General features: G+C 52.7%; 21 protein-coding genes across 54 annotated transcripts; 6 read left to right on the forward strand and 15 right to left on the reverse strand.

The window, feature by feature from the left end:
• Positions 1–1,672: 1,672 nt before the first annotated feature.
• On the reverse strand, positions 1,673–18,133 carry LOC123786992 (V-set and transmembrane domain-containing protein 1-like). 3 transcript variants are annotated; one of them, XM_045789402.2, is made up of 9 exons: positions 17,759–18,133; positions 13,203–13,238; positions 12,793–12,985; positions 8,928–8,966; positions 4,298–4,390; positions 4,030–4,057; positions 3,847–3,884; positions 3,708–3,739; positions 1,673–1,812 (listed from the first exon to the last, which is right to left on the reverse strand). In XM_045789402.2, exons 2-9 carry the CDS (start codon positions 13,215–13,217, stop codon positions 1,780–1,782), a joined length of 471 nt encoding a protein of 156 aa, XP_045645358.2. In that variant the 5' UTR covers positions 13,218–13,238; positions 17,759–18,133; the 3' UTR covers positions 1,673–1,779. The 3 variants fall into 3 exon arrangements, with proteins under 3 accessions (XP_045645358.2, XP_045645354.2, XP_045645357.2); XM_045789398.2 differs by having other exon boundaries at positions 12,793–13,077; positions 17,759–18,123; XM_045789401.2 differs by lacking the exon at positions 4,298–4,390 and having other exon boundaries at positions 12,793–13,077; positions 17,759–18,125.
• LOC123786990 (T-cell-interacting, activating receptor on myeloid cells protein 1-like) lies at positions 14,238–67,088 on the forward strand. 9 transcript variants are annotated; one of them, XR_015728143.1, is made up of 8 exons: positions 14,238–15,955; positions 27,803–27,838; positions 27,968–28,258; positions 28,548–28,844; positions 40,077–40,131; positions 64,531–64,784; positions 66,847–66,928; positions 67,040–67,088. XR_015728143.1 is itself a non-coding variant. In XM_087871014.1 (7 exons), the coding sequence occupies exons 4-7, from the start codon at positions 28,012–28,014 to the stop codon at positions 46,487–46,489; spliced, it is 837 nt and encodes a 278-aa protein (XP_087727140.1). In that variant the 5' UTR covers positions 14,238–15,095; positions 15,815–15,955; positions 27,803–27,838; positions 27,968–28,011; the 3' UTR covers positions 46,490–48,509. The 9 variants fall into 9 exon arrangements, 7 of the variants coding, with proteins under 7 accessions (XP_087727140.1, XP_087727135.1, XP_087727138.1 ...); XR_015728142.1 differs by lacking the exon at positions 67,040–67,088 and having other exon boundaries at positions 66,806–66,920; XM_087871014.1 differs by lacking the exons at positions 64,531–64,784; positions 66,847–66,928; positions 67,040–67,088 and adding an exon at positions 46,252–48,509 and having other exon boundaries at positions 14,238–15,095; positions 15,815–15,955.
• LOC123786991 (T-cell-interacting, activating receptor on myeloid cells protein 1-like) lies at positions 51,384–60,334 on the reverse strand. 2 transcript variants are annotated; one of them, XM_087871015.1, is made up of 6 exons: positions 60,174–60,334; positions 54,492–54,527; positions 54,072–54,362; positions 53,485–53,781; positions 52,151–52,321; positions 51,384–51,732 (listed from the first exon to the last, which is right to left on the reverse strand). In XM_087871015.1, exons 1-5 carry the CDS (start codon positions 60,205–60,207, stop codon positions 52,179–52,181), a joined length of 801 nt encoding a protein of 266 aa, XP_087727141.1. In that variant the 5' UTR covers positions 60,208–60,334; the 3' UTR covers positions 51,384–51,732; positions 52,151–52,178. The 2 variants fall into 2 exon arrangements, with proteins under 2 accessions (XP_087727141.1, XP_045645352.2); XM_045789396.2 differs by having other exon boundaries at positions 51,384–51,710; positions 60,174–60,333.
• LOC123786988 (T-cell-interacting, activating receptor on myeloid cells protein 1-like) lies at positions 63,825–77,971 on the reverse strand. Of its 5 annotated transcripts, XM_045789388.2 has the most exons (10): positions 77,791–77,971; positions 74,554–74,589; positions 74,132–74,422; positions 73,545–73,841; positions 67,328–67,372; positions 66,827–66,910; positions 66,699–66,726; positions 66,203–66,264; positions 65,659–65,696; positions 63,825–64,246 (listed from the first exon to the last, which is right to left on the reverse strand). In XM_045789388.2, the coding sequence occupies exons 1-10, from the start codon at positions 77,822–77,824 to the stop codon at positions 64,103–64,105; spliced, it is 1,059 nt and encodes a 352-aa protein (XP_045645344.1). In that variant the 5' UTR covers positions 77,825–77,971; the 3' UTR covers positions 63,825–64,102. The 5 variants fall into 5 exon arrangements, 4 of the variants coding, with proteins under 4 accessions (XP_045645344.1, XP_045645345.1, XP_045645346.1 ...); XM_045789389.2 differs by lacking the exon at positions 66,827–66,910; XR_015728141.1 differs by having other exon boundaries at positions 64,201–64,246; positions 66,203–66,726; positions 66,832–66,910.
• Positions 77,972–89,777: 11,806 nt separating this feature from the next.
• OSCAR (osteoclast associated Ig-like receptor) lies at positions 89,778–95,238 on the reverse strand. Of its 2 annotated transcripts, none has more exons than XM_045789371.2 (5): positions 95,042–95,238; positions 94,304–94,336; positions 91,771–92,070; positions 90,623–90,904; positions 89,778–90,075 (listed from the first exon to the last, which is right to left on the reverse strand). In XM_045789371.2, the coding sequence occupies exons 1-5, from the start codon at positions 95,076–95,078 to the stop codon at positions 89,939–89,941; spliced, it is 789 nt and encodes a 262-aa protein (XP_045645327.1). In that variant the 5' UTR covers positions 95,079–95,238; the 3' UTR covers positions 89,778–89,938. The 2 variants fall into 2 exon arrangements, with proteins under 2 accessions (XP_045645327.1, XP_045645328.1); XM_045789372.2 differs by having other exon boundaries at positions 91,771–92,112; positions 95,042–95,237.
• A 675-nt stretch (positions 95,239–95,913) lies between these two features.
• NDUFA3 (NADH:ubiquinone oxidoreductase subunit A3) lies at positions 95,914–98,624 on the forward strand. The gene is made up of 4 exons (XM_045789385.2): positions 95,914–96,055; positions 96,279–96,353; positions 97,874–97,951; positions 98,476–98,624. Exons 1-4 carry the CDS (start codon positions 96,046–96,048, stop codon positions 98,565–98,567), a joined length of 255 nt encoding a protein of 84 aa, XP_045645341.1. The 5' UTR covers positions 95,914–96,045; the 3' UTR covers positions 98,568–98,624.
• Positions 98,625–98,677: 53 nt separating this feature from the next.
• TFPT (TCF3 fusion partner) lies at positions 98,678–106,878 on the reverse strand. 2 transcript variants are annotated; one of them, XM_045789377.2, is made up of 6 exons: positions 106,436–106,878; positions 105,479–105,737; positions 102,784–102,854; positions 99,528–99,597; positions 99,215–99,433; positions 98,678–98,830 (listed from the first exon to the last, which is right to left on the reverse strand). In XM_045789377.2, the coding sequence occupies exons 1-6, from the start codon at positions 106,456–106,458 to the stop codon at positions 98,711–98,713; spliced, it is 762 nt and encodes a 253-aa protein (XP_045645333.1). In that variant the 5' UTR covers positions 106,459–106,878; the 3' UTR covers positions 98,678–98,710. The 2 variants fall into 2 exon arrangements, with proteins under 2 accessions (XP_045645333.1, XP_045645334.1); XM_045789378.2 differs by lacking the exon at positions 106,436–106,878 and adding an exon at positions 106,230–106,361.
• A 27-nt stretch (positions 106,879–106,905) lies between these two features.
• PRPF31 (pre-mRNA processing factor 31) lies at positions 106,906–121,815 on the forward strand. 2 transcript variants are annotated; one of them, XM_045789343.2, is made up of 14 exons: positions 106,906–107,031; positions 109,346–109,530; positions 109,628–109,688; positions 111,700–111,783; positions 112,354–112,451; positions 113,360–113,466; positions 114,801–114,970; positions 116,834–116,991; positions 118,120–118,209; positions 119,157–119,284; positions 119,371–119,443; positions 119,901–120,029; positions 120,125–120,223; positions 121,420–121,815. In XM_045789343.2, exons 2-14 carry the CDS (start codon positions 109,354–109,356, stop codon positions 121,543–121,545), a joined length of 1,500 nt encoding a protein of 499 aa, XP_045645299.1. In that variant the 5' UTR covers positions 106,906–107,031; positions 109,346–109,353; the 3' UTR covers positions 121,546–121,815. The 2 variants fall into 2 exon arrangements, with proteins under 2 accessions (XP_045645299.1, XP_045645298.1); XM_045789342.2 differs by lacking the exon at positions 106,906–107,031 and adding an exon at positions 107,094–107,244.
• A 3,111-nt stretch (positions 121,816–124,926) lies between these two features.
• Positions 124,927–138,720, forward strand: CNOT3 (CCR4-NOT transcription complex subunit 3). Of its 4 annotated transcripts, none has more exons than XM_045789328.2 (18): positions 124,929–125,184; positions 129,078–129,155; positions 129,270–129,337; positions 129,596–129,670; positions 129,797–129,886; positions 130,032–130,160; positions 130,261–130,356; positions 131,341–131,563; positions 131,657–131,790; positions 132,137–132,193; positions 132,888–133,263; positions 133,339–133,462; positions 133,926–134,124; positions 135,699–135,798; positions 135,891–136,089; positions 136,335–136,467; positions 137,083–137,208; positions 138,377–138,720. In XM_045789328.2, the coding sequence occupies exons 2-18, from the start codon at positions 129,131–129,133 to the stop codon at positions 138,473–138,475; spliced, it is 2,253 nt and encodes a 750-aa protein (XP_045645284.2). In that variant the 5' UTR covers positions 124,929–125,184; positions 129,078–129,130; the 3' UTR covers positions 138,476–138,720. The 4 variants fall into 4 exon arrangements, with proteins under 4 accessions (XP_045645288.2, XP_045645284.2, XP_045645285.2 ...); XM_045789329.2 differs by having other exon boundaries at positions 129,081–129,155; XM_045789331.2 differs by having other exon boundaries at positions 124,930–125,184; positions 131,344–131,563.
• Positions 137,658–142,549, reverse strand: LENG1 (leukocyte receptor cluster member 1). The gene is made up of 5 exons (XM_045789370.2): positions 142,487–142,549; positions 141,618–141,796; positions 140,468–140,647; positions 139,599–139,861; positions 137,658–138,970 (listed from the first exon to the last, which is right to left on the reverse strand). The coding sequence occupies exons 2-5, from the start codon at positions 141,747–141,749 to the stop codon at positions 138,697–138,699; spliced, it is 849 nt and encodes a 282-aa protein (XP_045645326.1). The 5' UTR covers positions 141,750–141,796; positions 142,487–142,549; the 3' UTR covers positions 137,658–138,696.
• Positions 142,102–153,554, reverse strand: TMC4 (transmembrane channel like 4). Its single transcript, XM_045789327.2, has 15 exons — positions 153,399–153,554; positions 152,609–152,822; positions 151,106–151,251; positions 150,672–150,904; positions 150,465–150,586; positions 145,898–146,045; positions 145,089–145,256; positions 144,692–144,855; positions 144,305–144,431; positions 143,927–144,024; positions 143,457–143,640; positions 143,027–143,157; positions 142,767–142,922; positions 142,487–142,565; positions 142,102–142,385 (listed from the first exon to the last, which is right to left on the reverse strand). Exons 1-15 carry the CDS (start codon positions 153,475–153,477, stop codon positions 142,317–142,319), a joined length of 2,118 nt encoding a protein of 705 aa, XP_045645283.2. The 5' UTR covers positions 153,478–153,554; the 3' UTR covers positions 142,102–142,316.
• A 181-nt stretch (positions 153,555–153,735) lies between these two features.
• Positions 153,736–165,160, reverse strand: MBOAT7 (membrane bound acylglycerophosphatidylinositol O-acyltransferase MBOAT7). Of its 5 annotated transcripts, none has more exons than XM_045789346.2 (8): positions 165,035–165,160; positions 164,082–164,160; positions 163,859–163,988; positions 163,228–163,354; positions 161,302–161,461; positions 159,091–159,451; positions 157,112–157,288; positions 153,736–154,771 (listed from the first exon to the last, which is right to left on the reverse strand). In XM_045789346.2, exons 2-8 carry the CDS (start codon positions 164,155–164,157, stop codon positions 154,384–154,386), a joined length of 1,419 nt encoding a protein of 472 aa, XP_045645302.2. In that variant the 5' UTR covers positions 164,158–164,160; positions 165,035–165,160; the 3' UTR covers positions 153,736–154,383. The 5 variants fall into 5 exon arrangements, with proteins under 5 accessions (XP_045645302.2, XP_045645301.2, XP_045645303.2 ...); XM_045789345.2 differs by having other exon boundaries at positions 164,828–165,127; XM_045789347.2 differs by having other exon boundaries at positions 164,708–165,097.
• A 133-nt stretch (positions 165,161–165,293) lies between these two features.
• On the forward strand, positions 165,294–170,672 carry TSEN34 (tRNA splicing endonuclease subunit 34). Of its 3 annotated transcripts, none has more exons than XM_045789368.2 (5): positions 165,294–165,438; positions 166,479–166,725; positions 166,969–167,212; positions 167,362–167,619; positions 170,161–170,672. In XM_045789368.2, exons 2-5 carry the CDS (start codon positions 166,483–166,485, stop codon positions 170,346–170,348), a joined length of 933 nt encoding a protein of 310 aa, XP_045645324.1. In that variant the 5' UTR covers positions 165,294–165,438; positions 166,479–166,482; the 3' UTR covers positions 170,349–170,672. The 3 variants fall into 3 exon arrangements, with proteins under 3 accessions (XP_045645324.1, XP_045645322.1, XP_045645323.1); XM_045789366.2 differs by lacking the exon at positions 165,294–165,438 and adding an exon at positions 165,611–165,760; XM_045789367.2 differs by lacking the exon at positions 165,294–165,438 and adding an exon at positions 165,617–165,700.
• A 19,231-nt stretch (positions 170,673–189,903) lies between these two features.
• LOC123786959 (leukocyte immunoglobulin-like receptor subfamily B member 3) lies at positions 189,904–200,408 on the forward strand. 2 transcript variants are annotated; one of them, XM_087871005.1, is made up of 12 exons: positions 189,904–190,315; positions 190,535–190,570; positions 190,739–191,020; positions 191,174–191,473; positions 191,698–191,979; positions 192,281–192,580; positions 193,127–193,162; positions 194,001–194,117; positions 194,484–194,523; positions 194,601–194,638; positions 194,825–194,874; positions 195,531–200,408. In XM_087871005.1, exons 1-12 carry the CDS (start codon positions 190,267–190,269, stop codon positions 195,672–195,674), a joined length of 1,674 nt encoding a protein of 557 aa, XP_087727131.1. In that variant the 5' UTR covers positions 189,904–190,266; the 3' UTR covers positions 195,675–200,408. The 2 variants fall into 2 exon arrangements, 1 of the variants encoding a protein (XP_087727131.1); XR_015728140.1 differs by lacking the exons at positions 194,601–194,638; positions 194,825–194,874; positions 195,531–200,408 and having other exon boundaries at positions 193,515–194,117; positions 194,484–194,508.
• RPS9 (ribosomal protein S9) lies at positions 196,714–203,593 on the reverse strand. Its single transcript, XM_045789381.2, has 5 exons — positions 203,466–203,593; positions 203,098–203,213; positions 202,850–202,972; positions 197,795–197,981; positions 196,714–196,967 (listed from the first exon to the last, which is right to left on the reverse strand). Exons 2-5 carry the CDS (start codon positions 203,192–203,194, stop codon positions 196,790–196,792), a joined length of 585 nt encoding a protein of 194 aa, XP_045645337.1. The 5' UTR covers positions 203,195–203,213; positions 203,466–203,593; the 3' UTR covers positions 196,714–196,789.
• Positions 203,594–209,375: 5,782 nt separating this feature from the next.
• LOC148108331 (leukocyte immunoglobulin-like receptor subfamily B member 5) lies at positions 209,376–212,435 on the reverse strand. Its single transcript, XM_087853396.1, has 6 exons — positions 212,315–212,435; positions 212,092–212,273; positions 211,821–211,909; positions 211,704–211,741; positions 211,439–211,491; positions 209,376–210,444 (listed from the first exon to the last, which is right to left on the reverse strand). Exons 1-6 carry the CDS (start codon positions 212,433–212,435, stop codon positions 210,298–210,300), a joined length of 630 nt encoding a protein of 209 aa, XP_087709522.1. The 3' UTR covers positions 209,376–210,297.
• Positions 212,436–213,460: 1,025 nt separating this feature from the next.
• Positions 213,461–215,190, reverse strand: LOC123786984 (leukocyte immunoglobulin-like receptor subfamily A member 6). The gene is given in 6 exon segments (XM_087853397.1): positions 213,461–213,801; positions 214,027–214,047; positions 214,050–214,328; positions 214,476–214,756; positions 214,935–214,974; positions 215,127–215,190. Coding segments are annotated over 6 exon segments (996 nt in total). The 5' UTR covers positions 215,161–215,190.
• Positions 215,191–221,009: 5,819 nt separating this feature from the next.
• Positions 221,010–226,410, reverse strand: LOC123786970 (leukocyte immunoglobulin-like receptor subfamily A member 6). The gene is given in 9 exon segments (XM_087871006.1): positions 221,010–221,580; positions 221,724–221,774; positions 224,489–224,662; positions 224,665–224,799; positions 224,802–224,849; positions 225,075–225,377; positions 225,525–225,809; positions 225,991–226,026; positions 226,176–226,410. Coding segments are annotated over 9 exon segments (1,287 nt in total). The 5' UTR covers positions 226,294–226,410; the 3' UTR covers positions 221,010–221,443.
• A 5,692-nt stretch (positions 226,411–232,102) lies between these two features.
• On the reverse strand, positions 232,103–238,782 carry LOC123786960 (leukocyte immunoglobulin-like receptor subfamily A member 6). 4 transcript variants are annotated; one of them, XM_087871017.1, is made up of 9 exons: positions 238,060–238,770; positions 237,709–237,966; positions 237,515–237,550; positions 237,046–237,330; positions 236,597–236,899; positions 236,074–236,370; positions 235,579–235,881; positions 232,822–232,872; positions 232,103–232,678 (listed from the first exon to the last, which is right to left on the reverse strand). In XM_087871017.1, exons 2-9 carry the CDS (start codon positions 237,824–237,826, stop codon positions 232,542–232,544), a joined length of 1,530 nt encoding a protein of 509 aa, XP_087727143.1. In that variant the 5' UTR covers positions 237,827–237,966; positions 238,060–238,770; the 3' UTR covers positions 232,103–232,541. The 4 variants fall into 4 exon arrangements, with proteins under 4 accessions (XP_087727143.1, XP_087727147.1, XP_087727146.1 ...); XM_087871021.1 differs by lacking the exon at positions 237,709–237,966; XM_087871019.1 differs by lacking the exon at positions 232,103–232,678 and having other exon boundaries at positions 232,814–232,872; positions 238,060–238,782.
• A 5,213-nt stretch (positions 238,783–243,995) lies between these two features.
• On the reverse strand, positions 243,996–250,742 carry LOC123786966 (leukocyte immunoglobulin-like receptor subfamily A member 6). 3 transcript variants are annotated; one of them, XM_087871024.1, is made up of 7 exons: positions 250,334–250,742; positions 250,075–250,110; positions 249,625–249,906; positions 249,174–249,473; positions 248,689–248,949; positions 248,139–248,438; positions 243,996–245,972 (listed from the first exon to the last, which is right to left on the reverse strand). In XM_087871024.1, the coding sequence occupies exons 1-7, from the start codon at positions 250,380–250,382 to the stop codon at positions 245,803–245,805; spliced, it is 1,398 nt and encodes a 465-aa protein (XP_087727150.1). In that variant the 5' UTR covers positions 250,383–250,742; the 3' UTR covers positions 243,996–245,802. The 3 variants fall into 3 exon arrangements, with proteins under 3 accessions (XP_087727150.1, XP_087727148.1, XP_087727149.1); XM_087871022.1 differs by lacking the exon at positions 248,689–248,949; XM_087871023.1 differs by lacking the exon at positions 248,689–248,949 and having other exon boundaries at positions 245,834–246,294.
• A 10,931-nt stretch (positions 250,743–261,673) lies between these two features.
• Positions 261,674–267,737, reverse strand: LOC123786974 (leukocyte immunoglobulin-like receptor subfamily A member 6). Its single transcript, XM_045789369.2, is given in 8 exon segments — positions 261,674–264,281; positions 264,380–264,473; positions 264,941–265,061; positions 266,532–266,834; positions 266,982–267,171; positions 267,173–267,267; positions 267,450–267,485; positions 267,643–267,737. Coding segments are annotated over 7 exon segments (873 nt in total). The 5' UTR covers positions 267,677–267,737; the 3' UTR covers positions 261,674–264,281.
• Between the last annotated feature and the right edge of the window lie 3,273 nt (positions 267,738–271,010).

Raw genomic sequence — 271,010 nt, forward strand, 5'->3', positions numbered from 1 at the left:
TGTATGTTAATAGCACATCGAATATTGCTGTATATTGACTATCAATACATGTCTGTGTAGTAAAAGTATGAAAAAATGCATAAGAATTACATATAACAGGGGCGCCTGGGTGGCTCAGTCGTTAAGCGTCTGCCTTCGGCTGGGGTCGTGATCCCGGCGTTCTGGGATCGAGCCCCGCGTTGGGCTCGCTGCTCAGCGGGAAGCCTGCTTTTCCCTCTCCCACTCCCCCTGCTTGTGTTCCCTCTCTTGCTGTGTCTCTCTCTGTCAAATAAATAAAATCTTAAAAAAAAAAAGAATTAAATATAATAACATGGGTAAAGCTCACCTCTGGGGAAGAGAGAAAGGACAACAGATTGGGCGTGGTAGAGGTGAAACACAGCTAAAAATGTCTAGATTTCCATTTATATAATGTGGTGTTTTCCTTTATGGTCAAATTAGTTCATAATTAAAAACCTAAAAAGAGACAAGTGACCCAGCCATGTGCTTGTGAGTTAAGAATATTTATATGTGCATCCCAAATCCTTATACTTTCGTTCATTCACGTATTAAAAAATGACTTTCAGTCCTGATCGGGTGACATGACTTTGGAAGCAGAGCTCATTTATTTGTGTTTGTATGTAGCTGGCCATTCTGTGTCATTGTCACAGAAAAAAAGTCCACGCTCAGAAAAATCCTTACAGGGACGTAATAACATCAATTAATGAAGTTATGGGTGCCAAGTGACAAAATCCACATGTTTTTGGATAACCAAATATATTTGGAAGTCTAGCTTCATTGCATCCTTTGATTTTAAAGAAATAATATGAACAGCAATATGATGTCACTGAGAAAACTCTTGCATTCATGTCAACAAGGAAACTGGTCTTGGGTTTAAGACTAGAGGGCTGCCCAGCACAGCTTGGAAGGATCATGAGCCCAGCACCGCTAGTGGCTTACCCTCGTGCACGCCACTGAGGGTCGCTTTGCTGGTCCACGGTTGAGTGTTCATTTTGTGGCTTGTATCTTGTGCTTCTTTTCTTTTCTTTTCTTTTCTTTTCTTTTCTTTTCTTTTCTTTTCTTTTCTTTTCTTTTCTTTTTTCTTTTCTTCCCCCTTCCTCCCTTCCTCCCTCCCTCCCTTCCTTCCTTCCTTTCTTTTTAAGATTTCATTAGTTTATTTTAGAGCGAAAGAGAGCACGAACAGGGGGAGGGGCAGAGGAAGAGGGAGAGAGAGAATCTCAAGCAGATTCTGCACCGAGCGAGGAGCCTGATGTGGGACTCGATCCCACAACCCTAAGATCATAACCTGGGCTGAAACCAAGAGCAAGACACTCAACTGACTGAGCCACCGAAGTGCCCCTGCTGTGCTCCTTTTCAAAATCCCTCTGTCTGTGGGAGGCCTCACCCAACAGCAGCCAGTGGACTTTTCTGGGGAACAATCTTTCTACTTATCGGGTGCCATTCAGAATCCCCTAAGTGGGTATTATAGTACCATCAGCCCATAGACAAAGGACATGTTTTAAGTCAATCTGTACTAAAGTCACACTCCGGACTTTAGGAAAACCCAGCCAGTAATTCTTGAGAGGTGTTGAAGCAAAAAGTTAGAAACTTAATTTTATTACTATGAATTAATGAGCCAAGGACGCGGAGTGACCTGATTTCCATGTGTCCAGTCATCCCACCATCTTAACCCCATGTTCTCCTTCCTCCAGGGCTCCGGCTGTCCTCCTTCACCTGCCTCATTGCACATTCACAGATCCTGGGGGCTCCTCGGCGGGGGACAGAAGCTGCCTCAGGTATAGATCAGCATGGCTCACTCCCTGGGGGTCTTTCAGTCTTTGGGGGAAAGAGATGGGCATTTAGAGCTTACTGTTCAGTATGGTACCTACAAGCCACATATGGCGACTTACGTTTAAGTGAATTAAAATTACATTTAATTCAAAACTTGGGTCCTCAGTCGCACCAGATGCATTTCGCACGTGGAATAGCCACGTGTAGCCAGGGGCTGTTGCATCGGACAGCACAGCCGTAGGGCACGTCCATCATCGCGGGCAGTCGTACTGGACAGCGCCACTCCAGGAATGGCTGTGTCCCGGGGGGGATGAGGGTTTTGACTCCGGTTTTAGTAACACGATACGAATAACTACGACCTGTGCTAAGAACAATCATTGCAAATGTATGGTGTTGAGAATAAGAACCACCATCCCAGAAGAATACCTACTGGTTATGTAATATTAAGCTATTTTAAAAACAATTTTATTGAGATATAATTTATATAGCATGAAATTCCCCCAATATAAGTGTGTGATTTGATGACATTTAATGAATTTGCAGAATGATGTAGACTTCACTACAATAAGTTTTAGAACATTCATCACCAAAAAAGTTCCCATGTGCTCTCCTGGCTCCTGCCATAGATAGCTATTGATTTTTCTAGAAATTTTCCATAAATGGGACAATAGACAGTCTCCTGTATCTGGCTTTTTTCATACCTTAGCAGTGCATCCATTTACCGCATGGATCTGTCACTCGTTTCCTCCTTTTTTAATTGTTGAATAGAATTTCAGTGTATGGAGGCATCACTTCATAATATTATGTTATTATAATATTATTATTATCAACAACTTGTTAATCAATGTCATTTATCCAACATTTAAAATAGACTAGATTTGTTCATTGATGGTTCATTTGCGAACCCGCAAACTATGTTTTTCCATACCTTTAAAAAATATATGTATCTAAATGCCATGTGCATAGATATTTTTAAAATACAATAGTGAACAATTTGCACCTTTTGCTAATGCCTCTTTTTACTTTCTTTGGCATAAAGAATGAACCAGTGAACCTCTGTATCCTATGGAAAGACGCATAAATGTCACCTGATAAAGGTTCTTAGAGGTAATGGTAATTCATGTTAAATCACAAAGAAGCAGTCTTTTAAATAGAAAAAATTGATTGATGTACATTGATTAACATTGGCTAACTGATGCTTTCATGCCATCCATCTGACATTTAAAATTTGCCAGAAATTCCAGCAAACCCTTTATGTTTCGTGCCTCCCTGGATTCACACAGCCCTTTTCATGGGGTATTTTGATCCCCATTAGATAAGGGAGGGAATGAAGGGTCCAAATCACAGGGGTCTCGTGAGCTGTCTCAGCCCAGACTGGTGATAAACAGTAGCCATGGGGAGTTGGAACCCAGCTACTCTGGAGTACGGAGCACATATTTCTTTGTTGGATTATTGAGATATAATTGGCATGTAACGTTGTATGGGGCTAAGGGTACCGCGTGTCGATTTGGCACATCTATATGTTGCAACATGACCGCCACCGTAGTGTCAGCAAACACCTCTATCCTGCCGCATCATTACCATTTTTTTTTTTTTGCAATGAAAACAATTAAGGTCTAGTCTCTTAGCAACTCTGAGGTGTGTGATCCAGCGTCGTGAACGACAATCACGGTGCTGTGCGTTACGTCCCTACGATTTACTTATCTACTTGTTGCAAGTCTGTGTCCTTTGACCAACATCTCTCCAGTTCTCCCACCCCTGGCAACCACCATTCTCCTCTCTCGCTTTATGAGTTTGGTCAAAGCACGTGTTTTTAAACACCATATTAATTGGCCTCTTGTTGTGTGAGCTGGGGGTATCCAAGTGACTAGAGTATGGGCTAAACCAGGGGGCAGACGGGGTCACCTGTGGTCTTAAGTGACCTCGTGGGGAGAACTCACCGAGACAGATATCCTATCCAGGTTGGATAAATCTGCATGTGAGTGAAAGGGGAAAAAAAAATCAGGTCTCAGATTGCGGGAAGGAGACTTATTCTTTCCATCCCACAATTCCCTTGTGGTTTCTTCCCTTACCACTCACCTGTAGCCTCCTGCTTGGGAAATTCAGAATGGCTGGTTCTGAGAGACAGAGACACATTAAAGTATGGGATCTGAAGACTGAGGGAGAGGAGAAGGCTTTGGAGAGAAGAGGCGTGGGAATTACAGATGTGCGAACAGGGTCTCTGAAGAAGGGAGGGGCACGAGATATGTCAAGTATACCTACCTCCTGGTGGATTCTTCATGTGATGAGCCTACAAAACAAAAAAATACAGGGAGGAATTGGTATAACGAGAAGATCCTTCAATTCATTCCCCTTCCCCAGCGTTTAAAACCGGTGCTTCCCTGGGGCGCCTGAGTGGCTCAGTCGGTTAAGCGTCCGACTCTTGATCTCAACTCAGGTCTTGATCTCAGGGTCTTGAGTTCAAGCCCTGCGTTGGGCTCCATGCTTACTGATGAAACAAGCCAACAAACCAGCGCTTCCCTGAACTCACCGTGCTGGGCGCATCTGTTGATGAAGACGACAGAGAGGAAGAGGATCGAAATGGAGAGGCAGCTGAAGGTGGCAGCAAAGATTAATCCATTGGCTGGTGGGAGGGGAGCAGGTCGGAGAATCAGTTTGGCTCCTGAGACACCCTGATCGAGCTGAGCCCAACAGGTGTGAGCAGCCAGACAACTTGGCTCCCAAAACTAGCAGCTGCCACTTCTGACCTGGAACTTGCAGTGACTATGGGAATTTCCTTAATCTGTCTGACCTTCTGTTTCCCTGTTCAAAGTGAGGGTAAGAACAGTAGCTGCTGGCCTGGATGGCAGGGGGTTAACTGGGTGGGCGCTTGCAGAGAGGGCCTCGCACAGGGGAAATCCCCAATAAACCTTTCAGCCATACCAATAATTCTGATTATTTATCATGAGCCTCTCTGTGCTAGATGCTTCATGCGTGTTCTTCTCATCTTGACAAGAAGCACATGAGATGCTGGGAATGTACGTTGGTGCAGACACTCTGGAAAACAGTGTGGAGCTTCCTCAAGACGTTAAAAATAGAGCTACCTACCCTGCGGCCCAGAAATTGCACTACTGGGTATTTACCCCAAAGATACAGATGTAGTGAAAAGAAGGGCCACATGCGCCCCAATGTTCATAGCAGCAATGCCCACGATGGCCAAACAGTGGAAAGAGCCCGGATGCCCATCCACAGATGACTGGATAAAGAAGATGTGGTTCATATATACAATGGAATATCACTCAGCCATCAAAAGAAATGAAGTCTTGCCATTTGCAATGACGCGGATGGAACTGGAGGGTATTATGCTAAGTGAAATAAGTCAGAGAAAGACAATTTTCATATGGCCTCCCTGATATGTGGAGTTTAAGAAACAAAACGGAGGGGGCGCCTGGGTGGCACAGCGGTTGAGCGTCTGCCTTCAGCTCAGGGCGTGATCCCAGCGATCTGGGATCGAGCCCCACATCAGGCTCCTCCGCTGGGAGCCTGCTTCTTCCTCTCCCGCTCCCCCTGCTTGTGTTCTCTCTCTTGCTGGCTGTCTCTGTCAAATGGATAAATAAAATCTTAAAAAAAAAAAAAAAAAGAAACAAAACGGAGGAGCATAGGGGAAGAGAGGAAAAAATGAAACAAGAAGACACCAGAGAAGGAGACAAACCATAAGAGACTCTTAATCATAGAAAAACAAACTGAGCGTTGCTGGAGGAGAGGGGAGGAGGCGTGGGGTGACTGGGTGATGGGCATGAAGGGGGCACGTGATGTAATGAACACCGGGTGTTATGTAAGACCGATGAGTCACTGACCTCCACGTCTGAAACTGGTAATACATTGTATGTTAATTAATTGAATTTAAATAAAATAACATTAAATTTTAAAAAAAGCACACAAGATAGCTTTATGTTCCCATTTCATTCCAACGTGAACCAAGTATCCAGAAGTTAAGGGAACTGCTCAAAGTCACACAGCCGGGATGGGCTTCACATCCTGGTACGTGTAACCTTTTCGGCCGGTCGGCCACAGGTCCGGGCAGCTCCGTGCTGGCCTCTGGGTGTGGAAACCCCAGAGAAGTGACCTCACGATCTGGGGAGATGCACGTTTACCCAAATAACTGTGATGCTGCCGAGGGAACAGTAAGTCCCATCCGAGATGAACGAAAATCCAAACTCTCTCCCAGTTCAAGAGTAGTTTAAATGGTATATATACTGGAATATTATTCGGCCATAAAAAAGTAGAAAATCCTGCCATCCGCGACAGCACAGATGAGCCTGGAGGGCGTTATGCTAAGTGGGGTGAGCCAAAGGCAAGTACCACGTGATTACATTGCACTTACACACGGAATCTAAAACAAAATAAAAAAAAAATTGAACTCGTAGAAGCAGAGTGGAGTGGTGGTGGCCAGGGGCCGAGGGCAGGGGGAGGTGGGGAGAGGCTGGTAAAAGGCTACCGGCTTCCAGTGAAGAGATGAATGATGTCTGGAGATCCAGTGCACAGCATGGTGATAATGCTTGACAACCACAACTGAAATTCGCCAAGAGTCGGTCTTACACATTCTCATAAAACCAAAGGTAAACCCGCGAGGGGAGCGCGCGTTCATTAACTGGATCCTTCCACGGCGTGCACATGTATCAAACCAACACAGTGTACGCTTCCGTCAATTATAGCTCAAGCAGACGGGGTGAGAAGGAGAGGCGCGGGGTGAGAGCACCGAGCTTGCGGGGCTGCGTGGTGATGGAAAGCGCTGGCTTCAGAGCACAGAGCCTAGAATCTGACTCATTGTGTAGGATAATGAGATTGCAGTGGTAATGATTATTTTCTCCCCCGATATCCCACCCACACCTGTCTCCCTCTGTAACAAATGATGCCAGCGCGCCTCCACCCCTGCTCCCCCAGATCCCTTTGCCATTTTTATGCACTCAGATCATGGTTTCTTTCACTCCGCAACGTGAACATTTGCATCTCTTTGGCGGGGGACTGCCAGGAAGGACCCCAAAAGCCTCAGGATCTACGTATCGCAGGGACTCTTCTTCACCGCGACTGCCATTTGTGGGAGCATGGATGCCCTAGCCCGGCACTGAGCCAAAGACACCGCGGAGGGATGCGCACATGCCACTCTTGCTCCGTCCTTTTCTTCTCAGCCCTCCTTCCCCTGCACCCCTACAATGTCCCTTTCACATTAGTACTTATTGGAGTCTTCTGGAAGCACTGAATCCAAGAGACCCTGAAAAGCAGCAAACTATCAGCGCATCTCCAGGGACATAAGAAAGCAGGGTGGGAGCAGCTGTTCCCAGACTAGGGGCCCCCGCAAGGCCCTGCCTTACCCTTCATCTCGCTGGTGGCTTCTCTCACACAGCAACTCACTAGAAATGAGAAGTAAGCTATCACAGGACTTTCCCCTTCATACGTCGCCACAGCCTGCTGATCTGAGTTCACCCCGAGATGTCCCCATTTCCTGGCCAAATTTCACATCGGTCTTTGCAAACTGCCAGAATAGATTACAAAGAGTCTCTGGTGTCAGTGTGAAGGAATCACACGGAGCAGTGGGATACAGCTTGCCAGGGGGTCAATGAGGTCATAGGCCACAGAGAGGAAGCCTGGCCTCGTGTGCCCATACACATCTGTGTATACGGCTGGGGGCATCACGTCTGCGCTTAAAGACTTTATTCTGTTTAGAATTGCTATAAATAATATAAATATATTTCAAATATAAATTTGAACTCAGAAAGTACATCTCAAGAAATGATCTACACGCCCACTAGGATGTCTATAATAAAATAAAAGGAAAATAAGGGTTGGCAAGGATGTGGAGATATTGGAACCCACATGTATTACTGGTGGGAATGTAAATTGGTGTGGCCACATTGGAAAACAATCTGGCAGTTTCTCAAAAAGTTAAACATAGAGTTACCATATGTCCCAGCAAATCTACTCCTAGGTGGATATTCAAGAACATTGGAAGCAGGGACTCAAACAGGTGCTTGCCCACCAATGCTCAGAGCAGCATGAATTGCGATACCCGGAAGGTATGAACAACCCAAGTGTCCATCATGGGGATGGGAATGGGGAGAGATTGCTTATGGGGAAGGAGATTTCATTTGGGGGTGATGAGAATGTTCTGGAATTATAGAGTGGTGATGGTTGCACAACGTTGTGAACGTACCAAATGCCACTGGATTGTGTACTTTAAAAGGGTGGATTTATGGGATGTGAATTATGAATCCATAAAAAAGAAAGAAAATAAGTAATGCGAGAGCTAGAAGCATGAACGCTCCTCTTCCCCTCTCACCCATCACTAGACGCCTTATTTCCGATACTTCCATGATCCTTGACTCTATCAGATTTCAGATCTCTCCCAGAAAACAGTCCTGGGGTGAATTATATTCATAAAGCTGCAGTAGAAATCATTTCCCAAGTCTGCTAATACTGCATAAAAACATCTTCAAAGGCTAGTACTTAGGCGAGGACATTTTGGGAGATACCTTTAAAAAAACAAAACTGGTTATGCCAGCATAGACTCTAATGACAGCCTTGAACAATTTTGGCTCTTGGAGCAGATTACAGGGAGGTTATGAGTTGCAGAAATTAAGGATGAGTAAGCAACTAGATGCCAACTTACATTATATATTTGGCCATTAAAATCTGGATGAGCTCCTGTTTTTATCCAAAGATGCCAAAAGCTCGAAGTTTTACAAGCATCTCCGAGGATAGACTCTTAGTCAATTCCTCATGGAAAAGCAACATCAGAGACAAATAACTTCATATTCACCTGTTTTTGAGAACTTTAAAGCTTTAGCAAACCCTTGATCACACACGTTCCCAAAGCGCCTGGGCTCCATGGGTCCCCATCCCATTGCCCAAACCAGACACACAAGCTCATCCCCATTCTTCACAAAACTCCGCCATGGTTTTTCATTATGTGAAATAACAAATGACAACCTCTAGTCGTTTTACTCATCAGCTTTTCCTTAACCCATGAGGAACTTGGGGGTCATCTTCCCAGAAAGGCAGTCATTCTCCCAGTCACTGTGAGAAAGCAGGCGTCAAGAATCTTCTGTGCCTTTTAATCAAAAGGGACTGCCTGCCTCATAAGGTGGATATAATTTGGAAAAACACCTCCCAAATTATCTTACCATTTTTTACTTCAGTAGCTCCACGTCCATCGAGGTCATCTAGAAAACAGGATGCAGGGGGAAAAAGGTCACAATGATAGAGTGGAAACCTTGGGGACCTAGGTCCTCATATTCTGTTTATGGACTGTAAGCCCTCTTTGGGAAGCGGAGAATGTCTTTTCCACTCTTGGGATGCTCACTGAGTCCCCAAACCAGGGCCAGAACGTTAGATGGCTCTTTTTTTTTCTTTTTAAAGATTTTATTTATTTATTTATTTAGTTAGTTAGTTAGTTAGTTAGTTAGTTAGTTAGTTAAGGGGTGGGGAGAGGCAGAGGGAGAGAATCTCAAGAAGACTCCATGCTGAGCATAGAGCCTGACACGGGGCTCGATCTCATGGCCCTGAGATCATGACCTGAGCCGAAATCAAGAGTCAGATGCTCAACGACTGAGCCACCTAGGTGCCCCCGGATGGCTCATTTTCATACTCCTGGAGTTTGATATTATTTTTAATAACAAGAACATTTATAAATGATCCCACTAATTTCCCCCTTCCACTCCTCTTCTTTGCCAGTCTTCCCTGTCCCAGGAAGGAGCACCCCCATTTTGCAAATATTTTCTCCCATTTGGTAGGTTGTCTCCTCATCTTGCTGACTGTTTTTTCTGCTGTGCAGAAGCTTTTTGCTTGATGCCATCCCACTTATTTATTTTTGCACTTGTTTCTTGTGCTTTGTGTATCATATCCAAAAAAAAAAACTATTGCCAAGATCATGCAAAGGAGCTTTTCCCATTTTCTTCCAGGAGTTTTATGCCTTGGCATCCTACGTTTAAGTCTTTAATACATTTTGAGTTAATTTTTGTGAGTGGTGTAAGATGAGGGTCCGATTTCGTTCTTCTGCGTGTGGTTATCCAGTTTCCCAACATCATTTATCGAAGAGACTGTCCTCTCCCCACTGAGTATTTTTGGCTCCCCTGTCAAATATTAGTTGACTGTATATGTGAGGGTTTAATTCTGGGCTCTTGATTCTGTCCCATTGATCTGTGTGTCTGTTTTTATGCCAGTGCTGTACCGTTTGGATTACTATAGCTTTGTAATATAGTTTGAAATCACGATGTGTGATATGCCCAGCTTTGTTCTTCTTTCTCAGTATTGCTTTGGCTATTCAGGATCTAACAGTTTTTTGGTTGCATCTTTAGGATTTTCCATATATGAGATTATATCATCTGCAAATAAAGACAGTTTTACTTCTTCCTTTCCAGTTTGGGTGCCTTTTATTTCCTTGTCTTGCTTGATTGCTCTGGCTAGGACTTCTAGTACTATGTTGAATAGGAGTGGGAAGGGTGGACGTCCTTGTCGTGTTTCTGATCTCAGAGGAAAGATTTTGACCTTTCACCTTTGAGTATTAGGCTAGCTGTGGGCTTGTTGTGTATGTCCTGTTATGTTGAGATGCATTCCCTCTATACCTGATTTGTGGAGAGTTTTTAATCTTGAAAGGATGCTGTATTTTGTCAAATGCTTTTCCTTTTTTTTTTTTTAAAGATTTTATTTATTTATTCGACAGAGATAGAGACAGCCAGCGAGAGAGGGAACACAAGCAGGGGGAGTGGGAGAGGAAGAAGCAGGCTCCTAGCGGAAGAGCCTGATGTGGGGCTCGATCCCAGAACTCCGGGATCACGCCCTGAGCCGAAGGCAGACGCTTAACCGCTGTGCCACCCAGGCGCCCCTGTCAAATGCTTTTTCTGCATCTATTGAGATGATCATATGATTTTTGTCCTTCATTCATTAATGTGGTCTATGACATTTATTGTGTATGTTTTTGTTTTTTTTTTGTTTTGGTTTTTTTTTCATTTATTGTACATGTTGAACCATCCTTGCACCTCAAGGATAAATCCCACTTAACCATAGCATATGATCTTCTTAATGCACTGCCAGATTTGGTTGCTAATATTTTATTGCGAATTTTTGCATCTGTGTTTGTCAGGAATATTGCTCTGTAGGTTTTTCCTAGTGTTGCTATCTGGCTTTGGTATCAGGATAATGCTGGCCTCATGAAATGAGTGTAGGAATGTTCCCTCTTCTTCGGTTTTTTTTTAAGTAGGCTCCACATCCAACGTGGGGCTTGAACTCATGACCCTGAGATCAAGAGTCACATACTCTATCGACTGAGCCAGCCAGGCACCCCCACATCTTCATTTTTTAAAATAAGAGTTTGAGGAAGATTGGCATTATTTCTACTTTATTTTTTTTAAAGATTTTATTTATTTATTCGACAGAGATAGAGACAGCCAGCGAGAGAGGGAACACAAACAGGGGGAGTGGGAGAGGAAGAAGCAGGCTCATAGCGGAAGAGCCTGATGTGGGGCTCGATCCCATAACGCCGGGATCACGCCCTGAGCCGAAGGCAGATGCTTAACCGCTGTGCCACCCAGGCGCCCCTGGCATTATTTCTACTTTAAATGTCTGGTGGAAATCACCAGTGAAACCCCTGGGTTGTGGGCTTTTCTTCATTGGGACTTTTTGATTATTGAGGCAATCTCCTTAACTGTTATTCTTACCCATTTCTCTATTTACCACATATTTTATTTTCTGAATTTGACACTTTGATATCTTGGGACCTTGCTGACCCTGGAGAGATCCCCCCCCCAAGGCTATCCACTTCCCCAGGTGCACCTCTCAAGTGCAAACCAACCAATCCAGAGCTCATACTCCCAACCTCCTCCTCTATGGCTCTCATATCTGGGTCACCATTCCCTTGCCCTAATCACTCCAGGGCCAGATACCAGACAATCAGGGATAGCCTCTATACCCCAGAGCCAATCCTAAGCCTGTTCCTTCCCATAGAAACCACAGTAAAGGCGTTTGTCCTGTCTTATCCCTCCCTCTGCTTCCTGACTGACCCTGGTGCTTCTCTATGGGGTCCTGCATGGCATGGCTATACCCCTCTTCTTGGGAACGCAACAGACTATCTCTCTCTCTCTTTTTTAAAAAAGGTTTTATTTGAGAGAGAGAGCACAAGAGAGAGCACAAGCAGGGGGTGGGGCAGAGGGAGAGGGAGAAGGAGACTCCCTGCTGAGCAGGGAGCCTGACACGGGGCTGGATCCCAGGACCCCGGGATCATGATGCAAGCCAAAGGCAGACACTTAACTGACTGAGCCACCCAGGTGCCCCCAAACTATCTTTTTCTCAGTGACAATCATCTCTTCATCTTTGGCCGTACTCTACCTCAAATTTTCTACTAATACCTATATTCTTTTTAAAAAATATTTATTTATTTATTTGACAGAGAGAGAGAGAGTACAAGCAGGGGGAGTGGCAGGCAGAGGGAGAGGGGGAGGGAGAAGCGGGCTCCCCGCTGAACAGGAAGCCCAATGTGGGGCTCAATCCCAGGACCCTGGGACCATGGCGTGAGCTGAAGGCAGATGCCTAACCAACTGAGCCACCCAGGCTCCCCTAATACCTATATTCTAAAACACTCTCCCACATCCACCTCATTGATACACACTCAGAATCTCCGATGAGAGCCTGTCCCCACACTCATTTCCCATTTCCCCCATACTTTACGCTCAAGTGGTCACATCTGTCTGTTTCCTGGACTCTTCCTTCCCCAGCCAATTTTCATCACAGGAGAAGGGAGATGAGCCTCAAGAGCAAACCTGAAGCTGCCTTTCTCACCTTTTTTTTTTCTTTTTTAAGATTTTATTTATTTCTTTGACAGAGACAGCGAGAGAGGGAACACAAGCAAGGGGAGTGTCAGAGGGAGAAGCAGGCTTCCCGCCAAGCAGGGAGCCCGATGCGGGGCTCGATCCCAGAATGCTGGCTGGGATCATGACGTGAGCGGAAGACAGATGCTTAATGACTGAGCCACCCAGGAGCCCCTGCCTTTCTCACCTTTGACCTCCAGCTGGAGGTAGTCACTCTCCCCTGACCACTCCTGGGAGTCCATTGTCTTGTAGGCGCAAAAGTACATCCCAGCATCCTTCGGCTCCAGGTGAGTGAGGAGAAATTCAGCCTTGTGTCCTGTGGATCTCTGTTCCTGCCTGTACCCGGAGTCCTGCAGCTTCCCCAGCGTGAATGTCACATTCTGGAAGTGAGACTGGCACCTCAGGGTCACGTTACCTCTGTGTCCAACCACTAAGCTGGACAAGGCACTGAGGGAGGGTTTGGGAAGCGTCTCTGGAAAGAATCGAGAGTTAGTCTGACTCTTCTCATGATGACCACCAGTACCCTCCCAGAATTCAGAGGATTAAAGAGAAAATTTGGGTTGCAGGAACAGATAGAGTTTATGCAAGAAAACTCACCATTCTTTTTCTCATCTCCAAAGCCCAGGCTAAGCCCTGGAAGAGAAACCCTTATGAGACATGGATTATAGACTCATCTTTGAGTACATATCAGGCAGAGAATGCACGACTGATTTGTTCAAGATCCATCCTATTTCTTGAAGGTACGACCTTGGATTGATTTTTTTACCTTTTACTTATGTCTTGTTGTTTCTCATTCAGGAGCTATGTTTACGTACAAAATTCCAGCAACCTTTTCTGATTTACCACGTTGCTTTCCCGAGCAAGCTTTCTTTTACCATCTAGACATCATTGCATGTTTACCTGTATTTTCCTCTCCTGCTTTCTATGACTGCCCTTTCCCCCCTTTGCCACTTCAGTAACACACTGGTTATTTACTGTGGAGTGTGAGCAGAGGGTTTCCTCCCTGATTCAAACGGAGAGAAGTCGCTCTCTCTGATCAGGTTCTTTTCACAAGGAGTTCAAGACATCCGTGGTCCTAAAGCGTGCGGCTTCGATCTTCACACACGTCAGGCCCTACCTCTCCTGTGTTCTGTTCTGTGTGTTTCATCCTGGGATAGGAAGGTCATCCCTTAGATGGAAATAATGGGAAACCAGTCTTGGGTCTGTCAAGAGGTGAAGCTAGAATTTCTCTAGATGCAAGAGTATCAGGGCGTCTGGCCCTTGTTTAAACTCAGGGGTCAACTCACAACACGGACCCCCCAAGTTTCACCCAGAAGGAAGGAGGTGGGGGCCTGAGGGGGGCACTTTCAGTGACGGTGGCTGGGACTCGTAGGTAGGAAGTCATCCCCTGGGTGGTCAGGGGGTCCTAGGTCTCATGGTCCCTTTTTAGGCCTCTCCCCACAAACCTGCTTTTAGACTCATGTTGTCTCAGCTCCGGTATCAGCCAATATTCTGCTCAAACAGTGATTCTTTTTTTTTTTTTTTAAGTAAGCACACAGGTGATGTTAGTTCATTTTGCCTTACCATACTGGAGAATAGGGTATAAACGTGATGGAGAGGTTCTCTTTCTTTAACAAATAAAGCTGTATCTACTTGAGTTTCACAACATGATGATCTGTATAGACACATGTAGAATGATCGCCACAACCAAGCCAGTTAACACGTCCCTCAACTCAGAGACTTACCCTGTATGTGCGTGTGCGTGTCTGTGATGAGAACACAGAATTATTAACTACAGTCTCCACACTGTGCACTGGATTCCTCAGAACTTGTCCCTCTTTCCCAACAAGGGACCCCCGTGGACGTAGACAAGGAGGACTGGCCACACAGAGGGAACTGTCGTTGAGGGGAATACAGGATAACTTGCAAAACACATTTCTCCGGAAAGAAGTACAGTAAACACCCACCAGTTATCAAGTGTCTGTCATTTGGCTGACCCTTTACAGACAATGACCACTGACATGCTTGTATTCTTGTCTGCGTTGGCAGACAGCTGTCATCTACCCTGCGGCTCCCCGCTCCGAACAGTCTCCAGCCTTGTTAGGTGCTAGCACCTTCCCTGAGATAGGAAGGCATGGGGACACTGGAAACCACAGCTCCCTAAACACTAATGTGATACTGTGATTTACGATAAGAAACACACATTTGGTCCTTGTCCTGGTTCCTGGCACACGGCTGCTAAAACCCTTGGAATTTTCTTAACCATGCCTTTTTTAAGTCTATTTATTTATTTATTTTAGTAACCTGTACGCCCAACGTGGGGCTCGAACTCACGATCCCGAGATCAAGGGATCATGCTCTTGTAACTGGATCAACCAGACACCCACCCTTGGAATTTTCTAACCTGTTGAATGCAACGCAAGTGTCTTTCATTATGTTAATGAAGGGAGTTTTGGATTGCACCTAAGGATGAGGGCTGGTTGCCAGGGGCACCAACCATCTGATGACAAGGTTAGAACATTCGATTCTACCTCCTGGACCTCTGGGAAAGAGAGAGGGGTTGGAGATGGAATCAATCATCAATGGCCATGATTTAATCAAGTGTGCTTATGTAATGAAGCCTCTAAAAGGGTGGGTTCAGAGAGCTTCCGGGGTGATGAATAGGTGGAGGTGCAGGGAGAGTGGTGTGCCTGGAGAGGACGTGGAAGCTCTGCTTCCTCTCCCCATACCTGGCCCTCCACGTCTCTTCCATCGGGCTCTTCCTGAGTTATACCCTCTTATAATATACTGCTAATCTATTAAGTTAAATATTTCTGTGAGTTCTGTGAGGCTCTCTAACAAATTAATGGAACCCAAAGAGGGGGTCATGGGAACTGCTGATATACAGTCCGTTGATCAGGTGACAACCCAGATGTACCGTTGGCATCTAAATTGGGGAGGCGACAGTCTTGGGGGCACTGAGCCCTTGCCTACAGGATCTGACGCCAACTCCAGGTAGATAGTGTCAGAAGTGAGGTAAGTTGCAGGACACCCAGCTGGCGTTCAAGAGCCGCTTGGTGGTGTCCGGGCCCCACCCTCACACTTCGGAACTGGGCGCCAGAACTGGATCCCTAGGTTACTGTTAAATCACAATTTAACTCATCTTTTGAACTTGTCATCTGGAAAGCTTAAACATTTTATGTAAAACCTTATTGAGATTATGTTATATAAAATATCCTATTCTATTTTAGAAAGAAACGTAGCAGTGATACATCATGGATGGACCTCAAGAACATCATTCCAAGAGAAAGAAGCCGGACAAGAAAGGTCACATGTATGGCTCCATTTACATGGTGTACCCAGAATAGTGCATCTGCAGAGACGGAAAGTAGGTGGGTGGCTTCCCCTCCCAGGGAAGGGGGACGGCGAGTGACTGCTTTGTGGGCACAGCGTTTCCTTTACGGTGATGAAAACATTTGTAGTGGTTACACAACATTGTGGATGTCTAAAATGCCACTTGATTGTCTCCTTTAAAGTGGTTACTCTTATGTGAACTGTATCACAATACGTTTTTTAAATTTTACGTAAGCTGGATACATGTACCCTCTGTACTAAAGATGTGTAAAGATTCACATATCAGAAGCGTGCCCGAAATAGGATGAAGTGGAAATGACTAGTTGTGTGAGTTTAGGCAAGCAGACTGAGTTAAGTGCAACGGTGGCTCTGGCCTCCAGAGCAGCCTGACCCAGGGATTCAGTGCTGTTGGGGTCTTTTCTCTCAGCTGCCAGGTACCATTCCCTCCGAATATATTCAGGACAGGACCAGGAGCCTGGAAGCAGGGCTGTAGGCAGCTACACTCTAGCATCTTTGGAAGCTCACACTCAGACCAGAATTTATCTGCATCCCAATGCCAGTTTGAGAAACTTCCTGAGAGAACTGGACAGGCTTGCTTTTCATCATGGACCCATCCCTGGAATAATGAGTATTTGTGTTCCCCAGAAGGGTACGTTCCAAGTCCTCAACCCCAGAACCTGTGAATGTGAAGTTATTTGGAAATAGCATTACTTGGGAGTAGGCTGGTGCCATAATTCAGTATGACTGGCATGCCCGTAAGAAGAGGTGGAGAGGTGTAGACAGATGCAGAGGGAAGCTGGCCACCCGAAGCCATGAGGCATTGCAGCAAAGCCTCTGCAAATAAGGAACCCAGGGACCGCCTGCCATCCCCAGAAGCGAGGAGAGCCTGGGACAGATTCTCCCTTGGGGCCTCAGAGCCCTCAGAAGGAACCAACTGTGCTGGCACCTTGATCGTGGGCTTCTGGCCTCCAGAACTGGGAGAGAATAGATTTCCGTTGTTGAAGCCACGTGGCGTGTGGCACTTTGTCATGGCAGCCCCGGGAAATGAATACGGGCAGGACGAGGTCAGTCTCTTGACTGCCCAACTGATTCTCCCGTGCAGCTGGAGCTTTGCGGTATAGTGACTGACAGCCACCCCTAGAGCTCAAAAGTCTGGGTGGGAGCAGCATTACCCCAAAGGAAGGGCTGCATTCCAGAAGAAGGAAGAAGGAACTGGGGCAGATGACAAGTCCTGATTTCCTCTACACGCACCTCTCAGCCCCACCTCACGAAAGAGGAACTGGGGCTTGGTCAGTGGGGCTGCTGGTGCACAGTCGAGAGCTCCTATGAGACCAAGCCAAAGTCATAATCCTGGGTCTTCCTTTTTACAGGCTGAGGTCCCTTTGATGACATCATGTTCAAGTTGAGGACAGTTAAAATCAGTAGAGCATAGAGCTGATCAGAAAATTTTCTTTTCATCCATTGTCTCCAGACATAGCCATTCTCTGTAATCTTGGTCTGTACCCAAACCCACAACTCCACAGCCTACGTATCTCGCCCTCCTCTATGCCCACAAACATTTATGGCAAGACCGGTATGTGGATTAATCAGGTTTGGAGACCTCATGGGAGCTCTGCATTTCTCAGCCGAGTAAACGAGGGTGTCACCCCACATCTCTGAACCTCACCTCCCTGTGTCCTGTGTGCGAGCACCAGAACAGAGGCGTGTCATACCACAGCCCACGAAACTCTGACAGGTAGCATGTGTCCAGTACAGAGAAGACATCATTTCACATCAACCCCCGCTTCACCGTGAATTTTCTCATCCACCCAAACCCATCTGTCCCAGTCCTGGAGACTTACCAAGGCAAAGCAGGGACAGGAATTCTGTGAGCATCGTGTCCCTTCCACCCAGACCAAGATCCCGTCTTCAGTTTTACAATTCAAAGGAAGAAGGGGGACTGGGCCATCTCAGGTCCCTCCTGCTCACTTTGTCCCCAGGTTGTGTTGGTAGAGGTTTTACTCTGACACTTTTGTTCTCCAATGCCTGGTGTACAGTTGCCTTATCACAACCAAGCCAGGAAACCATCAATGACAACATCTCCCTCATAAATCCGGGGAGTGTGTCTCTAGCTCCACCCGCCCTGAGATCTGTCCTATCTCATCTGAAGTCCTGACCAAGACATTTTCTTTAAAAAAATAATAATTGTTTTGGAAAATGTTTTATTAGAGTTGCAAAAAAAAAATAGTAGAGTTCCCATGTACCCATCAACCAGCTCTCCTGATGGTAATAGTACTGCGGTACACTATGAAAACCAGAAAGTTCGCATGGGCACAATACGATGGCCAGGCAAGCACATGGTAACATCTAAAACATCCTGTGGGTGTCTCTGGCAAAAGCTGGGCACCCACTGCTCCTGAGAGCAGGGTGGCCAACAAGAAAACAGAAATGGATGTCTGTCTTTGAGGCTAAGCAACTTGTCTTTTGGTAAACCTTGACAAATTGGTCACACTACATCAGATTTTTGCTGTGCATTCTTCTACAGAAGAGAAAGTAATCAAGGGAAATTGGAAAACTTCCATTCAATTTTTTTCCCAAATGGGAAGAGTATAATCCCATTTTCCAGGAACAAAGGAGGAAATATTGGTGAATTAAGGGAGCAAATTACTATCTAGTAGTACAACACTCATCTTTCCTTCCCAGCTTCTCATTTCTTCCCAAGTCCGTTAAGAACTCTTGTTGATTAATGATTGCCTCACATAACTGAACACTAGAGTTGTGATGGGTTCAAGCATGGGTAGATGCAAATATTCAAATAATGGTACTGGGAATCTGTCTTTTTCCATGTCTAGGTGCCACTTTCTACTGTGTAGACTTAACTCTCAGATTGGTTCTTTTCATATGCTGGGAAGATATCCACCAGCATCTCCAGGCAGAAATAGTGTGCTAGCACTAACACTTGCAACAAAACTCATAAGGCAGACTCAGCATTGCTTGCATGTCCATTTCTAAATTGATCAATGTAGCCAGGGTGATGGATTGCACTAATTGGCCTTTCTGGGACACGTGAGCACACCTGCAGGTAGAAAGCTGGATTAGTCTCATTTAACCACCAAGAGTAAGTGACAGGTGGCTAGTGTCCCAGTCAAGATAGTCATACCAGGATATACTGCATGTGAATAGCTGGACATGCAAGAAGTCAATATTGTACACTGTGTGCTTTCATCTGCCCATGTAGGCTGTGCCCAGGCACATCGAGTCCTGATTTTTATTAAGATTTGAAATCACCAAGGTTCAACACTAGCTAGTAATAGGAATGTGTGTGTGAATGCACACGTGCACACATGCCCTCCCCATCTCCCAGACCCATTCATTTCTGGTCCAGCTCTTTCTGCATTTAGATGGGGCGACTTGGCTCTAGTTCACATGTCCTTCATCTTCCCCCTGAGAACAACATGCTAGCTTTCACATGTTCTTCTCGTGGAAATGGAAGATGCACAGGGGCTAAGTCAAAATATGCCGTGCCCCTGAAGACCTGGGCTGGAGTTAAAATATTGCCATTTGCACCTTATCCTGTTGACCAAAGAAAATAACACAGTTGAATCCATAGTCAAGGGGTTACTAATGCGTTGTACTACTAGAGAGTAATTTGCTCCCTTAATTCACCAATATTTCCTCCTTTGTTCCTGGAAAATGGGATTATACTCTTCCCATTTGGGAAAAAAATTGAATGGAAGCTTTCCAAGTTCCCTTGATTACTTTCTCTTCTGTAAAAGAAAGCACAGCAAAAATCTGATGTTTGTGACCCATTTGTCAAGGTTTACTAAAAGACAAGTTGCTTAGCCTCAAGGACAAACATCCATTTCTGTTTTCTTGTTGACTTCTTGGCCACAGTTATTCATATCCATCCCATGTACAAAATATGCTCACTCCCATCCCAGGACATGCTCCCCCGGATTTCCATCCAATCATAGCATCAGGCTTTAAATCCAGGATCTAGTGATCATTATCAAATCTATAGGTGGCTCTGCTGGATCCAGGACTCATGAACTAAAAACACAAAATAGATGGCCCATACATCTGCCATATGATGACAAAGCAGAAGTGGGGTAACCACAGGACTCTCACTTGAAGAAGCTTCCTCCTTATGTTTGTAGGTGACACGAAGCAGTCACTGGTTTGCAGCAACTTCAGAAATCACTCTGGGAAAGTGCTGCTAAATGCCACAATTCTGGAAGTGGAAATGTTCCTTCATAAAGTTTCAGTTCTGTTCTCTATGAGGAGCTCCTCAGCCCACTCTCCTGTGAGGTCTTGGTTCCTCCCTCTGAGATGTCTTTGTTTTATCAATCTTCCTGTCCACTTCTGAAGACGATCTTGGAGAATATGGCCCTCTTGATGGATGGCCCAGTTTTTCTCAGCTTGCTTTCTGCACATTGAAGGTTGAGCCTTCAAGTCTTTGTATAATTTCTTTAAGCTTGTGATGGCAGCCATTTTGCCAGCGTAGCTCTCAAAACCGTTGTGGCTTTCGGGGCACCTGGGTGGCTCAGTTGGTTAAGCCTTAGACTCTTGATTTTGGCTCAGGTCTTGATCTCAGGGTTTCTGGAGCAGAATTCAGTGATCACTTACATACAACACCCAGTGCTCATCACAACAAGTGCCCTCCTTAATCCCCATCACCCATCTAGCCCATCCCCCACCACCTCCCTCCATCAACCCTCAGTTTGTTCTCTCTCATTAAGAGTCTCTTATGGTTTCTTTCCCTCTCTCCTTTTTTTCTTTTCCTCCTTCCCATATGTTCATATGTTTTGTTTTCTAAATTCCGCATGTGGGTGAGATCATATGGTATCTGCCTTTCTCTGACTGACTTATTTTGCTTACCACAATACACTCTAGCTCTATCCATTGCAAATGGCAAGAATTCATTCTTTTTGATGGCTGAGTAATATTCCATTGTATATATACACTACATCTTCTTTATCCATTCATGAGTCGATGGACATTTGGGATCTCTCCATAGTCCAGCTATTGTGGACATTGCTGCTATAAATATCGGGCTATGTGTGCCCCTTCACATCTGTATTTTTTTAAAGATTTTATTTATTTATTTGACAGAGAGAGAGATAGTGAGAGAGGGAACACAAGCAGGAGGAGTGGGAGAGGGAGAAGCAGGCTTCCCGCTGAGCAGGGAGCCTGATGCAGGGCTCGATCCCACGACCCTGAGATCATGACCTGAGCCGAAGGCAGATGCTTAACAACTGAGCCACCCAGGCGCCCCTCAAATCTGTATTTTTGTATCCTTTGTGTAAATACCTAGTAGTGCAATTGCTGGATCATAGGGTAGTTCTATTTTTAATTTTATTTTAGATTTTATTTATTTATTAGAGAGAGAGAGAGCACACGCGCGCATGAGTGGGGGGAGGGCAAAGGGAGAGGGAGAAGCAGTCTCCCTGCTGAGAAGGGAGCCCGATGTGGGGCTCAATGCCAGGACCCTGAGATCATGACCTGAGCCAAAGGCAGACACTTAATCGAATGAGACACCCAGGCACCCCTATTTTTAACTTTTTGAGGAACCTCCAAACTGTTCTCCAGAGTGGCTGCACCAGTTTACATTCCTAACAGTGGAAGAGGGTGCCCCTTTCTCCACATCTTTGCCAATACCTGTTGTTTCTTGTATTGTTAATTTTAGCCATTCTGACAGGTGTGAGGCGGTCTCTTATCCTGGTTTTGATTGATATTTCCCTGATGATGAATGATGCTGAGCATCTTTTCACGTGCCTGCTGGCCATCTGTAGGTCTTCTTTGGGAAAATGTCTATTCATACCTTCTGCCCATTTCTTATCTGGATTATTTGTTTTTTGGGTGTTGAGTTTGGGGAGTTCTTTATAGATGTTGGATACTAACCCTTTATCAGATATGTCATTTGCAAATATCTTCTCCCGTTCTGTAGGCTGCCTTTTAGTTTTGTTGACTGTTTCCTTCACTGTGCAGAAGGTGTTTATCTTGATGAGTTCCCAATAGTTTATTTTTGCTCTTATTTCCCTTGACTCTGGCAACATGTCTAATAAGAAGTTGCTGTAGCCAAGGTCAAAGAGGTTGCTGCCTGCCTTCTCCTCTAGGATTTTGATAGTTTTCTGTCATACATTTAGGTCTTTCATCCATTTGGAGTCTACTTTTGTGTACAGTGTAAGAAAGTGGTCCAGTTTCATTCTTCTGCATATTACTTTCCAGTTTTCCCAACACCATTTGTTGAAGAGACTGTCTTTTTTTCCATTGGATATTCTCTCCTGCTTTGTCAAAGATTAGTTGACCATGAAGTTGAGGGTCCATTTCTGGGCTCTCTATTCTGTTCCGTTGATCAATGTGTCTGTTTTTGTGCTAGTACCAGACTGTCTTGATGATTATGGCTTTGTAATACAGCTTGAAGTCTGGAATTTGATGTCTCCAGTTTTGTTTTTCTTCTTCAGAATTGCTTTGGCTCTTCAGGGTCTTTTGTGGTTCCATACAAATTTTAGGATTGTTTGTTCTAGCTCTGTGAAAAATGCTGGTGGTATTTTGATAGGGATTGCATTATAAGCGAAGATTCCTTTGGATAGCATAGACATTTTAACGGTGTATCTTCTTCCAATCCCTGAGCATGGAATGTTTTTCCATTTCTCTGTGTCCTCTTCCATTCCTTTCATTTCAGTAGGTTTATTACTAGGTATCTTATTGTTTGGGGCGCAATTGCAGATGGGATCCGTTCCTTGATTTCTTTTTCTGCTGCTTCGTTGTAGGTGTATAGAAATGCAACAGATTTCTGCACATTGATTTTATATCCTGGGACTTCGCTGAATTCATGGATCAGTCTTAGCAAGTTTTTGGCAGGGTCTTTGGGTTTTCTGCAAAGAGTATCATGTCACCTGTAAATAGTGAAAGTTTGACTTCTTCCCTGTCAATTTGGATGCCTTTCCTTTCATTTTATGATCTGATTGCTGAGGCTAGGATTTCCAGTACTAATGTAATGATAAGAGTGAACATCCTTGTCTTGTTCCTGGCCTTAGGGGAAAGGCTCTCAGTTTTTCTCCCGTTGAGGAAGATATTAGCTGTGGGTCTTTTGTATATGGCCTTTATGATATTGAATTACGTTTCACCTATCCCTATTTTGTTGAGGGTTTTTATCAAGAAAGGGTGCTGTATTTTGTCAAATGTTCTGCACCTATTGAGAGGATCATATGGTTCTTATCCTTTCTTTTTATTAACGTAAGGCTCACCTTCTTTAGAAATATTTGGGGGTGATATATCTTATACAGGATATCTGATACAGGATCATACGAACACACACACATATGTATTTCTCAATTAAACATTCCCTTTAAACACAAGGAATGAATTCTAAATATTCATAAAGATGAATTAAAAATGAAATCCCTTGGGGCGCCTGGGTGGCCAGCGGTTAAGCGTCTGCCTTCGGCTCAGGGCATGATCCCGGCGATATGGGATCGAGCCCCACGTCAGGCTCTTCTGCTATGAGCTTGCTTCTTCCTCTCCCACTCCCCCTGCTTGTGTTCCTTCTCTCGCTGGCTGTCTCTATCTCTGTCGAATAAATGAATAAAATCTTTTAAAAAAATGATTATGGACAACCTTATCTTTTGGACAACCTTAATTATTGTAAATCTTTTGGAAAACCTTAATTATCCTCAGGGTAACCCACTGAGATTTAAACTCCCAGATGGAAGGCTATGAATGTTGTGTGCAGTGGTGGGGGGAGGGAGATAAGCTTCATAACTTAGTGGCCATTTAGTAAAGAATATTGATTTGTCATCCTGAAAACTGATGATGCCCATGTAATTTTCCCAGATTCTATTCAACAGGACATGTTAGCATTAAAACCTTTTTATCAAATAGAGAGTGAAAAGGCATCTTTTACCTTTCCTGGGTTTGATTGCTTGGGATGTGAATGTCTTTCTTTTCTTTCTTTGTTTTGACTTATTATTATTATTATTATTTTTTGACGTGGAATGCAGTTACTGAGAGAGATGTGTTAAAAGATAAAATGTGATTATAGGTTTAAGTCCTTTAATAGGTCAACAATTCTTTTATGGATTTTTGTATCTATGTTAGTAGGTGCATACAAAGTTAGGATTATTATGTATTTCCCTTGTATTGACTCTTTTATCATTAGGAAGTATCCCTCTTCATATCTAATGCTATTTCTTGCCTTAAAATCTACTTTACATGGGGGCGCCTGGGTGGCTCAGTCGTTGGGCCTCTGCCTTCGGCTCAGGGCGTGATCCCGGCGTTCTGGGATCGAGCCCCACATCAGACTCCTCCGCTGGGAGCCTGCTTCTTCCTCTCCCACTCCCCCTGCTTGTGTTCCCTCTCTCGCTGGTTGTCTCTCTCTGTGTCAAATAGATACATTTAAAAAAAATCTACTTTACATGATACTAATATAGCCATATCACTTTTATTTTTCTGGTGTTTGCATGTTATGTCTTTTTGGACTTTTTTTTTTTTTTTTGCTTTCAACTCATCTGTGCATATACTTCAAGTGTTTCTCTTTATTTTATTTTTTAGAAGCGTTTCTCCTTAAAAGACAGCATATATTTAGGTCTATTTAAAACACCTAGTCGAATAGTCTTTTAATTGCCTTTTTGAGTCCATTTACATTCGTGTAATTCTTATTTGTAGGATGTAAGTTTATCATCTTGCTAATCCTTCTGTCTGAGCATCTCTGTTATGTTTCCTCATTTCCAATCTCTCTCTCTCTCTTTTTTTTTTTATTAAAGATTTTATTTATTTATTCGACAGAGATAGAGACAGCCAGCGAGAGAGGGAACACAAGCAGGGGGAGTGGGAGAGGAAGAAGCAGGCTCATAGCAGAGGAGCCTGATGTGGGGCTCGATCCCATAACGCCGGGATCACGCCCTGAGCCGAAGGCAGGCGCTTAACCGCTGTGCCACCCAGGCGCCCCATCTTTTTTTCTTTTTTAGAGAGAGAGCACGTGAGTGGGGAGGAGGGGCAGAGGGAGATGGAGAGAGAGAAAGAGAGAGCGAGAGAGAGAGAATCTTAAGCAGGCTTAGTGTGGACCCTGATGCCAGGTTCAATCTGACGACCCTGATAGCCATGACATGAGCCAAAAATCAAGAGTCAGATACTTAACCAACTGAGCCACCCAGTGCCCCTCCAATATCTTTGTTTAAAAAAAATTGTTATTTTTAATAGGCCATTTTAACTCTCCTATTTTTTTAACCTCTACTTGCTTTTTGTACAATTCGTTTAGTGATTACCCAATGGATTGCAACATTTATGCTGGACTTACCAATAGCTGTGTTGAATTTTCCCACTTGAAACAAAAAACTTTACACCGTGTAACTCTCCAGATTAAATTTGTTTTCAAATGCATGAGCCATAGTCTTACTTTTTTTACGTTTTACACCCAGCGTGGGGCTTGAACTCACAACCCTGAGATCCAGAGTCACACACTCCACCGACTGAGCCAGCCCAGGCGTCCCTATGAACCATTGGTCTTGCTCCTTCTCTGCACATTGACCTCAGAGAAACACCTCATCCGTTACAGTCACTCAAACATAGTCGCTAACACTGACTCCTTCATTCATTCCCCAGCCCAGCATCTTTCCCATAGACCGGAGAATCTCCAGTCTCTGCACCAACGTGTTTCCATCTCAGCAGAATCATTTGGATCTGGGTGTCCAGCACCTGTGGCTTTTCTAGGTGGGTTAGGATTTGAGGCTTGAATTCACCGTGTTCATATAAAGAGTTTGCGTAAATGATGATCTCATGGGGTGTCTTATTCCTTCTTGTTTCCTGAATGTGGTTGGAACATAAAACCTGAAGATCACATGAGAGGAAGGAAGGGAAGGGTTGGTCAAAGATGCCCCCACCCACATCCAGCTTCCCTCCCTGTCGTGGATGAAACCGGAGAGGGGCCCCTAGAGTAGGCTGTGGGGCCAGTATGATCCCCAAATTCCTCTGTCTCTTCTGCTTTGGTAAGTCTCTTGGGCCTGTCTACTGGGATTAGAGGTGAAGGTGGGTGCAGACAGATGTGGCCACTAGAAATGGAAAGAGAAGTAGTACCATCTGCTTGTGTTTGTTGACTGCTTTATGGGGGTCAGGGACCTTGGGGAAGGCTCTAGATACCATTTATCCATCAAATGTTCTCCAGTGTGCGAATGCATTTCACGTCTGTAACCTGTCCTGTATGCCTCTATCATTCCTCTTTTCTTATAATTCTGACTCAATACCTTAATTTTATTTTGTTTTATTTATGTTTTCAATATCTTTATTTTAAACACGCACCTTCACCTGGAGGTGGAGATTTTATGCATATAGCTTAAATGAAATATTAAAAATAAAATTTAAAGAAAATCCAGGGTCACTTAGCAAAAAATAGAAGGTTAATGTAAACACATATACAAAGCAAAGGAAGAAGACATTAGGACATTCTAGCCATGGGCTGTTGGCCATCACATTTCTGAGCCCATGGCCAGCTACTTCTTTATTACAAAGGGCAGCTGGCCAAGACAGATGTGTAAGAGGTTGATCTGTAGCTTGAGAAATTCTTTGTTGTGCTGAAAGGAGTGGAAGTCATTTAAAAGGGTAATACCTTTCTGATGCCTTGATCAATGCTATAGAATACTGTGACACTGCGTCCCCGGAAAGCGTCTGTAGAGCCCCAGGGTTTGCATTCCACTCCATGGGAAATACTGCTCTGACCCTTGCAAACAGTCCTGTGTGATGGGAATCAGGCCTGTGTTGATAAACGAGGACCCTGAGACTGATAGCTCAAGGTTCTTGCTCAGAGCCACAGAGGGAGGGAGCAGAAACCTCAGCGTTCAAACCCAGGCCTGTCTGGCTCCAAAGTCACTGTTGTTTCCACTTGGGCATAATGGGATATTAAGAATGAAGTGCAGGGTCTTCATAATGGGAAAGTCCTTGGGGTGAGTGAGCAAATGCCAGGTTGGGAAAATTATAAGGCGAAGAAAGAAGAGTGATTCAAAATGTCCTTGGGGGGCACCTGGGTGGCACAGCGGTTAAGCGTCTGCCTTCGGCTCAGGGCGTGATCCCGGCGTTATGGGATCGAGCCCCACATCAGGCTCTTCCGCTATGAGCCTGCTTCTTCCTCTCCCACTCCCCCTGCTTGTGTTCCCTCTGTCACTGGCTGTCTCTATCTCTGTCAAATAAGTAAATAAAATCTTTTTTTAAAAAAAGTCCTTGGACGTAGAGGTGGGGGCATCTCAGGATGTCTGTTTGCTGGTGCTAAGAAAGCCTGCTTTCCTATTCATGGAAAGCAGTGTAGGTCTTAGCTTGATTGGGTCCCAGTGATGTGATTGGTCTTCACAATAGTCTCTGATCCCTAGATTCTAGGGTCACCTATGGGGCTTTCGTTGCCTTCATGCTGGCCTATCTGGTGAAATGAGGAAAAGATGTTATTATAAGTTTGAATCTTTCTACCATCCTTGACAAATCTGAGCCATGCTTAATTTGGGGCATCTCTTCAGTTGGCCACGTGCTTTTGTTGATTCTTACTATGTCCCAGGATTGTGTAGACACTGGGGATGCTAAGGAGAACAGACTAGAGTAGCTACGTTCCAGGTATTGACGGGACAGTGACGCCTTGTGTCTCCCATGGCATGACTACATAAACTCTCTTAAGAATGAAGGGGCTTGTGGACATCTGTGGAACCAGGACAGGTCCTGGGGCCGTGGGAGGAGTGAGCTGCACAGGAGACCTTCTGGGAGACATGGGGCAGCAGCTGAGAGCAGAGCTGCACTCGAGTCCAGTGTGGGGAAACGAGAAGCCCCAGTGGCCTGACCTCCAGCGTCCGAGCTCAGAGGCCGCCCCCGGGAGGCCCCTCAGGATGGGGCTCCAGGTGGCCGCTCATGTCTCATGGACGGTTCTCTTGCAGGGCTGTGTGCTGGCCAAGGAAGCAGGACGGCTGATGGTGAGTTCCTTCGGTTAGACCCTCCCTTTCCTTCACTCCGAACTCCCCGTATCCCTTCTCTTTCCTTCAGGGGGTTTCCTGAGAGCAGACGGGCCACCAAATCCCATCCTGAACTCTGCTTCCTTCCAGACTCCTTTCCCAAGCCCTCCCTCAGGGCCTGGCCCAGCTCGGTGATGCCTCCCAAGAGTAATGTGACGCTGCAGTGCCAGACTTCTACCAAGAATGTCAACTTTGCTCTCAGAAAGGGAAAACATGTTTTGGAGTCCGTGCAATCACAGTATTCATCAGTGGGCCTGGCTGAATTCCGCCTTACTGACCTAAAAAGCTCCAATGCTGGAGAGTACACCTGTGAGTACTACAGACAAGGGCTCCCGTACATAAGCTCACAGCCCAGTGACGTCCTCCTACTGCTGGTGACAGGTGAGGAGGGTGCCTCAGAGTGACACAGGGTCTTGCAGGGACAGGTGTGGGGGAGGAACCCGCGGGAGGGAGGGGGCAAGGGGAGATGGAGAAACCCAGAGCAGAATGACCTGGCTCAGGTTCAGCCAGGGTTTGTAGGGAAAGTCTCCTTCCTGCAGTCAGAGTGGGAAGACAGTGAGACCAGGGAGCTGTTGTTCCCCTACTTGGCGGGAAGCCCTGCTGGGAGAACAAGGTGGGTGGGGGACCCCGGGCTTCTCCCCGTGACCTTGGGGCCCTCCTTCGCTTCCAGGAGATTTCCCTAAACCTTCCCTCCAAGCCCACCGAAGGGGTGAGGCAACCGCAGGAGACACCGTGACCCTGCAGTGCCAGAGGACAGACAATGTTTTTGGGCCTGTAATGTTCGCTCTACTGAAGGCGGGAGCAGCGGGGCCCATACAGGTCCAGACTCCAGCAGGGAAGGAGACAGACTTCTCCCTCCGGAATGTGACAGTCGGTGACACCGGGAACTACAGCTGCGTGTACTTCCTGATGAAGGCTCCTTTCTGGGCCTCGCACCCGAGTGATCGTCTCGCGGTCCGGGTGACAGGTGAGGCTTGCATGATTCTTAGGACATTTAAAATTTAATTAGTGTCTTGATAAGCTTGTTTTTATTTTGGCTATTTTATTGCTTTCTCCAGTTTTTTGACCTATAACTGACTTGTAACACTGTATTAGTTTAAGGTGTGCATGTTTGTTTTTGAACTGAAGAGCATTTCTTCTGTTACTTTCTGATCCCTGTCTCTCCTTCGCTTTCCCGATCATCTCCTTTTTAAATCTCTCCTTCCCGTTTCTAGTGTTTGGCCTTTGTTGCTTTGCATTCTTGGAGAATTTCTCAGGTTGTCCTTCCAAACGTGCATCCCGCCACCACCAGCGCCCCTCCTGGGCATCCCTGAGAGCGGCGGGTCCTCCTGCTGACGGCACCTTCACGCGGTCCAGTTGCTTCACTGGGTGCTACACCCCGCTTCCTCAGTGTTGCAAAGGTCTGCGTGTGCGCTGTGGTCAGCGAACGTTCTTAGTTAGGAAGCAAGGTCCGGGCGGGCAGTGCCGAGAGGTGTGGAGGGCATCCTGGGCTTGGTGGGGTCATCACAGTCTGTCCCCACGGACTCTGTCTCCAGGGAACCTTGTCGCTGATGGGTTCGGACACGAACTCTGCACTCACGGCACGGGCGAGCGGGAAGATTCAAACGCAGGTTCTCTAGGAACCAGGGCCTGTGGCGAGCCCTAGCTCTTCTTGGGTGAAGCTGAAATGAAATGCACGTGGTCCCCAGGCTCGGCTACTAAGCCTGAATTTTCTTGGGCTCACTGGCGGCACTAAGTCTTCGCTATGAGGAGGGGAACAGACGCAGTCACTGAATGACTTGTATTCTCTGTGCAGCAACTTTGGGTTTGGGGATTGCCCCTAAGCCTGATTCCTACCACAAGGAGGGAGAAGGGGAAAGGGCAGTGCGGGAGGGTGGAAATGAGATGAAGAGCAAAGAAATGAAGGAAGAGAGGTAAGACGAGAGAATTCAAAGGAAAGAAGACAAAGGGAGACCCACTACAACTCTCAGGAAACCCCACATTGTGTTCAGCGATTACAACGTCAGTGACGGTCCAGCTGACCACTGGCCAGGAAGCACAAGCAGGTGCAGGAGAGCCACAGTGGGGAGATCCACGGGAGAAGGAGGGGTGCTCCTTCCCGCCTGGTGCTCATCCTCTTCTCTCTCCCAGCAACCCCAGGTGCCATGTCGGAGGATTACACCATGGGCAACCTCATCCGGCTGGGTCTGGCTGTCATCACTGTGGTGATTATGGGGGCTTTTGTGGTGGAAGCCTGGTGCAGCCAGAAGGAGTCTCCACGTGGATCTGCATAAAACAGCCGAGGGCCTCTCTTGTTCATGGGCAGGCGTAGTGACACAAGGTTCTCTCAACCCCAAACGCTACCACGGGACTTCTTGTGTTTCTCGACACGGGCACAAACGGCATTTTTGTTGGGATATTTCACCATATGGGACTGTCCTGTTCATTGTGGGAACATTTAGCACAGTTTCTCTTTCCCATCAAAGAGCAAGTGAAGCCCCGATCATTTTGGAAGAAGATAGCAAGCAAGTACTACTGTACTTTTGCCAACACCCTTGGACGTGGAGGAAGGGAGTCGGGTGGTGTCCCCTGGAGGAGAGCCTGTGTTTGGAGGCCAGGAAAAATATTTCTTCTCTTCCTCCCTTTCCTGATGTCAGGTCTGTCCTTCTATGCATAGGCTCCACAGCTGTCCAGGGGAAATGATGCGTCCTTGATCAAGTGAACAGCTTGTGTGAGACCTTCTGGTTCTCCTCTACGCTGGGAGGTTTGGGAAGCTTGCAGATGAGATGTGATCTCACTTGTTTCCTGACATCATCTAAGACCCAGAGTGGCCCTAGCATCTCCTGAGAGTGTCATCTGGGATAGAGTGGCCAGGAACTGTCCTCCATATCCAGGCCTTCTTGGTGCTCAGGATGACATAAACTAAGACAGAATCATTTGGTTGTAAAATTTGTTGCGTGTCAAAATCAAAGTTAATAAAGTATATTGCACCAGCTCACTTGTGCTGGTACTAGGATATGGAGAAGGTGGACTTCAGCCAAACAATTCCACACTAGTTAAGAGTGATACAGCATTCCAGTGTTTTGTAAAAGTAAAAGCATCATGATTCCTGTCGTTCCATTACCTGAGAAACCTGAGAATAAGTATCTTTTACTTCAGTGTGGTCTTGGTTTCCACAATGAAAAGCTACAAACAAGTGGCCTCGAAAAGGATTTTCTGAACTGTGGGTTTATGTGTAAGCCCTTGAAAGGCATCAAAACCACTCTCTTAAATCATCCGTTGCTCTCAGGACCAACCCCAAAGCATCCACACGCTCTTTTAGGTCAAGAAAGAGTTGAGTCCGCGTCCCTTGGGACTTCCGGTACACAAAAATGGAATACATGCCAAAACAGTTTACAAAAACAGCAGCATATTTTGAGAGCTTATATCTAGCACACACACAACTCAATCTAATTTTGCTACTCAGAAGTTAGTGATAGGGTTTATATACGTGTGTCGAGTCTTAGAGCAACAGGGGCCTCGAGGTCCAGAAACTGGAAACTAGTGGTGAGATGTTCGCTTTTATTTAAGCCTGCAGATGGATCTCCCTGCTTGTGCAGATAGTCTCCCTTGGAGGGAAACCAAAACGGAGGCCCTTCCTTTTCTGTAAAGAGGAGTGGTCCCCAGCCCTACGCGGCGGGCCCGCCCTGGGGACTACAAGTCCCAGCGGCCCGTGCGGGCCTAACCGTGATCCCGGGGGCGCCGCGGGTTTGTCCCCCTGAGCAGGGCTGCAGTCGGATGACATACTGGGGCCTCTCACAGGGCAGAGTCCGGGGACAATTCGACATTCCCCCGGATGCGCAGGGCGCTGCGGCTAAGTCTGGACAGGGCCGGGAGCAGGAGAGGGCCCCTGAGGCCCGCGCGCCCCCGACCCGCGCGCCGCCCGTCGCGGGGCCGCAGGGGGTGGGGCTTCGGCCGGACGCCCCTCCGTCCGCCGCCCGCCTGCGCGCCGCGTGCGCCTTCGGGAAGTTTCGGTGCGTGCTGTCTGCGCCCGAGCGCCGCCCGCGTCTGTGGTGGGAGAGGCCTGCGAGCTGCGTTCCCGGGTGGTGGAGCCCGCGCGTGTCCCGTGTGGTGAGGACGAGCGGTGTCCCCAACAGGTGAGTACAGGCCGCGAGCTCCCCGGCGTCGTCAGGTGAGCGGGCGTTCCCGGGCGGGCGCTTCTGAGCCGGCCCTGGGGTGTGCTCCGTAGACCCGGGCGCGAGGGCCGGGCCCCCCGCGGGACCCGCCTGCGCTTCCCCCGCCTCCGCCTCGCAGAGGAAGGGGGCTTCTTGGATTTCGGGCGCTTTGGCTGTGGCATCTCAGAGAGCGCCCGGAATATGCAACGGGGTCGTCTTCTCTCCAGAGCTCTCCCTTAGTGTAACCGACTTAATACTTGGAGGTCTTCAAGGAGGGCATGCCAGGCTTTTTGTAATCATCTTGAATAAATTCGTCGTGTAACTTTGTGTGAGGTTTGGGGTACAGCTGTTATTTTGATACGTTTGTGTGTTGTAACATTGTTGGAGCGACATTTATCCCATTGTATAATTACAGTATAATTTTATTGTCTATATTTATTATGCGGTGCATTAGGTCTCTGAGGTTTACTATTCGTTACATTTTTATACCCTGAAAAACGTTGGTCTAATCCCTGCATCCCCTGCTAATCACCATTTACTCTCCGTTGTTTTATAGGTTTGACTTACTTAGATTCCCGTATAAGTGACAGCATACACTGTCTGTCTGACTGACTTCGCTTTGCATAATGTGCTCAGGGTCATCCGTGTTGTTGTAAGTGGCGGGATATGTTCTTTTTTTTTTTTTTAAAGACTTTATTTATTTATTCGACAGAGATACAGACAGCCAGCGAGAGAGGGAACACAAGCAGGGGGAGTGGGAGAGGAAGAAGCAGGCTCATAGCAGAGGAGCCCGATGTGGGGCTCGATCCCAGAACGCCGGGATCACACCCTGAGCCGAAGGCAGACGCTTAACCGCTGTGCCACCCAGACGCCCCGGGATATGTTCTTTTAATATTACATTGTATATATTGGACTCCCGAGATCCAGAGTCACATACTCCAGGGACTGAGGCATCCAGGCACCCCTGTACCATATTTTTTTAATCCGTTCATCAGTTGATGGGCATTTGGATTGTTTCCATATCTTGACTCTGGTGAATAATGTTCGATAAGCATGGGTGTGTGGAGATCTCGTTGAAATCCTGTTTTCATTTCATTTGGGTATATTCCCAGAAGTGGAATTGTTGGATCATTTTATAGTGCTATTTTAAATTTTTGAGGAATCTCCGTAGTGTTTTCCATAGTGGTTGGACCAATTTTCATTCCCACTACACTGAACAGGGGTTTGGTTTTTGGTTTTTGGTTTTTTCCCTACATCCTCACCAGCATTGTTATCTCTTGTCTTTTTGATGATAGTCATTCTGACAGGATGAGGTGACATATCATTGTGGTTTTGATTTGCATTTCCTCGATGATGAGTGATATTGAGCATCTTTTCATGTGTCTGTTGACCATCTGGATGTCTTCTTTGGAAAAATGTCGATTTACTTCTGGCCGTGTTTTAATTGGATTGTTTTTGTTATTGTTGTTATTAAGTTGTGTGAGTTCTTTATGTATTTTGGGTATTAATCCTTTATCTGATACTTGGTTTGCAAAAAATTGTCTCCCATTCCATAGGTTGTCTTTTCATTTTGTTAACTGTTTCTTTTGCTCTGCAGAAGCATTTGAGTTTGATGTAGTCCCATTTGTTGATTTTTGCTGAGAATTTTTGCATCTATATTCATCAGGGTTATGGGTCTGTAGTTTTCTTGTGGTATCCTTATGCTGGCTTCATTGAATGAGTTTGAAAGTATTATCTCCTCCTCGATATTTTGGAAGACTTTGAGGAGGGTTGGCAGTAATTCTTCTTGAACTATTTGGTAGAATTCACCAGTGAAGCCATCTGGTCCTGGAGTTTTCTGTGTTGAGAGTTTTTTGATTGCTGTGTCGATCTCTTTACTTATTATCAGTCTGTTCAGATTTCAAGTTTTTTCCTGATTCAGTCTCGGTAGGTTGTGTGTTTCTAGAAATGTATCCATTTCTTTGAAGTTATATAATTTTTGGCATATCATTATTTATAGTAGTCTGTGATTCTACATTTCTGTGGTGTCAATTGTAATGTCTCCACTTTCATTTCTGATTTTGAGTCTTCTGTTTTTCTCTGTCTAGCTAAAGGTTTGTCAATTCTGTTTAACTTTTTAAAGAACCAGATCTTAGTTTCATTGATCCTTTCTGTTGCTTTCTGGTTTCTATTTCATTTACTTCTGCTCTAATCTTTATAAATTCCTTCCTTCTGTTCTCTGAGGCTTCATTTGTTCTTTTTCTAGTTCCTCCAAGTGTAAAGTTAACGTGATTATTTGAGATCCTTCTCATGTCTTAATATATGCATTTCTTGCTATAACTTTCCTCTCAGAACTGGTTTTGCTGCATCCCACAAGCTTTGATGTGTTGTATTTCCATTTTCATTTGTTTCAAGCTAATTTTTAATCTCCCTTTGATTTCTTCTTTAACGCATCGTTTAGAAGTGGGTTGTTTAGTTTCCACATATTTGTAGATCTCACTTTCCTCTTGTTTGTTTCTGTTTCATATCATGGTAGCCGAAAGAGATAGTTGGTGTGGTTTCTGTCTACTTAAATTTGCCAAGATTTATTTTGTGGTCTATCACATGATCTGTCCTGGAGAATGTTCCACGTGCACTTGAGAAGAATGTGTACTCTCCTGTTGTGGGATAGAATGTTCTGTGTATGTTCATTTGTTCCAAAGTGTGGTTCAGTTCCAACATTTACCTGTTGATTTCCCATCTGGGTGATCTATTCATTGCTGACGGGGGGTGTTGAAGTCCCTTGTATTGTGGGCTATTTCTCCCTTAAGATCTGTGAGTATTTGGGGCGCCTGGGTGGCACAGCGGTTAAGCTTCTGCCTTCAGCTCAGGGCATGGTCCCGGCGTTCTGGGATCGAGCCCCAGGTCAGGCTCCTCCGCTATGAGCCTGCTTCTTCCTCTCCCACTCCCCCTGCTTGTGTTCCCTCTCTCGCTGGCTGTCTCTATCTCTGTCAAATAAATAAGTAAAATCTTTAAAAAAAAAAAGATCTGTGAGTATTTGCTTAATGTATTTTGGTGTCTGGGTGTTGGGAGCATATGTATTGATGACTGTTACATCTTGTTGATGTATGGACCCCTCCGTCATTATATAATGACCTTCTTTGTCTCTTCCTCATCTTTCTGGTTTGAAGTCTGTTTTGTCTGGTGTAAGTATGGTTTTACCTGCCCTCCTTCTTTTGGTTTCCGTTTGCTTGGAATATCATGTTCCATCCTTTCACCTTGAACCTGCCTGTGTCTTTAGAGCAGAAACGAGTCTCCCACAGGCAGCATAGAGTGATTGGGTTTTGTTTGTTTGTTTTTTAATCCAGCGGGTCTGGGCCTTTTGATTAGTGAGTTTGATTGATTTACGTTTGGGGTGATTATTGTTATGTAAGGACTCACTGCTGCCCTTTTATCTTTTGTCTTCAGGTTCTGTTGTCTCTGCTGTTTCTTTCCCCCTGTTACTGTCTACCTTTGTAAGTTGGTGGTTTTCCATTGTGATTTGCTCAGTCTGCGTTTTTTCATGTTTCTTGCCTTTGCTCTAGATTTTTGCTTTATGGTTACTGTGAGGTTTGCATCAGACATCTCATAGATAACATAGTCCCCTTTCTGCTGATAGCAGTTTACCTTCATTTGCCTGTCAAAGTCCCATTCTTTTACTCCTCGCCTTGTGTATTTTTGACACCACAAATGATTTCTTTTTCTGCCTTGATTTCATTATCGAATTGGTGATTTTTAAGGCCCTTTTGTCTTTAACCTTCGTGCTATATTTAAGTGTTTAATATACTATTCTAAAAACGTTACACTTTTTCTTTTTTTTTAAGATTTTATTTATTTATTTGACAGAGAGAGAGACAGCCAGCGAGAGAGGGAACACAAGCAGGGGGAGTGGGAGAGGAAGAAGCAGGCTCCCAGCGCAGAAGCCTGATGTGGGGCTCGATCCCATAACGCCGGGATCACGCCCTGAGCCTAAGGCAGACGCTTAACCGCTGTGCCACCCAGGCGCCCCAAAAACGTTACACTTTTCTAATGCTGACTATCACCTTAATCAGAATTTTGTGTATTTTTGTCTTTCTGTTTCAGTTTGGAGAACCCCTTTCAACATTTCTTGTAAGCTGGGTGTAGTGACAGCGAGCTCCCTGAGCTTTTGTTTCTCTGAGAAGGTCTTCACTCTCCTTTTATCTGAAGAGTTTCCTTGGTGGGCAAGGAAACTGTCTTTTAGTATTTTGAATATGTCATTCCACTCTCTCCTGACGGGTAGAATTTCTGTGAGAAATCTGCTTATAGCCTCAGGGAGGTCCTTTATAGGTTACACCTTTTCCCCTGACTGCCTTTACAATTTTTCTTTATCACGGCCCCTTGACAGTGTTGTTGTAATGTGTCTTGGAGAAGGTTTTTTGCCTTGAGATAATAAGGTGTTCTCTTAGCTTTGTGGATTGATTGATTGATTGATTTTTGTCAGAGAGAGAGAGACAGAGAGAGAGAGACTGAGCACAAGCAGGGGGAAGTGGCAGGCAGAGGGGGAAGCAGGCTCCCCGCTGAGCAAGGTACCTGAACCCAACCAGGACTCAAACCGAGGACCCTGGGATCATGACCTGAGCTGAAGGCAGACGCTTAACCAACTGAGCCACCCAGGTGCCCTGGCTCGTGGACTTTTATGTCTAGTTTCTTCCCCAGGTTTGGGGAATTCTTAGCTTTTGTTTCTTTAAATACAGTCTCCTCTCCCCTCACCCTCTCTTCTCCTTCTGGTATACCCTCGAACCTTGTGCTGTTTCCTCTGACGGAGTCTGATGGTTCTTGTAGGGTTCTTTTTTGTTTTCAAGATTTTATTTTTTAAAAGTAGTCTCTAAACTCCATGTGGGACTCAAAACCACAACCCCAACGTCAAGAGCCACATGCTCCACCGACTGAGCTGGCCAGGCGCTCCTCCTGTTGGGTTTATTCGCTTTACAAGTCTTAGTTCTCTCTCATCATCCACCTGAATTATTGCTAGATCCCTATATTCAGGCTCACCTATTCTCTCTTCCAGGTGATTTGCTCTCTTTCCAGTGTTTGCTAATGTATTTTCCATCTCATTTATTGAGTTTTTCAGCTCCAGAATTTCCATTGGCTCTTTTTTAGAATTTCAATCTCTTTGGTAAAATATTCCTTCTATTTGTTAATTTCATTCCTGAGATCATTGTACTGACTTTCTGATTTTTTTTGTAGCTCACTGAATTTCTTCAGAGTAGCTCTTTTGAATTCTTTTTTTTTTTTTAAGATTTTATTTTTAAGTAGGCTTCATGTGCAACATGGGGCTCGAAATCACAACCCCAAGATCAAGAGTTGCACACTCTACCCACTGAGCCAGCCATGTGCCCCAGCTTTTTGCTTTTTTTTTTTTTAGAGAGCACGAGAGTGGGGCTAGGGGGTTGGGGAGGAAAGGGGCAAAGGGAGAAGGAGGGAGAATCTTAACCAGATGTGGGGCTTGAGCTGAAATCAAGAGTTGGACGCTTAACCGACTGAGCCACCCAGGCGTCCTACCCCAGCTCTTTTGAATTCTTTATCAGACCGCAATGTTGTGTCTTTGGGTTTGGTTGGTTACTGGAAAATTGTCATTTGCTTTTCATGATGCTCTGCTGGCGTGATTTTTCACAGTGTTTGATGAGAAGTATCCCTGCCCCTGCACTTGGAGTAGCAAGCACCTTCTTACTTGGCTAAGGTTCTGTTCACTTTGATTCTAATGGTTCACAGGTGGGTCAATGGGAGCCTTTCTCCAGTTTTCCAGAAGGTGGCGCTAGGGCACAAGTCTTGGTTTCTCTTGCCTGCACTGCCTCCCGGCTAAGGTTGGGAGCTTGTGAAGAAGCAGGTTGGGGGGAAACGGTGGGGTGGCTCAGAGGGCGGGAGGTGTGTGCTTAGCACTGCTGCTTCGGGTGTGTCCCTGTTGTAGGGAGTCCTCGAATGGGGAGGGGTCCCGGAGCTCTTTCTGGGCAGACTGTGTGAGACGGTTCCTTCAGTTCTGTCTGTTCAGTCTTCGAAGTCTCTCCTCTGAAATGGGGGTGTTGCTGAGGAGTGGGGAGCCCCCAGCTGCAACCAGGCTGCAGACTTTCACTCCTCACTTCCCTGCCCCCTCTTCCACTGCAGCCACCTGCCGGTCCCAGCCACCCACCGTCTGCGCCCACAAGGATGGATCTCTGGTGTCCTACCAAGCTGTGCAGAGGTGCTTTTGTTCAGTTACAAGCGTGGATTTGTTGTGCTCGAAAGGGAGAGAGAAAAGGACTGCCTCTGTCACCGTGACGCTAACATTCCTCTGGTTGTAAAATCTCAAACAAGTTTATAGAAATGTGTGTCCTTCATGCCGTGGGAGACACCATGTCACTCTCCCAGAAAGCAGGGACTGTGTGCTGTCAACCTCGGCATTTCTCTGTGTACTCAGGTCCTGGCACACAGTAGGGCCTCAACAAATGCGCAACGACTGGCTGACACGATGCCCAGTGTAAGTGCGACTTACAGGGTTTTTTTCAAGGATGTGAGAAGATGCAAAATCACCACAGCTCACCATCTTCCTCCCACCCAGTGAAAGCCACTTCCAACACACCCCCCCCGTGGTCACCCACACCCACTCGAGGGGAGAGGGGCTGGCTCAGAGATGGAGAAGACCCTGTTCTTGCAGAGAAATACATGTGACAGCCTTAGCTCCGGCATTGAGAGGTTTTTGAACTGATCTTTTCCATCATCTCTTTTCATTCCCTGATACTCCAAACAGGACAGGGCTCACTGCTTGGTGCCCTAAAACCTCAAAATCCCAGTGGATATTCCAGAAAAGGGAAGACATGCTTTCCTCCCCTGTCCCCCACGCAGGTGGCTCTGTAGGTGTCTTGGTCCGCTCAGGCTGCTCTAACAGAGGACCAGAGACTGGGCGGCTTATCCAGCAGGAGTTTATTTCCCACAGGTCTGGAGGATGCAAGTCCGAGACCAGGGTGCTAACATGTTTGGATTCTTAGCGAGCACTTTCTTCCCGGTTTACAGACTGCTGCCTTTCCCCCGTCTCCTCACGTGGTGAAGAGAGATCATCTTTATTGTGTCTCTTGTAGGAAGAGACTAATCCCATTCGTGAAGACGGCATGCTTATGACCTAATTCTCTCTCAGAGGCCCCGCCTGCCAACACCGTCACGTTGGGGGTTAAGGTTTCCGCACACGAACTTTTGGGAACACGTACGTTCAGTCCGTAGAAGAGGGTAATCCAACTCAGGCGTTCTTACTCTTGGCTTCTCATTGGCTCCCGTGTATGCGTGCACTTTCTCTCTTTCTCAGATAAATTTTAAAAAAATAAAGTTTTTAGAAAAAAGATGAAGACCCAAACATAGAATCTAGAACTGTAATAGTTACATAAGAAAACATAGGAAAAAGATCTTCATGACCTTGAATTAAGCAAAGATTCTTCAGGACACAAAACCTTAAGCCATAAAAGAAAAACAGTTCATAATTGGTGAACTTAACCAAAATTTAAAACTTCTGCTTCTTAAGGGAGGTTTAAAAATGAAAAGACAAATCACAAACTGTAAGAAAAATAGTTGTAAAGCAGATGTTTGTTAATTGACTTGTGTCCAGAATATGTATATATTCTTGCAATTCAGTATTAAGAAGACAAACAACCCAGTCAAAAATGGGCAAATATTTAATCCGATACTTTATCAGGAATTAAAATAAACGTTGAATAGTGACAGATGGTGACTGGGCTTACCATGAGGATCTTCAAGTAATGTAGAGAATCATTCAATCAATACGTTGTGTGCCTGAAACTAACATAACATTGTGTGTTGATTGTATTTTGATAAAAAAATTTTTAAAAGGTCAGTAGCACATGAGAAGATGCACCACATCATTAACTACCACGAAAATGTGAAAAAAAGACCCACCAAATGACTAGAGTAATGGTCCCAGAAATCGGTTCATCCTAGTGTGGAAATTTGGGGTATGACCCAAGTGGCATGTCCTACTGATGTAGCAAAATGCAGAGTGTCCAAGATTGCGTAAAGTAATCATTTGCTGGATGAATCTTTATGCCCCGTCCTGTTCTCTGCCCCAGGTGAGGCGTACAGAAGAGGAAACATCATCTTGTCCTGGAGCAGCTCTCAGCAGAGGTGAGAATGCACGTTCCACTGAAACTGTTCAGGGTCAGTGGGTCCAGCTTCACCAACACCCAGCATTCCGCTCAGCAGCTGTGGGACCTGTAGGTGGAGGAGGACAGAGAGAGATCAGAGGAGGGAGGAAGAGGAAGATAGGATTTCTCCTGGCCTCCAAACACAAGCTCTCCATCAGGGGAACTCCACCCCGCTCTCCTCCTCCGTATCGAGGGATGTTGAGAGGGCATGGGAGTGTTAGTCTGTCTACACTGGAGCTTCACAGACTTAATGAGATATGAAGGAGATGCTGAATGAATATGCAGGGAACCAGACAGTCCTACGTGGTAAGAAATAGCTCACCGGGAATGCCAGTCATGCCACTGTTGACAAACACAGGTGGTCCCCGCAAGGAAGGCTGGGTGTTGACATGCCCCCTCTCACTAGGACAGCCCATGAAAAAGAAGCGTGCTCAGTTGTTTACTTGGGTCCACGTAGAGACTCCCTGTGGCTTCAGCCAGGAGCTCCCATAATAATCAGACACGGAGCTGCCAGACCCAGTTGGAGGAGGTTGGTCTTGGTGTGATTTCCTGGTGCCACATCTGAGGAAATAGAAAGAGACAGGCATTCAGCGCTGGCCACAGAGCACCGTCCCTCTCTCCTGCTCTGCCTGTCAGAGGTGAGAGCCCACTTGTGCCTCCTGGTCAGGGAGCTACCGTCCTGAGTCATTGGAGAACAGAAACAGAAGCATTGGGACGCAGAACACACTATATCCGTTGCCTCTAGGACGATGGTGTCTTAAAATTCCTAATCAATTGAAAATAGATAAATGTACATTGGTGAGGGCCAGGGGAGAGGTCTACTCCACGCACGATGCATCGTGACAAAGGAGAAATAATGCAAGGAGGACACTGAATGGGGAAAGGGGAAATCTTCAAACCCCCGAAGGCAGAGATCGCTGCTAGTCAGAGGTTAGGGCACATGGGGGAGAAATTTGCTGTCCACCTCCCACTCTGTGCTCGAGGGTCCCCCCCCCCCCAATGTGATTTTGGGCTCGTGCCGGCTCCCAGGGCCTCGGTTCTCCCACCCTGACACCGACAACGACAGCTCTGCAGAGAGCATGCATTTGCACACGTGCCCTCTGAAGACGGAGACCCTGGAACCTGAGCAAGATGGAGTCCCTGATCCAAGGATTTCCCCGGATGACCGAAATCTTGGCTTCCAGTTTCTGGTTGTGCATGGAAGTCACCACTCCACAGTAATAGTGAGTAAAAGGCAGGACAGGCTGAAAAGTCTACAACTCTTGTTAGCTCTGAAATGGCAGTGAGGTCACAGAGCAGCCCTCTGCCCCCCCCACTGGAGAGGCCAGCCCGTGCGTCCAGAGAGTCAGTTTGCGAAGAAGAACCCACAAGCTAATAACCTGCAAGGGAACCGGTGCCGGGTGGGGATGCTTGGCTTGGACAAGTCTGAGAATTAGGAACTCCTGGAAGCTGGTCATGGGGGCTCAGTCATGGGGTCTGGGAGTTTCACCTCCTGGAGCTCTACCAGGTTGAACTAGTGAAGAGCCAAGAAAAATCCCCTCCTGCTTCTGGCAGGGAGGGGGGAAAAACCCACTTTGAAATACAGCGGAGCGCTGTGTTCTTAAGGCCAGGGGAAACTGCTTAACCGAGCCTGACCTCCTGGGGTTTTATCAGAGCCTAACTGACCTGGAAGAAAGAACCACCCAACTGCAGCCACTGTGTCCCACCACAGCAGGGGGACTGAGAAGCCCTGTGAGGGTCACGGCCCAGGGCACAGGCTCCCTGCAAGCCAGAGCCATTATCCTAGGACCATCTAGGGCTCCCACCCCCTCCCACCGAGTCACTAAAGGCCAGTTTCCTGCAGTTGCTTTGCCCGGCACATCATGGCCGGCCATCAAGAACAGGGACAGGGGGGCGCCTGGGTAGTGCAGTCGTTAAGCGTCTGCCTTCGGCACAGGGCGTGATCCTGGCATTCCGGGATCGAGTCCCACATTGGGCTCCTCGGCTGGGAGCCTGCTTCTTCCTCTCCCTCTCCCCTGCTGTGTTCCCTCTCTCACTGTCTGTTTCTCTGTCACATAAATAAATAAAATCTTTAAAAAAAAAAAAAAGAACAGGGACAGGGTGTACCAAAAGCCAAAAAACAGTTTGAAGAGACACAGCAGCAGCAGAACCAGATGCAGATATGGTAGAAATGTTGGCATGGTCATCTCAGGGACTTAAAACCACTGCGATTCATATGGTGGGGCCCTTGCAGGTAGACAGCGTGCAAGAACAGGTGGGCGATGGAAGCAGGGATGTGGAGCTCCTAAGAAAGACTCACAAAGAAGCTCCAGAGACCAGAGACGCTGTAGCAGAAATGACAAATGCCTTTCGATGGGCTTGGTGGTGGCCTGGGTGCGGCTGAGAGAGGAGCCTCCGTGCCTCAGGATTCACCAGCAGAAGCCTCCGAAATGGAGAAGCACACAGAAGCAAGACTGGAAGAACGCAGAAAGGAGCGTCCAGGGACTGTGGACAGAGGCGTAACCCGTGCATCATCGGATAAACAGGAGGAGAGAGAGAGAGAAAGACAGAAACAGAAGAAATACGAGAAGTAACAACCGAGAATTTTCTCCAAATTAATGTCAGACACAAAACCGCAGATCCAGGAAACTGAGAGGACAGTAAGCAGGATAAACATCAGAACTAATTCAAGAACTACCTGTGTGCATACCCTTTTCAAACGAGAAGGTCAGAGGTTAGGAAAATCCCGAGGGAAGCCAGAGGAGACAGCACCTCAGCGAGAGAGGAACAGCCATAAGAATGACATCCAACTTCCTGGAAACCGCGTGGGAGAGGAGAGTGGCGTGAAATATCGATGTGTTGAGAGGGAAAACCACCGACCTAACATTGTGGACTCTGAGAAATTATCCTCCAAAAGTGAAGATGTAAAGCCTTCCTCAGACAAACAGAAACAGAGGGACTTAGTGAGCCACATTGCCTGATGGTCTCCAGGCGTCTGTAGGCTCAGGAAGTTCCTGCTTCAGCAGGGCCACCGTGATAAATGCAATCACGCGGTCTGTCTTCCGGCAGGCATTGAAGAGTCACAGTCTCTCCTGGTGTCACCGTAAGCCTCGTCTGAGTCAGGAAGGAAGGCTTAGGTAAGCTTCCTGGAAGAGAAAGAGGGTCAGCAATAATGGGGAGAAGCTCGGGGTCCCCCTCGTCCCCAGTGTCCTCAGAGGTCTTTCCTCAGGACGTGTGAACCTAGGATAGCAGACGCACGTTTGCCCAACTGTGGGCCAAGTCTTGTCAAGGAATTAGGATTTCCCATTCATTAATCCCCGATCAAACCAGTGTCCTCAGACTGCTCCTGCTGACCTCAAGCCCCTGTGTGGGAGAGGAGACCACTTGATGTCCTCTCCTCTGGGAGGGGCGGATGGGTCAAGCTAGACACTTTCTGGGACACTTCCTTCTGACCTGTAACCATGAGAAGGGCAGCTCTGGCTGGGGAACACGGGCAGGGGCCTCTGTTCGGCAACATTTGCGGGTATGTTTCCCCGAGTCTTGCTGACTCAGGTTAACGAGGGGCACTTCAACCATTCTTCCAGAGTGATCCACGGACACCATGGACTTCGAGGGTAGCGGGATTCTTCCTTTGCTGAAAGTAAACTCTACATTCCTGACAGGAGTCCAGTATATCTCAGGGTCGCATTACTCTGGGCAGGTACCAAAAAGCTGGGCGAGGCGCTGAGGAAGGGCTTGGGGAGCGTCCCTGGAAAGAAGCAGAGCGTGGGGCTGGATCTGATGAGCTCGCCAGTTCTCAGGGAGCCCTTCGATGAGCTGTCACCTCGCACCTGCCAGCATGGCGCTCATCCAGAAAACAAGAGATGACAGGTGTCGGCGAGGATGAGGAGAACAGGGAGCTCTGTGCGCTGTTGCTGGGGATGTAAGTAGGGGCAGCCGCTGCGGAGAACAGTACAGCGGATCCTCAGAAAACGAAAAGTAGATCTACCCTACGATCCAGCGACCCCACTTCTGCGCATATAGCCGAGTGAAATGGAAACACCGTCTCGTAAAATGGGCTGCACCCGCATGTTCTCCACAGCATCATTTACAGCAGCCACTTGTCCGCTGGTGAGTGAATGGATAAAGAAAATTCGGTGTGTGTCTGTGTATAATGGAATATTATCCACAGGAAGAAGGAAATATTGCCCCTTGTGTCAACATGGATGGATCCGGAAGTATTACACTAAGTGAGACAAGTCGGATGGGGAAAGACAAATACTGTATGATGTCCTTTATGCGTGGAATCTGAAAAAAAGAAGAAAAGAAGGAAAGAAATCGTAGATATAGAGAACAGACTGATGGTTGGCAGAGTGAAGCGGGTGGAGGGGGTCAAAAGGTCCAAATCTTAGGTTATAAAGTTAGTCCTGGGGATGTAACGTGCAGCATGGGGACTGTACTTAACAATAGTGTAGTGCTTATTTGAAAGTTGCTAAGAGACTAGATCTTAAAAGTTCTCATAACCAGAAAAAAACAACAAAAAATTGTTAACTGTGTGGTATGGGTGGTAACTACATTTATTGTGGTGATCATTTCCCACTATATACAAATTTTGACTCATGTTGTGCACCTGAAACTAATAGGATGTTATATGACAATTATATCTTTAAAAAAGTGGGGCGCCTGGGTGGCTCAGTCAGATTTGGATAAGCGTCTGCCTTTGGCCCAGGTCATGATCTTGCGGTCCTGGGATCGAGCCCCATGTCGGGCTTCCTGTTCAGTGGGGAGTCTGCTTCTCCCTCTGCCCCCCGCCCCCCACTTATGCTCTCTCCCTCAAATAAATAAAATCTTAAAAAAAAAAAAAAGATAGGAGAAGCCTCTGCCCCTTGACGAGACCCGGAGAAGAAGCATCACAGCTACAGAACGAAGGTGAAGAGAGTATCACCAAGAAACACTGACCGTTGGTCCCCCTGCTTCCTTGGCCAGCACACAGCCCTGCAAGAGAACCGTCCGTGTGATGTGAGCACCCGTCTGGAGCCCCATCCCGAGGGGCCTCCCCGGGGGCTGCTGCTGAGCTCGGACCCTGGAGGTCAGGCCTCTGGGGCTTTTCGTTTCTCCACACTGGACTCAGCCCCGTGTCTCCCAGAAGGTCTCCTGTGCGGCTCACTCATCCCACGGCCCCAGGACCTGTCCTGGTTCCGTAGATGTCCACAAGCCCTTTAGTTCACATCCTCTGTCCAAACCACCCTTCTTCTTAGGGTTTGCTGCTAAAGTCCGTGTTCTAGTTCCTGGATTCCCCATTCCCCAGGGAAGAAGGCAGGACCGGCCAGCGATTGGTGAGCCTGGGCTGGGCTGTGTGGCCAGCTTAACTCCTGATGACGTCCAGACCCTGAGTGCACCCGGGAGCCCCCAGACAGTCTCCTCTGTGATAAGAGTATCCCCGTAATGAAGGCTGCTTGGGGCCCTGGGCTCCATGAAGTAAGACGGAAATGACTTGGTCATAACGTCTTAGAGTTTATAAAAGTCTCCACCTCATACCACGGGAGACAGAAGATGTCATGACCTGTGAGCAGCTGGAGGCAGGGACTCTGCGTTCTTCACCTCAGTATCCTGTGTCCGCACAGGCCCTGGCACGTAGTAGGACGTCAGTGAATGCACACTGACTGGCTGACGAAATGCCCGTGTAAGCATGGCTCAGATTTTATAAGAATGGTGAGAAATGCAAACTCGTAGGGCTGCTTAAGTCATATCTTAATCCTCAGGGACCAGAGAATTACAGGCCTTTCCAGATAGATGCTGACTCCATTTGTGAACCTGACTGATGCTGGGTCCTCTACTAAATGGTCATCTTTTTTGGAGATGCTGGCTATCCATGCATCCCGTTATATTCTTGGCACCATCCAGAAGTCTCCACACAGTAGACGGTCAGTTCGTTCAAACAATGCAAACTTAAAACGACTGCCCGCATTCCTCCCTCTAGCTGCCGGGATGACATCGTCATCACCCAGGTCCGTGTGGCTGGAAGCTGCAGCGCGCCCCTTCGTGGGAAGGAGCTAGTGAGGCAGCCTCAGCCTTCAGTGCTAAGACGTTTCTGAGCCCATGTTTTCCATTATGTATTTTCATTCCTTATTTCTCTAAGCAGGACGGAGCTCATCGTGTGGCACCCTAAAACAGATCTCAGGAGCAGACCGTGCTTCTCCCCTATCCCACACAACACCGTCCCACACAACAGCTGTGTGTGTAGGATACTCCGACACTGGGTACACATTGGGCTCCCCGGGGGACTGTGGAAACTCCCAGCACAGATGGTGACATCAAGCAAGGTGGTGGGCTGTGGGGGCCCCAGTGCTCAGGTCCCCCACAAAAACAAGAACAATTAAAAAACACAGCTACAAACGGATGGAAATAGCTCTGGGAAATCTCTGGACTGCAGCGGAAAAGCAGCAGAAATGCTGAGAGCTCAAAAAGCAGGTGTGGCCACGGAGAGACGCGAGGATAGCCTTTGACCTGCAGGCCTGCATCCCCCAGTACAGAGCAGCTGGGCACCTGGGGGGAGACCCCTCGGAGGGGTTGCACCCCTTGGGGGAAGGGAGGATAGGAGAATCCCAGCAAGCCTCACAGTGTTCACCCAACAGTGGTCCCAGCTGCCAGTGGCCCACAGTCTCAGCCACTGGGGTTCGTGGGACTGGAGCTGTCACTGCTGTGGGACTTGCCACCAGGAGCCCCAGCTGCTGCTGTGCCCTGTCGTCTCAGGGCCTGTGCCGCTGCTGTGTCCCCCTCCTCCGAGGCTGGTGCCAGAGACCCATACCCCGGCTCATGGGAGACCTGCACGTGCCCACACGTCAGACGCTTCTGTATCTGCTTTCAGGGCAAAGGCTCCACCACCGCCAGACTAGAAAGGCCGCGAGAGCCCACCACTCCCTCAAACGTGCCCGTATGGTATCGATGTATCAAAGCAGTGCCACCAGAAGCAGCAGGAAAAAGCCAGCAAACACCATCAGGGAACGCGGTAATTTTCAGGAGCGGACTCCAAGCAGAGAACTCTAAGTTACCAGAGAAAGAATTTAAAGTAGTGATTTTAAGGACGCTCCCCAGCATTCAAAAGAACACACGTTGGCAACTCTGGAACTCAGGAAAGCGAGGCATGGAGGAGAGACGTTGGGCAAGAAGCAAGACCCCTGGCCGGACAGAGCCCGGTCTCTGTGCATCTGAGCGCCGGGGCCTGGAGCCTTGTCCCTCCTGCCCCGTCCCTGCAGACAGGCGGTGCTCCCAGGCAGACCCTTCTGCGCTGTAGTGACCCTGCTGGGCGGGCAGGGTGTGCGCCGTTTCGGCTGTTGCCCTAACTCTCTGTAAAGGTGGAGGACACGCACCACACTTGGAGCAAAGTGAGCAGATAGGCGGTGAGAATGGGGCCTCCGTGCACCAGTGTGAAGGCTTAGAGAAGGTGCAGACTGCTCTTTGCCCAGAGCTGGTGGAGGATGAGGGTGGAGGAGGGATTGAGGAGTGAGAGTCCAGTTCATATCTGTTGAAAAAAGGTTCTCAGCATCGTGAAGCAGGTCTTACGGGATTCCCACTGGAACTTGGGCCCTTGACCTCCCATCTCCTGCCTGAGGACCACGCAGGGTTCTGAAGCATCCAGACCTCTTCAGTTCCTGCCTCCTCAAGAGCCGCCCTCCTCACCCCTGCAGACACTGCTGGGGGGACCCGGGACCCTCTACTGCCTCCCGAGTGGGGTATCCCTCTGAGGCTCGAGGGCTTCACCCAGCGTGGTTGGAGGAGCATGTTGGTTGGATACACACTTGACCAGCTGGCTTCTTACCTAACTGGGATCTCATGTCAACTGTGCACGTCACCTATACAGTGATAAGAGAGACCATTCTCAGAAGTCTTATCTCACAAGGGGTGGGTGCCTGGGAGCCTGATAACAGGGGCATACGTTCTGTCAAGGACAGAAGAAAACAGGGACCTGCCGTCTTCACTGACCGATGATGGAGAGTTCTCCGTGAGCGATTTCCAGCAGAAATAGCACTGAGCCAGCGAAGGGAGGGATGGTGGAAGGATTCATTCCCCCATGGAAGTAACAGTGATCTTCCCATGCATACACAGCCTCTAATCACTGGGATGGCCCTGCAGATGGTCCTGATTATCCTCACTGCATGGATAAGGAAGTCAGGCCCCAGTTCCTTGTGATGTATTTCAAATGCAGTCACCCGGCGTGTGCAGGAGCGCAGACTCCAGAACACATACGGGGTTCACTCCTGTCCTGGAAACACAGAAGGCCTAAGAATGGAATCCTTTTCATTTTCCTAAGGTGGGGGTCTGACATAAAGAGAGCCCTCTAGACTGTTCTAGAGTCTGGGGATCGGAGAAATGTGGTAAGAACTCAGATCTAGTCATGGTGCCCAAAAACAAGGGGATCGGAGAAATGTGGTAAGAACTCAGATCTAGTCATGGTGCCCAAAAACAAGCCGAGAACCACACACTGTCCTTGTCTGAGGAAACTAGGGTTTTTGGCACCTGCAAACAGACATCCTGAGCTGTACCCCGTTACATACCCAGGAAATTTTAAAACAACTTTATCGAGATGTAATTCACATACAATATAATTCGCCTATTTACTGTGTACAATTTATTGGCTTTCCTATATTTGCAGATATGTGCAAACTTCACACAGTCAAATTTAAAACACTTTCATGGCTTTAAAATGACACCCCATTACTCTTCAGTTTTTGTTGCATTTCCCCACCACCACCATCTCCAGCCCTAAACAACGACTAACCTACTTTCTCTGTGGGTTTCCCTATTCTGAATGGAATTGTCTACTGTGTGGTCTTTTGTGACTGGTGTTTCACTTACCATGATGAGCTACTCTTCTTTCACGTCTTTAGAATTTCCCCTACTCAGCATCTGTTCAGTCATCCCAAGGACATTTCTGTTTTGAAGACGCCATACTTGTATACATCTTAATTTCCTGTTATAACACAGGGGAAACAGTCATGACTTTAGAGGGAGACGAGCTGGGCTTGCATTTTGACCATTCTGCTCATTCTCTGGCCTTGAGCAGGAACCCTCAGCTGTTGGTCTCAGGGTCCTCATTTAACCCTGTGGGCCTAATTCCCACCATGCAGGACTGTTTGCAAGGGTCAGAGTGGTAGTTCCCACAAGGTGGAATATGAATCACAGGTGCTCAAGGAGATGATTGCAGACAACACAGTGACACAGTATCCTATAGCTTTGATCCCAGCATCAGAAAGTTATTACCGTTTCAATCAACCCCTTCTGATTACATCAAGGAGAGAAGATCCATTTATGGCAGACTTTAGAACAACTTTATCTCTGGCTCATCACCCTTTATAGCTAGGAAGTAGTTGGCCATGGGCTCAGAAACCTGACAACAGCATAAGGCTAAAATGCTCTAACATTTTCTGCCTTTCCATAGTATTATATATTTATATTCTCCTTAATCAGGTAGGTGACACTGCATTATTAAACTAGTGCTAAGTAGTTTCCATTTTCAAATAAATAGCATATTATTTAAAGAAAAAATGTTGACTCACTGTCAGTAAATTATCAAATAAGTAAAGGTGGTGTAGGCTTAGCATACCATCATGAATGTGGAGTGTACATATTTGAATATTGGAGAAAACTTGAGTGGTGGATGGGTGTATAGCCTTCAGCATGGGTCCTGACGTGTGAAGCAATCATTAAAAACAAGCCGACGTTATTTCTTTTGTATTCTTCATACCTCTTAATCTGTCAGTCCACCCTCATCTTGAATCCCAACACACCATCCTAAGGAACTTACCAAAGTAGAGGAGGAAAGGAGTTCTAGGGTCATACTGGCCCTGCAGCCTGCTCTAAGGGCCCTTCTTCAGCTCTGCAACCACGGGGCAGAGGGAAGCTCCGTGTGGGTGGTGACCTCTTTCCTCCAACCTTTCCCTTCCTTCCTCTCACATGACCCACAGTTTTTGTGTCACACCCACATTCAGGAAATGAAAACCAGGTAATGTGACATAAAACATTCTGAAAATGACAGAATTTTAAGTATGGAGAACAAGCCAGTGGTTGTGATGGTGTTGGGGAGAGAGGTTGGGTAAGGGACACCGTGAGGAACATCTTTATGGTGATAGACTACCTCAGTATGTTGATTGTGCCAGTGGCCAGATGAATCTAAACGTGATAAAATGATGTAGAACCCTACACACTCTACTAGGGTCAGCTTTTTGGTTTTGATATTGTGGTGGACATTTCATGCAACCATTGGAGAAGCTGAGTGCAGGGTACAAGTATCTGTACTGAGTTTGCAACTTCCTGTGAATCGAATGATTTCAAAATAAAAATAGTATCTGACTGAAGAGGAAACAGTCTAAAGTAGACGTGCGCAGTCACACGTTACGGAGCGGGAACATCACGAAGGCTCTTCCATGCATGGCCAAGGCAGAGACTGTAGCAAGAAGTGGTTATAGACCGAGCAGCTGGGATCTGTTTGCTGTGCCACACCCGTGCTGGCTCTAAGTCCAGAGTTCTGTCCATTTCAAGCACTCTTGACCAAATAGCGATGAAAGGGGTCTGTTTTCAGGAAGAACCATGAGTGTTACTACTCATTGGGTGGAAGGGACAGAAAAATTCTCCTGTAGCCTGAGCCTACCAGAGTGTCCACACTGAGAAAGCCTGCCACAAGATATGCAGCCCAGGAGAAGCTCCTGTCTGCCTCCAGCACCCTGAAGCAAGACTCCTCTACCATCTGATGAAAGCCAGTCTAACAAGGAAGCAGATGAAATGAAGAATTAACATCGGCAAGAATCGTCTCTATTGCGATCAGACCTGGGTTTTTATAAGTGTATTTCCTGGGTTATTGGAGAGGAGAAAACAGTTCTAAAATAAGAGTGAGTATTTGTGAAAAAGAACAAGGTTATTAACAAGCAACAACAAATCTTGAAAATTAAAATACTGAGGATCACCTTTTACACCTGCACCAGAAGATGAGGACACACTGGGTGCGCCTCGGGAGCACTTGATGCTATGGAACAGAGAGGAGGTCTCCCCAAATTAGGTAAAATGTTGGGACTATGTGAAATAAAATTTAAAAGATGTGTGTGATAAAATGGAACTTTAAATGCTTGACTAATTGCTGGTCCAGAAGCACAAAATAGACAATGGAGAGAAGTCAATAATAAATATGCAGAAAGCAGTGTTTTCCCCGCTTTTCAGTGGAATAACGGTTCCTACGGAAGTGACTACACAGGTTACCCAGCCAGACTCTGAAGCTTTAAGTATTTTTTCAAGTCATTCACATTTATTAGGTGTGTCTTTATGCTCCAGCTTGTCCTCTGCCCCAGGTGAAGCTGCAGTGGGAGGGAAGCCATCTTTTGTCCTCGAGTGGTTCTTCATAGAGCTAAGAATGCAGGTTCCACGGGACTGTTAAGAATCAGCAGGGGGGGGCGCCTGGGTGGCACAGTGGTTGGGCGCCTGCCTTCGGCTCAGGGCGTGATCCTGGTGTTATGGGATCGAGCCCCACATCAGGCTCTTCCGCTATGAGCCTGCTTCTTCCTCTCCCACTCCCCCTGCTTGTGTTCCCTCTCTTGCTGGCTGTCTTTATCTCTGTCGAATAAATAAATAAAATCTTAAAAAAAAAAAAAAAAGAATCAGCAGGGCTCTCCACCGACACTCATCCTTCCCTGGGCAGCCAAGGGTAAGGGTAGTACAGACCTAAGGTAAGGAGAAGAAGGGAGAGGAAGAATACTATGTCCTTGGCCTCCAAACACAGGCTCTCCACCAGGGGACCCACCCCACTCCCTTCCTCCACATCCAGGGGTGTTGGCAAAAGTACAGTAATGCTTGCTATCTTCTTCCAAAATGATTGGGGCTTCAACTGCTCTTTAATGGGTAAGAGAAACGGTGCTAAATGTTCCCACAATGAACAGGACAGTCCCATATGGTGAAATATCCCACCAAAAATGCCGTTTGTGCCCATGTCGAGAAACACAAGAAATCCCGTGGTAGAGTTTGGGGTTGAGAGAACCTTGTGTCACTACGCCTACCCATGAACAAGAGAGGCCTTCGGCTGTTTTATGCACATCCATGTGGAGACTCCTTCTGGCTGCACCAGGCTTCCACCACAAGAGCCCCCATAATCACCACAATGATGACAGCCAGACCCAGCCGGACGAGGTTGCCCGTGGTGTAATCCCCCGACGTGGCACCTGGGGTTGCTGGGAGAGAGAAGAGGATGAGCACCAGGCGGGAAGGAGCACCCCTCCTTCTCCCGTGGATCTGCCCACTGTGGCTCTCCTGCACCTGCTTGTGCTTCCTGGCCAGTGGTCAGCTGGACCGTCACTGACGTTGTAATCACTGAATACAACGTGGGGTTTCCTGAGAGTTGTAGTGGGTCTCCCTTTGTCTTCTTTCCTTTGAATTCTCTCGTCTTACCGCTCTTCCTTCATTTCTTTGCTCTTCATCTCATTTCCACCCTCCCGCACTGCCCTTTCCCCTTCTCCCTCCTTGTGGTAGGAATCGGGCTTAGGGGCAATCCCCAAACCCAAAGTTGCTGCACAAAGAATACAAGTCATTCAGTGACTGCGTCTGTTCCCCTCCTCATAGCGAAGACTTAGTGCCGCCAGTGAGCCCAAGAAAATTCAGGCTTAGTAGCCGAGCCTGGGGACCACGTGCATTTCATTTCAGCTTCACCCAAGAAGAGCTAGGGCTCGCCACAGGCCCTGGTTCCTAGAGAACCTGCGTTTGAATCTTCCCGCTCGCCCGTGCCGTGAGTGCAGAGTTCGTGTCCGAACCCATCAGCGACAAGGTTCCCTGGAGACAGAGTCCGTGGGGACAGACTGTGATGACCCCACCAAGCCCAGGATGCCCTCCACACCTCTCGGCACTGCCCGCCCGGACCTTGCTTCCTAACTAAGAACGTTCGCTGACCACAGCGCACACGCAGACCTTTGCAACACTGAGGAAGCAGGGTGTAGCACCCAGTGAAGCAACTGGACCGCGTGAAGGTGCCGTCAGCAGGAGGACCCGCCGCTCTCAGGGATGCCCAGGAGGGGCGCTGGTGGTGGCGGGATGCACGTTTGGAAGGACAACCTGAGAAATTCTCCAAGAATGCGAAGCAACAAAGGCCAAAGACTAGAAACGGGAAGGAGAGATTTAAAAAGGAGATGATCGGGAAAGCGAAGGAGAGACAGGGATCAGAAAGTAACAGAAGAAATGCTCTTCAGTTCAAAAACAAACATGCACACCTTAAACTAATACAGTGTTACAAGTCAGTTATAGGTCAAAAAACTGGAGAAAGCAATAAAATAGCCAAAATAAAAACAAGCTTATCAAGACACTAATTAAATTTTAAATGTCCTAAGAATCATGCAAGCCTCACCTGTCACCCGGACCGCGAGACGATCACTCGGGTGCGAGGCCCAGAAAGGAGCCTTCATCAGGAAGTACACGCAGCTGTAGTTCCCGGTGTCACTGACTGTCACATTCCGGAGGGAGAAGTCTGTCTCCTTCCCTGCTGGAGTCTGGACCTGTATGGGCCCCGCTGCTCCCGCCTTCAGTAGAGCGAACATTACAGGTGCCAAATTATTGTCTGGCCTCTGGCACTGCAGGGTCACGGTGTCTCCTGCGGTTGCCTCACCCCTTCGGTGGGCTTGGAGGGAAGGTTTAGGGAAATCTCCTGGAAGCGAAGGAGGGCCCCAAGGTCACGGGGAGAAGCCCGGGGTCCCCCACCCACCTTGTTCTCCCGGCAGGGCTTCCCGCCAAGTGGGGGAAACAACAGCTCCCTGGTCTCACTGTCTTCCCACTCTGACTGCAGGAAGGAGACTTTCCCTACAAACCCTGGCTGAACCTGAGCCAGGTCATTCTGTTCTGGGTTTCTCCATCTCCCCTTGCCCCCACCCTCCCGCGGGTTCCTCCCCCACACCTGTCCCTGCAAGACCCTGTGTCACTCCGAGGCACCCTCCTCACCTGTCACCAGCAGTAGGAGGACGTCACTGGGCTGTGAAGTTATGTGTGGGCGCTCTCGTCTGTAGTACTCACAGGTGTACTGTCCAGCGTTGAAGCTTTTTAGGTCAGTGAGACGGAATTCAGCCAGGCCCACTGTGGATGCCTGTGATGGCATGGACTCCACAAAAGTGCTTCCCTTTCTGAGAACAAAGTTGACATTCTTGGTAGAAGTCTGGCACTGCAGCGTCACATTACTCTTGGGAGGCATCACCGAGCTGGGCCAGGCTCTGAGGGAGGGCTTGGGAAGGGAGTCTGGAAGGAAGTAGAGTTCAGGATGGGATTTGGTGGCCTGTCTGCTCTCAGGAAACCCCCTGAAGGAAAGAGAAGGGATACGGGGAGTTTGGAGTGAAGGAGAGGGAGGGTCTGACCGAAGGAACTCACCATCAGCCGTCCTGCTTCCTTGGCCAGCACACAGCCCTGCAAGAGAACCGTCCATGAGACATGAGCGGCCACCTGGAGACACGTCCCCAGGGGTCTCCCTGGGGGCTGCCTCTGAGCTCGGACCCTGGAGGTCAGTACTCTGGGGCTTCTTGTCTCCCCACACTGGACTCAGTGCAGCTCTGCTCTCAGCTGCTGCCCTGTGTCTCCCAGAAGGTCTCCTGTGCGGCTCACTCCTCCCACAGCCCCAGGACCTGTCCTGGTTCTACAGATGTCCACAAGCCCCTCTGTTCTCAGCTTCTGTCCTGAACCACTCAGTCTGGTGTTTCTGTCAAGCTGGTATTACAGTTTGTGGACCCCCCACCTCACCCTGGGGTATAGAAGGCAGGAATCTTGAGAACGATGTGGGAGCACAGGACTTGAATGTAACCCTAGGCCAGCTCTGAAGTTGTTTGAGACCCTGAGTGGACCCTAGGATCTGCTGACAGCCTCCCCTGTGCCGGAGGAACCCCCTTGCTGAAGGCTGCTTGGTGCTTTGAGTGACATGAACTAAGATACATTTGTTTTTAACTGAGAGAGCTCATAGAAGCTTATGGACCTCATGCCATGGGAGACACTGGATGTTACTATCTGTGAGCAGCTGCAAGGTGGAGACTGTGTTCTTCACCTCCGCATCCCCATTGTCTGTGCAGGTCCTGGACCATAGTAGGACCTCAACAAATGCACACGGACCAGCTGACGAGATGCCCGTGTAAGCACAGCTCAGCTTTTACAAGGATGTGAAAAGATGCAACGTCACCCTAACTTCCCCACCCCCCTCCCGCCATGCCAGCTCCATTTCCAGACCTCACCAGGTCACCCGTGTCCACTTGTGAGTGAGGGTTTGCTCAGAGATGGAGTGAGCTCTGTCCCTGGACAAGGCTATTAAGTCAACCTCAGCCTTTCATCTGATGACTTTCTGAGCCCATCTTTGCCATGATCTTTTTTCCTCTTTTGATACTCCAAGCAGGACAGAGGTTACTGCTTGGTCCTCTGAAACTAGCCTCAGGGAATCCATGTGGATGTCCCAGAAAGGGGAAGACATCCCCTCCTCCCCTGTCCCCCACACAGGTGCTTCTGTAGGGTACTCCAGCCTGGTTGTCCTTAGCCTTGGTTACACATTGTGCTCCCCTGGGGGGCGGCGGTGGTTCAGGAGCCCTGGGCACAGCCCAAACCACAAAAGCCTTGAATCAGAATCACTTGGAATGGGGCTCAGGCACCAAACTTTCGAAATCTCCTGGGTGATACAAGTATTCAGCTGAGTCACCAAACCGAGAAAAACATTTCTCAAGGCTGCAGCATACGTATTTGAAATCCGGTGGCATAGAAAGAAACTTGCAAGTGAGAGTGCATATGTGCATCTCTGGCCATCACAGACGTCCTGCCATTAATGCCCAGCTGTGGTAGAATCAGTTTCGCCTGAGTTCTAAGATCTCTTTAAAAATAACATCAAGCCTGTTTATAGAATTTATTGGAAGAGAGAGATTTCTCTAACTCCACAGATACTGGTTGGACCTATGTTTCTAAGAAATTTACTTTTTTTTTTTTTTTTGGCCTCTGTGAATGAAACAGTTTTGTGTCTTAGTAGTGAAGGGGGGGGGGGAGTTACCAGGCCTTTGTGCTAAGATTGCATGGGCCAGTCAAAAATATTATACTCCACGGTTTTGAGAAAGAAAAGTGATAAATAGCCAAAAAGTGGAAAGACCCACGTGTCTCCCAGAGGATACATGGATAGAGACCAGGTAGGTGGTCTGTGTAGACAGGGCAGTACATTCTGCCATAAAGAGGAATGGAATTCTGATACATGCTACAGCATGAGTGGACTTGGAAAACATTATTCTGTGTGAAATTAGCCAAAGGCAGAAGGACAAATACTATATGATTCCACTTACACGAAGTACCTAGAATAGGCAAATTCATGCAGGCAGAACATAGAGGTTATCAGGAGGCTGGGGAGAAAGAGAAGAAAAACGCTTACTGATTAACGAGTACAGCGTTCATGTTGGGGAAGATGAGGAAGCGTGGGCGAAGGCTGCACATCATTGTGAATGCATTGAAATCCCACTGAACCAGATACTTGGAATTAAGAGGATAAGTGTTATTTACATGTATTTTACCACAATAAAACGGAGCATAATGGATGTGTTGAAGTTATTGAAACGAAAACTCTCACAGTCAGTGAATCCAGACAGAGCGGAAGAAGGAGAAATGTGGGCAGAGCACATGTCCGTGGACACCTGAGTGCATTAGAAGTGCCCGTGCCTGGGAAGCAGCATGGCCTGGAGTCTGGACGGAGCCTGGTCTGTGAGCACTGAAGCCCTGGGAGCCCAGATCTTTGTTCATCCTGCCGTGCTTGACAAAGAGGAAGAGGAACCCACAGCACAGAGCCTGTCCCCTGCTGACTGACCATGCTGAGTGGGCAGTAGGAGTCACTTCTCTCTGCATAACCAGTGACAGACCGTCCATGAGTAGCAGTCTTGTGTCGTGGTGAGGAGCAAAGTGAAGGGCGAGAGCTCAAGGACTTCCCTGCGAGAGCCTGTAAATTCTCAGGGACTCAGAAAGTCTCTGGGCTGTGTGAGATGCCCAGAGAAAGTGGGAGTCTGCGAATAAATTCTCGATGGCATGGAACACCTGACGAGGGGATTGGGATTAGGGCTAAGAAGTCCTCGTGGGCGCTCTCTTGGCTCACGGGGCATTCTGGGGCCTATGAAAATTTGGAGCTTTTGCAATCCCAAGCCCCTCCTCCATCGGCCCTCTCCTGCACTCCCCCAGACAGTCGGGTCGGAACGGCTTTGAGGGGGTGTTGTGAGGGATGTCGGGGGGGATGTAAGGAACGCTCTGTGGGGCAGCCTGACATCTTGGGATCAGAGAACTGTGGTGGTAGGTAGGCAGGTTTAGCAAAAAGACCTGGTAATGTCCGCCGTTTCACTGCTAAGAAGCAAAACCTATTTCACATGGGGTAAAAAAAGAAATCTTTTAGAAACGCGGGTCTAATCCCTTCAGTGGCCTGTGCTCTGGTAGCATGAGTTGAGGGCTTGGTAGATAGCAGTGGGACACACCCTCAGGTCACAAGGGACTTAGCATCTGCTCCCAGGCCCCAGCACATCTCCTGTGATCTCATCTCGGTCTTCATCAGGACACTGCTCGGAGGCCTCGTTGCTTAGGGGAGAACAGGAAGTCCACTAGGAGAGACTCACTATCTCTCAAAGACAAACACGGAGAAGAGAAGGTTAATCTGGGACGCCTGGGTGGCTCAGTCGGTGAAGCGTCTGTCTTCGCTCAGGTCATGATCCCAGTGTCCTGGGATTGAGTCCTGCATCCAGGTCTCTGCTCAGTGGGGAGCCTGCTTCTCCCTCTGCCTGCTGCTCCCCTTGCTTGTGCTCTCCCTCTCACGCACAAATAAATAAAATCTTTACAAAGAGAAGGTTAATCTCACTGACGTGAGGAAGATCAGGAACCTTCGAAAGGTGGAAACAAGCCAGGGGACCACCCACAGGTGCACAGATAAACAAAACGTGATCCCTACATAAGCAGAATAGTACTCAGCCATGGAAGGAGTGAAAATCTCATGCGCGTGTCCAGGGAACTCTCTGGAAGGGGTGCTAGTGGAGTCGTGCCTAACTCAGCTAGAGGAGGTTGAATGTTGCAAGTAATAGCAAACAGGAAAAGATCATGTTTTTGAGCATGGACGGTCATGCGTGCTTGAACCTGACTGTGAAAGTAACTCTGAAAGATGAGGGAACTTGAAACTAGGGACATGCGTTCCCCAAGGCCCCGCAAGGACTGTGTGCAGGAGCAGAGTCCTCAGAACTACGCGGTGTTCACGAGTCCCCGCGTTCTCTGTCAGCACGCTCAGGCGTGTCTTCCCAAGGCGAGCCTCTGACGTTAGGGGCGCTCTGGGGAGGAGCCTGAAGTCTCTGGATCAGAGCACAGTGGCGTTAGCAAGAAGCCAGGTGCAGAGGGCCTCGCGGAGGCGAGACCTCCTCCCCTGACGTTTTGTGGATATTGAGCTTTGCTGGTTTCTGGAAACCAGTTCATTCTGAGGTACAATTCTGCACCGTAACTGGGGACATTCTGAACCACTCCTGTCTACCTCCTCAGGCTTTTTCCAACCCGAGTCCTTTCAAACACGCCTAGAGGGCTCCATACCATGGACCCTGTGTAGGTGTCCCTCTTGATTTAACACTGTGGCTGAGTGGAGATGTTTTTGGAGCTCAACAGTTCTGGGTTGAGATTTGGCTCCCCGTGAGACTGGCACAGGGGGTAAACCTGTGTAATCCGAGGCAAACCTCTTCCCTTTGCAGACTCAAATTCAATTCCTCATCTATAAAAGTGGACCCCATTCTTTCTTGCGGGGTTTCTTTCTTTCTTTTTTTTTTGAAGGGGTGGATCAGAGTGGTAGTTCCCAAATGTGGAATACACCCCATCTTATGTGTGATGATTTTAGGTGGAAGGAAGGACGATCAGAGCACTACATGGGGGCGCCTGGGTGGCACAGTTAAGCCTTGGGTTCTTGGTTTCGGCTCAGGTTGTGATCGCAGTGTTGTGGGATCGAGCCCCACATAGGGCTCTGTGCTCAGGGTGGAGTTGGCCTGAAAGCCCCTCCCCCTCTCCCCTCCACTCTTGCGCATATCCATGAGGGGTCTGTCTCTCTCTCAAATAAATAAATCTTTAAAAAAAAGTGCTACGTGATCACATGCAGTAAGCACTCCTGTAGAGCCTCTGGTTATGTCACCAAGAAAGCCCCCTTGAAGCTAGCCTCTGATACATATGGATTGTGGCTAATTGCCTCTATTTTATTTTTTTAAAGATAATATTTATTTATTTGTTAGAGCATAAGCAGGGGGAGCAGCAGGCAGAGGGAGAAGCAGGCTCCCCACTGAGTGAGGAGCCCATGTGGAGCTCTATCCCAGGACCCTGGGATCGTGACCTGAGCCGAAGGCAGACGCTCAACCAAGTAAGCCACCCAGGCGTCCTGTGGCTAACTGTCTTTACAGCAAAGAACTAGCAGGTCTCAGGCTCAGAAGCTTGACGAGGACCAGGGTATAGTTATAACATCCTAACATTGTTTCCTTATCGCTGCACTTTCTTTATCATTCTTGTATTTGACCTGGATTTTTATTCATAGTATGGAGAGTTTGTATTGTAAGCGCTTTTCTTTAAGCTGAGTCTGTATTAAAAACAAAACGCGTGAAGCCTATAAAGTACAGGTGGCAGGGGCGCCTGGGTGGTGCAGTCGTTAAGCGTCTGCCTTTGGCTCAGGGCATGATCCTGGTGTTATGGAATCGAGCCCCACATCAGGCTTCTCCGCTAAGAGCTTGCTTCTTCCTCTCCTATTCCCCCGGCTTGTGTTCCCTCTCTCGCTGGCTGTCTATCTCTGTCAAATAAGTAAATAAAATCTTTAAAAAAAAAAGTACAGGTGGCAAAGGCGTTCAGCAGAAATCATGAACTTGGAACGAGAGTAATTGAAATTTCTAAAGCATTGGTTTAGAGGTAACCTATGCATTGCCCTCAGGGAGATTTCTGGTATATAGTATGCTGTCGATAAACCAAAGTCGATGTTATATTTTCTCTCCCCATCCCCAGTCCAGACCTCTTACCAGCTCTGTTCTCTGTGGTCCCAACGTGTTGCCCCTGGACACTTACTGAGACAGAGGAGTGGCAGTAGCCTAGGGATCATGGCAGCATGTCACTCTCCGGCGCCTTTCTTGGGTTGTGTCGTCCGCAGGTGGGCAAGGAACTGGGCTGGCCACAGCCTGGCCCTGTATCTAGAGTGTAGGAAGTAACAGTTTTTCTGACTTTTCAGTTCCTCCTTCCGCACTGTGTTCTGAAAACGTTGTTGATGCTGCTGATTGCAACATAGTCCTTGCACACTGGGCTTCAAGGATGTGGTTCACAGAAAGTCCTCATCTGTCTCAGATTTCAGGCATCAAACATGTGACTCCCCCCGCAGATGCCTGAGGCTTGAGCCTGAAGGGTTCCTCGGAGGAGATGAAGGTACTTCACTGATGAGAGTATTGGAAAATCCTGGATGCTCAGGTTGCTAGACATTGCCCACTGTCTTTTTTTTTTTTATTTAAGATTTTATTTATTTATTTGAGACAGAGAGCAAGCGAGCAAGAGAGAGCATGAATGGGGGGGGCGGGGGGGGCAGAGGAAGAAGGAGAAGCAGACTCCCCAACTGAGCAGGGAGCCTGATGTGGGGCTCGATCCCAGGGTGCTGGGATCATGACCTGAGCCGAAGGCAGATGCTTAACCGACTGAGCCATCCAGGTGTCCCAACATTGCCCAGTGTCTTAAGAGCTGAGGACTACGGCCAAATAGTTCCTTTTTTTTTTTTTTTTTTAAAGTGAACTCTATGCCCATCGTGGGTCTCAAACTCACAACCCCAAGATCAAGAGTTGCATGCTGTACTGACTGAGCCAGCCAGGAGTCCCACCAAATAGTTCTTTTACTAACTATACCAGTGAGGTTCAGTTGCTAAAGCAGACTTGTAGGACCCAAATATTGTATGTTGCAGCAGAAGAATGTCTAGCATTACAATGAGTGTGTGTATCCCAGGCGAAAAGGATCTCTCTCCTTTCTCACAGTGTCCTAGACGGGCTTTCTCTCTTGAGTCAGGACTCACTGGCATGTTCACAAAGCCCCTCAGAACCAGGAAACCCAAAACAGATCCTTGGCTGGCGTTTCTTATTCCGTGATGGGCCTGTGGCAGAGCCCTCTGGAGGGTCTCACAGGAGCCGGTGTAAATCAGCATTCCCACATTTACCGGTAAATAATGCTGAGAAGCTGGCACAGAGCTCTCCAGAGCTGCCTGGACCCATGGTTACAGAGCAACACTATTAATCAGTAGGTTTCATTCCATGAGCCGAGGTTGGTGTCGTGGGGTACATTTTTATGTCAGCAAAATAGCTCAGACCAATTCCTGCCAGAATGAACCTCACAGCACGCTGCTTGAGTAACCATCATGCATGGGCACTGTGCCAAGTTCTTCAGGATTTGCAGTGACTTGTGGGAAGCCATGGTCTCTATACCCCAAATCATTTTTGTGTCCTGGAAAAGCTGTGTGTGACTCATAGGCTCTTACTTTGCTAGGAAATGAAATTATCAGGAAGTCTGAAATGACCACATTCTATTCTTTTTTCACTGCCCTCACTGATTTTGTCTCTAGGTAGGAAAAAGTGTCGCTGCAACTTAAAAATGTAAATTCTGGTTACCTACATTTTGACCAACTTGCTGAGTTCACGATGCAGGTGAACCGTTGTGCTTCCTGCCAAGTTGTAGTTGGTAAAATTCAGGCACAGGGACAGATTAACTGGAAATACAATAAGTGAGGGGCAGCAGGGCTGGTTCCCTTGTGCAAAGACATAGAGGTGGGAGAGGCAGGTGCAGGAGTTGGAACCCAGCTCTGTCTCAGAAGCCCATTCCCTTTCCAGAAAACCATCTGAAGTGCCCCCAGCAGTGGTGAAGGTGCCTCCTTGTCTCAGGTCTGTTGTGTGGAAGGGTGCACACGAGGGCGTCAGCGTTTTGGTTGTCTGTTGCTGTGTAACAACATTACCACAAACACAGTGGCTGTAGCAACACACCTTCACTGTCTCATAGTTTCTGGGGCCAGGAAGCCAAGCTCTGCTGAGCAGGATCCTCTGTGGGCTGCAGTCAGCATGTCAGCCAGGGCAGGGGTCTAATCTGAAAGTTCAGCCGGGGAAGGAGCCACTTCCTAGCTGCAATGCAGTTCGGACTCGAACCACCCAGAGTTAGCACAGACTTCACAGGCTGCGGGCCCTCAAGCCTGTCCTCACTGCAGGCACTAGCTGCAGGCTTGGGTGTTTCCGAGTCACCTGCACCTCTGAACCAATGTCCTAAAATTTTGGAGGGCCCTGCTACTCCTGTCAGGTTCATTAATTTGCTAGAATCACTCAAAGAATTAAGGAAAGCACTATACTTAGATTATAGTTTTTATTACAAAGTATAAAAAATCAAGACCACCTAGATGAAGAGATACACGGGGGGAGGTCTGGGAGGATGCCCAAAGCAAAGTTTCTTATATTCTCAGGATGTGTCACCAACCGGGAAGCTACCTGAATGTCCAGCGTTTTCATCAGGATTTCCTCACATAGGTGTGATTGATTGAATCATTGCCCTCATGACTGACTCTGTCTCCAGCCTCCTCTCATCCCCAGAAGTCAAGGCTGTAACCCTGTAATCACATGGTTGGTCTTCCTGGCATCTCCAGCCCCCATCCTGGGTCGTCTCACTGACATAGACCCAGGTGTGGTACAAAGCACTTACCGTGAATAACAAAGATGTTCCTTTACTCCAGAGATTCCAAGCACTTGGAGATTACCTCCCAAGAACCAAGGGCAAAGACCAGCCACATTCTTTATTATACAACACAAGCCCACATGCTTGTTGGCAGGAGTCAGTTCCTTAGTGGCTGGAGACTATTCTCGGTTCCTTGCCAAGTGGGCTTTTCCAAAATGGGGAGCTCATGTCATCATGCCAGTGCACAATCACGAAGGCAGGAAAGGGCCTGCTGTCTGGATGGTATTCGTCATTAACTGCTGAAGCGACACCCTGTCTCCTTTGCTATATTCTGTAGGTTAGAAACAAGTCTCCAAAACCAGGGGAGGGGATTACACAGGGCCACGAGTACCAGGAGTGAGAATAATCGGATGTCACAGGCCACAAGGAAGGCTCACTCAAGCCCACAAACTTGTGTAAGGTTATGGGGGCAGTTTTGTGGAGAGAAGGGAGTGGGACAGAACAATGGCAGTCAAGAAGGGCACTGAGCACTTGTCCAGAAGGAAGCAGGAAGTGGGACAGCCCCTCTGGAAAACTGCTCAGAAGTGTCCAATGAAATGAAGCATACACCCGTTCTTTGACCCAGCCGTCCCATTATTTATAATCCAGGGAAAGGCCTGCGTGTGTGCCTGTGTATACAAAGACATAGCTAAGAGTGTGCACGCAACTTGACCCATAGAAGCCTCAGCCTGAAAGCGACCAAATGTCCTCCCACTGGAGAGCAGATCAACAAATTGTGGCACAGGCTTGCAACGGAGTAATACTCAGCAATAAAAAGGGAAGAAGGCATGAATGCAAGTAATATCCAGGATGAACCTCAGAAACGATGTCTTTGCATGGAAGCAGCCCACACAGAAGAACGCACGTGGTTTACTGCGTGTATGAGTGCATATGAGAAACGGGCAAAAGTCATCCGAGGTGATACAAGTCAGAAAAAGGAATGATCTCAGGGGAAGGGTGGTTAGCTGGAGAGTGGTACAAAGAAAGCTTCTGGAGTGCTAGAAATACTGTTTTTATTTGGACGGTGGTTATACCAAAGGGGATAGGTAGAAATAGATCATGTGTATGCAAATATATGCAAATGACGCATGCATCTGATCTATGCAAATGATACCTCTCGTTTTTTAAAAAAATAAACTTTTGGAAGGGAACAAGTCTTCATTGGAGATTTGCGGAAAGGGATCCCCATTTGCCTGGTGCCTCCAGGGTCCTCTCTCCATCGTCCATCCCCTTGGTGGAAGTTCTTCCTTTCCAGGCTCCAACTGTTCTCCTGGCTATGCCTTAAGGGTCGAGTACACACAGGTTTCCAGGGGCTGCTCTGTCTGGCTGGAGGGACCCTCACTTAGGGCTCTGGTGTTCAGCTCAGCGTAAGTCACTCCGTGGGGTTCCTCAGCTTCTGAGACCTGGGATGCTTTATCCTGAAGGGAAGCAAGGAGAAAAGGATCAAGTATTCCTGGGAAAGGAATGTTGGATTGTGAAGATTTAGCGTTTGTAACAACAGTGTGGTAGACAGTTGTGTTAGAAAGAGCCTCCTGCTCTTTGATTCTTGGTGCAGTCTCCTACCCTCTGGAAGGTTGGTGGGACCTAGGGATGTGCATCTGTCAAACAATAAGTGAAAAGGATGGGCTCTCCTGTGTCTTCCTGTCCAAGACTAGGTGATGAAAGACCGACTTCCATCTTGTTCACACCTGTCTATTTTCAGGCCTCTCGCTCATGCTGATCAAGCCAGCTGCTGTGTTACGAGCTGTCCTATGGAAAGGCCCATATGGTCAGGGTGGTCTCTGGCCAACAGCCTGCGAGGAACTGAATCTCACCAGCCACCACCTGAGTGAGTGAGTGTGGAAACAAATCCTCTCTTACTCAAGCTTGAACCAGCCCTGGTCAACCGTTTATCCCTGCCTATGAGACCCAGTGTGAGCCACACCCAGATTTCTGACCTGCAGACACTGTGAGGTGGTAAGTGCTGCCTTAAGCCGTTGCATTTGGGGATGATTTGTTATGAAAGCATAGATAATTCATACAAACAGCCATCAAAGAGAGTGTTAATATGAAATGTCCAGAGTAGGTCAGTCCTTAGGCACAGAAAGCTAGTGGTGGTCAGGGACTTGGGGTGGGGGTGTGGGCATGCGGAGAGTGCTTAAATGCTCTGGAGTTTCCTCTGGGGTGATGAAATGTTCTGGAACTAGATAATGGTGATTATTGCACAACATTGTAAATATTCCAAAAGTTGCTAAATTATAGAGGTTAAATCGTGAATTTTATGTTATATGCATTTTGCCGCAATTTTTAAAAAATTGAAGTGTAACTGAAAAAAACCAAGGTTACTATTGATAACTGCAGGATGTACTCTGCAGGTACTTCATGGTAGGTGGTTACCATATTTTCATAAATAGCATGAAGAGGTGGGGCATATTATCCCCATTGTCCCGATGAAGGAACAGAGGCTCGGTGGGAAAGTCACTGGCCCGAGATTATAACAGATAGTTTATAGTAATAGTAGCTTCAGGGGCACTGAGAGCTTACGCCATGCCTGGGATCCTACTGATCATTGTGTGCCTTTGAGCTCATTAAATCATCGCATTCATCCTAGAAAGATGGTGACGTACATCCCATGTCACGTGGGGAAATGTTCCCAGAAAGGACAAGTCATGGGATGAACGTCCCCCGGCCAGAGAAGGCACAGAAAATTTCAGACCAGATTCTTCTGGAAAGTAGAGCAAGGGCGGGGGTGGAGGAAAGCGGAGACCCAAACCATTGACAAAACCAGAGGGAGTGACGGAGAGCCAGGGACGATGGGGGGTGACGGGCAGTGGCCACAGAGGAAACTCACCGAGGCAGGTGAGCAGCTCGTCGTAGCTGCGGATGGGTCTGGGAAGAGAGTCTGCTGTTGCCTCACCTCCAGGCTCCAGGGGTTAAGTCTGCACACACACCCCCATTCACACGCACGTTCACCATACATACCCTCACGTGCACACACCTACACCCATGCATGCTCTCACACACATGCACGCACATGTGTGCACACTAGAATACTCACATGCACATGCACACGAACATACAAACCACGTGTACACATGCACACACACAACCATACACGTCTACACACACACAGCCGCTCACACACATGCATGTGTGTGCATACACAAATATACATGCATATGAACATACAGACCACACATACACATACAACACGCTCATACACGTGTCTACACATGCATGCTCTCACACACATGTTCACATGCATGCATACATCCCTGCACACCTACACGTGCAGACTCACATGCACACTCAAGCACACATGCTTACGTGAGCACAGGCAGCACACGTAGATGCACACACCGTGTACACATAAATACACACACACATGTACCCACCACCACTTTCTTTCTCAGGCTGAATACTTGTTCCCACTTCTTCAGGTTCCTTAGAGTAGGAGCTAAAAGAGAGAAACAGTGAAGCACTGGAGGTAAAGGAAATGGGAGTGAGACACTGGGATCATTGTGGGCAGGTGGAGGTGAGGTGCCAAGCAAGATTATGTGTAAACCAAAGTCCCCCCCACTTCCTCCACACTCATATGCCCCTCCCTGGGGTCCCCAAGTCGTTCAGGTGCTCAGCAAAGTCTTGAGAGCTGAGGAGGGGAAGTGGTTGGGGGCAGTGTGGTCCATGAGGAAAGGATCCAAGGAAAGAACACCGAGTGAGAAGTGGAGGGTGGTCGTAAGAAGAGAGGACGCGGAGAGACACTTGGGATGGTCGCTGGGGCTGGTTGGGGCCACGTGAAATGTTGAGGTAAGAAAGAAGGTCTTGAGTAGTCAAGGCAGCAATGGAGGAAGAGTTGGGTATGGGCTGATGGGATCCTCTGAGTAGCCCTACCGTTTGCTCATCTTGTCGGGAGCTGCCCCTGGGGATAAAAGACACAGGATCAACCCTGTGGTGTTACTTTCCTGTTCTGTTTCTCCTGTTTCCTCCCAAATATTTAGCTGTTGTTTTCCTGAACCCACCACACCGGGTGTATTTGCAGATGACGAAGGCTCCAAGGAGGAAGAGAAAGATGAAGATGACGATGAGCGCGATCCCAGCGGCCCCTGGGGAGAGGAGAGCGGGTAAGAGGGCCCATGGTTTCCTGAGGCACGTTCTGTGCCTCAGTGTGTCTGCCGCCGATCGAGTTCCTACCATGTGCTGGAGATCTCACTACGTTATTTTCATACTTACAGGTGCCCCGGGAGAGAGACAGCGTGATGCCCGTTTTACAGATGCAGGAGTTGAACGTCAGAGGGTTGAAGTGCCATTTCCAAAGGGCCCAGCTACTGAGGAGGCAGAGCTGTGCCTCTGGTCCTCCCCACCCTGAAAGACCTTGCACTGGGCCACAGCCTTCAGGCATCACCAGAAGATAGACAGACATCCTCGAGAATTTTCCCAGAGGTGGAAAACTCATGGCTTCACAAGGACATCTCATCCCGCAGGTGAATGATTGTAGGTCCCGGGAAGCTCTACTCTCTTACCTATTCCTGTTTCTGCCATCACGGGAGACTTCTTTTCAGTTTTATCTAGAAGACAGAATTCTTGAGGTAAGTTTTAAATTTAAACAAACTTAAATAAAATTTAAAATTCTATACATTATTTACAAAGGCATGCCCATGTAATAAAAACATACAAAAACATGCACAGAAATAACACCAACTTCAGGGCAGAGGTTTCTGCTGGGAAGTGGGGAAATAACGGGAATAATGTTGAGAAGGAAAGCGGACTCTCTTTTTTTAAATCTTTATTTGAGGAAAGAAAACTGCTTGGGGCAAATATGACAGACTGTAAACAAGTCTAATTCTGGGTGGTGGATATGTGACTATCTGTTATTTGATTGTTACTTCTATTAGGGTGTATTTTTCACATTTCTCAAAAGAAAGGAAATTCTTATCAGTTCTCTTGCTGGTTTGTGGGAGGAAGGTTTTCAGAGTTTTGGGTCTATCTAGGGAACAGAATTAAGTAAGATAGACTGCAGAAAGAAAAGGCGAGTGTACTCTGGAAGTGTCTGGACCCGACTCAGTTACCCCAAGACTAGCATGTAGGCAGGTGTGATGCTTAAATTTATGTGTCAACTTGACTAGGCTATGGTACCTAGTTATTTGGTAAATACCAGTCTAGACTGGTTGCCAGGAAGGTGGCACCTGCCACTAATATAACACTGTGTGTTAACCACACTGGAATTAAAATAGAATAGAATAAATGCAATCTTAACTATAAAAATTCATTTTTTTAAAAAAAGTTGTGATTAACGTTGAAGTCAGTAGAGTTTGAGTAGAGCTGATTACTCCCCATAATATGGGTGGGCCTCATCCAATCAGTTGAAGGCCCAAAGACAAAGACTGATCTCCTTTGAGGATGAAGGAATTCTGCGTCCAGCTTCCTCCAGACGCAACATCAGCTCTCTCCCGGGTGTCTAGCCTGCTGGCTACATGAGTTACCCGGGGTCGCACAGCTCTGAGTAGCAGAGCCAGGCTGGGACTCCGGCTAATGTCATGCTGCTCACCACGTCACTCTTCTTTGCCTTTACCATCCACAGCTGTGCTGGCTCTGCCTCTACGAGCTGACCCCTGAGACCTTCTGAAGACCCCACCTCCTTCCCCAGTCCTGTGCTTCACAGAAGGCAGCAGGCCTGGGAGGTTTGTTCGGTCTGGACCGCTGTCTCCTCTGTTCCCTGTGGTACCACCTGTAGCTCTTCACCTCCGTGTCCGTGGGGCCACACCATCAGGAAGTGGGACACTGTTCGACTCAACCACCTCCTGCCTACTCACCCTCCCCTCCCACGCCCTGCCAGCTGCATTCTGCTCTCCTCCGAACCAAAGACTGCACTGATCTCATTCCGACTTCAGAAATGCTGAGGAAACCCCACACACCATCAGGCTTCTAGGGTCTGGCTCTGAAGAAATCGCTGGGAAACTGGAGATGAATCAAACTTCGGAATAAAAGGGAACAAGAAAACCCGAAACACCACAAGTGACCTTGAAGGAAGACAGTGAAGCCAGTATTCTGGTAAGTAGTTTCTAAAACAGCTGCTGGTCCGGGGCACAGAGGGGAAGTAATTAGAGGCTTTGGGAATTGGAGTAGAGTATGGTCTCCACCCTTAAAATCCCTGCAAGAACTCTGGTGTCTACCTGGAAACGACACAGTGGTCTAGAGCAGGGTTTCCCAGTTTGGGCACCGTCGATATTTGGGGATGGATAATTCTTTGGGGGGGGTTCTGGGCATCACAGGGCGTTTTGCGGCTTCTGCGATCTTGACCTCCTAGATGCCGGGAGCACCCTCTATCCCTCAGCCCCAGCCGTGACCACCAGAAACGTCTCAGATGTTGCCATATGCTGCCGAGTGGCAGAATCGCCCCCAGTGGAGAACCAGTGGAGGGAAATAAGAGGTGAGCGTAAGATGAGTGGCTTCTCTTTCCTTGTCCTCTGTCAGTATTCCTACCATCCAGCTTGTCCCTGCCTCCTGCCGTGGCCAGTCAGGTGGCCCTCACATCCCCACCAGTTAAACATGCTGGCGTAGCAGCAGCAAGTTTGGGGATCTGGCCCTATAGGAGCTGTGTCAGACTGTAAGGTTTATAAAAGGCTCTGGCGAATCCCGTAGGGAAACTCTTGGGCTCCATTTGCAGTAATCCGTCAGTGCATCTGTATCCAATCATCTCCTTGGTACACGCCCCCACCCAAGACACCCTCCTGTCTTTCTCAGCCTGTTGCCCTTGGCAACAGTTGTCAGGATTTGAACAGTGGCTGGAGGAACACGGGAAAGGTGGAGATTGGGCTTGAAGACAGCTTCCTGGGTCCTTCCAGGTGAGCCGTTCTGTTACTGATGTATTCATGCCAGGAGCAGCAGTATGTATGACCATCACCCAAAGAACTCAGAAGGTTCCTTATATGCCAAGGATAAAGAAGAGGGAAAAAAAAGATTCACCAATTGTCGAATAAACCAAAATTATTTAAAATTTCCGCCATCTACAGAGAGCAAATCCAGCCTACAATATATTTCTTCCAGTTTTGTCTCTTTCAGCCTCATGTTTTGAAAAGACCATCTCCTCTGGCTTAACCTTGTCACATGCGACAGTTAAAGACACAGACATGCACCCTCAGCCTTTTTAGAACCTGGAAGACCTTAGGAGGTCATGTAATTGTCCACTAGTATTTGTAATTCTTTGCAACAATGAGGATTTCGACTGTTGTCGTTCGAGGGATACACACGTTCTCTGTTTCCTGGGAAGTCTCCCGTTAGGAGCGTAGCTCTCGACCAAGCTGTTTGGCATGCAGAGGGAGAAGTCTGCCGTGTCCATATTGATAGTAACAGTAAAGACTTAGATGACTTAGATGACACTTGCTGTCACAGTTTAGAAAGGATTTAGGTAAATTAACTCCTCAAAATCTAAGCACTGAGTCCCTTGTGGAGGTACTGCCGTCAGCCCCGCGCAACAGATACAGAAGCCGAGGCAGACGGGCTAAGTAATCTGTAGGAAGATAGCTTGTGAACTAAGTAAAATCCAAACACTTGGAATTATTTGCAAAACAAGAGTGGGTGCACACCCTTCCAGACAGGGGGGCCATCTACCCAAGCGACAGGTGTGCACCCCTGTTTAAATGGCTAGGGTTGTTTCAGTGTTCTTCCCTTTCTCCCAATTACCTGACTTATCCCTGGGGGGACTGTGCTTCACGTTGACCTGGAAAACAATGGAGTAGCTGGGTCTTAGAGGCAGGAAGGGTGTCCCTGGGCAGCTGAATTCCCTGTCTCACTCCTGGGCTCCGTGGTTCGAGAGAAAAGCCCTGGGTTCGAGAGAAAACTTCTGCTTTGCCCGGTGCTGCTGCCATGGTCTCCAGATCAGCATCAGGGCCTCGGGATTTTCTTGCTCTGTAATTCTGTAGCAAACACCCTTGCTGAGCAGATACCTTGCCCTCATTAGCTGTCTGAGTCTCTTTGGGCTGCCCTAACAATGCCACAGGCTGGGGGGGGGGCGGTGATGAACAACAGACATCTTTTTCTCACAGGTCTGGAGACCGAAGTCTGAGAGCAGGGTGCCCGCATGGTCTGGGAGGCGGAAGGGGACAAGGGAGCTTCTGGGGTCTCCTTTTATAAGGGCACTAGTCCCATCAGGAGGGCTCCACCCTTAAGACCTAAGCACCTCCCAGAGGCCCCCACATCCTAATGCTGTCACATTAGGGGTTAGAATTTCAACATGAAATTGCAGGACGAGGGGATACAACTTTCAGACCATAGGACGAAGGGTAGCACCTCTCCTTCTTTCAGGACTGCTTATTCCCCCCCTACATTCGAGTCACCCTGGATAGTCCTGAGTTTTTCTTGCATAACATCCTGTGGTGGGCATTTCCTAGGATCGATCTGGAGGCTGAGCTGACCAGGACTATTCACAGCCCTCCCCGGTCCCTTGGTCTGTCTGTCTCTGTGTCTGTCTCTTTTGAACTGGGCCTGGGAAGGAGGGCCAGATGCTTCTCCAGGAGTAGAATTTATGAGCTGCTCATAAATTCAGCTCTTTTTTTTTTTTAATGTTCAATTAGTCCTTAAAAGTGATGTTCTCTTCCCAAAAGAGGGAGCTGGTCCCCACTAAAAGAGAATGAAATGGGCCCAATAAGGACACGAGTGTCAGAGACGAAAAGAATCCAGGCAAGACTCCGGTCCTTCATTCTAGTTTCTGAAGCCAGGTGGCATCCCCGTGCTTCCCACGATTTACTGGCCCGCGATCCCAGGGGTTTCCAGCCAGGCGTGGTCCGGCCTCCGTGGGGCACTTGGCAATATCTGGAGACGTTGTGGTTGTCACAGGCAAAGGGGACTTGTAGCAGGTGGAGGTCACAGATACAGCTGAACACCCTCTGATGCACTTTTCTCTCCCCCTCTCCCCCCCCAAAAGAATTATCCAACAAAAAATACAGTAGTGCACGATAGGGAGACCCTGGATGACCTCTTCAGCTCCAAGGACTGATCTATTTATTCCCTTCACTTTCCCTAGGTCACTTGAAGGTAGGTGTGTTTCACTTGCAGCCAAGGGTCTTGATGAATACAGTCCTCAGAGCTATTTGTTGTAATTGATCACTTATGTTCTCAGAGAAGTTGTGCGGGTCGGAGGTGTGCCTTGCTGCCCCCCACTTGACAGATGAGGGAAGGCATACGAAGAGCTGAGTTGAGGAATACTCACAGACAGTGAGGGCCAGAGCTGTAGTTTTAACTCAGGTCCACTGACTTCACCTGTTCTCCTGTCCTGCGTGGCGTTTCTCAGGAGCCCCGAATCCACGCCCCATGAGCTTTTGGGAAAGTCCGGCTTCTCTGTTTACTGCCCTGTGCAGGTATGACTGGTCCTCATGTCAGTACTTGGGTGCTCAGCCCCCATCCAGGAGGATGCCGGGTTCCTACTCACCTCTCTTCTCCCCTTGTCCTGGACAAACTCAGTTGTCAAAAATAGCCCTAGTGCACAAGGGTCAAAAAACATCCCTTTCCTGAGCAAACCAACAGAACCCTTGTGCACTGTAGGTAGCAATGTAGAACGACGTGGCCACTACAAAAAAACAGTATACTGGCGGGTCCTCCAAAAATTAAAGGTAGAACTATCCTAAGATCCAGCAATCCCATTTCTGAGTATACACCCAAATAATTGATAGCCGCTGGGTGGCCAGGAGGGGCTAGGCCAGTAGCCAAATAGGTGGAAACGACCCAGATGTCCATCAGCTGATGAATAGGTAAACGAAACGTGGTCTGGCTGTAAAACGGAACGTTATCGGCCTTCACAAGGAAGAAAATCCAGCTCTATGCTACAGTATGGCTGAACCTTGAGTACATTTTTCGGAGTGAGAGAAGCCAGTCACAAAATGACAAACAGCGTATCGTTCCAGTGATGTGAGGTTCCTGGGTTAGTCAGGTGCATTGAGACAATGTAGGATGGTGGGAGCCAGCGGCTGGGAGCGGGGGGTGCAGAGAGGCTGTCTGATGGAGACGGAGTTTCAGTTCTGCAAGACGAAGGGCGTTCTGGAGGCAGCAGTGGTACAACTGCTCTTAACACTACTGAGCTGTGCACTTGCAAGTAAGATGGTAACTTGTACGTTATGCACTTTTGCCATGGTGTGTCAAAGATCTTTCCTCTTGAAAGAAAGGGCTCGGCAGGGAGAGAAAAGCTCGCCTCACCTGAGCTAAAAGGCAAGAGTGCTAGAGTCCCAGTGAAAATGGAACACAGATCTTCCTGGAGTCTCCGAGTCTTTCTCAGGAAGATGCTCTTGGGCTCTGTTATTCTCTCCCTCCTCCTCTGCCTTTTTGCTAGAGCCTCCTCCTGCATAACCCCAGGAGGTGTCATTCACACTTTAGTCTAAATGAATTGTGCTCTGCCAGGAGATGTGCAATGGTTTTGTGGCTACATCTTATTTTCTTAGTGGGAGTCAATTATTGCAAATCCCCCCTCCCCGAAGCCTGCCCCCCGCAGCACGTCTGGCCACCTACAGTGGGAAGCCCCCACCCAGCCTCCTTTTATGTGATCCTCCGCCATCTGCGCTCCCTCTCTTGGTGGGGGATCCTCTACGCTGTTTCACAGAATCCTCACCCTCCCTTGTTTCTTCCTAAAGGGTTTCTCCAAGCTGCAGAGTCTTGTGGAGACAGACTGCGCCTGCACCGCACTCCCTCAGGTCCCAGCACCTCGGCAGACAGGTAATCCAGCTGTGGTCCCCCTGACAGTACAAACCTCACCTGTCACCCGGACCTCGAGACGATCACTAGGGTGCGAGGCCCAGAAAGGAGCCTTCCTCTGGAAGCACACACAGCTGTAGTTCCCGGTGTCGCTGACTGTCACATTCTGGAGGGAGAAGACCGTCTCCTTCCCTGCTGGCGTCTGGACCTGTATGGGCCCCGCTGCTCCCGCCTTAAGTAGAGCGAACATTACAATGTAGTAAACATTGTCTGGCCTCTGGCACTGCAGGGTCACATTTTCTCCTGCAGTCACCTCACCCCTTCGGTGGGCTTGGAGGGAAGGTTTGGGGAAATCTCCTGGAAGAGAAGGAGGGCTCCAAGGTCACGGGAAGAAGCCCGGGGTCCCCCACCCACCTTGTTCTCCCAGCAGGGCTTCCCGCCAAGTGGGGGAAACAACAGCTCCCTGGTCTCACCGTCTTCCCACTCTGACTGCAGGAAGGAGACTTTCCCTACAAACCCTGGCTGAACCTGAGCCAGGTCATTCTGTTCTGGGTTTCTCCATCTCCCCTTGCCCCCTCCCTCCCGCGGGTTCCTCCCCCACACCTGTCCCTGCAAGACCCCGTGTCACTCCGAGGCACCCTCCTCACCTGTCACCAGCAGTAGGAGGATGTCACTGGGCTGTGAAGTTATGTGCGGGCGCTCTTGTGTGTAGTACTCACAGGTGTACTGTCCAGCGTTGAAGCTTTTTAGGTCAGTGAGACGGAATTCAGCCAGGCCCACTGTGGATGCCTGTGATGGCATGGACTCCACAAAAGTGCTTCCCTTTCTGAGAACAAAGTTGACATTCTTGGTAGAAGTCTGGCACTGCAGCGTCACATTACTCTTGGGAGGCATCACCGAGCTGGGCCAGGCCCTGAGGGAGGGCTTGGGAAGGGAGTCTGGAAGGAAGCAGAGTTCAGGATGGGATTTGGTGCCCCTGTCTGCTCTCAGGAAACCCCCTTGAAGGAAAGAGAAGGGATACGGGGAGTTTGGAGTGAAGGAGAGGGAGGGTCTGACCGAAGGAACTCACCATCAGCCGTCCTGCTTCCTTGGCCAGCACACAGCCCTGCAAGAGAACCGTCCATGAGACATGAGTGGCCACCTGGAGCCCCATCCTAAGGGGCCTCCCCGGGGGGCTGCCGCTGAGCTCGGACCCCTGTCATCACATGCAGCAGCAGTCCCAGCCTCCTGCTGGAGAACCCATCTGGCATGGCTGCTGGTCTGTCCCTTATGTTAATTTCCTAGGGCTCTTGGTGTCTCAAATTGTCACAAGTTTAGTGGCTTGTGATGACACAGAATTATTCTTTTGCTGTTCCTGTGGGTTAGAAAAATCCAACAACACAGGTCCCACTGGCTCAAACCAGGGTGTTTTCGGGGCTGCGTTCCTTCTGGGGGCTCTAGATGACAACCCATTCCCTGGCCTTTCCCAGCTTCTAGAGGCTCCCGCACCCTTTGGTGGTGGCCTCTTCCTCTGGCTCTAAAACTAGCAATGGTTGGTGCATTGACACCCTCTTCTGCATCTTTTGCTACCGTAAGGACCCTGGGGTTACGCTGTGACTACCCAGATAATCCAGAAGAAGCTCCCTACTTTAAGGTCAACTGATAAACAACTTCAGCTCCACCTGCCACCTTGCATTTCCTTTGCCATGTAAAAGAACGTATCCACAGCTCCCAGGAGTCAAGCCACGGACATCCTCGGGGGGCTACCACAGTCTGTCATTTCTCACATTGTCCCACTTCACCGTCCCAGGATCCTCTCTCCTCACAACAGCCCCAGGACTTTGGATGGCCTTGCCATCTGGCCTCAGAGCCCAACGCTTTCCCCCACCACCCACCCACCCTTTATCCACTCACCTTATGCGTCTGTGGTATCCTGTGATGTCATCTCTAGATTTGATGGTGAAGAGAGGATAAGGGACACTACACTCAGCTCCTGGTCATCCCTGTACCCTAAATGTGTCTGTCACTCACGGTGTCTCCTGAGCGTGTCATCTTTGTAGAGGGCACAGGACCCAGCCTTCCCCTCCCTGGTGCCACGGCGTCTCGAGTGTGAGAGATCTTAATAATGACAAAAACCATTTGGCTGGGGGGAAAAGAAGCCACTTAGGTTTTAAAGACACTATTATTCCTGCTGCTCTTGGGTCCATAAGAGATCTGGAGTCACTAGAATTTAATCCCCTTGAGGGCAGAGAACACACCCTCACTACCTAGAAGGCAGCGCAGACATTGGCAGTTGTTCAATAAATACATGTTGACCAATGGAGTTTAAGTCTTATGTAAAGAAAGTCATTTGCAAAGATTTCTGAAGCTCAAGAAATAATGATGTCCCAAATTCCCTGCGAACGCAGCAGCATAACCATCCGCGTCAACGGAGAACAGGGGAAGGAGGTGGGGAGATCCCTGTCCTGTGCTAAGGGACGTCTGGCTGCTGAGAACGCTGTCTTTTGCATGGAGAAGCTTTTGCCTGCCCTTGGGGAATGGCCTAAATGCCTCCCTGACGTTTCAGTTGGCCATAAGTCACCTCCTTGGTGCCCAGAGTAAATTTCAAATATCTAAGATTGGTATTGCCTGGAAGGGTGATGTGTATGTTCCCCACCTGTCCCCTCTGGTGGCCTTACTCTCAGATGTAGACCAAACTGACCCTAAGAAAAGTGAGGTCATACAGTATTTATCTCTCTCTGTCTGACTTGTTTCACTTCGTGTAAAGCCCTCAAGGTCCATCCATGTTGTCACAAATGGTGGGATTTCCCTCTTCCTCACGGCAGAATAATATCCCGTTATACACACAGACCACATCTTCTGTAACCATCATCCATGGATGGACACTTAGGTCATTTCCATGCCTTGGCTGCTGTGAATAATGCTGCAGTGACCGTGGGGGTGCAGACATCCCTTCAATTTCTGTTTTCATTTCCTTCAGATATATAACCCCAGAGTGGGGTTGATGATCATATGGTAGTTCTCCTTTTAGCTTTTAAAAAAACGATTATTAGAGAGAGAGCACGAGCACGTGGGGGAGGCGCAGAGGGAGAGAGAGAATCCTAAGCAGGCTCCACGCTCAACAAGGAGCCCAACCTGGGGCTCGATCTCACAACCATGAGATCATGACCTGAGCCGAAATCAAGAGTCAGACACCCAACCAACTGAGCCACCCAGGCGCCCCTACTTTTAACTTTTTGGGGAATCTTCATACTATCTTCTGCAGTGGCTGCAGCAGTTAGCATTCCCACCAACGGTGCATGAGTCCCTATTCTCCAGGTCCTCACCGACACCTCTTGTCTCTTGTCTTCTTGGTGAGAGCCATTCTGACAGGTGTTGAATGGTAAGCAACAGAGACCATGCAACCCGCAGAGCCTGTCTGTCGGGCACTTTACAGGAGAAGGATGCTGGCACCTACTAAGATCATTGGATCCGTTGTTCACTTAACCTTCTTGAGGTTTTTCTAACCATGACTCCGTTCATCCACCCTCCAGACACTTCCGCAAACCCCCAAATTAGGACCTTTTTAATTCCTTCATATAGCCCAATGGAAAATTATGGTCTTTGGCACTGTGCAGACCAGAATTTGAATTCACCTTCTCTGCTTAGGAGCAGAGCGACCTTGGCTCGTACTTCAGCTGTGACTGTCGGGTACCTTGAATGCAGTATGGGGAAGAGAACTAGTTTGGAGACGTTCTCTAAGAAATGTAAGATGACTGAGGTCATACAATGATAGGAGAGGAAGTGTCACTGAGCCTGTGTGATCAAGTCTGTCTTCTCAGTTCTTGGCGCTCTCTCGGATCCCATGGGAGAACCGCAGCTGGGTGCTAGTCTGAGGCCAGCTTCCTGCATTCACCGCCACCTCTCAGAAACAAGACTGGGGAAAACTGTGGCCCAGAGACGATCAGGGTCCTTTTTTGATGAGGGACACTGATTTCCCATTAATAGAAGTGTTTTATAGCTTTTCTTTTAAAATAGAGTTGAGTACAAAAATAATAATATAAAAACCCGGGGAATTTGAAGAGGGAGATCACATAGGAAAGATAAGGTCACATACACAGGGAAAAATGTCACGGGGAAGTTCAAGGATGACTGAGTTTGGGGAAACAGGAAAATGTGTGTAAAGCACCCAACACGTCCCTTGCACATAATTTGTATTCAGGGAATGGAAGGCTCTAGTCTGTGTTTTTCACCCCATGCCATTACCCGCCCCGCAGGCCCCTCCACCTCCAGCTGCTGCCGCAGCCCAGCCCCACCCCTACAGTGGCTGCCTTCTCCCACGACTTACCAGCGCAGAGCAGAGCCAGGAGTTGGGGCATCATGGTAGCACCCCCAGGCCTCTTTCAAGGATCTTCCTTCAGTCTTGTTGTTGATGAGAAGCCAAGATGTTCACTTGACTCCAGGACGTGCAGGAACAGCGTGGCCCCCCGTTTTTCAATCCTCTGCTCTGCACACCCAGAGTTTCTGTCTTCTAGTCTCTATCAGGAAATGACTATTGCAACACACTCTCAAGCCACTTCCCATGGGCTTGACGCACTGAGTCCTCCCAACAGCACAGAAGTCAGTCACCTGCTTCTAAGGCATAGCCGTGAATATGCAAAGCATGGGAAACACTGCCAGTTCACCATCGTCCCCTTCTGCATGGAGACAGCAAATACCTGGGCTCCCAGCGATCCGGAATAAGAACTACATTTCTCTACAGGTGCCTGGGTGGTTCAGTCAGTTGAGCATCTGACTCTTGGGTTCAGCTTAGGTCGTGATCTCAGGGTCATGAGATGGAGCCTCCGTTGGGCTCTGCGCTCAGTGGGGAGTCTGCTTCTCTCTCTCCCTCTTCATCTGCCCACCTCCTCAAATAGAAAATGCAACAACAACAACATTTCTTTCCCTCAGGGAACTGTGGGTCCTTTTGGTCACAGGATGTGAGCAAAGTAACGTGCACAGCTTCTGGGTTATGTTCCAGGGACCCTGAGGGCAGGAATGGGGTCAGAGCTGAGGGCAAAGAGGTGGGAAGTCATAGGGCATCGGAGTAGGGGGGGGGGGGGATCTGGGAGAACAAGACAACAGGCCCTATAAAGAGAAGGTAAGACAGAAGAACCCTCACTGGCAGGCACATGGCAGAAAAGGAATTTGAAGGAGAGAAATGTCTGTGGTGGGTTGTAAGTGGTTTGTTGTGGGGACATGATGTGAACTGTCTCCTCAGTGAAATCTCTTCTGTGAAATCTCCTGTCATTAGATCTCTGGTGGAAAGAGGCTCTTCAGGAGAACTCAAGGAGCTGTGTTCTGCATCTGATTGAGATGTAGACGGAACGAGAGACAACCGGACAGTGGACCCAGACAACGGGCAGGGGCTGACGTGCACATGGAAAAATCTAGAAGGTAAATCTAGTATATTTAAAGTATTATTCCCTGAGTAGTAGAATTGTGCTCAATATTTTTTGCTCCTTTTGCTTATATGTGCTTTCTCAATTGGCTGAAATTGATATGTTAATTTTATCCCTTTAAATGTTATTGAAGTTTAAGCCTTTAGAAAGTTTAAGTGAGGTGCTGTGGGATGCAAAAAACTCAAAAGTTTAAAAAACAAGTGAACTCTTGTAAAACTTAGAATTTGGGACTGCGGAATTTAGGGACAGATACGAGGACTTCCACATAAACATGCAAATGGGACATACACATTTCTTCCCAAAACCTCATTGAGAGACAGTAAGGAGATTTATGAGGAGGACATAAGCTAAGAAGGAAAAAAGGCAATGAGAGAGGAGCAAATGTAGGGCAAGAAATGTTGATACAATTACAGAAATTGGAAAACAAGCACGTGCATGCCTGTAGCAAAGGGGCACCAAGAAGCAGCATCCCATCCCCTGACTCTGGAGCCGGACAGCAGCTCGAAAACCAAACCGAATTAATTACCATCCAGCAATTCCACTTCTGGGTATATGCTCAAAAGAACTGAAAGTCGAGTCTTAAAGAGATACTTGTGCACCCATGGTTCAGCAGCACTATTCACAGTAAACAACCCAAGTGTCCACTGACGAATGGACGGACAAACAAAATGTTGCCTATACACACAACGGAATATTACTCAGCCTCCGAAACAAAGCACATTCTGGCACCTGCCACAACGTGGGTGAACCGCGAGGACATTACGCTCAATGAAATGAGCCAGACACAAAAAGACAAATACTGTATGAGTCACTTCTATGAGGTCCCTAGAGCAGTCAGATTCATAGAGACAGAAGGTAGACGGGGGAGCCAGGGGCTGGGGGAGGGGAGTCGTGGTCTAATGGGCACGGAGTTCTCGTGGTGCAGGATGAAGAGCTCTGTGGATGGCGGTGGTCCCTGCACGACGGTGTGTATGTCCTTAACGTCACGGAACCGTGCATCTAAAAACGGTTAAGATGGTACACGTTATGTGTAGTTTACCACAGTGTTTAAAAAATAAAGTCTCCGGGGGCACCTGCGTGGCTCAGTTAAGCGTCTGCCTTCAGTTCAGATCATGATCTCAGGGTCCTGGGATCGAGCCCAGTGTGGGACTCCCCACGGAGCAGGGAGTCTGCTTCTCCCTCTCCCTCTGCCCCTCCCCCACTCGTGTGCTCACACATGTTCTCTCTCTCTCTCAAATTAAAAGAAAAAAAAAATCTTAAAAAAAAAAAAAAAAAGAAATGGACCTGCACCAGGTTATGGTTGCGTTTAGGGATGGAGGGGAAGTGGATCAGGGCCATGCTTATGCCTGATAGTAGATTTATTGCTTTGGCTATTTTGGGGTCTTTGTGGTTCCATTTAAATTTAGTATTATTTGTTCTGGTTCTGTGAAAAATGCTGTTGATATTTTGATAGGGATCACATTGAATCTGTAGATTGCTTTGAGTAGTATGGACGTTTTATCAACATTGCTTCTTCTAATCCATGAGCATGGAATGCCTTTCCATTTCTTTCATCAGTGTTTTACAGTTTTCAGAGTACAGGTCTTTCACCTCCTTGGTTAAATTTATTCCTAGGTATTTTATTCTTTTTGGTGCAATTGTAAATGGATTGTTTTCTTAGTTTTCTCTTTCTGCTACTTCATTGTTAATGTATATAGAAATGCTACCAATCTCTGGTTATTAATTTTATATCCTGCAACTTTACTGAATTCATTTATTACTTCTAATCGTTTTTTGGTGGAATCTTTAGGGTTTTCTATGTGCAATATCATATCATCTGCGAAGAGTGAGAGTTTAACTTTTCCTTACCAGTTAGATGCCTCTTATTTCTTTTTCTTGTCCGATTTCTATGGCTAGGACTCCTAGTACAATGTTGGATAAAAGTGGTGAGAATGGACATCCTTGTCTTGTTCCTGATCTAAGAGACCTGAAACCATAAAAATCCTAGAAAAGAACACAGGCAGTAATTTCCCTGACATCAGTCATAGCAGCATTTTTCTGGATATGTCTCGTAAGGCAAAGGGAAAAAGGCTGAAATAAACTATTGAAGCTACATCAAAATAAAGATAAAGAGCTTTGGCGTAGCAAAGGAAACCATCGACAAGACAAAATGGCAACCCACTGAATGGGAGAAAATATTTGCAAATGATCTATCTGATAAGGGGTTAATACTCAAAGAATATAAAGAACTTATACAACCCAACACCAGAAAAAAAATACAAACCATCCAATTAAAAAGTGGGCAGATGATCTGAATAGATGTTCTTCCAAAGGAGACCTACCGATGGTCAACAGACACGTGAAAAGATTGATCACTAGTCATCAGGGAAACGCACATCAAAACCACAATGAGGTACCTGTCAGAATGGTTAAAATTAAAAACAAACGAACAAACGAGAAACAAAAGTATTGGCATGGGTGGAGAAAAGGGAGCCCTCTTACACTGTTGGTGGGAATGCAAACTGGTACAGCCACGGTATGGAGGGTCCTCAAAAAGTTAAAAATAGAAATACTTTATGATCCAGTAATTCCACTGCTGGGTATTTATCCAAGAAAATGAAAATTCTCATTAAAAAGGTATATACAACCTGTTCATTGCAGCATTATTTACAATAGTCAAGATATGGAAGCAACCTAGGTGTCCATCAGTAGAGGAATGGAGAAGAAGTGATACGCACGTGCGTACACACACACACACACACACACACACACACACACAGAGGAATATTATGTAGCCACAAAAAGGATGAGACCTTGTCATTTGCAACAACATGGATGGACCTAGAGGGTATTATGCTAAGTGAAGTAAGTCAGATTGAGAAAGACAAATGACAAATACTGTATGATTTCATTCATACGTGGAATCTAAAAAACAAACGAATAAACAAAAAGTAGAATCAAACCTGAGACTATAAAAGCAAACTGATGTTTGCCAGAAAGAACGGGGGTAGGGATGGGCAAAATGGATGAAGGGGAGAGGGAGATACAGGCTTCCAGCTATGAAATGAATAAGGAATATTCCAGAATAAAAGGCACAGCATAGGGAAGGTAGTCCCTGATACTGCGATAGTGTCGTGTGGGGCAGATGGCCACTACCCTTGCGGTGAGCACGGCGTAACGTAGAAGTTGCATCACTCTGTTGTACACCTGAAACAAATGTAACATTGTGTGTCAACAATCCTTTAAAAAAAACTTTAAATAATAGTAGCTATAAAGTAATAAATTTTACTGAGTGACTTCTCTTGTGAACTCACCTTTTTAATCCCCAAATATTTCAGTACATAGCTGTCTTTATCAGATGAGAGTCTTTTTAAACCAGACATAACCATCAAAGCAGTATCATCCCAGGAAAGCTGGTGGTACTTTCTCGATACCATCTACTCTCCAGCCAGTATCCAGATTTCCTCCATCATCTCAAAGATGCTCTCTTTGTCAGTCTTTTTAAAAACCAGGATTCAAATCTGCGAACTACAAATCTACAAACGGTATTTGATAGATATGCTAATTTAAATAAAACAGAATTCTCAGTGTCTTCGTTAAGAAACCAAACACATCATAGGTTTTTATTATTTTTTTCACCATTCATTTGGAAGAAGAGCACCATGCCCCTGAGACTATCGTCTTGACAAGGCTTACTCGTCTTTCCATTTAGTGATACAGAAGAATCAACACGGCAACGAATTATCAAGGACAGAAACCGATTATAATCACAGGCGTTTCTTTGAAGGTGATTTTCAAAAGACGTGGCAGTGATTTTTAAAGTCTTGAGATTCTTATACGACTCTTGTTTAAATAACACTTCTGTGTGTAGATTTATTTCAACAGAGTACAGGTTAGTAAAAGTCATGAATGAATATTTATGTAATTCTCCTAGTTGCATCAGAAAACGAAATTGATACTTTTGGCAAAATGTTCACCTCCACACTTTAACCAGATTGATTGATCTTAAGGAGGCTTCACACCCAGCGCAGAGCCCAATGCAGGGCTTGAACTCACAACCCTGAGATCAAGACCTGAGCTGAGATCAAGAGTCAGATGCTTAACCACCTGAGCCACCCAGGTGCCCCTAATCAGATTTCGTAAATCATCTTTATGACTCAGAAAGATCTTTCTCCTTCATCTAGGGGGTTTTATGGAGGTTCCATTACAAAGGCATGATTGATTAAATTGTTGACCGTTGTGTTAATCACTCAATATAGAGCCTCTTCCCCTCTCCCCAGAAGTGGGGGTAGTGCTGAAGGTTTCAAGCTCCTAGTTTCATGGCTGGTCTTTCTGATGACCAGCCCCCATCCTGGTCAAGTCTCTTTCTCTCCCTCCCTGTCCTCCCTCCCCCCTCCCCCTGCCTTATGAGGGTACAAGAGGCCACCTGCAGGCCAGGGAGAGGGCGTTCACAAGAACCATGCTGACCCTCTGATCTCTGGGAGCAGCCTCCAGAATTATGAGAAGGAAGTTTCTGTTGTTCAAGCCACCCAGTGTATGGCTTTTTTAAAAAGCCTGAGTTGACCAAGACAGGTGGACAAAAAGATGGTCATATTGACGGGCTCCTAGGAGGAGTGCCTAGAGCCGGGTGGGGCTGGGAGACTATAGTAGAAACAGCTGGCAGGGGGCCCGGTTCATCCTTGTCCCTCAGGCACCCAGACCAGTGGAGCCGCCACCATCTCCAACGTTGCTGGTCACTGTGTCTAAGAGAGGAGGGAGTGCGGAGTGGGGAGGAGGGAGTTCTTACAGTTAAATGCTCCAGCTTGGAAGTGACACTGGTCATTGCCATTCACAACTCAATGTCCAGCCAGAATAGGATGACTACAGTCCTATGACGCACCTGTTAAGGAGTTCAGGGATTTCAAGGAAAAAGGTGTGACCACAAGATGGCAGTAGGACACAACTTCCGTCTCAACCACTGTCACCTTGCTTCCTCCGCCGGGGGTGGGGGGGAGGGCCTTAGCACATGCTATTCCCTCTGCTTAGAACACCCTTCCAGCACCTTCACCTAGTTAAAAGTCTGCTCAGCTTTCAGATCTCACCTCTGCAGTTCAGCAAAGCCATCAGAGATCTCCAAGCCTAGATCAAATCCTCGATTATAGGCTTTCAAATCTCCCTCTTCTTTTTTGCTATAGTTGTACTGATGGAGATGGCTCACGGTTTCCTAGCATCCACATTTCCCTTCTTCCTTTAAGTAATAGAAACCCCCCTCCCATTTTTAGAAGGGCACATGCTATATAGCCTAGCCACTTTTGCAGCTAGACCTGGCCATGTCACTGAGTTCTGGCCAATGGGATGAGAGCAGAAGAGACATGTTCAAATCCTGGGTCCTACTCTTTAGAAACGATTGCATGATCTCTCTCTCTGTCTTATTCTCTCTCATTCTCTCTCACTCTTCCTTCTTTCGTGCTGGCTCAGAACCACACAGGAAAGCCGCATTTTGACAAAAGCAAAGCTATTGATAAATGGCCCTAGACTGTTTCAACTATATACTGTTAAGTGAAAGAGAAATAAATTTTTTAAAAAGATTTTTTATTTATTTGGCAGAGAGAGCACAAGCATGGGGAGTGGCAGGCAGAGGGGGAGGGAGAAGCAGGCTCCGCACAGAGCAGGAGGAGCCCGATGTGGGACTCGATCCCAGGACCCTGGGATCATGACCTGAGCCGAAGGCAGACGCTTCACCGACCGAGCCACCCACGCGCCCCAAGAAATAAAATTACATAGTTTTCTTCCTTGGAGGGGGTCTGTTTGTTACAGCAGCTTAAAATGTTCCCTAATCAATACAGTTTGTAGCAGTTTGGCTAATGCTTTCCTCCGCGAGCTTCATGAGGGCAGGGTTTATGCCTGTCACTCCCCGCTTGTCCCCAGCGCCCAGCACAGTGCCCCAGACGTGGTCGGCATATGGAATAAATGTGTGCCAAGTGGATGAATGGGAACTTGGGGCAAGCAGGGTTGGGGACAAAAACGGAAATCCTTAGGGTGACCATGCCTGGGTTTGTGAGAAAAGGAAAGAGGTTTCATTGAAACTAATAGGATTTGTTTTGCTATTGCCGTTGCGACAAATTGTCACAAACTAGTGGCCTAAACATAAATTTGTTATCTTTCTGTTCTGGAGGTCAGAAGTCCAAAATGGGTTGAGAGGCTGCCTTCCTTCTGGAGGCTCTAGGGGAGAATCCAATTCCTCGACTTTTCCGGCTTTAGAGGAGCGGACGTTTCTTGCTTGTGACCCTGCGTCACGTGCCCTCTGCTTCCGTGTCTACACTCCCTTCCCTGGCTCTGACCTCTTCCCTCTTACAATAAGGACCCTTGTGACTGCATGGAACCCACCTAAATAATCCAGGATAACACCCCCCCACACACCAGCTCCTGATGCTGAATTTAGTCACACCTGTGAAGTCCCTTTGGCCATGTACAACATTTTCACAGGTTCCAGGAATCGGGACATGACATGTTGGGGGGGACATCGTTCTGCCCCCTGCACAGAGCTCTCTTAGATCATCTTCAGCGTGCTGAGCTCACCCAGCCACACTGTGCCTGTTTCCTCAGGCCCGTGCCAGGCCCCGGACACACACGGAGATGCAACGACCTGGTCCCTCCTGGGAGGAGCTTGCGGTCTAGTCTGGGAGAGAGAGAATCTGAATACAGTGCACATATTCAATTCGGGTACAACAGGGCACTGTGGGAACACAGACGGGCCAGGCAGCAGTTTGCAGTGGAAACGGCATCTAATCTGAGACCAGAAGGCTGAGGGCAGTAGACCAGGCGCGAGCGAGTAGAAAGGAGAGCTGGGAGCAGACCTGTCACCGTCTCATTATGAACACCCTGCAAGTGCTGAGCATTTGTGGGTGACAGGTAAAAGGGACCACGGCCTGGGAGCACCTGGGTGGCTCAGTCAATGAAGCATCTGACTCTTGGTTTCGGCTCAGGTTGTGATCTCAGAGTTGTGGGATCAAGCCCCACATCAGGCTCCATGCTTAGCAGGGAGTCTGCTTGAGATTCTCTCCCTCTCTCTGCCCCTCCCCCCTCTCTAAAATAAATAAATCTTAAAAAAAAAAAAAAGGAACCACTGCCTCAAGAACGGTAAATTCTTTGCAATAGTTGAATGTGATAATATCCCCCTTTCTCTTCCTCATTCAAAAGTGGAAGTGACAGGGGCACCTGGATGGCTCAGCAGATTGGGCCGCCGACTCTTTGTTTCTGCTCAGGTCATGATTTCGGGGTCCTGGGATGAAGCCCTGTGTCAGTCTCCACACCCAGTGGGGATTCTGCTTGAGGATTCTTTCTCCCTCTTCTTCTGCCTCTTGCCACACTTGCATGTGCTCTCTCTCTCTCTAAAATAAATAGGGACGCCTGGGTGGCTCAGTCAGTTAAGTGTCTGCCTTTGGCTCAGGTCATGATCCTGGGGTCCTGGGATCAAGTCCTGCATCTGTTCCCTGCTCAGCGGGGAGTCTGCTTCTCCCTCTCCCTCTGCAGCTCGCTCCACTTGTGCATGCTCTCTCTCTCTCTCAAACAAATAAATAAAATCTTTAAATAAATAATCTTTAAAAATAAAAACACTAATATTCTACTAATAATATTATCTATCAGGTGCCTGGGTGGCTCAGTTGATTAAGCATCTGCCTTCAGCTCAGGTCATGAACCCAAGGTCCTGGGATGGAGCCCCATATCAGGCTCCCTGCTCAGCATGGAGTCTGCTTCTCCCTCTCTTTCTGCCTTTCCCCACTGCTCATGCTCTCTCTCTCTCTCACTCACTTGCTCTCTCAAATGAATAAATCTTTAAAAAAATTTGTTTTAAAAATAATAACATTATCTGTCAATAATATTGTATTTTTCATCTGGCTAACCTTGATTCCTTTCTCATCCTCATACACACATTTTCCACCTCAGAGCACTTCTCACCATGCCACACTCATGTGTTCCTTTCCTGATTTATGCCTAATTTTGATGGAGCATACATCCTCTTCTGTTGTTACTGAATTTTCCAACTCCCCCTCCCCCTCTCCCCTCATTATGAAGGAGAGATCTTCAGGCTTGTTGGATAAATAAATGCAAAGGTTGGTTGATGGATACTGAGTGAGTATAATAAATAGGTGAGTGGATTAATAAATTGATTAACTCATTAATAAAGGGAGGAACGGATGAATGGATGTAAGAATGAATGGATGATGGGTAAGGGCAAAAGGAAGAATACATATTCAAATAAGAGCAAGAGGAAAGGGGATGGATGGATGGATGGATGGATGGATGGATGGATGGATGGCTAGAAAGAAACAACGATGAGAATCAGTGAACAAATGGATGGATGAGTGAGTGGGATGAGTGGTTGAATAGTAACGGAACCAATGAATGAATACATGCAGCCGAGTTGAAGTACAAACTCACGGGGAACCTCCCTGATGTGCCCCTGACTTCCCGTATTACTATGGGGGAGCTGCATGCCACCCCTGCATTCCACCATTTTCCCATCTGCAACATGAGAAGACTGGATTTGATGATTTTGCAGCCCCATCCAGGTCTGGTTCCCTCCTGGGAATCTGGGTCCCTGCTTCTCCCTTGACTTCCACATCCACATGCAGTTCACAGGGAGATTGCCCAGGATATGCTCCACGGGAGTCCCACATTGATACTAAGTACAAACCCAGAACATCCAGCTTGGAGCCTCTCCTCCCATCTCTTCAGCAAGTCAGTGAACCAGGTGGCTAACTTGACTTCAAATTTCAGTTCTGCTTAATTGCAGTACCCAAATCTCAACCACTGGAGAAGTGGGTGTTGAAATAGCATTGTTTAATGCTGTTTATCCGTATTTTGAATTTCCCAGTCTTTATACAAGTCCAGAGATCAGTTTCTGTAACCAAAGAACACCAACAAATATTGCTCAACTTCCTCAAGTCGTGTTTGACCGTGGGTGTTAGGGAATTGTTCCATCAATGAAAGGAGTCACGATCAGAATTTTTAATAAAATAGATTATAATGAAAGAGAAGTGAATATTGCTTCATAGAACTTGAATTCTGGGGCGCCTGGGTGGCACAGCGGTTAAGCGTCTGCCTTCGGCTCAGGGCGTGATCCAGGCGTTATGGGATCGAGCCCCACATCAGGCTCCTCCGCTATGAGCCTGCTTCTTCCTCTCCCACTCCCCCTGCTTGTGTTCCCTCTCTCGCTAGCCGTCTCTATCTCTGTCAAATAAATAAATAAAATCTTTAAAAAAAAAAAAAAGAACTTGAATTCTAGTTTATAGATGTAAATGGATGTGTGTTAAGCTTTGCTTCCTACTCATGGGGGGTAGGTTGAAACTGCTGATCTGAGCTTTTATGATCTCTCTGCACATGTTGGGGACAAGTTACCTTGTTTATCTTGAACCCACATCGTAGATATTTTTAGTTTCCTCTTTCATGGATAAAAATTCAGGAGGGTCTGGGACGCCTGGGTGGCGCAGTCGTTAAGCGTCTGCCTTCGGCTCAGGGCGTGATCCCGGCGTTATGGGATCGAGCCCCACATCAGGCTCCTCCGCTATGAGCCTGCTTCTTCCTCTCCCACTCCCCCTGCTGTGTTCCCTCTCTCACTGGCTGTCTCTCTCTGTCAAATAAATAAATAAAATCTTAAAAAAAAAAATTCAGGAGGGTCTATAGATTGCTCAAGGCTATCCCCCTAGTGGGTGCTGGAGCTGGAGCTGCCCAAAAAAATGGAAGGCATCCTCTCCTTCATAAAGTGGGGAGAGGAGGAGGGGAAGGTGGAAAATTTAGTAACAATAGAAGAAGATATATGTTCCATCCAAAATTGGGCATAAAGCAAGAAAGGAACACAAGTGTTGAACGGTAAGAAGTGCTTAGAGACAGAAAATGTGTGTGTGAGGATGTTAAAGGCATCCAGGTTACCAAGATTAAAATAGAAGTTAATAAACTCAGGAGAAACTGAATGCAGTCAGGCCTTCCAGAAAGAGAGGGGAGAGCAAATGGGCCGCAAGGGGGAATGGTTTGCATTATCTTTACCACTATGAAGGCAGCCAAGACCCCGTGGGAAGCAGGCCAGGTGCCATGTAGAAATGTCCAGGTCACAGCTCTGCTGCGCACACGGCATTTGCTGTTGCCTTGGCAATGGACTCCACTTAATCATAATGGCGGTTCAAGAAAGCAGCCTGCGGGGGCGCCTGGGTGGCACAGCGGTTAAGCGTCTGCCTTCGGCTCAGGGCGTGATCCCGGCGTTATGGGATCGAGCCCCACATCAGGCTCCTCTGCTATGAGCCTGCTTCTTCCTCTCCCACTCCCCCTGCTTGTGTTCCCTCTCTCGCTGGCTGTCTCTATCTCTGTCGAATAAATAAATAAAATCTTTAAAAAAAAAAAAAAAAAAAAAAAAAAGAAAGCAGCCTGCGCTGCCCACCAGTGAAGCTTTAACTAGGGAAGAATGTTCTCCTCCATCAGATCTTGGTCTACCTTTGGGGAAGGTCTGAGGAGGAGTTTGGAAGAGGTTTGTTTGGCGACCAAGAACGATGTCATGAAGGCAATGGCAGTGAATTGCTTAAAAGTTCAGCGGGAGCATGCACGATGGGATGGAGAAGCGCTAACTTCATTCCGGCCCCGAGCATCTGGTAGAAACCGCAGTTACAGGATAGCTAACATTTATTGAGCATTTACTATGGGCCAGTCACTTTTAAGGGCTTCGTGTGTATTGCCCTCTTAATCCTACAACAAGATTATGAGGTGGGTCTTATCAGTGAGCCCATTTTACAGTCAAGGCAGTTGAGACTTGGGAAGGTTTCTTTCCTAATAACCCAGTGAGTGAGCAGTGGCACTGGGAATCGAACCCAGGCCTCGTGACTAGGAAGCCTTAACCATGGGTAGAGCCTGCCCCTGATCCACTAGAAGAATGACCCAGAAGGGACCTAGACACAGTAGAAGCTTATTATGACCCAGAAGCTGGGTTTAGCCAGGACTGTGGGGCTCTTGGAAGGTCCAGTCGAGCCCCAAGAATCCCTGTTTCTTCTTTCCATCTCTGGGAGGTCTTCTCACACTGTGAAGCATCTGTATCCAGTCTTCCTGGCCTCAGGGCCTGACACTGCGTGGGGCGTGACCCTGGCTGCGCCAGTCAAAAACGACCAGTGTGCCCAGGGAGATGAGCACCAGACCAGCCAGCCCCAGGCGGACAAGGTTGCCCTGCGTGTAGTCCAAGGAGCCTGAGCCTGCAGGACAGCGAGAGAGAGAGGCCTTCAGCTCCGGAACCCACAGCCTGGGCCTGCCCTCTGGGTCTTGAACCTCCAGGGTGAGACTGGGGACACAGCTCCCAGTCTCAAAGTGTGGTGGGTCGATGGGAGCAGGGGTCCTGGACTCCTGGATTTGGGGTGGAGAGGGGAGGGTCCTGACCCCTAGATTGGGGCGCAGGGAGGAACGGGGGGGGGGCACGGGCCCCCGGGCTGAGGAGCAGGGAGGGTTTGGGGGCCCTGACCCCCAGGCTAGAGAGCAGGGAGAGGCTGGGGACCCAGACCCCTGGGTTGGGGAGCAGGGAGAGGCTGGGGATCCAGATCCCCGGGGCTGGGGAGCAGGGAGGAACCGGGGCCCGGACGCCCGGGGCTGGGGTGCAGGGAGAGGCTGGGGATCCAGACCCCTGGGGCTGGGGAGCAGGGAGAGGCTGGGGATCCAGATGCCTGGGGCTGGGGAGCAGGGTGGAACCGGGGGCCCGGACCCCCGGGGCTGGGGAGCAGGGGCTGGGGCGGGGCGCGCTGCCCTCACCGTCGGCGCTGATGACCAGCGGCTCGCTGCGCAGCGACAGCACGTACGGGGAGGACGGCGTGTGGTAGTAGCAGCTGTAGGTGCCGGGCGCGCTGGCGCCGGGCAGCGGGAAGTCGGCCCACGGCTCGGCGGAGTCGCGGTACTGCAGCGGCGCCGCCACGCCCACTCGGTACAGCGCAAAGCTCATGCCCCGCAGGCGGCCCGCGCAGCGCAGGCTCACGTTGGTGCCGGGAGCCACCACCGGCCCGGGCAGCGCCACCAGCGACGGGGCCGGCAGCTGGTCTGCGAGGGGCACGGACCGGGACGAGCGCTGGCGCTGCCCTGCCGCCGCCTCCGGACCCGCTCCCTCTGCTTCCCTCCTGCCCTGTCCTCCGCCTCCACCGGCCTCCTTCCCGCCCTCTCCTCCATCTCCCTCTCCCTCCCTCACTTCCTCTCCGCTGTCCGCCGGCCCCCAAGCCTCTACCTCTCTCTCTGCACTTCTCTCCCCCACCCCGTGTCTCTCTTTATCTCTGCCAGTGTCTCCCACAGTTTCTCCGCCTCCAGGTCGGTCTCTGTGCCCTTTGCTCGTTATCCCTGACTCCCCCTGTGTCTTCATCCCCCAGGACACGCCTTTCTCTGTGTCTCTGTCCTCCCTCCCTGGATGTCCCCTTGTCTCTCTTTGCCGGAGCCTCACTAAAATTCTTTCTGTGTCCCTGTTTTAATCTCCCTGTCCTATGTTTCACTACCCTGGATCCCGGAGGCAGCGTCTCTGGAAGTGTTTGTTCTGGCGTTTCTGGCTTTCTCCCAAGGTTTCCTAATCTCAGCACTCGGGACATTTGGGATAAATCTGGATAATTCTTTGTTGTATGGGTGAGGATGGGGGCTGTCCTGTGCATTGTTGGATGTTTTGCAGCATCTCTGGTAGTAGTGACAACCAAAAATGCCCCCAGATATTGCCAGAAAGGTCACCTGGGGGGCACATCGTCCCTGGTTAAGAACCACCCCTGTTTCTCTTTCTCTCCCCACGTAGCTGTTTTTGCTCTGTACAAGCCTGTCTCTATATGTCTCTTTTAGTATCTCTTTCCCTGTATTTCGCTGTCTCTCCTTCTCCCTCCCTCATCACTCCCCAAAGTCCCTTCTTCTCCCCCCCTCCCACCCCAGGACCTCACCTGTCACCAGCAGTTCCAGCGTGTCACTGGGGTGAGACCAGACACCCAGATTCCAGCCTGGATTCCGGTAGCAGCAGCGGTAACTGCCCCCCTGGGCTGGGGTCACCTCCTCCAGGAAGAACTCTGCTAGCTCCATGGACACATCCCGGTACAGCACAGGGGTGATCTCTCCAGACTTGAAGAGTGCAAACCTCCAGGCAGGTTGAGGTGCCTGGCACCTCAAGGTCACATTGACCCCAGGGGTTACAATTGCAGCAGGCTGAGCCTTCAGCCATGGCTTGGAGTATAAGGCTGGGGGGACTGAATAAACAGGGCTGCTAGGTCCCTGGGTTTCCTGGGAGCCTGAGGAGATGGGGTGGGAAGAGAATCACCTGGGGCAATCCCTGCCTCTTTCTCATCCTTAGTTTCCTGCTTGTAAAGTAGGGGAGATGCTGGACCCTGGTTAAGGACTGTAAGGACTAGCTGCAAATTAGAGTAGCAGGGCAACTCCTGAGCTTTACTGCATGGTTTTTAAACATAATGTCAAGGGATTGGGTCCCAGAAATCTGTAATTTTAAATTGCTCTTCAGACTATTTGTAACATTTTCAACATATTTCAGTAGTTGCCGAAACTTGCTATTTGGGAGAAAGAAAGGAAAGAAAGGAAAAGGAAGGAAGGAAGGAAGGAAGGAAGGAAGGAAGGAAGGAAGGAAATAAGTTAGTTGTATCCCTACCGCAGACTAAATTCCCCAAGACCAATTCCAGGTTAATTAAAGAGCTACATTGTTTTGTTTTGTTTTGTTTTGCTGTAAAAGTAGTAAAAGAAAATATAGGAAAATATATTTATCTTGGGGGTAGAGAAAGCCACCTTAAAATATAAAACAAAAAATTCAGAAGAGACAAGGTTAATTAATTTGATGTTGGCAAAAGTTTAAAGTTGTGTATGAGAGGGGACAGATAGGGCTAGAAAACCAGCAACAGCACTGGCAGAAATGCCTTATTCATTAATCACATAGATTAAGAGTATAGAAAGAAATCCCAAACCCAGCAGAGTTGAAAACTGGGCAAAACCTATGAATCAGGCAGTGCACAGAAGAGGAAGTCCAATGGATGAAAACACATGGGGAGGGGGGAAGTTGCTTAATGTTACTAGTAATCATTAAAAAAAATTAAAACAACAGTAAAATTTGTTGCCTACCAGGTTGTCAAAAATTAAAACGATGGTTTATACTCTGTTTGGGTGAAGATACAGTGAAACGGGTAGTTAGGTTCCCTTGAGTGTACCTTTTGAGAACGCAGTTCATCCTTTCTGTCTAAATACACAAAGGGCATGTCCTCATAATTCCACTGTTTCACCCTAGACAACTGTACGTACATGGGCAACAAAGCTCACACTGGAGTACTCCTTGAAGCATTGATTAGGGTGAGGCTGGGGAAGGACACTGGAAACAACCTAAATATACACCAAGAGGGCCAAGTGAACTAGAATCCAGCCATACAATGGCAAATGTTGTATCGCAGTTTAAAAAGTTTAGTTATAATAAAATGGAAACGTCTCCAAGAGAGATTGTAAAGTGAAAAAATGTAAGATGCAAAACAGTATGAGTCATGAAAAATCAATTTTCCCTTGGTGAGAAAACAAAGGAGTATATAAATACATATATGTGTCTAAATGCATGGAAATTTTTTGTAAGGATTCAGAGCTTATTGAAGGAAGATGAGGAAGGGGAAAAGGGAGGTTATATGTCCTTTGGGAGTAATTTTTTAAACCATGAATATATGTTAGCTTTATCATTTTAAAAATAATAATTAAAATAAATTGATAGCTAAGGTATCAGTGGTTTTCCAGACGATTCTTAGTTGAAGTTGTAGTGTAATAGGGGGGGTGGTGGTGAGAGAAAGAGGTCTCACCAATCAGAAAACCTGGAAAGAAACTCAAGGCTGTCTCAGCGTGGAGGATCGTACTCTTGTGGAAATTGGTTTCCAAACGGGGGGATAATTAGCATTGCCAGAGGTCCTGTTTCTTGAGACCTGCACTATGCCATGCTTTGAGTCAAGGGTTTTATGTGATTTTTAAATTCATTTTTAAATACTTTTATTTTTTAAAGTAATCTCTGCACCCAACATGGGGCTCAAACTCACAACGCCAAGATCAAGAGTCGCGTGCTCTACCGACTGAGCCAGCCAGGCACTCCATACACATGGGCGATTTTATTAAATCCTCACAATAGCCCATTTCACAAAGAAGGAAACTGAGGAGCAAGCAGTGGTTTGTTCAAAGTTGTAAATGAATAATATGGTGAAAGTGGGGTTGCAGCTTAGGTCCCTTTAGCTCCAAAGTTTGGTCTTCACTGCTCACATATGCTGGTCACTAAAGGGAGTAAGATAAGGAAAGAAAGGAAGGAGGGAGGGAAGGAAGGAAAAGATGAAAGAAGGGAGGAGTGGAAGGGAAATCTGGAAATCTGGGGTGAGGCTGAGCACCAAAATAAAATCTGAGTAGTTGGAAATGGGCTGTCAGCAGCTTACAGGTGAATGGAGGGGAGATATTACTCACCAGTTGGAGTGATGTCTGCATGACACAGAGGCCCTGTAGAAGGTGGACAGGCTAAGTCTTTCCAAAGCCCTAGGCTTCTCCCAGTCCTACCTCACTGCAAACTCAGGAATCTAAATCCTTCCTCTTGGAAACCGGAATCTTACCCATGTGCCCTCTGTCAGTAGCCATAACTCGAGTTCTTACTCCCCACCTACTTCAGAAGCCTGAAGTCTGGCCCCAGCCCTCTCTTGCCTCTACACCCAGTGTTCAGACCCTTGGACTCCATATTTTCCAGGAGACAGTGCTCTGAGCCCACAGTGTCTCCTCCCTGGGGGTCAGGAGTCTGGGTCCCCAGCTCCCTCCTTTTCCAGAGACCCAGGTGTTCTGGCTTCGTCGTCTTCCTACATCAGAATCTAGGACTCCACACTTGCTATCCACAGGAGTTCAGGTCCTTAACACCCTCCTGCCTCAGGACCCAGAGAATCCTGCCCCCACGCTCTCCTTGTCCAGGAATAGGAATTCAGGACCCATGTGTCCTTCTGTGTGAGGGCCCAAGGATCTGGGTCCTGTCCCCTTGTTCTGGTCTAGAATTCTGAGCCTTCAGCTGGTGCTGCCTGACTATCCTGCATCTGCCCTTAGGGAGACTCAGTAGCCCTCTTCCTTTCCCCCTCCCTACTCAGGGTGTCCAGGTCCCCAGAGCCTCTCTCTCTGTGCCCCAACCAGCCTGGGACCCAGGGTGAAGGGGGTGGGGTGGCTCACAGAGGGTCAGCAGCTGGAGGGTCAGCACCAGAGCCATGGCGGGCAGATCTCGGCTGGAGCAGAAGGAGGAGCCAGGGCTCAGCTGTGCCCGCTCACCTCTCAGGAAATGCAGTGTCAGAAAGCCAGAGCCAGAGTTCTGTTTAAGGAAGGGAGGAGGGAAGTGGGGGCCTCTGGCTGACTGTGTCACAGCCCCATGGTGCTGTGGAAAACCTGGGAGAAGGGGCAGTCATAACCACTTGTGTTCACCAATTAAACTTAAAAAAAAAAAAAGACTAAAAACTAGCACCTATTATGTGTCGGACGCTGTGCTGTGCTATTCTGGGAGCACAGAGAGGAGTCAGACCCCATTACTGCCCTAGAGCAGCTCCCAGTCTGATGTAAAGACAGAGGCCAACCAGCTGAGTTAAAAAAAAGAAGAAAGAAAAGAAAGAGAAAAAGAAAAAGAAGAAAAAAAGAAAGAAAAGAAAAGCGAGCTACCATAGAGGTCACATATGGCACTGCGAGAATCCACGGAAGACCCCTAACCCTTCTGGGATGAGAGGTAAAGCTTCCAGAACGAACTGATTTTGAGCTGCGACCTCAAATGATAGCTGTCCTTTGTCCTCTCCCGGCCTCCGTTCCTCCATCTGTAGAATGGGCTTTCATGAGTAAACTCTAAAATGAAGACTGTTGCGTTCGGCCTTGGATGGGTCGCAGCTGGAATCCTGGGAGTGCTCCTCAGGCCTGACTCCTAGGCGGAGAGACAGGTTTGCCCTTAAATCTGCAGCGCCGCCTGCGTTTCCGCGGCAGCTTGACAGCTGTTCTGCGCTAGTGCGCACGCGCGGACTCAGATGGCTGGGGCTCGCGCGCGGGGACCACAACTCCCAGACTGCTCCGCGTCCTCGTCCCCGCCCTGGACCGCAGTTCCGTGCCAGGGTGCACGCGCAGACTCAGAAAGCAGAAACTCCGGCGTCTGGACCACAACTCCCAGAGTGCTCCGCGTGCTTGCCGCCGCCGCGACCAAGATGGCGGGCAGTAAGTAAGGGCCCCGCCGTCGCACGGGGTCCGCTGGTTCCGGGAGCCCCGGGGGGTGCCGGGGCTGGGGCGCGGCAGAGCCTCGGTGGAGGTGGTGGGGTCCGGTTGGGAGGAGGACGCCAAGGTCACGAGAGGGTTCCTCCAGGACAGGGGCGGCGCGAGAGGGTTAGAGGTCACCGGGGGCGTCCCCTGCAGGACTGACCCTCTTCATCCGCCCCTCCAGGACTCGCCACCTTCCTCAAGGATGCCTGGGCCAAGGAGCCGGTGCTGGTCGCGTCCTTCACCATCGGGGGCCTCGGTGCGTGAGCCTGCATCGCCCCACCCTGCCCCAAGGCCCCGTCGCTCCCCACTAGCGTTCCATCCTGTCCCCCTCAACGTTCTGTGGCTCCCTTGTGTGTCAGCGCCCGCACGACGACCCCTTGCCCGCCCCATCCCCGATATTATGACCCCTTCACCAGACCCTTCCACCTCGTACAGACCTACCCAGAAGGTGCATGATCCCCCAATGGAGAGGTTATCAGCCCCGGCTGTGCATTAAAAACACTTGAGCGACAAAAGTAAATGTCCGAATCCTACCCACTTTCCAGCCTCGCCCCCCACCATGTTCAGTGTGGAGCTGAGTGGGGTGGAGGTGGGGCTGGGGAATCCTGTGAAATCCCTCAGTGATTGTATTGACAGCCTCTGTTCTAGAATGTGTGGCAGATCTTGTTGAGATGCAGGCTGCCGTTGCATAGGTCTGGGATGGATGGGGCAGGGAATGCAGCATTTCTCCCGGGTCCCCAGATCTTGTCAGTACTGCTGGTCTGTAGGCCACACGCCGCGGGTGAGGTTCTAGAGCAGTTGTCCCTTAAGGCAGCCACGGGCCACACTGGCCACTGAGCGCCTGAGACGGAGCTCATATGAGCTGAGCTGGTACCCGTTTCGGTCGTGTCCCGTACACACTGGATTGCAGAGTATATGACAAGTCTTTAAAGTATCTCCACTCCTTTCATGTTATCTGTTGAAATGATGTTTTCAATATACCAGTTTAAATAATTTTAAAAATTAATTTGTATCTTTTATGTTTAATGTGGCTGTTAGAAGGTTTGAAGCTAAGTATGTGGCTCTTATATTTCTATCAGACAGTGCTGGCCTGGAACATTGCTTTTACCCTCTACCCCTGCCCCCCAGACTCCTGGCTCCCACCTGGGTGGGCTGTAATTTCCCAGTGACGAATCCTTGTACAACCCTCATTTCCTCAGTTTGAAACAGTTCGTGATTCCTCTGGAAGATTCCCAAACACTCCTCTCACCCACCACCTTGTGCTCCCTGACCACCTCTACACTCATGCACTCATTCCGTGACCACCCCCATGTCTTCCCTCCCCTGTGGCCTCTAGGTTCCATGTTTCCTTGAATTGCTTGCTCCCACCCCCTCTCCTGCTGATAAATGGGGATCCCAGAATGCCAAGGGGTCTCTTGGAGGGGCAGGACCTCCCTGCTCCCCTCCTCCCATGTACTTGACTCCCAGTTTGCCAAGGCTCAGCTTCTTCTTTTTTTTTTTTTTTTTTAAGATTTTATTTATTTATTTGACAGAGATAGAGACAGCCAGCGAGAGAGGGAACACAAGCAGGGGGAGTGGGAGAGGAAGAAGCAGGCTCATAGCGGAGGAGCCTGATGTGGGGCTCGATCCCATAACGCCGGGATCACGCCCTGAGCCGAAGGCAGATGCCCAACCGCTGTGCCACCCAGGCGCCCCCAAGGCTCAGCTTCTGCCCCTTCCTCTCCCACCCCTGCCTGAAAGCCACCTTCCCCGGGACCTCACCCTGTCTCTCCACAGCTGTAATTCTGTCCACCCTCAGCCCCTTCACCAAATACGCCACCTTGATCAACCAGGTCACGCCCTACAACTATCCAGGTGAGTTGGAGCTGGAGGGCTGGCCCCAAGCGGGAGTGGGGTGGGGGGTGGGGTAACCTCCCTGTGCTGGGGGAGGAATAATCATGGCCAGGTCTTTCCTCTGCAGGGGTCTGCAGTGTGGGCTGGACTTTTTTTTTTTTTTTAATGATTTTTTATTATATTATGTTAGTCACCATACAGTACATCCCCGGTTTCCAATGTAAGGCTCGATGATTCATTAGTTGTGTATTGGACTTTCTTTTTTCTTCTGAGATCTAATCCATGTGCCATGAAACTTATTTCCTGTCTGTTTTGCACTTGTGAGTTTCTCTTGTTCCAGATTTGTATTCCTTTCTGGATTTTTGTCATTCTGTCTCTCTCTGTGCTTTTCCATGCCTCTGGGTCTCTATCTCTCTGCTTCTGTGTCCCCTCTTTCACCTTTTCCCTGGGGTCCCCATTCCCTCTTTGAATATGAACTGACAGACTAGCCTTCATGGGCCTCCCAAGATCTGCTGGTCTTAGTGGCCCACCCTCCTGCCCCACAGTGCCCCTCCGAGATGATGGGAACATGCCCGACGTGCCCAGCCACCCCCAGGACCCCCAGGGCCCAAGCATGGAGTGGCTGAAGAAACTGTGAGCACCCCGGTGACATGGAGGCGGCCCTCCCCTGTAGCCAATAAAATTCAAAAAGCGACCCCAGAATCTGAGCTTGTGTGTGATCAGCCGTGGAAACAGACAGTGGCCAAGGCATTTCTGGGGTGAGTTTATTGGGGGTGGGGGTCAGTCAAAAGGGGGGCTGGCTAGGGTGGGGTAGGGCAGCAGTTTGTCTGGCCCCCGAGAAACCCAACTGGAGTCCAGGGTCTCATCTGCTTCGAAGCCAAAGTCTTCCTCCACCTTAATCTGGGGGAGAGAAGGAGCAGGCGTGAGCAGACCCACCGGCCTCAATTCTGGCTCCTCAGACAACTTCCTCTGGGCACCTGGGCGAACACCCCAACACTCCTGCCTTCCCTTCTGCCTGTGGTCTCTGACCCTCCCTCTCCCCTCTGCTCCAACCTTCTCTAGTCTCTTTCCTGCTCCCCCAGCCTCCTCTAGGTCTCTCTCCTTCCTTTTCCACCTGAGCCCTCACCCCTCACCTGGCTTTTTCCGGCTCTTTCTCCTTCCCTACCTACCCCCAACCCTTCCAGCCCCACCTCCTTTCTCCAGCTGTCCCCAGCCCAAGCCTGCCTGCTCTGCCAGGCCCAGCCCCCACAGCACTGTTGCCAAACCCAGGAGCCCTGGTCCCACCTGCACCGGGGCCAGTTCTGGAGTCAGCACAGCTCCTGCTCGGCGTCCTTCCCGGGGTGCTCGCCGCCTCTTGCGTCCACTGGGTCCCTCACCGGGGGTCGGGCTGCTGGGTTCTGGGGGTACGGGCGTCCTTCGGGGTGGAGACAGCCCCTCTTTCTCTGGAGGCTCGTTCTCAGCGTTGCCGGGAGTGGGAGCATCTGTGCCCTGGCTGCCCTCGTCCTGGTGGGGAAAAGGGACAGCAGGTGAAGACTCTGTCCTGGTACCCAGCCCTCCCCTACTGCCCCGCCCCAGCCTGCCAGGAGGCCGTGCTCACCTCCAGGACGATGGTGAGCTGGCTGGTGCGGTAGTCATCGCCGTAAGCGTCCAGCACTCTCATGAGGAACCTGTGTCCGGAGAGAGGCCACCAGGGGCACAACCTCAGCGTCTGGTGGTTGGGGAAAGGGGTACCCCACAGCCTAGCCCCAGCTCTGAAGCCAAGGTTGCCCTGGAACTATAGAGCCAGAAGATTCGGAGCTCCCAAATCTGAGACCATGATCCAAGTACTCGAGCACGCAGTGGGACCCTGGGCCAGACGGGGACCTCTCTGCACCGGTTTCCTGCTCTGTCAACAGGACAAGAGAACCCTGAGCGGGCGGATCGCCGTGAAAGTGACACTGCAGCTAGCAGTGACATCCCCTAGTGCTCTGCCAATGTTCTGGTGTCCGCTGGTGTCTTTATCAGAACCAAAGGGCAAGAGAAAGACGGCGCAGAGCACTCCTGCCTCCCCTAGTCCCTGCTTCTAAGAACTTTGGGGTTTTTAAGCTCTGAATGCTACCTGGGGGCCAGCGCCTGGGCGGAGCGCTTTCCATGCAGTCTCTTTCCAGGTGTGTGTCCGCACTGGCTCTGCACCATGTGTTCTCAGTGCTAGCAATACTTTGGGGATCACACAAAAACCCCTGTGCCTACTGAACTTGGGGCACAGTCAGCAAATCCACAAAACAGTACGCTGGAATGTAGGAAGACGCAGGATTCCTGGAAGAGGGCTGGAACCTCAAAAACATGGTGGGGGACGCCTCATGAGAAAGTGAGGGAGCGGCAGAAAAACATTTCTGGTGGAAGGAACAACCTGCGCAAAGGCCCTGAGGTGGGAGCAGCATGTGTGCTGTGTTCTTGGTAGAGCAAGGTGTGACAGGCCCTCTGACATAGGGCCTTGTCTAGGGTAAGTCTTGCTCTGAGTCACGGGGGACCCCCGGCGGGGTTTTGAGCAGAGAAGTGACTTGGTGTGTCTTGCCTTTTATCCCTTCTTTTTTTTACTTTTGAAAAAAGAATCTTTAAAAGTTTGTGGTAAGATACACATAACGTACCATTTGCCAGTTTGAGCATTTGTCAGTGTCCCGCTCAGCGGCATTAAGCACATTCACACTGTTGGGCAGCCATCACCATCTGTCTCCAGGACTCTCTTCCTCTTCCCCAAGTTAAGTCTGTCCCACTGAACAACTCCCCAGTTCCCTGCCCCTAGCAGCCACCACTCTCCTGTCCATCTCTGAACGCAAGTCCTCACAGGAGGGGAATCACGGTATTTGTTCTTCTGTGACCGGCTGACTTCACTCAGCACAACGTGTTCGGGGTTCGTGGTGTAGCACCCTTTTTAAGACCAGATGGTAGTCCCACGTGTGGGCCACACTGCTCACCCGCCCATCTGCAGACAGACGCTCGGATGCGTCCACGCTGGGCTGCTGTGAACACGGTTATGATCGTGGGCGCGCACGCATCCGTGAGTGGCCCCGCTTTCAGCTCTTCTGGGGGTATACCTACAAGTGGACTTGCTACCTCCTATGGTAATTCCGTCTTTAAATTGAGGGGAACGGCCATACTGGTTTTACACAGTGGCATGTCTTACATTTTAGAAGATCTCCCGACCACCCCCCGAATTTCTGATGCGGTAGGTTTGGGGTGAGGTCTTGGAACCTGGGTTTGTGGCAAGTTCCCAGGTGGTGCCGAGGCTCCTGGTCCACGGGCCACACTTTGAGAAGCATGGGGCCGAGCTCCAGATAGACAGTTCAGAAAGCGCGATCACCGTGGCTGATCTGTGTGGTTAAGGGAAGTTTAGCATGTGCAGATCCTTTCCCGAACTCATGTTTCAACCGTAAAGGCCGGCCTTCCCTTTCACAAACTCTCTTGATTTTACTGTAAAACAGAATCTTGGCTAATGGTGCAACCGGGGAAAAAAGGTTCACACCCAGGGTGTGGTGGCAGGAGCCTCGGGAGGGGTCAGGGAGGCCAGGGCGAGCAGGGCAGGCATCGGGCAAGGAGCCGAGTCCCTTGGCCCAGGGTGCTGGCACCCTGGGTCTGTTCTGAGGGTGCATCAGACGAGGAGGTGAGACAGAGAAACAACTGGGAGGGTTCACTCTGTGACGTGGAACAGCCTGAGGGGGAGCAGACCGGGGGAAGGGGGCGAGGTCAGGGTTAGCTTTGCATACGTGTGAGGTGACCAGAAGTTACTGCCCAGCGGGTGGCGGACAAAGGGGACACAGAGTTCAAAGAGCTGCAGACAGGATTCAAAGGCTGGCAGTGTGTACGTGGCCCTTCAGGCCGTGGTGCTGTGAGACGTTCCGGAAGTGCACACAGAACCTTCTGTGAGGACAGAAGCGTCCTGTACCCCTGCTATGCGCTACTAGCCACTGGCCACCTGTCGCTGTTGTGGAGCCCCTGGCACGTGGCGACAGCCACGGAGGAACCAACTTTTTGAGGTCATTTATTTCGGTTTTGACGTCGGTTGCCACCTGTGCTACTGAGCCGTGCGGTGAGCACCACTGAGGAATGGATGTTTTTAATTTCATTTACTTTTAGTTAGTTTGGGTGAAAATCGTCACTGGTGGCTGCCAAGCACGTGAACGGAGGCCAGTGCAGCTGAGGAACTGAATTTTCTGTTTCACTGCAGTGAATTAAAATTTATTTTGACTAATGTTAACTTTCAACTTTAACGAAGTCTCGGGTTAAGTCGCCACCTGTGGCTGCCGTGCTGGACAGCGGAGGTGTGGACACGGGGGGACCCAGGGCCGAGCCCTGGGTACCGGCGAGGAGGAATGCCCAGGAGGCAGGGGAAAGCAGGCGGGTGAGGGACCTGGACGCCAAGGAAGGGCTTGAGGGCGGGCATGTCCTGTGGGTCAGGTGAGTGCGGGGCTGAGGACTGACCGGGGCTGAGCACTGTGCACGGTCCACAGACATGGGGACACAGTGCATGGCGGGAGGCTCCAGGCTGGGCTCTCCCCTTGAGCTCCTGTTCGGTCCTCAGCAGCCACGAGATTTTGGCATTACCGAAATCAGCTGAGCCAGGAAACAGGCTCAGAGAGGGATGTTGCTTGCTCAGAGTCACACAGCAAAACTGCTTGAAACCAAGTGTGCGACTCTACTTCCTGATCTTCTGTTCTGTGCCTCCCCTTCAGAGGGAGCGCACCCCCCGCCCCAGCCTCCCTCAGCCCTTCCGGCAAGGCCAGGGCAGGTAGGAAGCGGGCAAGAAGTGCGAGAGGTGGCGGACACGGCCGCTGGGGAGCAGAGGCACGGGACGCAGGGGGCATGCAAGGGGTTACCTCCGCTCCTGCTGGAGTCTCCGTGTTATCCTTTGCACCTGATGGAGCCTGTTCAGGACCCGCTCATTCACCTGCAGGGAGGCAGGAGAAGGCACAAGTCACCTGGACTCCACTCACTTACTCTGCGTGTGGTGAGTGGAGTCCTGGCAGGGACCCAGGGAGGCGGCCACACTGCCCCCCAGCCTCCGGGGCCTGCTGCACCCACTCCTTCCCTACTCCCGGCCCCTCCTGCCCCTCTCCCTCGCATCCACTGCACCCCAGTGGGCCTCCTCCCGTCCTGGGGGCCTTCCCACGTGCCTGCAGAGCTCCCTCCCTCAAGTCTGACCCCAGAGGTTACCTGCTCAGGGAGTCCACCCAGACCTCCCACTAACTGCAACACCCCCTCCTCAAGCCCCCCGCCGTGCTCCCCCATGCCCCCCTGTGCCCCCAGCCACTCCTCTCTGCCTCAGTTTTCCTTACAACGCTCCTCACTGCCTTCTAGCCTATCCACTTCTCTTGCTCACTGTCTCCCCCCACCAGACTAAGCTCCAAAGGACAGGGATCGTGCCTGGGTCCCATGCCTTGTGCAGAAGCTGGCGGGGGCAGGGGGAGGGTGCTCCATCAGTATTGCTGAACGCGTGACCCCCTGTCGTGTAAAGTGCGAGGGACACCGCGCCTACTTGCCAGACGTTAGGCAGGTGGTGGCTACTTCAGGACCATCAGAGGTATGTGGGCCAAGACACAGATGAGTAGGTAGGACACCGGCTCAGAAAGATCTGGGTTCAAACCCCAGCCGCCCCTTTCAGCTGTGTGACCTGGGGCAAGTTACCTAGAATCACTCTGGGCCTTACGTTTGTAAACAGGAATAACACCACCACCTATTCCTAATGGGGTGGACAAAGCAGAAACTCAAATGCCGGCTCTGTGTGAGCAAATGACTGAATCCCTTTGGACCCCGGTATCCATGTGTTAAAGGGGGCTCGGGGTCCTGCTGCCAGGTGGGGGAGTGAGGGGGGGCGGGTAGAGGCAGCAGGGTGTCCTGAGACGACACCTGTGTAAAGCCCAGGGCAGGCCTGGCACACGGTGGGTACTCCACATGACGGCGGTCACTCATGTCACCACCTGTGTACTGAGAAGCCCTGTGAACACAGAATGCTACGGATGAAATGTTACTGCTGTTGTGGAATTCACGTGAGCAGTCTCCAGGGGAGCAGAGGTGAGAGGGGTGAGGAGGGAACTAGGTTGGGGTGAGCTAAGGATGGGGTGGAGCCAACAGTCCCTAGTACAAGATGTACAGTGTCTGGTTTGTGTACATCACATCTGATTGGTCCCCTGCCGTCTTACAGCTGTGCACGTACGCATACACGAAACCACGAGGCAGAAAGCATCCTGCGAATGTCCTGTCACTGGGTGCGTGGGAGCGGCTGGCCACAGGGCACACACCTTCAGCTCTGGTGCAACTTCCAGGCAGTACATTTTAATACACGGAGCTGACCTGCTCCAAGCACTCCCCCTGCTCCCACTTCCCAAGGGGCCCTCTCCGACATCTGTCAAAGCAAACGTCTGTCCCGCTCCAGGCAGCCTAATGTGCTCCGCACCCGAAGAGGGCTTGAACGTCCGTCCTTGCTGTCTACGTGCTCTGTCTCCTGACCCCCGCTCCAGCTCAGACCATGGCACCAGCCTCCCCTTGTCCCCAGTGCCCCAACACCACCGTTAGGGGTTGGATGGTGTCCCCAAAAAAGGTGTACAGTCCTAACTCCCAGTACCTCAGAACGTGACCTTTGGACATAGGGTCTTCACAGGGATAATCAAGTGAAATGAGGTCAGTAAGTGGGCCCATGTCCTCATACGGGGAGGAAATTGGGGCACAGCCAGCCACACCCAGGGAGAACGCGTGACGGTGAAGGCAGAGATCACCAGTCGGGGACACCGATGATTACCAGCAACCACCAGATGCAAGAAGAGAGGACGTAGTAGACCCTTTTCCACACCCCCTGCCACCCCCCGCCCCGCCCGGGGCTCAGAAGGAACCAGCCCTGCTGACACCTGCTGACAGCCTGATCTTGCACCTGCAGCCTGCAGAGAGCTGTGACAGTACATTTCCTTTACTGAGCACCCAGTTCGTGGTACAGCGGGCCTAAGAGACTAATACGACCAAGCTCAGTCTTCCAAACACCCAGACCTGACCCTGTCCCCACCCTGTCTGAAACCTTCCAACAGCTCCCCCTCATTTAAACAACAAAACAAAACCCAAACTTCATGCCCTGGTGTTCCTGGCCTTCGAAGATCCGGTCCCTGCCAACTGTGCATTCCCCTTTCTCACCCAGGAAGCCGATGCAGTGATGCAGCTGATAGAAACTGCATCTGGGGCAGGAGCCGTGGGGATGGAGAGAAGGCTCCAAGGGAGATGCAAGCAGCAGAGCGGACAGGCCGTGAGGGCCCGATGTGAGGGGTATGGCAGACCTGAAAAGCCCGATCAGTGGGGAACAGGAGAGGCACCTGCAAACAGTGAGCTGATGTGGGCCGTCAGGGACGCTTATAGAGCACCCGGCTCTCCAGGGGCCTTGCATGGTGCCTGGCACATAACAGGTACAGAATAAATGAATGAAAGATTCACTCAGCTAGGTAAGGAAGGCTGGCACGTGGACAGGCAGAGACTGGGAAGGGGTAATTTTGGCCAGGGGACCCCGAAAGGGGGGAATCCGCACTCACCTACCTGCTCGATCTCCCGGCAGCGCCGCCCTAGCGCCTGGTACTTCCTACGATTTAGTTCCCGCTGGCGCCGCCGCTGGCCGCGGGCGGCCTCTTCCTCTTCATCTCGCTCCCGGAGCCCCGAGCCGCCCAAACCCCCAGACACGAACTCCACTTCCGTCTCCAGCTCGCTCTCCAAGATGTGACCACCGAACAGCGGAGGCAGCGCCAACTCCGAGCCTGGCGGCGCTGAGAACTCTTCAAAGCCCACAGCTGCCATGGTCCTGTAAGGTCAGAGGGTTCAGGGACCCTGAACCCTCGGCCCCCAGCTCCCTCCTCCCTCAGACCCGGGAGTCCCACAGGTGTTCGAGCCCCGACCCCTCCTTTCAGGATCCAGGAGTCCAGACCCCCAGACTTGCTCCCCGAGGATAGCAGGGACTTCAAGCCCCCAACACCTCACTCAGACCTGGAATCCTGCTCCCCAGCCCCTCCTCCATCATACCCAGGCCCCTGCCCTCAGCCCCTCCTCCATCATACCCATACCCTGCCCCCAGCCCCCTCCTCCCTCAGACCTAGGAGTCCAGGACCCCCAGCTCCCGCCTCAGACCCGGGAGTCCAGACTCCCTGCCCCTTCTCCCTCAGACCCAGGGATCCAGACCCCCAGCCTCCTCCTCCCTCAGACCCAGAAGTCCAGACTTCCAGACTTGCTCCCCGAGGATCCCAGAGTGTTCAAGCCCCCAACGCCTCACTCAGACCCGGGAGTCCGGGCCTCCAACCTCGTCATCTCTCAGATCCAAAACTCCAAATCCGTGGCTTTCTCCCCCAAGATGTCCGAGTACAGACCCTAGTCCCTAAGAGCGCTGAACGAAAGCAGTTGCATGAACTACAATCCCCATCCGCCCTCAAGTAAAAGTGCAGAGGGCTGTACGTGATGCAGCCGCAATGCCTTTTGGGAGTGGTGGTTTCCCCCCAAGCCACTCACCCCTCTCTCTGCTCCAGTTCCATGTCTCTCTCTCTCTCTCTCCAGCTCCGGGCGCCGCGGGTCTCAGAACGTTCAACCTCGCAAACCTCTCGGTTAAGTCCTTCGCAAAACTACCTGTCCCATCGGGCTTCACGGCCACGGCATCCGGGACTTAGCCGCTACGCCTTCTGGGAGTTGTAGTTCCCGGCTTCCGGCTTCCCTCCCCACCCCCTCCACCTCCACCCTGAGTCCCACCCGGCTTAAAGACCTTGCTTTGTGGTCTCACTCCTTCCCCAGTCGTCTGAGTTGCCCCCGTCTTTATTCTTGTCTCTGCACCTTCTCGCCTGGTTAAGGCGATTCCCCGCTTGCCAGGCTCAGTCCTCGGCGGGCCGTCAGGCCGACAAGTCCCCTCGCCTCTCCTGCTTACCGCTTCTGCGCCTAGCGGCAGGAGCTAATAAAGTTGTTGTTCCAAAGGCGGCCGAGAATGACGGGCGGCGGGAGCCAATCAGAGCGCGGCTTTGCAGCAACGCCGGCGCGAGCCGCAGACGTCATCAGTGAGCGTCGACCGCTGTTTGGAAGCGACTTTTCCTAGAAACCGTCGTGCGAGGCAGGGAGAGGTGCGTGTGAGGGAGACGAGGGGAGGGCGGGAGGCTAGGTTCCTGGGTCCGGGGGCGGGCGTGTGCGGGGAGAGAGGCAGGCCTTAGTAGATTGGTTACGCAGAGGTCCTGTGCGCTCCTACAGCGTCAGGGCTCTGGCGGTGTGGCGGGAGCCTACACTGTCCCTGTCCGCTCAGCGCTGTGCCGGGTCCCTGGGGAGACCGGCTTAGTCAGGTAATGATTATGTAATTACGTAATTACGGACGCGCGGAGCGCCGCGGGGCGCGCCCGGGGTGGCGGGAACACGGGAGGAGAACTAAGGGCTGAGGAGGGCTCGAGGCAGGAGGAAGGAGTGCGAGGACTCGAGGGCGAGGGGCGTCCCGGCGGCGGTGCAGCCGGAGACGTGGGCTGGCATGGAGCGAGCTCATCGCGGGCATAGTGAGCCGTGAACCAAGAGGGCACGGCCCCTGTTCCTGCAGAAATGTCAGCGTAATGGGGAAGATGGGCATTTGAAAATGTTAGAAATCCGAACAGTTTTAAGTGTTGGGGTGAACGAAAGGGCTCGTAAGATGTATTAACAGCGGGATAGGTTCTAGTCCGGGGCTCGGGGATGCACGCTGCAGGAAACAATGTTTGTGCCCCTGCCTGAGGGACTAAAAAATAATACAGAGACCTGGAGAAAGAGCGTGATGTGGCCGACGTAAGGATTAGATAAAGTCGTTCCTTCGTTTAGCGGATAGTACCAACTACGCGCTAGACCTTCGGCTAGATAGTGAGGATGTAGCTGCGAACAGATACATCTCTTGCCCGGATCTGCTGACAGTTGAGTGGGGAAACAGAGAGGACCGGCAGAGATACCCGTCTTATATGTATGGGGAATATTCTATAAGAAAATATTCTATAAGAATAGAGGGGCGCCTGGGTGGTTTAGTGGGTTAAGCGGCTGCGTTCAGCTCAGGTCGTGATCCCAGGGTCCTGGGATCTAGCCCAGCCTCGGGCTCCCTGCTCAACAGGGAGTCTGCTCCCTCTCTGTCTGCCCCTCCCCCTTTGTGCTCGCTTGCTCTCTCTCACTCTCAAATAAATAAGTAAAGGAAAGAGAGCTTCCCTTGTTCAGAGAAGGTGAGGAGGGGAGTTTCAGAGGAAGGCACATGTGAGACCACGCAGATACGTTAAAGAGAAGTGGGAATAAAGGGGATAGCGCATCCAAAGGAGAGAGGAGGGAGTGAGGGGAAACTGATCTCATATGGACAACTGGACACCCAGGGGTCCCAAACTGCCACCTCAAGGGCCAAATCTGTCCTGCAACTTGTCGAGTTCGGCCTGTGCTGTGTGTGGTGGTATGGGGGGGGTGGTTAGTTTAATTATCCATTTGAATAATTATAAGGAAACATGGAAAGTGAGAGATTCTGTGTGAAAATATTGAATCTCTTGAAAAAAGAAAAACCTGGCACCATGCAACTGACAATCCCACTTGCAAAGCGTGTCTGTAGCTGTGCATCGGCTGTGCGTTTACATTGGCCAGGAGTTCTCTGCTCTCCCTGTTGCCCAACCCCCAGCATGCTTGAATCACCCGGCAGATCACCTGGGAAGCTTCTGATTTTACACTTCAAGGGAGGGTGGCCTGGAAGGGAAGGAAATGAGGGAGGGGATTTGTTTTATGGAAAGTGGGAAGGAACAGGAAGGACAGGTTTCTCATTTAAAAAAAAAAAAAAAGTAAGAGCAGTGGGGAGGATGGTGGGATTGTACCTTGTTGAGTAGTCCTTCCCATTCTTTTCCATTTCATGGGACTCAAAGAAACTCATTTTGTCCAGCACCTGGAGTAGATGAGGAGGCTGCTCATGGCCAGAGGGGATCAGCCCGGGGACTCTAGATTATGTCCCACCTGGTTGCCCTGATGGCTGGGGAGATCAGTATTTTAGGCTATCTGACACTCATTTGGGAGCCAACAATTTTGGGGAGGAGTCTCTGTTATAGGACAAAAAAGGGTCTGAGGAGAGGTCCCATCTCATCAAGGGGAGGATGTCCATTTTTTAAGTCTTAGTGAGGCGGTGGCGTGAGGGCGTGCTGTGTGTTTTCCAGTGAAGTGAGCGTGAGAAGGGCGAGTGGTGTGAGCTATGACCGGAGACCACCTGCTTCCGGGAGGGTTGTTTGCAGAGCGATTCGCTGGTCATTGAGCACCTGTTAGGTGCCAGGCACAGTGAGGCTCTGAAGAACAAAGCACGTGAAAATATTTGTCTTTATGGAGCCTGCATGCTTGATCCAAGAAGCACCAGGCCCTTCTGGGGGGAGAGGCCCCTCTCGTTAATGAGGGGGACCCTGCTTTCCCCCCCCACAGGCCTCAGCATGTCTCTGGCGGATGAGCTCCTGGCTGACCTTGAGGAGGCGGCCGAGGAGGAGGAGGGAGGAAGCTATGGGGAGGAAGAAGAGGAGCCAGCAATCGAGGATGTGCAGGAGGAGACACAGCTGGATCTTTCCGGGGATTCAGTCAAGAGCATCGCCAAGCTGTGGGACAGCAAGATGGTGAGCAGCCTGCAGAGAGAAGCTGCCGGGAGGGGTGATGTGTGCGGTGGCTCTTCCTCAGAGTCCTAAGTCCCGACTGTCTGTCTTCCCCGAACAGTTCGCTGAGATCATGATGAAGATTGAGGAGTATATCAGCAAGCAGGCCAAGGCTTCGGAAGGTACCTCTCCCCTCCCACTCCCCCTCGCCCACCCAGCCCCTGGGCTCTTTCGCTGCTTGCAGCTTTGAAAGTTCGGTCTGTCGCCCTCTCGGTCTTTTGGAGAGCCCTCTTTTTCTTTTCCATCCCACCCCAGTCTTCTCCCCCGAGAATACGTCAGGTTGTAAAGCTGACACTCCTTACGTCCGTGCTAAGCACTTACTAGCTGCAGTAGGACTCACCTCAAGTCTGCTCAGGCTCCAGGGTCTTGCCACATCCCTAAGCCACTTGTTTTATTATTTACTTCACGTTTTCCTTAAATCAGCATACTCCTTTCCTTCAGTTTACCTAGGAAGGGAAATGATTGCTACTGTGAGTGGGTAACTGGTGTCATTTGGTAAATAGAGAGTAATTCTAAGATGTACAGTTATCACATCATCAGCTTTGGGGAACGCTAGGTTGTCTCTTGAATACAGAGCCCACCTCTGGGATCCTGCTCCTGTTGCCACCCATTCTTCTTGACAAGGTGGAGCTCTGGGCTGGAATTCGTTGGCAGAGGTTGTGGGCACAGCAGCAGCATGGTCAGAGCAGAGGCGCCCCACGGCAGGCCTGTGTGGGCCCTCGGTGCCCTGGGGTATCTGCCCAGCTCTCTGCTCTCAGAAGGCTCCGGGTCTGGCAAGGCAGACAGGCCGAGTCTGGACAGTTGTGGGCAGTGCCTGCTGGGTTCAGGGGGGAGCATGGGACACTGGCGCTGCTAGGTAGGGGCTGATCCTGCCTCAGAGGCTGGGAAGAGCTGACTGCTGAAATGGGCTTTGAAGCATGAGTATACACACCAGGTGAAGAACAGCAGCCGTATGTCCTGAGAAAGGGAGCTGTGTGTGCAAAGCCTCGCACATCTGGAGTGGCAGAGGTGGTACAGGGAAGTGTCAGATCCTGCAGCGTTTTAAGCGCCAGGCCAGGGAGCTTCTCCATCTGGAGTGCTGTGGGGAGCGGAGGGAGGGACACTCCCCGATGTCGGGTCAGGCTCCAGGTTAAGGCAGACCTGATCTCACCTGGTGCGTGGTGAGGGAGGTGGACACGGAACAGCTACAGTCTGGGTGGCGGCTGTGTCTGCTGGATGTGGTCGGAGTGTGGCGGGAGCACAGAGGAGACCTCTAAGCCTCCTGAAAGGAGGGGAGGACCCTGAGGTGCCGCTGAGTCATCAGGACGAAGAGACATTTGAGCCATGGGGACTAGAACGCGGACGCTGGGGCCAGATCTCAGCTCTGCCATCTGCTGGCTCTGCAGCTTGAGGCTGCGTCCATCCATTTCTCTCTCCGCGTCACTGGTCTCATGTAACCCAGCCTCCCTGGGTGGTTGTGGGAAAACAGAGCAATACCTGTGAGGCTCCTGGAGCAGCGGCACACACGTAAGTCCTGTGTGTCAGCCACTGCGCCTACGGCTTGTGATAACGCCCTCAGTGTGTCATCCTTGTTACGATCCCTGTTAAAACCTGGTGGGGAGCCTTTCAGAAACAGATGTGAGGAAGGGACGTGCCAGGGAGGGGAACAGCATATGCAGAGGCCCAGAGGAGACTGAAGGAGCCCTGAGCGCTCGGGCACTGCAGCGAGTCCTTCCTGGCTGGTGTGATAAGACGGGGGCGTCTCGAGGTGGGGGGTGCCTGGGGCAGGGCAGAGGCCAGACCACGGAGCCAGACAGTCAGCATACACCCAACCAGGCACTGTTCTGGGCACTGGGGGCATAGCTGTGGGAGACAGACGAAGTATTTGTCCTCATGGGGCTTCCTGTCTGGGGAGCTTGACCCTCAGCCTCAAGTGGGGAGCCGCTGGAGGGGTTCCTCCCGGAGCGAGATGGGGTCATGTCTAGACTGGCCTGGAGGGAGAGTTGGGAGGTGGGCCAACATGTAAACCTACCTCCAGGTTTTCTCCTCGGCCCCCCAGCAACCCTCCAGCCACACCCCACTGCCCCCTGACTCCCCCAGCTGTGGGGGCCTAAACGCACAGCCGCCCACCCAGGCTGTTTGTCATCCTCACAGTGATGGGACCAGTCGAGGCAGCCCCCGAATACCGGGTCATCGTGGATGCAAACAACCTGACCGTGGAGATCGAGAACGAACTGAGTGAGTGCCGGGAAGGCGAGCAGAGACGGCCCTGCCTGCTGGCCCTCACACCCTCCTCCCGTCCCCAAAGAGGGGGCGGGCAGGATCCCACTGGCCTTCCCCGGGGTCCTGCCCCCAAACTCCTCACGCTAGTTCAAGTCCAGGGTTAGCTGCTGGAACAGAGGCTTAAAGGAGAAGGAAGCATGCTCTCCTCTGATGTGAGAGTCTGGGTCAGGCTCTTGTTGACCTGCCAGCTGCGTCAGGGTACAAGGTGACTGCCCACCTCCAGTCATCAGCTCCGCATCCCCAGCAGCAAAACAGGAAAGAAGAGGAGGGCATGGTTCTTTAAGGGGGTGACCTGGAAATGGCATGTGTCACTTGAGATCACATGTCGTAGACCAGAACGAGCTCACATGGCCACATCCAGCAGAACGGGCAGCAGGGAAGCACAGCTCTTTTGCTGGGTGTCCATAAGCCCAGCTGAATTCAGGGGTTCAGTTACTAAAGGAAGAAGGGGAGATGGGTGCTGGGGACAGCCAGCAGAGTCTGCTGGCCCGCTCATCAGATATCTGCCCTCCCCGTGTGCCTTAGACATCATCCATAAGTTCATCCGGGATAAGTACTCAAAGCGCTTCCCTGAACTGGAGTCGCTGGTCCCCAACGCACTGGATTACATCCGCACGGTCAAGGTGAGTGGAGAGAGGTCAGGACTCAGGAGGAGCTGATCGCCCCTCGTGTGAAGGTGGGGGGCGGCAGCGCAAGGAGCAGGTGAATGACCCGGAGTGAGGATGCCCGAGCCTCAGCTGCCTTCCTCGTTCTCCTGAGGCCTGGAGATACTGGAGGGGATGAGCAGTGGTTCAGCTGCTCCAGGCTTCCCAGCAAGAAAGAAACGAAGCCTGGAAAGGATGTTCTCGGGACTCCTCTGCCCCATCTCCAATCCCGCCACTTCCCTGGATGGGTCTCCCAGGAACGGCTGGGAGCTGCTTAAGGCTAAGGAAGCAGGGAGGGAGATGAGGGGTCTCTCATTCCACCAATAGTGGTTGGAGCAGGTGGCATTTGAGTCAAGATCTGAAGGTTGATGCGGGGGCAGCCGTGCAGAGATTTGGGGGAAGAAGTCACGAGTACCAAGACCCTGAGGTTGTCACCAGCCCTGGTGTGTACAGAAATGAGGAAGTGAGGGGCACGGTTGATGAGGTCGGGTCCCATGTGACCTCCAAGGCTTTGGCCTTCTGGGAAAGCTACGAGAGGGTCAGATGCTAGTGAGGGCAGGGACAGCAGTGAGGAGTCTCCTGTGTGAGGCCAGGAGAAGGTGAGGATGGTGGCAGAGGGCGTATGTGCAGGGAAGTGGCGCGGTCAGGTTTGCACCCTGAGTTGATGGGGGCAGTGGCTCTGCCCGGGTCCAGTTTGGACCAGCTGCGCAGGACAGATGCTGCTCGTGCTCTGAGCGGTGAAGTCCCCGGAACTGGCAGGCACCATATGTACAGACACCAGCTGTCCCTGTGTCCCCAGAAGAGACCCAGGTAAGTGCAGGAGCAAGAGAGGGTCTAGGGCCTTCCTGAGTCTCTGCACCTCCCCTCTCTTGCCTTCTAACCCCCAGGAGCTGGGCAACAGCCTGGACAAGTGCAAGAACAACGAGAACCTACAGCAGATCCTGACCAACGCCACCATCATGGTCGTCAGTGTGACAGCCTCTACCACCCAGGGGTGCGTGCATGGAGGGGGGATGTCACCGGGGCCCCCCAGGCCCATTTGATGGCAGATGAGGACCTTGGGGTCCCGGTGGCACAGGTGTCCGTCTCAGGAGGACAGTTCATTTCTGTCCATGTGTGTTTGACGAGCGCCTGCCGTGACCCAGGCGCTGTGCTGGGCCCGGGGATGCTCGGTCAGCGAGGAGCCTGTAGTTGGGAGCGGCGAGGCGGAGGGCAAACCCGGAGTAGAAGCGTTTGTCTCGGGCGTGTCGTCCTTCACTGCAGTGCGAGTGTCTGTGAAGGCAGGGACTTTGTGTTGGCCCCTTGGTCTCCAGCTTCCCCTCTGGCATCTGTGACCCCAGAGCAGAGTCCTGTGGAGTGGAGACCTCCCTTGGGCTGCCATTCTGTTCACTGAATAAATGCTGGCCAAGCACCGAGCACTGTTCTGAGGGCAGAGGTTAGAGAACCCGGCAAAGCAGAGGCTGCCCTGCCCTGCCCAAGCTCCCATCCGGGGGACGCAGGTACATACACAGGTCGAAGGCTGGAGGGCGAGTGTCGGAGTGCACACGGGGTGCCGAGGGGCGTGCAGCACAAGAAGAAGGGCACCTATCCTGCTGGGCCGGATGGCTTCCTGGAGGAGGTGACGACTCAGCCTCAGGCAGAGACCAAGCTCTAGTGGGAGAGCAAGGGGGCTCTTAGCTTGCCACTGCTGGGGGCAGCCTTGAGCATCAGCCCACCGGGCTTCGGTTGCAGGGGCCTACAGCCGGCTCCGTGATCGCTCCTCTGTGCACTGTACAGCACGGATGGGGGGAGGGAGGGAGGGGTATGGCTGGGTTTGGTTACCGGTTCTTCAGGCCAGTCCCCTTCACCGTCTGGCCCTCAGGTCCCCCCTCTGTAAAATGGCAGTGATAACAGCCCCCCTTTGTGGTTTCCTGCCACAAGTCCTTACCCACCATCTTCCATGTGGTGGGGACGCATTCTGCTGAGAGTCAGACAGCGTGGGGTCCCTCTCCTGGGGCCAGCCAGTCTGGTCACAGGTGGTGACAGTGGGCTTCCATGGCCGGCAAGGCTGAGACCTGAAGGATGAGGAAGGAGCTGGTGGGGGCACATGAGCAAAGGCTCCGACGCCAGCTCGCACCTGGCAGAGACCAGCATGGGCACCGAAAACTAGGATTCCCAGCAGCCCTTGCTTCCAGGCCTCAGGGCCGACGGGACTTGGAATTGCCCAGACGTGCACACGTGTGTACGGACGTGCACACACACAGCTGGGAGGACACGGGCTCCTATGCCAGTCAAATAGGGTACCCTGGAGGGCCGGTTCTGACTCAGCCACGTGCCTCACCACTGCAGGCAGCAGCTGTCCGAGGAGGAGCTGGAGCGGCTGGAGGAGGCCTGTGACATGGCGCTAGAGCTGAATGCCTCCAAGCACCGCATCTATGAGTATGTGGAGTCTCGGATGTCCTTCATCGCGCCCAACCTCTCCATCATCATCGGGGCGTCCACGGCCGCTAAGATCATGGGTGAGACCCTGGGGCAGAGTGGGGTCAGAGGGCTGTCCTTGGACAGTGCGACCTCGGGGACGCTTCGTCCCTCTGTAAGATGGGACACTGGGCCCAGGGCCCCAGCACCACGTCCCCCTTGCCCTCGCCGTGTCAGCCCTGCTAGAGATCACAGAGGTCAGCCACCCTGCTTCTCCTGCAGACATGGAGAAAGGATGGCAATGCTGAGCTGGGCCGGACGAGACAGGCCAGAGCAGAAGGTAGTGTGGCCTCTGGAGAGGCTGGCCCTCCTCGGCCAGCACGTCCCAGCAGCTCCTGGCTCTGTGCGGACACCTGGGCTGCCCGGCTCTAGCAGCGTCAGCCCCCGGGACCTCAGGCTCACCCACGAGATGGGGGCTGCAGTCCTGACGATGTGTTAGGACTGAGGGTGGGCCCTCATGCCCGACCCCCTGCAGTCTCAGAGCGCCCTCTTGGGCTCTTCGCCCCTTCAACCGAGAGACTCTGCCGGGTGGTTGGGTGAAGCAGCGGTGCCCAGCTGCTCGGGCTGCCGTAACCAGGTTCCACAGATGGGGGCAGTGGGGACTTAAATACCGAGGCTCACTGTCACACAGGCCTGGACGCTGGGAGGCCGGGAGCAGCATGTCAGCAGGCTGGGCCCTGCGGGGGCCTCTCTCCTCGGCTTGTAGGTGGCCGTCTGCTCACGTGGCCTCCCCTCTGCGCATCTGTGTCCTCATCTCTTCTTACGAGGACACTGGTTGTCCTGGATCAGGGCCCATGCGATGATGTCCTTCCACTTTAATCACCTCTTCCAAGGCCCATTTCCAAACACAGTCCCATTCTGCGGTACTGGGGGGTAGAGCTTCGACATAGGAATTTGGGGGAGACAGTTCAGGTTGTAGCACAGTGTTGGGTGGCAGGTGTTTGCAGAGTTGCAGTGTAGAAAAAAGCAGTGGTTTCAGGGCAAGATAAACTCAGGTGTGGATCCTCCTTCTCCCCTCACTGACCTCACAACTTTGGGCAGGTGACGTCATGTGCCTCGGTTTCCTCAGTGGTGATAGGGCTTTGCTGCTGTCCTATGACTGCTGGGCTGAAGTCAGGGTGTCGGCCAGTTCCTGCGTTCCTTTATATTTATGGAGCTTCTAGGAAGGAATCCGCTTCTGGCCTTCTCCAGCTTCTAGAGACTGCCTGCATCCCCCCACCTTAAAGTCTCCTGTCTCACCTCCCTGTGACTTTCCGCCTTTCTCTTCCGCTTACCCCGTCTCAAGTCCTTCACGTAATCGTGTCTGCGAGGGGTCGCAGGTTGCGGGGACTGTGATGTCAGTGTGTGGGGTTGCCATGCTTGTACAGGCGTGTGATGAAACAGTTGACCACCCAGCACGGGGCCTGGCGCCCAGCAGACCCCCGTCAGAAGAGGCATTTTTACCTGCAGCTCCCCTTCCCTTCCCCAGGCCTGCAGACATGCTCACGGGATCGCAGCGGGGATCAACCTGCAGCTCCCCTTCCTCTTCCCCGGGCCTGCAGACGTGCTCACGGGATCACAGCGGGGATTGACACAGAGCCCGTCCTCAGTGGGTCCCCAGTGTGGTGGCAGCTGTTGTGAGACGCACACAGCAGGGGCCGTGCGGCTCTGCAGACTCTGGGGGCACGTTCCTGTTGGGCTGTCTTCTCACTGTGTGTCCTCAGGCAGGTGCTTTCACCTCTCTGAGCCCCCTCTGAATCCTCCCTCTGAAACGGGACTTGTCAGCCCTCCCTGGCAGGGTCAACTCAGGAATCCAACCAGAAACTCACATAAAGGCACAGAGCACGCAGTGAGCCCCCAGACAAACGCCCTGGGCTGCTTTTGACCTCCCTTCATCTCTCCTTCCTTCCTCCCCACTGTTGCAGGGGTGGCTGGGGGCCTGACCAACCTCTCCAAGATGCCTGCCTGCAACATCATGCTGCTGGGCGCCCAGCGGAAGACGCTGTCTGGCTTCTCGTCCACGTCCGTGCTGCCCCACACCGGTTACATCTACCACAGCGACATCGTGCAGTCTCTGCCCCCGGTGAGTTGCTGTCGCCCCCTGCATGTGGCTCCCCGTGGAGGTTTCTGCCGTGCCGGAAGCAGCCTCGTGCAAAGAGCAAGTGCCCCCTCTGCTCCTCAGTTCCCATTGGTCAGAACTGATGAGCACGGTCAGGAGCTCAGAGGACAGGGTCACATGGGGCACTGGAACAAGGACCCCGGAGCTGATGTGCTGGAGTTGGGATTCTAGAGCTCCTCTTGACCGCTGGGCAAGGGGCGTGAGCTCTGTGCCTCAGTGTCCCTCTCTGTAAACTGGGGGGAATGGAACCTGCTTCATGGGGTCATGATCACAACTCCTACATATGAAACTCCTTCAGGTCTCACTTGCATGTAACAAGCGATGTCAGCATTAGCTTGCAAGTGGCAGGGGTCCCCAGACCATCCCCAGGTTCAGTAACCCACCAGAGGGATGTACAGACTCCAGGCTGATCCACTTGGGCGATGAGCTTCCAGTCCTCCTCTTCTTGTCAGGACACGTCACTCCTGGCCTCCACATGTGATATGGTGCACAGAGACCCGCCTCCAGGGAAGCCCAACTAAGCCTCCAAGTTCAGAGTCTTCATGGGGCTCAGTTGTGCAGACGTGACCGCGTAGCCCAGGTGGCTGGTCTGGGCTCCAGGCTGAGATCCCGTAACCCAAAGACCCCACCCTCAATCCCGTGGTTGGTCTCTGCCTTGTCCAAGGCCCCCAGGCCAGCAGAGATCACCACCCAGGAGCTGAGGGCCGAGGGGGACCCTTTTAGGGCAGGGTTTCACACAGTCGCTGCTGACTTCGTTATCGTTACCGGTTAGACTTGTGGCTGGGGGATTACACGTACCGTCTTGGCATATCTCAGAATGTGGGTCACCGCCCTTTGTTTCGAGCATGTGACAGTCTTCTCCTGCAGTAATGCAGCTGTTGATGCAAACGGTTCAAGTTGTTAGAAAGCCAGTGGAAAGAAAACCGTGACAGTGGTGCTTTGTTGCCATAACACGTTATTACGGTAACGCGCAGTAGGAATGGGGAACTTCTGACCTGCGGAAAGTGAGCTGGTGGCGGTTGGGGTTTGGGAAATGCTCTGTGCTGGCGAAGGAAGCCTCCCATCAACTCTGCCCCCTCTCCGCTGCTTCAGGATCTCCGGCGGAAAGCGGCCCGCCTGGTGGCCGCCAAGTGCACTCTGGCAGCCCGCGTGGACAGTTTCCATGAGAGCACGGAAGGGAAGGTGAGGCACGGGCAGGTGTCCGTCTGTGTGGGTCTCTCTCCTCTACCAGACTTGTCAGCGTTCAGTTCATCTCTCCTGCCTTGGCAGACTTGCTCCATGAAAGTGGGTATGTTTTCTGTCTTGGGCATTGGCGTCCAAACACCCAGCCTGGCACAACGTTCGGGGCTTCGTGTCTCTCTCTCTCTCTCTCCATTCCTCTTTTCCTGTCTCTTGACCACTAGTCGAGGTGCTGGGGGGACAGCAGTGAGCTACTCAGACCAAAGCCCTGCCTCCGTGGCATTCATGTTCTGGCTGGGGGCGGTGTGAGGAGATGGGGGACATCCATGGTGTGTCCAGGGGGGCTGCGTAAATGCTGAGATGAGATCAGAGGGTGCTGGGCTGGTGAGGGAGGGTGGGTGCTGGTTTAATCAGGACTTTGGGGAGGGCTTCTCTGAAAAGGTGAAGGTCTAACATGCACCCAAGTGAGTGCTTGGGGGAAGAGTCCCAGAAAGAGGAAATGGTTGGTGCAAAGGCCCTGAGCCTGGCACGCAGCAAGCTAGGGAGAGGAGGCTGTGGGATGGGCCAGGTCATGCAGAGCCTGTGTTCCCCGGAGAGACCTTGGTTGTAGTAGAGGTGCTGATGGGGGGCTGATTTGGGGTCTTCCCTAAAGGAAGAGCCCGGTGGGACAAAAACCACAGAGGTGAGGTTCCCAGGTGACCCCCTTTCCTCACCTGTGCAGGCCAGGCCCGAAGGTTAGGAAGGAGGCACAGGTGTTGGGTTGCATTTGGGGGGCTGCTCACATCCCCCATCAAGGAGACAGTTATGTGAGGGGTGCAGGGAGAGGTCTGAGCGCAAGACATGAGTCTGAGGTGGGACTAAACCCCGAGAGAGGATAGGCCTGGGGACAGGTGCCACACTCAGGCCAGTGGCCGGGCAAGGCCCTGATGGGACCCTCCTGCCCTCCCCAGGTGGGCTACGAGCTAAAGGATGAGATCGAGCGGAAGTTCGACAAGTGGCAGGAGCCACCACCCGTGAAGCAGGTGAAGCCACTGCCTGCGCCCCTCGACGGGCAGCGCAAGAAGCGAGGTGGCCGCAGGTGGGCCCTGAGGGCCGGCCAGGGAGGAGGGGAAGGGAAGGGAGGGGGCTCATGAGCCCCAGCTGACCCCTGGCGCCCATCCCCAGGTACCGCAAGATGAAGGAGCGGCTAGGACTGACCGAGATCCGGAAGCAGGCCAACCGCATGAGCTTCGGGGAGGTCAGGCCTTTAACCCTGATGTGCCTTTCACATTTCTTCTTCTCCGTGCTGGGGCAGCACCCCACCTCCAGTCTCTCCCCCACATCCATGCACCCCAAAGGGACCGGCGTAGCACTCAGTGCTGGCTCTGTCCCCCCTCCCCCTGCCTTGCCCTTCTGTACGAGCCCTTCCCCAGGCTTCACCTCTGCTAGTCTCTCATTATCTGAGCGTCATCCTGCTGGTCCTGCAAGAACTAGCTAACATGCCCTTTCGTCAGCAAGCCCGGTTTCGGTTGTTGACTCCCCCCCTCAACACACACACACAGACCCACACACAGCCCCTCTCAGCTGTCAGCTCAGGGGCCAGTAACAGGACTGCACGCCTCACTGGGTCCCAGCAGGTACCTGAATCGGGTGAACGCCTGGGCATCTGGCTGATGGAGGGTGGCTAACTCTGGGAACCCTTCCCCTCCCACCAGATCGAGGAGGACGCCTACCAAGAGGACCTGGGCTTCAGCCTGGGCCATCTGGGCAAATCGGGCAGCGGGCGTGTACGGCAGACACAGGTGAACGAGGCCACCAAAGCCAGGATCTCCAAGACACTGCAGGTATGGGCCTGGCCTGGGTGGGACCAGGGGTGAGGGAGCTCTGATGGGAGAGCCCAGGCCCAGCCCAGACATCCTGTCCCCTCCCCTCAACACAGCGGACCCTGCAGAAGCAGAGTGTGGTATACGGCGGGAAGTCCACCATCCGAGACCGCTCCTCGGGGACCGCCTCCAGTGTGGCCTTCACCCCACTCCAGGTACTGTGTGCTGAAGTCAGGAGGCCCACTCTGGGGCGTCTCCACTCCCAGCTTTCTGAGTGGCCCTGGGCAAGCCCCTTTCTCTCCCTGGGTTCCAGCTTCTTTGCTTGTGAAGCAGGCACATGACAGAGTTCCTTGCAGGGCTGTTGTGGACTGTGTATCAGGGAAGCCCCTGGAAGGCATGGCCCAGTTCCTGGTGCTCAGGCTCGTGGGGCAAAAGGGAAACTGTCGTGCCTGCAAGCACAGGCTGGCTTTAGGATCGGGCTGGGACTGCAGGTGACCAGTTATTCCCTGTGAGCTCGAGGGGACTCAGCCCCTCCCTGAGGCGCTGGGTGGTCGGCACAGTGTCAGAGCTCCACGTAAGAAAGTTCATAGCTAGCAGGCTGGGAAGTGGAGGTCCCAGCCCAGCCACTGATGCATGGGATGGAGCCATTGCCTCTGTCCATTTCTCGGCTTACCCGCAGAAGAGGGCCAGCGTGTCCTATGGCACCGTGCTGAATAACTGAGCTCATTCGCTGTGCCAGCAAGGGTGTACTGAGCACCCGAGTTCCAAGCGCTGTTGCAGGAGCTGGGGATAGAGCCACAAGCACGAGACAGGAAGCCTTGCCCTCATGGAGCTTATGGGGTGGCAGGGGTCAGATAAGTAAGATACAGAGCCTGTTGGAAAGTGGACAGTGCAGGGAGGAAGAGGGGAGAGGGAGCAAGGTGTCAGGTTGGAGCCGCTCAGGGAGGCCTCAGCGAGAAGGTGAGAACTAGCTATGGAAGATACTAGGCATGGTGCCAGCCAGTGTGGGGCCCCCAGAGCTGGTCCCTGTGTCACCAGTGGGGTTGGTATGGTTTGCACTAGGGCCGCAGGCGAGCCACTTAGCTCTGTGACTCAGTTTCCTTATTCAGGAACCAAACCTGGTCGGCTGTTCTAAAACATTGGTGTTTTTAAAATCACGTGGAGGACCTGTCAGAAATTCAGATGCCCAGGTCCTCCCCACTCTCCCCCCATCCCAGACCCACGGAGTCAGAATCTCCCCAGGTTTGGGTGGGGGCAGTTTGGTGACTGGTAAACTGTTCTCATATCTACCTGGAGCCCGAGGACCATTGAGAAGGGCCTCCTGGACATTTCATAGTTCTCTTATTGGGGGAGGGACCTTGTCAGGCCAGCCCATGTCCCCACCCCATCATCACCTCCCTCACCTGCCCAGGGCCTGGAGATTGTGAACCCGCAAGCCGCCGAGAAGAAGGTGGCTGAGGCCAACCAGAAGTATTTCTCCAGCATGGCCGAGTTCCTCAAGGTCAAGGGCGAGAAGAGCGGCATCATGTCCACCTGAGGGGCTGTGCCCTTGGGGGCTGCCCCTGAAGCTACGCGGCCCCTGCCCTTGTGAAGGGATCGGGGTCAGGATGGGGCTGGGAGGTTCCATCCTCAGCCCGGTGCCAGGACTGTCTGGGGAGGCTCGGGAGGAGGCCCGGTCCCCCAAGCACCAAGATCGCTCCCCATTGCAGGGGAGCAGAGCCAGTCTTCACCACGCTTCATCTTTTGTATTTTAACTAGGAAGGGAGATACTTTTGGAAAAAGTGCAATTAAAAGCACATTATCAGGTTCTGTTCCTGGGGAGTGATCATTTGTCAAAGACATGTGACGAGGAGTCAGAGCTGTGGGATTTGGGGGCACAGAGCTTGGGCTCCCGATCCAGGTGGTGTCTAGGCCCATCCCTGGCCTTTCGCTTCCCTGTCATGGATCCCAGGAAGAGAAGAGGCCTCTCTGTCTCCAGCCCACCTGGAGAACGTCACCCAAGTGATGTGGCTGCTGAAAGCCCCAGCTTTGCGAACAGGCCAACCTGGGCGTCTGTGGTGTCAGGTGAGTGGCCTTGCCTTTCCAAGCCTCCACCCGTAACACCACGGGCCACCTGGGAGGATGTGAAAGGTGCCCAGAAGGTTCTTAGCATTGGGTTCCCTGTCAGGGTCCAGTGTTTGTGGGGTACTCCCTGCCCGCCCTGCTGTGCCAAGCCCTGATGGGGCCGAGCTGACCTCCCTGCTGGCAGGGACGCAGTGTTGTAAGAGGTCCTGCCAGCTCAGTCTGTCCTGGAACTGGGCTCAGCCAAGGTCCCCTTCACTTTGGCTGAAAGGTGCAGGCTGAGGGGCACGTGGCCTGTAGGCAGGGACCAGGCTGTAGGCAGGGACAGTCCCAGGGGCTCCCCTGCAAGTGCTAGTGAAGGAAAACACCACCTGGGGGCCCACGTACTGTACTCTAGCGCACTGGGGAGGGAGCCCTGGTCAGTGACCTGTGAGGCCAGTCAGCGCCCCTCTTAGCTACCCAGGAGTTGGGTGCACAACCCGCCCTGTAGGAAGGTGATGCCTCCGACCTCTGCCGGTCTCCCACCCTCCAGTTCACTCTTTCTCCCTGGGGCTCTGGCTGGCTGAGTCCTGTCTGAGATCTCCCTCTCTGTTCCTCTTTCTGGGCCACTCCTGCCATACTTGCTCCAAGTGTGTCTCAGTTCAGGGCTTGCTCTGTGGACCTCAGCAGCCCTGAATCTCTCCCCTCACGTCAGAGTTTGCAGCACCTGGGAGATTCCTTCTAATGGCCACATTACCCCAGGTCACTGAACTCGGTTTCCCCAACTTTATCCCTGAGCCTTTAGGTCAGCCCTGTTGAAAAGTGACGAACTTGGCTGATCTCTGCCGATGGGTCTGCCTGGGAAGGGCGCTCTGTTGGCCACTCGTCAGAACCTCCCCCACCCTGGCCAGAGTCAGGAAAGGATCTGACTCACCTCCTGCTGTAGTCCTGCATAGTCTTAGAACAGAGATGCTCAAAGCTTAGTATGCTTCAGAATTACCTGGGTGGCTTGTTAAAACCAGGGTTGCAGGGCCCAGGGGTTCTGCTTCAGTTAGTCTAGCGTGGGAACTCAAAAGTGCGTTTCTAGTAGGTTTCCAGGTGATGTTTCGGCTGCTGATTGAGACCTCACTTTGAGAACCACTTCTAGAAAATTCTCTATCAGATGAGCTGCATGTTGGAATCGTCTCATTAGGTTTAAAAATTACTGATTCCCATCCTAGAAATTCAGATTTCAGTGGTCTAGGTTAAAAAACCTGAGTAGCTGGGTTTTTTTCTTTCAAGCCACCCAGGTGATTCTAATGTGCAGCCAGGTTTGAGAACCATTGCTCTGAGTCCTTGTTACTCAAAGTGCCAACTGTGGGGCGTCAGCATCACCTGGGAACTTGTCAAACAAGCAGAACCTGGGACCTCCTGAATCAGATTCTGCATTTTAACAAATGTTCAAATGGTTGCCGGATGTCTGAGCGGCACTGCCCCATCCAGGGCCCGCACTTGGAGGAGCGCGGATCTAGATCAGTGAGTCTCCCAACCCCAGTGAGCGTGGGGATCACGCAGGAAGTGTGTCAAAGTCACCTCCAGGCTTCACGCCCCGGGTCTGTGGACCTACGAACGCCGCGCTTTTACAACCCTTTCCCTTCCTTGTCAGGCGATTCGGATGCAGCTCTCACTTGCATCTTCCCTGGATTTGCCTTGCTTTGCTCCACCTTCCCATCTTGACCGTCTGGCCCTGGGCAAATGCCTCGTGGTTCGTGAAAGCACCAGAGTCGTCAACCACAAGTCATCCCTCGCATTCACTCATTCATTCACTCATTCATTCAGCAAACAGTCACTGTCTTCTGCGGATGCCAACTCCGGAAGGGCAGACTGGAATCATGACGAGAATGACGGCAGACGTGACAAAGCGAGAGCGGGAGGGGACAGCGTCGTCACAGCGCCGGAGAAGCGGACGTGCAGGGGAGAGCTGCTGTCCCACCGCCGCGGGACCAGGCGGAGGCACGACGGAAACTCCGCGCATCCCTCCCCCCACCCCGTGGGCGTGCGAGGGGCCAGTGACTGGGGGCGCTGTCCACTGCCTCCTCCCTCCCTCCAACAAGACCGAGTCCCAGACATGTGCCAAACACAGGCAGGTGCAGGAACACGACGCAGCCGGACACGAGGGACGCTGGAGGCTGCGCCCCGGGGCCGAGCCCACTTGCTACACCCCGTTTCACACGCTCCACAGGCCGGTACCGCCCCCTCGCTGCGCCTCTGGACCCACCGCGGTGAACGACACCTGGCACGGCCAACGAGGGGACGGCTCCTCCCAGGGCTGCTTTGATTGGCAGGCGACGTCGGCTCGGCCCCCGCTCTGAGAGCACCTGTCCGCCTCTCATTAGGTGTGCGGCCTCTAACGCCCACGCTCCATGCCTTCCTCCGCTTTCCCCACCCACTTCCGGACCCAACCAATGGCTTCAGGGCAGAATATCCCTTCACAACCAATTAAAAACGGCTCTAAACTTGACGAACGACTTCCCGCCCCTGATCAGCCTAGCTCCTCCCCCTGGCCAATTAGTTTAAGGAGAAGGGAGAGGGTGTATCCAATCAGCACGACAGTGGCCTCGTGATTGACGTACGGGCCCTCGCGCTGGCGTGTTGTGTCCTGAGGCGGGGAGGAGGAGGAGCGGGGAAGAAAACCTGAACCAATCCGAGCAGCCTGCGCGGGAGGCCTATCGAACGCCGCGCCTTGGAGGGATTGCCCAATCGGCGAGAGGAGGCTGGCTGCATCCCTGCCAAGGACCAATAGGGCGCGCCCGAGGGGCAAGAGCGACATGCCGCAGGAGCAATCATAGGCCTATATTCGGGGCTCGGGGGCGGGTCGGCGCCAGAGACGAGAAGAGAGGAGGGGAGGCCTCCTCCGCCGCCGCCATCTTGGACCGGGCCCGGTCAGCTTCCGCGGAGCCATCGGCAGACGCCGCGGCCTCCCTTGAGCCCCGACCCCGTCGTCAGAACAACCCCGGGCCCACTTCCCCCCACCCCACTTCCGCTTCGCGCCGCTATCGCGATAGCGCCCGGGCCCGGGGCGCGAGAAAAAGGCGGCGGGCGCTCGCCTCCCCCGCCTGTCGCGATACGCTCCTCAGCGGCGGCGCCAGCTCCTGTGGTGAGAGCGTCAGGCTCAACTGGGCCGGACCCCTTCCCCTCCTCCCCCGGCGCCACCGCCGCCCTTCCCGCCGCCGCCCGCCCCGGCGACACCGCCGCCTGTCGCGACATGGCCGTACCCGGCCCCCGGCTCCCCGCGCGGGCTCCCGGCAGGGGCGGCCCCGGCGCCCGCAGCCGTCCTTCCCTCCGCGCCCCGCGGCGGCGCTGGGGGTGCCCCCCGCGGAGGTGCGGGCGCGCGGGGCCGCCTCTCTCCGCGTCGGTGCGGGCGGCTGGGGCGCCGGCCCCCCGCTTGACTGCAGCGCCCCGTGGGCGTCAGGCCCGCAGGCGGGGCGGGGGTCTCCGTCCCCCCACCTCCCCCGGGGCCAGGCCCGTCGTCGCCTGCAAGCCTCTGCCAAAGTTTGCCCTGCAGCGGAAAGTCGGGGCCCAGGGCCCTGCGTCTTCGGGGCGGGCAGGGCTGCCCCCGCGCTGCCCCCTCGGGGTGCGGGCCCGCCTCTGGACGCGGGCTATCTGCCGTCCGGGTGATGTCACTCCCACTTCACGAGCGCTGTGCTGGGCCCCTTAGCTCCCCTGGGTCTCAGGGACACCCCGTACAGCTCCTGCCCGCTCCGTGTTGCAGACAGTCTCCAGCGTGGGCCGTGCAAGCACCCCTGCCTCCCCCTGACGACGCCCCTGCCCTGTGGGTGTGGGTGTGCTGACACCTCCTCCCGCTGCCAGGAACGTGCCCCCGTTTACATCAGCCCTTCCTGGGGGCGTCCTCCTTCCAGAAGGCACGGGCCCGCCCCCTCGGCATCCGTGGTGGGTCTAGGGCTCACACGTCCCCACTCCCACGCAGTTGGAACCCCTGGGAGCGTAAGGCCTCCTAGATCTGAGGTTCCTGTACTGTGCCATGTGGACTTTGCTGGCTGGGGTGCGCTTTCTCCTCCAGGGTAAGGCAACTTTCCGGGTTGTCTCCCCCAGGCACAGGGTTCCTGCCCTTCTTGGCATTGGCCCCTGTCAGGTGTAGGTGCCCAGGGCTAATGCTTCTGTTTTCTTCTTGCGTGGTCTCCCTGTGTGGCTCTAAGGCTTCTACCCTCTCAGCTGAGGGGGTGTGAGGTGCCTGAGATTTGATGGACAGACCCCACCGTTGTCACCTTGCGGAGGACAAAGTTGGGGTTCCCAGTCCCCCATCCTTGGTGTTGGGCCTCCCAGTGGGGAGACAACTGTCTCCACCCCAGGCCCTCACACGTCCCTCTTCCAGAGTGTCAGGTGCTTTGTGTGGCAGTGTCAGCAGCCTCCTGGGTTAGGGATTGTCCTCCAGCATCCCTTCCCAGTGGGCCAGAGCTCCTTGGCCATGGCACGAGGCCTCTTCGTAGGGGCCGGTGACAGCCCCCAGGATTAGGACCACCTGGTGTTAGTTCCCAGGACTGAGCCTTCTACCCTCCTGCCCTGGTCTCCGTCAGACCTCTCTCTGACTGTGTTGTGTTCTCTGAGCTGAGGTTTGGGGGGCTGTCCTTTTATTAGTTTGGTCCCTCATTGAAATGGCTGTTGGCTCCTGTGGGTCTGGCACACGGCTTACCCACCCCCAGAATGTGCTCCTTGAGGGGATGAGACTTTTGGTGAAGCCTCCTGGGCCAAGGTTCCCCGGTTCCTCAGTTCCGTTTGAGACCCCTTGCCGTGAGCGTGCAAGCTCTTGGATGCCTGTGATGCCCCCTGTCTCCAAGTGGGCCTACTGTGGTTCCTTTTCCCTGGAGGATCTTGGTGGATCCCCCCAGGAGCAGTGGGGGCTCCCAGCTCTTTAAGAATGGGGCTTTTCTGTGGTGGCACCTGCACCTAAAGGCTCAAGCTCCACCTTTCTGTCTGGTCCTTTGCTGGAGGGGGGTCTTTCTTCAGAGGGAGGGGCTGCTGCCTCTGCGGCGAGGCTCCTGCCCGCTGTAGCACCCGGCTTGTCTAGAGGGTGCACGTACCCCGGGCCCATGGTGCCTCCCACAGATCCAGTGTTGTCCTCTCCGGGCCTGAGCTGTTTCCCACTTTGCGGGTCTGAGACCTCACCTCCCTGGACCAGGGCTCTTGTTCGCCTGGCACTGTGTTTCTGACTCCTTCAGGACTTGTTGCTTCCACAGTCTGTTCCCCTCTTGGGGCCATCACCTCCTCCACCGAGCTGGGTGTCCTGACACCTTGGTGTGGTGTGTCTCATGTCCTCCCTCTCTGGGCTGGAGGCAGGCAGTGCAAGCCCTTGTGTCGCATCCCTGTCCCTGCCCCTGGGCAGTAAGAGGCGTTTCTGTGTTGGGGTCCTGGCCCTCTCCCGAGCTCCCAGGCCAAAGGCTCTTCCCCGGTTTCAGTTCGCGTCCCCTCTGTGCCACCGTCTGCTAGATCCTTTTTCTGCCTGCCTCTCCTTCCTGAAGCTGGGATCTTCCTTGTGTGGGGATTGGGCCCCACCTTGGTGTGTCAGCTGGCCCTGGGCCGAGGGTGGAGCTGTTCTTTTGGTTGGCCCTTTGTGGAGATGTATGCTCCCTCCAGTCTAAGGTGTCACACCCGCTCCCCACTGTCCAGAATGGACCCCTGTGAGGGTGCGGGTACACACAGCCTCGGGGCCTCTGGTCCTCCTCCAGCGTGCTCTTATACACTGTCCACCGGTAGCTGCTAGCCACGCGTAGTGCAATAATGGAAATAAAAATGAAGAATTGCACTGTTTCGTGCACGAGCCACATTTTCAGCATTCAGGGGCGCAGCACAGGGAGGGAACGTTTCTGTTGTAGAAAGTGTTGTTGGACAGGACTGTTTTTGAGACGTTTCCTTCCCCGTGGGTGGGACCCTGTTGGTGCGACCTCCCTGTGGCTTGAGGCTCTTAGTCCTCCCTGGAGTTAGAGCAGCTCTGGGGCACCCTGCCCTGGGCCTCAGGGAGCCATGCTTTTCATAGAGGCCCCCTCTCTGGGGGGCGACCTCAGGCAGTGCATGAGTCCCCTTGGCATAGCACCTCTGCAAGGCTTCTGGAGCTCCCCCAGTCTTGGTGTCAGATCCTAAGTTGTGGCTTCCCCCTTGGCCAGAGTCCTGGTGACTCCCCTTTGAACCCAGTCTCCTCTGCGTTGCATATACTTTTAGGGTGAGGATGCCCCTCTCTCTAAGTATTGGGCACGTGTCCTGGTGGTTTATATTTCTCTGCATCTGCGTTACCATCGCATTTGATATGCACCTCCTGCGTGTTCACAGATGACTCCCTCAGGGCTGAGGTCCCCTTTCACTCTCCTGGCCCTCTCTGGGGTGACGCCTTCTGCCCCCTCATGTCTAATTCTTGGTGTCAGTGTCTTTGGGTTGGGTTGTCTCCTGTGTTTTAACGACTCTGCCATGGAACAGACTTGGTGGTGTACAGCCCTCTTCTGCTTGAGACCCAGCCCTGACATGATGGGTGGGTTTAGCTCTTCACGATTCCAGGCATTTCCCATCTCCCACTGTTCCCCCTCCATCCCCTACAGTTCTTACACACAGACAGCATCTGGCTCTTCTCCCCGCAGACTTCATCGTCTGACCTGTCTGAGCGGTCCCCTCTCTAGTGTTAGGATTCTAGTCACTATGTGCCCCTCTGTGGGCCTTCATCCCCAGCACTCAGCCATGGGCTACTTGACTTCTTCCTGCTCTAAAACGTCTGGAGTGTCATCTGGGGAGACGGTGTTCCACGCTCTGGGAATTTCCCACTTCCTGGGAAAAAGTACATGTTTCCTTGTTTCAGTTAACTTCCGGAGCATTCAGACCCCTGTGCTGGGCTGTCGGGGCAGCATAAGTAGAACTTGGTCTCCTCTCTGTCATCAGATAGTAAATGCGTCTTCCCTTTACCATCCCACGTACCCTCCTGTTCCTCAGTCACGCCTCTGTGTTTGGACCAGCCAGGGAATAAATGCATGTCCCTTCCTTCCCTCTCAGCAGCGTCCGTCTCCAAGAGAGTATGAAGAGAGCGCGTCTGTAGGGCAGGGAAGATGGCGGACAAGCGCAAACTCCAAGGTACTGCGTTCCTCGCCCGCTGCCTGTGTGGCCACATGCTCACTGTGCTCAGAACTCCTCCTTGGACGCCTGCTGCCTTGGCAGGTGCTAACTGCCTTTCTCCTCCCCGGCCAGGTGAGATTGATCGCTGCCTCAAGAAGGTGTCCGAAGGCGTGGAACAGTTTGAAGATATTTGGCAGAAGGTACAGGGCCTGGGGTCCTAAAAACCTGGGTCTCCAGGGAGGAGAGCATAGGAAGAGGTTCAGGGTCTCTGGGTATAGGCCAGCCAGAGTGAGGGGTTGTGGATCCAGGTGCTGAGGACCTAAGAAGCAGCTCTGAGATGGATTGGGGGTGGGGGTGTTCCCAGAGTTCCCAGACCCGAGAGACTGGGGCTTTACTGCTGGAGTGGGCCCAAGGGCCCCAGGTCCCACACTAACGCCTGGGTTCTCTTCATCCCTCAGCTCCACAATGCAGCCAACGCGAACCAGAAAGAAAAGTATGAGGCTGACCTAAAGAAGGAGATTAAGAAGCTTCAAGTGAGGGGACTAGGGGTCTGGATTCCCGCATCCCAAGGGCAGAGGGAGTAGGGAGGAGGGGGTTGGCGGCCTCGGTGCCCAGGTCCTGAGGCAGTGTGACTGTCTTCGCTTTTCCCCCACCTGCAGCGGCTGAGGGACCAGATCAAGACATGGGTAGCGTCCAACGAAATCAAGGACAAGAGGCAGCTCGTAGACAACCGCAAGCTCATTGAGACGGTAGGAGCCCAGAGTCTGGCACCTGACAGGTGGGAGGAGGCCGGTTCCCGGGTCCCCAGAAGTCCCTGGAAGAGGAAGGTTTCTCCGCCCCGGGGAAGGGGAGAGGCAATGGGCTGGGACCCCCTGCCAACTGCACTGTCCACAGCAAATGGAACGGTTCAAAGTTGTGGAGCGAGAGACCAAGACTAAAGCCTACAGCAAGGAGGGCCTGGGCCTGGCACAGAAGGTGGACCCTGCCCAGAAGGAGAAGGAGGAGGTTGGCCAGTGGCTCACAGTGAGTCAGGGAAGAGAGGAGGAGGGGACCTCGGGGCAACGATCCCCTGGCATCCGTGGGGACGCTGGCTGACCATCTGCTTTTCCCTTCCCTCTCCCAGAACACCATCGACACCCTGAACATGCAGGTGGACCAGTTTGAGAGTGAAGTGGAGTCCCTGTCTGTGCAGACACGCAAGAAGAAGGGTGACAAGGATGTGAGTGGGGGGACCCTGCGCCCGGGGGACAGAGATGGGCTGGTGAATGGGGGGCTTTAGCAGCCATTGGGGGTGGTCTGTGTATGTTGGTGAGCCACTCTCAGGGGTCCAGCTTCGGTAAACAGTGGCACCGTGGAAAGGAGGAGCAGGTTGGGGGAACATGCTGGGTTCTGCTGGGGTTGCAGACGAGGCGAGAGCGGATGGCCACACAGGGTGGGGAGGTCCGAGAGCTGAAGCCATGGCCTCCTAGCTCTGAGAAGGCCCAAGTCCTGAGGCAGTAGGGAGAGGCGAGGCTCATTTGGGCTTAGAAAAGCAGTCTTGGGGCAAAGCCAGATCTAGGGACCCAGATGCCAAAACTCCAGGGTTGTAGGGTGTGGGTTTAGGGGGATGCAAAGCACATGTACTTATTGGCACAGGAAACACAGGGGATGGAGAGCTGGGTCTGGGGGCAGGCAGCAGTGGGAGATGTGCCCAATCTGGGCGTCTGAGACTCGGGGGGGGGTTTGGAAGCCGAGCCTGGAGGAGAGATGCACTAGGTCCTTGTGGCGGGGTGGGGGATTTAGGCCTTGGGCAGGGGAGGTGCCTGGAGAGCCCAGGAGCTAGGGTGGGGTGTTGTGAGGACAAGGATGATGGCTCCCTGTAAACGGGCATTGTCACTCCTGTCATTAGAGTGAGATGCAGTTGGGTGGGCTGCAGTTTTGAAATCTGGGCTGTCAGGGGAGCTGCGGAGAGGGCCATGCTGTAGGAGGCATGGGGCTTTCTGGTCCTCTAGAGCTTTCCCGGGATGTCTGGGCAGGAGCTGGGGGTCCTTGAGGGGCTGGGGGCGGGGGGAGGGGGCAGACTCCACACTGCCCACGCCAGGAGGGGCTGGAGTGGAGCCTCTGGGCGTCTACAGGGGTCGGGGACTGAGGACAGGTTCTGTGGGGGCAGGAGGGGCCCGGGCAGGTGCCCTGCAGCCCCTGAGCCTGGCCCTGGGCTCGCCAGCAGAAGCAGGACCGGATCGAGGGCCTGAAGCGGCACATCGAGAAGCACCGCTACCACGTGCGCATGCTGGAGACCATCCTGCGCATGCTGGACAACGACTCCATCCTCGTCGATGCCATCCGCAAGATCAAGGACGACGTGGAGTACTACGTCGACTCGTCCCAGGACCCCGACTTCGAGGAGAACGAGTTCCTCTATGACGATCTGGACCTCGAGGACATTCGTGAGGCCCTGGGTTGGCCTGCGGGCGTGGGGCAGTGAGGGCCGGGTGGGCGGCGTCCGAGCCTGTTCAGCATGCCCCTCCCTGCCCCCACAGCACAGGCGCTGGTCGCCACCTCCCCCCCCAGCCACAGTCACATGGAGGATGAGATCTTCAACCAGTCAAGCAGCACACCCACCTCGACCACCTCCAGCTCTCCCATCCCGCCCAGCCCGGCCAACTGCACCACGGTGAGGAGGCGGCCTGTGGGAGGGGAACTGAGGAAACAGGGTCTAGGTATCCTGGGTCCGGGCCCTAAGGGCCAGCGAGGGCTGCGCGTGGGTCCTGGGCGTGCGGCGAGGGCTGGGCAGCGCAGCGGCTCAGGTAGGGATCAAGGGGTGGATTCCGAAGGAGAGCAGGCTCCTGGGTCCGTGAGCGGCTGGCAGGTGGTGCTGGCTCCCAGGAGACAGGGACCCTGGGTCCCCTGGTGAGGCTCAGGGCATAGGCACCACAGCGGCCCTGGGGCCTCAGAGATTGGCGTCTCTGTCGGGGCCCTAGAGGTCACACAGGTTTCCGACTGCATCTCTCCCACCTCAGGAAAACTCTGAAGACGACAAGAAGAGGGGACGCTCAACGGATAGCGAAGTCAGCCAGGTGGGTGTGACCTGGGAGTGCCCCCCAGGACAGGAGCACGCTTTAGGAAGCTCTGCTGCTCGAACCAGGGTGTCAGCAGCTGCTGGGAGGGCACTGAGGGGGTTGCTGTGGGACCCAGGCGAGCACCTGGGGCCGGGGAGGAGTTGGTCTCAGGACCCCTTGGTGTGTAACGAGTGCGAGGTGCCAGGGGGCCATCAGGCAGGCGGTGCCGGGGGCGTGTCCCTCCCGCTTTCTGGGGGTGGTGGTCATCAGCTGCCCCTGCAGTTGCCTTTGTGACCGTTTAAGTAACATTCAGAACTACCGGGCAATTTTAGGCTATTTTTCCTTCTCCTCTTGGATTATTAGCTGGTTTCAGCTAATCTCATGTGAGGACATAGTTACCTACGTCCCTGACATCCAATGAGTTTCTGTCCCTGACAAGACTCCTATGGGACATCACAGGGAGGTGCCCACGCAGGATGTGGGAAGCTGGGTGTGGGCTGGAATGCACCTGAGTGTTTTTAGGTGGTGGGATTGAAGCTTTGAGGGTCAGGTCAAGGGGAGGGGACAGCTGGGGGCAGCCAGGTCCTGTGAAGACAGTGAGCCCGTCTTGGGGGAGGGGAGGTGGTGGCAGGAGCGTGTGGGGTGCACGTGTGGGAGGCTCAGCAGACCTGCTGGCCCACTGGGTCCTGACCGTCTTCTCTCCCACCCGCAGTCTCCAGCCAAAAACGGCTCCAAGCCTGTCCACAGCAACCAGCACCCTCAGTCCCCGGCTGTGCCACCCAGCTACCCGCCCGGCCCCCCGCCTGCCGCCTCTGCCCTCAGCACCACCCCTGGCAACAACGGGGCCTCCGCCCCAGCAGCGCCCACAAGTGCCCTGGGCCCCAAGGCCAGCCCAGCTCCCAACCACAGTGCAGGCACCCCTGCCCCCTACGCCCAGGCCGTGGCCCCGCCAGCTCCCAGCGGGTCCAGCACCGCCCAGCCCCGGCCCCCCAGCGTCCAGCCTGGTGGGGGTGGGGGAGGCAGCGGCGGCAGCGGCGGAGGTGGCAGTAACAGCAGCGGAGGCGCTGGCAAGCAGAACGGCGCCACCAGTGAGCGAGGGCACTGCAGGGGCTTGGGGGGCCCTGGGGTGCTCGGCCCGTTTTCATTCCCTCTTCCTGCCCCAGGTTACAGCTCTGTGGTGGCAGACAGCCCGGCGGAGGTGGCTCTCAGCAGCAGTGGGGGCAACAGCGCCAGCAGCCAGGCTCTGGGCCCCCCGTCGGGCCCCCACAACCCACCTCCCAGCACCTCGTGAGTGTCTGGCCTCCTCCCACTGGTCAGGTTTCGTGTCCCCACTTTTTTCCACCCAGGACATTGTATGCATCAGCCCCCTAGCTTTACCCTTTGGAATGTTCTAAACATTCCTCTTTCCCGTGACCTGCCCCAGGCGCACCTGTCTCCCCTCAGCTGCCTCTCCAGATCCCAGGTCAGACCTTTCCAGTTGGTCCCTGTTTCTCAGCTTGCCCCAAGAGAGACTGTGACCTCCGAGGGACGTAGGGAAGACCTGCTTCCTGGGTCTGCCTCACCACCAGGCTCGGCGCGCGGCATCTGCCCTGCGTCCATCTGCCTGAGGCGTCCGTTCTGTGGGTGGAACGTTGACCTTCCTCATGCTCCCCTTCCATGGACCGTTGTACAGGCAGAGGCCTGATTCGTCCCCTGATCACCAGGTCCTCCAGTCCGTCCTCTGAGCCCTGTCCCCTTCTCTCCTTCCCAGGAAGGAACCCAGTGCGGCAGCCCCAGCAGGGGCTGGAGGTGTGGCTCCATGCTCAGGGAACAACACAGGGGGACCCAGCCTCCTGGTGCCACTTCCTGTGAACCCTCCCAGCTCCCCGACACCCAGCTTCAGCGAGGCCAAGGCAGCTGGCGCCCTGCTCAACGGACCTCCGCAGTTCAGCACCGCCCCAGAGATCAAGGTGGGCCGCAGGCTTGTGTGTTCTGGCCCTGCCGTCTTCCCTGCATGTGCTTGGTGTCCCCTTCCTCCAGGTCTGCCGGCCACCCCCACCCCTTTGTGGGGCTCTGGCTCTCTCTCCCCCACCACCTGCACCCTTGCCTGACCCCAGGCTCCTCTGCCATCCTGCGCTCTGGGACTCTCCTGGGCTTCTGGTTGGACTTGCTCTCCTCCACTCTGGGTTCCCACCATCATCTCTGTCCCCGTGTCTCCTCGCTCCTTCACACACCCCACAATCCAGCTCGCCGCCCTCTTTTTCCCTTCTGAGGGACCATCTAAGTTGAGAGAACACTGACGTCCACTCTAGGCCAGGTGTATCATGCCAGGTGCACACACCTAGGTCCCACCTTCTCTACGGGAAGCTGAGCGGGACTGCACGGGGCTGGGGGCAGCACGTGCCGTGGACCCGCAGAGGTGCCTCGGACTTGGGGTGATGGCCCAGCAAGGCCTTGGGGGGGAGATCTCTAAGCTGGGAGAGGTGGGGGCCCGGTGGCAGGAAAGGCTAAAGGAGGAAGGAGTGGTTCCTTTGTGTGTCTCGTGCTGGAGTTCCGGGAGGGCTGCTGTCGGAGCGGAGGGAGAACGCTGGGGCAGGGCTCTGTAGACAGGAGGTGGGGGTGCGGGCTGGCTGCGAGGCTTTGATGGCAGGGTGTCCTAGAGAGGGCAGTGGGGTCCTGGCCGCCAGGGTCTGAAAGGGGGGCAGGATGTGGGGCTGACTTTCTGGGCCTGCGTTTAACCTCAGCTCCCCTGAGTAAGAGTCCGGGTCCACGTCCTGTGTGGCCGCCTCCGGACAAAGCAGGTGCTCGTAACTGTACCTCAGGTACGACAGGACGCTGGAGCCCTTGGAAGAGCGGGCAGCCCAGAGTAAGCCCACAGTTTAGAGGTACCATGGATGGGAATTTATAGCGTGTGTGTCTTTCTGGAGAAAAGGGTCCACCGGGTTGTGAGTGGAGAAGGGACAGAGAAGAATGTGGCTGGGAAAGTCCCCCTGGGGCCACTGAGAAGAGCACGGAGGGCAGGTGGCGTGAGGGTTGGGGTCAGTGAGGACGGGGAGATCGGGAGGCAGCACAGAGGCCTGGGGCCTGCAGGCTGCGCGGCGGGGCGGGCAGCCCTGACCGTGGCTCAGACACCGGCTCCGGGCATGGCTTCGGGCCTGCCCATCCGCCAGCAAGGAGCTGGGACGCTGGGGGTGGCAGGAGACTGCCCCATGGCCCTGTGCCAGCCGGACGCGGCCGGGAGGGGGGGTGTACACGCAGCCCCCCTGCCCCTCAGCAGCACCCCACGGCGCAGCTGCCAGCGGAGCGGGTGCCGGTGTGTGCGCGGACGCCCGCTCGTAGAACCGCGTGCTGCAAGTGCCGCCTGGCCGGTCCTGCACTGCCGTGTGCTCTGCCATCTGCCGCACACCCTCCTGGTCCCGCATGTGGGGGCCCCACCGCACAGGCCCTCTGATGCTGCGGCAGCGTTCCGCCCACTCACGACCTGGTCTCCGCCGACCCCTGCTGGAGGCCGGGAGTGTGGGCGCCAGCTCTCCTCTCTCTGCAGGCCCCGGAGCCTCTGAGCTCTCTGAAGTCCATGGCGGAGCGGGCGGCCATCAGCTCCGGCATCGAGGACCCCGTGCCCACGCTGCACCTGACCGAGCGAGGTGAGGGTCTGGGCGAGGCGGGGCGGCCCGGGGCAGGAGGGGCAGGCCCCACGCCAGCCTCACCGGAGGGTCTGGCCCCGCACTCCCCACAGACATCATCCTGAGCAGCACATCTGCCCCGCCGGCCTCAGCGCAGCCTCCCCTGCAGCTGTCGGAGGTGAACATCCCGCTGTCACTGGGCGTGTGTCCCTTGGGGCCCGTGCCCCTCACCAAGGAGCAGCTCTACCAGCAGGCCATGGAGGAGGCCGCCTGGCACCACATGCCCCACCCCTCAGACTCCGAGCGCATCCGGTGAGGGGCCGGGACCCCCGGGCGTGAGGGAGGCGGCCCTGGTGGGGATTTCGTTCCCCGGTCCTGAGACGCTACGTAAAGCTTGCTGCTGGCCCTCCTGCAGGCCAGGCGCCTGAGGGGCGGTCCGAGGCGTTCAGTGTGGGGGTGACCAGGCACCCTGATCAGTGAGGTGGGGAGGCTGTGATCAGATCCTCGGAGCGCAGGGACCGCTGGGCACGGGAACAAACCCTCCTGTCCCTCCACAGGCAGTACCTCCCCCGGAACCCCTGCCCGACGCCCCCCTACCACCACCAGATGCCGCCCCCACACTCGGACACCGTGGAGTTCTACCAGCGCCTGTCAACTGAGACACTCTTCTTCATCTTCTACTATCTGGAGGTACAGCAGGGCCCCCGGGGCAGCCTCGGGCCCCCCGGCTTCGCCGCCACCGCCGCCGTCCCCCCTCGGGCTGAGGGGTGAGGTGGGTGCCCCACTGCGGCCACCGGGACCGCACCCCCTCCCCACCCCCCAGTCCTGCCCTCCCTGCCCCCGCCCCCCAGGCAAACCTGTCCCCGTTCCCACTTTAGCACAGATGCGTCCGTGTTGAGGTTGAGGGCTAGGTCGGTCCACTGCGGGGACCAGGGACCCCCGGCCCCGCTCCAGCCACCCACGGCTGTCCCCACAGTGCCCATCCCCGTGCAGTCTCGCCGGCCCCTTGGAGGCCACTAGGGACCGTCCCCTCTGCATGACCCCAGGGAGTCGCAGCAAGCCCCACACTCATCCTGCCTGGGGAAACTTTCCAAACTGCCTGTTCTCAGCTCTCAACATGCAGTAGTTTCTCTTCCTTCTCAAAGCTTCTCTGAAAGCAATTTTCTGCTGACCAGCAGTGGTATGTTCTGTGCCCCGGCCCCTCTCCCACGGGACCATCCAGCCCCCCCTCGGTCTACGGCGGGGCCGGGGTCAGTCCTGTGCCCCTCGCCCCCGCTGATCCCCAGCTCCGTCCTTCCTCCCCAGGGCACGAAGGCGCAGTACCTGGCGGCCAAGGCTCTAAAGAAGCAGTCGTGGCGATTCCACACCAAGTACATGATGTGGTTCCAGAGGCACGAGGAGCCCAAGACCATCACGGATGAGTTTGAGCAGGTGAGGGCCCCGCCCTGCCCGCCAGCTGCAGCCCGCACTGCCCCCTCAGGCCCCGTGCTCTTCCTCCTCCCCTCAGCCTGCAGCTGTCATCCCTTAGGTCATAGTAGCCGCGGCGTCCCTGCACCGGGCAGGCTTCTTGCCACCTGGGAGCATGGGCTACTCCCCGTCCTGGCCCCTACGCCCCGCAGGGCAGGGGCTCCACACCAGACACGAAGGGGGAAGCCCCTTTTTCTAATGACTCCCCGCGCGCTGGTAATCAGAACCTCCCTCCCACATGCGGGCTTGAACCCAGCTCCCGCTGGGTGACTTGGGCAAGGCACTTGGACCTGTCTCCGGTCCTTGTGTGTAAACACGGGTAGCAGACCCGTCGGTGCAGTTGTTACAGGAACTGAGTTAAGGACATGTAAGTACTTAAGGGCGCCTGCGCCGTAGTAAGTATCGTGGGGGTGTTTTGTTGCAAATAACTTTTAATTGCTATGTTCCACAGTGGTTTCTTCCACCAAACATTGGCCTGATGCCAAGTACCAAGCAAGGCCCTTGTCCTCAGAGAACTCGGTCCCCTCCCCTCGGTTCTTTCAGGTTCTTGGCAGCATTTCAGACATTCATGCAGACCCGGCCCCCTTCCCCGTGTCCTCTCGGACATGAACCAGACTCCCTGCCCCATGCTGGTTTGGGCCAGAGTAATCCTCCAAGTACATCTCAAGGCCTCACTCCTTCACAAATACCCACGCCACCACTGTCACCAATAAAACATCTGTCCCAACAGCGTGCCTGGATGTAGACTCAGCCTGTTCCGTTCTCTCAGATGGGGGAACGGCCTCAGGGTTGTGTGAAGACTAAAGGCTAGGACACAGCTCAGTACCGAGCACCCGCTCTGTGCTCATGCGCCGCCGCCGCGAGAAGCCACAGACACTGTGTAACCCTGCCTGGGGGTAGAGGCCCAGCTGTGGCCTCTCCGCGCCTCCCCGTCTCCTCTACAGTGGGCAGCACTTTTCCTGCCCGAGAAGAGCCTGGTGAGGGTGGAGGGAGATGGCCTGTGCATGCAGGGTGCTGGGCCCGGTACCTGGCACATCCATGGCCCTGAGCTCTGTCCCCTTCATCTGTCGGTGCGGCCTGGATCCCCGGCCACCTCCTCGTCCACTCACTGACCGCCTTCTCCCCCGGCCAGGGCACCTACATCTACTTTGACTACGAGAAGTGGGGCCAGCGGAAGAAGGAAGGCTTCACCTTTGAGTACCGCTACCTGGAGGACCGGGACCTCCAGTGACACCGGCCCCTCCCTCCACCCTCCCCTCCCCCCCGCATGCTGACCCCCCTGCCCAGGCGAGGGCCCTGCCCTGGAAGACTGGGGGAGGCCCCAGGCCACGGGGCAGCCCTCTCCCCCAGGAAGCAGCCCCACCCTGGGGGCCCGGGGGCGAGGGCTGCCCCCTCCTCCCCTCCCCAGTGAGGGACATTTTTTGGTAAACCTATTTTCATTTTGGAAAATATTTATGAATAAATAGTTTTATATGACGGCTGGCAGCTGCGGCCTCTCCTCTCCCCCCAGGAGTCAGTGAGCGCTTGGGTCTTGCTGGCAGGACGCCGGGCCCACTGGGGGTTGAACTGGGAGTTGTACCGCCTCCGCCGTTCATCTGCCTCTTCTTCGGGCTGGTCCTCCTGGGGGGCTGTGCCCTGGACGCGGGCCAGCAGGGCTTCTGCGCGAGCCCGTTCCGTTGCTTCCCGCCGAAGACGTTCAGCTCGAAGCTGGTCCAGGGATGGGGGTCTAGGGGAGAAGAGTCAGGTCAGAAAGCTCATGGCCCCTGGAGGCCCCACCCTCCCCCCAAGAAGGAGCTGCCACCTGGAACCCTGCAGTGGACATGCTCTGGTCTGTGAGGCTTGGGGGTGGGAAGCTGGCTTCATGCTGCGCACAAGGATCTGGGACTCCCGTTACCCCCCGCTTCACAAACAATCGGGTGCCCCCTCCAGGTCAAGAAAGCCCACTGTCCTCAGGTGTGACAATGAGCACACCCAGGGCCTCAGTTTACCCTTCTGTGGAAGACCAACTGCTCAGGGGCTTGTCCTGCTAGGGACACGAACCTGCTCTGGCCCCATGGCTCTCAAACTCTGGACCCCAGAAAGCTTTACGTTTTAGTGGGTTTTTTCACTATTTTGCATGAAGCAAGGAGAAAACCTCAAAACAAGGCTACATCCCCGTCTGTCCTCGCAGTGTCTCCCGGGAAGCCACTGGACGCTTGAGACTGAGTGAACGTTCCTGGGGCTCTCAGGAAAGCAGGCTTGCCTCTGCGGACCGCCGGACGGGCACTGGGGTCCCAACAATGCATGCTGAGAGCCGCCTCTCCAGCTGCCCAGCCCCAGACCTGGTGCCCACATGGCCGGCCCAGCTTCCTTACCCCTCTGGCCGCTGCTTCTCCGGCCCCTCTTTCCCTTTTCTGCTGCGGCCACCATCATCACCGCTGTGCCGTCTCTTCCTCCTCAAATGTTTTTGCATCTCCCGCAGAGGGTCCAGGCGGTTCTTGATCTTTTCATCTGGACCTGGGCCGGGCTGGGGGGCCCCTCGCCCCGGGGGGAGCTGGTACCAAGGCGGCTGGGTCTGGGCTTCCGCTGCACTCTGGCCCAGGTATGTCAGGATGCCCAGAGCTTTCTCCTGCCTCTCCTGAGGGGGACAGAAAGTAGGGAGGTGAGGATGTCAAGTAGGTCTCCCCTTTGAAGGGCCCCCCATGTAACGACAGGACACCCCAGGCACCTGGACAGGCAGAACCAGCGTGGGCCGGCTCTGCCATGTGCCGAGGACAGGTGGGGCTCCTGCCCTGGGCACAATGGTGGGTTCAGTAACGAGCACGGGGAAACACGGGATGCAGCTGCTTTAAGGTTCAGAGGCAGGCAACTTTGGGGAGATAAGATGAAGACAAACCTGAAAGCAGCCAACAAGGCAAAGGAGTGAGGCGAGACGAAGGCAAGTTCAGGTTTGGTGGGAATCCCTGACAGCAGGTGAGCGACAGGACCCCAGGTTGTGATTTACACGGAAAGAGCTCCTTAACACTTCTCAGACCTCTACAGTCAAGGGGTCTGCACCTACCAGTCCCACAGCAAGGGGAAGGGGGCTCCAGCACCCCGTTCCAAGCCCCTGGATGGCAATAACCCACACCCCTGAGTGCTGTGTTCCATACGAGTTCTCTGTATTAGCTCATTTCGTCACCCCCATTCCCATCAGTCACCCCCAGGCTCTTCCCATGACTGACAAGGTGGGGGGCCAGCTTACTTTCTCCTGTCGCTTTTCTTCTTCGTACTCTTTATTGCCTCTGGTCACCCCTTTCCCTTCCTCCAGCAGCTCCCGAAATAGGTCCACAGGGCCAGAACTCGGGGCTCCCACCTCTGCTGCTTCGAGCTCAGGGAGTGAGTTCTGGTGCCTGGCTTTCTTCCGTAGGAATTCTGTGCGGGCCTGGGGAAAAGAAAGTTACAGGCAGAGCATTTAAACCTAGACGTGACTCCAAGAACTGTGAGACTGATGCCAAGCACAAAGAACCCCAGTGTCGGTGCTGGGGGCTGGAAGGAAGGGGGTGTGGGCCCTGGGAGCCCAGCAGAGGCACCTGTCCCGGCCCAGCAGACAGTAGGGGACTGAGGCGACACCTGGGCTCGTACACTGCCTCTCGATCAACCAGAAGGGTTCCCAATCTCCGGTGACACAATAAAAACAGCTAGGAAGGCAGCCCAAGATACGAGAACAGGCGACCGGAACTACAGGCAGGGCTCCAAGTCATTGCCCCCGAGATGATGTGCAACCTCTGCTGACAAAAGTGAACTTCAGAAGCCCAAACCAGCTCCCGGCCAGCGGTGAGGACCAGACTGGCTAGAGTACTGCAAACTAGGTGCAAACTAAGAGATCAGAAATTACACAAAGCCCCTGGGGTGTGGGAGGAAGCAGGAAGAGGGCTCGCCCCACAGCGGGATGGGTAAGCGTCCCACTGTCCCTTCCCTGCACCATGGAGGACAGCGCCCTCTAAGCACGAAGGGTGCTTGAGAGGCCACAGGTCAAGCGCTCTGCACCGGGCGAGCATACAGTAGGCGCTCAACAGGACGGCTGTGCAGGCACACTAAACGGGTTCAGAGTTTCCTTGAACTGCGCAACGGTTCGTTTCTTCACCAGCCCCTACTGTGCCAGGCACACTCTGGCCTCGCGAACGACACGGGGGCGGGGGGTGCGGAAACCAGGGCAAGGGGGCAGCGCAAGTGAAGGGATGGCCGTGCGGGGCGGCGGGGGGACGTGCAAGTGGGAACGCGCTTCCAGCCACGCCCAGCTCCTCCGGCCTCACAAGAGGCATCGCGCCTGCGCGCCACACCCGCTTCCGGCCCCTCCCCACACGCCTGCGCGCTCGACCCGGGAGTTCGGCCCGACCGAACTCGGAGTTTACCTCCTGCTGAGCGAGCAGCACCCTCCGCTCACGCTCTTTCTCCTCCTCTCGGGCCTGAGCCTCGTCACGCCGCACGCGAGCGACATTGTCCTTGTTCCGGACGTGCCAACTCTTCTTGGGCAAGATATTCATGGCGTCGTAGCCGTCCGCCGACTGGCAGGCCCGCCTCCGAGCACTTCCTATTGGCGAGACGATGCCCCTCCCTGTTGTTCCTGCCTCAGCCACGGATTGGTCCTGAGCTAATTGCCACGCCCCACCAGGTCCGTAGCAAGAGCTGATTGGCTGACACGCCGAATTCGGGCTGATGTAGCCTAGCGACCGCCTGTATCAAGGTTCTGAGCCCTTCACGTGTCCCCGCCCTGAAGCTACAGGATGTGGGCGCTGATTGGCTGGCATGCCCGTCATGTCTTCTCGAGGCCAATACATTTCATTGGCTTGTGTCCGGCTCTTCACCTACCCCCCCACCGGCAGCATGCAAATTACGAACAGTGCTCTGCAGCCTCAGCTGCGTTTATTGATACAGGAGGTTAACGGGAGAGTGAGGGACTTGGCAGGGTGGGGGAGATCAGGGCGTGGAAATGTCCGAATCCCAGGGCTCTAAGTTCTCCCATTTTACAGGTGACGTGCCGGAGGCTTACAAAGGGTCGGGGGCAGGTCAGGACTGAAAGTGGGACATCGTCCTGACCAAGGCTAGGGAGCTCAAAGAGCCTCGTTGGCCGAGCTCAGGGCCACAGCGCGCTGTGCCAGGAAGACCTTATTCCGCGCCTCCTGAGTAAAGGGTAAAGAAAAGGGGAGGTGGTGAGACAGACCTTTCCCCCCTATTTCTTTCCATATCCAGGACCCCCTCCCATGAACCCGTTCTGGCTCACCGTCTCTATCTGGCGTTTGAGCTCAGAGATGAGACGTCCATAGGAGTTAGCCAAGGCCAGGGTATATGCCATCAGAATGCTAGAGGAGACAGAAATAGAAGCCAAAGTGCTCTTAGAATATCTTCAATGTAATGGCTCCTTAGAAACCAAGGATCTGGAGCCCCAGCCCCTCCTCCCTCAGACCCAGAGGTCCAGGCCCCCAACCCCCTCCTCCCTTATAAACAGGCAGTGGGGCCCCCAGGGCACACAAACTCGGACCCAGGAGTCTGGGCTCCCTCACCTGGAAATTAACAGAAGAGGCACAGCAAAAGCCTGGGTCCCAAGAAAAAAGAGAAAGTTCTGGACGGTCTGAGGGAGGCTGGAAATGGACTCCGGGATGGACGCCCAGATGGACGACTGCCCTTGGAATGGACCACACAGCTTAGAAGGTGGGATCCTGAAGAGGGGAGAGATAGGCAGTGTTCAAGGATGGCCAAGATTCAGAATCCTGGGTGAGGGCGGAAGGAGGGAGGGAGGGAGGCAGGCCCCTCTCACACTTACAGGAAGATGCTATAAAGCACGGGAACAGCGGAGATGGCCAGACCCAGGAGAAGGACCAAGGGGAAGAAGAAATTCGCTGTGGAAGCCCGAAAGGTGCGGGAGGCCGGGGAGCAGGTGAAGAAAAGGGTGAACTGTGGGGAGAAGGAGACACAAGACTCTGAGTCCTAACCTGTCCTTTTTCATCATCCAGGAGTCCTGGTCCCTGGCCCCTCCTCAGTCAGGAACCAGAAGTCCCTAGTCCTTTGCTGTCATCAGACCCAGGAATCCGGGTCCCCTCTTCCCTTGCACGGAAAAGTTAAGACGCCTTAAAGCCCTCCTCCCACAGCCAGGAGTCTGTCCTCCAGACCCCTCCTCTCTCAGGATCTAGTAGTTGGGGACCCTTGCTCGCATCCTCCTCCTTCAGGACCCAGGAATCCGCCATACTCCTCACCTTCTTCAAATAGAAAAGTAGCAGGAACTTGGCCGTGTTGAGCAGAGGTAGTAAAGGGCAGAAGAAACTCCCTACCCAGACCACCGTCTGCGCGTAGATGAGCCCGAGCACCTCGTCGGGCACCTGGAACTCCTGGGTTCCCACCACACGACCCAGTGCCCCAGGACAGAGGCCACAGAGCAGTCTGGGGGACGGGGCGGGGCAGTCAGAGGCGTGGCGGCCCCGTTGCCCCGCCTCTGCTGTCCCGCCCACCAATCAAGTGAACATATCTGAATAGGGGTGGAGCTTTCAAAGTCCTAGAGTGGGTGTGTCCAGAGGCCGAGGCCGGAGGGCTGATGGTAGGGGCGGGGCCGGCGGTAGGGGCGGGGCCAGAGGGAAGTAATTAGGTAATGGAAGGGGCGGGGTCTGCAGACAGGGCGGAGAAGCGGGCCTAGAAAAGGGGGTGGCACTGCGAGGAGCGGGGCTCTCACTTCCGAGGAAACTGGAGGAGCAGCATGACAGCCACGCCAGTCAGCAGATCAAAGAGCAGGAGTTTGTACATCTCCTGCCCCAGCCGAGTCTCCCAGCACTGAGGAAGGAAGTCATGGGGCAGAAAGACTTCAGGACCCAGGCACCTAGAGCCCCAAGCATCCCAGTCTCCAAAGTACAAGCATGTGAGAGTCTAACAATCCTTCCTCTGAGAGGGAAGGAAGGGGTCCTCAGTTTTTTCGAACATCCCTACCCTTGTCCTCAAGGAAAGGGTGTTCTAGCACCTTAAGCTCCTCCTTCCTCTCAAACCTGGAATCTGGACCCGCCTGGCTCCTCCTTGCTGTCAAAGACCCAGGATTTGGGGCCCCTCTCCTTCTCACCGGCAGTTCCTTGTAATTGTAGCCACAGGTTTTGCACTCTTTAGCCTCGGCTTGGCCCCCGCAAGTGATCTGATTCCAGAGAGAGAACAGCAGGACTAGCAGGGAGGCCAGGCGGAGAAACACAGTCCTGGCAAGGGGAAGGGAAAGGGAATCAGCACTGACCAGGACTCACCCTGCCCCCCACACCCCCACCCCCGTGTGGAACACGCTCACAATTCTTCCCACTTCACAGATCAAGAAACCTAGATTCTGTGAATAAGAGGCAGGATTTGAATCCAGATCTCACTGGGTCCCATATTCTGGGGATTTCCGAACCTTATGTACTAGAGGCAGTGTCTTTCAGACCAGACCAGCCATCATCCCCAGCACACCCCCAAAGGCTAGAACCTGAGCAGGATAAGAACAATCTGGTGGCTCCTGGTGTAGCCCTCCAGGGGGGCAATGAGCTTGAACACGGGTGGCAGCAAGAAGTTGACCCCAGAGATGAAGATGGACGGAAGGTAATCCACTCCGAGCTTTAGCAGTGGCATCTGTTGGACAAGGGTCACCTCCTAGGAGAGAGAGCGGACCAAGCAAAGAGAGCCTGGGGTTCTGGTCCTCCACAACCTTGCTAAACATCCTCCCCCAGCCTCTTCCTCCTTCAGCACCCCTAAGTCCAAGGTCCAAACGTACACCCCCATCCCTCCTCCCTAAGATCCCAGGAATTACAGACTTCATTCCCCTCCAACCTTGGAAATATAAGTTGCAGGACCACAGGACCCTCCTCCCCCAGGACCCTCCACACCTGCAGCTCCACAGTGGCCCCTGTAGCCCAGTAGACTCCATAGAAAGCTGCTCCCAGGAGTGCAATCACCAGCAGATTGAGCAGGATCCGCACCGACCACACCCTGGCTTGCTGGCCCAGGGTCCGCACCGCAGCCTGGCGCAGCACCACAGCTTCCTCCAGCTCCACCTGAGGCCAGGAAAGATGTCCATCTGGGCTCAATTCCCCCAGGCCCTGCAGGTGGTTCAGAGCCCCCTGCTTGACCTAAACCGATACAGCAACGCCCCTCTAAGGACTCCTACAGTCCTTGTCCCAGTTCCTCCATGGTCTTCTAGGGGACGATTTAGATCTCCCGGCCCCACCCCTCCACAGCCCCACCCAGCACCCCCAAGCCCCGCCTTCTGAAGGCTGAGCCAGTGCTCCACACCCTGCTCTCCCACGCCACGCCCCTTCGAGGCCACGCCCGCTACCCCATGCCCCGCCTTCTGAAGGCTGAGCCAGTGCTCCACACCCTGCTCTCCCACGCCACGCCACGCCTCCAACCCCCGCCCAGCCCTCATGTCGGGGGCGGAGTTCCAGTTCTACTTTATCAAGCCCCTTCGGGCCCTGCCTATCCCTTCACCTTGTACGGAGGAGCTTCAGGCCCCGCCCCGTCCCCCGCCGCTTGCTTTTTTCTGTTCCCTTTGACATCAGGTATCCCTACAGGGGCGTCCTCCCAGCCCTCTCATTTCCCGAGGCTCGCCTCCTTCGAAGAAAGCTCCACCCAGCGTCTCCGAGCTCCGCCCCTTCGGGGGGCCCTCCCTGCTTGTAGACCCCACCCCTACGCGCACCTGCAGCTCGTAGAGGATGATGCGCTGGCGCAGCCGCACGTGCACGTCCCCGCAGAGGCCGAAGTCCCAGGCGGTGAACACCCGGTGGCTGTAGCTGGTCAGGGCCCCCGACTCGGCCAACAGCGTCTGTTTCAGTCCTGACACGGAGCTAAGGGAGGGAAGACCCAGGGCACGGGATGTGGAAGGTCAGCCGCGAGTGCGGGGACACCCCTCTTATGGGACACAGGGAATTGAACCCTAGGACCTTGGGCGTTTGGCGAGCTGCCACCTAGCAGAGAGTCAGAGACGTAGAGATAAAGATCAAGAGAGGGCAGACTCGGGAAGACAGCAGTACACAGCGACAGAGCTCCAGGGAGAAGGGCACAGGGACCCAGAGTGAGAAAGACGAAGACCCTGGGCAGAGACAGACACTTAGAGGGGAGACTGAGAGCCCGAAGGGGAAGGATTCAGAGAAAGGGGGACAGTGAGACGAAGGCAAGAGGACTAGAGAGAGGGGTCGGAGACTCAGAGGGAAGGACAGACGTCCGGAGAAGGGGGTGGGGAAGGCAGGCCCAGAGAAAGGAGGAAAGGGACTCAAAGAAGTGGGGCAAAGACCCAGGGAGGGGACAGAGAAGCAGAGAGAGGGAAAAGAAACGGAGAAAATGGGGCAAAGAAGGTCCGTATCCACCCTCACCGCCCTGGCTCAAGCCCCCGCCATCTCTTGAGTGGACGATTACAGAGGCCTGCCTTCTGGTCTACTTCCACCTGTGCCCTCTTGAATCCCTTCTGCTCCTGGGCAGGCAGAACCTTCTTTTTATGCAGATTAGATGGTACTGCTGTTTAAACCCTATTTCACAGCTTCTCCTTGTTCTTGAAGTCTAGGCTCCTTCATAGCACAGCCAGCCAGCACGCACCTGATCTGGCCCCCAACACTTCTTGAAGCTCAAATCCTGTCCATCCTCTTCCTGGCCTTTCATTTCTCAGAACACTCCAAACCTCTTCTCACCACAGGGCCTTTGCATGTGCAGTTCCCACTGCCTGGAATGCCCAGGTCTTAGCTGCTCACCTGGCTGGTTCCTTCTCATCTTTCTGGTCTCTACCTACAGGTCACCTCCTCAGTCCTTTACTGACCGCTCCATTTACTGAGGATCCCCACCCATTCTCTATCACACCGGTGACAAACTACAGCACCAGTTTTTGTAAATAAAGTTTTATTGGAACACAGCCATGTTCACTCATTGACTTACTGTCTACAGCTGTCTCAGCCTTACAACAGCAGAGTTTGAGACAGAGACCGTATGGCCAGAAAATATGAACATATTTCCTATGTGGCCTTTACTTTATCAGGAAAAAAACTGCTGATCCCCGCTTATCATCTCTATCCTACCCCCCCATTTGTTTTCTATGTAGTAGTAGTGATCCCAAAATGAAAGGGCTGATTTGCTTTGTAACATAAACGTTGCTTTTTCTCTCTCCGTTTATCTCCCCTCCCGGACTGTGAGGTGCATCAAGGTAAGGGGACCCCCGTCTGCTATCCCTGGCACAGTGCCTGGCATTTAGGAGACAGCCCACTTTTTAAGTCCTTGGTTTCCTTCTTGACCACAGCCACCCCCTCCCCCACCACCCTCGGAAACTCCCCGTCTTGCCTGAATGCCAGTGTGTCCCAGATTTGTGTCTCCAGTCCAGACCCGTCTCCCGAACCCACGTCTGCAACTGCCTACTCACCTTTCCCTTCATTTGTCCAAAAGCCACTTCAGAATCCACCGGCCACAACGGCACCCCCTGCCGACCCCGCCGCTGCCCTGCTCTCTACGCTCTCCTGCTCTCCCCATCGCTGCGCGCAGCGCTGACCTCTGGGGGCTCCGCCGCAACACCTGGAGTGAAGCCTAACTACCCCCCTCACCACGCCCCACACCCAGTCATTAGCCCTCCGGCTCTACTCATCGTACATCCAGAGCCTCCCTCTTATACAAAGAACAAAACAGGCCAAAGCAGTCGGCGGTGTTAACAGAAAGGATGGGGCGGGGGAGGGTGGGAGCAGGGATGCGGTGACTTGAGATCTTGAGGGGCTTCTGGAGGCGCCATGTTCGAGTTCTTGATATGGATGGGAACATACCAAGCTCTCTTTTTCACTTTCTGCATTTTTCCGGATAAGCGTGATGTTTTTAAAATGAAAACTATATATGCGGTCAACAAATATTTGACAAGGGAGCCCACATACTCGATGGGGGGGGATGGTCCCTTCCACAAATGTTGCTGAGGAAACTGGAGAGCCGCATGCAGAGAATGAAACTGGACCTCAGTCTTACACCACTCACAAAAATTAACTTGAAATGGATCAAACACTTAAACATAAGACCTAAAACTGAAAAAAGTCCTAGGGAAAAAAAAATGAGGGAAGATCCTTGACATTTGCCTTGGGGATGATTTTTTGGACAGGACACCAAAAGTACAAGCAACAAAAGCAAAATTAAGTGGAACGACACTACACATAAATCCTCTACAACAAAACAAGAAACAATACTCAGAATGAAAAGGCAACCTACGGAATAAGAGAAAATATCTGCAAATCATCTCTGACATTGGGGTTAACAGAAAAGTAAAAAGACCAAATACCATATTCAGCAGCAAAAAACAACTCAATTTAAAAACGGGCAGAGAAATTGAATAGACGTTTTTCTGAAGACATCCAGAGGGCCAACAGGTGCGTGAGCAAGTGTCCATCATCACTGATCATCAGGGAAATAAACACCCATCGAAGCCCCAATGAGCTATCGCCTCGCACCTGTCAGGGTGGCTCTCATCAAGACAACAAGAGGTGACACGTGTTCGGGAGGACGTGCAGAACAGGGGACCCTCGTGCACTGCTGGGAACGTAAATTGGTGCAGCCACTGGAAACAGTATGGAGGTCCCCCCCCCAAAAAAAAATTAAAAATAGAGCTACTGTGTCACCCAGCAATCCCACTTCCGGGTATGTATCCAAAGGAGATAAAAAGAGGATCTCAAAGAGGCATGTGCACCCGCACGTTCACCGCATTATCAACAGCAGCCAAGATCTGGAAACAGTCCGAGTGTCTGTCCAGCGGTGGCTAACGACGCGATACACACATAACAACAGATTACTCAACCACGAGAAAGAAGGACGTCCCGCCGTTTGCAACAGCGTGGATGGACCTTGAGGGACTGCGCTAAGTGGGACAAGGCAGAGCGGACACACACTGTACGACACCACTTATTTGTGCCATCTGAAAAAGCTGAGCTCCTGGGAGAAGAGTAAAATGGTGGTTACCAGGGGATGGGGACACGGAGAGGTCAAAGGGTACAAACTTGCAGCTGGAAGCTCGGGGCACCCTGACTACGGTTAAGATCACTATCATGTACTTGAAAGTGGCTAGCAGAGGAGATCTCTAATGTCCTCGGGAAAGACGGTCGTGCTGGGGAGGGAGGCCCCAGCTAACGCTAGGGTGCTAATCACGTTGCGATACATAAGCACGTGTGCACCTTAGCTTACACGATTTATGTCAATTATAGCTCAAGAAAGCTGGGGGGAGGGGGAATAGAAATTCAATGGAAAAAAAAAATCCAAAATTGACCACTGCCACCACCCCGCTCCAAGCCACCAGCGTGTACTGCCTGGATGGCAACAGCCGGGGAACTATCCCACCTGCTGGGGGCTTGCCCATCCCGTGCGCGCTTCCCTCCCTTCTTTCCTTCTTGCCTCTCCCTCTCCCTCCCTCCCTCTCTTCCACAGAGCCAGACAGGAAGTAATCCTTTATAAAACCCAAATAAGATCAGGGTGATCTGCTCAAGAACCTGCAGCGAGTCCATGTCACCCGGAAAGCAGTCTCGTCCTGTACAGAGTGCGGGTGCACCCCCGCCGCGGCGCGCTCCCCGCCTCCCTCCGCTCCGGCCCCCTGCGGCTGCCTGGCGCGCCCTCCACCACCACCCCCTGCTCCTGCCTTGCACGGCTGCGCCCTCCGCCTGCACCGCTCTTGCCCTGGGTATTCACTTGACCGAATCCCTCTCGCTCTCAATGTCTTTGTTCAGAGGTCTCGTCTCAAGGCGGCGACCCTGGGCACCTACTAAGACAGCAGCCCGCCTCACCTGCGAACCCGCCACGTCGTGGACTCGTTTATGGCTTATTGCTTATCACCTGTCTCCCCCTGGTAAACTGCCAGCTCCACAGGACAGGACTCGGCCGGGTTTTTGTTTGTTTTTTGCCCTGTTTTGCCAACTGTCTACAACAGTGGCCGGCACATCGTAGGGGTTTGATACATACGTGTTGCGGGAATGAACGAATCACCCCTCTTCGTTTCCTACAGAGCACCCTGCCCTCCAGAAAAGACGGAGTCACTTTGCTTGGCTAATCGCTTACCTTCCCCTCCCAGCCTCTAAGCCGCAGGAAGGACAAACTGCCCACCTCTGTCACTGGTTTCTAGCACGTACGACGCATTTTTAAATTTGATTTCAACTCCAACCGAGAAAAGGGATCACAGAGCAAGACTCCGGATTCCGGGGGAGGGCTCTTCTCCCACCACTAGCCCCCCCTCCATGCTCCCGGGGGCCCGGGGTGCGGCCACTACTCACCGATGGAGGATCAGCAGCAGGTGCAGGAGGCCGATGACGAAGACGGAGCACAGGTAGGTGACTGCCAGGTGTGGGCGGGGCGGGTAGAAGCCATAGAAGAGAGGAGACCATTCTAGAAAACCCTGCAAAGGGAAAGTGCACTGTGCGGTTGGGTGATCAGAATGGGGGGGGCACTGAGCCTTAGAGGGGGGCCTCCCAGGGACGTACCTCTCCTGAGAGCAAGTTGAAGAGATGGGTGGGGAAGGTGACCAGGCCTTGCGGGTTGGGATTGTAGAAGCCGCAGGGTGAGGAGGTGTCCGGTCCAGGGGGACCGGGGGGAGGCCCTTCCAGCCAGGTGGGCAGCAGCGTCATGCAGGCCTGAAGTAGGGACGCCAGCACGTTCAGAAGCAGCAGGAAGCGCAGCAGGGAGAAGTAGGACTCGGTGCCCGCGCCAAACTGGCCTGCAGGGGATGTCAGAGAGGCCTGGGCTCCTTTCTGAGCCAGGAGTCCAGGCACCCCAGCCCCTCCTCCCTCAGACCTAGGAGTCCAGCCCCCCAGTCCCTCCTCCCTCAGACCTAGGAATCCAGGTCCCCAGCCCCTCCTCCCTCAGACCCAGGGAGGGGGGACCCCGCCCCAAGACACCAGCCTCAACCCCACCGCACCCCCGATTCTCTTCAGCGTCCACGCCCAGGGTTGCAAGGCATGCAGGCCTGCCTTCATCTTCTCCTTGGACCGCCGAAGTCGCAGGGCCCACAGCGTGGCTCTGGAACCCGATCCCTGAGCCACTTGGTCCCTGGCATGGCTCTGCCTGGTAGGGAAACAGATTCAGACACAGACTAGGAAGGGCCCAGCAGCCCCAACTAGACACCACGCAAATGTAGAGACAAGACAACGGTGGGACCAGGAAGTGAACTGCAGTATATCGGGAACTCAGACTATTCCAGAACAATAGGAAGAGACACAGCCAGTGCATAGAAGCCAGGCAGGATCCACAGACGGCAGGGATGTGTGGACGGAGCTCCGGAGCCCACACACCCTGCTCTCTAGGGACACACTCGCCGGTGGCAGGGCTCTACGGGACAGCCGGGGAGAGATCGGCAGAGAAGTCTGGGAGGGGATGCTGTGGGGAGAAAGGGGGTGATGGGGGGCAGGTGGGCTGCTCCCGGGTCCCGCAGAGCTGTGCCTCTTGCCCTACACGGAGTGGGCCTGGGATCCCGTGACGGGAATACGCTCGGTGTGTACACAGTGTCCTGTACACTCTTCTGCAAGCAAATATCAGAAGGGAAAAGTAAAAAAAGATAGAAAAAAGGAAGGTGTGATCCTGTGATTTATAATAAGAAATATATATCTGGTTTTTGTCCCTGTTCCTGGCAAACCCTTGGGATGCCCTAAGTGCTGAGATAGAGGTGACTTTTGGGCCCCAACTAAGAGCGGGGGCTGGTTGCCAGGGGAACCAGCCCCGTGACTGGAGGGAGAGGAACAGGCTGGGGGCTGAGTTCCATCTCCAATGGCCAAAGATTTAATCAAGCATGCCTGTGTGACAAAACAGCCATAAAACCCCAAAACGATGGGGTTTGGTGAACAATTTCAAGACAGATGACCCATTTCTCGGAAGGGCCTTGCACTGGCTTCTCCTGGGTACAAATGCCTAACACAGGTATCCCACACGGCCCCCAAGTTCCAGTGCTGGGCCTTGTTTTTAGGAAAGACCCACACGACTCTTGGCTTTGTGCCCAGCAGGTTAACGAAACGGTTCGCAGGAACGCTGTCCTTCGGAGAGCGGCGGAACCTCTAATTGTTGACCGAGCTGCTCAGCCCATTCACCCTTCACCAGCCCTGCAAATCGTGTGGACCGTGTAGACCGGGAAGGGAAAGAAGAGTCAGGAGGCAGAGATGGACATGACACAGAGAGGAAAACATGACGAATGGATTTCAGGCACAGGGAGAAACAACCAGAGCAGAGAGAGAACGCGAACCCGGGTGAGGGAAGAGTCCCGGAGGCGGGGAGACAGGACTCCTTGGAGTCCGAGAAGCAGAGACACAGGCCGGGGGCAGAGAAGCCAAGAGAAGCAGGGAGAGACAGACGACTGAGCGAGAAGCAGACACAGCGCCCACAAGCCAGAGGATGGCCCTCGCCTGGAGGGGAAGCAGGAGGGGAGCCTCACCTGTGTGCCCGGCGGGCCTGCATGGGCCAGGGCAGTTCCCGGGACGGGAGGGGCTCCTCCAGCTCCTTCTGGGCAGCTTCTGCGATGGCCTTGATGTTCCTCTCTCCATCTTCTTCCTCCTCCTCCAATGCCCCCCACGGCACAACCCCAGGGCCTCGGTAGCGAAGGGTAGCAGCACTGGGGAGCTCATTCAGCACAGAGGAGAGCGACGGGCCTGGGGCAGGACAGCAGGGGGTGGGAGTGCGCGGGAGTCCAGCCCCCAGCCCTCCTCCCTCAGACCCAGGAGTCCAGACCCCCCCAGCCCCTCCTCCTCCCTCAGACCCAGGGGTCCAGACCCCCCCAGCCCCTCCTCCTCCCTCAGACCCAGGGGTCCAGACCCCCAGCCCCCTCCTCCCTCAGACCCAGGAGTCCAGACCCCCCCAGACCCAGGAGCCCTCTCCTCCATCAGACCCAGGAGTCTGGGCCTCAGGACCCCTCTGCAAGCACCCAAATGTGGGCCCTCTAGGCCCCTCCTACCTCAGGACTGAGGAGTCCACTCTTCAACTTCCTCTTCCCTCTTTTTCAGGAGTTTTTGACCCTGGCTCCCCTCCCCTGAGACTGGAGTCTGGACCTCCAGACTCCTCCCCAGGACACAGGAGTCCCAGCCCGGGTTCCCTTCTCCCTCAAAAAGCCAGGAATCAAAATCCCTCCCCCTTTTGCCCTCTGGACCCTGGAGTCCAGGCCTCCATTCCCTGCCTCCCTTAGGCTTTCCACCAGCCCGAGGGGCTGGACCCCCCTCCCACTCCCCCACCTGCTCTGGCCTCGCGGGGTGCCAGCCACACTCCAGGGGAGCCCCAGGCCTCCGGTTCCCACGTCGGTTGCTCTTCCATGGCCCCAGGTGAAACTGTGTTTCCGTCTCTAGCGGCCAGCTGGGTGGGGACTGCCCCAGGGAAGTACGGGACCCGGCAGGTCCGTACCTGGCCGCCAGGTGGCTCGGGGCGGGGAATATCAACCATCAGGGCAGCTGCTCCGGAAGCTCTCCTGGGAACTGAAACCCCCGGATGCCGGTGTGTCTCCCAGGAGCCGGAGCACATCACATCGCGGCCCTGAGAGCCCACAACTGTTGATCACCCCCAGACACACGTACGGTCTTTGTGAAACATTTTATTGGGGGGGGGGTTTCACACATTCTGACCCTATTTTAGGCCAGAGAATGACAAGCGGGTGACAGGAGCGCTGGGGCCCTGAGGCGGCTCTAGTGGAAGCTGCAAGAACCATGTCCAAAGGCCAGCTCCTCGGTGCCTCAGTTTCCCCTTTATGAAATGCAAGGGTTATGTTCCCTTCCAGGCCTGAAAGACTGTTCGACGAAAGTGCGGCAAAAGCGTTGAGAGGTTCCGCCGTCCCAGAACCTGCCCTGCAGCTCCCGCCCCACACCACGGAGCTGGAAAGGGGGAATTTGCCCCAGAAACCCTGTGGCCCAGTGGCCCCTGCTAGGGAGCTGCGGGATGCCTGGACACTGGAGCTTCTCCTCTGGACAACACCTTGAGTTTCCAGGAGGGAAACCGGCTTCTGAGCCCTCAGGGCAGGCGGCAGGGGAGCAGGGAGCGCCCCTCACTTGCTGCATCGGAGGCGGGGGACAGAGCTGAGGAATGGGAATCCTCTCCAGGCCCCCAGCCAAATCCAGCTCTTTCTGGGAAAGGCGATAGCAGCCTGGTTCACGGAATTCCCAGGGAAACCTTGGTGGCTGGACTGACGGGCAAAGGGAGAGTCACGGCAGCCAACTCCTCCCTACTCCCCTACTCCTCCCGGAGCTTTTCTGGGGCAAGGCTGGCGGCCTGGGGCGCCGTCTTCCTCCGGCTGGGGCTGCCCCCACCCAGAGCCAGCCCCAGCCCCAGCCCGGCCACGGCCAGGACGTGGATGCAGAAGTAGATGGAGGCCCAGTACCGGAGGGTGTCTCCCAGGGAGAGCAGCACAAAGCCCATGCACATGTAGTCGTAGGCGCGCATCTTCAGAAACCAATGCGCCCAGTCCCAGGCCTTCTGGCCCCCGGCGCTGAGCCGTCCCCGCAGCGCTGACTCCAGCCGGCCCTCAGCTGCCAGGCACAGCGGGATGGTCAGGAAGCTTAGGTAGTAGCCGGGGTGGAGGCCGTGCCAGTAGGCGCTTAGCAACATGGTCCAGGCGCTCCTGGGGGAGGGGCTGAGATTCAGGATCCAGGAGTCCAGCCCCCAGCCCCTCCTTCCTCAGACCCGGGGGTCCAGGCCCCCAGCCCCTCCTCCCTCAGACCCAGGAGCCCAGCGCCCAGCCCCCCCTCCCTCAGACCCAGGAGTCCAGGCCCCCAGCCCCTCCTCCCTCAGACCCAGGAGTCCAGACCCCCAGTCCTGCCTCCCTCAGACCCAGGAGCCCAGCGCCCAGCCCCTCCTTCCTCAGACCCGGGGGTCCAGGCCCCCAGCCCCTCCTCCCTCAGACCCAGGAATCACTACTCTCTCTTCAGGAACCCAGTTAATCCCCTTATCACATCTCTCCTTCAGACCCATGAACCTGAGCCCCAGCCACTTCTTTTGCAGATCAGTGTAATTTCTGATTCATGAAGACTCAGTAATCTCTACCCATGTTCCCCTCTTTTTATGGACCCAAATACACTCTGCGTTGAAGACCCACAAATTCAGGCTCTGGTCCCCACTTCCGTGGAAGACACAGAAATCACAGCAGGCTCTGCCATGGACTGTGGCCTGGGGTAGGGCTCCTTGTCTGCGGGTCTACAGAAAGGTGAGCTTTCTTTCCGGTCTGGTCATCTCCCTAGGGGGTTACTTGCGGGCGTGCGTCTCAGCCTGGTTTAACGCTAGCTCATGAACAAAACTTTTTTTCTTTTCTACCTATGGTGAAGAAAGAAGTCTCTGGGTTGGGAGCATTCCAAGGATGGTCCCCAACAGGGGGAAGCAGGGCAGTGGGGCGCACAGGAATGGCTCCTGGGCACCCAGAACTCCACACGGGCCCACCCGAGCTCTGGGCTCGGGTCCTACTCTGCTCGCCCCGTCTGGCCGCTCCTCACTGCAGTGAATGCTCTCCAAAGACCGATGCCCCCCTCAGCCCTTCCCCCTCTCTGTCCTGCATCTGTCCAGCCCCTCCAGCTAGCTTTCACTTCCGCCCTCAAGGTTGCTAGAGACTTCCTCCTCCCAACCCGCCCAACCCGCGCCTCCGTTGGACTGAAGCATCTGACATCATGTGACACAAGAGAGCCCTCCTTCCTCCTCGAAACACTTGGTTCACTTGGCTCCCTTCTGGGAAGGAGCACGTTCCTGACTGTCCTCCGGGCTCACGGGCTGTGTCTCTGCCGGCTCGTCCGCGTCCCTAGACCACACCAGGGTTTCTCAGTCTCAGCACTGCGGACATCTGGGGCTGGATCATTCTGTGCTGTAGGCGGGCTGTGCCGGGCCCCCCAGGATGGATGCTAGTAGCCCCTGCCGGTTCCAGACGTTACCGGATGCCCCCGGGAGTGTGGGACAGTCGCCCCCAGCTGAGACCCTCTGATGTAAACACCGGAGCGCCCCGGGCTTTGCCCGGATGCTCGGCCTCTCCCTGATGCTACCTGCATGTCCCTTCAGACGCCGACCTTCGGCAGAGGCGCCAGCGTCACATAAGAACGGCCTGGCCAGTAGCCCCAGGTCACCGACACTAGACCCGTCAGGCTCCCGCACCCGACCTACTCCTGCCGCATCTCCCGGTCCCAGGAATGGCCCTTCGGTGCCCTCCATCACCCACAGCCACCCCCGGGCGTCCTGCTTCATCCCTGCGCTTCTCATCGCCATGTGCGCTCCGGGCCAGACCCCGACCTGGCGCCCGGCACTCGGGCTCCTGAGCAGCCATCAGGCCCGGCTTCATGACAAGGCTGTGTCGGCGGCACCCTGACCTCATCTGCTGGCTCTGGGAAAGCTGAGGGACACTCGGCAGGTTACCTGACCTCTCTGCGCCTCCGTTTCCTTGTCCTTAAAACGAGGATAGTAAGTCCTACGTCCTAAAGCTGCAAACATCACGATGTCTGGCACGAAGCTCCCATCAAGAAACACCAGATGAGTGATGAAAGAAAGCTAATGTATAGTGACCACTCACCTGGCGGGCCCCACAGTGAGGACACGTCCCACTTTATCTCGCTTCGTCCTCACATCAAACTATGGAGCAGGTAACAGCATTACCCCATTCACGAGTGGAGGAAATACAGGGCAGCTAACTCATTAAGGTTTCTCTGTAGCTGGCAGGGCCCGGATTCCAAAAAGTCTGGCCAGAGTCCATAGGACTCAGTACACTGCTTCTGTCGAAGGAGGCTGACTTTACAGAGGTGGAAACGGAGGCCCAGAGAGGGGGAACGATTTACCCCCAGAGCAAGGTGAATCCATTGCGGGGCAAGAGCCTCCAGAAACTACAACTCCCAAGATCCTCAAGGGCGGAGGCCCGGCCTGGGAGCCGGTGGGCAGCCCCAGGCGCTGCCGGGAGGTGCAGTTCCGTGGTTTCCCCGGGCAGGCGGCTCACCTGAGCACATAGGAGCGGGCGGGCGCGCTCTTGTAGACGTACTGCGCCAGCCACCACTGCACCGTCATGTTCCAGTACCGCATGCCGTCCCGCACCCGCACGCAGAAGTCCGTGCCGTAGCAGTCGATGTTGCGGATGGTCTCATAGTCGTACTCCAGGGAAGCCGCCTTCTCCGGACTGGGGGGGTGGAGGGTGAGGGTGGGGGACAGACATGCAGCTCAGCCAGGCCCCCTCCCAACGCTGGCTACTGTCCCAGCCCCGCCGCTCAGGAGGGGATCACGGCCAGGCAACAGCTCTGGCTGCCACGTTTGCCAGGGCAACAGGGGAGGGTAGCCCAGGGGGAGCCTCTTCGGGGAGGAAGACGGGTGGGGGGCACAGTTCACCGACAGTGGGGTCCTTCTCCTTTTGGTAACGGGGCTGCAACAGCAATGAAAGGCCCGGAGGGGCTACAGTTGCTAAGCTACCAGTCCTTAGCAACCTGGCCCTTCACTGGTCTCAGATGCTACAGAAAGGCCATTCCTTAGCAACCAAGCTCACTACATTCCACGAAGCCTCCAAGTGTGGTCCCTTCTAAGTTGTCAAGACACTGTTGTTGCTAGCGAAGTAGCATCCCTAACAATGAGGGGGTCTGTGGTTGCTAGGGAGATGTTCTAGACCCATGTGACACCTGGATGGTCTCTGTCGCTAGGGAAAGTGCATTCCTTAGCAACAAGGCCTAGGATGTTTAGAAATGCTTCCAGAAAGGGCCCTTCCTGGCTATTGGTCCCTATGATTGTTTAAGAAGTGTCATCTCCAGCAATACGGTGGTTCCTGGATCACTGGTGCCAACAGCCCCCGCAGTGGCGAACATCCCGCACCCACCGGTACTATTGGTGGCTTCTGTTAATGGGACAGGAGCCATCGACTAAGAGTGGCACCCAGCAGATTTAGAAAAGCCTTCAATTCCTGCTTGACATTTTCTGGGTGGCACCCACTCTAGTAACTGGAGATGCACCCGTGGTCATTAGGGCAGTGGCTGAAATTCGTGTGGAGGTGCCGCTTCTCCCTAATGGAGCGGTGGTCTGTGACTACGAGGGGATGGACCAACCTGAGCAAGGAGGAATTCATAATTTACATCGATGGGCTGCTCCCCCCAGCCTTAGCCCCAGGCAGAAGGCCACCCCTGGTTGCCAGGAACAGTGGGGCAGTCCATTCCCAGCTGCTGGGAGCATCATTTCCCTAGCCACATAGGCGCAACACTTCCTTAGCAACAAGATGCCCCTAGTTACGCAGTGTGACCTACCTAGCAACTAAGAATGGGGTGGGAGGGGGGTGTAGCATTGCTAACAAGGTCAATCCATAGTTACCAGGGTACGTCCTTGGCAACGGTAGGAAAGTGACCTGCAGTGGCTAGGAATGGTGTCCCCTCTGCTAGAGGACAGCATGATCAAGGATGCCATTTCTTTAGAAAATGCAGGCTGCTAGGACATCCCATGGTGGGGGGGGGGGCGGAGGTATGCGGGCTTCTAGCAACAAAGGGCAGTCTAGGGGGTGCCATTTACATAGCAATGAAAAGCCAGTCCTGTGGCAGGAAGGGGCAGGCCCTGGGTGCTAGGGAACCATTTCCCCAGGTGGGCCCCAGCACAGCCCAAAGATGGTATCCCAAGTAACCAGGAACAAGAGTTACTGGGGTGACACGTCCACGGTAACAGAGCAGTACGTGGCCGCTAAGAGACCACCTTCTTTCTCCTAGCAACAGAGAGCAGTCCGCCATCCCAAGAGCTGACAAGCAGTAGCACAAGGGGCAGTGGGAGGTCCTGGGAGTGCCGCTCCCTAGGACAGGGGAAGGTGGGCTGTGGTGGCCAAGGGGCGACACTGCACTGACAAGACGTGGTGACCCCGCCCCCCCTGCTCCCCGCTCTCCTCCCTGCTAGGGGCAGGGCCAGCCTGTGGTGATGGGGCCTGCCGGGTCTCGGGAAGCCTCCCTCCCACTGCCTGACCTGCTGGGGGGTGGGCATTGGAGGGTGGGGCCGCCCCCGGCCCGGGCTTTGGCGGCCACGGGGTAGGCCCCGAAGCCGGCAGCAATGCAGCCGCACTCGGCTGCAATCCAGGCCACGTAGAAGCGCATGCGGAACGCGAAGAAGACGGGGACCATGTAGAAGAGGCGGGCGGGCAGCGGGCGGGCGTAGAAGGCGTCCTCGCGCACAGCCTCCAGCGGGAAGAGGTGCGAGGACAGCAGGAAGAGCAGCCCGAAGAGCGGGGCCGGCCAGGCTCGGCGCAGGAGGGGCCGCAGGCTGGGCACGGCCCCCGGGAACGGCTGTTCCAGCCAGTCCAGGTACGTGCGGTAGCGGAAGAACGGGCCTGTGCGGGAGGGAGGGAAGGGCAGCTGGTCAGACACGCGTCCGCGGGAGGGTGGCCACAGCCCGGGGTCTGGAGGCCGCGGGCCTGAGACTGCGGAGCGGGGGGGGGGGGGGGGGGGGGGGCAGGGGAGAAGCAGAGACTGGAGGGGGTGAGGGTATGAAATCCGGAAAAGGGGAGGGAAACTCAGAGAGAAAGGGACAAGAAGCCCGTGAGTCGGCAGGCTCTTGATCTGAGGGGTCCTGAGTTCCAGCCCCATGTTGGGCACTGGGTGTAGAGGTTACTTAGAACTACAATCTTAAGTGCAGTGTGTATACACAATGGAGTATTACTCAGCCATCAAACAAAAAAGGAAGTCTGGCCATTTGTAACGATGTAGATGGAATCTGAGAGTATTATGCTAAGCGGAGTCAGTCAGTCAAAGACAAACGCCATATGATGTCACTCATTTGGAATTTAGGAAACAAAACAGATGAACAAAGGGGAAGGGGAAAAAGAGAAGGGAGCAAACCATAAGAGACTCTTAATGATAGAGAACAAAATGAGGGCTGATGGAGGGAGGGGGTGGGGGATGGGCCGGGTGGGGGGGCACGAAGGAGGGCGCTTGTTGGGACGAACACGGGGTGTCGTACGGAAGGGAGGAGTCACTGAATTCTACCTCCGAAACCAGTATGACACTTTGTGTTTAACTAGAATTTAAATACGAGTTTGAAAGAGAAAAAACTAAAAACAGAAAATAAAATCTTAAAAAAGAGAGAAAGAAACCAGAGAGGGGAAGTTCACGGGACTGAGAGAGAAAGAAAGAGGACAGCCAGCCAGATCGACAGGAACAAAGACCTAGAGAAGGGGGGCTCCGGAGACAAGTCTCTGAGAAAGACGGGGACGGATGAGCCAGACCCCGAGGGCAGGGGGAGCTCACGAGGGAGGCGGTAGGACAGTGCTTCTGGAGAGGAAGAGGGTGGTGTGAGAGTCAGAGGGCCGCGGGCACGAGGTGCCCAGCCTTGCAGGCACTGAGGCCTGGGGGTTCTGTTCTAAGAGCTAGGAAACCACCACAGGCTGGGAAGTGCTGGACTACGGTTTCTTTGCATCCGAGCAGGGCAGGGACTGCGGGGGTCACTGATGGAGAACAGCAAACAGCTGGAGCGCCTGAGATACGGTGATGACCTGGCCTGGGGAGGGGGCAGTGGGATTCACAGAAGTGACAGCCTTCCAGATCACGCAAGACCGGACAGAGTAGGATTCTATTCGCAAATGATCAGAATGGGCAACTCTGTAGAGACAGAAAGCCGACCAGCGGTTTCCAGGGGCAGATGGAGGTTTGAGGGAGGACAGCAGAAGGGCCCAGGCTTTCCTTGTGGGGTGACGACCTGTCCGACAATGACGTGGTGTTAACGGCTGCATGACTGCGACCGCACTGGAAACGAGTGAACAGGATGTAGTTTCCAGGGGGTGAACATATCGGTGACAGTCCGGTAAAGCTGCCATCGAAAAGAACCTTCTGGGAGGTCAACATGAATAAACAGTATGCCCTGAGGCCAAAGTGGGAGCGTAACGTGAACGAGAGTACTTGTTCTCCGGGCGGCAGAAACACCAGGGTCGTGCAGACCTCCCTGCCCCACCTGCTGCGCGCTCCCAAGGAGCCACACGGCATCTCCGAGGCCAAGAACAGCCGTGTCTACTCTGGACGGCCAGTGCGAGTGTGAGCTAGAGCCAGGCCTCGACACTCGCCCTCAGAGCAGCAGATGCCAGCACGGAGGCAGGAACACCGAACGGACACCAAACTCGGGGTGCGGAACGGAGACAGAGGGTGACGAGGGGCAGGGAGGCAGGCCCGGGGGGGGGGCCACGCTCACCTGTCATGATTCCCACGTAGCAGTAGCTGTAGCTGAGCGTCTCCATCAGGGAGGGAACGTCGGGCAGGAGCCCCAGGCTGGGCCCCTTGCTGAAGCCACAGGCCATTTCCTTCCTCTGGGCCAAGTGCAGGTCCTGAACTTCACTGGCCAGACTCACCAGCTGTGGGGGGGGGGGGGGCCACGGGCGGGGGACAGATCAGATAGAGGCCGGGCCTTCCTCGCCCCCACCTCTTAGGAGCCAAGGGATGCTGTGGCCAGCATGCCCCTGGGAGTGAGGTTCGTTCCCGTGGGCAGCTCTGAGCACCGGGAGGCAGGAGTGCCAGGGCGGTGGCTTCTCATCAGTGGGTGTCCCCAACCCTCCCTCCTGGGCCCTTCCATCTCTGTGCTCCCCTTTTTGGGTTCTTCTGCAGCCTGTGGCTTCATACCACTCATGCTCTCATGATCTCCAAACTGTGACCTTGGGCTGGGCTCGTTCCTCCAACCCCCAAACTCCTCAAGGTGCCTCTTGTCATTAGTCATCGGATGCCTACAGGGGTCCTCAAACTTCACACATCCAGAGGGGAACAGTGTCCCCACTCCCCAGAGTGGGTCCTCTTTCAGCCCGTCTCCTTAGCAGATGTCCCCAGCAGCCATTCATCGCTCAGGCCAGAAACCTTCCTGACTCCCCAAATCCAATCCCGTAGGTCTCCAGACTAGGTCACGTTTGTGTTGCTCCCCACCCCCCCCCACCGGGGGCCGAATGTGTGTGGCTTGCCCGCCCCCCACACCCACTCTCTACCCGTCTCCGCAGACCCTGGGCTGAGCCTGCAGCAGCAGGCCTCAGCCTGGCTTCCAGCTTCCCAGCGGGTTCTGCCGTTCGAGAGCCCCAGGCGGAGAGGGGGCAGGCAGGAATACGGGCTGGGCTTCTCCTCCCTTGTAAGATCACCTGGGGCTGGCTGTGCCCCTAGATCGATCTCAAGGTGGGGGCTCCCCTGCTGCTGGCCCAGGATTCCCACACTGTCCCCTCTGGCTCCTCAGATTATCCCCAGTGCAGCATTTCTGGCTGGAGCTCTGACTGGGTCAGGCCGCCAGTGCTTCTCAGCAGGACTCTGAGCAAGGAGGCCGTCCTCATCTTCTTGCCCCTTCCGTGGCAATTCCGTCAGCATCCAGAGCCTATTTCCAGACACGTAAGTCTGGTCACTTTACCTCTTGGGGCAACAAACCAAATCACCACTTCTGGTGGATCCTGGGCCACATGGGAAGCTCAAACCCCTCACCGCGGCCCCGTTCCCCTTCCTTCTCCTGACGAACACTCGCTATGGCTGGCCCCGGCCCGCTCCCTTCCACACGCTGCTCCGACACCCTGAAAGGCTCTTCCCCTCACTCCTGCCTGTCCTCGCCTTCCCGGGGAGAAGCCAGGATGCAGACGAGACCCGGTTCGCTACCTCGCCTGACTGTCCTGGCGCTCAGCACCCAGCAGCTCCTGACTTTTCGGGCCGGGGTGGGGCCTGGGACTCTGCTTTCACCCATCTTCCCAGGTGATCTAGAGCCAGATGCAGGCGTCCTGCTTTTGCGCCCTTAGATAAGTGCCTTCTCTCCAAAGCTGTTTTTCCTACTTTGCTAAAAGGCTCGCCACCAACATTCACTCCTCCAGAACACGGTGGTGGAGCACTTAGCTCACGCCCCGGCTCACTGCGAACACCAAAGGACGCCCGACAGTTACACTCAGTGGGTGCTGGGTGGGAGGGGAGGTACTTCTCTACCCCAGAGAATAGCTGAGAGGTGAAGACCGGCCCCAGAGCAGGAGAGAGGTGAAGTCCCACCCCTGGGGTGCGTGGGAGACAAAAGCCCGCCTCCCTTGCTCCCCATGGGAGTGGGCGAGGGGGAGGTGAGGCTGGGGAGCTCATCTGACACAAAGGGACGGCTGGGGGGGGGGGGGAGTCCGACCTTCAGCGTGAGCAGCAGCTGGACGGCATTGGTGAAGGGCGTGGGAGTGGGCAGGCCCAGCAGGCTGAGTGCGCGGAAGAACAGGAGGTAGGAGAAGGTCCAGGCGAGGGCGAGGGCGTGGCAGGAGCTGGGGCAAAGGCAGAAGGCCGGCTGTGCTGGGTACAGGGCCTTCGCCTCTGCCTCCCCCAGATTCTAGCTACAGATCCTCCCCCACCTCCCACACAAAATGGGGGGGGGCCGTGGAAGAAGGGGCACAGCCACACAAACACGCGCCACAACAGAGAACAGAATGAGGGCTCAAGAGAAGCTTTCGGGTGAAAACCCTCCGGTCCTCCATTTTTTCTGCGGGAGGCAAGAAAAAGGGAGAGAGACATAATAGAAACGAGAATGGCGGCAGGGCCAGCACAAGTCCTCCTGTCTCCTGAATATGTGTTGGATATTAAGGACCACGTCAAACACACAGGGATGAGACCCAGAAGAAAAGGCAGGAGAGGAAGAAAAACAGACCAAGACACAGAGAATTCAGAGATAAACAAGAGACACCCAGAGACAAAAGCAAAAAGGAGGAAACAGGTTGCTTCCTCATCCCCCTCTGCTCCCCCCTCCCCACGCTCCCCCACCAAATCCTCACCAGGGCTGGGCCTGGATGAGGGCCCAGGTCCCAAGGATGGTGATCAGAGAATGCAAAGTGTGGGGGCCACAGGTGAACAGGGTGAGCCCCAGGCCCACAGCTGCTGCCCCCCATCTCTTCAGCCCAGGTCCTGCAGGGAGAAGGGACAGCATAAGCCTGGAACCTTCCAAGGGAGTCCCCTGCCCAGTCTCCCCCACCCCCCCAGGGAGGGAACCTGACTCACCAGCTTTCTTAAAGACGAAGCCGATGGGGATGGAGATAAGAAGAACCACTAGATAAGTCCACTCTTCAGGCGACATGGTCTGGGGAAGGGCAGAGATTCGTAGTGAGAACCCAGGAGTCAGGGCCTTCAGCCCCTTCCCCTTGGAGTATTCAGGAATCCACTCTCCCTAGTCCCCAGTTGTTGAGGATCATGGACTCCTACCCTCAGCTCCTCTCCTCTAAGCACAGGGGAATCCGGACCTCCAGGACCTTTCTCCCTCTAGAATAAAGGAATCCACACCCAGCCCCGCTTTTTGCAGAACCCAGGCCACCAGTCCTCTTCTCCTGTAAGAACCCAGGAATCCAGACCTCTCAGCCCCTCTCTCCGCGCTCGCAGAAATCAAAGCTACTCCCCCTACCCTCACGGAGGACCCAAAGAGACATCTCTTTCTGAGAACCCAGCAACAATCTTCGTCCCGGGCCCTTCCCTTGGAGAGCCCAGAATTCCAGAGCTCCCAACCTCCTCCTCCTTCGAGGACCCACGAAATCGGCCCTCCCTTTCCAAGAACCCAGGCTCCAGCCTTCACCTCCTCCCAAAGCCCGGAGAACGCCCCCGCCAGCTCCCCCCCCCCCCAGCGCAGGTCAGACCTCCCCGGCAGAGCCACAGGCGGTTACGCCACTCCCCGCTCGGTCTCGCTCTCGGCGCCACGCCCGACCCGGTCGGCCGGCGGGTCCGCAGCCCCCCGCCTCGCTCCCGCCCCGGCCCACCTGGGCCCGGCTCCGCGCCGCCCGCCGGGCAGGAGGCGGCCGAGCAGTCCCGGCCCCACGGGCGCCCCGGCTCCGGCCACGCCTCCCCCGCCCAGCGCGCGCCGCTCTGTCGCGGTCCGGGCCCGGGTACGCGGCACCGTCAGGCTGCGGGCCACGCAGGGAAGCGGCCGGCTCCGGACGCCCGCGAGGACCACTCCGCCGCCGCACCTGGCCCTCACGGCAGCCGAGCCCAGAGCACGTAAAGAGGCGGGGCCTCGGGCTTGGAAGGAGGAGGGGCCCGAAGCTTCGGACTCCGAGGGACACGGCCGGACAGGGAGGAGGCGGGGCCTCCGCTTCGGGTTCCTTCGGTCAGAATCGGTGGCAGTTTGGAGGCGGGGCCACAAGCTTCGATGTACTTCGGAGGTCCCTGTTCGGATGTAGGCGGGGCCAAGAGCTTCGGCCGGATGTGGGCGGGGTCACGTCGCCTGTTCGACTCAGATTAGGAGATACGGGTTTTTTTCTGGGGGGTTTTTGAGAAGGAGGCGGGGCCACAGACTTAGGCAACACGAAGGAGGCGGTGATCTGGAGCGTTCCAAGGGGACGGGGCTAACAGCCACAGGGGCGGGACCAAGGTAATTAGCCTCACTTTCCCTAGAGGCGGAACCCAAGCGGCGGTGGGAGGTTCGCTTCGCGGGGGCGGGGCCAAGGTGTTCCTCTTCACGGGAAGGCGGGGCTACGGCGCCCTGGGGGCGGATCCCAGACTTCCCGCTTCGCTGAGGTGGCGGCGTGACGAAATTGACGCAGGGGGTCGGGATGGGGAGGGGTGGAGGAAGCAGCGCGTGGCGCGCTACGTAGGGGGTGGCTCCGCCGGGTCTGCTAGCTGGTGTTTACGAGGTGACTAACTGGTTCTATCGGAGGACGGTGCCGCATTCTGAGGGGAGCGCTCACGAGGGGGTGAGCCCTCGAGCGGGGAACGGGGGGCGGATGTTCAGTGGGAGGGGCCTCCGGCTGTGGGGTTCGCTCAGTGGGCCGGGTACTCACTCCCCAACCGGGAGCGCTGGCGGCCGGAGGGGGCGGGGCCTGGCTACGGGGTTGACGGGAGCCGAAGGCGCCCGAACGCCCGGCCGCCCGTCTTCGGGAGGGGGCGGGGCTGCGAGTTCGGCCGAGTCGAGGAGGTCCGAACGCCCGAAAGCCTTGCGCCGGACGGGGGCGGGGCTTCTACTGTGGGCGTCTGACGCTGCGCGAGGAGGTTCTGAGGCCACGCCTCGGTGGTTTGGAAAGGGGAGGGGCCGAGTACCGAGTCACTCGAAGGGGGCGTGGCCCCGCGCTAAGGGAGGCTTCTCTCCGACCGGAGAAGGCGAGATGGCCGGAACGCTGACCTCAGGGTCTGGAGGGCCGAGCGGCGCCCCAGCGACTCGGCGAGGGGCGGCCCCTTGTCTCGGCGGCCCCGGGGCCTGGCGGGATTGCCCGGGGGCGGGATCCGGCGCCCTGGGGGCGGGGTCCGGCGTCCGGGGGGCGGGGCCTGGTCTGGAGAATCGACAGGTGGCGAACGCGGCCGGGCGAGGCTCCACCTCCCAGGCTCGGGGGCGGGGTCTCGCTGAGACCCTCCACCCCCACCCCAGGCGGTGAGAGCGTTCTGTCGGTGACCGCTGTGCCCCCCTGGTTCCCGCAGGAGGATGCTGGTGGTGGAGGTGGCGAACGGCCGCTCCCTGGTATGGGGGGCCGAGGCGGTGCAGGCACTGCGGGAGCGTCTGGGAGTGGGGGGCCGCACGGTGGGCGCTCTGCCCCGCGGGCCCCGCCAGAACTCGCGCCTGGGCCTCCCGCTGCTGCTGATGCCCGAAGAGGCACGGCTTCTGGCCGAGATCGGCGCCGTGACCCTGGTCAGCGCCCCGCGCCCGGATCCGCGCCAACACAGCCTGGTAAGGGGCGGGCCGGGGACGCGAAAGCCCTGGACCTGCGGAAGTAGAGGCAGGACACCCGGACTCTGGGTCCCTGCGGTGGGAGGGGTCTGGGCGCCCTGGATTGTGGAATACTGTGAATGTAGGAGACTAGGATCCTCTGGTTCGGGCTTTGGGGTTGGGAGGAGTCACCGAGTCAGGGTTCCTGGTTTCCTAAGGCAGGGCAGACTTGGATTCTGGGATTCCCTCTGGTTTACTTCTCAGGCTCTGGCATCCTTCAAACGCCAGCAAGAGCAGGGCTTCCAGGAGCAAAGCGCCCTGGCAGCTGAAGCGCGTGAGACTCGTCGTCAGGAGCTCCTAGAAAAGATTGCGGAGGGCCAGGCTGCGAAGAAGCAGAAGCTGGAACAGGAATCAGGGGCCAGTGAGAGCCAGGAGGCCGGTGCGAAACCGGCTGCCTCTGAGAGTGAGGCCAGCGCCAGCCAGGCTCCTGGAGAGCCAGAGGAAGCAGGTGAGGGTGGGAGTGGAATCCAGGGACCAGCAGGAGGAGGGGGGAGATCTTTTGGGAATCCTGGCCAGAATCTAGGGCCTGGGACTGTCTGGAGGATGGGAGACCTTATCCTTGGATTCACTGAAGTCTCCTGTATTCACCTCCCCCAGGTTCCTCTTCTCCACAGCCAGGGCCTTCAAATGGGGTGGCCCCCTTGCCCAGGTCTGCCCTGCTGGTCCAGCTGGCCACTGCTAGGCCTCGGCCCATCAAGGCTAGGCCCCTGGATTGGCGTGTCCAGTCCAAAGACTGGCCCCATGCTGGCCGTCCTGCCCATGAGCTTCGCTACAGCATCTACAGAGACCTGTGGGAGCGAGGATTCTTCCTCAGTGCTGCTGGCAAGTTCGGGGGTGACTTCCTGGTCTATCCTGGTAAGTTTTCTTGGGACCTCCCGTTGTTGCCCCTTTTTTCACAAGTCCACCACCGTCTGCATTTTCCTTTTTTGTCTTTTCTTATCCTCTGGAACCCGTGGAAGGACAGGAACACTTGGGAACCCAAGGCCATCTGGAGGGCAGCTTAGCAAATTTGATTAAGCACTTTCTTTGATCCAGAAGTTTCCCTTAGAGACACTTAGATATGTGCACAAAACATGCAGGAAATCGTCATTGCAGGGTTCTTTACAGTAGCGAAATATTAGACAGCAACCAGAGTGATTGTTAATAGGTGAGCGGTTACACATTGGTGTTAGTTGTCAGAGATTAATGTAGGTCCACATACGTTTGTGAAAAAATGGCCAAATGGGGAAAAAAGAACCACTTGTTGAAAACAGGTATGGTAAAAAGTGGACTATGTCTTATGCTGTTATCCAGTTATATACACATTATTTAAGTAGCCTTAAAAATCATGGCTCTAGGGGCACTTGGCTGGCTCAGTGAGTAGAGCACGCTACTCTTGATCTCAGGGTTGTAGGTTTGAGCCCCACGTTGGGTGTAGAGATTACTTAAAAAAAAAATACATGGCTCTAGTGAAAGAACATGAGAAGAACTTAAAAGCGATGACTGACTAGAGAGTAAGTAGCAAGTGGAAAAAGGCCTTGAAGGGATGTCCTCCAGCCAGAGTAAGTGGCTACCTCTGGGAGGGAATTTTTATCAGGTGTAGGTAAAGAAGACTTTTGATGTATCCGTTAATTTTTGACTTTGTAGTATGAGCGCCTTTATTGTCTAAAAAGTTAAAAAAGTAAGTCTGCAGGAAAATCATCTTTTTTGTTCCTCCTGAGAACGTAGAAGGATAGAAGCACCAGATAAGTCTTCCGCAGATGAGCCGAGAGCTTTCGTCTCTTCTCTAAGGGAGTGACTTAGGAACTGAGGACAGTTTACCTGCCCAGTGCTTAACAGATAACCACACCGTCACTACCTCGCTACTGTTTTTTTGTGACTTCTGTATGTAAAAGATTATTTGAGTTTTGAAAATGAACGTTGGACTTACCAAACATGCGAATACTAATATTTAGTTCTTTTCTAAGCTTTCAGTTCAGTGTACCAATCTTTTTTCCAATCTAGCAGATTTTAAGGGGACCATTAGTCCATGTTTGATCCCACTCGTGAAAGGAGTTACGTAATTTTCAATCTCGTAAGCTGCATTTTAAATTTTAATATGTTTATTTTCCTTTTTAAGTTGTGTGGTGTTCTGTTTATGGAACTTGCCAAAAACTCAGATCTAATAAATTGTAAACGGGGTGAGTTTTAAGTTTCTACGTTCTAATACCGTTAACAGGCTTACTAAAACTCCCAGTTAAAATAAGATTAAATCCACCGATAACTCAATCACATCCGCAACTGAACCACATGCTGATCTGCTAGTTCTAATGGGTCACTATTTCTAAAACAGTACGTACCCGGTATGTGAGATACATGTAGCTTCCTTGTCCCCTGAAGATTAAAACAGTCAAGGACTGAGTCCCTTAACTGTCTCTAACAGTCAGGCTTCCCGGATTTAAAAGGCACGAGGCCTCTCGGAGCAGTTCTGGGTCCTTCTCGAGTACTCTGCTGCTTCCTTCTGAGCCGGCAGAGGTGTCAGGGCAGTCAGAGCGACGCCTGGCTCCTGGCCGGAAACCCAGCTGCCGGTCCTCTCGCCGCCTTCCTCTTGTAGACTTGCACTGGCTGGCACGTAGCCTTCTGGGTGCTGCCCCACTCTGGCTCCTGCTGTGCTTGATCGGATTGCCCTGCTCCAAGGCCAGAGCGCAGCCCCGGGTTTTAAAGGTAGAGTGACTGGGAGGCAGCGCCGTCCGTTTGTTTACATATGGCCTGTGGCCCCTGTGGTGCTAGGGGGGCAGAGGGGAGTATGGTAACGTGGCCCACAAAACTGCAAATACTTACCGTCCGGCCCTTTTCTGAAAAGTTTTGCTAACTCCTTTATCCCATCTATTTGTTACTCCATTGTATTGTAAGTTCTTTTTTTAGTCTGTTAGCGTCACTGCTCCTTGGATGGTCACATGACATCCTTTACGGTCCTCGTGGCTTTGATGGACTTTGTGGTCCTGGTTCTTACGTCACGACAGTTAATTGTTTTGTCTTGTTTTTTAAGTACAGTTACGCTGTACGTGTGTGACAGCTTGCTCTACCCCCTCTCCCCACGCCGTGTATCGACTTTGCCACACTGGTACATTCTTTTCATTTTAACAGCTGTACAATATTCAGTCTTACGGAGAGACCACGAACCTGACAAGTCCGTCGTTTAGTTGTCTCCGTCTCTTAGCAGTTGTAAATGATAACAGAGTGAACATCTTCATAGGTACATTTTAGTGCTATTATCCTTACAAGTAAAAATTTCCAAGAAGTGGAATTGCTGGGTCCGAGAATAGCTATTTTGAAATGTTCATAGTAATTACTAAGATGATTCCCGTCTCCTGCCTGTGGACATTCCAGTGTCTTCCAGCCACTGGGAACTGCTACGTATCTCTCTCTCTCACCCAGGTGACCCACTCCGTTTCCATGCCCACTACATTGCTCAGTGCTGGGCTCCCGGCGACCCCATTCCACTGCAGGACCTGGTTTCTGCCGGCCGCCTGGGAACCAGCGTCCGAAAGACGCTGCTGCTCTGTTCTCCTCAGCCTGATGGTAAGGTGGTCTACACCTCCCTGCAGTGGGCCAGCCTGCAGTGACTCCAGAGACCCGCGGGGCTGTGGCTGCGGCTGTGGACAGAGCCGCTCTAGATGGTCCCAAGCCCATCTCTGCATATGGGAGGCTGCAGACCCTCCTGCCTCCCTCCGCAGTTAGGTTGCGACTCCGGATTTATAAACACTACATCCTTCTTATTTCCCTCCCTGTTTCAAAGCACTTACTGGCTGTGATGTTTTTGTAGTTACCTGTTTCCAAACCGTGAGCTTCTTGAGGGTAAAGACTGGGTTTGATTCATCTCCAGTTTCTAGAGGGCTTAGTTCTCAAGAGGTCTCAGTAAACTTGTTGAATAAACGTGGAGTCTGTGATTTGAGTCCTGATGACAGTCCTGGGGAGTGTGGGTGTTTGCATTTGCGCATACAGACGGCGGAAAGGCCCAGAGGAGGGCGCAGCTCTGGTAGGTAGCCGGCTGGGCTGGGATTTAAGACCTGGTCTTTCTGAGTCTGCGCTCTTCCCACCACACTAACCTTCCTTTTGAGAAGATTTTCACAAAGGGTTTCAGACGCACACAGAGACGTCAGTCAGTAACACGTGAAGAGAAGGACGTGAGTGCCGCAGTTTCGGGACGGGCTCGGGATGGGGACGGGAATGTCAGGAAGGACACCTGGGGCTTGTGGAATTCCGGTGGTTGTCTTTTTCTTGGCCTGTTTATTCGGGTGTGTAGAATTATGTTTTGTACCATACATTTATGGTCCAGATCCTTTTTTTATACATATATTCTATTAAAAGTTGAAACACATATGAATAAAATACACATTTGTGAGATGATTCATATAGCTGCCTTTCTGCTTAAGAAATTATTTGAACATTATCAGTACCTATTTCCAACATTTATATGTATATTTTAAAAATGTGTAGTTTTGTCACAGAGATTTTGTTACTGAAGTACAGTCACATGGTCACGATTCTGGGGCTGAAAGTGTCTATCTCTAGTTTCTCAGTTTCTGTGGTGCCAGTTTCTTCTTTCTTTCCTACCCTTCTCAGGAAACAAATTTGCTAGAACCTCAATTTTCTGTAAGCTTAGATTCATTTAAAACAGGACACTAACCCCTGCCCGGTTAACACTCTGTTTTTTGTGTCTCTTTGGTAACTGGCTTGCAGATATATTCTCCAGGCTCTCTCCTCTCTACAACAGAGTTCTTAGCTGACTCAGTACTCAGTACTCAGTACCGCTGGCTTGAGTCTTCCCTCAAAAATTCCTCATTCAAAAACTTGTGGATGCGGGCGCCTGGGTGGCTCAGTGGGTTAAGCGTCTGCCTTCGGCTCAGGTCATGGTCCCAGGGTCCTGGGATCAAGCCCAGCGTTGGGTCCCCTGCTCAGTGGGGAGTCTGCTTCTCCCTCTCCCTTTGCCCCTCCTCCTGCTCATGCACTCTTGCCCTCTCTCTCTCCCTCTCAAATAAATAAAATCTTTTAAAAAAATGCAAATACAGACCTTCACCCTATACAAAAATTAACTCAAAATGTACCATAGATCTCAGTATAAAATGCAGGGCTATTCAACTCACAGGAGATAATAGGAGAAGACCTAGATGACCTTGGGTGTGGCAGTGACCCTTGAGACACAACACTAAAGGTGGGACCAGTGAAATAATTGTTAAGCTGGACTTCATTAAAATTAAAAACCGAGGGGTGCCTGGGTGGCTCAGTCGGTTAAGCATCTGCCTTTGGCTGTGTTCATGATCCCAGGGTCCTGGGATCGAGTCCTGCGTGAGGCTCCCTGCTCAGTGGAGAGCCTGCTTCTCCTCCCTCTGCCTCTGGCCACCCCTGCTTGTGCACGCGCTCTCTCTCTCTCTCTCTCTCTCTCTCTGTGTCAAATAAAAGTCTTTAAAAAAATAAATAAAAACTGAAAACATACTGCTAAGTACACAGCTGATAAAGGACTGCTGTCCAAAAAATATAAATCATTCTTAAAACTCAATAAGAAATAACCTGACCGGGAGCACCTGAGTGGCTCAGTTGGTTAAGCACCCAACTCTTTTTTTTTTTTCCAAGTAGGCTCCATGCATTGAGCCCAGTACAGGGCTTAACTCCCAACCCAGAGATCAAGACCTGAGCTGAGATCAAGAGAGATACTCAACTGTCTGAGCCACCCAGGCGCCCTACACATCCAACCCTTGACCTCTCAGGTTTTGATCTCAAGGTCATGAGTCTAAGCCCCGTGCTGGGCTCCACGCTGGGCATGGACCCTACTTAACACAATAACCTGAGCCCCCCACCCCAAAAATAGGCCTAAAACCCAAGCAGAGCCTCCCCGAAGGAGTTCTACAGACGGCAGGTGAGCATGTGAGTAGGGGCCCCACATCCGGTGCCGTCTGAGACGCGCAGATACAGCAACAATGAGAAACAGCGCGTACCTATCAGAGTGGCCAGATCCCAGAGCGCCGGCACCCCCAAATGCGGCTGAGAGGTGGGGCAGCAGGAGGTCCACTCCTCGCTGGTGGGAACGCAGAGTGGCACAGCAGCTTAGGGAGACCGTCTGGAGATTGCTCATAAAACTGAACATGCCCTCACCTATGCCGTTGGTGTGACTGTCTCCAGCAAGTATGTTCCCTGGTATTTACCCAGAGGAGCCGAGTATGTATGAGCCCACAAAAACGTGTGCATGGTGTTTATAAGGGCATTATTCATGATCGCCAAAACGGATGCAACCAAGATGTCCCTCGTAGCGGGACGAATAAACAAACCGGCCCATCCAGACAATGGAGTATTTCTCGGTGCTAAAGAGAGCCAAATACCAAGCCATGAGCAGACACGGAGGAACCGTAAACGCACATTACTGAGTGAAAGCAGCCAATCCGAAAAGGCTGCGTACTGTATGATTCCAACTGTATGGCATTCTGGAAAAGGCAAAACTGGAGACAGTAAAACGATGAATGATTGCTAGGGGTTGGGGAGGTGGGATGAACGGGAGGAGCAGCGAGGATTTGTAGGCCAGTGAAACTACTCTGTGTGAGACCATAATGGTGCATACGCGCCGCTCTACATCCGTCCAAACCCACAGCAGGCACATCACCACGAGTGACCCCTGCGCAAACTACGGACTCTGCTCATGACGTGTGGATGTAGGCTCATCGGTGGTGACAAATACACCGTGTGGTGGGGGGTGTTCATAGCGGGGAGACTGTGCATGAGTGGGGGTAGGGGCGCATGGGAAATCTCTGTACCTTCCTCTCAATTTTGCCACGAACCTCAAACTTGTCTAAAAAAACCCCAAAAAACCCCTATGGGCGCTACCTTGCAAACGCCGTAGACCCATATGTGACCACTCCACCCTCACGGCCAGCGCGTCAGCAAAAGCAACGGCATTACTCACGTGGATGACTGCAGCGGCTTCCTGACTGCTCATCTCCTTGGACTCCATCCTTGCCCCCTAGCCTCTGTTTTCAACAGAATGGCTGGCATGATTGGGTTAAAGTTGGGTCAGCCCGCGTCCCTCCTCTTTAGAATTCTCCAGTAGCTTCCCATCTTAAAGTAAAAGCAAAGGCCCCATGCTGTATGTTCCTTGTCCCTGCCTGTGCCTCTCGTCCGTGCTTACGCTGTCCCCATTACTCTACCTGGGTTGCTCTTTCCCTCATGGCCACATGGTCTTGTCCCCCAGTGCCTGCTGATCTTTCCTGCAATATCACCTCCTCGGGCCTTCCATGGTAACCCTACCTTAAAATTTAACACCCCTCCTAGATGCCCCTTCCCTTTTGACTGATTTGCCTTACCACTTATCACTGATGTGACTTACAATGAGAAATACACATTTGGTCTTCATCCCTTCCTGGCAATTTCCTTCCTAAAACCCTTGCAATTCCCTAAGAGCAATAAAGGTGTCTGGGTATTCCTAACAAAGCCCTTTCAACAAACCCTGGGTTTATATTAATTAGATGACCTCCAGGGAGGGGAGAGGGGCTGAAGTTTGGGTCACTCATGAATTGCCAATGATTTAATTCATTTAATGAGTTAAATGTAACGAAGCCACCATATAAACCCCAAAGGATGGGATTCTGGGTGGACGAACGTGTGGACATGCGGGGAGAGTGTCTCCCTTGGAGAGGACATGGAAGCTGTGTGCCCTCTCCGCATGCCTGGCCCTCTGCAGCTCTCCCGTCTGCTGTTCCTGACGTACCTTCTTCCGCAAGAAACCAGTGATCAGGTAAGTAAAACGTTCCTCTGAGTTCTGTGAGCTGCCCTAGCAAGTTAATGCACTGGAGGAGGGGTCTGGGAGAAACTTCAATCTGGAGATGATGCATACAGCTATTTACCGATTTAGCGACTGTCAAGTCTAGTCGAGCCTCTGCTAAGACGTGGATAAGTGGGAAAGATGAGGCCCCTGCCCTCCTAGAACTTTTTCGTCTGGGAGTTAATCTGTAAACAAGAAAACAAAAATGAACAAGGGGGCTTGAAAGACCTCGCAGACCACGGCGAGAGCAGCCACGATGCTGACGGACAGTGAGAGCCTCCCTCGCGCGCCGTCTGTCCTCACCGTAACCCTGTGAGGCGGGCACCGCCAGCAGCCCCATTTCACAGATGAGGACGCGGACGCCGAGAATGGTGGAGACATTCGTCCAAGGGGTTTCGGTGAGCAGGGGCTGCAGGTTTCAACCCAGGCATCTGGCTAGAGTGGAGCTGCCTCTGTGAGGGCATCGCGGCCCGCTGGGAGCCCAGGGCAGCAGGAGGGCAAAGCGGGGCTGCAGAGGAAGGTCCCAGCTCCAACCCTGGCCTGCCCTCCTGTGTGCAGAGACTGCACAGGCGAACGGACGATGGCCACACCGGGTCCGAAGACGGAGTCCTGACCCACGGCTGCAGCAGCACGCCTGGGAGGCCAGCCTGCTACCTCTAGGAGCGGGGCAGGAAGCCACACGACACCCCCGGACACGATCGGTCCAAAAGGGCCAGGACTCGACTAATAACTGACGGCTGCCCTAATTTTTGTCCCTGGCTTTAATGTAAGACCAACAAGAGAAGGCCAAGTATGTTCCCCTAACCGATAACATAGGACAACGACTTCTAGCGAGCCTGCCTCCGGCTTCCCTGGGCACACAGGCTCTGGTCAAGGCTCGAGGGCAGATTTCCATGTTTTCCATGGCAGGCCTTCCCCCTCCTCCGCCTGCCTTTGAGTTTCTGCCACAGTAGCCTCCTCTGCTCTTTTTTTTTTTTTTAAGATTTATTTCTATTTATTTATTTAAAAAGATTGTTATTTATGTATTTTAGCGAGCGAGAGAGCACAAGCTGGAGGAGGGAGAGGGACACACAGGCGCCCCGCTGAGCATGGAACCCCATGTGGGGCTCCGTTCCGTGATACCGGGGTCACGACCTGAGCTGAAATCAAGAGTCGGCCGCTTGACCAACTGAGTCACGCAGGCGCCCCGTCACGTCTGTTCTCACTTATTTCCACATTGTGCAATCTCGGGCAAGCTCTGGAGCCACTTTTTGGGGCCTCAGTATCTGCCCCCGCACACAGGACTGATGATAGTGTTAGCGCTCCTTGGGTGTCAACAGTGGTGTCCTCCTGAGGGAGGGGGCTCCTCTGAGAGGACTCGGGGGGCGCGTTTTGAGAACTAGGTAAGTTAATACATGCAAAATTCTTAGCCCAGCACATTTAATGTGCTCATTAAACATTATCTAACACTGATAAGTGAAGCCCTTGGGGTGGGTGGCGTTTCTCCAGACAGGAAGGGGCTGGAGAAAATACAGGCACAACTCTAGGGTGCTCCGCAGATAACTGCGATTTTTACAAATCGAAGGTCTGTGCCAACCCTGAGTCCGGCAACCCTATCGGTGCTGTTTTTCCAACTTTTGCTCACTTCGTGTCTCTGGCTCACATTTGGTAAGTATCCCAATATTGCAAGCTTTATCATCACTATTGTATTTGTGACGGTGATCTGTGATCAGTGATCTGTGATGTTACTACTGTCGTTTTGGGGCACCACAGGCCACACCCACACAAGATGGCAAACTTAATAACCGTGTGAGCGCACTGCTCCACCAACCGACCGCTCCCCGTCTCCCTCCCTCTCCCCGCAACCCCTGTTCGATGAGACACAGCAGTATTGAGACGAGGCCAGTTAATACCCTACGGCGGCCTGCAAGTGTCCCCGTGAAAGGAAGAGCTGCGTGGGTCTCACTCTCCATCAAAAGCTAGAAGTGACTAAGCTTAGGGAGCAGGGCGTGTGGGAGGCCCGCACAGGCCCAACGCTAGGTCTGCGGTGCCGAACAGCCCGGCTGTAAATGCAGAGGGAAAGTTCGTGAAGGATACTGAAAGAGCTCACCCACAGCTGGCCCTGACTCCCTTCAATCCTGCGAAGGCCGAGAGAGGCGAGGAGGCTGCAGAAGACCAGTTTGAGGCTGGCCCACGCGGTTCAGGACGTGGAAGGAAAGAAGCCGTCTCCGGGAGCGTGCGAGGTGAAGCAGCCCACGCTGGTAGAGAAGCTGTGGCAAGCTACCCAGAGCGAGCTGAGATATCCGGGAAGGTGGCTACACGAAACACAGATTTCCAGTGTAGACAGAACAGCCTCCTACCACATAGGATGCCGTGTGGGCTCTCATCACTAGAGAGAAGTCAGTGCCTGGCTTCAGAGCCTCAGAGGACAGGCTGACCCCTGTCAGGGGCTGAGGCAGCTGCTGGCTTCACGTCGGAGCTGGTGCTCGGAGACCATTCTGAGAATCGCAGGGCCCTTGAGCGTGACGCGAAATCCCCTCTGCCTGCACTCCGCAAATGGCACAGCAAAGCCTGGAGACGGCCCAGCTCCTCACAACACGGCCACTGACTATTTTAAGCCCGCTCTTGAGACCTACTGCTCAGAGGAAGAAAAAGAACCCTTGCACCTGGTGACGATGCCCCTGGTGACCCAGGAGCTCTGATGGGGATGCCCGACGAGACGGATGCTGTGTTCGGGCCTGCTAACACAACACCCGTCCTGCAGCCCATGGATCAAGGAGTCATTTCCACTTTCAAGTCTTAGCATAATAAAATACATTTTGTAAGGCTGTAGCTGCCTTAGACGGTGGGTCCTCTGATGGATCTGGGCAAAGTCAACTGAAGACCTTCTGGAAAAGATTCAGCATTCTAGACGCCATCAAGAGCACTTGTGATTTGGGACGCCTGGGTGGCTCAGTCGGTTAAGCGTCCCACCCTTGATCTCAGCTCAGGTCTTGATCCCAGGGCCGTGAGTTCAAGCTCTGCGTTGGGCTCTAAGCCTGTGGGGCCTACTTAAAAAAAAAAAAAAGGAACATTTGTAATTCATGGGAAGAGCTCAAAATATCCACATTAACGGGAGTTTGGGAGAGTGGATTCCAGCCTCATGGATGACTTTGAGGGGTTCAAGACTTCAGGGGAGGAAGTCGCTACAGATGCGGTGGAATCAGCAAGAGAAACTGAACTGGATGTGGAGCCTGAAGAAGGGACTGAATGGCTGCAAGCTCGCGGTCAGACGTGAGCCGACGAGGAGCTGCTGCTGGAGGAGCAGGGGAAGGGGTTCCCGGGTTGGAATGTGCTCCTGAAGATGCCGCGGATTGTTGGCATGACAACAGAGGCGTCAGGATATCACATGCACTGATCGGGCCACGGCAGGGTTTGAGAGCATCAACTCCAATTCTGAAAGCAGTTCTCCTGTGGGCAAAACGCTATCACACAGCATCACCTGCCACAGAGACGTTGTGACAGGAAGAATCAACCGATGTGGCCAACCTCACTGTTATTTTAAGAAGTTGCCGCAGCCCCCTGGTCTTCAGCACCCACCACCCTGACCAGACAGCAGCCACCAACACGGAGGCAAGACCCTCCAGAAGCAGAAAGATTAGGACTCACTGAAAGCTCAGACGATGGTTAGCATTTGTTAGCAATAAAGTATTTTTAAAATTAAGGTGTGTACGTTGTCTTTTTAGACATGTTATGCACGCTTAATAATAGACTACAATATCATGTAATCATAACATTTCTTTTTGAGAGAGAGAGAGAGGGAGTGAGGGGATGGTCAGGGGAAGAGGGAGGGAGAGTCCTAAGCAGACTCTGCACGAAGCACAGAGCCTCATGTGCCGCTCGGTCTCACGACCCTGAGATCATGACCTGAGCCTCAAATAAGAGTCCGCTGCTCAACTGACTGAGCCACCCAGGCGCCCCAAGCATAACTTTTTTCTATCCATCAGGACCCTATGGCCATGGCCGTGACCTACCAGATCATGCTGCTAGCAGGAGGCGTGTGTGTTGGGATGCTGTGTGACCCTCTGCTGAGCCTCAATGGGCTTTGGGCTCATGTCATCACATCACCTGCACAAGAGAGTTAGGTACCATTTAAAAAGCTGCCCCTGAAGTGCCACTGGTCCCAACAGAAACGGAGTGACAAGAGACATGAGCATGTACACAACCGGAACCATCCACGATGAACTAGGTATGCTCCCTTCCATTCAGTCATAAGTTCGCCATCCACCGTTGAGTAAGTGGTAGGCCTGGGCCCATGAACAGGTTCAGAGGACAAAGATGGGGGTTGCAGGCACACACCTACATACCTACCCTGTCACAATGATGCCTCTCCTTGGTGGTCAACAGCTTCGCAGCCTGGGTCCTGCCTGGGCAGGGTGATGTTTTGGAGTAGTGTTGCCCCCCCCACCATACCAACAGGACTCTGGAAAATAGCAGTGAGCAGGTGTTTTGGTAATGAACAGGATAATACATTTTTTGTAGAAAGAGATCCGACTAGGTGTGAAGATACACACAGACTCCCGAAGAGTAGCTACTGCCTCGCCTAAGCGATCAGGGGACTGGAAGGAGCAGCAGCAAGTGGGGAGACAGTGTTACCCAGGACGGAGGCATGTGTATGCATAGACGTATAGGAGTGGGTGCAAAGCACTTGGACCTTTGAATCAGATAGAAATGTCCCCAGCATGGGTGCCTGGGTGGCTCAGTCAGTTAGGCGTCTGCCTTCAGCTCAGGTCATGATCCCAGGGTCCTGGGATTGAACCCAGCGTCAGGCTCTCTGCTCAGCGGGAAGACTGCTTCTTCCTTTCCCTCTGCCCCTCCCCCTCTGCCCCTCCCCCTGCTCATGTTTTTTTTTTCTCTCTCTCTCAAATAAATAAAAATCCTTAAAAGAAAGAAAGACAGAAAGAAAGAAATGTCCCAAGAAAGGTCCCTGTAGACATAGTCCTTAATGGCCAAGGAGACTGGGTGGCTCATTGGGTAGAGGTAGCCAGCCTCCGTTCTTCCTTATCCCAGTGTTTACGCAGTGGGCCTGTGGAGGAAGTAGCCGTGGTGGCAGAAATGGAGGGTGCTCGGAAGTCTTGTAACATGGACTGCCTTCATTGAAAGTGACCTAACTACAGACTTCTCAGGGTCCATTGCTTTGGCCGTGGAGACCAACACTGAGTCCTTAGTATTGTATCGTTCCTATGGAAGGAAATCAGACGTGCAGTTGAAGATGATTTCATCCCTGGTGGAATGGACACAGATGGAGCCTAACTAGCATATATGTGTGTGCACTGAGGCATAAAATAATACCCCCTTTAGGCGTGCGGTGTGATCAGCTTTGGCAAACGTACCACTTGTTCAACAACCATCGCCACGATCAGTACGTGAAACATTGCCATCGCTCCTAAAAATTCCATGGTGAGCTTTTCAGTCAACCTGATGGAAGCAACCAGCAACCAGCTTTCTTCCTCTAGGTATCAATTTTGCTCATTGTAGAATTTCACAGGAATGAAGCCAGAAAGTATACGTTCTGCCATATCTGCCCTCTTTTGTGTACTATGTTTTTGAAAACTCATCCATTTTATTGATGTCTTTTTAAATTTAATTTCTCTAATGATTATAGATGTTGAGCATTTTTTCATGTGTTCATTGTTATTTATATATATTTTTTGAGAAGTGTCTTCCAATTGTTCTGCTCATGTGGGAGAGTTTTAGTATTATTTGTAAAAGTCCTTATTTATTCTACATCTAATCCTCTATTGGACACACACACACACACACACACACACACAACTCTTACTCTTGGCTTGTTTTTTCCATTACCTAATGCTGTCTTTTGAAGAAAAAATTTTTAATTTTATGAAGTCCAGTAAATCTTTTTGTTGTTGTTTGTGCTTTTTGTACCTTGCTAAGAAATCTTTGTCTAGGGGCGCCTGGGTGGCACAGCGGTTAAGCGTCTGCCTTCAGCTCAGGGCGTGATACTGGCGTTGTGGGATCGAGCCCCACATCAGGCTCCTCCGCTGTGAGCCTGCTTCTTCCTCTCCCACTCCCCCTGCCTGTGTTCCCTCTCTCGCTGGCTGTCTCTCTGTCAAATAAATAAATAAAATCTTAAAAAAAAAAAAGAAATCTTTGTCTAATCCAAAGTTGTGAAGATTCTTGAAAGTTTTTTTTTTTGTTTGTTTTTTTAGGATGCCTTATGGTTTTGACTTTTGCTATTAGGTCTATGATCCATTTCATGTGAGTTACTGTGTATGGTGATGGTGTGAGGTAAAGGTCAAGGCTCATTTTTTTCCCAAATAGATTATCTAGCTGTTCCAGCAACATTTGTTGAGAAGACTATCTTTTCCTCAAGGAAGTACTTCTTTTTTTTTTTTTTTAAGATTTTATTTATTGAGAGAGGGAGCACAAGTTAGAGAGAGCACGAGGTGGGGGAAGAGGAAGAGGGAGTGGGAGAAGCCGACTCCCCACTGAGCAGGGAGCCCAATGCGATCCTGGGACCCTGGGATCATGACCTGAGACGAAGGCAGACTCTTCATCGACTGAGCCACCCAGGCGCCCTTGCTGTCAGGTATTCTTTTTTTTTTTAATATAATATTTTTTATTATATTATGTTAGTCACCATACAGTACATCCCTGGTTTTTGATGTAATGTTCCATGATTCACTAGTTGTGTATAACACCCAGTGCACCATGCGTTACGTGCCCTCCTTACTACCCATCGCCAGCCTATCCCATTCCCCCACCCCCCTCCCCTCTCAAGGAAGTACTTCTGTCCCATTGTTAAAAGTCAGTCGGTCATGTATGTGTGGGTTGACCTCTGGCATCTCTATTGTTTATTTTTTCCACCTACCTGTCCCTATGCCAATACCACACCATCCATTACATTTGTTCCTCCCATAGAAAGTCTTGGAGTAAGAAGATGTCCAATTTTATTCCTTTTCAGAACTGTTGTGCTATTATTGTTCTTTTTACATTTCCACATACATATTAGTATCAGCTTGTCAACTGCTAAAACAGCTAGTTGGGCTTTCTAAAAAATTATTTAAGTAATCCCTACACCCAACGTGGGGCTGGAATTCATGACACTGAAGTCAAGAGTCACACACCCTTCTGACTGAGTCAGCCAGGTGCCCCAGCTAGCTGGGATTTTGATTTGGCTTTTGCTTACTAGTTTAGAGAGACCTGATATCTTGACAATATTGAATCTTTTTTCCCCTTTTTAAAAAAGTTTTTACTTTGATTCCAGTTAGTTAACGTACAGTGTAATATTAGTTTCAGGTGTATAATATAGTGATTCAGCACTTTCATAGATCAACCAAGGGCCATCACAAGTGCAGTCCTAAATCCCCACCACCTATTTAACTCGTCCCCCTACCCATCTCCCCTCTGGTAACCATCACTTCTCAATAGTTAAAGAGTGTTGTTTCTTGGTTTGTCTCCCTCTTTTTATTCCTTTGCTCCTTTGTTTTGTTTCTTAAACTCCACATATGAGTGAAATCATATGGTACTTGTCTTTCTCTGACCGACTTATTTTGCTTAGCATTCTACTCTCTAGCTCCACCCATGTCGTTGCAAATGGTAAGATTTCATTCTTCTTAATGACAATGTTGTCTTTTTTTTTTTTTTAAGATTTTATTTATTTATGTGACAGAGAGACAGCCAGCGAGAGAGGGAACACAAGCAGGGGGAGTGGGAGAGGAAGAAGCAGGCTCCCAGCGGAGGAGCCTGATGCGGGGCTCGATCCCGGAACGCCGGGATCACGCCCTGAGCCGAAGGCAGACACCCAACGGCTGCGCTACCCAGGCACCCCAATGTTCTTTTTTTTTAATGTTTGTTTATTTAAAGTAGGATGCATACCCAACATGGGGCTTGAACTCACACCCCAGGATCAAGAGTCGTATGCTCCACTGACCGAGCCAGGAAGCCACTCCCAATGTGGAGTCTTTCAATCAACGAATGTGGTATCTTTTCTTAGTTCTTTAATTTCTCTTAGCTAACTATTATAGTTTTTAGTCTTCAGATCTTATACATCTATTCCTATACTTATCCCTCCCTGTGTATAGGGAGCTATTATAATAATATTTTACTTTTGCTTTCCAATTGTTCCTCATTATTTTATAGAATAAAATTCAGTTGATATTTCTTCCCCTTCGATCTGTATGCCTTTTATTCGTTTGTCTTACTGTTAGCCAGTTCTGAATAGAAGTTGTGAGAGTATCATTGACTTGTTTCATACAATAGTATGGTATTAGCTAAAGGTTTGCCATAGATGCTCTCTATCTGATTAAGCAAGTTCCCTTCTATTCCCACACAGCTGAGCAGTTTACCAAATTTTGTGTGTGCACTTTATATCGGGATATGTATTCTCTTTGCTAGTCTATTAAAATGATGGATTACCTTTATTGATTTTCAGGTGTTCAACTAGCCTGTCATCTGGGGATAATTCACACTTGGATGTATTGTTTGCTTTTACTTACCAATATTTTGGTGAGGATTTTCACATTTATGTTTTTGAGGGATATTGGTCTGCAGCTTTCTTTCCTTGTACTGTCTTTGTCTGATTTGAATTCGGAGTAATGCTTGCTCATAAAATTGTTGCAAAGTTTTCCTTTCTCTTCTACTTTCTGAGAGATTGTGTAGAATAGAATTTTTTCACCAAATGTTCGGTGGTACGTGCCAGTGAGAACATTGTGGCTGGGAGTTTTCTTTGTTGGGCAGGTGTTCTAACTACAAATGCAATTTAATATATTAAAGAATATTAAGGTTATTTCTTCTTGAATGAGTCTTGGTAGTTTGTGTCTTTCAGGAGTTGGTCCATTCAAGGATGGACCTAGAGGCTCTTTTTTTTGAAGACTTTATTTATTTATTCGACAGAGATAGAGACAGCCAGCGAGAGAGGGAACACAAGCAGGGGGAGTGGGAGAGGAAGAAGCAGGCTCATAGCGGAGGAGCCTGATGTGGGGCTCGATCCCAGGACTCCAGGATCACGCCCTGAGCCGAAGGCAGATGCTTAACCGCTGTGCCACCCAGGCGCCCCATGACCTAGAGGCTCTTATGCTAAGTCAAATAAGTCAGACTGAGAAAGACAAATACCAAACGAATCCAGTCAAAAGCAGAATTTAAGAATAAACAAATGAAAAGCAGAATCAGACCTACAAATACAGAGAACAAATTGATGGTTGTCAGAGGGGAGCAGGATGGAGGGATGGGCAAAATGGGTGAAAGGGAATGGGAGATACTGGATTCCAGTTATGGAATGAGTAAGTCACAGGAATAAAAGGCACAGCATAGGGCATATGGGCAATGATACTGTAATAGCGATGTGATCAAACGGGTGGTAGCTACGCTTGTGGTGAACATAGCATAGCGTATAAACTTGTCAATTCACTAAGTTATACACCTGAAGGTAATGTAATATTGCGTGTCAACTATACTAAAATAAAATGAGTTGGACCATTCAAGTTGCCAAATTTTGGGGCACAGAATTTGTAGTGTTCTCTTAGGTCCTATTAATGTCAGTGTGGTTTGTATTGATTTTCTGTCATTCATTCCAGGTGTTGGCAAGTTGTATCTTCCTTTTTTCCATGATTAGCCGGGCGAGGCATTGGCAATTTTTTTTGGTCTTTTAAAAGAATCAGCAGTGGGTTTCATTGATTTTTGTTATTGTTTTTCTGGTTTTGCTTTCATTGATTTCTGCCCTTTATCATGCTCACTTTGGGGTGAATTGCTCTTTTTCTTGTGTCTTCAGATGGACATTTGGGTGACTAGAAGCTATTCTTTTTTTAATGAGTTATTCATATTAATATGAATATGTTGCTCCAACTTTCCCCCTAAACACGTGTTAGCTGCATCCCACAAAGTTTAGAATGCTGTTTTCATTTTCATTCAGTTCAAAATGTTTTCCAATTTTCCTTGAGCTCTTCTTTGTCCCATGAATTATTTAGAAGTATGTTGTTTAATTTCCAAATAACTGAGGATGTTCCAGATTATCCTTCTAGTAATAGATTTTTTTTTAAAGATTTTATTTATTTATTTGACAGAGAAAGAGACAGCCAGCGAGAGAGGGAACACAGGCAGGGGGAGTGGGAGAGGAAGAAGCAGGCTCCTAGCGGAGAAGCCTGATGTGGGGCTCGATCCCATAACGCCGGGATCACGCCCTGAGCCGAAGGCAGACGCTTAACCGCTGTGCCACCCAGGCGCCCCTCTAGTAATAGACTTTAACTTAAATTCCATTAGGGTGTGAAAAGAAGTGACACAGGGTATTAATTCTTTTGAATGTTAAGCTTTGCTTTGTAACCAAGGATATGAACTATGTTGGCCGACATGCCACAAGCACTTGAGAAGACTGGTTTTTGCCGCTGGTTGGGTGCTGCTGTGTGCGTGTCAACTAGTCGAGTTGGTGGATAGTGTAGCTAAGGTTTTCTATATCCTTGCTGATTTGCTATCTATTCGCTCTATCAGTTACCAAGAGAGGAGGGTCAAAGTCCGTGACCATGACTGTTGATTTACGTATTTGTCCTTCCATTTCTGACAGTTTTTCCTTTATGTATTTTGAAGCTCTGTGGTTTTGTGCACACACATTTAGGATTACTGCCTTCTTGGTGAATTGTCTTTTTTTTTTTTTCTATCTCTGATAACTTTCTTATTCAAAAACCTACTTGCTCTGGTATCTTTAACCATACGATCTTGGACAGTATGGCCACTGTGGTAGATAGAAAGCTGCCGCTTCCTCCCAATTCCCAAAGGTGTCCGTGTCCTAATCCCTGAAACCTGTGAGCATGTTACCTTACGGGCCAAGGGGACTTTGTAAATGTGACTAAAATAAGTCGCTGGAGATGGGAACATTACCCTGGTTATCTGAGTGAGCCCAGTGTAGTCATGGGCTTCTTACTAGAGGGAGACCAAAGGGTCAGAGTCAATGGTAGGGGATGTGAGGACGGGATCAAGAGGCTGCAGTGATGGGAGGAAGGGGTCGGGAGCCGTGCGCTGCCGGCAGCCTCTGGAAGCTGGAAAGGCAGGGGAACAGATTCTTACTGCAGTTACCGAAAGCAAGCAGCCCTGCTGACACCTCAGCGTTAGCCCAGTGATTTTGTACTTGTGACCTCCGGAACTGTAAGACAATACATTTTTGCTGCTGCAAGTCACCGAGTTTATGGTAATTTGTTACAGCAGCCGTAGGAAACTAACACAGTCACTTAAGCTTTCTTTTGATTGACGTTTGCAAAATATAGTCTTTATCCTTGGCCTCCTGTAGACTGCACATCATTGGGTCTTGGTGGTGTTAATCCAGTCCTATAATACCTGCCATTTAATTGTGCTTTCCCCACTTAGGTTTAATGTAATACTGGTATTGGAATATTTTTAAGTATTCCATTTTAATTTATTGGGGTCTTTTTTTTTGAGAGGGTGGAGGGACGGGGGGAGAGGGAGAGAGCATCTCAGGCAGGCTCCATGCCCAGTGTAGAGCCCAACACAGGGTTTGACCTCATGACCCTGAGATCATGACCTGAGCCGAAATCAAGAGTTGGATGCTTGAACGACTGAACTTCCCAGACTCCCCTATCTATTGCTGTTTTAATTCTTTGTACGTTGTTTTTAAAATGACTCTTGTAGGTATTATACATACCTAATTTCAGAGTCTACATAGAGTTAATATTTCACCTTTTTCAGAAAAAATAGAAGCCTTACAACTGTATAGGGCCTTCGCCCTCACCCCCTTATGTTGCAGGTGTCGTATGTATTATATCTACATACATTCAAAGCCCACCAGACCTTATGGGTTCTGTTTTCAACAGCCATACATATTTTAATGAACGTAAGAGAAGTATGCTATTACATTCACTTATTTACCTTTTTTGCTCTTCCCTTTTTCTGAAACTTTCCAGTTTCCCTCTAGAATTAACTCCCTTCTGTCTGAAGACTTACCTTATCATTTCTTGTACAGCAGAGCTGCTGGCAACAAATCCTCCCCTTGTTCCTTCCTCTAAGAATGACTTTATTTTGCTTCCATTCCTGAACAATATATGCAGAAGAATTCTAGGTTGGCTCTATGACATTAAAATCTTCTGACCAGGATGATTTCTTCTTCTTCTTCTCCTTCTTCTTTTTTTTCCTTAAGATTTCTTAAAAATGTATTTGACAGAGAGAGAGAACACAAGCAGGGAGATCACCAGGCAGAAGGAGAGGGAGAAGCAGGCTCCCTATGTGGGGCTCGATCCCAGGCCCCTGGGATCATGACCCGAGCTGAAGGCTGCCACTTTGCCGACTGAGCCCCCAGGTGTTTCACTGACATTTTGACCTGCTTTCGAGGATGTAGCTCCCAGTGATAGTTCAGCTTTCACAGCCCACGCTGACCATTTCTCTGGTTTCACTTCCAAAAAACTCTTAACAATACCTGATTACTGCCACCTCATCATTCTCTCATTTCCTCCACTAAAACTTTTTTTTTTTTTTTTTTTTTTTGAGAGAGAGAGAGTGAACATGAGCATGAGCAAGGGGCAGGGGCAGAGGAAGAGGGAGAAGCAGACTCCCCGCTGAGCAGGGAGCCTGCTGTGGGGCTTGATCCCAGAACCCTGACATCATGACCCGAGCTGAAGGCAGACGCTTAACCGACTGAGCCACCCAGGCGCCCTGCATTTCCCCCACTAAAATGAAGGAAAAATGTGTCTTGGGACCTAGTAATTCTATTCTCCACGTGTCAGATTTTATCTTTTTGGTTTCTATTTCTTGATGTTCAGCTGCATTCTGGGATACTTCCTGAGTTTCATTTTCCAATTCCCCAATTTGCCGATCAGATATCTAGTGTCTGTTATGGAATAGATCTTTTGAATCCTTTTATTCAGTTAATGAGTTTTTACCCATGAAATTACCTCAGCACCCTTTTTTGCACTAAACTCTTCTTGTATCGTGAACATCTTCGTCTAGCTGTTTGAGGATTTAAAGCATGCTTATTTTAAAATCTCTTCCCGATTTTCAATTTATCTCCCTCGCCTTTGCTGGGAGTCCCCCAGTGACCGGGTCTGTACTCTACTTTTCACGGCATAGCTGATTGCGTGCACTCGGTCACTTGGCCGCTGAGCTAACCTCCACGGAAGTCATCACCCCCATTTGCCTGCGTTGTGAGTCCTAACCAAGTGACTCGCTTGCAGTTGCTTCAGACACACGATGTGTAGGTGCTCCAAACACAGGGCTGCGGCAATGCACGAAGCAGTCCAAACTGAGCTCCGCACCACGCTGAAACCAGCCCGTATTGCACGGAGGATTTTTCGCTCGCACCTGGAGAAAGGAGCTGAATTCTGGGTGTGACTCAGATCAGGGAGTGGAGCTAGTGCAGTCCCCATTCAGACAGGCAGCAGGCTCAGAGCTCCCAACCTCACACCGGGAACCCTGTGTCTCCTCTGGGGCTTTGTCACCTGTCTCCATACACACGCAGCAAACCAGAGCCTGGGGCCCGTCCCTGGGACCCATGACCCAGCCCACGCGGCGTTGGTCTCTGCTTATGTCTACGGATTCACTCTGCATTTCTGGCACTTCAGTTACTCCGATTGAACTGTGGCCGTGTATCCTACAAACCTTTATCCAGCACTTCCACGTGCTTGGAGCGGATGTTGGCCGTGGCCTTCAATTGGCCCCGTGATACGATTTCTGACACTGCAGTCATCTCGATGCCTACAGGCCGCATACGAAACCACCCCAGGTGGCCCCTCCGAGTCTCGGGCACCACAGCAATGCTGAGGGAGAGGCCACTATGGCTTCACTGTGAGGAACAGGAGACTCAGAAAGGGGAAGTACCTGCTACAGAAGGACAGTGTTTCAGCTCTAACTGCAATTCAGTCTCTGAGCTGCTCCAGCCCGTGCTCTTACCCGGTGTCTGGAGAAGGAATTCCCGGTATGGGACCGAGAGCTCTGCCCAGGGGACGACGGGGCCCTGAGGAGGCAGAAATGAATCGGAGGTTTGGAAGGAGTGATGAGGAGAAAGATGGCGCTGACTTACAGAAACGGGGAAGTCAGTGAAGGGAGGTGTGGGGGGCAAAGAAAATCCGCAATCCCAGGGCAGGAGGAAGGGCCATGCTTCCTTCTGAGAAATGACGATCTGTCTTCAAAGCACCTCCCAATGCCTGCCTCTCCCGGGGTCATCGTCCAGGCACCAGACAACGGTGGAACAGCCTGTGCTCCTTGTGCTCTGGCGCTCACGTCCACTCACCGGATACACACCACCGGGCCCCTGAGACCTTAACGACGTCCAACCCATCGCAAGAACTCAAGAAGCCTGTGTGCGCCAGCCCGTCAGCCTCCCCCCTGCTCCTCCAACCAGGCCCCTCCTCCCCCAGTTCATGCCTCACACACCTCCAGAGGACCCTTCTAATCACCAGGCTGGTCTGATCCCGTGGGAGGCTCAAAACCCTCCCACTCTCTCCTTCAGAAAGATCTAAGTTGCACCATCTCGTCTTCAAGGCTGTGACCATCAGACCAGGACTAAGCACACCAGCCCCAGCAAACACTACTCACCTCCAACCCAAACGCCTTCCGAGCAACACAAACAGCTACCAATTCCATGCCTTCTCTCGGGCTGCCCCCTCAGCCAACCTGAACCTGGCTGACTCCTCGCCAACCTGCCATCCTGGCTCGTTCTGCTCAACTGCACAGGTGTTTCATGTGATAGATTTGTATAAGGCTAAAGTGAGAAAACCACGTACACAGCTTAAATACTGACCAACACACCACCCGGGGACCAGATGAATGCTGGGGTCTGACTACTAATTGTCAGTATTTCCTACAGTGTTAGTCTTTCCCAGACAGAAATTTCTCCGACTGTCTGCTGGTTAAAATCTTCCCATTGCTTTAAAGTAGAAGCCCAAACGCTCGCAGGATGCTCGAAATCCTGTGTGACAAGGCCCCGGCCTCCTGATTGCTCTCAGTTCTGCCAACAGCTCGAATCTTTCTGGTCGAGGATGCCCCCACTCCCGTCTCTGCGCTACCCCTGGCTTGTGCCTTCCGTCACTCCAGCCCCCAGAAGGACCCCTCCGAACAAGGACCCAGACTGTATGATGTCTACATGTTACGATACTCATGATTCCGTTTTCTATTTTCTTCCAACTTGGAACAGCCTTATAAGACTATAATAGAATTGTTTCCCGCCTAGATATTTATATAGTCTGTTGTCACTAATCACAGCCCCACGCGTCCAGGGAAGGCACGAGTCTGTTGCCCCACCAGTGAATCCCCAGCGTGCCTGGCGCCATGACTGGATGTGGTCACTGCTCACTACACGTGGGTTGGTTGCCAGCATTGTGGAAGGAAGGAAGAAAATTTGCATTTACAGAAGTTCAGGAAAGGGAAGTGTCTCAGCCCAGGTCACACAGCGTCTGGGAGAGGCAGGGGCAGAAGTAGAACTGAAATTGGGCTGGCTCCCAGGCCCTGCCCTACCTCCCCCCACCTCATGCGCGGGGACCAGCGCTGTTCTCTGGACTTGGGCTTGGTGGGGAGGAGGCAGAGACAGTGGGGTTTGGGGAGACTCACATCTGGTTTGAATGGTCCCAGGACCTGCTGCTCTCGGGCCACCCTTCAGGGACAGCAGAGCGAGGCCCTGGAGGGGCTGTTCCCTTTCCTGTGAGGCCATCCATCCGGGACCCGTGACCAGGAACACGGGGCCTGGGCCGTACCACACCCCGTGCATCTGTCCGTCCAGCACACTCTGAGGATGTTATAAGCTGTCTGCACCGCTGGGGACGACCATGGCAGGCAGCGCCAGGACCCCGATCCTCACTGCCCTTCTCTGCCTCGGTGAGCGTCCTGGGAAAGAGGAGGGATGGGGTCATCTTCCCCCCTGCCCCAGGCCCTGGTCCCTGGGAGACCTCAGGACTGGGGAGGATCAGTGGGGGCAGAACTTCTGGGGGGGGGAGTGCACTCAGCCCCAGATGTGACCCAGCGCCCAGGGGCCCAGACCAGGCCTGGAGCAGCTACGTGTGGGTGGGGGACGCACTCACAGGAACTCTCTTCCAGGGCTGTGTTGGGGCCTGTGGGACCAGGCACTCGCGGGTGAGTCCTCCCCAGACCTCCTGCTTCCGCCCAACAACCCCCTAGGCAGCCGGAGGGCACAGAGGGTCAGGGCTGATGGTGACCAGTGTGGGAGGGGCTTTGGGGTGACAGGTGGGAAACTGAGGGGAGAAGGGCACCCTTATAACTCTCCGTGGGATTCCCTTCCAGGGACCCTCCCCAAACCCTCCATCTGGGTTGATCCTGGCCACATAGTCACTCAGGGGAGGCCTGTGACCATCTGGTGTCAGGCGTCTCTGCAGGCTGACGGCTACTATCTGTATAAAGAGAGGGTCCCTGAGCCCTTCTGGGAGACCTCACCAGATTCCAGCAACAAGGCCGGTTTCCCCTTTGCATCCATGAGTTCACACACTGCAGGGCGATACCAGTGTGCGTATCACAGCAGGAACAGCTGGTCACAGAAGAGTGACTTCCTGCCCCTGGTGGTGACAGGTAAGGGCAGAAGCCGGCCCCTCCCCCTGAGTCCCTCCTCCAGGCAGAAGGGAATGGAGTGTGGCCTCAGGGGGACCCCTCGCTCACGGTCCACAGTACATGGGGTACCTGGAGTGATGGCCCCTGTAACACAGCTCCCCCCTTCTCCCTCAGGAGTGTATGGCGCACCGTCTCTCTCAGCCAACCCAGGCCCTGTGGTGGCCTCGGGAGGGACCGTGTCCCTGTCCTGTAGCTCACAGGTGATATGGGGGTCATTGCATCTGCTGAAGGAGGGGGGAGCTGATGTGCCCCAACAACTGGAATTGACGTCCCATCCTGAGACGTACCATGCACTCTTCCCTGTGGGCCCTGTGAACACCTCCCATGCGGGGACCTACAGATGCTACGCTTCTCCCCAGTCATACCCGTATACGTGGTCAGCCTCCAGTGACCCTCTGCACCTTCAGGTCACAGGTGAGGGGGCCCCTTCCCCCTCCCCACCTACCTCCTGGGCCCAGATGACTGACCTAAGCCATATGCCCAGTGGAGCCCTGGGGTTGATGGGGGTGAGGGACACGGTCCTCCTGGGGCCAGACCCACAGGTGGGGGGCCTTGGGAGGGACCCATGAGAGCCTCACTGCAGGCCCTGGGCCAATGTGCGGTGTGCGTCCCCAGTCCCACTGTCCCTTTCTGACCAGGTGTCTACAGGGAGCCCTCCCTCTCGGCCCAGCCGGGCTCCCTGGTGCAGTCTGGAGACAGCCTGACCCTCCAGTGTCACTCAGAGACTGGCTTTGGCAGATTTGCTCTGACCAAGGATGAGGAGCTCAGAGCTCCCCAGCGTCTGGATGGGCATCCCAGCCCTAGCTTCCCCCTGGGCCCTGTGAGCCACACCCACGGGGGCCGGTACAGATGCTACGGCGGACACAATCTCTCCTCCACATGGTCGGCACCCAGCGCCCCTCTGGACATCCTGATCACAGGTGGGGAGCCCCTACCCCATGTCCTGACTGTCTGCTCAGGGCCCGGGACCAGGGTTGCCCCTGGGTGATGGGGTCCAGGGGGAGGCAGGAGCACAGGCTGAGGTGGGGATGCGGTCTAGAGACAGGGACTGAGAAAGGCACAGTGAGGGCCATGGAGATAAAGGACACCACTCAGACAAGAGGTGCTGAGAGGGGGTCCCACACAGTGTCTCTGGAGAAAGGACAGTGTTCCCCAGGTCCAGGATCAAGGGCGTGTAGGGAGGGGGTGGCTCTCTCCATGTTTCAACCTTCCTCTCCTCAGGAATGTATGAGAAACCGTCCCTCTTGGCCCAGCCGGGACTTTCAGTGTCCTGGGGAGAGAACGTGACCCTGCAGTGTCGCTCTGAGATCTGGTTTGATACCTTCCACCTGTCCAAGGAGGGAACCCTCGCTCCTCCCCAGGTCCTTCGTCTGCAGGACCCAGCCATACCTTATCAGGTCAACTTCACCCTGAGTCCTGTGACCTCAGACCACGAGGGGACCTACAGGTGCTACGGCTCACACAGCGACTCCCCCTACCTGTTGTCACACCCCAGTGACTCCTTGAAGCTCCTGGTCTCAGGTGAGGGGCCCCAGCCCTGCCCCCTTTTTATCCTCCTGGTCAGTTGGGGCAGCTGTCCTCAGGGGAGTGCTAGGCTGGGATGCGAGTGAGGGGGTCAGAGAAGGAGGGGATCAGCAAGAGGGGAACCTCAGCTCTCAGAGGGACAGTCAGGGCAACAACCCCCATGCCTGGCTCCCACCTTCCCCACTGCGGTCCTGCAGTGTCTGGGGACTGAAGTATGCTGGAGAGGGCTCAGGGCTGACAGAAAGGAGGAAGGCCAGAGGCCCACTCCTCACATCCTCCTCCAGTCCTAGGAGCCCCTCCCCCAGAGACACCAACACCAGGGTGGGTGACCAGCAGAGGCTTGATCCCTGGAAGGACCAAGATCACCCTCTCTGGCATGGCTTGTGTCTGGGGTGACCACAGGGCCCCAGGGGCTCTGAGCCTGGGCCAGTGGCAGGTGGGGTGGTCATGGCAGAGGGAGAGGGTGGCACCCAGCAGGGGGAGGAGCACCCTGAAGTGGGGAGCACGTAGCCCCTGCCCCTCACCTCCCTGTCCTGTTCCCAGGAGACTCTGAGGATGCACCCCTCATCCGGCAGAGAGGTAAGGGGGGTCTCTGTCGGGAGGTGGTGGGTGGGAGGAGCTCAGCCTAGGCTTGCCTCAGCCACTTCCTGAGATTACGGCCGGAGAAAAGTTCCTTCTCACTGGGACAATTCTGCGGATTGCAAATCTGACTGCAAAGGGCAAGAACGTGGCTTCGTCGCTGTGCGGGGCAGGGGAGCAGGCGCACACAGGAGGCGTCTGAGTCGCCTTCACAGAAGGCAGGGGGCTTGGCCGAGAGCAGCCGGGGAGCGAGGGCAGGAGCAAGGCTTGCAAGTCACACCCCCAGCTTCAGACCCCAGCTCTGCTACTTCCCAGCTATGAGCTCTTGGACAAGTCATGTCCCTCTCCGCAGCCCAGGCTCACCGTCTGCACAACAGGCCGCCCACCACCTCCCTCAGGGCCGCTGTGAGATTTCGGTGAAGGCGTCAGCATGGCCCTTCTTGGAGCTCTGGAAGGCCAGAGCCCTCCCTCCTGCCCTCGCAGATGCACACACTCCAGGTCCACACAGGCCCCCATGAGGGCGTCAGGCCTGTGCAGTGTGGGAGACAGGTCTCCACTCCTGTGCTCTGCCTGGAGGGTAAGGGGGCAGCATGAAAAACCCCAAATCCTACAAGGAACCCAGAGCCCTGGTTCCAGCCCCAGCCCTGCCGCCTCCATGCTGGGCGACCTGGGACACGTGAATGACCTCTCTGCGCCTCAGTTTCCTGTCTGTGCAGTGGGTGGGAGGGGCGGCGATCCCCTGCTGCAGGGCTGTTGGCAGGGTCAGAGGTGAATGCACACAGCAGGTGCTCAGTGAAATGCCATCGTTGGCTCAGTCATGGTGTGCCTCGTGCCCAAGGTCCCCACTGGTACCTGTACGTCCTCATCGGGGCCGCGGTGGCCTTCGTCCTGCTGCTCAGCCTCCTCGTCCTCCTCCTGGTCCGACACCGGCGTCGGGGCAAAGGCAGGAAGCGGGGTGAGAAGGGAAGGGGGTGACGGGCCCTGGGGGTGGAGGCTGCCCCGTGGGCCGACCGAGGGTGGGCTCAGGGCAGCGGCCAGAGGGAAGCCAGGGAGGTGGGAAAGGCCAGCGTAGCAGGACTCCAGCATCTCTCAGTGAGAAACCCTAGAAAGGTTACATGTGAGCATACGTGTAAATGTTTCATCCTTTTGCCTTTTCGAACTTACGTTTGAAAACACATACAAGCTTTTTTTACTGTTTAGAACTGCTTTCTCGTGAATTGTACGCGGGCTGGGCAGGGATTGTCTAGGTCCTCAGCTGAAGGCAGGCCCGGGGAGGGTTGGGGAGGGGGCCCTGAGGCTCACTTCCAACTTCCTGCAACAGCGGCAGCGGCAGTGCCTGAGGACAGAGGCCCGCCCAGGAGGTAAGACCACCCCGAGACCCTGACTCCTGCCAGCCAGCGGCCCCCTCACTGCTGCTAACACCCTGTCTCCTCCCCAGCTCCGGTCCCGCTGCGGCTGCCCAGGAGGAGACCTTGTGTAAGATGCGTGGGGCAGCCCTGGGGGGGGGGGGGGGAGGCAGGCCCAGAGACGTGGGTGGGCAGTGGAGGTGGGGGACAGATTCCGTGTGGCTTTGTAACGTCACTCACCCTCTCTGGGCTCCTGCCATTGAGATCTCAGGGGATCTTGGCAAGAGAGGGGGCCACCTTGTTCTGTCCCCACCAGATGCTGTCGTGAAAGACACACAGCCTGAGGACAGACAGCTGGCCAGCCAGGTGAGCTCCCTGTGCTCCTGACCAGGGAACCCCCTGCCTCCCTGCTCACGTGGTAAACCCAGTGGACACTCTGCCCGGCAGCAGGCCTCTCCCTTCTGGAAGCCCATAGCCCTCTGCACTGCGGCAACCCCACTCCCCTAGGCCTCTTCTGATCTCCAGCTGTTGGGACACTGGGGTCGAGCTGGCGGAGCTGGCGGTTAGTGCTGAACAGTCTGTGCTCTGCAGAGGGGCTGAACTCCACGCCCTGGGCCTACACTCCACAGAAAGTGGTCCCACAGCCTCGCTCAGTCCTCTGCTGTTCGTTCTTTCCCTGACAACGTGCGGCAGGTTCACGGAGTTCACCTTGGCCACCGAGCTGAGCCACCTTGCAGGGGCCCCTGGGTCTGCCTGTCCTTCCACATTGAGGGCCCACCTCAATTCCTGCCTCCAGCCTTGAGCGCCCCCAGCACCAGATTCCCATGGCCAACTACCCACGTGCCCATTCCCTGCGTCCTCACCACAGGCATTCCCACCTCACACCCCTCCTCCCCAGATACACTGAAGGAGGGCAAGAGGGGGCTCAAGGCCACCCCTCACTGTGTCTAGCAAGCCCCTTAGACCCCCAGGGAGGACATCCTCTCCTCCCCAGCCAGATGCCTTTCCTCCCCTTGCTCCAGGCCGCAGTGTCTGAAGACCAAGATGTGACCTACGCCCAGCTGAGCTGCTTCACCCTCACGCGGGAAACAAGTGCACCCCCTTCCTCCCAATCAGGGGAGCCCCCAGAGGAGCCCAACGTGTACGCCTCTCTGGCCATCCACTAGTCCAGGAAAGACCCATATGGCCACTCCACGGGTCTGGAAGGTTCCCTGCAAGGACCCTGGAAGGCACAGGAGCTGCCCACAGTGGGTGGTACCTAAGGAGCCTGGAAGCAGGACATGGACCACCAGCAACTCCTCGGACCTTGTGGAAGTTGATTGCTTCCAGGAATTTCCATCACGACACAGCCGATGTTACAGTTCCATTAATTACCAAGTGGCAACCTGTGGTGTGGGGGGAACCCAGCACTAAGCTGCAAGAAATAGGGACCTTCTGGAGGCTTCCCAGCAGCATCCCAGGGCCCAGTGCCGTCACACTTGAAGTTGGGCACTTTCAACTGACCTCAGAGCCCAAGGCCTCAAAAGATGGACTTGTGAGTAGTGCTGTAGCCCAGGAGGGGTTGCCCAATGCCAAGGGCTTCCCCTTTCCCGAGACCATGCCCCTTCCCCTTCTCCATGCAGCTTCTCAACAAGGCAGAGAAAAGGGAAGCTGGTCTCCCTCCAGACCCTGTGTTCAGCAACTCCAGATGCAGGGGGGAGGGGACCAGGGTGCCTCAGCTGTCCCTTCCCAACCACACCAATGCAAGCTTTGAAACCAGCCTGTCCTGTCTAGTAACCCCCCAGCAAACCCCAATTCAACTGGTTCAGTGCTTAGCTCCTGCCAACCTTGACCCTGACTTCTTTTTGTCAGGGTCAAGGTTCAAAGGGCTAGAGACGCTGGGCTGACCCTGACCTCCACTTGCTACTTCCCCTGCCTGGAAGAGTCCCCCGACCCCCATGCAAATAGCTGGCTCGACAATTTCCCCTAACTCTGCTGGCATCCCCGCTGAAATGAGGAAGTGGTATTTGTGCTGCTCACAACTGCACCCCTGCCCCAAGCAGCAAGGACCACCAGCTGGTAGGCTCCCCAGGCCCCTCTAAGCAGGAGGCAAGGCTTGGAGTGTGAACTGGCTGGAGGGAGCCTGGTCAAGGACTCAGCCTGTGCCTCTTCACACCAGAGGCTGTATGTTCAGAACAGGGAGGGAGACACAAATACCAATAAACGCCAGTTTCAAAGGATTGTTTTATTATCTGACTGGGAAACTAGACAATCCCAGGCCCGGAGGGGATGAAGGGTGGGCTCAATCCTCCTCTTCGTCATCACCGGCTCCAGCCCCACCCTGGCCCTTCTTGGCATTCTTCCTCTTCACACGGCCTGGGCGGCCACCCCCATATGGAGAGCGCAGGGAGAAGTCAATGTGCTTCTGGGAATCCAGGCGGACAATGAAGGACGGGATGTTCACCACCTGCTTTCGGACCCTGGAGGTGAGGACGGCAGGTGAGGGATGGGGGGGACAGGACCCCAGTGGGAGGGGACACTACTGCTCTCTGCTGGGACTCCGACTTGCTGCAGCGCCACCAACCGCCAGAGTGCGCCTGCCCCTCCAGCACCCGTGTGTTCTGTCTGGAGAGCTCTAGAGCATCACTCAACTCATACAGGACCACGGAGTAAGGAGGGCAGCTGGTGGCAGCCAGTAATTCCAGGGTCTGATTCTTAAAGCGGAACCGTGCCAGACGGGGGGCTTTACCAGCTAAGGAGCAGCCTCCCTGCCCTTGAAGCAGCTGAGACCCCGTTCTACAAAATGTGACAAAGGGCAAACTGAGCACCCAGATGAAAGACCCGTCTGCCCCCCGAGGGAGCCAGGCTCCTGTGACTCTGGCACTTGAACATCAGACCGCGGCTGTGGTCAACTCGCCAAGTTAACATCGGCTAATGCTGTCAGGATCCAGAATGAGTCCGCGAGCGGGCCCGACAGACAACTGATTCCACAACGCGCCGCACCAGCTGAGGCCCGACGACTCCTCTCACCCGGGCACACCAAGGGGTTACCTGTCTGCTGCCTGCAAGCCTGGAGAAGCCTTCGCAAGGTGTACGGCTCAGGCCGCAGTGACCCTTGCGCCGGGCTACGGGGCAGGGGACGAGGCTGTCCCCACACCCCATGAGCTGTCTGCAGGGGCCGATCTGTACCCTCAAGGTGTGCTCACACCTTTGTCACCTCCGAGGGCTGCATAGGAGGTAAGGACAGCAAACTGAGCATGGGGGATGGCACAGAAGACAGACTCAGGGAGCCCCTTCGACACGTTACCTGATATGGCGCTGGCGGATCAGCACGCGGGCATGGTGGATGGACTTGGCCAAGCCCAGCTTGAAGACCTGGGTCTGCAGGCGCCTCTCCAAGAAATCCTCGATCTTCAGGCCCAGGATGTAATCCAGCTTCATCTTGCCCTCGTCCAGCACTCCAATGCGCACCAGTCGCCGCAGCAGGGCATTGCCTGGTAGGAGGGGAAGCACGGACTGAGGCGTCTGGCTCACTTCGGACTTCTTGGGGTTCAAATCCCCCACTTAAGGAGCTCCATTATCACGGAGCTGCGACTTGAGTGGGAACTAAGAACCGATTCTGATTTAAGAATCAACGTAGCAGCCACTGTGACTCCTGCAATCCTCACGCGACCTAAGGCAGGTCACTACTGGCCATACTCATCTTACCAAGGAGGGCAAGTGACCACACACACCTCTGCTCTCCTCTGAAAAAAGGAGAACCTTCCTCGGAGGTGTCAAGAGAGTAATGAGACAATCCCCGGAAGAGGACTTAGCATCTCTCTGCAAAAGACTCCATGCTGCTGTCGCTAAACCATTACTCCCACGATGAAGCGCAGTGGTCGAGCACTAACCAGCTGGAGTCACGAAAGCCCCACTCATCAAATCTGACGCTAAACCACCTTCCTAAGTGTTAACACTGGACTGGCAGTACTTAGCTTCTGGACCCAAGAAAAGTCACAGGCCGGGAACACGCTGAAGTTGAATATCTGTCATTCACTTATCATTCTGTGGTTTTCCACTAAAAAATTATGGTGTGGATGTGCTAACAATGCACGGCAGGCGACAACCCAGCAGATGCCAGCTTCTGACTTTCTCCCAGCAGCCCCGGGCCACTCCATGCTGGACTGCCCTAGGGATTCAAGGGGCAAACCCCAGCCCCAGGGCTCATACTGTTGATTACCACATAGTTTCAGAGCTAATCAACACCCTATCACTGGGGTAAAACCCCACCACCTCCCCCCAAGAGGGTTAGTTTCACTTGTTATAAGTGTCCATTATCTTTAATTACAGCAAAACAGTTCAAGCAAGCTCCATGACTTTGTGAAGCGATAGTTTCCCTCGCAGTCGATGGGAAAGAAGATCACAATGGAGAAATACACTTTACCTTTCCCAATACCCCAAATCATAACATGGCTTTGTTTTTTGCACGGCTGAATGCTCAGCGGAAGACATAATATCCTCCTATTCACAAAACATCAACAAATATAAAATACCTAAAAACAGACTTAACCAAAGAGATGAAAAACCTGTACACTAAAAACTGTAAGACACTGATGAGAAAAAGACTGAAGACACAAAATGAAAAGATATTCCATGCTCATGGTTTGGAAAAATATTGTTAGAATATCCACACTACCCCATGCAATAAACAAATTCAATGTAATCCCTATCAGAATTCCAAAAGTGTTGTTTTCTTTTTTTAACATTTATTTGAGAGAGCGAGCTCACGTGCTGCGAGCAGGAGTGAGGCTTGATCCCGGCATTCTGGGATCATGACCTGAGCTGAAGGCAGAGGCTTAACCAACTGAGCCACTCAGGCGCCCCACCAAAGGTGTTTTCCATTTAAGTGCAACAAAGAATCAATCCTAAAATTTGTACAGAACAAGGGACCCCAAAGCAATCTTGAAAAAGACAAAATGCTTGTGAATTATGTATCTGACGTGAGGTCAACACCAAAAATACACGAGCAACTCCAACTCAATAGCAAAATATTCCAAACAATGTAATTCAAACACGGGCGAAGAGTCCGAACGGACATCTTCCCTAAGCCACACAGATGGCCAACAGGTACACGAACAGGTGCTCACCGTCAGAGATCATCTGGGAAATGCAAATCAAAACCACAGTGAGGTCACCTCACACACACCAGACTGGCTGGATCTAAAACCCAACAGACAACAGTGCTGGTGAGGATGTGGAGAAAAGGGAACCCTTGTGCATGGTTGGTGGGAATGCGAAGTGGCACAGCCACTATGGAAAACACTATGGAGGTTCCTCAAAAGTTAACTACGATGATGCAGCAGATCCTACTTCTGGGTATTTATCCAAAGAAAATGAAAGGGCTAACTGGAAGAGAGAAGCCCCCCTGCCCGCCCCGTTCACTACATTATTTCCATTGGCCAAGACACAGAAACCTTTTGTGTCCACAGACAGTTGAATGGACAACAGGGGTGGTATACACACACACAGTGGGGTATTACTCAGCCATAAAAAGAATGGAATCCCACCACCTGCAACAATGTGGTTGGACCCTGAGTGCATTATGCCAAGTGGATGAAATCAGACAAATCCCATGATCTCACTTATACGCGGAATCTAAACAAAACCACCACCACCTCCACCACCAAAAAACACCTCATCAAGTTCATAGATACAGAAAACAGATTATGGGGGCGCCTGGGTGGCACAGCAGTTGGGCGTCTGCCTTCGGCTCAGGGCGTGATCCTGGCCTTATGGGATCGAGCCCCACATCAGGCTCCTCCGCTATGAGCCTGCTTCTTCCTCTCCCACTCCCCCTGCTTGTGTTCCCTCTCTCGCTGGCTGTCTCTATCTCTGTCGAATAAATAAATAAAATCTTAAAAAGAAAAAAAAAAAGAAAACAGATTATGGTGGTTGCCAGAGTAACGGGAAATGGGTGGTCAAATGTACAAACTTCCAGTTATAATACTGTATACCGCAAAGTTGATGAGAGTGTATCTTTTTTAAAAAAAGATTTGTTTGACACAGAGAGGGCACACAAGCAGGGGGAATGGCAGGCAGACGCTTAACCGATGGAGTCACCCAGGTGCCCCACAGACCTTTTTCAAAGGCTTTATGACAGGGATGACGTAGACTTATGGTGATCATCTCACAGCACACAAACAGCAAACGCTACGCTGCACACCCAGAACTACAGAACACGGTCTGTGAATTATACGTCGGTTAACAAAGGACAATGACGTTCAAATATCAATACAAAAAAGAAACCCAACAGGCAAATAAAAACGAGTCTGGGTCCGGGCGCCTGGGTGGCTCATTCAGTTAAGGGTCTACCTTTGGCTCAGCTCATGATCCCAGGGTTCTGGGACTGAGCCCCGCGTTGGGCTCTCTGCCTACCTGTGCTGTCAAAATAAATAAAAATCTTAAAAAAACCAGTTTGGGATTATGTACCAGCTAGGACACTTTATGCGTTTTTGTACTTACGCTAGAGAACAGAAACGTAACAAGAATTCAAAGTTTAAAACCTTCTTAGAGACTTCTAAGTAAAATAAAACCAGTATCATTAAAAATATTTCACATTTACTACTGAACCATCTACACATCGTTAAAGAAGAATGGGGCCAGCCATTCCATCAACACCAAACAAGCCTTACAGATGTATAAGTACTAAAATAATTCTCAGTGCACGTCGAATGAACTTCGCATCTTCAACAGCAGTATGTCCAACAACTGAAAAGCTACCCGGGCTCCATCTGACCAAAGCAAGAACCACCAGAACGCTGTACAAATGTAAACCAATGTGCACAATCCTGAGGCAGAGGCCCTTCCTTGTCATCATGGCACAGGGTGAACACTGAAGCGCCTTAGTTTCTGATCTGAAAAACGAATGTTTTTGAGTTTCAGTTTCTTTACAGCTGCCATTAGGATAGAGCCCATACCTGTATAAACCCCGGGCCACAAGCTGGCTGCAACTGGTTTAAGAGTCAACGTCTTTTCAACAGACAAGAATCATAGAAGCTTCTTGCGCAAAGTTGCAGGCCTCAGCGGAAAAGGCTGGACCTCAGGCTGTATCTGTGACAAACACCTCCAGACACAGGCAGAGCTTGCAGGTTCCTCCTTCCTGTCCCGTGGGGATAAATGGCTTCGGTTTACTAGAAAGCCTACAGCCTGTGGTGCTGCCTTCCCTGTAACTTCCACTTCTTCCACAGGAAACCACAAATACTCCTGGGTTACCTACAGCTCAACCCTGCCCGGTCTGCCACGTGACTGCTTATCCAACTACGGGTGTCGAATAGCTCTATCTTCAGAAAGTCCCTCTGTCCTCAACTACCTGTGGCTGGCTCCCCAGAATTTGGGATAAGGTCCCACCCAAGCATCCGCAGGGGAGGAAATTCCTGAATTTTCAGGACTGTGTGGTCGGTTATTGGTTAAACAAGCTCCATGCTTTTCTCCACCTCGAATAGGAATGACGACTCACACTTAACAGCGAGGGCTCAAGTGTAAAATCAGGTTTCCTTCTTAAGCATACATGGGAGAGAAATCAAACCAGTAACTTTGACTGAAAATCTAGGAAAAGCCAGACAGGATTCCAGCCCCTCCTGCTTTTCACCATGAACCAAGATTCCCTAAGCTTGGGCGCAAAGCACCACCAGGAAGAGAGCTGCGAGGCAGCCTATTTAGGGGTCAACACACAACAATCTGTGGCGTGTAAATTTTACTCCCATACAAGCTTATACAAAACACAAGGTACCTTTTCCACTGCTGAGGTAATGAGGGGGATCCTTTACCTTTCAGTCACTGTTCCAACGTTGGGTCACGTTCTCTAAGCATCCTCTAACATCTCAGCCCATCCCCATCACTGAGCTGGCAGCCCTCAGTCCCACTACAGTGAGAGGCCCCTCTGACCCCTTCCTCCTCCCCCAAGATGCTAATAACATCTTAAGCTACCGCTAGGAGGTTGTCAAGCAGATCCAACGCAGTAGAAAAGCTTTAAAAGGCACTTAGGGAATCCTCACGAAATTCCAGCTACTTTAATATTAGATTCCTTTGGTCCAGTCTGAAAGCTACCGTTTAAGTTTCAACGCGATCATTCTATCCAGTCTTTGCTCCGGGAAGCCCGTCATTAACCAACTCCCGTCTCAAAGGAGAAATTCCAGACCTTAATCACAGTGATAAGATAGTAATAAGCTGTAGTACCCACATGTCACCACGATTGTTAACTTTCACCTGCCACGATCTTCCCTGGGACGCCCACAGTCCCCTCCTGTCCAGGCCTTGCTGAAGGCCCGGGACCACCTGGTTCGCGAGGGCCGTGTTCCGGGACCCGGCGTCACACACGCACCTTCAAACAGGCGCCGCGGGTCCTTCTCGTCCAGCGTCAGCAGCTCCCGGGCAGCCTTGCGGATCTTGGCCAGGGTGAACTTGACCCTCCAGACCTCACGTTTGTTCCGGAGCCCGTACTCGCCTGCGGAGACAGGGGACTGCTAGCGGGGCCGGACAGGCCGGGCCCCACGACCCGGGGCGGACCCAGCACGCGGCCGGCCTCGCTCTCCCGCACCCGGAAGCGGAAAAAGGGTCTAGACCGCTCACCGATCAGCTTCAACTCTTGGTCGAGGCGCGACTTCTCGAAGGGCCTCCGAGGAGTCACGTAGGTCTTGCGACAAACCCAGCTCCGGGCCACCGGCATGTTGGCTGCGCGCGTGCGCCTGCGTGGGAGGGCAAGCCAGGCGCGTTAGGGCCGCGGACGGCGCCTGCGCAGTCCCGTGGCCACGCCGCAACTTCGCGAGAACCGCCCGCGGCGCCTCCGTGACACGCACTGCCCGCACTCCCGCGGGGCAGTCCTGTCCGACCACCTTCTACCTCCCACCTCTTCAACGTATTCATCTGAGGTCGGGGGGTCTGTCCGACCCCGCAGCCCACACCCTGACCAGCCCGCAGAACACCATTCACCTCCTTACCGTAGCTTCCAAGATCTGAGAAAGAGACGCACGCGCTGCCCAGCCACGTTTTTATAGCAACGACGCGGCCTGGTGAGGTCAGCGCGCACGCCGCACGTCTGCACCAATCAGAAGAGGCGTTAGCGGACGCAAACGCATTCGAGACGACAGGTCGGGCCAGAGCGGCGAGCTGAGCCGGACGACCGTGCCCCGCGCAGCCGCGGGTCGCGACGCGCGCGCGCGCGCGCGCTGGGAGGTGGGTGTTGTTTCGGCCCCTGTCCCGCTGGCGAGGCTGAGAGTCGCCGGGTGATGTCCTTCTTCTCTGGGCCGCAGGCGCCCCCGCTCCGTGGAAAGATTACCCCCCACCACCACCACACCCCGAGGGCGATCTTCCAGGAAAGGCCCCGTTAGTTCCTGAATCCAGATGTCCTCGGCTCTCATGCCGGAGTGGCGTCCGCCTGAGGCTCGGCTGGCAGCCGCCCGGCCCTGCGCCCGCTGGCTGCACACCCGTCTGGGCAGCAGGTGCAGAGGCCAGGCCTCCGAGGCGCGTGGGTGTCCTGCCCGAGCGCGCACTGCGCGCCTTCGCGTCCCCACGGGATTGCAGTCCTGCCTCCCGAGCGTCCAGGAATCAGGCCTCACCTGGAACAACTGAGCTGGTGTCTGCCGCTCCCGCTAGGTGGAAGTCGCCCTCCCGCACCGTGGGCCTCATTCCTTCACCAAAAACCGCAGTTCGCATCTTGAGGTTTTCTTTGGGTTTCCAGAGCAGGGGAAATGTTCTGAAATTTCCATGCAATCGATCCTGCTCCACCTTGGCGCCTTTGATCACCTGCAGGAGCTTGCACAGTGTCTTGACCTCCTTTCTGGACCTCTTACCCTCACACAGGCTCTAGGATTGCAGGCACACCTCGGAGACACTGGGGGGTTAGTTCCAGACCACCAAGAAAGCAGATATTGCAGTAAGCAAATCAAATGAATTTTTCGTTTCCCCGTGCATCTAAAAGTTCTGTTCACATTATACGGTGGTCTACTAAGTGTGCAATAGCATTATGTCTAAAAACCCCGCAATGTACACACACCTTAATTTTAAAAATACTTTATTGCTAGCAAATGCTAATCATCTTCTGAGCTTTCAGCAAGCGGTAATCTTTCTGCTGCTGGAGAGTCTTGCTGTTAGGAGTTAATTGGACACTTAAGTAGTCCGGCCAGGGTCCCCAGTAAGAAAACAGGGAGCCAGGACAGTTGAGACAAAACCGCACTAGCATCCTGTTTTGCAGCTTAAGACCACCATAGCCTCCTGTCTAGCAGTTTCTGCAGAAGCGACTTTTGCAGAACATCCTGAAACAAAACAATTAACCATGAAACATTGGTCACTATCACAAGTTGAGGCAGTTAGTCTCCAGATATCAGCCCAAAAGACCATCAACAAGCCAACAATAACCCGACAGGTAGACGGGTGCACGGTCAGAGCCCTGACTGGCACACCTTAGTGGCCAGTCCACAGGGGCCCACTCTCAGGATGCTTGAGATAGTTCTTTGAAGGACCTTATAAAACCCCTGGATTTGAACTCCAAAACAGCAACCTGCTTGGGTGCTCTCCCTCTCTGGGAGCTTTGTACCATCACTCAATAAACTGCTTGGCTGCCCAGCTCTCTGGTCTGCCTCTTCATTCTCCAAAGCAGCGTGACCAAGAAACGCGGGCACTAAAGGAACAAAAATCCTGTGACATTGTCTCCTCCGTGTTGCTGGCTGCTGTCTGGTCAGGGTGGTGAGTGCTGAAGACGAGGGGGCTGCGGCAACTTCTTAAAATAACAGTGAGGTTGGCCACATCGGTTGATTCTTCCTGTCACAACGTCTCTGTGGCAGGTGATGCTGTGTGATAGCGTTTTGCCCACAGGAGAACTGCTTTCAGAATCAGAGTCGATGCTCTCAAACCCTGCTGCGGCCCGATCAGTGCATGTGATATCCTGACGCCTCTGTTGTCATGCCAACAATCCGCACGGCATCTTCAGGAGCACATTCCAACCCGGGAGCCCCTTCCCCTGCTCCTCCAGCAGCAGCTCCTCATCGGCTCACGTCTGACCGCGAGCTTGCAGCCATTCAGTCCCTTCTTCAGGCTCCACATCCAGTTCAGGTTCTCCTGCTGGTTCCACCGCATCCGTAGCGACTTCCTCTCCTGAAGTCTTGAACCCTCAAAGTCATCCATGAGGCTGGAATCCACTCTCCCAAACTCCCGTTAATGTGGATATTTTGAGCTCTTCCCATGAATTACAAATGTTCCTTTTTTTTTTTTTTTTTTTAAAGTAGGCCCCACAGGCTTAGAGCCCAACGCAGAGCTTGAACTCACGGCCCTGAGATCAAGACCTGAGCTGAGATCAAGGGTCGGACACTTAACCGACTGAGCCACCCAGGCGCCCCAAATCACAAGTGCTCTTGATGGCGTCTAGAATGCTGAATCTTTTCCAGAAGGTCTTCAGTTGACTTTGCCCAGATCCATCAGAGGACCCACCGTCTAAGGCAGCTACAGCCTTACAAAACGTATTTTATTATGCTAAGACTTGAAAGTGGAAATGACTCCTTGATCCATGGGCTGCAGGACGGGTGTTGTGTTAGCAGGCCCGAACACAGCATTCCTCTCGTCGGGCATCCCCATCAGAGCTCCTGGGTCACCAGGGGCATCGTCACCAGGTGCAAGGGTTCTTTTTCTTCCTCTGAGCAGTAGGTCTCAAGAGCGGGCTTAAAATAGTCAGTGGCCGTGTTGTGAGGAGCTGTGCCGTCTCCAGGCTTTGCTGTGCCATTTGCGGAGTGCAGGCAGAGGGGATTTCGCGTCACGCTCAAGGGCCCTGCGATTCTCAGAATGGTCTCCGAGCACCAGCTCCGACGTGAAGCCAGCAGCTGCCTCAGCCCCTGACAGGGGTCAGCCTGTCCTCTGAGGCTCTGAAGCCAGGCACTGACTTCTCTCTAGTGATGAGAGCCCACATGGCATCCTATGTGGTAGGAGGCTGTTCTGTCTACACTGGAAATCTGTGTTTCGTGTAGCCACCTTCCCGGATATCTCAGCTCGCTCTGGGTAGCTTGCCACAGCTTCTCTACCAGCGTGGGCTGCTTCACCTCGCACGTTCCCTGAGACGGCTTCTTTCCTTCCACCTCCTGAACCGCCTGGGCCAGCCTCAAACTGGTCTTCTGCAGCCTCCTCGCCTCTCTCGGCCTTCGCAGGATTGAAGGGAGTCAGGGCCAGCTGTGGGTGAGCTCTTTCAGTATCCTTCACGAACTTTCCCTCTGCATTTACAGCCGGGCTGTTCGGCACCGCAGACCTAGCGTTGGGCCTGTGCGGGCCTCCCACACGCCCTGCTCCCTAAGCTTAGTCACTTCTAGCTTTTGATGGAGAGTGAGACCCACGCAGCTCTTCCTTTCACGGGGACACTTGCAGGCCGCCGTAGGGTATTAACTGGCCTCTTCTCAATACTGCTGTGTCTCAGCGAACAGGGGTTGCGGGGAGAGGGAGGGAGACGGGGAGCGGTCGGTTGGTGGAGCAGTGCGCGCACACGGTTATTAAGTTTGACATCTTATGTGGGTGTGGCCTGTGGTGCCCCAAAACGACGACAGTAGTGACGTCACAGATCACTGATCACAGATCACCGTCACAAATACAATAATGATGATGAAGCTTGCAATATTGGGATACTTACCAAATGTGAGCCAGAGACACGAAGTGAGCAAAAGTTGGAAAAACAGCACCGATAGGGTTGCCGGACTCAGAGTTGGCACAGACCTTCGATCTGTAAAAATCGCAATATCTGTGAATCGCCATAAAGTGAAGTGTGATAAGATGAAACGTGCCTCCATTGCATGGAATTCAATCATCTCGCAACACTTTGTGAGCTCTGGGGAATTAAAGTAAGACTTAAATTTATCCTTGTATCTTAAAATGTCAGTAGATTAACAGAATATGCGAACATCATCGGATGATAATTGGTGTATGTTTGCTTTGCTGCCAATGTTTGAAACCTCAACACGGGTTTCTCCGGGCTTATCGTGTTTGGGGTTCACTGAGTTTTCATGAATCACCGTTGCTGAATTTGGAGAAATTTTAGACATTATTTCTTCCTTCTTCTCCTTCTCCTCCTCCTCCTCTTTCTCCTCCTTCTCCTCCTTCTTCCAGATTTTATTTTTAAATCTCTACACCCAACATCGGGCTCAAACTCACAACCCCGAGATCAAGAGTTGCACACTCTTCCAACAGAGCCAGCCAGGCGACCCTCAGACATTATTTCTTGAATTGTTTTTCAGTCCCGTTTCTTGTCCGTTTCTGGGACTGTGATCACGGAGGGTAGATCTGCTAACAGTCCCACGGGTCTCCTTCCCTAGTGTGTTCCCTCCCATCGTTCAGACCGAGTACTTTCTGTCGTTGCTCCTTCATCTTCTCTGTGCTCTCCACTCGGCCGCAAGCCCATCCATCCGTGGGGATTTTTATTTTGATTTCTGCATTTTTTCCCATCTAAAATCTCCATTTTTGCTCTTCATTATATATCTCCTATTTCTTTGCTGAGATTTTCTATTTATTTTTCGATGTATCTGAAGGGTGTGTGTATGCAATGGCTCCTCGAAGTATTTCCAGTACATCGACCTCAGAGCCCTTGTCAGGAAACGGCCTGTGTCATCTGAGAGCTCGCAGCTGCAGACCGTGCTCCTTCTCACTCCACAGGAGATTTTCCTGGTTCTTGGCATGATGAGTGGTTTTTTTTTTTTTTAATGCAAACCTGGTCAGTTTGGATATGATGTTTTGAGGGTCTGGATCTTATTTAAATCTCTGTCTCAGAGACCTTGGCACATTGCTGGGGTGCTGACTCATTACTGCCAGGGGGAAGCCTCAGTCCAGATGGCCCACGTGCCCTCCTGTGACACCTGCTGTGCCATTCCTGGGGTCTTCACAGTCTCAGCCCGGCGGCCGCCTTCGCTCTACTTTTCAGAGTGCTCTTACATTTCTTGTTTATATCGTGTGGGAGTTTCTGCTGTGATTTACGGGGTCCGTAGGGAAACATACGTCTATTTCCTCTTGGCCCCAAACTGGACCTCCGAAATGCAATTGATTTTTGTATATTGATGATGTTTCCGGTGACGTGGCATAAATCCTTTTCAAACTAGAGTAATAGAATAGGTCTTTACATTATTTTGGATAGCCCATGCATACAATTTTGTGATCCATGAATAATCAATACTGTTTTATTCATTCATTCATTCATTCATTCATTCACTTTCAAAGAGGAAAGAAAACTTTATTTTTATAGAAATCTAATGGAAGAGGAAAGGAATGTACACATAGGTGAAGGAAATAATAGGCAACAAATGAGAATTAGGCAAAGTAACCTCAAATCGGGCACTTACAACATCCAGCCCCCTCAGCTGGGGTGTCCCGGCTGAAACAGCCAGGCAGAGTCCCTATTCTATCCGTTCAGCGCTTATCACGTTTTTTCCCCCTTTATTTAATTGGATGGCTCTTCTTGTCAGGTTTTGTGTCAATTTTTGTTTTTCTGGCCTGATAAAATGTGCTGGGGAAGTATTCCCTCCCTCTCTATTCTGAGGGGAAGCCTGTGTAAGTCTGGTACGTGTATGTGCACGCGTGTATTCACATGTGTGCTCGCATGTTCACACGTGTAGGCATGCCCCCATGTCCGCATGTGTTCACATGTTCATGTGTGTATGCGTGTCCCACGTGGTCATGTGTGTCCACGTGTTCAGACATGCAGACGTGTCCGTGTGCATGCGTGTTCACATGCATGTGTCTGTTTCTCGTGTGTTCACATGTTCGTGTGCATGCATGCATGTCAGTGTGTGCCCACATGTTCATGTGTGTAGGCGTGTCTCTGTGTTCGCGTGTTTGTGTGTATGTGGGTGTATCCACATGTGTATGTGTGCGCATGTGTGTTCACGTGTGTTCAGTGTATGTATGCAGGTGTGTTCATGCATCTGGGTGTGTGTGTGTGTGTTTCACGAGTGCACCAGTATTTGGAGGCATTCACCAGTGAAAGTTCCAGACTTAGCTCACACTGTGGGAAAAACTTGAATTACATAGTCACCATGTTTTACGCATACAGCAATTCAGATTTTCTATTTATCCCTGTGTCCATCATTTTGGTAACCCGTATTTTTGAGGATTTTGTCTGTTTCATATACATTTTCTAATATTTTGGCATAAAATTGTTCATAATATTATAATAACTAATAAAAGTGAACATAAGAAACTCTGTTATTGATTTAAAGTCTGTAGGATGTGATGCAGTCCTGATCATGGTGATGTGCGTGTGCCTTCTCTCGATCTCTCTCTGGTCCTTGACATTGTGGCGAGGATTTATACATGTTATGAATATTTACACAAATGAACATTTTGGGCTTTATTGATTCTTTTCTATTTTTTGTTTGTCCTCATTAGTAGCTTCTCTTACACTGTAATTTCCCTCCTTCTATGTTCATTTGGAATAATTTGCTATCTTTTTCTAAATTCTTGGATAGCTTGGATCATTGACTTGGTTCTTTATTTTCCCATTTCATAGGTTTGACGTGTAACATTTCCATTGTCCTTCAGTGTAAACATTCTCTCATTTCCATTTTGTTTTTCTCATTTCATTCATGGATTGTTGAGTAGTCCGTTCCTTTGATTCCCATGGTGTAGGGATATTACTCTCTTCGACGGAAGAATCTGGCGACTCCCAGAGGGTCCCGGGGGCTCCTACTGGTCCGCGTGAGGAGTCCAGGCTGGCTGGGGTCATTAGGTGGCACGCGCTGTGGGCAGCTCCTGTGCCCTCCAGGGTCCCTGCAGTCCCCCTCCCTGGAGTGCGGGGTCTGCGTCCTTCCTGGGCTAGTGGATGGCCAGAGCAGCATACACGCTGGGCTCTGCTGGGGGCTCTCCTGATTGGGAGGGAGGGGATGCACTTGTCTCCCGTCCGAGGGTCAAGCAGTTCACCTGGCCGTAGGTCACATCCTCTGGGACGTCAGATGCAGCAGCCTGTTGTGGGGAGAGTGACAGGGGAGGTACGTGGTTGGGTGGGGGGAGCCTGGGGACTCAGAGAAGAAGGGACCCACCTGACAGTCCGTCTGCCCCTCTTCCTCTGCCTGTCTGTCCCCTGAGTCCAGCAATCCCCCCGACATGGGGGAAGGAGAAGTGGCCAGGCCCCGTCTGAGTGTTTATCTTGAGTGGCTCACCTGGGCGTACGTCCCTCCCTGGGGGTCGTCATCCTGTGTGTTCTGCTGCGGACAGACAGTGCGGGGAAGTTTGTCTGCTTGGTGCCACTCCACCGCCTCAGACAATTTTCCACACTACTGCTGGAGTGATGCTTTCAAACTTTCAGGCAGATTAGGTCACTTTCCTGGTGGGCTTTCCAGGGGCTGCCTGAGCCTTGGAGCGTGTGATGCTTTCTACGGCTCTGACTCTACTCCTGACATTGTTTCTTGCTCATTTGGCTCCAGCCACATGGCCCATGTTCCTGATAAAGCATGTTGCTGCCTCAGGACCTTTGCACCTGCTACCCCCTTCTCTTGGTTTATTTTCCTTGGCCACACTTTGCACTCGAGGACGCTGCCCACTTCCTTGCCTACTGTCCATCACCCACAAGGTGAGCTCATGGAGGACGGGTCAGATTTGCTCACTGCTGTGCCTACAGCACTGGGGGGGCGTGGTAAATGTGGGCTCCCTGTGCCCATTTGCTGGGTGAATGAATGAAAGGGGCCTAGAGACCTGTGGGGGATTCATTTCTTCATGCACCGTCTTGAGACCTGGGCATGCACCCCAACAACCAGAAGTCAGACAGTGGATGGGGAGCCAGGCGAGGGGAGCACAGACGAGGCCCCACGAGGTCACAGCAGGATGAGCCAGGGCACCCAGGGAGGGAGAGGGCCTCTGTGGGACCATGCTGAGACGGGGTGGTGTGAGGACAGAGTGGCCACTGGATTAGTTTGGCACCACGGGGGCCCTGGGGTCTGCACGAGAGCGGGGGTCTCACCTGATGCTCCGGCTGCACCCCCTCCTCAGGCTGTGTGTCTCCCACGGCAGCATCTGCGGGGGCAGAACGGGGGTACCTCTTGGCAAGGTCCCCTGAGCTCTCCTCTCAGGGCTGCAGACGCCGCCCCGCTCCCAGACGGGGCCGCTGTGATCCAGGGGGCTCAGCAGTGGGGTGAGGTGCCGAGGTCGTGCATGTGGGAATTCGGTCCTCACCCCCTACCCCAGACCCTCCCAGCCCACCCCCAGGGCGGCCCCCTTCCTCTCACAGAGGCTCTCCTCCTGGGCGGCAGCAGCCGGGCTGGATCTGGGGAGGAGACGGGGTGTTAGGGGAGCATCGAGGGGGCGGGTGGGTGGGAGTCTGGGGGTATGCGGGCGGGAGTTACCTGTCCTGCTGGCCTCTGTCCTTGGCCTCCGGATCTGCAGCCCCTGCAGGGCGTCGGGAATCAGCCTCCCTCTGGGCCGGGAGGTTACGACCCCCCCATGTGATGCCAGGGAAGGAGCCTGAGATTCTGCAAGTGTCTTTCTACACCAGCCTTTCCCACCTCCCTGGTTTCCCTCTGGCCGCTGCCCTGAGCCCACCCTCAGTCGGCCCACGGGGCAGCTTCCACCCCCCAGGGCCTGTCACCCCCTTCCCTTCTCACCCCGCTTCCTGCCTTTGCCCCGACGCCGGTGTCGGACCAGGAGGAGGACGAGGAGGCTGAGCAGCAGGACGAAGGCCACCGCGGCCCCGATGAGGACGTACAGGTACCAGTGGGGACCTTGGGCACGAGCCGCACCATGACTGAGCCAACGATGGCATTTCACTGAGCACCTGCTGTGTGCATTCACCTCTGACCCTGCCAACAGCCCTGCAGCAGGGGATTGCCGCCCCTCCTACCCACTGCACAGACAGGAAACTGAGGCGCAGAGAGGTCATTCACGTGTCCCAGGTCGCCCAGCATGGAGGCGGCAGGGCTGGGGCTGGAACCAGGGCTGTGGCTTCCCTGTGCTCTCCTCATGCTGTCCCCTGTGTGGACACCAGGTCGGGGCTCTGGGCTTCTCATCTGGGGGCAGGGCCTGTCCCAGCATCTTCTGGAGCTGAGGGTCCTTCCGGATTCCCTTTCGACCTGAACGCCCCCAGCCATTGTGCTCCTCCCCTCCCCCTACAATGTCACCATCAGTGCTACAGAGGGACAGTACCCCCCATAGCTCATGACATGGGGACTTCCCCCTGAGCCTCCTCTCCCAGGATCAGAGCCACGGTCAGAACTGAGGGGAAATCTATTCTAGGCCACGACTCTCTCCTTTACACTTGCGGAAACTGAGGCCCACACAGGGGAGGGGCATGTGCAAGCCAGCGACTCCAGAGGTCCCTGAACTGAGGGGGTAACTCAGCCCCTGTTCCCCATGGACCCTCCCACCACTCCTGACAGAAAGCCTCACCCTCAGAGCCTCCTGGGGTCAGGAGGGGGAGGGGCGGGGCCTGCCACACTCCCCACTGCACCTGGCTGCTCCTCCCGACCTGGGGGTTCACCCTCTCCCTCTGCCATGAGCAACCCAGCCCTCCTCCACAGCCTCAGAGCCCCTGGAGTCCCGTCGTCCCCCTGGCATCTCTGAGACACTGGGAGAAAAGCCCCCGGACAGCGGCCCCTGGGACTCACCAGCTGTGGAGCCTGGCCCTGTGGGTGGAGGGCAGGGGTCTCTAGACCATCCTGGGCGAAAGGACGGGAGTGTGGGGGTGGGGCTGGAGCTCCCCCGAGAGACCCTGTCTCTGCTCACACTCTTTTCCCTCATGTATCCCCAAGGTCCTCCTCCACCACCTGGAGAATTCTGATGATGGGGGCGAAGGACAGGGCAGGGGTGGGAGGGCCCCATTTCCCTCCTGCACTGAGAGGGGTGGACCCCTCTGGTGACCCTCCCTTGGAGCCCCCTCACTCCCATCTCAGGCTAGAGCCCTCCTGGGCACAGGGCCCTGAAGACAATGTTGGGACATAGAGGGGACAGGGTCAGGGGCCCCTCGCCTGAGACCCGCAGCTCCAGGGAGTTACTGGGCTGTGACAGCAGGTGGGGGGAGGAGCTGGAGGAGCCGAAGCACCTGTAGGTCTACGGGGTCACTGGGGGCCGACCACTCGGACGAGAGGCTGTGTCCACCAGAGCACGTGTACTGGCCCCCGAGGGAGGGTCTCACAGGGCCCAGGGGGAAGTCAGCCCCAGAGAGCCCAGCCTGGGGCTGCCAGCCAAGGAGCTGGAGAGGGTCACGTGCCCCCTCCTTGGACAGAGCGAATCTGTCGTAGCCGACATCAGAGCGACACTGGAGGGGCAGGCTCTGTCCAGAGGTCACGACAGGGCCCTCCTGGGTCAGGAGGGAGGGCTTCCCCGACATACCTGGGAGAAGATCAGCCATGGATCTCAGGGGCTGATTCTCCCCAAACCTCCCTTCTCCCATCCTGACCCCCGGGTCTCACTGTCCCTCACCCTCTGTGTCTCTGACCTGTGAGCCCCGTGGTCCCCTCACCCGACCCTCTCATCTGGGGCTCCCCTGGGAGCAGAGCCCCCGTAACCTGTCTGGTGCCTCAAAACACGGACGGTGCAACAGTCAGACTCCCTCACCTGAGACCAGCAGCTCCAGGGGTCACTGGGGTAGGACCATATCTGGGGGGTGTTGTTGTAATAACCGTAGCATCTGAACGTCCCCCTGAGGCTGGGGGTCACGGGGCCCACAGGGAACAGAGCCTGGAACTGCCCACTGGGGGCTCGCTGGGAGTCCAGGGTCGAGGAGGGCTGGCGTTCTCCTTCCTTCATCAGGACAAACCTGTTGAATCCTAACCGTGAGGCACACTGGAGGGTCACGTTCCCTCCTGAGGCCACGACAGGGCTGGGCAGGGCTGAGAGCTGGGGTTTGCCATGGGATCCTAGGAGAGGAGGAGGGGGCGGTGTTAAATGGGGCTCAGATCCCCCCACATGATCCCCAGGGCTCGGCTGTGAGAGGGAGACACCCTGACAGCAGACCCCCTTCCTGAGGACAGAGCCTGGGGCCTGGACCCTGATTGGGCTCGCACCTGTCACCACCAGCTCCAGGGGTTCACTGGGCTCTGACCAGCCGGTGGGACTGAGATAGTCACAGCGATATCGTCCTGCATATACAACTGTCATGTATGTGGTGAACTTGGCCTTGTCCCTGGACTACAGTAGCATCTGTGTGTCCCAGGACCCTGAGTGTCCCTCATTAAGCAGGCGGTACTCCCAGGCCTCCAGGCTCCCCTGACACCAGATGGTCACAGGAGTCCCCCTGGGGATCACAGAGCCTGGCTCAGCCCAGATGGTGGGTTTGGTGAGAGTTCTTGGAAGGAAACAGAGGCTGGGTCACAAGACCTTCCCCACCTCCAGGTCCCAGCTCAGCCCAAACCCCCAGACGTCCCCCCTCTGTCAGCCCAGAACTGCTGATCTCCGTCCCCCACTGCCAGGTGGGTGGCCCCTGCCCCCGTGAGGAGATGGGACTGGGACTCCTGGGGACAGACTCACCTGCATGCACTCGGGTCATGGGGCCCACACTCAGCTCTGGAAGAGAGTCCCCGTGAGAGCTGTGCCCCGAATCCTGAGCAGAACCCCTCTTCCCCATGAGCCTCTTGACCCTGGGTCTGAGACCAGGGCCGGGCTGTGCGTCAAGTCCCTCCCAGACTAGGGTGTCCCCTCTGCTCCTCAAATCTCACCGAGACAGAGCAGGGCCATTAGGGTGGAGGTCATGGCGTCTCCCCTCTCTGGTTCTGGCTCGGCAGATGGAGGGCCCACTGTGACCGCAGGACAGGCAGACACACAGAGTGTGACCACATGGAGGCCGGTCCTCCCTGTATGGGTTGTCATGTCAGCTCCCCCAAAGGAAGGGGAACAGCCCTTCCCCAAGGACCTAGCCTGGCTCTGGTGTCCATGACGCTGCAGCAAGTGGACCCCGAGGCTTCCTGAGACGCCCCATCCAGGGGAGGAGACAAGGGCATGTCCTTCCCTCCCGGAGCCTCCCCCATGGGGTCTCCTGCATCTTCGGCACATCCTTGGGGTCCTCACCATGGACAGGGTGCCCGGACCCCGGAGATGCTGCAGGGGACGCGGGTTCCTGCTGTGTGGGGAGCTCGTGTGAGCACAGACACACGTCTGATGTCTCTGAATGGCTCAGGTCAAGGTCACCCTTGTAATGAGCCCAAAGGAGAAATACGGACAAATACAGAAGGAAATCCAGCTCCCCTCTGACCCCAGAGCAGTGCTTTCTCTCTGTCGCAACCTGCTTGAACTTCTCTATTTTGCTCTGACATTGTCCACCCTCCCTCATCCCTTCCTGGGAACTCACCAGTGTGTCCTCCGGGCTCCTTGGTGCCCCTTGTTTCTGGGACAGAGCCGTCTTCCCCCACCCTGGGGGGTCCTGCATGTAAGCATTATGGCACGTGTATTTGGGCCAGAGCTCTGATTCTGAAGGAAAGTGGGTCGTCCTTGAACTCTTCCTGGATCGTCCACTGCCCCCATAACCTTGGGCAGTAATGTCCTTACTCTGAGTTCCCACCTGGTGCATGTCGTCCTGAAATCACCCCCCAGTGATAGTGGGGATTTGGTGTCAGGATCGCGGGAGAAATGTCTCTAATGTTTTCAGACCAGGTGAGAGGAGCATGGGCCGGGGGTCCTGTTGCGGTGACGGGGTCCTGGGGCCAGACTCTGCCGTCAGGTGGCTGCTCCGTGCACCCACTGGAGACCTTGTCTGCTCGGAATACCAGGACTGCCGCTCACAGTAGTCAGAAATATGCAGCCACAGACACGGGCAAGAAACGGAAATGGATTTCCAGATGGGGTGGAACTGCAGCAGAGAACAGAGAACTAAGCTGAGTCCCCACTGGTGCCTGGGACCTGGGAGGGCTCGTAGGGAGGATGTTTCCACCAGTGTGGTCACAGAGGGTACCCCAGGGTCCTCTCTCTGGAGACTGGTCCGGGCTCCAAGAGAAGGTCGGGCTGCCTCCTCACGAGAGACAAGAAGGGCTTTGGGACTGGCTCCCTTAACCCCCAGAAGTAGCTTCCTCTCCCAGGACTGGAGTCATACACTCACACGAGGAAAGGACAATAGGTTTCCAAGCAACTTGTTATAGAGAACGGGAGAGAAGGCGTTTGCAGACTGACAGTTTTTAGGTAGTTGAATATTTTCACTGTCGGTGAGTGAAATGCCAAGTGCAGTTGGAGCAGGAACCCAGGGGGCGCTTGTGTGTTCAGTGGCTTAAAGCATCTGACTCTTGATTTCGGCTCAGGTCATGATCTCAGGGCTGTGGGATCGAGGTCCGGGTCAAGTCCAATGTCAAGCTCTGCACCTAGCCTGGAGTCTGTCTGTCCCTCTCCCTCTGCTCCTGCCTCCCCACTCTCGCTCATATAAATAAATAGATCTTAAAAAAAAAAAAAAAAGAACAGGAACCCAGGCTGGAATAGGAACCCAGGCTGGAATAGGAACCCAGGCTGGAGAAGGTGAGGGGCAGCATGAAGGACAAATGGTAAAAACATAAGCACTGGAAAATATCAGAGGCAGACACAGCTGCACACACAGCATCCCCACACCCCCGTGCACACACAGGGACAAAGACACGCAGGTGTGCACATATACACATATATATGGGAGCACTCAGAGTCCAGCTGACGTGTCACTGGAATCTTGTCTTACCTGGAGGGAGATGGTAACGAGCACGTGTTCAGAAAAATGTTAACGACATGTTTATAAAATACGAGTGCGATGACCTAAAATGAGAAATGACATGACAACCAACCATGCTTGGTGTCATTAAATGAAACGAAATTGTTTCAGCCTTATTGAGATAGAGATGCCAGCTGCACGTTGTGTATATTTCAGGTACGTAACTTGATGTCTTGAAATATGTATACATTGTGAAGTGATCACCACGATTAAGCAAATTAATGTATCCAGCACGTCACACAGCGAGCACATGTGTGTGTGCCTGTGTGTGTGCACGTGTGTGCTAGGAACACGGAAGACCTATCCTCTCAGCAAATTTGCAGTATACAGTAGGTATTGTTAGCTCTAGTCACGTCTCTGTGCGTTAGATCTCCAGAACTTGCTCGTCTGCGTTACTGAGCCTTGATACCCCTTGACCAACCTCTCCCCATCCCTCCCTTCGCCCGGCCCCTGGAACTACTATTCTACTGGGTGTCTAGGAGTTTGCCTATTTGAGATTTCACATATCACTGAGATTGCCCTGCACTTGCCCTTCTGTGTCCTCCTTATGTCACTTTGCACAACGTTCTCCCCGTTCTCCCTGGTTGTCGCAGATGACGGAATTTCCTTTGTCAAGGTATAGTAGCATTGCATTCCCATAAATAGCATATTTTCCTTATGCATTCATGTGTAGAAAGACATTTAGGCTGTTCCCATATCTTGGCCGTGGTGGATAATGCTGCAATGAGCGCGGGGGTGCAGCTGTCTCTTTGCGATCTCGATGTCACTTACTGTGGACATAGACTCCGAAGTGGGATTGCTGGATCCCATGGATCCCAGGGTTCCTTTCTTTTTAATTGTTTGAGGAAACTCCATCTGGTCTTCCACAATGGCTACACCAATTTACACTCCCACCGGTAGTGCACAAGGGGTCCGTGTTCTCCCCGTTGTTGCCAAAGCTTGTTATACCTTGTTGTTTGGATAAGAGCTATTCTGACAGGTGGGAGCTGGTGTGTCACTGTGGCTTGGATTTCATTTCCCTGATGCTGAGGAATGCTGAGCACCATTTCATGTACACGTCGGCCATGTGGATGTCTTCTTCTGAGAAATGCCTGTTCAGGTCCTTTGCCCATTTTCATTTAGGTTGTTATTAGTATTATCGCTGTTATTGCACTGAGTTGTGTGAGTTCCTTGTATATCTGAAAGCCATCCCTTGCAGATGGGTGGTTTGCAAGTATTTTCTCCCGTTCGGTAAGTTGCCTTTTCGCCCTGTTGATGATCCCTTGGCCGAGCAGAAGGCGTTCGGTTTGACAATCCCACTTGTCTGTTTTTGTCTCTGTTGCCTACGTATTTGATGTCATATCCAAAAAATATTATGGCCCACATTGATGTCAAGAGGCTTTTCCCTTATGTTTTTTTTTTAGTAGTTTTATGGTTTCAGGTCTTAGGTTTCCGTCTTCAATCCATGCGGGTTGATGTTTGTGATATGGCGTGAGGTGAGCGTCGATCTCAATCTTCTGCACGTGGACGTCTCCTTTTCCCAACACCATTTGTTGGAGAGACTGTCCTTTGTCAGTTGTATTCCTGGGCGCTGGTGGAAGATGAGTTCAGTGAGGTTCTTAGAGAAAATTAGTTTGAATCGAGGAGCAGTTCACCCATCTCCATTGTTTTCAGGGTCAGCTGATGCAGATGTGATTTTTCCTTTGGTAGCGTCATATTTCCCTGATTCCTCCTGTTTCTTGTAGCTTTACTTTGGTGTCTTCACATCAGAAGAAGTGACCACCTCTTCCAGTGTTTATGGAATATTAAAGCAAAGGACTGTTGTAGTCAGAAAATTCTATGAAGCTTATATTAGCTGTTATCGTACATGGAAAGCAGACTGTACATAAACTTAAAAGAGTGAATATTTAAAACAAATGCAATAATTGAAGGCAAACTTTGGTGTCACCTGGTATGCCAAATGCTGTATATGGAATTATCACATGAAGCTCACACCGCCCACGGGAGTGAGCAGAGCAGGACCGTCAGCCACAGGTGTGAGAACACGCTCACTGGGGACAGTGCAATGCACATTCTGTGGATCTGCTCTGCTCTTTGTAACGAGACTGTTTTGCAAATCATGATTTCTGTTAGCGTTTCCAGACAAGAGCCCCTGAGTGAAGACCCCAGTTTCCTTCGAAGGAACATGGACAAAAATATGGAAGCAAAAGTGTAAGACTTACGACCTTGGTTTAGGTTTATGAGACGTGAAGAAAAGGGGAAGATCAAAGTGCATCACACGAGAAGCTGGACACTGTCAGATTTGAAACCGCAGACATACGGACAGATAGCAGGATGGCGGACTAAGATTTCTGGCCGTCATGGCCCCAGGTGATCGATGTGGACAACCACAACCAGAGATGGCCGTGCCCCGTCTCCGAAGCAGCCCCAGGTCTGCACCGACCATCTCCATCCTGCTTCAGATTGTGGGGAATGCCAGGTCCTGACTCAATCGAGCCAGTTTTTATTTCCTAATCACACACCCGGTGACACTGAAGTGTCTGCTCAGACCCAGCTTCTCACCTGGCAGGTGGCTCGTTGATCGGACTCAGGTGAGGCTCCGCGGGGAGATGGCGATCCCGGTTTGAGGAACCTCAGGGCCGTCACTGGGAGACAGATGCTGCGTCAGATCCAGGGTGACTTTGGATGATGCTCAGGGTCTAGTCGTCTCTGGTTGCTCCTCCCGCCTCAGGCCCACCTCACTAACATGTCTGCAGAGTAGACTAGTTTACAGAAACGTGCTCTTTACCAGGAACAATCATGGACCCTGAGCGGACAGTCAAGCGTCCGTGCGAACACCACCAGTGCTGCAGACGTCGGTTTTATCCCGAAATAACCCCACACCTTGACTCTGTGCTTTACCACCCGAGGGATGCCATGGGATTGTGTCCCTTCCTTTATTTGTAGGCTTAAGTATCACCTCGCCTCCTTCGATAACACGTGCTTCTTTTTTGCCCTTGTGTATATAATGGAATAACCCTACACACAAAGTGCTTGAAATGTCCCTTGATTTTTTCACGTTAGTTCCAAGTGATTTCTATGACTGCTTGGTGTTTTAATGGTGCTTTTTTTGGCCATAAGAGATTCCATTCCGTACACATCACACGAGCAGTCATCAGTTGTAATTTTATTTCTTTGGCTCTGTCTACACGGAGAGAACCCCGTGTCTATATTCTCCTGCAGCTGTCACCGTGCATATGCAAATGGTTTCTTCGAGGGTGTGGACTCATGGGCCAGACCTGTGTCCCTTCTCTCACCAGGTGGTTCGGATCTACTCTCCGGATTGTCTGCAGGAAGTTACTCTCTGACCAGTAACGAGCTGGGATTCTAAGTGCACAGTATTTTCTCCAACAATCCATTCTGCCCTTGTGTTCTCTTGTCTCTCCTGTGGATGCAGTGGGATTTGGGCGTCACGATTTCCCTGAAACTGTGGCATGACACTGGGTGGAAAATACCAGGACCTTTTAAACTAGAATGAGCCACACGTGCCCGTCGGGGTCAGCAGTGAGGTGAGCCCACAGCTCGGTCACACTCATGTGTGAAAGACGTTGTATCCATGACTCCCACTTGGACACACGGAGCGTTCACACGGGTCCCTGACGTTGGCCATGATGGGGGTGTTTACACCAAACAAATGGGCAAATGCCACGAATCACAACTCTTTAAAAAAACAAACAAACATGTATTTCTTGGAGCCCGTGTAGCAGCTCAGCAGCAGGCTTCACTTCAGACACCCCTGAGCTCAAACTGGTGGTATTTCTGGAAAACTCTACCAGGTGTCATCGCATGAGCAGAGAAGCGCTCTGTGAGCGCAGAGAGAGTTTAGGGAAAGGTTTTGGATTCATCTGTTCCACAAGGGACCTGATTTTCACCCATTTATTGTGAAAACAGATTCTGTGTTTTGGGCTGAAAGGCTGGAGGTCAGTAGGGCACATCAAGGAAGGGAGGAATGGAAAGCAAAGGAAAATATATCCCACGAAAGTCCCTGTTGCTGTAGGAAGGTAGGAACCCAACCCTGCTGGGTGGGACGAACCCTCAAGTCACAGGGACGAGGAAAGACGGGGGTCAGTCAGGGATATCCAACAATGGCGGGAGGGAAAGCATCATAGCTCACGGGGGACGAGTCCTGGGCAGGGAGAAGCCCAGACATATCGTGGCACCTGTTTCCCCCTCGGTGTTCTCGGCAGACAGATCAGCTAGCATGAGCCGCAGGCGTTCTTCCAGAGCCCCCTGGGCACATGAGATCCATGTCCAGAGCTCTGCCACAGGGAACAGCGGGTTTGCTCCCCCTTGGGTTTAGCTGCTGGCTGCCTCCGGGGTCCTTGTCTGGCTGTGCCGAGCCTCCAGTAGCAGAATCCCGAGGACCACCAGGATGAAGGCAGCCACGCCCATGCGGATGACATTCTCCACCGTGTAATCTCTGGGATCAGAGGCTGAGAAGGAGGACAGAGGGGTTGCAGAGGTCAGTGTGGACCCAAATCAGCCCGGATCCTGGGTGTCCACCCAGAGCACTGCCTCCGCCTGTCAGGACAGCCCGTCCACGCCAGCCCCATCTCTGAGACTTTCTCCTACTTACCACTGCCGGGGGCTGACTTGTTTTGGGGTGGGCTCACGGTGTCAGCTGTTCCTGCGGGGAAAATGGAAGCAAAGGTGAGGAGCTAGAGACCCCCGTCCAGCCTGTCTTCTGCTCCGTGTTCTAGATCCCTCGACCTGTCACTATGTAGTTTTCGTACAGTTCCTGAACTAGCCCTTCTCTGCGCTACAGGGATCTCCTCGGCTCTCCTCACTGCATTCCTTCAGCCGCCTTGTTTTCCTTGGTTTCAGACTTTGCTTCCCGGTCACACTGGATAGATTCTGGCTGTGCCCCAGGAGGTCAGGGTGGCAGAGAAAAATGGCCTCCCGACACAGACATCATCATGTCCTCGTATGTTCTCTGTTCCGTCTGGGACACGAGACCCAACATGCTCATGTCCCTGCAGATCAGAATTCCCAACTGTTCCGTAGCTCAGGACCCAGCAGCATCCATGGATGAGGGGCTGGTGTCAGGGTCTGCTGACTGTCAGAGCTCAGAGTGGCCAACGTCTGGGGCAGGTCCCCTTCGCTCCATGTCAGCCAGCTCCCTTCCTTCCGGGTCTGCATTCTCATCAGGACCTAGAATATTTATTCTTGGATATGTCATTAATTCATTCTTCATTTAATTATAAATACCTACAGTGATAGATAGATGATGATAGATCGATAACCACACATCTACATACTAACATGTATGTCCCAAAGGTGATGTTCAGTCAGTGGGTCCTATGAACACCGTTAGTCCTTGCTTGCTGTGTGGACCTAGGCGGGAAGACCACTTACAGACACGTGAAAATCTATGGGAGGAAGATTACGGGCATGAGGACGAATGGCTGTAGACAGACTCATAGGTTATATGTATGGACATACATAGCCATGTTTATTTCTACAATTGCCAATATCATGTAAATACGTACATATGTAATCAGGGGTATATGTGTGGATATCTACATCTTACTGTCTAGAGAGAGAGAGAGGCAGAGAGAGGCGCGGTCTGTCTGTTCCTCACAGGAGTGCAGTCGAGTCTGTGGCGTGTGGGGCAGGCCAGGGGCAGGAGGGTCTGGACTCAGGCTTTGGGGAATTGGAGGCAGGTCAGGAGGCGGAGTCTCCATCATCATCTCACTGTTTGGGGTAAACCCTAGAAATCTGGTGAGGTTTCAAGTAAGGATAATTAATCGTTTTATTTGCACTAAAAAGACAGCCACTGTCCCCACTATATCACAGCCAGACCTGAGGAAGTCCATATGTGCGGATTTCAAACCCCCAGGACCAGTGAAAGTCAGTGGGACTCTAATATGGGGTGAGCGCGCGAACTAGGACGTCACGGACACTGCTTCCCTAGTTTTCATATGAAAAGCAGGAGTGAAATAAAAGAAAAAAGGAAGAACAAAATATGGACCAGTCCTAATTATAAAGACTCATACAAACAGTTTAAGTAATATTAGCTTCTACAATGTAGAAAACGCCAGTGCACAGTGAATACTATGCAGTTGGGTGAACCCCCAAATGTGTGAAACCAGGGAGCCTTTGTAAAGAGCCTCATGCGGTTAAAAATCAAAGAGAAAAGTCAGTTGTTCAGAAGATGTACATCTTTCAGGAAAAGATCACGCTTCCAATAAAACCCTAATGAAGCAGGAAAATGGGCTGAAATGCGTAGGTCAACAGTGCATTCGATATAAAAAGTGGTTTTCATGAGCTTGCTTTAAAATGAAGTTTGGGCGCAAATCAAGCTGTTGCCCTGACGTGAGGCCTCAGGACATCCTCCTCCGTCCTTCGGAGTGAGAATCGCCGCTGTGCATGGAGCCCCGAGAAGGGAGATTTCCGTGTGTCCAGGCGACGGTGACGTGCGCAGCGCCGGAGCCCAGCGGAAAGGGAGAGCGCGGCGGGTCCCAGCCCGTGAGCGCCCCCAGCCGGCGCTGCCTTAGGCGCCGCAACCAGCGTTCAGACTGACGGAGCCGCGGTAAGGCGGCTGAGCGGTTGTTCGTACAGGCTGCGAACTGACACCACTTGTACGAATAAAGTTCAAGGGCCTTGAAGGTCGTGTGAGCGATGAATCCCTGCACTTTACGCGGCACGTACGTAACTAAACGAGACGCGTTGAGAATGTGCTGAGATGCGACAGCGGCCAAGGCTGTTCCCCACCAGGCAGGTGAGCATCTCATCTAAGCAACGCCCCAGGGGAGAGGACCTGCTTCTGAGTGTGGCATCCCTGTCGCCTGCGGGCCCTTCTCAGCCTGTCTGCAGGAGCAGGCACAGGGACCTTGGACAAGCGTCTGCCGCAGTGCAGAGCGGTCATCACTGTGCTCGGACCCGCGGTGAGGCATCCCTGGGACTCCCGCGAGCCGGGCTGGGCCTCGCCGGTCTCAGGTGGGCACCGAGGGCCGTGGAGGCCACTAGGTGAGCACAGGGGGCGGCGGAGCGGTGCCCACAGGCAGAGTCTTCTCTCCAGGAGACTGTCCCGTGGGGCTGACACCCCGGATCAGACTGTGATTCGGAGGCGGCAGGAGGTGAGCGGGAGGCCTCTGTCTGCTCACCACTGTCCTCTCCCACCCACCGCTCCTGAAGCCCCTACCCCTTCCCTCTGCTGAGACTGCAGGAATGGGACCCAGGGGGAGACTGTGGATCCTTCTAAACTCTCCTGGGCCGTATATTCCTCCTTGGAGCCCCCGTGACCCCCGTGACCCCCCATTTATTACTGTGTCTGGCTTTCCCGAGACGTGCGTCCAGAGCTGGCTGAGCTCGGAAAGGACAGGGTCAGCGGCCTCTCACCTGAGACCCGCAGCTCCAGGGGGTCACTGGGCTGTGACAGTAGGTGGGGGTAGGTGCTGGAGGAGCCATAGCACCAGGATGTCTGGGGGTCACTGGGGGCCGACCACTCAGAGGAGAGGCTGTGTCCACCAGAGCACGTGTACCGGCCCCTGTGGGAGGGTCTCACAGGGCCCAGGGGAAGTCTGCCCCAGGGAGCCCAACCTGCGGCTGCCGGCCAAGGCGCCGGGGAGGGTCATGTGCCCCCTCCTTGGACAGAGCGAATCTGTCGTAGCCGACATCAGAGCGACACTGGAGGGTCAGTCTCTGTCCAGGGTCACGACAGGGCCCTGTGGGGTCAGGAGGGAGGGCTTCCCCGACACACCTGGAAGAAGACCAGCTGTAGATCCCAGGGGCTGATTCTCCAAGAACCTCCCTTCTCCCATCCTGACCCCCAGGTCTCACTGTCCCTCACCCTCTGTGTCTCTGACCTGTGAGCCCCGTGGTCCCCTCATCTCACCCTCTCATCTGGGGCTCCCCTGGGAGCAGAGCCCTTGTAACCTGTTCAGTAACTCAAAACACGGATGGGGCAACAATCAGACTCCCTCACCTGAGACTATCAGCTCCAGGGGGTCACTGGCGAGTGACCACGCGTGGGGGCTTCGGCTGTAATAACCATAGCATCTGAACGTCCACCTGGGGCTGGGGGTCACGGGGATCACAAGGAACAGAGCCTGGAACTGCCCACTGGGGGCTTGCTGGGAGTCCAGCGTCAAGGAGGGCTGGCGTTCTCCTTCCTTCATCAGGACAAACCTGTTGAATCCTAACCGTGAGGCACACTGGAGGGTCACGTTCCCTCCTGAGGCCACGACAGGGCTGGGCAGGGCTGAGAGCTGGGGTTTGCCATGGAATCCTAGGAGAGGAGGAAGGGGCGGTGTTAAATGGGGCTCAGATCCCCCCACATGATCCCCAGGGCTCGGCTGTGAGAGGGAGACACCCTGAGAGCAGACCCCCTTCCTGAGGACAGAGCCTGGGGCTGGGACCCTGAGTGGGCTCGCACCTGTCACCACCAGCTCCAGGGGGTCACTGAGGTCTGACTGGCCGGTGGGACTGAGATAGTCACAACGATATCTTCTTGCATATTCCTCTGTCATGTGTATGATGGAGAACCTGACCTTGTCCCCGGACTCCAGTGGCTTCTGTGTGTCCCAGGGCCACGAGTCTCCCTCTTTATGCAGGCGGTACTCCCGGGCCTCCAGGCTCCCCTGACACCAGATGGTCACAGGGATCCCCCAGGGGATCACAGAGCTTGGCTCAGCCCAGATGGTGGGTTTGGGGAGGCTCCCTGGAAGGAAAGAGATCCTGGGTCACAAGACCTTCTCCACCCCCAGGTCCTAGCTCAGCCCAAACCCCCAGAGGTCCCCCCTCTGTCAGCCCAGAACTGCTGATCTCCATCCCACACTGCCTGGTTGGTGGCCCCTGCCCCAATGAGGAGGTGGGACAGGGACCCCTGAGGACAGACTCACCCGCCTGCACTCGGGTCGTGGGGCGCACACTCAGCCCTGGAAGAGAGTCCCTGTGAGAACTTTGCCCCGAATCCTGAGCAGAACCCCTCTTCCTGTTTGCCTCCTGAGATTGGGGTCTCAGACCAGGGCCTGGCTGTGGGACGGGTCCCTCCCAGACTAGGGTGTCCCTGACCCTCAGATCTCACCGAGACAGAGCAGGGCCGTGAGGGTGGGGGTCATGGCGTCTCCTCTTTCTGGTTCTACCAGTGCAGACGGAGGGACCTCGGTGCCCACAGGACAGGAAGACACACAGGGTGGGGCCATGCAGAGACTGGTCCTCCCTCTCACGGGATTGTCACGTCAGCTGCCCCACAGGAAGGGGAACAGCCCTTCCCCAAGGACCTAGCCTGGCTCTGGTGTCCATGACGCTGCAGCAAGTGGACCCCGAGGCTTCCTGAGACGCCCCATCCAGGGGAGGAGACAAGGGCATGTCCTTCCCTCCCGGAGCCTCCCCCATGGGGTCTCCTGCATCTTCGGCACATCCTTGGGGTCCTCACCATGGACAGGGTGCCCGGACCCCGGAGATGCTGCAGGGGACGCGGGTTCCTGCTGTGTGGGGAGCTCGTGTGAGCACAGACACACGTCTGATGTCTCTGAATGGCTCAGGTCAAGGTCACCCTTGTAATGAGCCCAAAGGAGAAATACAGACAAATACAGAAGGAAATCCAGTTCCCCTCTGACCCCAGAGCAGTGCTTTCTCTCTGTCGCAACCTGCTTGAACTTCTCTATTTTGCTCTGACATTGTCCACCCTCCCTCACCCCTTCCTGGGAACACGCCAGCGTGTCCTCCTGGCTCTTTGGTGCCCCTTGTTCCTGGGACAGAGCCGTCTTCCCCCACCCTGGGGGGTCCTGCATGTAAGCATTACGGCACGTGTATTTGGGCCAGAGCTCTGATTCTGAAGGAAAGTGGGTCGTCCTTGAACTCTTCCCGGATCAACCACTGCCCCCATGACCTTGGGCAGTAATGTCCTTACTCTGAGCCTCAGTTCCCACCTGCTGCATGTGACCCTGAACTCACCCCCCAGAGTGATTGTGGGGATTTGGTGTCGGGGTCACGGGAGGGATGGGGAGCTGTGAGTTTCCAGACCAGGTGAGAGGACACATGGGCCGGGGGTCCTGTTGCGGTGACGGGGTCCTGGGGCCAGACTCTGCCGTCAGGCGGCTGCTCCGTGCACCCACTAGAGACCTTGTCTGCTCGGAATACGAGGACTGCCGCTCACAGTACGTCGGAAATATACAGCCACAGACACGGGCAAGTAAACGGAAATGGATTTCCAGATGGGGTGGAACTGCAGCAGAGAACAGAGAACTAAGCTGAGTCCCCACTGGTGCCTGGGACCTGGGAGGGCTCGTAGGGAGGATGTTTCCACCGGTGTGGTCACAGAGGGTTCCCCAGGGTCCTCTCCCTGGAGACGAGTGCGGGCTCCAAGAGAAGGTCGGGCTGCCTCCTCACGAGAGACAAGAAGGGCTTTGGGACTGGCTCCCTTAGCCCCCAGAAGTAGCTTCCTCTCCCAGGACTGGAGTCATACACTCACACGAGGAAAGGACAATAGGTTTCCAAGCAGCCTGCTATAGACAGAGAACGGGAGAGAAGGCGTTTGCAGACTGACAGTTTTTAGGTAGTTGAATATTTTCACTGTCAGTGTGTGGAATGCCAAGTGCTGAAGTTCAGTTAGAACAGGAACCCAGGGGGCGCTTGTGTGTTCAGTGGCTTAAAGCATCTGACTCTTGATTTTGGCTCAGGTCATGATCTCAGGGCTGTGGGATCGAGGTCCGGGTCAAGTCCAATGTCCAGCTCTGCACCTAGCCCGGAATCTGTCTGTCCCTCTCCCTCTGCTCCTGCCTCCCCACTCTCGCTCATATAAATCAATAGATCTTAAAAAAAAAAAAAAAAAAGAACAGGAACCCAGGTTGGAATAGGAACCCAGGCTGGAATAGGAACCCAGGCTGGAATAGGAACCCAGGCTGGAGAAGGTGAGGGGCAGCATGAAGGACAAATGGTAAAAACATAAGCACTGGAAAATATCAGAGGCAGACACAGCTGCACACACAGCATCCCCACACCCCCGTGCACACACAGGGACAAAGACACGCAGGTGTGCACATATACACATATATATGGGAGCACTCAGAGTCCAGCTGACGTGTCACTGGAATCTTGTCTTACCTGGAGGGAGACGGTAACGAGCACGTGTTCAGAAAAATGTTAACACGTGTTTAATACGAGTGCGATGACCAGAAATGAGAAATGACATGACAACTAACCATGCTTGGTGTCATTAAATGAAACGAAATTGTTTCAGCCTTATTGAGATAGAGATGCCAGCTGCACGTTGTGTATATTTCAGGTACGTAACTTGATGTCTTGAAATATGTATACATTGTGAAGTGATCACCACGATTAAGCAAATTAATGTATCCAGCACGTCACACAGCGAGCACATGTGTGTGTGCCTGTGTGTGTGCACGTGTGTGCTAGGAACACGGAAGACCTATCCTCTCAGCAAATTTGCAGTATACAGTAGGTATTGTTAGCTCCAGTCACGTCTCTGTGCGTTAGATCTCCAGAACTTGCTCGTCTGCGTTACTGAGCCTTGATACCCCTTGACCAACCTCTCCCCATCCCTCCCTTCGCCCGGCCCCTGGAACTACTATTCTACTGGGTGTCTAGGAGTTTGCCTATTTGAGATTTCACATATCAGTGAGATCGCCCTGCACTTGCCCTTCTGTGTCCTCCTTATGTCACTTTGCACAACGTTCTCCCCGTTCTCCCTGGTTGTCGCAGATGACGGAATTTCCTTTGTCAAGGTATAGTAGCATTGCATTCCCATAAATAGCATATTTTCCTTATGCATTCATGTGTAGAAAGACATTTAGGCTGTTCCCATATCTTGGCCGTGGTGGATAATGCTGCAATGAGCGCGGGGGTGCAGCTGTCTCTTTGCGATCTCGATGTCACTTACTGTGGACATAGACTCCGAAGTGGGATTGCTGGATCCCATGGATCCCAGGGTTCCTTTCTTTTTAATTGTTTGAGGAAACTCCATCTGGTCTTCCACAACGGCTACACCAATTTACACTCCCACCGGTAGTGCACAAGGGGTCCGTGTTCTCCCCGTTGTTGCCAAAGCTTGTTATACCTTGTTGTTTGGATAAGAGCTATTCTGACAGGTGGGAGCTGGTGTGTCACTGTGGCTTGGATTTCATTTCCCTGATGCTGAGGAATGCTGAGCACCATTTCATGTACACGTCGGCCATGTGGATGTCTTCTTCTGAGAAATGCCTGTTCAGGTCCTTTGCCCATTTTCATTTAGGTTGTTATTAGTATTATCGCTGTTATTGCACTGAGTTGTGTGAGTTCCTTGTATATCTGAAAGCCATCCCTTGCAGATGGGTGGTTTGCAAGTATTTTCTCCCGTTCGGTAAGTTGCCTTTTCGCCCTGTTGATGATCCCTTGGCCGAGCAGAAGGCGTTCGGTTTGACAATCCCACTTGTCTGTTTTTGTCTCTGTTGCCTACGTATTTGATGTCATATCCAAAAAATATTATGGCCCACATTGATGTCAAGAGGCTTTTCCCTTATGTTTTTTTTTTAGTAGTTTTATGGTTTCAGGTCTTAGGTTTCCGTCTTCAATCCATGCGGGTTGATGTTTGTGATATGGCGTGAGGTGAGCGTCGATCTCAATCTTCTGCACGTGGACGTCTCCTTTTCCCAACACCATTTGTTGGAGAGACTGTCCTTTGTCAGTTGTATTCCTGGGCGCTGGTGGAAGATGAGTTCAGTGAGGTTCTTAGAGAAAATTAGTTTGAATCGAGGAGCAGTTCACCCATCTCCATTGTTTTCAGGGTCAGCTGATGCAGATGTGATTTTTCCTTTGGTAGCGTCATATTTCCCTGATTCCTCCTGTTTCTTGTAGCTTTATTTTGGTGTCTTCACATCAGAAGAAGTGACCACCTCTTCCAGTGTTAATGGAATATTAAAGCAAAGGACTGTTGTAGTCAGAGAGTTCTATGAAGCTTATATTAGCTGTTATCGTACATGGAAAGCAGACTGTACATAAACTTAAAAGAGTGAATATTTAAAACAAATGCAATAATTGAAGGCAAACTTTGGTGTCACCTGGTATGCCAAATGCTGTATATGGAATTATCACATGAAGCTCACACCGCCCACGGGAGTGAGCAGAGCAGGACCGTCAGCCACGGGTGTGAGAACACGCTCACTGGGGACAGTGCAATGCACATTCTGTGGATCTGCTCTGCTCTTTGTAACGAGACTGTTTTGCAAATCATGATTTCTGTTAGTGTTTCCAGACAAGAGCCCCTGAGTGAAGACCCCAGTTTCCTTCGAAGGAACATGGACAAAAATATGGAAGCAAAAGTGTAAGACTTACGACCTTGGTTTAGGTTTATGAGACGTGAAGAAAAGGGGAAGATCAAAGTGCATCACACGAGAAGCTGGACACTGTCAGATTTGAAACCGCAGACATACGGACAGATAGCAGGATGGCGGACTAAGATTTCTGGCCGTCATGGCCCCAGGTGATCGATGTGGACAACCACAACCAGAGATGGCCGTGCCCCGTCTCCGAAGCGGCCCCAGGTCTGCACCGACCATCTCCATCCTGCTTCAGATTGTGGGGAATGCCAGGTCCTGACTCAATCGAGCCAGTTTTTATTTCCTAATCACACACCCGGTGACACTGAAGTGTCTGCTCAGACCCAGCTTCTCACCTGGCAGGTGGCTCGTTGATCGGACTCAGGTGAGGCTCCGCGGGGAGATGGCGATCCCGGTTTGAGGAACCTCAGGGCCGTCACTGGGAGACAGATGCTGCGTCAGATCCAGGGTGACTTTGGATGATGCTCAGGGTCTAGTCGACTCCGGCCGCTCCGTCCCGCCTCAGGCCCACCTCACTAACATGTCTGCAGAGTAGACTAGTTTACAGAAACGTGCTCTTTACCAGGAACAATCGTGGACCCTGAGCGGACAGTCGAGCGTCCGTGCGAACACCACCAGTGCTGCAGACGTCGGTTTTATCCCGAAATAACCCCACACCTTGACCCTGTGCTTTACCACCCGAGGGATGCCATGGGATTGTGTCCCTTCCTTTATTTGTAGGCTTAAGTATCACCTCGCCTCCTTCGATAACACGTGCTTCTTTTTTGCCCTTGTGTATATAATGGAATAACCCTACACACAAAGTGCTTGAAATGTCCCTTGATTTTTTCACGTTAGTTCCAAGTGATTTCTATGACTGCTTAGTGTTTTAATCGGTCCTTTTTTGGCCATAAGAGATTCCATTCCGTACACATCACACGAGCAGTCATCAGTTGTAATTTTATTTGTATGGCTCTGTCTATACGGAGAGAACCCCGTGTCTATATTCTCCTGCAGCTGTCACCGTGCATATGCACACGGTTTCTTCGAGGGTGTGGACTCATGGGCCATACCTGTGTCCCTTCTCTCACCAGGTGGTTCGGATCTACTCCCCGGATTGTCTGCAGGAAGTTACTCTCTGACCAGTAACGAGCTGGGATTCTAAGTGCACAGTATTTTCTCCAACAATCCATTCTGCCCTTGTGTTCTCTTGTCTCTCCTGTGGATGCAGTGGGATTTGGGCGTCACGATTTCCCTGAAACTGTGGCATGACACTGGGTGGAAAATACCAGGACCTTTTAAACTAGAATGAGCCACACGTGCCCGTCGGGGTCAGCAGTGAGGTGAGCCCACAGCTCGGTCACACTCATGTGTGAAAGACGTTGTATCCATGACTCCCACTTGGACACACGGAGCGTTCACACGGGTCCCTGACGTTGGCCATGATGGGGGTGTTTACACCAAACAAATGGGCAAATGCCACGAATCACAACTCTTTAAAAAAAAAAACAAACATGTATTTCTTGGAGCCCGTGTAGCAGCTCAGCAGCAGGCTTCACTTCAGACACCCCTGAGCTCAAACTGGTGGTATTTCTGGAAAACTCTACCAGGTGTCATCGCATGAGCAGAGAAGCGCTCTGTGAGTGCAGAGAGAGTTTAGGGAAAGGTTTTGGATTCATCTGTTCCACAACGGACCTGATTTTCACCCATTTATTTACTTGTGAAAACAGATTCTGTGTTTTGGGCTGAAAGGCTGGAGGTCAGTAGGGCACATCAAGGAAGGGAGGAATGGAAAGCAAAGGAAAATATATCCCACGAAAGTCCCTGTTGCTGTAGGAAGGTAGGAACCCAACCCTGCTGGGTGGGACGAACCCTCAAGTCACAGGGACGAGGAAAGACGGGGGTCAGTCAGGGATATCCAACAATGGCGGGAGGGAAAGCATCATAGCTCACGGGGGACGAGTCCTGGGCAGGGAGAAGCCCAGACATATCGTGGCACCTGTTTCCCCCTCGGTGTTCTCGGCAGACAGATCAGCTAGCATGAGCCGCAGGCGTTCTTCCAGAGCCCCCTGGGCACATGAGATCCATGTCCAGAGCTCTGCCACAGGGAACGGCGGGTTCGCTCCCCCTTGGGTTTAGCTGCTGGCTGCCTCCGGGGTCCTTGTCTGGCTGTGCCGAGCCTCCAGTAGCAGAATCCCGAGGACCACCAGGATGAAGGCAGCCACGCCCATGCGGATGACATTCTCCACCGTGTAATCTCTGGGATCAGAGGCTGAGAAGGAGGACAGAGGGGTTGCAGAGGTCAGTGTGGACCCAAATCAGCCCGGATCCTGGGTGTCCACCCAGAGCACTGCCTCCGCCTGTCAGGACAGCCCGTCCACGCCAGCCCCATCTCTGAGACTTTCTCCTACTTACCACTGCCGGGGGCTGACTTGTTTTGGGGTGGGCTCACGGTGTCAGCTGTTCCTGCGGGGAAAATGGAAGCAGAAGGTGAGGAGCTAGAGACCCCCGTCCAGCCTGTCTTCTGCTCCGTGTTCTAGATCCCTCGACCTGTCACTATGTAGTTTTCGTACAGTTCCTGAACTAGCCCTTCTCTGCGCTACAGGGATCTCCTCGGCTCTCCTCACTGCATTCCTTCAGCCGCCTTGTTTTCCTTGATTTCAGACTTTGCTACCAGGTCACACTGGATAGATTCTGGCTGTGCCCCAGGAGGTCAGGGTGGCAGAGAAAAATGGCCTCCCGACACAGACATCATCATGTCCTCGTATGTTCTCTGTTCCGTCTGGGACACGAGACCCAATGTGCTCATGTCCCTGCAGATCAGAATTCCCAACTGTTCCGTAGCTCAGGACCCAGCAGCATCCGTGGACGAGGGGCTGGTGTCAGGGTCTGCTGACTGTCAGAGCTCAGAGTGGCCAACGTCTGGGGCAGGTCCCCTTCGCTCCGTGTCAGCCAGCTCCCTTCCTTCTGGGTCTGCATTCTCATCAGGACCTAGAATATTTATCCTTGGATATGTTCATTAATCATTCTTCATTTAATTACAAATACCGACAGTGATAGATAGATGATGATAGATCGATAACCACACATCTACATACTAACATGTATGTCCCAAAGGTGATGTTCAGTCACTGGGTCCTATGAACACTGTTAGTCCTTGCTTGCTGTGTGGACCTAGGCGGGAAGACCAGTTACAGACTCGTGAAAGTCTACGGGAGGAAGATTACGGGCATGAGGACGAATGGCTGTAGACAGACTCATAGGGTATATGTATGGACATATATAGCCATGTTTATTTCTATAATTGCCAATATCATGTAAATACGTACATATGTAATCAGGTGTATATGTGGGGATATCTACATCTTACTGTATAGAGAGAGAGAGAGGCAGAGAGAGGCGCGGTCTGTCTGTTCCTCACAGGAGTGCAGTCGAGTCTGTGGCGTGTGGGGCAGGCTGGGGGCAGGAGGGTCTGGACTCAGGCTTAAGGGAACTGGAGGCAGGTCAGGAGGGGGAGTCTCCATCATCATCTCACTGTTTGGGACAAACCCTAGAAATCTGGTGAGGTTTCAAGTAAGGATAATTAATCGTTTTATTTGCACTAAAAAGACAGCCACTGTCCCCACTATATCACAGCCAGACCTGAGGAAGTCCATACGTGCGGATTTCAAACCCCCAGGACCAGTGAAAGTCAGTGGGACTCTAATATGGGGTGAGCACGCGAACTAGGACGTCACGGACACTGCTTCCCTAGTTTTCATATGAAAAGCAGGAGTGAAATAAAAGAAAAAAGGAAGAACAAAATATGGACCAGTCCTCATTATAAAGACTCATACAAACAGTCTAAGTAATATTAGCTTCTACAATGTAGAAAATGCCAGTGCACAGTGAACATTATGCAGTTGGGTGAACCCCCAAATGTGTGAAACCAGGGAGCCTTTGTAGAGAACCTCATGCGGTTAAAAATCAAAGAGAAAAGTTAGTTGTTCAGAAGATGTACATCTTTCAGGAAAAGATCACGCTTCCAATAAAACCCTAATGAAGCAGGAAAATGGGCTGAAATGCGTAGGTCAACAGCGCATTCGATATAAAAAGTGGTTTTCATGAGCTTGCTTTAAAATGAAGTTTGGGTGTAAATCAAGCTGTTGCCCTGACGTGAGGCCTCAGGACATCCTCCTCCGTCCTTCGGAGTGAGAATCGCCGCAGTGCATGGGAGCCGCAAGAAGGGAGATTTCCGTGTGTCCAGGCGACGGTGACGTGCGCAGCGCGGAGCCCCGCGGAAAGGGAGAGCGCGGCGGGTCCCAGCCCGTGAGCGCCCCCAGCCGGCGCTGCCTTAGGCGCCTCAACCAGCGTTCAGACTGACGGAGCCGCGGTAAGGCCGCTGAGCGGTTGTTAAAACAGGCTGCGAACTGACGCCACTTGTACGAATAAAGTTCAAGGGCCTTGAAGGTCGTGTGAGCGATGAATCCCTGCACTTTACGCGGCACGTACGTAACTAAACGAGACGCGTTGAGAATGTGCTGACATGCGACAGCGGCCAAGGCTGTTCCCCTCCAGGCAGGTGAGCATCTCATCTAAGCGACGCCCCAGGGGAGAGGACCTGCTTCTGAGTGTGGCATCCCTGTCGCCTGCGGGCCCTTCTCAGCCTGTCTGCAGGAGCAGGCACAGGGACCTTGGACAAGCGTCTGCCGCAGTGCAGAGCGGTCATCACTGTGCTCGGACCCGCGGTGAGGCATCCCTGGGACTCCCGCGAGCCGGGCTGGGCCTCGCCGGTCTCAGGTGGGCACCGAGGGCCGTGGAGGCCACTAGGTGAGCACAGGGGGCGGCGGAGCGGTGCCCACAGGCAGAGTCTTCTCTCCAGGAGACTGTCCCGTGGGGCCGACACCCCGGATCAGACTGTGATTCGGAGGCGGCAGGAGGTGAGCGGGAGGCCTCTGTCTGCTCACCATCGTCCTCTCCCACCCACCCCTCCTGCAGCCCCTACCCCTTCCCTCTGCTGAGACTGCAGGAATGGGACCCCGGGGGAGACTGTGGATCCTTCCAACCTCTCCTGGGCTGGATCCTTCTCCTTGGAGCCCCCGTGACCCCCCATTTATTACTGTGTCTGGCTTTCCTGAGACGTGCGTCCAGAGCTGGCAGAGCCCTGAAGAGTCAGGGTCGGGGGCCTCTCACCTGAGACCCGCAGCTCCAGGGGGTCACTGGGCTGTGACAGCAGGTGGGGGAAGGTGCTGGAGGAGCCGTAGCACCTGTAGGTCCCCCCGTGGGCTGAGGTCACAGGATGCACGGAGAACTCAGCCTGGTGCTGCCCAGCTAGGGACTTTGATCTAAGACGCAGCGGGGAACCGGCTGCCCCCTCCTTGGACAGATGGAAGGTGTCCACATGGCTCAGTGACTGACACCGCAGGGTCACATTCTCTCCTGAGGTCACCGAGGGTCCCGGCTGCACGGAGAGGGAGGGTGTGTAGGGGAGCTGTCCTAGAGAGAGGAAGGGCAGGTGAGGGGCTGTGCGGCCCTTGTTCTGAACTGAGTCTGTCTGTCCTCGGAGTCTGTCCCCATCCCCTTCCCCATCCCCTGTCTCTCTCTGTCTCCTCCCTCCCTGGGACCCCACACCCCTGGTCCCACCACCACCACCTGGGCTCCCCTGGCTGAATCGTGGGCCCTCCTCACCTGCGACCAGGATATCCAGGGGGTCACTGGGGGCCGACCACTCGGAGGAGAGGCTGTGTCCACCATAGCACGTGTACCAGCCCCCGTGGGAGGGTCTCACAGGGCCCAGGGCGAAGTCTGCCCCAGAGAGCCCAGCCTGGGGCTGCCGGCCAAGGCGCCAGGGAGGGTCACGTGCCCCGTCCTTGGACAGAACGAATCTGTCGTAGCGGACATCAGAGCGACACTGGAGGGTCAGGTTTTGTCCAGAGGTCACGACAGGGCCCTTCTGGGTCAGGAGGGAGGGCTTCCTCGACACACCTGGGAGAAGATCAGCCATGGATCTCAGGGGCTGATTCTCCCCAAACCTGCCTTCTCCCATCCTGACCCCCGCGTCTCACTGTCCCTCACCCTCTGTGTCTGTGACCTCTGATCCCCCATGGTCCCCTCACCCCACCCTCTCATCTGGGGCTCCCCTGGGAGCAGAGCCCTCGTAATCTGTCTGGTGCCTCAAAACACGGATGGGGCAACAGTCAGACTCCCTCACCTGAGACCAGCAGCTCCAGGGGGTCACTGGGGTAGGACCACACCTGGGGGGCATTGTTGTAATAACCGTGGCATCTGAACGTCCACCTGAGGCTGGGAGTCATGGGGCCCACAGGGAACAGAGCCTGAAATTGCTCACTGGGGGCTCGCTGGGAGTCCAGGGTCGAGGAGGGCTGGCGTTCTCCTTCCTTCATCAGGACAAACCTGTCGAATCCTAACCATGAGGCACACTGGAGGGTCACGTTCCCTCCTGAGGCCACGACAGGGCTGGGCAGGGCTGAGAGGCTGGGTTTGCTATGGAATCCTAGGAGAGGAGGAAGGGGCGGTGTTAAATGGGGCTCAGATCCCCCCACATGATCCCAGGGCTCAGCTGTGAGAGGGAGACACCCTGAGACCAGACCCTTTTCCTGAAGACGGAGCCTGGGGCTGGGACCCTGAGTGGGCTTGCACCTGTCATCACCAGCTCCAGAGGGTCACTGGGCTCCGACCAGTTAGTGGGACTGAGATAGTCACAGTGATATCGTCCTGCATAATCCTCTGTCATGTGTATGAAGGAGAAGTTGACCTTGTCCGTGGACTCCAGTGGCTTCTGTGTGTCCCAGGGCCCTGGGTGTCCCCCTTTATGCAGGCGGTACTCCTGGGCCTCCAGGCTCCCCTGACACCAGATGGTCACAGGGGTCCACCATGGGATTGAAGTGCCTGGCTCAGCCCTGATGGTGGGTTTGGGGAGGGTTCCTGGAAGGAAACAGAGGCTGGGTCACAAGACCTTCTCCACCCCCAGGTCCCAGTTCTGCCCAAAGCCCCAGACGTTCCCCCCCCCCCGTCAACCCAGAAGTGCTGATCTCTGTCCCCCACTGCCTGGTGGGTGGCTCCTGTGCCCCATGAGGAGGTGGGACTGGGACCCTGGGGACAAACTCACCTGCATGCACTCGGGTCCTGGGGCCCACACTCAGCCCTGGAAGAGAGTCCCCGTGAGAGCTTTGCCCCGAATCCTGATCAGAACCCCTCTTCCCCCATAAGCCTCCTGAGTCTGGGGCCTCTGACAGACCAGGGCCTGGCTGTGGGGCGGGTCCCACCCAGACTAGGGTGTCCCCTCCCCTCCTCAGATCTCACCGAGATAGAGCAGGGCTGTGAGGGTGGAGGTCATGGCGTCTCCTTCCTCTGGCCCTGATTGTGCAGAGGGAGGGACCTCGGTGCCCACAGGACAGGAAGACAAACAAGGTAGGGCCATGCAGAAGCCGGTTCTCCCTGTCACGGGGTTGTCACGTCAGCTGCCACACAGGAAGGGGAACAGCCCCTCCCCAAGGACCTAGCCTGGCTCTGGTGTCCGTGACGCTGCAGCAAGTGGACCCCGAGGCTTCCTGAGACGCCCTGTCCAGAGGAGGAGACCAGGGTATGTCCTTCCATCCCGGAGCCTCTCCCATGGGGTCTCCTGCATCCTCAGCACATCCCTGGGGTCCTTACCATGGACAGGGTGCCAGGATCCTGGAAATGCTGCAGGGGACGCGGGTTCCTGCTGTGTGGGGAGCTCATGTCAGCACAGACACACGTGTGATGTCTCTGAATGGCTCATGTCAAGGTCACCCTTGCAATGAGCACAGAGAAGAAATACGGGCAAATAGGGAAGGAAACACAGCTCCCCTCTGGCCCTGGAGTGTGGGCTTTCTTTCTATCACAACCTGCATGAACTTCTCTTTTTGCTCTGATATTGTCCGCCTCCCCTCCCCCCTTTCCTGGGAACACGCCAGTGTGTCCTCCTGGCTCCTTGATGCCCCTTGTTCCTGTGACAGAGCTGACCTTCCCATCTGGGGGGATCCTGTGTGCAAGCATTATGGCACGTGTATTTGGGCCAGAGCTCTGATTCTGAAGGAAAGTGGATCGTCATTGACCTATTCCCGGATCGTCCACTGCCCCCATGACCTTGGGCAGTAATGTCCTTGCTCTGAGCCTCAGTTCCCACCTGCTGCATGTGGTCCTGAACTCACCCCCCAGAGTGATTGTGGGGATTTGGTGTCGGGGTCACGGGAGGGATGGGGAGCTGTGAGTTTCCAGAGCAGGTGAGAGGAGCATGGGCCGGGGGTCCTGTTGCGGTGACGGGGTCCTGGGGCCAGACTCTGCCGTCAGGTGGCTGCTCCGTGCACCCACTGGAGACCTTGTCTGCTCGGAATACCAGGACTGCCGCTCACAGTACGTCGGAAATATGCAGCCACAGACACGGGCAAGTAAACGGAAATGGATTTCCAGATGGGGTGGAACTGCAGCAGAGAACAGAGAACTAAGCTGAGTCCCCACTGGTGCCTGGGACCTGGGAGGGCTCGTAGGGAGGATGTTTCCACCGGTGTGGTCACAGAGGGTTCCCCAGGGTCCTCTCCCTGGAGACGGATGCGGGCTCTAAGAGAAGGTCGGGCTGCCTCCTCACGAGAGACAAGAAGGGCTTTGGGACTGGCTCCCTTAGCCCCCAGAAGTAGCTTCCTCTCCCAGGACTGGAGTCATACTCTCACACGAGGGGAAGTGGGTGCCGTTGGGCAGAAAGCACTGCAGGTATGCCCACATCACCGTGCCTGACTCCTAGCACAGCTAGAGGAGGAAATCTGTCTGGAAAATAAGGCGCGTGGCAATTCAGCCTTGCAAAGGGGTCACCCCAAGAAGGCATCCTAACAACAAGAAAAAGTGCTACAAAAGACAACGGTAACCCTCATCAAGAATGCTCTCACCGCGTGCGTGAAGATACAGCGCTAGGAAGACTGAGACTTCTCTTAAATGAAGCCTGTGTTTAAACATCTGCGAGATCATGGAGCAACCTGAATCTTTGAGACAAGGATATGATTTACACTGCAGAAGAAGAGGGAACCGTTAGGAATCAGAAATCCTAATGGCGAAAACTCGAACAGAATGAGCACCTTCAGAGCAGTTATTCCGTCAAGGAAAAGACACAGGTGAAAAGTTAAACAGGAAAGCTGGGACGGGACATTGAGGAAATTTTCCAGGATGTGGAGTAGTGAGACCAGAAAAGGACATTTCAGGTACATCAGAGTAGAATGAGGAGACTTAGGTCACATGCACTGTGTCAGGAAGACCTGATAATACTGTCTGCCAGCGGCCCAAGAGGTAAGTAGGTGAGTGTTTTCCAGAGATGAAGAAAGACCATGACACTTTGGAAGACTACTGGGCGGTCTCTGCCAAACCTAATAAAACAAGGTACTCAAAAAGCAAACAAACAAACCCATATCTTGATACTTCAGAGTAAACTGCAGAAATCCAGGGTAAATTAGATTTCAAGTTTCTACATTGAATCATACATTTAAACATGGTGAATGTTATGCTTTGTGAATTTCACCTCGATGGAACAGTGCGCGGTGAGGGCTGGCCGGGGTCCACAGAAACGTCCCGGAAATACTTCCTGGGGAAAATGCAAATATCGTCCATAAAATGACATGCTCGCCTAGAGGCAAAAACAGGTGTCAGAAGATACTGGAAAATGGCCCCAAGGAATTCATTGTTGGGAGAGAATTGTACACCGATCCAGGTAAGTAGTGAGGGCAAACGTGAAAACACCAGCAGAGACAGATTTCTATATGCTCTGGGGGACCAGGCACCATGTCTGCCCTGGGGGGGCTCCGGTCCCCTGGTTCAAGTACCGTGTCAGATTGTGCCTTCAAGACAGACAGGGAGGGGCTGTGGGTTAGATCTTCAACCACCAGATGCGTTTTCCTTCCAAGCAGTTGGGTCTTGTCCTTTCCTTGGAATGAGAAAATGTGAAGAAATATCTAGATAAAGAGAGACAACTGTATCTGCCAGAGGAAATCTTAGCAACGACTTCCAAACTCTTCTGTATTATCCAGTCCTTTCCAAACTTCATGTAATTTAAAAAGTTCACAAGTGTAATGTCTATTTTGAAAACTTCTTTTTACTAATAGAATGTCATTTTTATTTTTTTATTTTTATTTTTTTTTTAAGATTTTTAATTTATTTATGTGACAGAGAGAGACAGCCAGCGAGAGAGGGAATACAGCGGGGGAGTGGGAGAGGAAGAAGCAGGCTCATAGTGGAGGAGCCCGATGTGGGACTCGATCCCACAACGCCGGGATCACGCCCTGAGCCGAAGGCAGACGCTTAACGACTGCGCTACCCAGGCGCCCCCAGAATGTCATTTTTAAAACTGAAATTCAACTTACCAGCATATAGTACATCGTTCGTTCCAGTTGTAGAGCTCGGTTATTTACCAGTTGCATAGCACACCCAGTGCTCATTTAAAAAATATATTGTTAGGCTAGTTTGTTCTGGTGTTTAGAACAGAATATAAGACACTCCTGAGATATGGTTTTGAAAAAAAGAATGAAAACGAGCTATTTCTAGAGCTGCAAATTCTTAGCTATTTTATTGCCCTCATCTCAATGAAAGGTGAGGTGAAATTTCACTGCATGGTGAAATTCAGTTAGAAAAGCAGATAATCCCTAATGAAAATTAGGTAGTGAGAAGAAACGGCAAAAAAGTTTGCTTTGGAAAGTTACATTTTTGTCCTACTTACACATATGCATAAATGCTTAAGGAAGCTGAATCAAACTATTAGCTGAATCCAAATATTTGAAACATGTGGGTGACAGAGACAGACAGATAGAGCTTTTGAAAAAAAGAAAAAAGTAAGTAGTAAGAGCTCAGCTAATGTGTAATTGTGTCCTCTTCTTACTGGAGGGGAGGGCGGATTTAAAAATTAAAAATAAAAATTAAAAATTCAGAATTGGGGCATCTGGGTGGCTCAGTCAGTTAAGCCACCGACTCAAGATTTCAGCTCAGGTCATGATCTCAGGGTCCTGGGATCCAGCCCTGCTATGGGCTCCATACTCAGTGAGGAGTCGACTTGAGATTCTCTCTCTCCCTCTCCCCCTGCACCACAACCCTGCACTCCGTCTCTCTCAAAAATTGTTCAAAATTATAAATGACAATTCCTAGAATAACCATGCAGGTAGCTACGTAAAATTAGAAACACGATGTATAACTTTCAAACTCGTTAGTGTAATTGTAAAAAACAAATCTTTTTTCAGCTATTTATTTTTTTAATTTAAATTAATTTTTAAAAATTGAAGTATGATTAACACAGTGTTGTATTAGCGTCAGGCGTACAATACAAGGGCTCAACAATTCCATCCATCACTCAGTGTTCATCACAGTAAGTGAGCTCTTCATCCCCTTCGCGGGTGTGCCCTGTGGCAACCACCAATCTCTCTATATTTAAGAGTCTGGGGATTTTTAGTTGTTTGTTTCTCTCTTTTTTATCTTTGTTTGTTTGGAAAACACATAAATCTTCATCAAACAAGAAGTCTGGAAAGTCAAAAGGAAGCTAAGAGAATGTAGGGTATCTTAACACATGTGGGGAAAAGAACATCCCATACACTGTTGGTGAGAATATAAACTGGGGGCACCATGATGGAAAAACGGTATGGAGTTCCATCAAAAAATTAACAGTAGAACTGCTGAATGTTCCATCAGTCTCCTTCTGAGTATGTGTCCAAAAGAAAGGAAACAGGATCTTCAAGAGCCGTCTACCCTCCCAGCTTCAGTGCAGTATTGTTCACAACAGCCGAGATACGGAAACAACCATACCCATCAATGGCCAACAATGGGCGAACGGATAAAGAACGTGTGGTATGTATACGTGTATTATTCAGTCATGAGAAAGAAGGAAGTCCTGCCATTTGCAACAGCAAAGCTGGACCTTGAGGCCATTACACTAAATGAAATAAATTAGACAGAGAAAGACAAATACCTCACAATTTAATTATGTATGGAATCTACAAAAGTCAAACTCGTAGGAGCAGAAACAAAGAAAAGTAGAGAGGTGATGAGCAGGGGCCGGGGTGGGAGAGAGAAGTGGGGAGATGGTGGTCAAAGACTACCACTTCCGGTTATAAGATGGGTACGTTCTGGACATGTAACGCACCGTGTCATGACTACAGTTAATACTACTGTACTAAATCCTAGAAAGTTGCTTAGAGAATAGATCTTTGACGTTCTCCCCCCACACACAAAAAAATGGTAATTATATAATGTGAGGGAGGCGTTAAAGACATGGCAGTAATCACCTTGCGGTATCTACCAGTCCACACCTGTACACCTGAAATTCACACAGGGTTTATAAGGTGTGTTTTCACTCCACTGCGCCTCCCGTCCGTCCCGCCAGACCCGCGTCCTCAAGCTCAAGTGAGTCTGTTGTAGGCCGCGTAATGGTGGATGTTGCTTTTTATCCATTCAGGGACCCCGTGTGTTCTGATAATCCGTTTACATTGGTCACTTCCACCTCACGTGGGATGGAGCAAGCCTCGGTTTTCCCTAGACCCTGAGTATCAACCAAAGTTGTTCTTGCATTGAAAGTGGTTATTGATATGTGCAGACTTGCCATTGCCATTTGATCAGCTGTTTTCTGGCTGTTTTCTAGTTTCTTTGTTTCTTTCTGACTCTCATGATGGGGTAACAGGGTCAGAGACCGGGATGTCATATGCAAGGACTTTCAATGCAGAAATTCTACAGGAAAGCAGAGCCACGTCTTCCTCATGCACTTTCTCCAGTTCCCCGTCATTGGGGACCAGGATGAGGCCAGGCACCCAACTTACAGGATCTGAGCCGAAGTGACCGTATCCTAGCCTCTGTCTCAGAACAGAGGATCGCAGTCTGCTCTTCCCTCAGCTCTCCCGGCCACACTGACTCCGTTTCTGTCGGTGCTGCTAAAACCCCACAGGGTCCCGGGTTGTGCGCCCCATAACCGCTCTCCCAGTCCTCTGTCCCACAGCTGGCAAGTCCCTGCCCTTTGTGCTTCTAAAACCATCAGCCGCCCCCGGTTCACACGTGCGCCCCCGAGCTCCAGGTCTCAGTCTGGGGGGCCGCCCTAAAGACCCTTCCCGCTGCTACCGGTCTGCGCCACCGCCCGCTCCCCAGCACGGGTGGCTTCTGCCTTCCCGGAGGAAGTTCACAGAGGCTCCCTCCCGGTTCCGTGTATCTTCTCATATCTGCCCGCGGACTCTCGGCTCCCGCTTCCTACCTTGAGACCCGGCGCCGGAGATGTTCGTAGAGATCCAGACGTATGTCTCAGGCTGATTTCGCGGGTGTTCAGATGGTCTGGTAGATTTCCAGCTCGAGGCAGGGGACCGGCTGAAATAGGGTCCCCTACTCCTCTGCCGTCTTGTCTCCCCGCCCCTACTTATAGGACCTGAAACCACGACCTGTGGGATCCCCAGAGTACTGCCTAATGGGGTGGAACCCTAACTCTGAAGTAGCCCGCACGTCGTTAGTGATGACCTCCATCCCAGTTCGGATTCATGGGGAAGGACAGGACGCGGTCCGAAACTCACACGAACCTATTTTGAATCCTTTTTTTTTTTTTTTAAAGATTTTATTTATTTGGCAGAGATAGAGACAGCCAGGGAGAGAGGGAACACAAGCAGGGGGAGTGGGAGAGGAAGAAGCAGGCTCCCAGCAGAGGAGCCCGATGTGGGGCTTGATCCCATAATGCCGGGATCACGCCCTGAGCCGAAGGCAGACCCTTAACCGCTGTGCCACCCAGGCGCTCCCTATTTTGAATCCTTAATCGCATACCCTGTGATCTTTAAGTGTTTGTTGAGAGGAGCAACTTCTCACCTGGGCCATGGCTCATTGTTTGATCAGACTCAGGTGAGGGTGAACAGGTAGATGGGGAACATGTTTGAGGGGACCTCAACGCCAACACGTGAAGCATTTGCTATGTTTGTTCAAGAACAACTTTGGTTGATACTCAGGGTCTAGGGAAAACGAGGCTTGCTCCATCCCACGCGAGGTGGAAGTGACCAGAACCTTAAAACAGAAGGACACACACGCACACCGGTGGGTCTTATCAGTGGGTGTGGGGCATTTGGCTCCTAGGAGCGTGGAAGAGATGACGTAATCATTACTTCCTCATTCTGCATTCAGCGAATTCACACAGGCCCCTTCAAGTTGGCCACGTAGGGAGTATTTTTACCAAAGAAATCAGTAAGTGCCTGAAGTCAGGACTTCTGCAAAAATGGTATTTTCTTAAAGCCAGTTTACTCGCACAGCATGTGGCTCTCACTTCACACACCGGTGTGTGTGATGAGGTTGTGGGATCTTGGTGAGGGTCAGTGGGGTGGAGTCCGGAGCCGACGACCAAGAAAGAATTCTTGAGGCATCTTTGATGCAAAATTGGTGGTTTATGAAAGCTCGGGGACAGGAGCGGTGGGCAGAAAGAGCTGCTACCCCGGGTTGTGAGGGGTGGCTGATTATATACTAGGGGGTTGGGGGAGGTGAGGAAAGAGGGGGGTTGAGAAAATACTTTCATATGTTAAAGAAGACTCACAGGATACCGGAGGCCTGGCCATTGTCAAGTTAAGGTTGTTCTTCCCTCCAGCAAGGCATTAACAAGAAGATAGTCGGGAACTTCCTAGAGGCTGCAGATTATAAGGACATTTAACTGTATCTACATTTCCTTCTGGAAGCTGGGTTATTGATAGAAATGCTTCGTTCTTGTAAACTGCGAAAACATTTGTAAACTGAGGGAGACTCAAGTCTTGCAGGATTGTGGTCTCTGTAGGTTCACTATTTCTTTGTCCTTTAGGGCGGCCAGGAGTGCCTGAGGAATGTCACGTACAGCCCGTGGGGGGGGGGGGGTGTTTGTGGGGTGTCAGTTTCTGCTTTGTCCTCAGCTTGCCTGCTGTTCCCTCATCCTGTTCATTCCAAGTGATGATACTTCTGGAGAAACTAGATCATTTATCATGTGATGAAAAGGGAATGTCTTGTGGGTCCAGATTCTCTTTTACAGAATGATTTTCCATGTCTTTTCCCCAAACCGGACTTGGTTACATCCATCTATTCAGTATTTAAAACAGAATCTGTGTTCTGAGCTGAAGACTACACACACCAGGGAACAGAGAACCAAGGATCCCATGAAGGTGGACCCAAAGCTACCACGGGGGATGTAACCTCATGTCATAGGGTTGAGGAAAGAAGGAAGCCAGTCCAGAAAACGTCAAGGAAAAGCCAGGAAGGAGACGTGCTGGGGAGTGAAATGACCACAGTTTGATTGTAGAAGAGCCACTACAGCACCCAAACCCATGCACCCAACACGTGTTAATACCCAGAATATTCTCAGCAGAATGTTTCCCCAGAGTATGCCCAGATTTTCTTCCAGAAACTCTCGGTATCATCAATTTCGTTTTCAAAGTTCTACCTCACCGAAAAGTCCGTCTTCTGTCTCTTACGTCTGTGTCCTTCCTGTATCTTGGGGTCTTCTCTGTGCCGAGCTTGAAAGAGCAGCACCCCGAGAACCACGAGGATTAAGGCAGACATCCCCAACCGGATGAGATTCTCCACTGTGTAATCTTGGCTGCTCGAGGCTAGAGATTGTGGACAAAGAGATTGTGGCGGTCAGAGCATATTGAAACGACCATGTCCGTCCTCCTGCATTTATCGACGGAATGTGTCCCTGGGAGCCCATCACAGAACTCAGAATTTCTCCTTATTCATCCACCCTGGAGGCTGACCTGTTATGTAATTATCTGAGGGTATCAGCTACACCTGAGAGGTAAAAACAGAGCCTGTGGTTGAGGAGACGTAGAAATGTTGAAGTAATCTCTTTTCTCGTCTCCAGGGAGTCCCTGAAACTAGCTAATGCCATCTCCATCCCTGAGGTGAGCGTCTCCGGCATGCACCTTGTACCTGATTAGGAGGCAAAAATAAACACGTGAGCCTTCATTTTGTCCTGAGATTCAGGAACGTGGAGGGGTGAAAGGCAGGGTCTCCCTTTTCTTTCCTGCTCATCAGCCAGCTGTTTTTGTCCCTGACTTGGGATTATATTTCCACAGCACTTTCCATCTTTATCCATCCAGGTTTTGTTTGTTTTTGAGATTTTATTTATTTATTTGACAGAGAGAGATAGTGAGAGAGGGAACACAAGCAGGGGGAGTGGGAGAGGGAGAAGCGGGCTTCTCGCCGAGCAGGGAACCCGATGCGGGGCTCGATCCCAGGACCCTGGGATCATGACCTGAGCTGAAGGCAGATGCTTAACAACTGAACCACCCCGGCGCCCCTGGGTTTTTTTTGAAAATGACATGTGATCTGAGGAGCACTGGGTGTGATACGCAACTAATGAATCATTATACGCTACATCAAAAACTAATGATGTACTGTATGCTGGCTCACTGAACTTAATAAAAAAATACATGATGGATTATATACCACACATCAGGCATTTTTCTCCGGGCAAGGATTCCCGTAATTCACATCGCTTCTAATGATTCACTCAATTTGTTGTCTAGATATGCAGACAGATAATAGGCAACCAAGCAAAAAACAAAAAAAACCAAACATCCGATCAAAGATAGAGGAAAAAACTCTGATGGGCACATGGACAAGACATATAGAGATCTATAGATATGAGACAGGAATATCAAGAAATACCAGGTAACACCAGGATTGGGGGAGGGAACGCTAAACATAAGTTCTTATGGAAGATGTTCTGGAGGTTGACCTGACCCAGCTGACAGCCTGGTGCTCATGGAAACTGGGCAGAAATCCAGCCTTTCTTTCCTTTCCATAATGCCAAGAGTTACTGGTGGAGATGGGACACGTTCAGAGTAGAGAAGTCCCAAGAAAGAGGAATTCCTGAAACATCTTCCAGAGAATTCACTGTACCAAATTTCCGATCTGATTTCGTCTTTTGAAATCCAGGATAGGATTCAACCTTTGATAACTGGGAGAATCAAGTCTCCGATATGAATAGAGTTTCGTCAATGTCTCCCTCAAGAGTGGCTGGTCGAGCTCGGCTCGAGCTATGACTTCCAGGGATTCCCCAGCCTCCTGACCTGAACATGAGAGGCACCCTTTACCATGCTCTACACGTCATGGGCCTGATTCCATACGTGCCACGATAGTCTTACTTTCTAGAGATCAGCACAAGGACAGAGACGGAGTTAACTCTTTTCTCTGCACCTCAGCTGGGCTTCTTCGTGCTTTTCCTCTCCCACGGACACACAGGGGGCCCGCGTGAGCTCAGTGCTGCTGGATACATGATGTCCCTCCCTTCATGGCCCTCTCCTGGCCCCAGGACCTGTGGGAACATGTGTATATATACGAGGGGCAGAGGATCAGCAAATTTCAGCCCAGGTCTGGGAAGACTGTCTCCTCTAAGCTAAAAGGACTCTCTTCCCAGGGGACAGGAAAATTGTGCATGGGGTAAGGGCCTGAAGACTTGAAATGCTGCTTGGAAGAAGAAGGAGGCTGTGGGGCTGAGATGGCTCTTCATGCTTCCCCTCGAAGTTCGTTCTTTACAATTTTCAGTCTCCTCCCTGCACAGACTTGGCCCTGCCTCTGTCCCTCTGGGTGGGGTAAGACACGGGATGGTAAGGGACTCTCTGGCTTTTCCATCCCCTACAGAGAGGGGTCACCCAGTGGCTGAGCTCCATGCTGTTCCCTCCTTCCCAGCCCAGCCCAGCGCTCTCCAGGGACAGTGCCATGGCCCAAGGGTCTGGGCACTCAATGGACATGGGGTGTGGGCCCCTCACCTGAGACCAGGAGCTTCAGGGGGTCACTGGGGTGTGACAACAGGTAGGGGGAGTCGCTGCGTGAGCCGTAGCACCTGTAGGTCCCCTCGTGGTCTGAGGTCACAGGACTCAGGGTGAAGCTGACCTGATGAGGTATGGCTGGGTCCTGCAGACGAAGGACCTGGGGAGGAGCGAGGGACCCCTCCTTGGACAGGTGGAAGGTATCAAACCAGATCTCAGAGCGACACTGCAGGGTCACGTTCTCTCCCCAGGACACTGAAGGCCCCGGCTGGGCTGAGAGGGACGGTTTCTCATATATTCCTGGGGAGAGGAAGGTTGCAACATGGAGAGAGCCACCCCTTCCCTACACGCCCTTGATCCTGGACTTGGGGAACACTGTCCTTTCTCCAGAGACTCTGTGTGGGACCCCCTCTCAGCACCTCTTGTCTGAGTGGTGTCCTTTGTCTCCATGGCCCTCACTGTGCCTTTCTCAGTCCCTGTCTCTAGACCACATCCCCACCTCAGCCTGTGCTCCTGCCCCTCCCCCTGGACCCCATCATCCAGGGGCAACCCTGGTCCCGGGCCCTGAGCAGACAGTCAGGATTGTGTCCGCCGTAGCATCTGTACCGGCCCCCGTGGGTGCCGCTCACAGGGCCCAGGGGGAAACTGGGGCTGGCTTGCCCATCCAGACGCTGGGGAGCTCTGAGCTCCTCATCCTTGGTCAGAGCAAATCTGCCAAAGCCAGTCTCTGAGCGACACTGGAGGGTCAGGCTGTCTCCAGACTGCACCAGGGAGCCCGGCTGGGCCGAGAGGGAGGGCTCCCTGTAGACACCTGGTCAGAAAGGGACAGTGGGACTGGGGACACACACCGCACATTGGCCCAGGGCCTGCAGTGAGGCTCTCATGGGTCCCTCCCAAGGCCCCCCACCTGTGGGTCTGGCCCCAGGAGGACCGAGTCCCCCACCCCCATCAATCCCAGGGCTCCACTGGGCATATGGCTTAGGTCAGTCATCTGGGCCCAGGAGGTGGGTGGGGAGGGGGAAGGGGCCCCCTCACCTGTGACCTGAAGGTGCAGAGGGTCACTGGGCTGTGACCACGTATACGGGTATGACTGCGGAGAAGCGTAGCATCTGTAGGTCCCCGCATGGGAGGTGTTCACAGGGCCCACAGGGAAGAGTGCATGGTACGTCTCAGGATGGGACGTCAATTCCAGTTGTTGGGGCACATCAGCTCCCCCCTCCTTCAGCAGATGCAATGACCCCCATATCACCTGTGAGCTACAGGACAGGGACACGGTGCCTCCCAAGGCCACCACAGGGCCTGGGTTGGCTGAGAGGGAGGGTGCGCCATACATTCCTGAGGGAGAAGGGGGGAGCTGTGTTACAGGGGCCATCACTCCAGGTACCCCATGTACTGTGGACCGTGAGCGTGGGGTCCCCCTGAGGCCACACTCCATTCCCTTCTGCCTGGAGGAGGAACTCGGGGAGGGGCCGGCTTCTGCCCTTACCTGTCACCACCAGAGGCAGGAAGTCACTCCTCTGTGACCAGCTGTTCCTGCTGTGATACGCACACTGGTATCGCCCTGCAGTGTGTGAACTCATGGATGCAAAAGAGAAACCGGCCTTGTTGCTGGAATCCGGTGAGGTCTCCCAGAAGGGCTCAGGGACCCTCTCTTTATACAGATAGTAGCCGTCAGCCCGCAGAGACGCCTGACACCAGATGGTCACAGGCCTCCCCTGAGTGACTATGTGGCCAGGATCAGCCCAGATGGAGGGTTTGGGGAGGGTCCCTGGAAGGGAATCCCACGGAGAGTTACAAGGGTGCCCTTCTTCCCTCAGTTTTCCACCTGTCACCCCAAGCCCCCTCCCACACTGGTCACCATCAGCCCCGACACTCTGTGCCCTCCAGCTGCCCAGGGGGTTGTTGGGCGGAAGCAGGAGGTCTGGGGAGGACTCACCCGCGAGTGCCTGGTCCCACAGGCCCCGACACAGCCCTGGAAGAGAGTTCCTGTGAGTGCGTCCCCCACCCACACGTAGCTGCTCCAGGCCTGGTCTGGGCCCCTGGGCGCTGGGTCACATCTAGGGCTGAGCGCACTCCCCCCCCCCGCCAGAATTTCTGCCCCCACTGATCTTCCCCAGTCCTGAGGTCTCCCAGGGACCACGACCTGGGGCAGGGGGGAAGACGACCCCATCCCTCCTCTTTTCCAGAACGCTCACCGAGGCAGAGAAGGGCAGTGAGGGTCGGGGTCCTGGCGCTGCCTGCCATGGTCCCCAGCGGTGCAGACAGCTTATAACGTCCTCAGAGTGTGCTGGACGGACAGATGCACGGGGTGTGGTACGGCCCAGGCCCCGTGTTCCTGGTCACGGGTCCCGGATAGATGGCCTCACAGGAAAGGGAACAGCCCCTCCAGGGCCTTGCTCTGCTGTCCCTGAAGGGTGGCCCGAGAGCAGCAGGTCCTGCGACCGTTCAAACCAGACGTGAGTCTCCCCAAACCTCACTGTCTCTGCCTCCTCCCCACCAAGCCCAAGTCCAGAGAACAGCGCTGGTCCCCGCGCATGAGGCGGGGGGAGGTAGGGCAGGGCCTGGGAGCCAGCCCAATTTCAGTTCTACTTCCGCCCCTGCCTCTCCCAGACGCTGTGTGACCTGCGCTGAGACACTTCCCTTTCCTGAACTTCTGTAAATGCAAATTTTCTTCCTTCCTTCCACAATGCTGGCAACCAACCCATGTGTAGTGAGCAGTGACCACATCCAGTCATGGCGCCAGGCACGCTGGGGATTCACTGGTGAGGCGACAGCCTCGTGCCTTCCCTGGACGCGTGGGGCTGTGATTAGTGACAACAGACAATACAAACCCTTGACAAAGGGAACTTTGGCCATGGTTTTGATAACCCGTAGAGAAGGAGAGAAACCAAGGACAGGTGGACATCTAGCAAGCTTAGTCACGGGATTGTGGGGGCATTCTGGGATGGAGAGCCCCATGCAAGATGGTGCGAGCACAAGCGTGCCTATAGGTGTCATCCTCGCCCAGGATGGTGAACTCACCTGGAACTGCGACCTCAGGGAGGGGGGGACCGGCCCCCATACAGGCTCTGGATGCCCTGCATGTGTTCCTGGATTTTACCTCCCGGAAGCAGGAAAATCGTCAGCAGGGTAGCGCGTGAACAGAGAGCTGTTGGGAGGAGATCAGCGCTCTGCAGGCCGCGTTCCGTAGGAGATGGTGTGGATACTTGGCAGTGTAACACTCTGCCCTTCGTCTGAGCGCTGCCTGATAAGCCAATCAGCATTCTAAGTGGTGTTTGTGCTTTCTTGCGAGCGCTCCCAGAATCCCAGTAACACAAACACATTCCCAGTTGGTAGGAAGAGCCAGCAGTAGTTCCGTTTTGTTTTCGTGGCCTAGGAGATTTGGAAGGAGTCTGCTCTGTTGAGATTGTCCCCGCCAGCACATGCCAGGGAGACACACATGTAGTTACAACTCCGCTTGTGTGTGTGTCTGGAGAGGGAGGTGGTGAACTGGGATGAGCTTGCTGGTGGGGAGGAGCGGGCCCCGCTGGGGCTGGAGAGGGTTGCTCAGCTTGATCGTCACCAGGTGGAACGGCGGGTGTAGAGATTGGGTGTGACTGGAGTAAGGTGGAGACAGGTGGGCCGGTTTTGTGCAGGGGAGGGACAGTGACCGGTAGGTTTGCGGCCATGAGAGCAAGACAGTTCCTCAAGGAGTGAGAGCCTGGAGGAGAAGAAAGAGGGGGGAGGCTGATGGTGGTTCCAACAGGATGTCTCCAGTCTTCCATTGATCCCGACTGCGGTGTTCGTGGGTTCATGGAAAGAGGGCTCAGGGGCAGAGCTGTGTGACGACGTCATTGTGTGTGGTGCGGAAGGGAGCGATGAATGGAGAGCTCTCCATGCCCTGCCTTGTTTGACTGGAGGACCCAGTGGGGCTATCCCAGATGGGTGACCCCAGAGAAGGATGGGGAACGTGTTTATAAGACCGTTAACTGACTCACAGAGGGAATCACCATCTGGCTCTGGGCCTCGGTTGTGATTTGTTTCCCTCACACACTTGCTCTCTCTGACTTCTGTTTCTGTGACAGCAGCACCTTCTCTCCAGCAAAACCTGAGTCGTTGCTGTCTCCCCACTGCCTCTTGTCCCCCAGGCATTAGGTCTTCTAGATTCTGCCTCCATGCTTCATGCAAATCACTAGCTGGACACAGTCAATGCTTGTTAATCCATCGTCGGTTGGTGGACATTTGATTGTCATCACTTTTTGTCTCTTGTGAGTTCTTCTATGAACATACTTGCATAAGTGTCTGCTCAATTACCTGGATGCAATTCTTTTTCTTGTCTGTTTTTCATTGTGGTAATAAGAGCGCTTAACATGAGATCTACCCTCTTTACAGATTTCTGTGTCAGGACCCTCTTGTTCGCTCTAGGCATGGAGTTGTATGGGGATCTCTAGAACTGTCTATCTTGCAGAACTACAACTTATGTCTAGAAGTGGAATTTCTTGGTGACATGGTACTTCTGGGTTCAAGTTTTTAAGGATCTGCCATCTTTCAATTTCATGTAATTTACACCCTACACGTAAGGCATTAGGTCTCTGCGCTCCTGCCCCCTCCCACGATTGATAGTACACAGTAACCGTTTACATCTCATCTCGAGTCCTGAAGCTTCAGTCTTGTGATTTCACTGAAACTGGGCCAAGAGAAATATAAATAATCACTCCACATAAAATGCAAGGAAACCTGGGTGCACTTTGGGGCTACCAGAGTGGCATTAATGCATCCAGTGTTGACTTGGACTGTTTTGTGACATCAGTTCTGCACATTCCTCCCCATCGGGCATCTCACAGTGGCACCTTGAAGTTGCCTATGAAGGAAGGAGATACACCAGAGATACTGGCCAATGCCACGAACCAGCATTTTGCACACAGGTTTCTTGGAGGCAGCACAGACCAGGCCATCTAGTGGAAGGGAAGGGCTAGTGGATGCACAGAGAGTGTTGGGGCATCTCATGGATTTATCTCTTTCAGGCTGCATCTTTTTATGCCAATTTATGATTCATTAAAACAGCCCGTATTGTCAGATGAGATGGAGACCCATTCATGTACCACAAGGTGTATGGTGATTAGAAAGGAGGAAAATGTGTTACCTGAAACTGTACCAGAGCATGGCAGTTTATGGAGATGTGGACTGAAGTCTGCCATGTGGGTATAAGCTGGTTGGGGAAAGATGGGAGCCAGTGAAGACACTCAACAATGGTTGGGAAGGAGAGTCCGCAGTTTAATGGCAGAAGAGGGGGCGCCTGGGTGGCTCAGACGGGGCACCTGAGTGGCTCAGTCATTAAGCGTCTGCCTTCGGTTCAAGGCGTGGTCCCAGAGTCCTGAGATCGAGCCCCACATCAGGTTCCTCTGCTATGAGCCTGCTTCTTCCTCTCCCACTCCCCCTGCTTGTGTTCCCTCTCTCGCTGGCTGTCTCTCTCTCTGTGTCAAATAAATAAATAAAATCTTAAAAAAAAATAATAATGGCAGAAGAGGACATACATCGTCCCTGCACATGAGCCATGGCTCCTTCTCCTCACAATGCCCTTCTGACAGTTGACGCAGCACATGCCCCACATGCTCTTCCAGAACTTCCTGGGCACACGAGATGTATTCCCCAGGCTCTGCTCTTCAGATCATTGCATTGTTCTCTCTTGTGTTTACCTCCTGGCCGCATCTTGGGCTCTTCTCCTATCGTACCGAGGCTTGAAGAAAATTCTGATGACGACGACGACGGCAGCCATGCTCAAGATGAGAATCACCACTCCGGGACCTTGGGTGCCGGAGGCTAGGAGTTGAGGATAGAGAGGTCACAGAGGTCAGGGCACACAAAAATCACCCAGGATCCTGGATGTCCACCCAGGGCCCCCGCCTCCCCTCGACAGCACTTAACCCTCCAAGCCGTCCCCATAACGGGACTTTACCCTGCTCTCCAGTGTTAGCGTCTGCCTTGTTTTGTGATGGGCTCATGGTGTCAGCTGCGTCTGAGAACCATAAAACTATGCGGGGAAATGAGGTGCTGACGGGACCCAAACCTGTCCCCTGGGCTGTGTGTTCTTGTACCTCCCCCGTTTCTCGTGATGTAACTACTACGGTGTCCCTAATGACCCTGTCTTTGCTATAGAAGGGTCAACTCTGTTCTCACTGGATTCTTTCTGTCTCCTTGTGTTTTATGAATTGAGACTTCGCTTCTGAGTCCCATTGCAGCAGAGTCTTCCTGTATCCCCCAGCTCAGAAATTCAGTGTGAAAAGTCATCTCTCAATGTAGAAATACTTGAGCTATTCAATTTCTGTGTTCATTCTGAGCACGTAAGCTATCTACTGCAGATGGGAGAACTTGTATTTTTCAACAATTCAGGACCCAGTGTTCATGGATGAGGGGTAGGTCATAAATATATTGGAGATATATATTCATATATATATGAATAGAGAGAGAGAGTGAGAGAATTCAATGCATACGACATAGGTGTGTTAGTTATTTGAACTAACCTGGGTAGGACATCACCACCACCACCATCATCATCATCACTGTCTTCCTCATCTCTCTCTCTCTCTCACTCTCTCGCTCGCTCGCTTTGTCAGTCACAAAGAACTCCGAAAACTGCCAGCAGATTTCAAGGAAGAACACCAGTCGGGGCGCCTGGGTGGCACAGCGGTTAAGCATCTGCCTTCGACTCAGGGCGTGATCCCGGCGTTATGGGATCGAGCCCCACATCAGGCTCTTCTGCTGTGAGCCTGCTTCTTCCTCTCCCACTCCCCCTGCTTGTGTTCCCTCTCTCGCTGGCTGTCTCTATCTCTGTCAAATGAATAAATAAATAAAATCTTAAAAAAAAAAAAAAAGGAAGAACACCAGTCATTTGATTTTTATCTTCAAAGACAACCTCTCTCACCTTAAACCCTTAAGGAACAGAGACAATCAGCGCTGTTATAAAACTGGTGAATACAAAATTAGCTAATCCTGCAAACCTAATTTCATCCATTTTCACATAAAAAACAAAAAGATAAGCAAGTATAGATGAATTCGAATTCTCAATCTCCATGTGAAAATTATACAATTCAGAAAGCATGAATGAAGAATAGACATCATTAAGTGGGTTGATATCCAAATGTTTGATACCAAGAAGTCTTTTAAATGTATCTCACGAGGGCTATAAAATTCAAAGAGTAAGTCAGGAAACGTACAAGCCCAGAAAAAATTCCGTTCCTAATTTGTATTAAGAAAAGAATATTTTTTTCCTGATAAAACCTGAATGTAACAGAGAAATGGACTGAAATAGGTCAGTATTGCTATACACATAAAAATACAGTTTTTTTTTTAAAGATTTTATTTATTTGACAGAGATAGAGACAGCCAGCGAGAGCGGGAACACAAGCCGGGGGAGTGGGAGAGGAAGAAGCAGGCTCCCAGCAGAGGAGCCCGATGTGGGGCTCGATCCCATAACGCCGGGATCACGCCCTGAGCCGAAGGCAGACGCTCAACCTCTGTGCCACCCAGGCACCCCAAAAATACAGTTTTTAAACATGTGTTTGACTTAAATAATTTGGGCTGTCAATTAAGATGCTTTTTTTTTTTAAGATTTTATTTATTTATTCGACAGGATAGAGACAGCCAGCGAGAGCGGGAACACAAGCCGGGGGAGTGGGAGAGGAAGAAGCAGGCTCCCAGCAGAGGAGCCCGATGTGGGGCTCGATCCCATAACGCCGGGATCACGCCCTGAGCCGAAGGCAGACGCTCAACCTCTGTGCCACCCAGGCACCCCAAAAATACAGTTTTTAAACATGTGTTTGACTTAAATAATTTGGGCTGTCAATTAAGATGCTTTTTTTTTTTAAGATTTTATTTATTTATTCGACAGGATAGAGACAGCCAGCGAGAGAGGGAACACAAGCAGGGGGAGTGGGAGAGGAAGAAGCAGGCTCATAGCGGAGGAGCCTGATGTGGGGCTCGATCCCATAACTCCAGGATCACGCCCTGAGCCGAAGGCAGACGCTTAACCGCTGTGCCACCCAGGCGCCCCAATTAAGATGCTTTTCTTAAAGCAACACTTAGTTTCGTGTTAACATCTTACTTTGTCATTATCATAAGATATTGGCTGCAAATAACAGTAGTGTACAATCTGGAAATAAAGAGACAAGTTTCAATTTTGTTGAGGTTGATATAATGATTATCAGTTAATCGAAGGAGATCAATTGTAAAGCACCCGAAAGGTGGAGTGTCTGTACTAAGTTAATAGAATATAAAATTAATATAACCAAACCAGTATCACTGTTATATACACATAACTTATTTAGAAAGTATAAAGAAATTAAAAAATCATACTTATGAATGAATAAAGTAGTGGAACAAATTTTGAGATTTGAGTGTAGACAATTTGATGAAAAAAACTTCAGAATGCACCTGTATTATTTATAAAGCTCGTTTCTAAGCATATTTTATTAAAAAAAACTTTATAATCATAAATTACTCTCTATAATGAATACATACATTTCATCTAATCCCAATGAAATTGCAGAATTTTTTAAGTCATAAATCCTCATCACGTAAATTTGTAATTTATATCTGCAAGGATCGCTTTAAGAAGCAGGCAGGGTGACACTGGACGGGTTTCCGCACACGACGCAGAGTGGACACGAATTGCACACGGCCATGTCGTGCAGCGTCCCTGGACTCCCGTGTTCCGTGTGCGAACCCACTTTGGTCTCAGGTGTGCACCCAGGCGCGTGGCGGCCCCCAGGTGAGCACAGGGGGCGGTAGAGAGGTGCCCACCGGCACGGAGCCTTCTCTCTAGGGCAGTGTCAGGGGTGAGCTCCACCTCCGCGCTCAGAAAATGGTCTGAGCAGCTCCGGGCCCGGCGTTAGAGGGCTCAGCGACCTCCTCAGGCTTGGGTGAGGGGCTCCACGCTCAGGATCTCTTGGAAATGGGAAATAAGAGCTGCCAAGGAGGTGTCTGTCTGGCCTCTACAGCTGTCCGAGACTCCCCGCATCCTCCCTGGACACCAGGTGCTGCAAACCCGCCCCTCTCTGTCCTCTACCCCACACGTTCTCCAAACCTGGCTGGCGTTCCTAGGCGTTGCGCTACGCCGACAAGGGGCAGCTGGTTTTTAGGAGAAAATTGCACAGTTTTGTGTGCAATGAGATGCTGAAATGGGGATTTCCTAACCTCTGCTGTCTCCAGCCTACGAGTACTTCCTCTTGCGCTGCTGAGACCCGGGCCTGACGGACGACACCACTTGCACCTGCGTTCCCCTGGGCTTCCCAACCCTTCCCAGACCCGAGCTCCTGGGAGAAGGGGGCAGTCAAGGTCGGAAATGAGACCCCCCCCCCTGCAGGGCCGCCCCTTTTCAGAGCGGGAACGCCTTTCTCAGAAGCTCCACCTCCCTGGAGAGAGGGGCTCCTGCAGACCCCGCCCCACGACGCGTTCTGCGTGCCTCGCAGGGGAGCGGCCGCCTCGCCCCTGCCCCGGCTAGTAGCCAATGCCCCGCCTCTGAGCGGGAGTGGGTGGGGCCTCTGCCTTGTCACGTGTCTGACCTCATTTCCTCTCAGGCTGGTGGCATCGAGGTCCGTGCTTCTCCCACCCCAGTCCTGTCTGAGACTGCAGGGATCGGGCTTCCTCGGCCAGGAGATCCCGCCTATTGCCATGCCCTCCTGGGTGGACCCTCCTCTGTGGAACCGTCCTTTGTGATCCCTTTATGGCGTCCTGTCTCACACTTCCCTGTAGACAGGGCACTGAGCTGACCTTTTCTGCTCAGAGAGGACAGGGACAACAGGGACTCCTCACCTAGGACCGGGGACCTGCCCCAAATCACCCTCTCGGGGAGTACTGAGACGCCGCCCCTGCCCCAGCCTGTGAGTGCCACCCCATACCTCATAATCCAAAGACAGGGAGGTGAGGAGGGTAGGCACCTGGCTGCAGCTCCCCCGGGCGAGTCCCCAGCCTCTCCCTCTGCCATGACCACGCCAGCCCTCCTCCAACGGCCTCAGAGCCCCTGGAGCCCCGGAGTGTGGCCCTGCCATTTCTACCCACCTCCCAGCCCTCCTCCTGCGGGACTGGCAGAAATTCCAAGCCGCTGGATAGCGGCCCCTGGGACTCACCAGCTGTGGAGCCTGGCCCTGTGGGTGGGGGCTGGGGTCTCTAGACCATCCTGGGCGAAAGGACGGGAGTGTGGGGGTGGGGCTGGAGCGCCCCCTGAGAGACCCTGTCTCTGCTCACAGTCTTCTCCCTCAGGCGCCCAGTGGCCCAGCCTCAGAGCTCCTGGAGACATGTAGCCCCCAGGTGTCTCTCCTGGACTCTCGGCCTCCGCGAGACACAAGATTGTTTCTGGGGATCTGAGGGGGCATTAGATCCTCTGAGGGGCTCTCAGAACTGACCCGGGGCACTGTGTGGTCCTTTTGAGCAAACAGACCCGAGGGGCACACCAATGTTAGGCGGTCCTGTGGATGGGGGGTTGGGGCTGGCCCAGGAGTCCCCATCTCACTCAGACTTCTCTTTTACCTACCCTGTGGACTCCCCCAAGACCCTCCGGCTGCCCACCAGGCACCTTTAGACCCAGGAGAGGCACACAAGGTGGGCAGGGGTGGGAGGGCCTCTGTTGGCCTCCTTTGAGCTGAGGGGCAGATCTCCCTTTGAGTGACCCTCCCTTAGAGACCCCCCTCTCTCCCATCCCCGCCCAGGTAACTCTTGAGGACCGAGCCCTGAACAGATCATCAGGACACAGAAGTGACAGTATTGGGCTCCTTACCTGAGACCTGCAGCTGCAGGGGGTCACTGGGGCAGGACCACACCTGGGGGGCGTTGTTGTAATAACCATAGCATCTGAACGTCCACCTGGGGCTGGGGGTCACGGGGCCCACAGAGAACAGAGCCTGGAACTGCCCACTGGGGGCTTACTGGGAGTCCAGGGTCGAGGAGGGCTGGCGTTCTCCTTCCCTCATCAGAACAAACCTGTCAGATCCTACCCAAGAGGCACACTGGAGGGTCACGTTCCCTCCTGAGGCCACGACAGGGCTGGGCAGGGCTGTGAGGTTGTGTTTGCCATGCGATCCTAGGAGAGGAGGAGGGGGCGGTATTAAATGGGGCTCAGATCCCCGCACATGATCCCCAGGGCTCGGCTGTGAGAGGGAGACACCCTGAGAGCAGACCCCCTTCCTGAGGACAGAGCCTGGGACTGGGCCCTGAGTGGGCTCGCACCTGTCACCACCAGCTCCAGGGGGTCACTGAGCTCCGACCAGCCAGTGGGACTGAGACAGTCACAGCCATATCATCTGGCAGAATCCTCTGTCATGTGTATGGTGGAGAAGTTGACCTTGTCCCCGGACTCCAGTGGCTTCTGTGTGTCCCAGGACCCTGAGTGTCCCTCTTTAAGCAGGCGGTACTCCCGGGCCTCCAGGCTCCCCTGACACCCGATGGTCACAGGGGTCTCCCTGGGGATCACAGAGCCTGGCTCAGCCCAGATGGTGGGTTTGGGGAGGGTCCCTGGAAGGAAGCAGAGGCTGGGTCACAAGACCGTCCCCACCCCCAGGTCCCAGCTCAGCCCAAAGCCCCAGAGGTCCCCCCTCTGTCAGCCCAGAAGTGCTGTTCTCCGTCCCCCACTGCCTGAGCTAGTTTTAGAATTGTTTTTGTGATACTAGTCCATTTTATCCACATTGGATAAAGTTCTTCGTAAGGTCCACTTACGTCTCTTGCGAAAGGACTCAGTGTAGAACGGAACTGGAGGGTGTGAAATGCAGAATCTAGTGCATGTGTCCTTAGCAGATGATACTCAAGGTCAGAGAGACTGAGTTCCTGTAAATGCCTGATTTTACAGAAAAGGGAAACCCATCCCTTGACCAAGGGGCAGCCACCAAGAGCTTCTCCCCAGACTCAAGCCAGGAAGTTGCTGCTTGGTCTCTAGCTGAACCCCCTACCCCTTGTACTCCTCCCAGGACGCACAGCCTGCCCCAGCTCTCCACAGACCTTCTTGCTACAGTTTTCACCTCCTGAAGTACAATTCCTCTGCTATTCCCAGATCCACTCCATTTTTGGTAATTGGGGCTTGCCTCGGTTTACCTCTTTTATTTAGGTTGGCACTATGAAAGTCTGTGGGATTTGTAGTGATGTCTCATATTTTATTACTGATGCGGGTTCTTGGTGTCTTTTCTCCATTTCTTGTTGAGTGTTGCTGGGACTTGACACATTCTGGGAATACTTGATAATAAATGTTTGTGGCTTTATTAATGTTATGGGACTGGACACTTATGTTCTTCCCCCAAATTCATATGCCGAGGCTTTAACCCCCATCCTGGCTGTATTTGGAAACGGGGCATCTAGGGAAGTCATTAGGATTGAATGAGGTTGTAAGGGTGGCCCTGATTCGGTAAGATCAGTACCCCTCCAAGGAAGACACACCAGGGAGCTCAGTGTGTGTCTCCGTCCACGTGCTCACACCACGGCTACCCTGGGGGGAGCCCCCACCAGACGCCAGCCCTGGCAGCACCTTCATGGACACGTCTGCAGTCTGTGATGTTTGTCACAGAAGCCGGAGCAGAGGACTGCAGATTTCGCGACCCGAACAAATACCTAAGACAGACGCGAGAGAAGCCGGGGGAGTTTGGAGACGCCAAACGGAAGATGCTGTGTGTGCAGGGGCTGCTGGTAGAGACGCGGACAGGGAGGTCCACTCCCCCCGGATCTCAGGCCGAAATGAGGAACGAGGCATTGCACGAGGAAGAAAACGTGACCCTTGTAATGAAGTGGCAGAGAACATGGCCTGAACCATGTCCAGACTCTCGTGGAACACAGAACCTACGAGCCGCATAATTGCACGCTTGGCGGTTGAGCTGCGAAGCAAAACGCTGACATGTGCTCTGAGCACCCCTGTGAGGATGCTCCCCAGGAAATTCGGGAGGAGCCAGGTGAATGGAGGACTGAATTGTTAAGCTAATGGAGCGCGATTGAAACCAGGAAGATTCCTCCGACACACACAGGCACAGGAATTCTGCCTTAGCAGTCGTGGCCCCTGAACCTCGCCCTTGTCTGACTTACAGGGTCATTTACATGCAGCTCTGGATTTTAGATTGATCGTAGATACTGAAATCAGTGTAGACGGAGGGGGGGCTGTATGGATGGGATGAATGTACTTTGCGTGGGAGAAGGACAGGAATTTCGGGGGCTCAGGGTGGAATGATGTGGACAGTTTATGCCCCCCTCCACCCCCGAATTCATGTCGCAGCCCTAACCCCCAGTGTGGCTGTGTTTGGAGATGGGGCCTCTAAGGAGTAGTGACCATGAGATCGTAGGGTGGTGGTGCCCTGATCAATAGGGTAGTGGCCCTGTAAGAAGAGACAGCTGAGACCTCTCTCCCCCTCCCACGGCCACACGGAGGAAAGGCCACGTGAGCAGCCGTCCGTCAGCCTGGGGGAGAGCCCTCCGAGGACACCGGCACTGTCGGCACCTTGGGCTTGGGCTTCAGCCTCCAGAACTCTGAAGAAAGAAGTTTCTGTTGTTTAAGCCCTGCCCCCCCCCCCCCCCGTCTGTGGTATCTTGTTATGGCAGCCGAAGCTCATACAATTATTTTTTATCTCTTCTATTCTTTATGTTCAATACGGTATCATTTTCACCCAGTGCCATGGGATGAATTTGCTGTTCTTTTTCTGACTCCTGTAGATGTTGCCTGGACTGCTGATTTTCAGGCTCTCTTCTCTCTGTAATAATTTCATTCATAATTTTCCCATTTGATCTTGGCGAATAGCATTTACACGACCATTTCAGTAAAAATCTGTGTTGATATATAATATTTGCACTGTCATTTAAGTTAAAAAAAAAAAAGAAGAAGAAGAAGAAGTCTTATTTTCCTTTGCGGTTTGCTTCTCTTACCCACAGGGTTTTTTTAGAAGTGTTTTGCTGTATTTCTAAAAATATGGAGCTGATATTTATCTTTATCTGCAGAATCTAGTGATTTCTAAAGCTCCAGGATATTCTGCTTGCTTATGAAAGGTCCCCAGGCCCAGGGGCATTAGCTGAGTGTCCACGGGGGGGGGGGGGCAGGCCCAGGGCCTCCTGGGGGGTGTCTGCGGTCCTCCTCCCTGTAGTGTGGGGTCTGGGTCCTTCCTGGGCTAGTGGATGGCCACAGCAGCATACACGCTGGGCTCTGCTGCGGGCTCTGTTGACTGGGAAGAAGGGGGTGCACTTGTCCCCTGTCCGAGATTCAAGCCCTTCAGCTGGGCCTGGGTCACATCCTGGGGGTCTTCAGATGCCGTGGCCTGGAGGGCAGGAGAGTGGGAGTCAGGTATGTGATGGTGGGGGAGCCAGGGTGCTGGGAGCAGCAAGGACCCACCTGACCGTCCTGTCCCCCTTTCTGTCCAGCAATCCCTCTGACGACGTGCAGAAGGAAGAGGGGCCACCCCTCCTTGAGGCCTGAGTGGTTCCCCCTGGGACACAGTCACCCCCTTGGTGGACTTACTGTCAGGGCTCTGCTGGGGGAGCCAGGGAGGGCGGAACTCCTCCACTTTGTCCCTCTTCCCTTACGTGTCCACCCAGAAGCCAGAATCGATTTTAAAACCCAAATCGGATCGTGTGGATCCCTGGCTCGGATACGTTTTCACTCATGTTTCTATCACCCGGTCTAAGACAGAGCCTTGCCAGACATAGATTCCTCATAACGATTTGTCAACTCACCGAATGAATAAATGAGCTAAAGTGGGGGAGACTCAGAGTCTTTAGGGTTTGGTTCATCCACTTCAGTCTGTACCCAAACCCAAATACACACACACAAGTGCAGACGGACGGACGGACAGACAGGGCGCTTGCCAGGGGCGCAGAAGAGGACAGAGCAGCGCCCTGCCCTCGAGGAATTCATGGCCATGGGGTTGGGAACTGCCCACAAACAAGGAAGCACTGATTTGGGCTGGTGATAAGTGCAGGGGAGAGGCGAGGGGAGAGTCTGCTTCTGTTACAACAGCTCCTCCACCCCGAGCGTCAACACGGCCGGCCAGTCGCTCTTTGCTGGGGGGGGGGGGTATGCGGCAGCACCCCTGGCCCCTAGCGGCCATTGACAACCGCCCCCCCCCAGCCGTGGTGAACAAAGTGTCTCCAAATGGAAAAGACTTTTGGATTTGGGGAAGTACTGAACATCGAGGGAAAGACAACTCTTCGGGGGAGACCGGAGAGTTGGCTGATGGGACACTGACATGCGCCAAGCAGAGACGGCTCACGGGTGCTTGGATCTCTGAGGCTGGCGCTCAGGCACGAGGTCGGGGCTAGAAATAATTGTGGAATTATGAGCATAGAGGTGGTCCAGTTTTGTCTCATGGTGAGGTCAACATGATGGCTGGTTGAGCTTCCTGCGGGACTAGGAGCCGAATGACAATCATTACACACAAGGCACGTTATTGCGAAGTTCTGTTGCATCTAAACCCACACAACCAGAGGGAAGAGAGTACACGGAGAAAAAGCCAGGCTGAGGGTCTCTGTTCATGGACAGACCATTCTATAGGGTGCCTTGGTGTGAATAAGAAAAGGCACACTGCTCAGATGCTACCAGTAGGCTCTTAAACCCCACGATCCCTATTGTGCAGTGCACAAACTGTGCAACGGTCTCTGGCAGCACGACCATTATGAGACATGGACAACCAATAGTTCAAAGGACACAAATAAAGGGACCAAGAAGGAGGGGTCCATGTGGTATCAGAAAAACTGACCGAGAAGTGGTGTGCCAGCAGCCTGCATCACCTTTCAAGAGGAAGGGTGAAGTCAGATGCTCCTGAGCTGAGGGATAGGAAGATGGAGAAGCAGCCCATGCATTTAACTGATTAACAAGGCCGTGCTGGGTGTCCTGGGCAGCAGCAGGGGCTCACCTGACTGTCCATCTGTTTGTCTTCCTCAGGCTGGGACTCTCTCACCTCAGCATCTGGAGAACGAGAATGTTCTATTTCATGCCGAAATTCCTGAAACCCCTCAGTCCCACATGCTCCTCCCACACTCAGATGGGGAGACCGAGGCCCAGCAAGGGGCAAGGATGTGCCTGGGATCACACAGATTTGGCAATTTTCATGCGAAGTCCGGAACCCGGCCGAAGTACTCCTCCCGGTCTCCCACCAGGACCCTCCTTCCTGATTACTCTGGTTCTCCTCCTGGACAGGAGCCACGGAGCCGGAGCTGAGGGAGGAGAAACAGGGGCATCAGGCAGCAGTGAAGGAGCTACAGACAGAGGTGGGAGGTTGTGCATATAAGCACAGACACAACAACAGACACACCTACGACTGCGTCGTGTCCATCGATGTATTTGCATACATTTTAACGAGGTCACACTGGCATTTCCAATTCCAGTAGAGCGGCTCAGAGTTCATTCTAGCCAACAGAATTTGCACATTTATATAACCCTGCAGACCTTGAGTAACTTGGCTCCCTTTATCCCCGATAGACCTACATATTTACTCAAAGCAACTCATCTCCCAACCACAGCCACATCCTCCTGCACTCCTCACCCCTGTGCCTGCTCCCCGCTGCTCTTGTCTGCAGGGTGATGACGACCCCTCCCAAGACCCCCCCCCATCACTGGCGAGGCCCCGCAGGTGTTGGGTGCTCCCCTACTACCTGCCCTCATAACTGTACTTCGTGGGAATTCCAGCCTGTCCCAAGAAGGCAGTGATGGAAAGAACATCCTAGAAGTTTTTTTACTGTTTCATTTGGAGGATTTTCAAAACATCTCTTTCTGTTTTGGAGCCATATTTTGGCAGTGCTCTAAGAAGCCACTTCCTATCTTCAGAGTTAGGTCTCAGTCTCAGGTAGACCAGAACTCTCCATCTTCCACTTACCGGACTTGCAGCATTTTTTTCTGGTGCTGGTGTCGGATAAGGAGAAAGAGGAGGAGGAGGAGGGAGAGCAGCAGGAGGAAGGTCACAGAGACTCCGATCAAAATTTTCCGGTTCTTGTGACCTTGGACACAAGCGATATCGTGAATGAACCAATGATGTGAGTTAACTAAGCATTGACTGTGTGTAGACCCGTGCTGGGCTCTATGCATTCATCACCTGTAATCCCCGTAATAATCATGCCCCGGGGAATGCCACCCCACCTTCACCCCTTCCACAGGAAAGGAAACCAAGGCTCAGAGAGATCAATCAGGTACCCCAGGTCACCGGGCCAGGAAGTGGGTGGCAGAGCTGGGATTCGAACCCAGGACTGTGGGTTCCCTGTGCTCTCCTCACACTGCCCACCCTAGAGGACACCTGCTTCGTGCTCTGGGCTCCTACCTTGATTGAAACGGCCCGTCTGTTGCCCCATGTGCCCTGCCGTCTCCTGTAGCCAGAGCTGATTGCACCTGCTATCGTCAGAGGCTTTGGGGTGCTCAGAACCCTCCCTGCGTGGGACGGACTCCATGCCTTCCCCACTCCCCAAGTCCAGCAAGACCCATCCTCTGCCCTGCAGACCCCACACTCGCACATGGGACCTGCCTGCACGTTTCAGCAAGCACATCAGGGAAGGGAGCTGAGCACCACAGGATGGACAGGGGAGCCCTGGGGACGTCACCAGCATCACTGCTGCGTTTCCCTGCATCCTACAACCCTCACCGCCCACCTTCCCATTCTGCCAACCTAACGCAGCAACCCCGTAGGGTCAGAACGGACATGGCCTTGATATCTGAGCCAGGATTCTCCCCTATCACAAATGGAGAAACCAAGGCCCCGATGGAAAGGGATCCACCCCAAATCACCATCTCAGGGAGCACTGACACCCCTCCCCTCAATGGACCCTACCAGGTACGACATATACCCAGGACAGGGAGGTGAGGCCATGGGGCTGCTGTGCTCCTCACTTCAGCCTGGCTGCTCTTCCCCCGGCACCCCACTCTGCCAGAACCATCCCGTCCCTCCTCTGCTAGCCTCGGAGCCCCTGGATCCTTGTGGTTCCCTTGGCATCTCTGCTGGACCCTCAGCCCCCGGGGACACAAGATTGTTTCTGAGTATCTCGGGGGGTCTTAGAGGCTCTGAGAGGCTCTCAGACTCCCTGGGATGGTCTGTACTCCTTCTGAGTAAAGAGGTCCCCATGATGTACTAGCTGTGGAGTTGGGACCTGTGGGTGGGGGACTGGAGCCCCCAGAGGGTCCCAGGAAGGAGACAAGAGGAGGGTGGAGGGCTGGAGCTTCCCATAGACACCCCCTCTAGGCTCAGACCCTCCTGGTGTATCTGCGTTGGGGCCCTGAAGACCCCTCTGCATGCACCTGGAGTTTCGAGTGATGGGCATGTGGGAAGGGGCAGGCGTTGGAGGACGGTGTGACCTCCATTCCTCTGAGGGGTGGATGCCCCACTGGATGACCCGCTCATTCCCATCCCATATTGGGGGTCTTCCAGACAGGGTCATGAGTTGACCGCAGGAACACAGAGGGGACAGGGCTGGGCTCCTCACCTGAGACCCGGAGTTCCAGGGGGTCACTGGGGTAGGACCATATCTGGGGGGTGTTGTTGTAATAACCGTAGCATCTGAACGTCCACCTAAGGCTGGGGGTCACGGGGCCTACAAGGAACAGAGCCTGGGACCCCACACTGGGGGCTCGCTGAGAGACCAGCGTTGAGGAGGGCTGGCGTTCTCCTTCCTTCATCAGGACAAACCTGTCGAATCCTAACCATGAGGCACACTGGAGGGTCACGTTCCCTCCTGAGGCCACGACAGGGCTGGGCAGGGCTGAGAGCTGGGGTTTGTTCTGCAATCCTAGGAGAGGAGGAGGGGGCGGTGTTAAATGGGGCTCAGATCCCCCCACATGATCCCCAGGGCTCGGCTGTGAGAGGGAGACACCCTGAGAGCAGACCCCCTTCCTGAGGACAGAGCCTGGGGCTGGGACCCTGAGTGGGCTCGCACCTGTCACCACCAGCTCCAGGGGTTCACTGGGCTCTGACCAGCCGGTGGGACTGAGATAGTCACAGCGATATCGTCCTGTATGTATAACTCTCATGTATCTGATGAAGAAGTTGGCCTTGTCCCCGGGCTCCGGTGGCTTCTGTGTGTCCCAGGTCTCTAACTTTCCCTCTTTAAGCAGGCGGTACTCCCGGGGCCTCCAGGCTCCCCTGACACCAGATGGTCACAGATGTCCACCAGGGGATCGCAGAGCCTGGCTCAGCCCAGATGGTGGGTTTGGGGAGGGTCCCTGGAAGGAAACAGAGGCTGGGTCACAAGACCGTCCCCACCCCCAGGTCCCAGCTCAGCCTAAAGCCCCAGAGGTCCCCCCTCTGTCAGCCCAGAAGTGCTGATCTCTGTCCCCCACTGCCTGGTGGGTGGCCCCTGTGCCCCGTGAGGAGGTGGGACTGGGACCCCTGGGGACAGACTCACCTGCGTGCACTCGGGTCCTGGGGCCCACACTCAGCCCTGGAAGAGAGTCCCCGTGAGAGCTTTGCCCCGAATCCTGACCAGAACCCCTCTTCCCCATGAGCCTCTTGACCCTGGGGCCTCTGACAGACCAGGGCCTGGCTGTGGGACGGGTCCCTCCCAGACTAGGGTGTCCCCTCCTCTCCTCAGATCTCACCGAGATAGAGCAGGACCGTGAGGGTGGAGGCCATGGCGTCTCCTTTCTCTAGACCTGGCTGTGCAGAGGGAGGGACCTTGGTGCCCACGGGACAGGCAGACACACAGGGCGTGACCACACGGAGGCCGGCCTTCCCATCACAGGGTTATCATGTCAGCAGGATGTGACAACAGGAAGGGGAACAGCCCCTCCCCAAGGACCTAGCCTGGCTCTGGTGTCCGTGACGCTGCAGCAAGTGGACCCCGAGGCTTCCTGAGATGCCCCGTCCAGGGGAGGAGACCAGGGTATGTCCTTCCCTCCCAGAGCCTCCCCCATGGGGTCTCCTGCATCCTCAGCACATCCCTGGGGTCCTCACCATGGACCGGGTTCCCAGACCCCGGAGATGCTGCGGGGGACGCAGGTTCCTGCCGTGCTGGGAGCTCATGTGAGCACAGACACACGTGTGACGTCTCCGCTCAGCTCAGGTTGAAATCACAGCTGTATGAGCGAGAGGGATCCCAGCCCCTCTCCTGGCCTCAAAGCGTGGGCTTTCTTTCTGTCACAACCTCCATGGTCTTCTCTATTTTCCTGTGACGCCATCCACAACCCCCCTTCTTGGGAACATCCCTGTGAGTCCCTCCTGGCTCCTCGATGCCCCTCGTTCCTGGGCCAGAGCCGTCTTCCCCATCCTGGGGTCCTGCCTGTAAGCTGTAGGAACATTTATTTCAGTCAGAGCTCTGATTTTGAGAGAAAAGTTCACCTTTATCTAAATATTCACCTATCACCCATTGCCCGTGTGGCCCAGCATGATAACAGCCTGTTTCCTTGTTTAGGTCCGATTGTCCCGAACCCCAGTACTCAGGGTCGTTGTGGGGGTCCGTGGTTCCCAGTTCATGGGAGGGGATCCATCACTGTTTGTTTTCAGAGCAGGTTAAGGGGGTTTGGTACATGGGAGCGTTATGGGGTCAGATTCTGCTTCGGCGGGTGTCGGCTACAATCCGTCAAGACCCCTCACGCGCCCCTCTTAGCAGTAAGTGTTACTTACCATATTGCTGAAATGTGGAGAAACAGTCATATGCAGGACCCGAGAAATGAAAGTTCCCCAAACAGTCACAGAACTGTCAGAAAGAACAGAGAACAAAGCTGAACAGCTGCCACTTGCCGGGACCATCAGCGGGTCCTCCGTGTGGACACAGAGAGGGACCCCAGGGTCCTCACGGGCAGGCAGGGGGCAGGGCTGCAGGTGAAGGCTGGAAGCTGAGGTGCTCCCCAGCGTGTGTTTGTGGACAGGCACGGGGGTTTCTCCGCTCACTGACTCAGGCCAGCTCTGAGTCACCTCCCCTATGTGTGTAAAACACATTCACTGCAGCTTTTCTCTTCCGTGAGTGACTGTGAGCTTGGGGCTTGCATTGGACCCATCGCCACCCAACACAGCCCTGAGCAGACGTGACATTGGGCAGTGGACACCATGGAGCGGGAGAAGCTGAAATTATCTCTTGGGGTCAGCCTGACTCAGAACAGCCCCCGGAGAAACCGTGCTGGCACGAACAGGTGTACGGGAGGAGAGTGTCCAGCAAGAACGGACATCAGAGGGTGGTCGTAACAATGGCAAAAAGCTCCTGATGAATAGGAATTATCATACACGAGGAAATAGAATGGATGGGAAAATATGAGAATAAAATTAACCATATTTAAATATCTGAAAAAAATAAAAGGGGATATTGAATTTTTGGTGCAAGAATATGGATTATGTGACAGAAGACTAGGCAATTCTTGAAACAATTAAGAAATTTTAGAGATGAAAAATCCAATAAAATTAATACAGTCAAAAAATTCATCGCGTTAAGGGCAAGACAAAGCTGAAGACCCATTTATAAAACCGGGATGCAGTATTGAGGGATTTTTAGGAAGGCAGCAGAGAGAGACCAGACATGGAAATTCGAGATGCTTGGGGAGTAGAATGAGGACAGGGTGTAAGTGTCAGAGGGACAGAAGCAGGGATGGTGTCGGCAACAGCTGAGGAGATCCGTCGTTGAACATTTTACAGAGACCGGGAGACACCCACCGAGGGTCAGGGTGCATATATTTAAGAAATGACATGTGTATCTTGACCCTTTGCTGTAAATAAAGGAAATGGAGATGCATTTGAGAAGGTAAGAGCAACTTTGCCAAGTCGCCCCTCTGTCGCCCTCTGTCGCCCTCTGTTGCCCTGGGGGCTGGGGGAACAGCTGGGGGACTGAACTAGCCAACAGGGAAAGGGAGTGGGTGCTCGGCCTCCCCAGCGGTGTGGGTCTGCTGCAGACGCCCAGAGTATTGAAGCAGGACCTCCAGACGGGGGGGGGGGGGGGCTGGAGATGGGGAAAGAGGCTGATAAGAATATCGAAGGGATTAAACAGATACATTCCGTCAACGGCATTCAGGACCCCAGTAGGAAGCCTGTCTCTGAGCTGTTGGGAGATCTGCCCCCCCACACCCCCAGCCCTAGTCCAAGGGCGCTCTCCACTCCCCAAGTGTGAAAACCCACACCTCATTGCATGCTGTGGCCAGATCTTTGTGCAGACTCAGAAAACAAACCAGGGTCTGTGGGCAAGAGAGAAACCTCGAACTTGTAGCAAAACAAACGAGAGGTTCCAATTCAAGCTTATGAATTTTGTGTATCCCTGCCAAGTTGGAGAAAATGTCAGATACAAGCAGGACCAATGAAAAACGTCTCCCGTGTGATACAGCTACTAAGCATTTGTGGAGTGACCGCCACTTCAAATGCTAAAACAGCCATGCGAAACTCCAAGGAACACGAGGAATCAAGGACACATGTCATCACCAAAAGATGAGGGCCGCCGTCCAGTAACGGAACTCAGACTCGGAGTTTTGCCGTGTAGCTGACCAAGATTTCAAAATAGCTGCACTGAGGAAACTCATCGACTTATGAGAAGAGAGGAACAATACGAGAACAGAAAGGGAGATTTAGCAAAGAGATAGGAATCACACAAAAGAGCCAAAGAGAAATTCTGGACTCGAGGAATTCAGTTCATGAATAAAATTAATAGAAGGCACTGGACAGCATCTACCGCAGAACAGAATAATTAGAGTTCCGGAAAAAGGAGAGAGAAAGAGAGAGACAGAGAAGGCGTCAAAAGCTTATGTAAAGAAATGATAACTGAGAATTTCTTAAACCCAGGGGGATAGTTGGACATCCAAATTCAAGACTATTACCACACTGATAGGAAAAAGATGCTGGCAAGAATGATCTGTCCGGGAAATTGTTTTGGAGTTATGAAGGACAGATAAAAACTTTGGTCTCTTTACTTGCTTTTTTTTTTTTTTTTTTTTTTTTGGTAGCGTCTTCATCTGATTTTGGGATCTCAGTGTCAGGACAACACAAAGTGTCT

This window comes from Ursus americanus, chromosome 21, assembly GCF_024610735.1.
Source record: "Ursus americanus isolate L20-20 chromosome 21, mUrsAme1.1.p, whole genome shotgun sequence".
Taxonomy (NCBI): domain Eukaryota; kingdom Metazoa; phylum Chordata; class Mammalia; order Carnivora; family Ursidae; genus Ursus; species Ursus americanus.

What these genes read in the sequence shown, in the direction of transcription:
- LOC123786990 (XM_087871009.1), top strand. Translation starts at nt 15,784, where the DNA reads ATGTTATATAAAATATCCTATTCTATTTTAGAAAGAAACGTAGCAGTG. An exon ending in TCTGCAGAGACGGAAAGTAG is followed by an intron (nt 15,956 to 27,802) that starts GTGGGTGGCTTC and finishes GTTCTCTTGCAG; the next exon opens with GGCTGTGTGCTGGCCAAGGA. An exon ending in TCTCGCGGTCCGGGTGACAG is followed by an intron (nt 28,845 to 40,076) that starts GTGAGGCTTGCA and finishes TCTCTGCCCCAG; the next exon opens with GTGAGGCGTACAGAAGAGGA.
- LOC123786992 (XM_045789398.2), bottom strand. Translation starts at nt 17,792, where the DNA reads ATGCTCACAGAATTCCTGTCCCTGCTTTGCCTTG. An exon ending in CCTGTCCCTGCTTTGCCTTG is followed by an intron (nt 13,239 to 17,758) that starts GTAAGTCTCCAG and finishes TTTCTCTTCCAG; the next exon opens with GGCTTAGCCTGGGCTTTGGA. An exon ending in CCTCCAGCTGGAGGTCAAAG is followed by an intron (nt 8,967 to 12,792) that starts GTGAGAAAGGCA and finishes CCTGTTTTCTAG; the next exon opens with ATGACCTCGATGGACGTGGA.
- LOC123786991 (XM_087871015.1), bottom strand. Translation starts at nt 60,207, where the DNA reads ATGATCCCTAGGCTACTGCCACTCCTCTGTCTCA. An exon ending in ACTGCCACTCCTCTGTCTCA is followed by an intron (nt 54,528 to 60,173) that starts GTAAGTGTCCAG and finishes GTTCTCTTGCAG; the next exon opens with GGCTGTGTGCTGGCCAAGGA. An exon ending in AGGAAGCAGGACGGCTGATG is followed by an intron (nt 54,363 to 54,491) that starts GTGAGTTCCTTC and finishes ACTTCCTTCCAG; the next exon opens with ACTCCCTTCCCAAGCCCTCC.
- LOC123786988 (XM_087871007.1), bottom strand. Translation starts at nt 77,824, where the DNA reads ATGATGCCCCAACTCCTGGCTCTGCTCTGCGCTG. An exon ending in CCTCCTACTGCTGGTGACAG is followed by an intron (nt 73,842 to 74,131) that starts GTGAGGAGGGTG and finishes CTTCTCTTCCAG; the next exon opens with GAGATTTCCCCAAACCTTCC. An exon ending in GATGGCAGAAACAGGAATAG is followed by an intron (nt 66,911 to 67,327) that starts GTAAGAGAGTAG and finishes TCCTCTCCCCAG; the next exon opens with GGGCCGCTGGGATCGCGCTC.
- OSCAR (XM_045789372.2), bottom strand. Translation starts at nt 95,078, where the DNA reads ATGGCTCTGGTGCTGACCCTCCAGCTGCTGACCCTCT. An exon ending in GCTGGAACTGCTGGTGACAG is followed by an intron (nt 90,905 to 91,770) that starts GTGAGGTCCTGG and finishes TGCCCCTCGCAG; the next exon opens with ACCAGCTGCCGGCCCCGTCG. An exon ending in GCTGGTCATCAGCGCCGACG is followed by an intron (nt 90,076 to 90,622) that starts GTGAGGGCAGCG and finishes GCTGTCCTGCAG; the next exon opens with GCTCAGGCTCCTTGGACTAC.
- NDUFA3 (XM_045789385.2), top strand. An exon ending in CTTCACCATCGGGGGCCTCG is followed by an intron (nt 96,354 to 97,873) that starts GTGCGTGAGCCT and finishes GTCTCTCCACAG; the next exon opens with CTGTAATTCTGTCCACCCTC. An exon ending in CACGCCCTACAACTATCCAG is followed by an intron (nt 97,952 to 98,475) that starts GTGAGTTGGAGC and finishes CCTGCCCCACAG; the next exon opens with TGCCCCTCCGAGATGATGGG.
- TFPT (XM_045789377.2), bottom strand. Translation starts at nt 106,458, where the DNA reads ATGGAACTGGAGCAGAGAGAGGG. An exon ending in GAACTGGAGCAGAGAGAGGG is followed by an intron (nt 105,738 to 106,435) that starts GTGAGTGGCTTG and finishes CTGACCTTACAG; the next exon opens with GACCATGGCAGCTGTGGGCT. An exon ending in AGCTCACCATCGTCCTGGAG is followed by an intron (nt 99,434 to 99,527) that starts GTGAGCACGGCC and finishes TTTCCCCACCAG; the next exon opens with GACGAGGGCAGCCAGGGCAC.
- PRPF31 (XM_045789343.2), top strand. Translation starts at nt 109,354, where the DNA reads ATGTCTCTGGCGGATGAGCTCCTGGCTGACCTTGAGGAGGCGGCCGAG. An exon ending in GGAGATCGAGAACGAACTGA is followed by an intron (nt 111,784 to 112,353) that starts GTGAGTGCCGGG and finishes CGTGTGCCTTAG; the next exon opens with ACATCATCCATAAGTTCATC. An exon ending in ATGAGAGCACGGAAGGGAAG is followed by an intron (nt 118,210 to 119,156) that starts GTGAGGCACGGG and finishes TGCCCTCCCCAG; the next exon opens with GTGGGCTACGAGCTAAAGGA.
- CNOT3 (XM_045789328.2), top strand. Translation starts at nt 129,131, where the DNA reads ATGGCGGACAAGCGCAAACTCCAAG. An exon ending in GCCCGGCCAACTGCACCACG is followed by an intron (nt 131,791 to 132,136) that starts GTGAGGAGGCGG and finishes CTCCCACCTCAG; the next exon opens with GAAAACTCTGAAGACGACAA. An exon ending in TCAGACTCCGAGCGCATCCG is followed by an intron (nt 136,090 to 136,334) that starts GTGAGGGGCCGG and finishes GTCCCTCCACAG; the next exon opens with GCAGTACCTCCCCCGGAACC.
- LENG1 (XM_045789370.2), bottom strand. Translation starts at nt 141,749, where the DNA reads ATGAATATCTTGCCCAAGAAGAGTTGGCACGTCCGGAACAAGGACAAT. An exon ending in TGCTGCTCGCTCAGCAGGAG is followed by an intron (nt 140,648 to 141,617) that starts GTAAACTCCGAG and finishes TCTTTTCCCCAG; the next exon opens with GCCCGCACAGAATTCCTACG. An exon ending in GAGAAGCAGCGGCCAGAGGG is followed by an intron (nt 138,971 to 139,598) that starts GTAAGGAAGCTG and finishes CTTCTCCCCTAG; the next exon opens with ACCCCCATCCCTGGACCAGC.
- TMC4 (XM_045789327.2), bottom strand. Translation starts at nt 153,477, where the DNA reads ATGGAAGAGCAACCGACGTGGGAACCGGAGGCCTGGGGCTCCCCTGGA. An exon ending in TCATCCTCTACGAGCTGCAG is followed by an intron (nt 145,257 to 145,897) that starts GTGCGCGTAGGG and finishes TCCTGGCCTCAG; the next exon opens with GTGGAGCTGGAGGAAGCTGT. An exon ending in TCAAACGCCAGATAGAGACG is followed by an intron (nt 142,386 to 142,486) that starts GTGAGCCAGAAC and finishes CCCTTTACTCAG; the next exon opens with GAGGCGCGGAATAAGGTCTT.
- MBOAT7 (XM_045789346.2), bottom strand. Translation starts at nt 164,157, where the DNA reads ATGTCGCCTGAAGAGTGGACTTATCTAGTGGTTCTTCTTATCTCCATC. An exon ending in CTCATCCAGGCCCAGCCCTG is followed by an intron (nt 163,355 to 163,858) that starts GTGAGGATTTGG and finishes CCTTTGCCCCAG; the next exon opens with CTCCTGCCACGCCCTCGCCC. An exon ending in CAATGCCCACCCCCCAGCAG is followed by an intron (nt 157,289 to 159,090) that starts GTCAGGCAGTGG and finishes CCACCCCCCCAG; the next exon opens with TCCGGAGAAGGCGGCTTCCC.
- TSEN34 (XM_045789368.2), top strand. Translation starts at nt 166,483, where the DNA reads ATGCTGGTGGTGGAGGTGGCGAACGGCCGCTCCCTGGTATGGGGGGCC. An exon ending in ATCCGCGCCAACACAGCCTG is followed by an intron (nt 166,726 to 166,968) that starts GTAAGGGGCGGG and finishes TTTACTTCTCAG; the next exon opens with GCTCTGGCATCCTTCAAACG. An exon ending in TGACTTCCTGGTCTATCCTG is followed by an intron (nt 167,620 to 170,160) that starts GTAAGTTTTCTT and finishes TCTCTCACCCAG; the next exon opens with GTGACCCACTCCGTTTCCAT.
- LOC123786959 (XM_087871005.1), top strand. Translation starts at nt 190,267, where the DNA reads ATGGCAGGCAGCGCCAGGACCCCGATCCTCACTGCCCTTCTCTGCCTC. An exon ending in CCTGCCCCTGGTGGTGACAG is followed by an intron (nt 191,021 to 191,173) that starts GTAAGGGCAGAA and finishes CTTCTCCCTCAG; the next exon opens with GAGTGTATGGCGCACCGTCT. An exon ending in GACAGAGGCCCGCCCAGGAG is followed by an intron (nt 194,524 to 194,600) that starts GTAAGACCACCC and finishes TCTCCTCCCCAG; the next exon opens with CTCCGGTCCCGCTGCGGCTG.
- RPS9 (XM_045789381.2), bottom strand. Translation starts at nt 203,194, where the DNA reads ATGCCGGTGGCCCGGAGCTGGGTTTGTCGCAAGACCTACGTGACTCCT. An exon ending in CCAAGAGTTGAAGCTGATCG is followed by an intron (nt 202,973 to 203,097) that starts GTGAGCGGTCTA and finishes CTGTCTCCGCAG; the next exon opens with GCGAGTACGGGCTCCGGAAC. An exon ending in CCCGCGGCGCCTGTTTGAAG is followed by an intron (nt 197,982 to 202,849) that starts GTGCGTGTGTGA and finishes CCCTCCTACCAG; the next exon opens with GCAATGCCCTGCTGCGGCGA.
- LOC148108331 (XM_087853396.1), bottom strand. Translation starts at nt 212,435, where the DNA reads ATGAGGAGAGCACAGGGAAGCCACAGCCCTGGTTCCAGCCCCAGCCCT. An exon ending in GACAGAGGCCAGCAGGACAG is followed by an intron (nt 211,742 to 211,820) that starts GTAACTCCCGCC and finishes TCTCCTCCCCAG; the next exon opens with ATCCAGCCCGGCTGCTGCCG. An exon ending in GGGTGCAGCCGGAGCATCAG is followed by an intron (nt 210,445 to 211,438) that starts GTGAGACCCCCG and finishes TCCCCACAACAG; the next exon opens with GCTGCTGCATCTGACGTCCC.
- LOC123786960 (XM_087871017.1), bottom strand. Translation starts at nt 237,826, where the DNA reads ATGGCCCTACCTTGTTTGTCTTCCTGTCCTGTGGGCACCGAGGTCCCT. An exon ending in CCTGGAGCTGCTGGTCTCAG is followed by an intron (nt 236,371 to 236,596) that starts GTGAGGGAGTCT and finishes ATCTTCTCCCAG; the next exon opens with GTGTGTCGAGGAAGCCCTCC. An exon ending in CCTGGATATCCTGGTCGCAG is followed by an intron (nt 235,882 to 236,073) that starts GTGAGGAGGGCC and finishes TCCTCTCTCTAG; the next exon opens with GACAGCTCCCCTACACACCC.
- LOC123786966 (XM_087871024.1), bottom strand. Translation starts at nt 250,382, where the DNA reads ATGGCAGGCAGCGCCAGGACCCCGACCCTCACTGCCCTTCTCTGCCTC. An exon ending in GTGGGACCAGGCACTCGCGG is followed by an intron (nt 249,907 to 250,074) that starts GTGAGTCCTCCC and finishes ATTCCCTTCCAG; the next exon opens with GGACCCTCCCCAAACCCTCC. An exon ending in GCTCAGGGCCCGGGACCAGG is followed by an intron (nt 248,439 to 248,688) that starts GTTGCCCCTGGA and finishes TCCTCTCCCCAG; the next exon opens with GAATATATGAGAAACCGTCC.